This window comes from Nelumbo lutea, chromosome 5 (genome assembly GCF_056320005.1).
Source record: "Nelumbo lutea isolate HS-2025 chromosome 5, American lotus-T2T, whole genome shotgun sequence".
NCBI lineage: Eukaryota > Viridiplantae > Streptophyta > Magnoliopsida > Proteales > Nelumbonaceae > Nelumbo > Nelumbo lutea.
The window spans coordinates 66824253-67112610 of NC_142688.1; the positions used below are offsets into that span (position 1 = coordinate 66824253).

Here is a 288358-nt window from a genome sequence, read left to right on the forward strand (position 1 = left end):
TGAATACTTGAATTAGAAAGAAAGAAAATAAAGTAACTACAGAACCTCACAATGACACAATCAAACCTCCCCCCTTGAACCAGAAAAAGAAGCTTAGCTACTCATGATCTGCGCAATCTCCATGCTCTTCTTCTCCATAGCCGAACTGCCTTCTTGCTTCTTGGTCTTCTTGATGATCTCTTGGATCTTGGAATGAGTTATTGCTAGAGCTGGTTCGCCCCCCTCTTTATATAGCCAAAAGAGAGGGCTGTTTTCCAACTCCTTCTAAGAGATCATCTTATCCTTAGGGAGTCTTGATCTTATCTTCTTTGAACTAATCATATCCTATCTCTTATCTAATGCTCTAATCTCAATCTTCTTATCTCTCTAGGATTACATTCAAGAATTTAGATCTGATAAAACTTTCTCCTTGGAGATTACATTCAAAATTCGGACTCTTAACTCTTGAGTTCGAATTGGGCTGTTTTAAAACTTGGGCTGCTTCAAGGTACTTCAGCGAGTTGGGCTTAAGTTGTGAAATGGGCCTGGCTGCGAACTTACTCCGACTTTGGGCTCATTGTTGTACTTGATGCGAGCCGAATCTGTCAAAACTCAAAACATAAAAGTTGTGGGCGTTCCTTTCATCTTTCTAATGCTTCTTGAATTGTCCAATTCGGTATCCGGAATTGAGAGTTAGGCCTAGATTACTGATTGTCGCTGAAACTGTGCAAAATCACTCGATTTGCCCTGTTTTCTTCCAATTGCCTTCTTTATTGCCCTGAATCGAAATACAAGAGTAACGAGTCCATTTAAGTGCTAAATAAATGTAAAATAGTGAATATTAGGGGATAAAATTAGGGTTCGTTTTGGTCTCATCAAATCTCCCCACACTTAAACTTTGCCCATCCTCGGGCAAGGAAAAAAAAAAATTCAAGTAACACAAGAGAGATTAACTATTGATTTTCAATCTTTCTTTTTCTCTACATTAGGCCTGGTTCATTTCATGTTTTAGTTCAGACTTGGTAACCTTTCCCTTTTCATCTCTTTCTCCCCTTTTTCTTGTCCAAGAGTGATCACAAATCACCATTCCTCATGGTCCCAAGTTAAATCGATAGTCAAGGAGACAAGCCTTCCAGGACTGAAACTCCTTGGACTGTACGGGTGCTCATTGCTTTTAACAAACCAATTCAGCCAGATGCAATTACTTTCCTTTGAATCAAAACAAGGTGTGCTTATTGCCATAAGCTTGCTATGTATCACATCTTCACCACTTAGTGTAAATTCCTAGGATCTAAAGGTGAGAATGTGGTTGGGGTTCTAGGGTGTGTGCATTTTATGCTCCATCTCACCCTTGCCTTCTTTTCAAGATGTGAGTGCATTTTATGCTCCGTCTCACACTTGTTTTTTTGTTTCTAGATGTGAGTGCATTTTATGTTCCGTCTCACACTTTTTTTTTTCACAAGAATCACAGGGTTACACCGCCTGATCCATGAATTCATTGATCGTGGTCTCTATATGCCTAATACAGCAAGTTCTAGAATAATCAACCCATGTTTGATAGATAATTATGTGAAAATCAATCAAACCCTTATGCATCTTGCCTATTGATCGATTAAAATCATGAGGTACCATATGCAGCCAAGAAAGATTCAGTTAGTCATGCTTGCATCCTATCTTATCTATTCAGCCTAAGCACTTGATTCCTGATAAGTTGAAATCGTTCAAGGATAGGTTTCCGGGAGCAGAAATTTGAAGAAGGTAAGGTATCCCAAATTTCCATCAGATTTTCCTAATCCCCCCACACTTAAGTTATACATTGTCCTCAATGTATGTGATTATGCATAAAGTAGAAGGATTTGGGGGTACTTCCCTGTTTGTCTTGTTGGGTTCCTGCTAAACACAAAAATCAAAACCAAACAAAATAACAAAATTAACTAAACACAATGGGTTGCCTCCCACAAGCGCAATTGTTTAACGTCGTTATGCTCGATGTCCTCTTTTTGCTTCTTTAATCCAATGAATACCGTGGAATGTCCAACGAGATGTCTACCGTAGAGGGGACATTTGCATCCTCATGGAACAACTTCAATCGATGTCCATTCCCCTTGAAGATCTTACCTGTGTCGAGACTTTTGATCTCCACTGCACCATAGGGAAAAACATTAGTCACAGTAAACGGGCCCATCCACCTGGAATGCAGCTTACCTGGCATGAGTTGAAGTCAAGAATTATACAATAAGACCTTTTGTCCAATTTTAAATTGTTTTCTTAAGAGTGCATTGTCATGGAACGATTGGGTCTTCTCTTTGTAGATTCTTGAATTCTCATATGCCTCTAACCTCAACTCTTCCAACTCTTGCAACTGGAGCTTCCTTTCCTTCCCTGCTTCTTCCATATTCATGTTGCATTGCTTGATTGCCCAGTAGGCCCTATGTTCAATTTCCACCGGCAAGTGAAAAGATTCGCCAAAAATTAACCTGTAAGGGGACATACCTATTGGGGTCTTGTAAGCTGTCCGATATGCCCAGAGAGCATCATCTAGACGTAGGTTCCAATCCTTCCTTCTTGGATTCACCATCTTTTCCAAGATGGACTTTACCTCTCTATTGGAAATTTCAGCTTGCCCGTTAGTCTGGGGATTATAAGCAGTGGCAATTCGGTGATACACTCCATATCTTCTCAACAAGGCTTCAACTATTCTATTGCAAAAATGGGTCCCTTGATCGCTTATGATGGCTCGATGAATGCCAAACCTACTGAAAATGTTAGACTTTATAAACCCTACAACACATTTAGAATCATCAGTTTTGGTGGCTTTGGCTTCCACCCATTTTGAGACATAATCGACTACCAAAAGTATGTAAGAAAAACCACAAGAGGGGGGAAAGGGTCTCATGAAATCAATGCCCCAAACATCAAATATTTCACATATAAGAATGGGGGTTTGGGGCATCTCATTCCTGTGAGATAGTGTACCTGTTTGTTGACATCTTTCACAGTTTTTACAAAACAACTAGGCATCTCTAAATAGGGTGGCCCAATACAGCCCACTATCCAAGACTTTTCGAGCAGTCCTCTTTGAACCAAAATGGCCCCCACAAGCATAATTATGACAAAACCTTAGAATTGACATCTGCTCCTCCTCAGGGACACATCTCCTAATAATTTGGTTAGAATAAAATTTCCATAGGTAGGGTTCGTCCCATACATAATATTTCGCCTCATACTTGATTTTATTCTTTATGGATCTGCTAAGGTCATTAGGCAAAATTCCCGTGACCAAGTAATTCACAATGTCAGCATACCATGGAGTCATACCTCTCATGTGGAACAACTGCTCATCAGGAAACAACTCACAAATGGGAGAGGAGTCCTCGTCTTTCACCAACCTACTTAGGTGATCAGCCACCAAATTTTCAGATCCCCTTCGGTCCTTGATTTCTAGATCGAACTCTTGGAGCAAGATTATTCACCTTATCAGCCTCGGTTTCGACTCCTTCTTTGCTAGTAGGTATCTCAAAGCTGCATGGTCAGAAAAAACAATCACTTTAGAGCCAAGCAAATATGACCTAAATTTGTCTAAAGCAAACACAATAGCTAATAGCTCTTTTTCAGTGGTTGTGTAATTGCTATGTGCAGCATTCAACGTTTTGGAAGCATAGTGAATGACATGGCTCTTCCCATTTATTCGCTGCCCTAGAACGGCCCCTACTGCATAATTACTTGCATCTGTCATGATCTCAAAGGGCAAGTTCCAATCAGGTGGTTGAATGATTGGTGCAATGGTTAATAAATTTTTAAGCTTGTTAAAAGCTTCCTTGCACTCATCATCAAAATCGAAAGGCACATCTTTTTGCAGCAAACTGGACAATGGCAGGGCAATTTTTGAAAAATCTTTGATGAACCTGCGATAAAAGCCTGCATGTCCAAGAAAAGAACGAACCTCCCTAACATTTGTAGGGTAAGGTAAGCTCACAATCAAATCAATTTTTTCCTTGTCGACTTCTATTCCTCTGGTTGAAACTACATGTCCCAACACAATACCTTCCTTCACCATAAAATGACATTTTTCATAGTTTAAGACAAGATTTGTTTCCACACACCTATTCAGAATTTTACTTAAACTATTCAAGCAGTCATCAAATGAATCACCATAAATAGTAAAATCATCCATGAACACTTCAATGCATTTTTCAATAAAATCAGAAAATATGCTCATCATGCATCTTTGAAAAGTGCCCGGAGCGTTACACAAACCAAAGGGCATTCATTTGTAGGCGAAGGTGCCGAATGGACAAGTGAATGTCGTTTTCTCTTGGTCCTCCTGCGCAATAACAATCTGATAATACCCGGAGAATCCATCGAGAAAATAGAAGAAAGCCTTACCTGCTAGCCTCTCTAGCATCTGATCAATGAAGGGTAAGGGAAAATAGTCCTTTCGAGTGGCCAAGTTGAGCTTTCGAAAATCTATTACCATTCGCCAGCCACCTTGTACCCTCATGGGAATTAGTTCATTATTTTTATTTTTTACTACAGTCATCCCAGTTTTCTTAGGCACAACATGAATAGGACTTACCCATTTGTTGTCTGAAATTGGATAAATTATCCCTTCATCTAACAGTTTAAGCACCTCTTTCATTACTACCTCTTTCATTACCGGGTTGAGTTTCCTTTGTGGTTCTCTAACTGGTTTGGCATCATCTTCCAAAAGGATCCTATGCATGCAAACCGAGGGGCTGACCCCTTTTATGTCGGCTAGGGTCTAGCCAATCGCCTCCTTATGGTCCTTTAGGACTTTGATGAGCCTCTCCTCTTGCTTCTCAGTCAACCTTTTGCAATGATCACAGGTAGTGTCTCTTTTTCGCCCAAGTAGGCATATTTTAAGTGATCAGGTAGGGTCTTTAATTCCAGCTCCGGAGCCTGCAAAATAGAGGGTAGCAACCTTGTGTGAGAAACCTTCAATTGAACATTAGAAGTACTTACCTCCTGTTCAGGTTCCGGAGTGTCATAGGATGCATTGATCTCCTTCTCCCTGTCTGATTGTGCCTTATATTCTAGCTCATCATCCATGTCCTCCTCTCCAAAGACTTCCTGCACAATCGAATCGATAGTATCAATAGAGCAGATCGAATGACACTCACTAGGATATTTCATTGCATCAAAAATATTAAATTTTACAATCTCTCCATCAAACTCGACGGAGAGGGTACCCTCGTCCACATCTATTTTGGTCTTGGCCGTTTTCATGAATGGACGACCTAATAGAAGTGGGGCTGAACTCGTGGCTGTGTGTTCTTTCATCTTCAGGATGTAAAAATCAATTGGAAAGATCAATTCGTTAACCTGCACTAATACATCCTCAACAATCCCTTATGGGTATGCATTAGAACGATCAGCCAATTGAATAACAACTCTAGTCTCTTTTAAAGGACCTAGTCTCAATGCATAGTAAATCGAGTATGGCATGACATTAATAGATGCACCTAAGTCTAGCATGGCACGCTCGATTCGTTTATTTCCAATCACACAGGGTAGGGTAAACATACCTGGATCAGCACGCTTTTATGGCAGGGTCCTCTTGATCACGGCTGAAACGTTCTCTCCTACTCTTACCTTTTCATCAATTCGCAGCCTCCTCTTGTTAGTGCATAACTCTTTCAAAAATTTTACATATTTAGGGATTTGTTTTATTGCATCTAGCAAGGGAATGTTGATCTCCACCTTCCTGAAGGTTTCTAACACTTCTTGTTCATATTCCTCTTTCTTTGAATTTGCCAACCTGCTAGGTAAAGGTGGTACAACATTAGTAACCTTAGGGAGAGGGGGGTCCGATTTTACCTCAATGGGGCTGTCGTTTGACCCTTGTCCTTCCTCTTCCTTGGCTGCCTTCGATGGTGAACTTGGTTGGGACTGCAACTCTCTTCCGCTTCTCAACACCACCGCACTTGCATTCTCTTTCGGATTAACTACCGTTTGTGAGGGTAGTTTCCCAGAGTTCCGCGCCTCCAACTTGCTGATGGAAGTGGCAAGTTGGCTAATTTGGTTCCCCAAATTCTGAATGCTAGCTCTCATTTTCTGCTGAAATTGCTGAGTATTAGTAGCTAGAGCCTTAACTATTTCATCCAAAAACAAACCTGAATTCGGGGGTTGCCCTTACGCTGTGATGGGTGTTGAAAACTGGGGCTGTCGACTGAAAATTTGGGGCTGATATTTCTGCTATCCTCCTTGGGTCTTCTAGCTTAAGTTTGGATGATCTCTCCACCCTAGAATGTAATGATTGGAGTAAGGATCATACTTTTGTTGGGGCTGGCCCGGGAATCCTACCACGGCATTGACTTGCTGCATCGGGTCATCTTGTAATGATGGACACATGTCCATAGGATGTTCAGGGATCGAACAGATACCACACACCCTAGCAGTTTGTAACTGTCCTGCTGCGAGCTGCTTAACCAAGGCAGTTAATGAAAGGATGAGAGATCCATCACATGGATGCCCAAAAATTGCGGAAAAAGGGGCGAATTTCAAATAATTTTCTTCTCCCTTCAACTGGGAATCACATTCCCTATTTAGAAAATCATATTTTCAAGGATAAATCTTGAACCTTAAACTGAACCAGATCTGAACCAAAAGGAATGGGAGAGAATAATACCTGATACGGAGAAGTAATATCACGCCCAAGGAAGGATCCAAAGACTGCTCCCACTGAAGATGGCGCAGTGCAGGATGGAGCAGAATCAGTAGTGTTCTTCCCAAGAACTCTGTCCTTCGCAAGAAACAGTAGAATGGAACGTGAGCACAGCTTCCTTTTCAATCCTTTCTCAAAGAACTGATGTCAAGATCCAATCTTGACTTCTCCCACAGCTGGAGATCGAACTGGCAAACAGGGCGACAAGAGCAGGGAAGCGGCAAGAGAGTATTCGTAGGCTGCAGAATTCTCTCTTCTTGATTTCAGCACTAAAGAGGATCTGATGTGTTTCTTGTTGGTCTCTCTCAAGGATGCTGCCCCCTCCTTCTTTTTGTTAACTTAAAAGATCAGCTCCTAATCCCATTAGGAGGTGTTTATCCAAATCATATTTGGATCAGCCTTCTCTTCTAGTGATAAGGATAAACCCTTATCTTATCTGCAGATTAGATTAGCTTTATCCTAATCCCATTAGGAGGTTTCTAGGTCTGAATTACATTCAGATCTGGACTCTTTGAGTGGATAGGATTAAGACCCTATCCTATCTACTAATCCATCTCAGAATTCGCCCCTTTAACTAAATAAATAGCCCAGTTCGAAATGGGCTTTAGGCCCATTAAGCTTATGTGCTCACTCAACCTCCTAACCGCTGCCCAGTTGGGCTTCCTTGTATGGCATGGGACCCAATAATTGATCTACACATCAGCCACATGGGTTCGGCCCAGCCTTTGTCACAAGGCCTGGTCGAATACACTGTTAAAGATAGTGCACCCCTTGAAACCCATCAAATGGGCTCTGTGGGCCCAACACTTACCATAAGTGGTCCCTGGGCCAAGCCACCTTGTAACACCCAGGGACTGTGGGCAGATGCAAGATTAGCCCATCAGGTATTATCCTCAATGGTCTTACACTTAACCTCTCAGCCCTTAATGATCATACATTGCCCAACAAGAGAGGACCTCTCCCTCGGCTGCAAGGAACAGTATTGCACTCTCCACTTATATGGATCCCGGGAATTAAGACCTTTTTGCAAACATTTTAGAAACCATAATATATATACTTTTATATCTCATATAAAATATACTTTGCAAAACAAATCTCAACAGTTGAAATCGGCTGCCGGCAGTCTTGGTTTCCAATAGTGAGAGCGCATCCTCGATCATTACCTTTGTCCGACAAAGGGGTTGATCCTGTCACTATGATCACCCACTCAGGTGAATTCTCGGATTGTCCCAACATACCCAGGTTTTGACCCCCGCTAAGGATCTCACTGATTGGTACATCAAAGACACCCCGATCCGACACCTAGTGTAGTATCATAATCGAGTCTAGGGGTCGGGTGTAACTTTCCAGTTTTGCCCATCAATCTCCAAGGTCCAGGGCAATACTAGAAATCTGGTCCAGTTCAAAGATTCAATTAATCCCACACTGTATGAGCCTGGGGTCTCACCCCGGTAGCTGAGACAAGCCACCTCAACCGACTTGATGGCACCACAGTGTCAGCCTTGTCAGGATAGGTCTCCCCAGACCGACCCACTGGCTGTGAACTTTCTAAACTAACACGAGTCTCAATAAGTGTCTAAATTAAGGGTAATACACAGAAACATACCAAGGGAATATGAATCAAATATGCACTTTTATTCATTTACAATAAACTCATAAAGTACATCATTTTTTATTGAAGCTAAGGGCATACAAAACTGTCTCACAGCTCCCACTTGCACTTTGGTCCAATCAGGTATTAGCCGGAGTCCCATGCTTTCCACTTGTTTCTCAAACACTTTCTGTGATAGTGGCTTTTTCAATGGGTCTGCTACATTTTCCACTGACGCTACCTTCTGAATCTGGACGTCCCCTCTACCAACAATCTCCCGCAGTACGGGGTACTTCCTCTCGATGTGCTTCGACTTCGAGTGGGCTCGTGGCTCCTTAGCCTGAGCAATGGCTCCATTGTTGTCACACAACAATGGGATGGGTGATGTGTCGGACGGAACTACTCCCAACTCATGAATGAACTTCTTCATCCATACGGCTTCTTTGGCAGCCTCACTTGCGGCAATGTACTCGGCCTCGGTCGTGGAGTCTGTAGTGACCCCTGTTTGCTACTTTTTCAGCAAACAGCACACGATCCTATCGTGAAAACATATCCAGATGTAGACTTTCAATCATCTGGGTCTGATTGGAAATCGGCATCTGTATACCATTGGATCTATAGTGAGCTACCGTCGAATACTAGACAAAACTCTTTTGTCCTTCGAAGGTATTTAAGTATGTTTTTCACAACAGTCCAATGCTCCTGCCCTGGGTTGGCCTGAAATCTGCTTACTACACTCATTGCCTGAGCTATGTCAGGACGAGTGCACAGCATGGCATACATGATACTACCCACGGCAGAGGCATAGGGAACGTCTTTCATGCCATTAATCTCCTCAGAAGTCTTGGGAGACATCTTCTTGGAAAGAGTGACTCTGTGCCTGAAAGGAACATTTCCTTTCTTGGAGTTTTCCATGCTATATCTCTAGACTATTTTGTCAATATAAGCAGATTGGGATAATCCTATTATCCGCTTCGATCTATCTCTATAGAGTCGAAGAACCAGTATATAGGAGGCTTCTCCAAGATCTTTCATGGAGAATTGCTGTGATAACCATACTTTCATCGTAGTTAACATACCTACATCATTCCCAATGAGTAGAATGTCATCTACATACAGAACCAAGAAGGTAACCTTATCTCCACTGTACTTCCTGTAGACACAGGGTTCATCCGGATTCTGCTCGAAGTCAAATGATTTGACGACAGAGTCAAAATGGATGTTCCAACTTCTAGAAGCTTGCTTAAGTCCATAAATGGATCTATTAAGTTTATATACCTTGTTTTCCTGACCTACAGCAATGAAGCCTTGCGGCTGCTGCATATAGATATCTTCAGTAAGATCTCCATTCAGGAATGCAGTTTTGACATCCATTTGCCAAATCTCATAATCATGGTATGCTGCTACAGCTAGCAGGATCCTAATGGATTTAAGCATGGCCACAGGTGAAAAGGTTTCCTCATAATCAATGCCCTCTTTCTGAGTGTACCCTTTCACCACCAGACAAGCCTTGAAGGTCTCAACCTTACCATCAGGGCACTTCTTCCTCTTGTAAATCCATTTGCAACCGATTACTTTTACCCCAGAGGGTGGATCTACTAGAGTCCAAACTCCATTGGTCTCCATTGAGTCCATCTCTGCTCTCATGGCCTCCACCCACTTCTGGGAATCTATGTCCAACATAGCTTCCGTGTAAGTCACGAGATCCTCTTCACTAGTCAAGGTTTCCACCAGGTAACTATCCTGGTCATAACCGTAACGGACTGGTGGCCTGGATACCCGAGTGGATCTTCTAGGTTGGTCACTACCTGGAAGTTGTGGGACATCTCCCACTACTCCTGAGCTCTCCTCATCAAGAACGACTTCCTAACGATGGGTGTCCAGGATATAGTCAGTTTCCAAGAATTGTGCATTACGACTGCAGAACACTTTCTGCTCACTTGGGTCATAGAATAGGTAACCTATAGAGCCTTTTGGGTAGCCTACAAATAGGCAACGGCTGGTCTTGGATTCAAACTTGTCTACACTCATTCTTTTAACGTGTGGTGGACAACCCCAAATCTTCAAGTGTCTGACACTTGGTTTCTTTCCTGTCCAAAGTTCATATGGAGTATTCGGAACCGATTTGGTTGGAACCCGATTCAGCACATAAATCGCAGTCTCTAATGCGTAATCCCAAAAGGATGTGGGTAACTCTGAGTGTATGAGAAGCGACCGGACCATATCCAATAAGGTCCTATTCCTCCTCTCCAAAACACCGTTAAGTTGTGGTGTAGCAGGAGGAGCTAATTGTGATACTATCCCATTGTCCTTTAAGTAGTCCCTGAATTCGTCAGAGGGATACTCACCACCTTGATCTTATCGAAGGGCCTTAATTTCTCTCCCTAACTGTTTATCGACCTCTTGTCTGAACTCTTTGAACTTTTCAAAGGATTCAGACCTGTGTCTCATTAGGTACAAGTGTGCCCGTACATTTGTGAAGGTGATGTAATACACATGTTGATTTCGTGTTCTAACACTCAGGGGACCACATACATCGGTATGTATTAGGTCAAGTGTGCCCGTACATCTTTCAGGCTTACTGTTAAATGGCCATTTCGTCATCTTGCCTTGCAGGTAAGGCTAACAAGTGGGAAGATCTTCTACAGTTAGAAAATCCAAAGGACCATCCTTTACCAACCTTGTGATTCGGTCAATACCAATGTGGCCAAGTCGATAATGCCACAGACACGTGGGATTAACTGTACCACGAGCTCTCTTCTTAGGGATTTCAGCCGACATAATTTCGGTTATGTTAGTTTCAAGAGAAGGATGTAGAACATAGAGACCGTTCTCTAGTTCCCCATATGCGATAAATCTGTTGTTTCTTTTAATAGTAATCGTATTACTAAAGAAGATAGTATAACCATCTGCACACAGTTTTGAGACAAAAATAAATTTTCTCCTTAAATTTTGCACATAAAGACAGTCTTTCAGTACAATTATTCCTTCTCTAAAAATTAATTCCATGGTTCCTATGGCCGCGGTTGCAACAGTTGTAGTAGTCCCCAAGAAGAGTGTGACTTCTCCTTCACTCAGCCTTCTGCTTACCTTGAACCCCTGCAGTGAGTTACAAGCATGAGTTGAAGCCCCGGAGTCAATACACCAGGATGTAAAAGCTACCAACAAATTGGTTTCTATAACACAAGTTTCGAAGTTACCTTTCTTGGATTCCAGGTAGGCAGGACAGTTCCTTTTCCAGTGGTCGGTCTTCTTGCAGAAGTGACAGGCATCCGATCCTTTGTCTCTCTTCTGCTTCTCGCTCTTAGCGGTTTTCTTCTGAGGCTTCTTTGCCTTCCTCTTTCTCTTGCCTGTCTTGCCAGCTTCAACAAGCATGGCTACAGGCTGATCCTTTCTAATCAGTTCTTCAGCTCTTTACAACATATTGCTGAGCTCTTGTAAACTGACATTCAGCTTGTTCATGTTATAGTTCATGATGAATGGATTAAAGGAAGGAGGCAAAGAGTTAAGGATAGCATCTATCTGGGTTGCAAGGTCCAGCCTGGATCCAAGAGCCTCCAGTTCGTTGATGTATCCCATCATCCGAAGACAATGGTCGTGACTTGTTGACCCTTGGACATTTGTGCTGTCATGAACTATTTCAAGACCTTTTGTCGAGTAGAATGATTCTGCTCTTCATACATTGTCCTGAGACTGTCCAATATGTCTTTGGCAAGTTTGATCTGATCGAACTGCCTCTGTATCGGGTTGTCTAAGGAGGCAATGATGTAACACCAGGCAAGGGAGTTTTTCTCCTCCCATTCTTGATAGTCTCTCCTTCGGGCCTCAGAAGCCCTATCACCCGGATGCTCCAGGGCAGGATTTTTTGCCACTTTGTCCAGCTTTTCAGAAGCTAGGACCAGCATAAGGTTCCTGTACCAGTCAGCCTAGTTTGGGCCCTTCAACTTGTTGTCATCAAGCAGTTTTGCAAAAGATCCGTTTGCCATTTTCTGATAAAAGATCAAACATCAGTCCACAACCTAATTTGATTCATGTTCATTTCATAGATATGGATTTTAATCTACAATCCATTTCCATTTATTCGTCTTTGAGATTTCCCTCCTTTCTCAGTGATGGATACTATGGGTTGTCTCTGGAAATGTGGGAAATCACATAGGGTGCATGGAGCCAACTGTTTCAGCTGCATAACCCCACCACCTTTCTATGAATGATCACATCCACTCATCATATGAGTTTTCCCTTTGGCCTCTGTTAGACAAGGTTCAGAGCCATTTTCAGGTAAACCTTTCTGTCCAGTGAGTGCTTACCCATCATATTCGTGAATGCCAAGGTACCGTGAGAGAGTTCCCATTTTCTGGTGAAGCCCCTCCCACATCGGTCTATGACGCCCCTATCATCTTTTGTAACACAGGCAAGCCCAACAGCAAATGGATAGCCCATTTTTTGGTGCGTTTCCTCATTATTGAAGGACCCATCCTCATGCTAATGATGGAAGGCCTTTAGAGAGTTCATCATATGAATCTCCCTATCACATGCACTCATATTAGCTAGAGGGAACTGAAGGGTTGAGAGATCCATCACATGAACGCCCAAAGATTGCGGAATGTGGCAAATTTCAAAAAAAATTTCTCTCCCTTCAACTGGGAATCACATTCCCTATTTAGAAAATCATATTTTCAAGGATAAATCTTGAACCTTAAACTGAACCAGATCTGAACCAAAAGGAATGGGAGAGAATGATACCTGATACGGAGAAGCAATATCTCCCAACGAAGGTGTTCACGCCCAAGGAAGGATCCAAAGACTGCTCCCATTGAAGATGGCACAGTGCAGGATGGAGTAGAATCAGCAGTGTTCTTCCCCAAGAACTCTGTCCTTCGCAAGAAACAGCAGGATGGAACGTTAGCACAGCTCCCTTTTCAATCCTTTCTCAAAGAATTGATGTCAAGATCCAATCATGACTTCTCCCACAGCTGGAGACCGAACTGGTAAACAGGGCGGCAAGAGCAGGTAGGCGGCAAGAGCAGGTAGGCAGCAAGAGAGTATTCGCAGGGTGCAGAATTCTCTCTTCTTGATTTCAGCACTAAAGAGGATCTGATGTGTTTCTTGGTCTCTCTCTCTAGGCTGCCGCCCCCTCCTTCCTTTTGTTAACTTGAAAAGATCAGCTCCTAATCCCATTAGGAGGTGCTTATCCAAATCATATTTGGATCAGCCTTCTCTTCTAGTGATAAAGATAAACCCTTATCTTATCTGCATATTAGATTAGCCTTATCCTAATCTTATTAGGAGGTTTCTAGATCTGAATCACATTCAGATCTGGACTCTCTGAGTGGATTGGATTAAGACCCTATCCTAACTGCTAATCCATCTCAGAATTCGCCCCTTTAATTAACTAAAATAATAGCCCAGTTCGAAATGGGCTTGAGGCCCATTAAGCTTATGTGCTCACTTAACCTCCCTAACTGTTGCCCAGTTGGGTTTCCTTGTATGGTGTGGGACCCAAGCATTGATCTACACATCAGCCACATGGGTTCGGCCCAGCCTTTGTTACAAGGCCTGGTCGAACACTGTTAAAGACAGTGCACCCCCTGAAACCCATCAAATGGGCTCTATGGGCCCAACACTTACCCTAAGTGGTCCCTGGGCCAAGCCACCTTGTAACACCCAGGGACTGTGGGCAGATGCAAGATTAGCCCATCAGGTATTATCCTCAATGATATTACACTTAACCTCTCAGACCATAATGATCTTACACTGCCCGACAAGAGAGGACCTCTCCCTCGGCTGCAAGGAACAGTGTTGCACTCTCCACTTATATGGATCCCGGGAATTAAAACTTTTGCAAACATTTTAGATACTTTTATATCTCAAATAAAATATATTTTGCAAAACAAATTTCAACGGTTGAAATCGGCTGACGGCAGTCTTGGTTTCCAACAGTGAGAGTGCATCCCCGATCATTACCGTTGTCCGACAAAGGGGCTGATCCTGTCACTATGATCACCCACTCAGATGAATTCTCGGATTGTCCCAACATACCCAGGTTTTGACCCCCGCTAAGGATCTCACTGATTGGTACGTCAAAGACAGCCCGATCCGACACCTAGTGCAGTATCATAATCGAGTCTAGGGGTCAGGTGTAACTTTCTAGTTTTGCCCATCAATCTCCAAGGTCCAAGGCAATACTGGAAATCTGGTCCAGTTCAAAGATTCAATTAATCCCACACTGTATGTGCCTAGGGTCCCACCCCGGTAGCTGAGACAAGCCAACCCAACCGACTTGGTGGCACCACAGTGTCAGCCTTGTCAGGATAGATCTCCCCAGACCGACCCACTAGCTGTGAACATTCTAAACTAACACGAGTCTCAATAAGTGTCCAGTTTAAGGGTATTACACAGAAACATACCAAGGGAACATGAATCAAATATGCACTTTTATTCATTTACAATAAACTCATAAAGTACATCAATTTTGATTGAAGCTAAGGGCATGCAAAACTGTCTAACAGGAAAAAAATTACGCCCTAGTTTGATATAGGTCAAACCAAAGTGGCTCCCACTGACTTTCATAAAGCCAGATTTCGATGGGCCTTGAATCGGCTAGGGTTTCGCACGTAACCTCTTGATGAGGTGTGGGGCCCACCACTGAGGGAAGTCATCCAATGAACAAAAGGGACACCATGGCAATGATGTGCATTCAGCCATGGTGTGCGCAAGAGCCACTGTCGAATGAGCATGGGCCAAGTACTTATGGCCCATGTACGCAGCACATCACACATCCATACAACATATGCAGGGATAAATTGATCCAATCAATTAATTATCTGTAAGGCCCATTGGAAGCCCGTTAAAATTCCATAATATTAACCATTAATATTATCTAGGTATATGGGCTGAATTAGGGTTACCCAGTTTGGCCCATATAGCTTTATCCTTTAAAAAGGGCTTTTGCAGTTTTAACTATTTAAAACTGGGCCTTTACAGGCTGGGCTGAATTAACCATTTAATTAAATATCAATCCTTAGGCCCATTAGTGGGAAATTAGGGCTGACTTTCAGCCTTGATTAAACCATAGAATTGGTCCAAACAGTTTTGAACCAATCTTGGTTCGAATGGGTCTAGGGTTTGATTTTTAATTAAATCCTTAATTCAAGAAAATAATCTGAAATTAAATACTAATAAAAGAAAATACAAGAATCAGTCAAACAGGGCTGTTCGCACAATCCTTCCTGCAAAACAGAGGTTAGATCACAGAATGCAGTTTCACAAACTGCAAATCGCAGATAGCATTTCTCTCATTTGCGAAATCTCCTTCTCTACGAAATCTCCTTTTCTGCGCCGCCAACTTCGATCCAAAATAAAAATAAATAGAAATCCTATTTCTATTAATAATTACATAAGATCAAATACCTATACATTGAGTCTGGAAAATAAAAAAAAAATATTTACATACCCAAAATAAATCAAGAAAATTATAAAGAACAATTCTAAATATTTATCAGATTTATTTAAAATTAATTTCAGATTATTTGCCCATTTGTTTTTGGAACAAATTTCCCAAAAACAAAATCTGTGCAAATTGGGTAGAACGCCTTCTCCCTAAATGCGCAGTTTCAGATCTGAAACAGAATGGTTCAAGATTTGAACCATGGCTCTGATACCACTGAAAGGATGAGAGATCCATCACATGGATGCCCAAAGATTGCGGAATAAGGGGTGAACTTCAAAAAATTTTCTTCTTCCTTCAACTGGGAATCACATTCCCTATTTAGAAAATCATATTTTCATGGTTAAATCTTGAACCTTAAACTGAACCAGATCTGAACCAAAAGGAATGGGAGAGAATAATACCTGATACGGAGAAGTAATATCTCCCAACGAAGGTGTTCACGCACAAGGAAGGATCCAAAGACTGCTCCCACTAAAGATGGCGCAGTGTAGGATGGAGCAGAATCAGCAGTGTCCTTCCCAAGAACTTTGTCCTTCGCAAGAAACAGTTGAATGGAATGTGAGCACAGCTTCCTTTTCAATCCTTTCTCAAAGAACTAATGTCAAGATCCAATCTTGACTTCTCCCACAGCTGGAGATTGAACTAGCAAACAGGGCGACAAGAGCAGGGAGGCGGCAAGAGAGTATTCGCAGGCTGCAGAATTCTCTCTTCTTGATTTCAGCACTAAAGAGGATCTGATGTGATTCTTGTTGGTCTCTGTCAAAGCTGCCGCCCCCTCCTTCTTTTTGTTAACTTAAAAGATCAGCTCCTAATCCCATTAGGAGGTGCTTATCCAAATCATATTTGGATCAGCCTTCTCTTCTAGTGATAAGGATAAACCCTTATCTTATCTGCATATTAGATTAGCTTTATCCTAATCCCATTAGGAGGTTTCTAGATCTGAATCACATTCAGATCTGGACTCTCTGAGTGGATAGGATTAAAACCCTATCCTATCTGCTAATCTATCTCAGAATTCGCCCCTTTAAGTAAATAAATAGCCCAGTTCGAAATGGGCTTTAGGCCCATTAAGCTTATGTGCTCTCTCAACCTTCCTAACTGCTGCCCAGTTGGGCTTCCTTGTATGGCGTTGGACCCATGAATTGATCTACACATCAGCCACATGGGTTCGGCTCAGCCTTTGTTACAAAGCCTGGTCGAATACACTATTAAAGATAGTGCACCCCCTAAAACCCATCAAATGGGCTCTATGGGCCCAACACTTACCCTAAGTGGTCCCTGGGCCAAGCCACCTTATAATACCCATGGACTGTGGGCAGATGCAAGATTAGCCCATCAGGTATTATCCTCAATGGTCTTACACTTAACCTCTCAGCCCTTAATGATCATACACTGCCCGACAAGAGATGACCTCTCCCTGGGCTGCAAGGAACAGTGTTGCACTCTCCACTTATATGGATCCCGGGAATTAAAACCTTTTTGCAAACATTTTAGAAACCATAATATATATACTTTTATATCTCATATAAAATATATTTTGCAAAACAAATCTCAACAGTTGAAATCGGTTGCCGGTAGTCTTGGTTTCCAATAGTGAGAGCGCATCCCCGATCATTACCTTTGTCCGACAAAGGGGCTGATCCTGTCACTATGATCACCCACTCAGATGAATTCTCGGATTGTCCCAACATACCCAGGTTTTGACCCCCGCTACGGATCTCACTGATTGGTACATCAAAGACACCCCGATTCGACACCTAGTGCAGTATCATAATCGAGTCTAGGGGTCGGGTGTAACTTTCCAGTTTTGCCCATCAATCTCCAAGGTCCAGGGAATACTGGAAATCTGGTCCAGTTCAATGATTCAATTAATCCCACACTGTATGTGCCTAGGGTCTCACCTCGGTAGCTGAGACAAGCCCCCTCAACTGAATTGATTGCACCACAGTGTCAGTCTTGTCAGGATAGGTCTCCCCAGACCGACCCACTGGCTGTGAATTTTCTAAACTAACACGAGTCTCAATAAGTGTCCAGTTTAAGGGTATTACACAGAAACACACCAAGGGAACATGAATCAAATATGCACTTTTATTCATTTACAATAAACTCATAAAGTACATCAATTTTGATTGAAGCTAAGGGCATACAAAACTATCTAACAGTTAAATCAGAAATCTGGTTTTCTAAATTTGCATGGCTTACCTCGTTAACCATTCTAATGGTACCTTCTGTCCTTGTACCAAATTGCTGAGAATTTTCGGCCATATTGGAGATTAATTCCCTGGCCGCTTCAGGTGTTTTGTTCACTATAGCTTCTCCACTGGCTGCATCGACCATACTTCTATCCATGGGCTGAAGCCCTTCATAGAAGTATTGGATTAACAATTGTTCAGGAATTTGGTGGTGGGGACAACTAGCAACAAGTTGCTTAAACCTTTCCCAATATTCATATAATGTTTCACCATCAAACTGCCGAACTCCACATATTTCTTTTCTTATATTTGCAGCCCGGGATGCAGGAAAATATTTATCTAAAAATATCCTATTCATTTCATCCCATGTGCGTAGAGAACCGGGAGGGAGAATATACAACCAATCCTTTGCTTTGTCTCTTAAAGTAAATGGAAAGGCTATGAGTTTTACTTAGTCCTCGGTCATACTGTGGGGTTTCATGCTTGAACAGACGACATGAAATTCCTTAAGATGTTTGTGAGGGTCCTCACCTGGGAAACCATGAAACAGAGGTAATAATTGAATCAAACCAGATTTGAGTTCAAAGGCTACCTCAAGAGTGGGGTACGTGATGCGTAAAAGCTGTTGGTTCATAATTGGTGCAGCCAACTCCCTTAATGTCCTCTCTCTGTCAGCCATTCTTTCTACTTCTTCGAAGATGGGAAGATCGCAATCTGAATTCACCTTCTTTGGTGAACGATCCTTCCTTTGCTTCGCCTCCTTTCTTATACGACGGGTGGTCCTCTCAATTTCGGGATTGTACTCGAGCTCACCTCGTTGAGAAGCACGAGTCATAAAACAAAAAAGGTTAACAAGAGGAAGGTAATAGCTAATAAATTAAAGTTGCTCCCCGGCAACGGCACCAAAATTTTGATGGGTTTGTCGAAGCCCTCAAAATTAGTACTAGTCCCACAATAAAATATTTGCAGTAAAAGTGGTTCTAGGTCGAATCCCACAGGGAGCAAATCAATAATCTCTTAGCCGAATGGGTAAAGTAATTGTGTGGGAAAATTAAATAACTAAAATTAAAAGAATAACAAACTAAACAAACAAGAGAAAATCAGTCTTACCGAATTCTGGTTCAAGAGTTCGGGTTGAATCGATTGACCATCGATCCTAGGTACAATTCAGCATTCTTGTAATTCAAGCATTTAACCTTAGATTTATTAGGATAGCCATAATAAACCTTGTGTTTTCCTAATTCAGTTGACCAAACCCAGCATTCGATCAACACTTATCACCACTCACCTGGGTACGATAGCGTTCCATGTTAAACAATGATAGCATTAAGATTTGTGAAAACAGTTAAACCAAAATAACAATAATTGAGATAGCAGCATTTATTAAATTTTGTTCCATCGATTCCTTTAGGTTGAACCATGATAAAACGTTGGTCAAAGGCTGTCACGAACAATTGACCCAAAAAGATATCAACCTAATTGCTACTTGTATCACTATTCGTGACAATTACGGATCACCAAAATCATGGATAGCAATAGGAAAATCAACATTAATTCAGTTGTCAAACTAATTAACAGCAATGTCCAATAAAAATATGCACAAGAATCAATGAATACTTGAATTAGAAAGAAAGAAAATAAAGTAACTACAGAACATCACAATGACACAATCGAACCTCCCCCCTTGAACCAGAAAAAGAAGCTTAGCTACTCATGATCTGCGCAATCTCCATGCTCTTCTTCTCCATAACCGAACTGCCTTCTTGCTTCTTGGTCTTCTTGATGATCTCTTGGATCTTGGAATGAGTTATTGCTAGAGCTGGTTCGCCCCCCTCTTTATATAGCCAAAGGAGAGGGCTGTTTTCCAACTCCTTCTAGGAGATCATCTTATCCTTAGGGAGTCTTGATCTTATCTTCTTTGAACTAATCCTATCCTATCTCTTATCTAATGCTCTAATCTCAATCTTCTTATCTCTCTAGGATTACATTCAAGAATTTAGATCTGATAAAACTCTCTCCTTGGAGATTACATTCGAAATTCGGACTCTTAACTCTTGAGTTCGAGTTGGGCTGCTTTAAGGTACTTCTGCGAGTTGGGCTTAAGTTGTGAAATGGGTCTGGCTGCGAACTTGATCCAACTTCGGGCTCATTGTTGTACTTGATGCGAGCCGAATCTGTCAAAACTCAAAACATAAAATTTGTGGGCGTTCCTTTCATCTTTCTAATGCTTCTTGAATTGTCCAATTCGGTGTCCGGAATTGAGAGTTAGGCCCAGATTACTGACTGTCGCCGAAACTTTGCAAAATCACTCGATTTGCCCTGTTTTCTTCCAATTGCCTTCTTTATTGCCCTGAATCGAAGTACAAGAGTAATGAATCCATTTAAGTGCTAAATAAATATAAAAGAGTGAATATTAGGGGATAAAATTAGGGTTCATTTTGGTCTCATCAGAGGTTAAGTGTAAGACCATTTAGGATAATACCTGATGGGCTAATCTTGCACCTGCCCACAGTCCCTGGGTTTTTATAAGATGGCTTGGCCCAGGGACCATTTAATGTAAGTGTTGGGCCCATAGGGTCCATGTGATGGGCTCAAGGGGGTCACTGAGTCTTTCTGTGAATTCGGCTAGGCCTTGTAACAAAGGCTGGGCCGAACCCATGTGGCTAGTGTGTAGATCAATGCTTGGGTCCCACGCCATACAAAGAAGCCCAAATGGGCAGCAGGTTGGAAATTAGTTAAACACTGAACACTTAATGGGCCAAAAGCCCATTTTGAACTGGGCTGATATGGTCACCAGTTCATAGGAAGAATCTGAGATTAGTGTTAGTAAAAGGATTGGGTCTTTGACCTTATACACTCTAAGAGACCCAATTCAAATTAGATTTGAATCTGGTAACCTCCTGATAAGATCAAGAGTTAACTAACTTAATCTGCATATAGGATTAAGATTAACCTCTATCCAAATACTGATTTGGATTGGGATAACTCCCAAAATATTGGGAGGTTTCTTAATCAAGAAGAAAGAGGAGAAAACCCTAGCAGAAATATCAGATTTCGAACTAGAGGGTTTGAGTAAGCAAGAAACACATCCTGCAATCTGAGATTTGATCTCTCATAGACTCCAGAGAGAAGAGACAATTCTGCCCTCTTCGTCCCTGGACTTCTCCTCCTTCAGCCGCCGCCACTATCTGTTGGAAGATTGGATCTTTGCAGCAACAGGAAGTCAAGAAAGCAGTTCTCGACAATAGTCTTGCAAGAAAGACACTAGGATTCAGTGTTCAAGGTTTCTAGAGGGTTCTTGTGAAGAATCCAGTGTGTAGGATGCACCCTGCTGGTTCCGTTCCATCCACAGTTGTGTCATCTTCAGCAGGAGCGGATCTTGGGTACTTCTTTGGGCGTGAACATCAGGTATAATCCTTCCTGTTTCCTTTTTGTTCAGATCTGGTTTGTTTATGGTATAAGTAGGATCATTGAATAATGTATTCTAAATTTAGGGAATATGATTCCCAGTTGGAAGAATGTAGGAAATTTTTTTGAAATTCGCCCCCATTCCTCACCTTTCTTGGTGTCCATTAGATGGATCCTACCATTCTTTCAATCAAACAAATTAACATTAACATCCAATGAAAATATGCACAAGAATCAATGAATACTTGAATTAGAAAGCAAGATCCACTTGCTTTTCTATGACCCAAGTGAGCAGAAAGTGTTCTGCAGTCGAAATGCCTAGTTCTTGGAGACCGATTACATCCTGGACACCCATCGTCAGGAAACTATTCTTGATGAGGAGAGCTTACGAGTAGTGGGAGATGTCCCACAAGTTCCAGGTAGTGACCAACTAGAAGATCCACTTGGGTATCCAGGCCACCAGTCCGTTATGGTTATGACCAGGATAGTTACCTAGTGGAAACCTTGACTAGTGAGGAGGATCCCGTGACTTACGCGAAAGCTATGTTGGACATAGATTCCTAGAAGTGGGTGGAGGCCATGAGAGTAGAGATGGACTCAATGGAAACCAATGGAGTCTGGACTCTAGTAGATCCGCCCTCCGGGGTAAAAGTAATCGGTTGCAAATGGATTTACAAGAGGAATAAGGGACCCGATGGTAGGGTTGAGACCTTCAAAGCTCATCTGGTGGCAAAAGGGTACACTCAGAAAGAGGGCGTCGATTATGGGGAAACCTTTTCACCTGTGGCTATGCTTAAATTCATTAGGATCCTACTAGCTATAGCAGCATACCATGATTATGAGATTTGGCAAATAGATGTCAAAACTGCACTACTGAATGGAAATCTTACTGAAGATATCTATATGCAGCAGTCGCAAGGCTTCATAGCTGCGGGTTAGGAAAACATGGTATGTAAACTTAATAGATCCATTTATGGACTTAAGCAAGCTTCTAGAAGTTGGAACATCCGTTTTGACTCTGCCGTCAAATCGTTTGACTTCGAGCAGAATCAGGATGAACCCTGTGTTTACAGGAAGTACAGTGGAGATAAGGTTATCTTCTTGGTTCTGTATGTAGATGACATTATACTCATTGGGAATGATGTAGGAATGTTGACTACCGTGAAAGTATGGCTTTCGCAACAATTCTCCATGAAAGATCTTGGAGAGGCCTCCTATATACTAGGTCTTCGACTCTATAGAGATAGATCAAAGCAAATAATAGGATTATCCCAATCTGCCTACATTGACAAAATAGTCAAAAGATACAGCATGGAAAACTGGACCTTGGAGATTGATGGGCAAAAACTGGAAAGTTACACCCGACCCGTAGACTCGATTATGATACTGCACTAGGTGTCGGATTGGGCTATCTTTGATGTACCAATCAGTGAGATCCTTAGCGGGGGTCAAAACCTGGGTATATTGGTACAGTCTGAGAATTCATCTGAGTGGGTGATCATAGTGACAGGATCAGCCCCTTTGTCGGACAAAGGTAATGATCGGGGATGCACTCTCACTGTTGGAAACCAAGACTGCCGGCAGCCGGTTTCAATCGTTGAGATTTGTTTTGCAAAATATATTTTATATGAGACATAAAAGTATATATATACTATGGTTTTGAAATGTTTGCAAAAAGTTTTAATTCCTGGGATCCATATTTGAGAGAGTGCAACACTGTTCCTTGCAGCCGAGGGAGAGGTCCTCTCTTGTCGGACAGTGTATGATCATTAAGGGATGAGACGTTAAGTGTAAGGCCATTGAGGGTAATGCCTGATGGGCTAATCTTGCATCTGCCCACAGTCCCTGGGTGTTACAAGGAGGCTTGGCCCAGGGACCACTTAGGGTAAGTGTTGGGCCCGTAGAGCCCATCTGATGGGTTTTAGGGGGTGCATAACAGTGTATTCGGCTAGGCCTTGTAACAAAGGCTGGGATGAACCCATGTGGCTGATGTGTAGATCAATGTTTGGGTCCCACGCCATACAAGGAAGCCCAACTGGGCAACAGTTTGGAAGGATTAATGAATACATAACCCTAAATGGGCCTTAAGCCCAGTTCGAACTAGGCTAATTTGATTAGTCTTTAAGGGGGCGAATTCTGAGATAAGATCAGCTGATAGGATTGGACCCACACCCTATCCACTAGGAGAGTCCAAGACCTAAATGAGATTTAGATTTGGAAACTTCCGAATTAGATTAGTAGCTGGCTGATCTAATCTGCAGTTAAGATAAGGTTTATCCCTTATCTTAAAGGGACTTCTAATCTAGATATGATTTGGGTTAGCAACTCCTAATGGGATCAGGAGCTGATCTCTTTAAGTCTATAAAAGGAAGAGGGGGCGGCAGCCCTTAGACATCATCCAACAGACTCAAGTCTTGTCTTCAGAGCTGAGATCACAGAGGAGAGAATTCTGCACCCTAAAAATTCTCTCTAGCCGCCTCATTCCTGTAGTCGCCGCCTATAGCAGTTCGATCTCCATTGCTTGGGAGAAATCAAGATTGGATCTTGATTTCAATCTTTTGGAGAAAAGATTGGTAGGAGTTGTATTCACTAGCCGTCTAGGTGATTCTTGGGAAGAATCAAGTTCTTAGGAAGGACACTGCTGATTCTGCTCCACCTTGCACTGCACCATCTTCAGTGGGAGCATATTTTGGTTTCTACCTTGGGCGTGAACACCTCCATTGAGAGATATTGTTTCTCAGTATCCGGTATTATCTCTCTCTCCTCCTTTTGGTTCAGATCTGGTTCAGTTTATGGTTCAAGAATGATCCTTGAAAATATGATTTTCTAAATAGGGAATTCGATTCCCAGTTGAAGGGAAAGAAAAATTTTTTGAAATTCGCCCCCTTTATTCCGCAATCTTGGGCGTCCACGTGATGGATTTCCTATCCCTTTCAATGGAAGCCTTGACTAGTGAGGATGATCCCGTGACTTATGCGGAAGCTTTGTTGGACATAGACTCCCTTAAGTGGGTAGATGCCATGATAGCTGAGATGGACTCAATGGAGACCAATGGAGTCTGGACTCTAGTAGATACACCCCCAGGGTAAAAGCAATTGGTTGCAAATGGATCTATTAGAGGAAGAAGGGCCCCGATTGCAGGGTTGAGACCTACAAAGCTCATCTGGTGGCAAAAGGGTATTAATCAGAAAGAGGGCATAGATTATGATGAAACCTTTTCGCCTGTGGCCATGCTTAAATCCATTAGGATCCTACTAGTTGTACTAGCATACCATGACTACGAGATTTGGCAGATGGATGTCAAAACTATGTTCCTGAATGGAGATCTTATTGAAGATATCTATATGCAGCAACTGCAAGGTTTCATAGCTGCGGGTCAGGAACACATGGTATGTAAGTTGAATAGATACATATATAGACTTAAGCAAACTTCTAGGAGTTGGAACATCCGGTTTGACTCTACTATCAAAATGTTTGACTTTGAGTATAATCTGGATGAGCCCGGTGTTTATAGGAAGTCTAGTGGGGATAAGGTTACGTTCATGGTTCTGTATGTAGATGCCATTCTACTCATTGGGAATGATGTAGGAATGTTAACTACGGTGAAAGTGTGGCTTTCACAGCAATTCTCCATGAAAGATCTTGGAGAAGCCTCATATATACTGGGTCTTTGACTCTATAGAGATAGATCGAAGCAGATAATAGGATTATCCTAATCTACTTACATTGACAATATTGTCAAGAGATACAACATGGAGAATTCGAAGAAGGGAAGTGTTCCTTTCAAGCACGAAGTCTCTCTCCAAGAAGATGTCTCCCAAGACCTCTGAGGAGATTGAGGGCATGAAGGATGTTCCCTATGCCTCAGCCGTAGGGAGCATCATGTATGCCATGCTGTGCACTCATCCTGAGATTGCTCAGGCAGTGAGTGTGGTAATCAGATTTCAAGCCAACCTAGGGCAGGAGCACTAGACTACTGTGAAAAATATACTCAAGTACCTTCATCGGATAAAAGAGTTTTGTCTAGTATTCGATGGTAGGTCATTACAGATCCAAGGGTATACTGATGCCAATTTCCAATCAGATCCAGATGATAGAAAGTCTACATTTTGGTATGTTTTCACAATAGGATCGTGTACTGTTTGTTGAAAAAGCAGCAAATTGGGGTCCACGGCAAGCTCCACAACCTAACCCGAATACATTGCCGCAAGTGAAGATGCTAAGGAAGCCATGTGAATGAAGAGTTCATTCACGAATTGGGAGTAGTTCCATCCAACACATCACCCATCCCATTGTTGTGTGACAACAATGTAGTGATTGCTCAGGCTAAGGAGCCTCGAGCCCACTCGAAGTCAAAGCATATCGAGAGGAAGTACCATGTACTGCGAGAGATTGTTGGTAGAGGGGACGTCCTGATTTAGAAGGTAGCATCAGCGGATAATGTAGCAGACCTGTTGACTAAGCCACGGACACAGAAAGTGTTTGAGAAACACATGGAAAGAATGGGACTCCGGCTTATACCAGATTGGACCTAACTGCAAGTGGGAGCTGTTAGACCGTTGTATGCCCTTAGCTCCAATCAGAATGATGTACATTATGAATTTATTGTAAATGAATAAAGTACATATTTGATTCATGTTCCTATGGTGTATTTTTGTGTAATACCCTTAAACTTGACACTTATGATACTAGTGTTAGATTAGAATGTTCACAGCCGTTGGGTAAGTTTGGGGAGATTTATCCTGCCAAGGCTGACACTAGTGTGCTACCAAATGTTGGGGTGGCCTGTCTTGGCTGCCAGAGTGAGACCCAAGGCACATGTAGTGTAGGATTAATTGAATCTTTGAACCGGACCAGATTTCCAGTATTGCCCTGGACCTTTGAGATTGATGGGCAAAACTGGAAAGTTACACCAGATCCCTAGACTCGATTATGATACTGCACTAGGTGTCGAATTGGGCTATCTTTGATATGCCAATCAATGAGATCCTTAGTGGGGGTCAAAACCTGGGTATGTTGGGACAATTCGAGAATTCATTTGAGTGGGTGATCATAGTGACAGGATCAGCCCCTTTGTCGGACAAAGGTAATGATCGGGGATGCACTCTCTATGATGGAAACCAAGACCGTCGGCAGTCGATTTCAATCATTGAAATTTTATTTTGCAAAATATATTTATATATTGATATACATATATATATATATATTATGGTTTTTAAACATTTGCAAAAGGTTTTAATTCCCTGGATCCATATGATCAGAGAGTGCAGCATTGTTCCTTGCAGTTGAGGGAGAGGTCCTCTCTTGTCGACAGTGTTTGATCATTATGGGCTGAGACGTTAAGTATATGACCATTGAGGGTAATACCTGATGGGCTAATCTTGCATCTACCCACAGTCCCTGGGTGTTACAAGGTGGCTTGGCCCAGGGACCACTTACGGTAAGTGTTGGGCCCATTAGGAGCCCATGTGATGGGCTTCAGGGGGTGCACTATCCACAACAGTGTATTCAGCCAGGGCTTGTAACAAAGGCAGGGCTGAACCCATGTGGCTGATGTGTAGATCAATGTTTGGGTCCCATGCCATACAAGGAAGCTCAATTGGGCAGTAGTTTGGAAGGCTAAGTGAGCACATAACCTTATTGGGCCTAAAGCCCATTTCGAACTGGGTTGATTTAATCAGTTAAATGAGGGACGAAATCTGAGATTGGATTAGTAGATTAAGAAATCTCCTAATGGGATTAGGAAAAGGCTGGTCTAATCTGCAGATAAGATAAGGGTTTACCCTTATCACTTAAAGGGACTTCTTATCCAAATCATTGGATCAACAACTCCTAATGGGATTAGGAGCTGATCCCTTGGAGCTTAAAAATGGAGAGGGGGCAGCAGCCTTTAGAGAGACAGTATTCACATTCTCTTCAGAGCTGAAATCACAAGAGAAAGAATTCAGCAACCCTGAGAAAATTCTTTCTTGCCACCTCCTTCTTGCCGCTGCCATACATGCCAGTTTGATCTCCTGTTTTTAGTGGGAGTGATCAAGATCAGATCTTGATATTAGTCTTTTGTGAAAGGACTGATTGGAAGTTGTGCTCACATGCCATCTTGCTAATTCTTGCAAAAAATCTGGTTCTTGGGAAGAACATTTCTGACTCTGCTCCATCCTGCACTGCACCATCTTCAGTGGGAGCAGATTTTGGTTTCTTCCTTGGGTGTGAACACGTCCATTGGGAGATACTATTTCTCCGTTTCAGGTATATCCCTCTCCTGCATTCGATTCCCAGTGAGAATGGGAGAAATTTTTGAAATTCGCCCATTCAATTTTGCAAGATTTAGGCATCCATACGATGCATCTCCCATCCCTTCAGATACTGTTGCTCATCCCTAGCTCATAAGCTAGATGCACAAGGAAATCTAACTAAAGAAAGATTTGTAAGCTTATGTCTTCAGCTATTTCCACTGCTTTTTCTACTTTTGCACTAGCTGGTAAGTCTGCTTATTTGTATTCATCTTCTTCTCACATGTGGATTATTCATTCTGTTAGACAGTTTTGTATGCCCTTAGCTTCAATCAAAGTTGATGTACTTTATCAGTTTATTGTAAATAAAAGTGCATATTTGATTCATGTTCCCTTGGTATGTTTCTGTGTAATACCCTTAAACTTGACACTTATTGAGACTCGTATTAGTTTAGAAAGTTCACAGCCAGTGGGTCGGTCTAGGGAGACCTATCCTGACAAGGCTGACACTGTGGTGCCATCAAGTCGGTTGAGGTGGCTTGTCTCAGCTACCGGGGTGAGACCCCAGGCACATACAGTGTGGGATTAATTGAATCTTTGAACTGGACCAGATTTCCAGTATTGCCCTGGACCTTGGAGATTGATGGGCAAAATTGGAAAGTTACACCCGACCCCTAGACTCGATTATGATACTGCACTAGGTGTCGGATCGGGGTGTCTTTGATGTACCAATCAGTGAGATCCTTAGCGGGGGTCAAAACCTGGGTATGTTGGAACAATCCGAGAATTCATCTGAGTGGGTGATCATAGTGATAGGATCGGCCCCTTTGTTGGACAAAGGTAATGATCGGGGATGCACTCTCACTGTTGGAAACCAAGACTGCTGGCAGCCAATTTCAACCGTTGAAATTTGTTTTGCAAAGTATATTTTATATGAGATATAAAAATATATATACATTATGGTTTCTAAAATGTTTGCAAAAAGGTTTTAATGACCCGGGATCCATATAAGTGGAGAGTGCAACACTATTCCTTGCAGCCGAGGGAGAGGTCCTCTCTTGTCATGCAGTGTATGATCATTAAGGGCTGAGAGGTTAAGTGTAAGACCATTGAGGATAATACCTGATGGGCTAATCTTGCATCTGCCCACAGTCCCTGGTTGCTACAAGGTGGCTTGGCCCAGGGACCACTTAGGGTAAGTGATGGGCCCATAGAGCCCATTTGATGGGTTTCAGGGGGTGCATAGTCTTTAACAGTGTATTCGACTAGGCCTTGTAACAAAGGCTGGGCCGAACCCATGTGGCTGATGTGTAGATCAATGCTTGGGTCCCACGCCATACAAGGAAGCCCAACTGGGTAGCAGTTAGGAAGGTTGAGTGAGCACATAAGCTTAATGGGCCTAAAGCCCATTTTGAACTGGGCTATTTATTTAGTTAATTAAAGGGGCGAATTCTGAGATAGATTAGCAGATAGGATAGGGTCTTAACCCTATCCACTCAGAGAGTCCAGATCTGAATGTGATTCAGATCTAGAAACCTCCTAATGGGATTAGGATAAAGCTAATCTAATCTGCAGATAAGATAAGGGTTTATCCTTATCACTAGAAGAGAAGGCTGATCCAAATATGATTTGGATAAGCACATCTTAATGGGATTGGGAGCTGATCTTTTAAGTTAACAAAAAGAAGGAGGGGGCGGCAGCCTTGAGAGAGACCAACAAGAAACACATCAGATCCTCTTTAGTGCTGAAATCGTGAAGAGAGAATTTTGCACCCTGCGAATACTCTCTTGCCGCCTCCCTGCTCTTGTCGCCCTGTTTGCCAGTTCAATCTCCAACTGTGGGAGAAGTCAAGATTGGATCTTGATATCAGTTCTTTGAGAAAAGGATTGAAAAGGAAGCTGTTCTCATGCTTCATCCTACTGTTTCTTGTGAAGGACAGAGTTCTTGGAGAAGAACACTGCTGATTCTGCTCCATCCTACATTGCGCCATCTTCAGTGGGAGCAGTCTTTGGATCCTTCCTTGGGCATGAACACCTTCGTTGGGAGATATTACTTCTCCGTATCAGGTATTATTCTCTCCCATTCCTTTTGGTTCAGACCTGGTTCAGTTTAAGGTTCAAGATTTATCCTTGAAAATATGATTTTGTAAATACGGAATGTGATTCCCAGTTGAAGGGAGAGAAAAATTTTGAAATTCGCCCCTTATTCCGCAATCTTTGGGCATCCATGTGATGGATCTCTCATCCCCTTCAGTGGTATCAGAGCCCAGGTTCAAATATTGAACCATTCTGTTTCAGATCTGAACCTGCACAATTAGGGAGAAGGCGTTCTACCCAATTTGCACAGATTTGGTTTTGGGAAATTTGTTCCCAAAACAAATGGGCAAATAATCTTAAATTAATTTTAAATAAATCTGATTATTATTTAGAATTGTTCTTTATAATTTTCTTGATTTATGGGTTGTTTGTACAAGAGAAGATCGAATTCTTGGTTTGCGCAGGGAACCTGCGATTTTGCAGTTCTTGATTTATTTTGAGTCTGTAAATAATTTTTTTTTTATTTTCTAGACTCAATGTATAGGTATTCGATCTGATGTAATTATTAATAGAAATAGTATTTCTATTTACTTTTATTTTGGATCGAAGTTGGCGGCGCAAAAAAGGAGATTTCGCAGAGAAGGAGATTTCGCAGATGAGAGAAATCCTATCTGCGATTTGCAGATTGTGAAACTGCATTCTGTGGTCTAACCTCTGTTTTGCAGGAAGGATTGTGCGAACAGCCCTGTTTGACTAATTCTTGTTTTTCCTTTTATCAGTATTTAATTTCAGATTATTTTCTTGAATTAAGGATTTAATTAAAAATCAAACACTAGACCCATTCGAACCAAGATTAGTTCAAAACTGTTTGGACCAATTCTAGGGTTTAATCAAGGCTGAATGTCAGCCCTAATTTCCCACTAATGGTCCTAAGGATTGATATTTAATTAAATGGTTAATTTAGCCCAGCCTGTAAAGGTCCAGTTTTAAATAGTTAAAACTGCAAAAGCCCATTTTAAAGGATAAAGCTATATGGGCCAAACTGGGTAACCCTAATTCAGCCCATATACCTAGATAATATTAATGGTTAATATTATGGAATTTTAACGGGCTTCCAATGGGCCTTACAGATAATTAATTGATTGGATCAATTTATCCCTGCATGTCATGTTTGGATGTGTGATGTGCTGCGTACATGGGCCATAAGTACTTGGCCCATGCTCATTCGATAGTGGCTCTTGTGCACACCATGGCTAATGCACATCATTGCCATGGTGTCCCTATTGGTCATTGGATGACTTCCCTCAGTGGTGGGCCCCACACCTCATCAAGAGGTTACGTGCGGAACCCTAGCCGATTCAAGGCCCACCAAAATCTAGCTTTATGAATGTCAGTGGGAGCCACTTTGGTTTGACCTAAATCAAACTAGGGCGTAATTTTGTTCGCTCCAGCTAATATGAGTGCATGTGATAGGGAGATTCATATGATGAACTCTCTAAAGGCCTTCCATCATTAGCATGAGGATGGGACCTTCAGTAATGAGGAAACGCACCAGAAAATGGGCTATCTATTTGCTGTTGGGCTTGTCTAAGTGTTTCATAAGATGATAGGGGCGTCATAGACCGATGTGGGAGGGGCTTCACCAGAAAATGGGAACTCTCTCACGGTACCATGGCGTTCACGAATATGATGGGTAAGCCCTCACTGGACAGAAAAGTTTACCTGAAAATGGCTCTGAACCTTGTCTGACAGAGGCCAAAGGGAAAACTCATATGATGAGTGGATGTGATCCTTCACAGAAAGGTGGTGGGGTTATGCAGCTGAAACAGTTGGCTCCATGCACCCTATGTGATTTCCCACATTTCCAAAGTCAACCCGTAGTCTCCGTCACTGAGAGAGGGGGGGAAATCTCAAAGACGAATAAATGGAAATGGATCGTAGATTAAAATCCATATCTATGAAATGAACATGAATCAAATTAGGTTGTGAACTGATGTTTGCTTTTTTATCAGAAAATGGCAAACGGATCTTTTGCAAAACTGCTTGATGACAACAAGTTGAAGGGCCCAAACTATGCTGACTGGTACAGGAACCTTATGCTGGTCCTAGCTTCTGAAAAGCTGGACAAAGTGGCAAAGAATCCTACCCCGGAGCGTCCGGGTGATAGGGCTTTTGAGGCCCAAAGGAGAGACTATCAAGAATGGGAGGAGAAAAACTCCTTTGCCCGGTGTTACATCATTGCCTCCTTAGACAACCCGATATAGAGGCAGTTGGATCAGATCGAACTTGCCAAAGACATATTGGACAGCCTCAGGACAATGTATGAAGAGCAGAATCGTTCTACTCGACAAAAGGTCTTGAAACAGTTCATGACCGCTCAAATGTCGAAGGGTCAACAAGTTCACGACCATTGTCTTCGGATAATGGGATACATCAACGAACTGGAGGCTCTTGGATCTGGGCTGGACCTTGCAACCCAGATAGATGCTATCCTTAACTCTTTGCCTCCTTCCTTTAATCCGTTCATCATGAACTATAACATGAACAAGCTGAATGTCAGCTTACAAGAACTCTGCAATATGTTGCAAAGAGCTGAAGAACTGATTAGAAAGGATGAGCCTGTAGCCATGCTTGTTGAAGCTGGCAAGATAGGCAAGAGAAAGTGGAAGGCAAAGAAGCCTCAGAAGAAAGCCGCTAAGAGCAAAAGTAGAAGAAAGACAAAGCATCGAATTCCTGTCACTTATGCAAGAAGACCGGCCAATGGAAAAGGAACTGTCCTGCCTACCTGGAATCTAAGAAAGGTAACTTCGAAACTTGCATTATAGAAACCAATTTGTTGGTAGCTTTTGGATCCTGGTGTATTGACTCCGGGGCATCAACTCATGTTTGTAACTCACTGCAGGGGTTTAAGGTAAGCAGAAGGTTGAGTGAAGGAGAAGTCACACTCTTCTTGGGGACTACTGCAACTGTTGCAGCCGCGGCCATAGGAACCGTGGAATTAATTTTTAGAGAAGGAATAATTGTAGTGAAAGACTGTCGTTATGTGCAAAATTTAAGGAGAAATTTGATTTCTGTCTCAAAACTGTGTGCAGATGGTTATTCTGTCTTCTTTAGTAATACGATTACTATTAAAAGAAACAACAGATTCATCACATACGGGGAACTACAGAACGGTCTCTATGTTCTACATCCTTCTCTAGAAACTAACAAAACTGAAACTACGTCGGCTGAAATCCCTAACAAGAGAGCTCATGATACAGTCAATCCCACGTGTCTGTGGCATTATCAACTTGGCCACATCGGTGTTGACCGAATCACAAGGTTGGTAAAGGATGGTCCTTTGGATTTTCTAACTGTAGAAGATCGTCCCACTTGTGAGCCTTGCCTACAAGGCAAGATGACGAAATGGCCATTTAACGGTAAGCCTAAAAGATGTACGGGCACATTTGACCTAATACATAGTGATGTATGTGGTCCCCTGAGTGTTAGGACACGAAATCAACACGTGTATTTCATCAACTTCACAGATGATTTTTCACGATATGGTTACGTGTACCTAATGAGACACAAGTCTGAATCTTTTGAAAAGTTCAAACAGTTCAGATAAGAGGTCAAGAAATAGTTAGGGAGAGAAATTAAGGCCTTTCGATCAGATCAAGGTGGTGAGTATCTTTCTGACGAATTCAGGGACTACTTAAAGGACAATGGGATAGTATCACAATTAGCTCCTCCTGCTACACCACAACTTAACTGTGTTCCGGAGAGGAGGAATAGGAACTTATTGGATATGGTCCGGTCGCTTCTCATACACTCAGAGTTACCCACATCCTCTTCGGGTTATGCATTAGAGACTGCGATTTATGTGCTGAATCGGGTTCCAACCAAATCGGTTCCGAATACTCGATATGAACTTTGGACCGGAAAGAAACCAAGTGTCAGACACTTGAAGATTTGGGGTTGTCCAGCACACGTTAAGAGAACGAGTGCAGACAAGTTGGAATCCAAGACCAACCATTGCCTATTTGTAGATTACCCAAAAGGCTCTGTAGGTTACCTTTTCTATGACCCAAGTGAGCAGAAAGTGTTCTGCAGTCGAAACGCGCAATTCTTGGAAATCGACTATATCCTGAACACCCATCGTCAGGAAGTTGTTCTTGATGAGGAGAGCTCAGGAGTAGTGGGAGATGTCTAACAAGTTCCAGGTAGTGACCAACCTAGAAGATCCACTCGGGTATCCAGGCCACCAGTCCGTTATGGTTATGACCAGGATAGTTACCTGGTAGAAACCTTGACTAGTGAGGAGGATCCCATGACTTACACGGATGCTATGTTGGACATAGATTCCCAGAAGTGGGTGGAGGCCATGAGAGCAGAGATGGACTCAATGGAGACCAATGGAGTCTGGACTCTAGTAGATCCGCCCTCCGGGGTAAAAGCAATCGGTTGCCAATGGATTTACAAGAGGAAGAAGGGCCCCGATGGTAAGGTTGAGACCTTCAATCCTCGTCTGGTGGCGAAAGGGTACACTCAGAAAGAGGGTATCGATTATGAGGAAACTTTTTCGCCTGTTGCCATGCTTAAATCCGTTAGGATCCTGCTAGCTGTAGCAGCATACCATGATTATGAGATTTGGCAAATGGATGTCAAAACTGCATTCCTGAATGGAGATCCTACTGAAGATATCTATATGCAGCAGCCACAAGGCTTCATTGCTGCAGGTCAGGAAAAAATGGTATGTAAACTTAATAGATCCATTTATGGACTTAAGCAAGCTTCTAGAAGTTGGAACATCCGTTTTGACTCTGCCGTCAAATTGTTTGACTTCGAGCAGAATCCGGATGAACCCTGTGTTTACAGGAAGTACAGTGGAGATAAGGTTACTTTCTTGGTTCTTTATGTAGATGACTTTCTACTCATTGGGAATGATGTAGGTATGTTAACTACGGTGAAAGTATGGCTATCACAGCAATTCTCCATGAAAGATCTTGGAGAAGCCTCCTATATATTGGGTCTTCGACTCTATAGAGATAGATCAAAGCGGATAATAGGATTATCCCAATCTGCCTACATTGACAAAATAGTCAAAAGATACAGCATGGAAAACTCCAAGAAAGGAAATGTTCCTTTCAGGCACGGTGTCACTCTCTCCAAGAAGATGTCTACCAAGAATTCTGAGGAGATTGATGGCATGAAAGACGTTCCCTATGCCTCTGCCGTAGGAAGCATCATGTTTGCCATGCTGTGCACTCGTCCTGACATAGCTCAGGCAGTGAGTGTAGTAAGCAGATTTTAGGCCAACCCAGGGTAGGAGCATTGGACTGTTGTGAAAAACATACTTAAGTACCTTCGAAGGACAAAAGAGTTTTGTCTAGTATTCGACGGTAGCTCACTACCGATCCAAGGGTATACAGATGCCGATTTCCAGTTAGACCCAGATGATAGAGAGTCTATATTTGGATATGTTCTCATGATAGGATCATGTGTTGTTTCCTGAGTGTCAGCAAATAGGGGTCCTAAGTTGCAAATTAATAGTCCACAACCCAAGCCGAGCGCATTGCCATAAGTGATGCTGCCTTATGATTGAAGGTGTTCATTCATGAATTTGGAATTCATCACATCACCCATTCCATTGTTGTATGACAACACTGGACCTACGGGAGGATGATAGTAAGAGGTAGCATCAGCGGAGAATGTGGTAGACCCATTGACTAAGCCACTGACACAGAAAGTGGGAGCTGTTAGACAGTTTTGTATGCCCTTAGCTTCAATCAAAATTGATGTACTTTATGAGTTTATCGTAAATAAAAGTGCATATTTGATTCATATTCCCTTGGTATGTTTCTGTGTAATACCCTTAAACTGGACACTTATTGAGACTATTGTTAGTTTAGAAAGTTCACAGCCAGTGGGTCGGTCTGGGGAGACCTATCCTAACAAGGCTGACACTATGGTGCCATCAAGTCGGTTGAGGTGGCTTGTCTCAGCTACCGGGGTGAGACCCCAGGCACATACAGTGTGGGATTAATTGAATCTTTGAACTGGACATGATTTCCAGTATTGTCCTGGACCTTAGAGATTGATGGGCAAAACTGGAAAGTTACACCCGACCCCTAGACTCGATTATGATACTGCACTAGGTGTCGGATTGGGGTGTCTTTGATGTACCAATCAGTGAGATCCTTAGCGGGGGTCAAAACCTGGGTATGTTGGGACAATCCGAGAATTCTTCTGAGTGGGTGATCATAGTGACAGGATCACCCCCTTTGTCGGACAAAGGTAATGATCAGGGATGCACTCTCACTATTGGAAACCAAGACTGCCAGCAACCGATTTCAACCGTTGAAATTTGTTTTGCAAAGTATATTTTATATGAGATATAAAAGTATATACATTATGGTTTCTAAAATGTTTGCAAAAAGGTTTTAATTCCCGAGATCCATATAAGTGGAGAGTGCAACACTATTCCTTGCAGCCGAGGGAGAGGTCCTCTCTTGTCGGGCAGTGTATGATCATTAAGGGCTGAGAGGTTAAGTGTAAGACCATTGGGAATAATACCTGATGGGCTAATCTTGCATCTGCCCACAGTCCCTAGGTGTTATAAGGTGGTTTGGCCCAGGGACCACTTAGGGTATGTGTTGGGCCCATAGAGCTCATTTGATGGGTTTTAGGGGGTGCATTGTCTTTAACAGTGTATTCGACCAGGCCTTGTAACAAAGGCTGGGCCGAACCCATGTGGCTGATGTGTAGATCAATGCTTGGGTCCCACGCCATACAAGGAAGCCCAACTGGGCAGCAGTTTAGAAGGTTGAGTGAGCACATAAGCTTAATGGGCCTAAAGCCCATTTCGAACTAGGCTATTTATTTAGTTAATTAAAGGGGCGAATTCTGAGATAGATTAGCAGATAGGATAGGGTCTTAACCCTATCCACTCAGAGAGTCCAGATCTGAATGTGATTCAGATCTAGAAACCTCCTAATGGGATTAGGATAAAGCTAATCTAATCTGCAGATAAGATAAGGGTTTATCCTTATCACTAGAAGAGAAGGCTGATCCAAATATGATTTGGATAAGCACCTCCTAATGGGATTGGGAGCTGATATTTTAAGTTAACAAAAAGGAGGGGGCGGCAGCCTTGAGAGAGACCAACAAGAAACACATCAGATCCTCTTTAGTGCTGAAATCAAGAAGAGAGAATTCTGCACCCTGCGAATACTCTTTTGCCGCCTCCCTGCTCTTGCCGCCCTGTTTTCTAGTTCAATATCTAGCTGTAGGAGAAGTCAAGATTGGATCTTGACATCAGTTCTTTGAGAAAGGATTGAAAAGGAAGCTGTGCTCACGTTCCATCCTACTATTTTTTGCGAAGGACATAGTTCTTGGAGAAGAACACTGCTGATTCTGCTCCATCCTACACTGCGCCATCTTCAGTGGAGCAGTCTTTGGATCCTTCCTTGGGCGTGAACACATTCGTTGGGAGATATTACTTCTCCGTATCAGGTATTATTCTCTCCCATTCCTTTTGGTTCAGACCTGGTTCAGTTTAAGGTTCAAGATTTATGTTTGAAAATATGATTTTCTAAATAGGGAATGTGATTCCCAGTTGAAGGGAGAGAAAAATTTTGAAATTCGCCCCTTATTCCGCAATATTTGGGCATCCATGTGATGGATCTCTCATCCCCTTCAGATTCTAGAGCCTCAAATCACATGAATGGGGCCACCTTTGGTCAGTCTCCTAAACCATACACCTCTATTAACCATATTACTACTGCTAACAGGGACTCTCTACCTAAATGTGGTTGTGATGATTTATTTTTGTCCACTTCCAAGTCTAAACCCTTTCGTGTTCCCAAATCCTTCTTTGTACCTAAATTGACTACTGGTCTTATTTTTGTTGGGCAACTTGTTGATGATGGTAATAATGTCTTATTTACTTATGATGGTTGTTTTATCCAAGACCAGCACACTAGGGAGTTGACAGGGAAGGTGTGTAGGCTTGGAAGTTTTGTTTGCTCTGGAATTTAGGAATAAGAGAGCTTCACTGGACTCCTATTTGTTGTCTAGTACTCTTAGTTATTCTATTTCCTCCTATAATAATGTGTGGCACTTATGGCATAGATGTTAGGGTCACACTCATGCTAAAAATTTGGATTACTTATTTATTAGACAACTATGCCCTTAGCTCTGGTCAGATTGATGTACTAATTCACATTTATCATAAATGAATAAAGTGCATAATTGATTCATGTTATTTTGGTGTGTTTCTATGTAATAGCCTTATACTAGACACTTATGAGACTCGTGTTAGTTTAGAATCTTCACATCCATTGGATAAATCTGGAGAGATTTATCCTGCAAATGCTGACACTAATGTGCGGCCAAGAAGGTTGGGGTGGCTTGTCTCAGCTATCAAGGTAAAACCCAAAGCACATGTAGTGTTGGTTTTCTTGAAACCCTGAACTGGACCAAATTCCAGTATTTCCCTGGACCTTGGAGATAGATGGGCAAAACTGGAATGTTACACTTCACCTTTAGACTCGAATATGGTACTGCACTAGGTGTCGGATTGGGCTGTATTTGATATGCCAATCAGTGAGATCCTTAACTGGGTCAAAGGGAATGTTGGGGCAGTCCGAGAATTCACCTGAGTGGGTGATCATAGTGATAGGATCAGCCCCTTTGTCGAATAAAGTGAATGATCGGGGAATGCACTCTCTTGGATGGAAACTTAAAACTGTAGGAAGTTAATTTCAAACATGTTGAGATTTGTTTTGCAAAATATATTTATATATATTATAGTTTCACAAAATGTTTGCAAAAGGTTTCAACTCCCAGGATCCATATGAGTAGAGAGTGCAACACTATACCTTATAGCTGAGGGAGAAGTCCTCTCCTGTCGGGTAGTGTTTGATCATTATGGGCTGAGAGATTAAATGTAAGATCAGTGAGGGTTATACTTGATGGGATAATCTTGCATCTACCTGTTAGACAGTGTATTCCCTTAGCTCCAATCAGATTGATGTACATTATGACATTTATTGTAAATGAATAAAGTACACATTTGATTCATGTTATTGTGGTGTGTTTTTGTGTAATACCCTTAAATTGGACACTTAAGAGACTTGTGTTAGTTTAGAATGTTCACAGCCGGTGGATTGATCTAGGGAGATCCATCCTGATAAGGCTGACACTGAAGTGTTGCCAGGTTGGTTGGGGTAGCCTGTCTTAGCTGCCAAGGTGAGACCCGAGGTACATGCATTGTAGGTTTAACTTGAAACCATGAACCAGACCAGAATTCCAGTGTTGCCCTGGACCTTGGTGATTAGTGGGCAAACTGGAATGTTACACTTGATCCCAAGACTCGATTATGATACTACACTAGGTGTCGGATTAGGCTGTATTTGATATGCCAATCAGTGAGATCCTTAGAGGGAATCAAAACCTGGGTATGTTGGGACAGTCCAAGAATTCATTTGAGTAAGTGATCATAGTGATAGGATCAGCCCCTTTGCCGGACAAAGGTAATGATTGGGGATGCACTCTCTCTGATGGAAACCAAAACTGCCGGCAGTTGTTTTCATTCATTGAAATTTGTTTTGCAAAATATATATTGATATAAAGATATACAAATATATACTATGGTTTCTAAATGTTTGCAAAAGGTTTTAATTCCCGGCAGTTGTTTTCATTCATTGAAATTTGTTTTGCAAAATATATATTGATATAAAGATATACAAATATATACTATGGTTTTTAAATGTTTGCAAAAGGTTTTAATTCCCGGGATCCATGTGAGTAAAGAGTGCAGCACTGCTCCTTGTAGTTGAAGGAGAGGTTCTCTCTTGTCGAGCAATATTTGATCATTATCGGCTGAGAGGTTAAGTGTAAGACCATTGAGGGTTATACCTGATGAGCTAATCTTATATTTGCTCACAATCCCTGGATTTTTGTAAGGTGGCTTAGCCCAAGGACCACTTAGTGTAAGTGTGTGCCCATTAGGAGCACATGTGATGGGTTTCAGGGGGTTCATTGTCTTTTTAGTGAATTCAGCCAAGCCTTGTAATAGAGGCTGCACTGAACCCATGTGATTGATGTGTAGATCAATGTTTAGGTCCCATGCCATACTAGGAAGCCCAACTAGGCATCAGTTTGGAAGGTTAGTGAGCATATAGACTTAATGGGCCTAAAGCCCAATTCGAACTAGTATAATTGGATTATTTAAAGAGGAGCAGATCGGGGATTTGGATCAGTAGATAGGGTAAGGTCTTATCCCTATCCACTCAGAGTATCCAGATCCAAATATAGATTTGGATCTAGAAACCTCCTAATGAGATTAGGAGAGAGCTAATCTAATCTATTGATAAGATGAGGGTTTATCCTTATCTCTTAAAGAGAGTCCAGATTCAAATAAGGATTTGAATCAGGAAACTCCTAATGGGATTAGGAGCTGATCTCTTCGAGTCTATAAAAGGAGGAGGGGGCAGACCATTCTGCATCCAACCAGATAGAGATATTAGATCTCAGATCACGCAGAGAGAAGACAACAACAGTGAGACTACGCCATCTCCTCCCTGTGTTCTCCTCTAGTTGCCACCATAGCCAGTTTGATTGCCATTGTTGTAGGAGCAATCAAGAAGCATTCTTGATATCTGTTTTTGGAGAAAAACTGATTGGGAGTCGTGCTCACCTGAAGGTATGAGAGATCCATCATATGGATGGCCGAACCCTGCAAGATGGTTGGGCAAATTTTCAAAAATTTCCTCTCCCTTCATTTGGGAATCACATTCCCTGTTTTAGAAAATTTGCATTTTCAAAGATCATTCTTGAACCCTAAACCGAACCAAAATAGAAACCAAAAACAGGAAAGGGATATACTTGATATGGAAAAACAATATCTCCCAACGAAGGTGTTCACACCCAAAGAAAGACTCCAAAGACTGCTCCCACTTAAAATGACACAGTGAATGTTGAAGCAGAATCAGTAGTGTTCGTCCAACGAACCGAACCCTTTGCAAGAATCACTGGAGGCTATGAGCACAACTCCAAATCAGCCTTTCTCCAAAGGCTCATATCAAGATCTGATCTTAATCGCTCCTGCTTGAAAAGGAATTCGAACCGGCAGTGTGGCGGATGTGGTAGGGAGAAAATAGCACAGTCTTGCTATGTTTTGTCTTCTGTAACTCTTGCTCTAAGAGTGAGGATATTGCTGTATTAGAGGCTGCCACCCCCTCCTCCATTTATAATCTTAAAGGGATCAGCTCCTAATCCCATTAGGTAATAAGGATAGATCCTTATCTTATCTGCAGATTAGATCAGCCATCTCCTAATCTTATTAAGAGGTTTTCAGATCTAAATCCTATTTAGATGTAAGCTCTTTGAGTGGATAGGGTTAAAACCCTATACTATCTGCTAATCTAATCTCAGATCCACCCCTTTATTTAACTGATCAAATCAGCCCAGTTCGAAATGGGCTTTATGAAGGGTTGAGAGATACATCCCATGGACGCCCAAAGATTGCAGAATAAGGGGCGAATTTCAAAAATTTTTCTCTCCCTTCAACTAGGAATCACATTCCCTATTGAGAAAATCATATTTTCAAGGATCAATCTTGAACCTTAAACTGAACCAGATCTGAACCAAAAAGAATGGGAGAGAATAATACCTGATACGGAAAAGTAATATCTCCCAAAGAAGGTGTTCACGCCCAAGGAAGGATCCAAAGACTGCTCCCACTGAAGATGGCACAGTGCAGGATGGAGCAGAATCAGCAGTGTTCTTCTCCAAAAACTCTGTCCTTCACAAGAATCAGTAGAATGGTACGTGAGCACAGCTTCCTTTTCAATCCTTTCTCAAAAAACTGATGTCAAGATCCAATCTTGACTTCTCCTACAACTGGAGATCGAACTGGCAAACAGGGCGGCAAGAACAGGGAGGCGGCAAGAGAGTATTCGCAGGGTGCAGAATTCTCTCTACTTGATTTCAGCACTAAAGAGGATCTGATGTGTTTCTTGGTCTCTCTCAAGGCTGCCGCCCCCTCCTTCTTTTTGTTAACTTGAAAAGATCAGCTCCTAATACCATTAGGAGGTGCTTATCCAAATCATATTTGGATCAGCCTTCTCTTCTTGTCATAAGGATAAACCCTTATCTTATCTGCAGATTAGATTAGCTTTATCCTAATCCCATTAGGAGGTTTCTAGATCTGAATCACATTCAGATCTGGACTCTTTGAGTGGATAGGGTTAAGACTCTATCCTATCTGCTAATCTATCTCAGAATTCGCCCCTATAATTAACTAAATAAATAGCCCAGTTCGAAATGGGCTTTAGGACCATTAAGCGTATGTGCTCATTTAACCTTCCTAACTGCTGCCCAATTGGGCTTCCTTGTATGGCATGGGACCCAAGCATTGATCTACACATCAGCCACATGGGTTCGGCCCAGCCTTTGTTACAAGGCCTGGTCGAATACACTGTTAAGACAGTGCACCCCCTGAAACCCATCGAATGGGCTCTATGGGCCCAACACTTACCCTAAGTGGTCCCTGGGCCAAGCCACCTTGTAACACCCAGGGACTGTGGGCAGATGCAAGATTAGCCCATCAGGTATTATCCTCAATGGTCTTACACTTAACCTCTCAGCCCATAATGATCATACACTGCCCAACAAGAGAGGACCTCTCCCTCGGCTGCAAGGAACAGTGTTGCACTCTCCACTTATATGGATCCTGGGAATTAAAACCTTTTGCAAACATTTTAGAAACCATAATATATATACTTTTATATCTCATATAAAATATACTTTGCAAAACAAATCTCAACGGTTGAAATCGGCTGCCAGCAGTCTTGGTTTCCAACAGTGAGATTGCATCCCCGATCATTACCTTTGTCCGACAAAGGGGCTGATCCTGTCACTATGATCACCCACTCAGATGGATTCTTGGATTGTCTCAAAATACCCAGGTTTTGACCCCCGCTAAGGATCTCACTGATTGGTACATCAAAGACAGCCCGATCCGACACCTAGTGCAGTATCATAATCGAGTCTAGGGGTCGGGTGTAACTCTCCAGTTTTTTCCATCAATCTCCAAGGTCCAGGGCAATACTGGAAATCTGGTCCAGTTCAAAGATTCAATTAATCCCACACTGTATGTGCCTAGGGTCTCACCCCGGTAGCTGAGACAAGCCACCCCAACCGACTTGGTGGCACCGCAGTGTTAGCCTTGTCAAGATAGGTCTCCCCAGACCGACCCAGTGGCTGTGAACATTCTAAACTAACACGAGTCTCAATAAGTGTCCAGTTTAAGGGTATTACACAGAAACATACCAAGGGAACATGAATCAAATATGTACTTTTATTCATTTACAATAAACTCATAAATTACATCAATTTTGATTGAAGCTAAGGGCATACAAAACTGTCTAACATCTCCCACTTGCACTTAGGTCCAATCAGGTACTAGATAGAGTCCCATGCTTTCCACGTGTTTCTCAAACACTTTCTGTGATAGTGGCCTTGTCAATGGGTCTGCTACATTTTCCACTAACGCTACCTTCTGAATCAGGACGTCCCCTCTACCAACAATCTCCCGCAGTACGTGGTACTTCCTCTCGATGTGCTTCAACTTCGAGTGGGCTCGTGGCTCCTTAGCCTGAGCAATGGCTCCATTGTTGTCACACAACAATGGGATGGATGATGTGTTGGACGGAAGTACTCCCAACTCATGAATTAACTTCTTCATCCATACGGCTTCTTGGGCAGCCTCACTTGCGGCAATGTACTCGGCCTCGGTCATGGAGTCTACAGTGGACCCCTGTTTGCTGCTTTTCCAGCAAACAGCAGACGATCCTATCGTGAAAACATATCCAGATGTAGACTTTCTATCATCTGGGTCTGACTAGAAATCAGCATCTGTATACCCTTGGATCTGTAGTGAACTACCGTCGAATACTAGACAAAACTCTTTTGTCCTTCGAAGGTACTTAAGTACGTTTTTCACAGCAGTCCAATGCTCCTGCCCTGGGTTGGCCTAAAATCTGCTTACTACACTCACTGCCTGAGCTATGCCAGGGTGTGTGCACAGCATGGCATACATGATGCTCCCTACGGCAGAGGCATAGGGAACGTCTTTCATGCCATCAATCTCCTCAGAATTCTTGGGAGACATCTTCTTGGAGAGAGTGACTCCGTGCTTGAAAGGAACATTTCCTTTCTTGGAGTTCTCCATGCTGTATCTTTTGACTATTTTGTCAATGTAGGCAGATTGGGATAATCTAATTATCCGCTTCGATCTATTTCTATAGAATCGAAGACCTAGTATATAGGAGCCTTCTCCAAGATCTTTCATGGAGAATTGTTGTGATAACCATACTTTCACCGTATTTAGCATACCTACATCATTCCCAATGAGTAGAACGACATCTACATACAGAACCAAGAAGGTAACCTTATCTCCACTGTACTTTCTGTAAACACAGGGTTCATCCGGATTCTACTCGAAGTCAAACGATTTGATGGTAGAATCAAAACGGATGTTCCAACTTCTAGAAGCTTGCTTAAGTCCATAAATGGATCTATTAAGTTTACATACCATGTTTTCCTGACCAGCAGCAATGAAGCCTTTCGGCTGCTGCATATAGATATCTTCAGTAAGATCTCCATTCAGGAATGCAGTTTTGACATCCATTTGCCAAATCTCATAGTCATTGTATGCCGCTACAGCTAGCAAGATCCTAATGGATTTAAGCATGGCCACAGGCGAAAAGGTTTCCTCATAATCGATGACCTCTTTCTGAGTGTACCCTTTCGCCACCAGACGAGCCTTGAAGGTCTCGACCTTACCATCGGGGCCCTTCTTCCTCTTGTAAATCCATTTGCAACCGATTGCTTTTACCCCGGAGGGCGGATCTACTAGAGTCCAGACTCCATTGGTCTCCATTGAGTCCATCTCTACTCTCATGGCCTCCACCCACTTCTGGGAATCTATGTCCAACATAACTTCCGTGTAAGTCACGGGATCCTCCTCACTAGTCAAGGTTTCCACCAGGTAACTGTCCTGCTCATAACAATAACGGACTGGTGGCCTGGATACCCGAGTGGATCTTCTAGGTTGGTCACTACCTGGAACTTGTGGGACATCTCCCACTGCTCCTGAGCTCTCCTCATCAAGAACAATTTCCTGACGATGGGTGTCTAGGATGTAGTCGGTTTCCAAGAATTGCGTATACGACTGCAGAACACTTTCTGCTCACTTTGGTCATAGAATAGGTAACCTACAGAGCCTTTTGGTTAGCCAACAAATAGGCAATGGCTGGTCTTGGATTCAAACTTGTCTGCACTCGTTCTTTTAACGTGTGCTGGACAACCCCAAATCTTCAAGTGTCTGACACTTGGTTTCTTTCTGGTCCAAAGTTCATATGGAGTATTCGGAACCGATTTGGTTGGAACCCGATTCAGCACATAAATCGCAGTCTCTAATGCGTAACCCCAAAAGGATGTGGGTAACTCTGAGTGTATGAGAAGTGACCGGACCATATCCAATAAGGTCCTATTTCTCTTCTCCGAAACACCGTTAAGTTGTGGTGTAGCAGAAGGAGCTAATTGTGATACTATCCGATTGTCCTTTAAGTAGTCCCTGAATTCGTCAGAGAGATACTCGCCACCTCGATCTGATCGAAGGGTCTTAATTTCTCTCCCTAACTATTTCTCGACCTCTTGTCTTTACTCTTTGAACTTTACAAAGGATTCAGACTTGTGTCTCATTAGGTACACGTAACCGTATCGTGAAAAACCATCCGTTAAGGTGATGAAATACACATGTTGATTTCGTGTACTAACACTCAGGGGACCACATACATCAATATGTATTAGGTCAAGTGTGCCCGTACATCTTTCAGGCTTACCGTTAAATGGCCGTTTCATCATCTTGCCTTGTAGGCAAGGCTCACAAGTGGGAAGATCTTCTACAGTTAGAAAATCCAAAGGACCATCCTTTACCAACCTTGTGATTCGGTCAACACCGATGTGGCCAAGTCGATAATGCCATAGACACGTGAGATTAACTGTATCACGAGCTCTCTTCTTAGGGATTTCAGCCGACGTAGTTTCGGTTATGTTAGTTTCTAGAGAAGGATGTAGAACATAGAGACCATTCTCCAGTTCCCCATATGCGATGAATCTGTTGTTTCTTTTAATAGTAATCGTATTACTAAAGAAGACAGAATAACCATCTGCACACAGTTTTGAGACAGAAATCAAATTTCTCCTTAAATTTTGTACATAAAGACAGTCTTTCAGTACAATTATTCCTTCTCTAAAAATTAATTCCACGGTTCCTATGGCCGCGGCTGCAACAATTGCAGTAGTCCCCAAGAAGAGTGTGACTTCTCCTTCACTCAGCCTTCTGCTTACCTTGAACCCCTACAATGAGTTACAAGCATGAGTTGAAGCCCTGGAGTCAAAACACTAGGATGCAGAAGCTACCAACAAATTGGTTTCTATAACACAAGTTTTGAAGTTACCTTTCTTGGATTCTAGGTAGGCAGGACAATTCCTTTTCCAGTGGCCGGTCTTCTTGCAGAAGTGATAGGCATCCGATGCTTTGTCTTTCTTCTGCTTCTTTCTCTTAATGGCTTTCTTCTAAGACTTCTTTGCCTTCCTCTTTCTCTTGCCTGTCTTGCCAGCTTCAACAAGCATGGCTACAGGCTGATCCTTTCTAATTAGTTCTTCAGCTCTTTGCAACATATTGCTGAGCTCTTGTAAACTGACATTCAGCTTGTTCATGTTATAGTTCATGATGAATGGATTAAAGGAAGGAGGCAAAGAGTTAAGGATAGCATCTATCTGGGTTGCAAGGTCCAGCCCGAATCCAAGAGCCTTCAGTTTGTTGATGTATCCCATCATCCGAAGACAATGGTCGTGAACTTGTTGACCCTTGGACATTTGTGCGGTCATGAACTGTTTCAAGACCTTTTGTCGAGTAGAACGATTCTACTCTTCATACATTGTCCTGAGACTGTCCAATATGTCTTTGGCAAGTTCGATATGATCGAACTGCCTCTGTATCGGGTTGTCTAAGGAGGCAATGATGTAACACCGGGCAAGGGAGTTTTTCTCCTCCCATTCTTGATAGTCTCTCCTTCGGGCCTCAGAAGCCCTATCACCTGAACGCTCTGGGGTAGGATTCTTTGCCACTTTGTCCAGCTTTTTAGAAGCTAGGACCAGCATAAGGTTCCTGTACAAGTCAGCATAGTTTGGGCCCTTCAACTTGTTGTCATCAAGCAGTTTTGCAAAAGATCCGTTTGCCATTTTCTGATAAAAGAGCAAACATCAGTCCACAACCTAATTTGATTCATGTTCATTTCATAGATATGGATTTTAATCTATGATCCATTTCCATTTATTCATCTCTGAGATTTCCCTCCTCTCTCAGTGACGGAGACTACGGGTTGTCTCTGGAAATGTGGGAAATCGCATAGGGTGCATGGAGTCAACTGTTTCAGCTGCATAACCCCACCACCTTTCTGTGAAGGATCACATCCACTCATCATATGAGTTTTCCCTTTGGCCTCTGTCAGACAAGGTTCAGAGCCATTTTCAGGTAAACCATTCTGTCCAGTGAGTGCTCACCCATCATATTCGTGAATGCCAAGGTACCGTGAGAGAGTTCCCATTTTCTGGTGAAGCCCCTCCCACATCAGTCTATGACGCCCCTATCATCTTAGGAAACACTCAGACAAGCCCAACAGCAAATGGATAGCCCATTTTCTGGCGCGTTTCCTCATTACTGAAGGACCCATCCTCATGCTAATGATGGAAGGCTTTTAGAGAGTTCATCATATGAATCTCCCTATCACATGCAGTCATATTAGCTGGAGGGATCAAAATTACGCCCTAGTTTGATTTTGGTCAAACCAAAGTGGCTCCCACTGACTTTCATAAAGCCAGATTTCGGTGGGCCTTGAATTGGCTAGGGTTCCGCACGTAACCTCTTGATGAGGTGTGGGGCCCACCACTGAGGGAAGTCATCCAATGACCCAAAGGGACACCATGGCAATGATGTGCATTCAGCCATGGTGTGTGCAAGAGCCATTGTCGAATGAGCATGGGCCAAGTACTTATGGCCCATGTACGCAGCACATCACACATACATACATCACATTCAGGGATAAATTGATCCAATCAATTAATTATCTGTAAGGCCCTTTGGAAGCCCGTTAAATTTCCATAATATTAACCATTAATATTATCAAGGTATATGGGCTGAATTAGGGTTACCCAGTTTGGCCCATATAGCTTTATCCTTTAAAATTGGGCTTTTGTAGTTTTAACTATTTAAAACTAGGCCTTTACAGGCTGGGCCGAATTAACCATTTAATTAAATATCAATCCTTAAGCCCATTAGTGGGAAAATAGGGTTGACTTTCAGCCTTGATTAAACCCTAGAATTGGTCCAAACAGTTTTGAACCAATCTTGGTTCGAATGGGTCTAGGGTTTGATTTTTAATTAAATCCTTAATTCAAGAAAATAATCTAAAATTAAATACTGATAAAAGGAAATACAAGAATCAGTCAAACAAGTTTTTTTGCACAATCTTTCCTGCAAAACAGAGGTTAGATCAGAGAATGCAGTTTCACAAACTACAAATCGCAGATAGCATTTCTCTCATCTACGAAATCTCCTTCTTTGCGCCGGCAACTTCGATCCAGAATAAAAAATAAATAAAAATCCTATTTCCATTAATAATTACATCAGATCGAATACCTATACATTGAGTCTAGAAAATGAAAAAAAAATTATTTACAGACCCAAAATAATTCAAGAACTGCAAAATCGCAGGTTCCCTGCACAAACCAAGAATTCGATCTCCTCTTGTACGAACAGCCCATAAATCAAGAAAATTATAAAGAACAATTCTAAATAATAATCACATTTATTTAAAATTAATTTCAGATCATTTGCCCGTCTGATTTGGGAACAAATTTCCCAAAACCAAATCTGCGCAAATTGGGTAGAACGCCTTCTCCCTAATTGCGCAGGTTCAGATCTGAAACAGAATGGTTCAAGATTTGAACCTTTGGCTCTGATACCACTGAAGGGTTGAGAGATCCATCCCATGGACGCCCAAAGATTGCGGAATAAGGGGCGAATTTCAAAAATTTTTCTCTCCCTTCAATTGGGAATCACATTCCCTATTGAGAAAATCATATTTTCAAGGATCAATCTTGAACCTTAAACTGAACTAGATCTGAACCAAAAAGAATGGGAGAGAATAATACCTGATACGGAGAAGTGAAATCTCCCAACGAAGGTGTTCACGCCCAAGGAAGGATCCAAAGACTGCTCCCACTGAAGATGGCACAGTGCAGGATGGAGCAGAATCAGCAGTGTTCTTCTCCAAGAACTTTGTCCTTCACAATCATCAGTAGAATGGTACGTGAGCACAGCTTCCTTTACAATCCTTTCTCAAAGAACTGATGTCAAGATCCAATCTTGACTTCTCCTACAACTGGAGATCGAACTGGCAAACAGGGCGGCAAGAACAGGGAGGCGGCAAGAGAGTATTCGCAGGGTGCAGAATTCTCTCTACTTGATTTCAGCACTAAAGAGGATCTGATGTGTTTCTTGGTCTCTCTCAAGGCTGCCGCCCCCTCCTTCTTTTTGTTAACTTGAAAAGATCAGCTCCTAATCCCATTAGGAGGTGCTTATACAAATCATATTTAGATCAGCCTTCTCTTCTTGTGATAAGGATAAACCCTTATCTTATTTGCAGATTAGATTAGCTTTATCTTAATCCCATTAGGAGGTTTCTAGATCTGAATCACATTCAGATCTGGACTCTCTGAGTGGATAGGGTTAAGACCCTATCCTATCTGCTAATCTATCTTAAAATTCGCCCTTTAATTAACTAAATAAATAGCCCAGTTCGAAATGGGCTTTAGGCCCATTAAGCTTATGTGCTCACTTAACCTTCCAAACTGCTGCCCAGTTAGGCTTCCTTGTATGGCGTGGGACCCAAGCATTGATCTACACATCAGCCACATGGGTTCGGCCCAGCCTTTGTTGCAAGGCCTGGTCGAATACACTGTTAAGACAGTGCACCCCTTGAAACCCATCAAATGGGCTCTATGGGCCCAACACTTACCCTAAGTGGTCCCTGGGCCAAGCCACCTTGTAACACCTAGGGAGTGTGGTCAGATGCAAGATTAGCCCATCAGGTATTATCCTCAATGGTCTTACACTTAACCTCTCAGCCCATAATGATCATACACTACCCGACAAGAGAGGACCTCTCCCTCGGCTGCAAGGAACAGTGTTGCACTCTCTACATATAGGGATCTCGGGAATTAAAACCTTTTGCAAACATTTTAGAAACCATAATATATATACTTTTATATCTCATATAAAATATAGTTTGCAAAACAAATCTCAATGGTTGAAATTGGCTGCCGGCAGTCTTGGTTTCCAACAGTGAGAGTGCATCCCCGATCATTACCTTTGTCCGACAAAGGGGCTGATCCTGTCACTATGATCACCCACTCAGATGAAATCTTGGATTGTCCCAAAATACCCAGGTTTTGACCCCCGCTAAGGATCTCACTGATTGGTACATCAAAGACAGTCCGATCCGACACCTAGTGCAGTATCATAATCGAGTCTAGGGGTCGAGTGTAACTCTCCAGTTTTGCCCATCAATCTCCAAGGTCCACGGCAATACTGGAAATCTGGTCCAGTTCAAAGATTCAATTAATCCCACACTGTATGTGCCTAGGGTCTCACCCTGGTAGCTGAGACAAGCCACCCCAACCGACTTGGTGGCACCGTAGTGTCAGCCTTGTCAGGATAGGTCTCCCCAGACCGACCCACTGGCTGTGAACATTCTAAACTAACACGAGTCTCAATAAGTGTCCAGTTTAAGGGTATTACACAGAAACATACCAAGGGAACATGAATCAAATATGTACTTTTATTCATTTACAATAAACTCATAAAGTACATCAATTTTGATTGAAGCTAAGGGCATACCAAACTGTCTAACACTTTAGGCCCATGAAGTTTAAGTGCTCAGTATGGCTTGGGACCCAATCTTTGATCTACACATCAGCCACATGGGCTCAACCTAGCCTCTGTTACAAGGCCTAGCCGAATACACTGTTATGGATAGTGCACCCCTTGAACCCATCATAAGGGCACCAAATGGGCCCAACAATAACACTAAGTGGTCCTTGGGCCAAGCCACCTGATAAAACCCAAGGAATGTGGGTAGATGCAAGATTAGCCCATCAGGTATTACCCTCAATGGTCTTACACTTAACCTCTTAGCCCATAATGATCAAACACTGCCTGACAAGAGAGGACCTCTCCCTCGGCTGCAAGGAACAGTGTTGCACTTTCTACGCACATGGATACCGAGAATTAAAACCTTTTGCAAACGTTTTAAAACCATTATATATATATATATATGTATAACCGTATATAAATATATTTTGAAAAACAAATTTCAACGATTGAAATCAACTGCCAGAGTTTGGTTTCCATCAGAAAGAGTGCATCCCTGATCATTACCTTTGTCTGACAAAGGTGCTGATCCTGTCAGTAAGATCACCCACTCAGATGAATTCTCAAACTGTCCCAACACACCTAGGTTTTAACCCCCTCTAAGGATCTCTCTAATTGGCACATCAAAGACAGCCTAATCCGACACCTAGTGCAGTATCATAATCGAGTCTAGGGGTCAGGTGTAGCTTTACTGTTTTTCTCATCAATCTCCAAGGTCTAGGAAAATACTAGAAATCTTGTCTAGTTCAGGGTTTCAAATAAACCTACATTACATGTGCCTCGGGTCTCACCCTGGCAGCTGAGACAGGCCACCCCAACATTTGGCAACACACCTGTGTCAGCCTTGGTAGGATAAATCTCCCTAGACATATCCAATGGCTGTGAACATTCTAAACTAACACGAGTCTCATAAGTGTCCAATTTAAGGGTACTACTGAAGGGATAGGAAACCATCATATGGACGCCCAAGATTGCGTAATAAAGGGGGGGAAGAATTTCAAAACTTTTTCTTTCCCTTCAACTGGGAATCGAATTCCCTATTTAGAAAATCATATTTTCAAGGATCATTCTTAAACCATAAACTGAACCAGGTCTGAACCAAAAGGAGGAGAGAGAGATAATACCTGATACAGAGAAATAATATCTCTCAATAGAGGTGTTCACGCCCAAGGTAGAAACCAAAATCTGTTCCCACTGAAGATGATGCAGTGCAGGGTGGCAAGTGAATACAACTCCTTCCAATCTTTTCTCCAAAAGATTGGAATACAACTCCTAAGAACTTGATTCTTCCCAAGAATCACCTGGGCGGCAAGTGAATACAACTCCTACCAATCTTTTCTCCAAAAGATTGGAATCAAGAGCTGATCTTGATGTCTCCCAAGCAATGGAGATCGAACTGCTATAGGCGGCGACTACAGGAAGGAGGCCGCTAGAGAGAATTTGCAGGGTGCAGAATTCTCTCCTCTGTGATCTCAGCTCTGAAGACAAGACTGTTGCTGGTGATTGTGTGTCTAAAGGTTGCCGCCTCCTCTTCCTTTTATAGACTTAAAGGGATCAGCTCCTAATCCCATTAGGAGTTGCTAACCCAAATCATATATGGATTAGAAGTCCCTTTAAGATAAGGGATAAACCTTATCTTATCTGCAGATTAGATCAGCCAGTTCCTAATCTAATTAGCAAATTTCCAAATCTAAATCTCATTTAGATCTTGGACTCTCTGAGTGGATAGGGTGTGGGCCCAATCCTATCAACTGATCTTATCTCATAATTCACCTCTTAAAGACTAATCAAATTAGCCTAGTTCAAAATGGGCTTAAGGCCCATTTAGGGTTATGTATTCATTAAACCTTCCAAACTGCTACCCAGTTGGGCTTCCTTATATGGTGTGGGACCCATACATTAATCTACACATCAGCCACTTGGGTTCAGCCCAGCCTTTGTTACAAAGCCTGGCCGAAAACACTGTTATGGACAGTGCACCCCCTGAAACCCATCAAATGGGCTCTATGGGCCCAACACTTACCCTAAGTGGTCCCTGGGCCAAGCCACCTTGTAACACCCAGGGACTATGGGCAGATGCAAGATTAGCCCATCAGGTATTATCCTCAATGGCTTTACACTTAACCTCTCAGCCCATAATGATCATACATTGCCCGACAAGAGAGGACCTCTCCCTCGGTTGCAAGGAACAGTGTTGCACTCTCTCAAGTATGGATCCCAGGAATTAAAACCTTTTGCAAACATTTTGAAACCATATTATATATATATATACTTTTCTATCTCATATAAAATATATTTTACAAAACAAATCTCAACGATTCACATTGGCTGCAGACAGTCTTGGTTCCATCAGTGAGAGTGCATCCCCGATCATTACCTTTGTCCGACAGGGGCTGATCCAGTCACTATGATCACCCACTCAGATGAATTCTCAGACTGTCCCAACATACCCAGGTTTTGACCCCCGCTAAGGATCTCACTGAATGGTATATCAAAGATAGCTTAATCCGACACCTAGTGCAGTATCATAATCAAGTCTAGGGGTTAGGTGTAACTTTCCAGTTTTACCCATCAATCTCCAAGGTCTAGGGCAATACTGGAAATCAGGTCCAGTTCGAAGATGCAATTAATCCCACACTATATGTGCCTAGGGTCTCACCCCAGTAGCTGAGACAAGCCACCCCAACCGACTTGGTGGCACCACAGTGTCAGCCTTGTCAGGATAGGTCTCCCCAGACCGACCCACTGGCTGTGAACATTCTAAACTAACACGAGTCTCATTAAGTCTCAAGTTTAAGGGTATTACACAGAAACATACCAAGGGAACATGAATCAAATATGCACTTTTATTCATTTACAATAAACTCATAAAGTACATCATTTTGATTGTAGCTAAGGGCATACAAAACTGTCTAATAGCTCTCACTTTCACTTAGGTCCAATCAGGTAATAGCCGGAGTCCCATACTTTCCACGTGTTTCATAAACACTTTTTGTGTCAGTGGCTTAGTCAATGGGTCTACCACATTCTCCGCTGATGCTACCTCTTACTATCATCCTCCCGTAGGTCCAGTGTTGTCATACAACAAAGGAATGGGTGATGTGCTGAATTCCAAATTCAGGAATGAACACCTTCATTCATAAGGCAGCCTCACTTACGGCAATGCGCTCGGCTTGGGTTGTGGACTATTAATTTGCAACTTAGGACCCCTGTTTGCTGACACACAGGAAACAACACACAATCCTATCGTGAAAATATATCCAGATGTAGACTTTCTATCATCTGGATCCGACTGGAAATCGGCATCTGTATATCCTTGGATCTGTAGTGAATTACCATCGAATACTAGACAAAACTCTTTTGTCTTTCGAAGGTACTTAAGTATGTTTTTCACAGCAGTCCAATGCTCCTACCCTGGGTTGGCCTGAAATCTGCTTACTACACTCAATGCCTGAGCAATGTCAAGCGAGTGCACAACATGGCATACATGATGCTCCCTACAGTAGAGGCATAGGGAACGTTCTTCATGCCATCAATCTCCTCAGAAGTCTTGGGAGACATCTTCTTGGAGAGAGTGACTCCGTGCCTGAAAGGAACATTTCCTTTCTTTGAGTTTTCCATGTTGTATCTTTTGACTATTTTGTCAATGTAGGCAGATTGGGATAATCCTATTATCCACTTCGATCTATCTCTATAAAGTCGAAGACCTAGTATATAGGAGGCCTCTCCAAGATCTTTCGTGGAGAATTGCGGTGAAAGCCATACTTTTACCGTAGTCAACATTCCTACATCATTCCCAATGAGTAGAATGTCATCTACATCCACTGTACTTTCTGTAAACACAGGGTTCATCCGGATTCTGCTCGAAGTCAAACGATTTGACTGCAGAGTCAAAACGGATGTTCCAACTTCTAGAAGCTTGCTTAAGTCCATAAATGGATCTATTAAGTTTACATACCATGTTTTCCTGACACGCAACTATGAAGCCTTGCAGCTGCTGCACATAGATATCTTCAGTAAGATCTCCATTTTGGAATGCAGTTTTGACATCCATTTGCCAAATCTCATAATCATGGTATGCTATACAGCTAGCAGGATCCTAATGGATTTTAGCATGGCCATAGGCGAAAAGGTTTCCTCATAATCGATGCCCTCTTTCTGAGTGTACCCTTTCGCCACCAGACGAGCTTTGAAGGTCTCAACCCTACCATCGGGGCCCTTCTTCCTCTTGTAAATCCAGTTGCAACCAATTGCTTTTACCCCGGAGGGCAGATCTACTAGAGACCAGACTCCATTGGTCTCCATTGAGTCCATCTCTGCTCTCATGGCCTCCACCCACTTCTGGGAATCTATGTCCAACATAGCTTTCGCATAAGTCATGGGATCCTCCTCACTAGTCAAGGTTTCCACCAGGTAACTATCCTGGTCATAACCATAACGGACTGGTGGCCTGGATACCCTAGTGGATCTTCTAGGTTGGTCACTACCCGAAACTTGTTGGACATCTTCCACTGTTCTTGAGCTCTCCTCATCAAGAACAATTTCTTGACGATGGGTGTCCAGGATATAATCAGACTCCAAGAACTGGGCATTTCGACTGCAGAACACTTTCTACTCACTTGGGTCATAGAAAAGGTAACCTACAGAGCCTTTTGGGTAGCCTACAAATAGGCAACGGCTGGTCTTGGATTCCAATTTGTCCGCACTCGTTTTTTTAACGTGTGCTGGACAACACCAAATCTTCAAGTGTCTGACACTTGGTTTCTTTCCTGTCCAAAGTTCTTATGGAGTGTTCGGAACCAATTTGGTTGGAAAACGATTCAGCACGTAGATCGCAGTCTCTAATGCGTAACCCCAAAAGGATGTGGGCAACTCTGAGTGTATGAGAAGTGACTGGATCATATCCAATAAGGTCCTATTCCTCCTCTCCGAAACACCGTTAAGTTGTGGTGTAGCAGGACGAGCTAATTGCGATACTATCCCATTGTCCTTTAAATAGTCCCTGAACTCATCAGAGAGTGATGAACCTACAATTTATCTATATTTTATGAGGTTTTTGCATGAAATTTTATGCTGGTTTAAATAGATTTTGCCTTATTTTAGCTTGATTGCAAAAAAGATTTCAGGGGGAGCCAAATCAACAAAAAGAAGGCAAAAGCAAGAAAAGAAAGCCCAAAATTTATCAAGTTCAGCCCGGCCCAGCCATGAGAGCAAGGGAGTTTCATTAGGCCCAAGTAGTGCAAGCTAACTCTTTGGAAAACCCAAGGGAAGAAGCTTAGCAAGAAGGAAATTTTGGCCCAGCCCATTTTTAGTCCAAATAACAGCCTAGAGTGTAGCCCACATGAGCTCAAAAGCAAGCTATGTTGTAGCCCAAATAGCAGCCCAAAGGGAGCTAGGGGCGGCAACTCCTAGAAGTTTCTTGAAGAGAAGGAGGGAGCACTCTAGAAGGTTCATGAGGAGTGTAATACACCCAATTCTAGAGACTTCAAGAAGGGGCAAGAGCCCCCTTGAAAAACTATATAAGGAGGCCTCTAGGAGGGGTGAGAGGTGTTCAATTGCTTGAGAGGAAGGCTCTCCCACTCTTAGAGGTTCAGCCACCTTGAGAGAAGAGAAGAAGAGAAGAGAAGAAGGTTAGGCGCAAGGAAGAAGAAGAAGAAGGGCTGAAGGAAGTTCAAGACAAGAAAGCTAGAAGAGAAGGTGAGTTCGAATTGAGGGTTTGTGATTCAAAGATCTTTTGTTATAAATCAATTGTAGTTTCATTCTCTTTTGATTCGAATTCAGTTTGTTTGTTATATTTTCTTTCTTCTTTCTCCTTTTTTCCATTCTTCCTTGATGTATTTCAGCTTGTAAAATTTCAGTTCAGCAATCTAATTCTTTCTTATTCTTTCAAATGGTCATGAATTGTACTTGAAGTTTCTTGAATAAGGGTGTTATTGTAGATTGATTCGGCCAACTAACCTTCAAAACTCAGATCTGAATTCTCAGATCTGAGATTGCAAGATCTGAATTGCTTGAAAGAGAATTCAGATCTGCAATTTTCTGATTGGCCGAATGGATCTAAAGCTAGGAATTCCAAGAGTGCTTGAGAGAGACTCTAGGAATTCAAATCTACTATTCAAGAACTGAATTGAGTGCAAGGTTAGAAATAACTTGCACAATTCAGTTGGTGATCAATTCATATTTGAATTGATGCCTTAGAAGTGTTTGAAGAAATGCATGCATGGGGATTAGATTCTTGCTAGAGATAGAAGAATCGTCACTCATGCATAGGATGAACATGCGCTTGAGAGAGGCTGTTCATGACCTTGGGGTTTCACCAAACCAAGGCTCAATCATGATTTATTCGAATGATCCAAATTGATAGATTGCTGAATTCTGAGATTGACATTTACTGCTTACTCTTCTAACCTGATTTGAAGGCAATTGGGCCAATGATTTAGATAGATTTTAATTTAGGATTTTTTAGCTTTCATTAAAGTTTTGATTTATTTGTTGATCAGATAAGAAGTGCTCAATTTAGTATTGATAATTGTTTCCTAAATACTCATGGGAACGATACTTCACTCACTACTTTATTACTTGAACGGCTAGTGCACTTGCTAGTGTCACAATGAGCCACACATCAAGTTTTTGACGCCGTTGCCGGGGACTTAGTGAAACAATATTAGGAAACATTAAGCATTCTTAATCTGATCTCATTCAGCATTGCATTCATAGTTGGGTTAATTTGCTAACTTTTTCATTTCAGCTTGGACTGCAACTGCTGTACTACTGTAATTGTGTTTTAGTAGATTACTTTCTCTTCCCTTTTTCAGTTTAATTTTAATAAAAGGAGACCTGTTTTCCTTTCTATCTTGAAGTTATTGTCTTCTAAAAGAAAAAAAAAAAAATTTGAAAACATGAGTGTTGCAGATCTGAGTTGCATTCGGCACTCATATCTGCTATAGCAGAACTGCAATACTCAGCAAAAAAAAAAAAAATCTGTTCTCAGCCCTTTATTATTCTTTTCTTTCATTACAAAAAGAAAAAAAATATATATTTAGATAGTGAAGAAAAAAGAGAGAGAGAGAGAGAACCATATAACCGAAAGAATGGAAACCAAGGATTCGGATCAGAACTCAGATCTGAGTTCAGATCTGAGTTCTGCTGTAGCAAATTTACAACAGTTCAGATCTGAGTTCCCTTGAACTCAGACCTGAACTGATATAAATTCAAAGGGTAATTGGGGGTTATCTTCACCCCAATACACCCTAGAACAAATCTGCTATCTCTATAAAACAATTGGATAGCATTGGGTAAAGAAATTCAGATCTGAAATCACTCAGATCTGAACTGGGACTGTGAACAGAGCAGGATAGAGGGCAGACTTTGCAATGTTAGATAACTTGTACTATGATTTTTTTTTTTTTTGAGCTGATTTGGTTGAGAAAAAGTGTGTTTATTTTGAGGAAAAGAATAGCATGAGAGTTTTCAGATCTGAACTTCAAATCTGACTTTCAGATCTGAAACTCAAATCTGAATTTCAGATCTGAAACTCAAATATGCTAGATTCAGATCTGAGTTCAGCTAATTGCAGGTCTGCATTCTGGTAGGTTCAGGTCTGAGTTCATCTGAACTCAGACCTGAACCTACTCAATTATGACTGATATTTTGATACATCAGACTTGTCTCATGGCTGAAAATGTAGCAAAGAAAGAAATTTGATGTGAACTCAGACTTGGGGTCAGATCTGAGTTCAGTTGGTTGCAAATCTGCTAGGTTCAGATCTGAGTTCATCTGAACTCAGACCTGAACCTACTCAATTCTGATGAGAATTTGGCACCCCATTCACAATGTGAGATATCAGATTAGCTTCAGGGATCAAAGGGTAGCAAGGAATGAAAAATATTTGAAAGATTGATATGTAAGCCTTCAGATCTGAACCTCAGATTTGAGCTCAGATTTGAACTCAGCTAGTTGCAGATCTGAATGCATGTGGGTTCAGATTTGAGTTCATCTGAACTCAAACCTGAACCCACTCTATTTTGATGTGAATTCGGGTAGTGACAGCACCCAATTCACAATTTGATGCATCAGACTTGCCTCATTGATGAAAATTTAAGCCATGAATGGTAAAATCAGATCTGAATTACATGAGAATCTGAGGCAGTATGAGTACATAATCTGAAATTTCTTTGAACTTGATGTTTTGTTATCTTTTAAATCTCTTGCACCCGATCTGAATTGATGTTTGGATTAGATCTCTTGCAGCAGTTAACAATACCAGACATTACAGATCTGATTTTTTAGGTCTTAGCAAATGTTTGATATGCATAAACTATACAGTTTTGAGCTTCAAATGTAGAGCTTAAAATCCTTAAACCAAGCCTAACTCTGATATCAGCCCTAACGCATCACAGATTTGGTAGATGTATATTGCAGTGTATACCAATGAGTGTGTATGAGATATACAGCTCAGATCTGAATTATTATTTGTTAATTTCTCTGGACTAACAATACCAAAGACTTGTAGATCTGAACTCAACTAAATTGGGTCTGAATTCAGATGTTGCAATCGATGGATGTAGATAAAGGAACCTTGAATAAGATGATTTGTTTAAATCTGCTTTTAGTATAATCGGCTTCATTTATTCATGATAGGATGTAGGTTTTTGTATTCCAATAATTCACTTTACATTTTCAGTGTGATAGGATTAGTTATTTATTTTCTTTTGTGAATATTGGCCTTTTTATTGCTTTGACCTTAACAGTTTATGACAAGCAGACCTGAACTGGAAGAGATCCTTTACGACCCGGAGATTGAACGGACTCTCTGTGTCCGTTTAAGAGCTGCTAGGCAAGTCAGACAAGAAGCACAAGAAGCTCAAGAAGCTCAAGAAATGGCTGAGCAGAGGACTATGATGGACTATGCCAAACCCACTCTCACTGGAGCTGCCTCTAGCATTATCAGGCCTAATATTGCTGCTAACAACTTTGAGATCAAACCTGCCATCATACAAATGATTCAAAACACGGTGCAATTCTGTGGATTGGCCCACGAAGATCCCAATGCACACATTTCTAACTTTTTAGAAATTTGTGACACCTTCAAACACATTGGGGTAAGTGATGACGCCATTAGGTTGAGGTTATTCCCATTTTCTTTGAAGGATAAAGCCAAAGCATGGCTGAATTCGTTACCGGCAGGATCAATAGCTACGTGGGATGAAATGGCCAGCCGTTTTCTCTCTAAATATTTTCCCCATTCTAAAACTGCTAAAATGAGGAATGACATCACTATTTTTTTCCAGCAAGAGGGGGAATCTTTATATGAGTCATGGGAACGATACAAGGAGCTGTTAAGGAGAGTTCCTCACCATGGCCTCCCCATTTGGCTGCAAGTGCAGACTTTCTATAATGGTCTTACTGACTCAAATAAGACCATATTAGATGCTGCAGCCAGAGGATCCATAAATAATAAAACTCTTGAGGTTGCCCATGCACTTATTGAGGAAATGGCAGCCAACAACTATCAATGGCATTCGGAAAGAACTCAAACTAGGAAGCAGCAAGGCTTGCATAATGTTGACACTTATACAGCACTATCTGCACAAATAGGAGCACTCAGTAAGAAAATAAAAGAAATGCAGATAGCTGCCATGCATGTGCAACCTCTTAATTGTGAATTGTGTGGGGGAGGCCACATCAGTACAGACTGCCAAGTTGGCAATCAGTTCAGACCATCTACTGAACAAGTTGACTATGTCAGCAATTCGTCAAGACAACAGGGTTACCAGAGTCACCATACTTTTCATCCAGGATGGAGGGGACATTCAAACCAGTCCTGGCCAAATCAGCATACTTCCAAGCCGTTCCACCAGACTTATCATCAGCCTGAACCAAAATCCAATTTGGAGGAACTGATGACAAAATTTATAGCAGGTGCAGAAACTAGGTTCCAGAACCAGGAAGCCTCAATCAAAAACCTGGAAAACCAAGTGGGGCAATTGGCACAATTAATCTCTTCCAGACTGCCGGGAACTCTTCCAAGCAACACTGAAGTGAATCCACGAGAGTAGGTGCAAGCTATTACCTTAAGGAGTGGAAAAGAGTTGCTTGAGGTAGAAAAGAAGAATTGGGCTAAACCCAAGGCAGAAACAAGCCTTGGGACTAGACAACAGAAGACGGAACAACCAGAAGCACAACAAGGGATGGACCAACAGCCACAAGTTCCATTCCCTAACAGGCTGAAGCAACAAAAATTGGAGAAGGAATTTGGTAAGTTTCTTGAAATATTTAAAAGTTTACATATTAATATTCCTTTTGCTGATGCTTTAGCCCAGATGCCACACTATGCAAGGTTTTTGAAGGAATTATTGGGAAACAAAAGGAAACTGGGAGATGTGGCTACAGTTGCATTAAATGAGGAATGTTCTGCTATCCTTCTGAACAAACTACCTCAGAAACTCAAAGATCCAGGGAGTTTCACTATTCCTTGTACCATTGGCAGTTTAAAAATTGAAAAAGCTTTATGTGACCTGGGATCTAGCATCAATTTAATGCCATATTCTATCTTCAAGAAATTGGGGTTGAATGAACCCCAACCCACTAGAGTGGCATTACAATTGGCTGATAGATCCATTAGACATCCTAGGGGAATCATAGAAGATGTGTTAGTTAAAGTTGACAAATTCATTTTTCCAGTTGATTTCATTGTGTTAGACATGCAAGAAGATGTGGAGGTCCCGCTTATCCTAGGGAGACCTTTCCTGGCTTCCAGGAAAGCAATGATTGATGTCCAACAAGGACAACTCAGCCTTAGGATACAAGATGAGGAGATAATTTTTAAAATGTCTAATGCTATGAAACATGCACCCTCTAGTGATAATTCTTGTTTTATGATTGATGCCATTGAATTGACAATTGATGAATTGATGAACTTACAATTTATCTATAATTTTTGAGGACTTTAGCATGGATTTTTATGCCGGTTTTATTAATTTTTGCCTTAATTTAGCTTAATGCTAAGAATAGGTTCAGGGATAATCAATCCAAGAAATGGAAGGAAAAAGGAAAGAAAAGAAGGTTCAAAAAGACCAATTTCAGTCCAGCCCGGTCGTGGAAGCAAGAGAGAGCACTTCGGCCCAAAAAGAGCAAGTGAATTCCTTGAGAAAACCCAAGAAAATAAAGCCTAGCTATGAGGAGAATTCGGCCCAGCAAGGAAGGCCCATTTTTAGCCCAAATAACAGCCTAGAGTGTAGCCCACATGAGTTCAAAAGCAAACTAAGTTGTAGCCCAAATAGCAGCCCAAAAAGAGCTAGGGGCGGCAACTTCTAGGAGTTTCTTGAAAAGAAGGAGGGAGCACTGTAGAAGGTTCATGAGGGGTGTAATACACCCCATTCTAGAGGCTTCAAGAAGGGGCAAGAGCCCCTTTGAAAAACTATATAATGAGGCCTCTAGGAGGGGAGAAAGTGTTCAATTGCTTGAGAGGAAGGCTCTCCCACTCTTAGAGGTTCGGCCACCTTGAGAGAAGAGAAGAGAAGAAGGCTAGGCGCAAGGAAGAAGAAGAAGAAGGGCTGAAGGATGTTCAAGACAAGCAAGCTAGAAGAAGAAGGTGAGTTCAAATTGAGAGTTTGTGATTCAAAGATCTTCTGTAATAAATCATTTGTAGTTTTATTCTCTTTTGATTTGAATTCAGTTTCTTAGTTATATGTTCTTTCTTCTTTCTCCTTGTTTCCATTCTTCCTTGATGTATTTCATCTTGTAAAATTTCAGTTCAGCAATCTAATTCTTTTTTATTCATTCAAATGGTCATGCATTGTATTTGAAGTTTCTTGAATAAGGGTGTGATTGTAGATTAATTCGGCCAACTAACCTTCAAAACTCAGATCTGAATTCTCAGATCTGAGATTGCAAGATCTGAATTGCTTGAAAGAGAATTCAGATCTGCAATTTTCAGATTGGGCGAATTAATCTACAGCTTGGAATTCCTAGAGTGCTTGAGAGAGACTCTAGGAATTCAGATCTACTATTCAAGAACTGAATTGAGTGCATGGTTAGAGATAACTTGCACAATTCAGTTGGTGATCAATTCAGATTTGAATTGATGCCTTAGAAGTGTTTGAAGAAATGCATGCATGGGGATTAGATTCTTGCTAGAGATAGAAGAACCGTCACTCATGCATAGGATGAACATGCACTTGAGAGAGGCTGTTCATGACCTTGGGGTTTCACCAAACCAAGGCTCAATCATGATTCATTCGAATGATCCAAATTGATAGATTGCTGAATTCTGAGATTGACATTTACTGCTTACTCTTCTAACCTGAATTGAAGGCAATTGGACCAATGATTTAGATAGATTTTAATTTAGGATTTCTTAGCTTTCATTAGAGTTTTGATTTATTTGTTGATCAGATAAGAAATGTTCAATTTAGTATTGGTAATTGTTTCCTAAATCCTCGTGGGAACGATACTTCACTCACTACTTTATTACTTGAACGGCTAGTGCACTTGCTAGTGTCACAATGAGCCACACATCATGAATGCTTCCAGGTAAGTAGAATAATTGATCCTCTAGAACTCTGCCTCCAGCAGGGAGAACTTGAAGAAGGAGAAAATGAAAAAATAAACCTCATGATAGCATACCTAAACGATAAGCCTCAATTCAAGGGAAAGGGGTTTCTTAAATTAGAGAACTTAGGCAAATTGCCTGGACCATCAGGTAAGCCATCACTCCAAGAACCCCCCACCCTTGAACTGAAGCAATTACCATCCCATTTAGAGTATGCTTTCCTTGAGGAACCATCAGATCTCCCCGTGATAATTTCCGCAGCGCTGAATCCCTTACAAAGAAAAATTATTAAGAGTGCTGCGGGAACACAAAAATGCTATAGCTTGGAAGGTAGAAGATATCAAAGGCATTAATCCATCAATCTGCACTCACAGAATTTTGATGGAAGAGGACAGCAAGCCTTCCATTCAACCCCAAAGGCGCCTGAACCCTAACATGAAAGAAGTGGTAAAGGCTGAAATAATTAAGTTGTTAGATGCTGGGATCATTTATCCTATTTCTGATAGTTCTTGGGTAAGCCCTGTGCAAGTTGTGCCCAAGAAAGGGGGTACGACTGTTGTTCCAAATGAGAAAAATGAACTCATCCCTACTAGAACCGTTACCGGATGGCGTGTGTGTATTGACTATAGAAAATTAAATGAAGCCACCCGGAAGGACCATTTCCCTCTCCCATTTATGGATCAAATGTTGGAGAGGCTAGCCGAGCATGAGTATTATTGTTTCTTGGATGGATATTCAGGGTATAACCAGATACCAATTGCACCAGAAGATCAAGAAAAGACCACTTTTACTTGCCCATATGGAACATTTGCATACCGAAGGATGCCCTTTGAATTATGCAATGCCCCAGCAACCTTTCAGCGATGTATGATGTCTATATTTTCTGATATGGTTGAAAAATTTATTGAGATCTTCATGGATGATTTTTCAGTTTTTGGCTCTTCGTTTGATGCATGTTTGAATAATCTGGAACAGGTGCTTACTAGATGTAAAGAAACACATCTTGTGTTGAATTGGGAGAAATGTCATTTTATGGTGCAAGAAGGCATAGTGCTTGGACACAAGATCTCTCAAAGAGGTATAGAAGTCGACAAGGCCAAGGTGGACGCAATTGAAAAATTGCCAACCCCAACATCTGTTCGTTCTTTGAGAAGTTTCTTAGGACATGTCGGATTCTATAGGAGGTTTATTAAGGATTTCTCAAAAATTTCCAAGCCATTATCTACTTTGCTTCAGAAAGAAGTGCCTTTTGAATTTTCAACTGAATGCCTTCATGCTTTCAACATCTTGAAAGACAAATTGATCCATGCACCTATCATGGTAGCACCAGATTGGACCCTCCCATTTGAATTAATGTGTGATGCGAGTGATTTTGCTATAGGAGCTATTTTAGGACAAAGAATGAACAAACATTTTTAGCCAATTTACTATGCTAGCAGAACCTTGACTGGACCCCAACTCAATTACACCACCACAGAAAAGGAGTTGCTAGCAGTAATATTTGCACTTGATATGTTTCGTTCATATCTGATATTATCCAAGGTTGTTGTCTACACAGATCACTCGGCATTAAGGCACTTGCTTACCAAGCAAAACTCAAAACCAAGACTGATCAGGTGGATCCTTTTATTGCAAGAGTTTGACATTGAGATTAGAGACATGAAGGGTGCTGCAAACCTGGCTGCTGACCATCTCTCCCGGTTGGACACGGTAAGCTCAAAAGAGGAGATAACCAGCAACATTCGAGAAGAATTTCCGGATGAGCAGTTGTACTTAACACAGAAATACTCATATCCTTGGTATGCTGATTTTGCTAATTATCTAGTTGCACAAGTCCTTCCTCCTAACCTTTCATATCAACAGAAAAAGAAATTCCTTTCTGATGTAAAATACTATCTGTGGGAGGAACCCTTTTTGTATAAATTGTGTGCAGATCAGATCATAAGGAGATGTGTCCCCGAGGAAGAGATGGAGTCGATACTCCAATTTTGCCATGATAAAGAAGCAGGAGGTCATTTTGGAGCTAGTTTCACTGCAGCCAAGGTTTTGCAATCAGGTTTTTATTGGCCCACACTTTTCAAAGATGCCCATAGGTATGTGTCCACATGTGACAAATGCCAAAGATCGGGAAACATTTCCCGACGGAATGAAATGCCTCTTTCCAATATTTTAATCTGTGAAATCTTTGATGTTTGAGGTATAGATTTCATGGGACCTTTCCCGAATTCTTTTGGGAATAAGTACATCCTCGTTGCAGTTGACTATGTATCCAAATGGGTAGAAGCCATGGCTTTACCCACAAATGACTCAAGAAGGGTGGTACACGTCCTAAAGAAGCTATTCTCCCGATTTGGCACTCCGTGAGCTATAATTAGTGATAGGGGAACTCACTTCTGCAATAGCCAATTTGAGAGGTTAATGCAGAAATATGGAATTACACATAAATTAGCTACCCCTTATCACCCTCAAACCAGTGGCCAAGTGGAGTTGGCTAACAGGGAACTCAAAAGAATTCTGGAAAAGACCGTAGCATCTGCCAGAAAAGGTTGGTCCATCAAATTAGATGATGCATTATGGGCATACAGAACTGCATTTAAGACACCCATTGGCATGTCCCCCTACAGATTGGTCTTTGGTAAAGCATGCCATTTACCAGTTGAATTAGAACACAAGGCCTATTGGGCTCTTAAATTCTTAAATTTTGACATTCAGGCCACAGGGGCTAAAAGGCGGTTGCAATTGAATGAATTGGATGAATTCAGACTTACCATCTATGAGAATGCCAAAGTTTATAAAGAAAGAATAAAAAACTAGCATGTTAAGAACTTGCTGAGACGGGACTTTTATGTAGGCCAATAGGTATTGTTATATAATTCCCGTCTCCGCTTGTTTCCAGGTAAGCTGAGATCCAGGTGGTCTGGACCCTTTACCATTTCATAGGTTTTTCTCCATGGGGCTATAGAACTCACCCACTCGGTTCAGGGCACGTTTAAAGTAAATGGTCAGCGCCTGAAACCATATTTAATGGGTGGTACTGTACCCCCTCCATCCACTGTTTATCTTGATAACCAATAATCTTTATGCTTGCTCATGAACAGGTTAAGGAATCTTTTTGTCATTTATCTTTTTAGAATATTAGTTAGTAAAATAAAGATCTTTTTCTCAAAATTCCAATTCTTTAAGGACTCAGTTCATCATTTTCTTTTCTTCAGTTTGCTCTAGCAAGTGTGATCCCCTAACACTACGAACATTGAGGACAATATTCATCTTAAGTGTGGGGGAGTGAGCCCGAGGCTAGGATATGGGGGCTGAAACCATGCACCCCAACACACATATGCAGGCAATGACATAACCAAAAAAAAAAAAAGACTAGAACCCCTCAAGTTCATTACTATTTATTTGATGATTTTTTTTAAGAAGGAATTCAATGAGTTGAGGGAGACTGATGTATTTGTTAAGTTTTTATTCTTGTGAATGACCCAATTTGATATATGCAGGAGAAAAGGGGAGCTGAATATGCTTTTCAGCATGACTAGCCCTAACTATCTTCATGTGTGTGGAAGCCCTTGATTTCATTGTTAATGGTCAAGAAAGTTAGTGCACATCTGAAGTGTTGATTCTTGAGGTTCAATAATTGCAAAGAATGACAAAAGCCCAAATTGACTCTGCTATTTTGAGCTGAATAGTAAAACTAGCAGCTCAGAACATGAGTCCTACCTCAAGTAAGTGACCAGTGTGAGATGGAGCATAAGATGCACTCACACCGGAAAAAAAAAAAAAGAAAAAAAGAGAAAAGGGTGAGATGGAGCATAAGATGCACTCACCCTTAGAAATTAGTAATTGTGGTGACAACCGAGGTTCAAAGGGGCACTCTAAAGTTGAACTCTCATTGAGATTTAGTTACAGATGTGAAACTTAGTGAAAATTGATTATTAACCTTGACAATTAAGGAGCTGATTTATATATGAATTAGGAGTGAAGGCTAGAATATGATGAAATTCATATTCTCCTTTCCTTGGATCTGATACATATCTTAAATGGTAATTTACAAGAATAAGAGTTGAGCACTTACAAAAGTTCCCCGACTACTCAATGCATTTCTATCTAAAAAGTTCACTAGGTAAATGGTGAGAACAGAAGGGGGGAATATTAAGTTTATGGCTGATGTCTTTGCTTGAGGACAAGCAAAAGCTTAAGTGTGGGGGTATTTGATGAACCTACAATTTATCTATATTTTATGAGGTTTTTGCATGAAATTTTATGCTGGTTTAATTAGATTTTGCCATATTTTAGCTTGATTGCAAAAAAGATTTCAGGGGGAGCCAAATCAACAAAAAGAAGGCAAAAGCAAGAAATGAAAGCCCAAAATTTATCAAGCTCAACCCGGCCCAGCCATGAGAGCAAGGGAGTTTCATTCGGCCCAAGTAGTGCAAGCTAACTCTTTGGAAAACCCAAGGGAAGAAGCCTAGCAAGAAGGAAATTTCGGCCCAGCCCATTTTTAGTCCAAATAACAGCCTAGAGTGTAGCCCACATGAGCTCAAAATCAAGCTAAGTTGTAGCCCAAATAGCAGCCCAAAGGGAGCTAGGGGCGGCAACTCCTAGAAGTTTCTTGAAGAGAAGGAGGGAGCACTCTAGAAGGTTCATGAGGGGTGTAATACACCCAATTCTAGAGACTTCAAGAAGGGGCAAGAGCCCCCTTGAAAAACTATATAAGGAGGCCTCTAGGAGGGGTGAGAGGTGTTCAATTGCTTGAGAGGAAGGCTCTCCCACTCTTAGAGGTTCGGCCACCTTGAGAGAAGAAAAGAGAAGAAGGCTAGGCGCAAGGAAGAAGAAGAAGAAGGGCTGAAGGAAGTTCAAGACAAGCAAGCTAGAAGAGAAGGTGAGTTCGAATTGAGGGTTTGTGATTCAAAGATCTTTTGTAATAAATCAATTGTAGTTTCATTCTCTTTTGATTCGAATTCAGTTTGTTTGTTATATTTTCTTTCTTCTTTCTCCTTTTTTCCATTCTTGCTTGATGTATTTCAGCTTGTAAAATTTCAGTTCAGCAATCTAATTCTTTTTGATTCATTCAAATGGTCATGAATTGTACTTGAAGTTTCTTGAATAAGGGTGTTATTGTAGATTGATTCGGCCAACTAACCTTCAAAACTCAGATCTGAATTCTCAGATCTGAGATTGCAAGATCTGAATTGCTTGAAAGAGAATTCAGATCTGCAATTTTCAGATTGGCCGAATGGATCTAAAGCTAGGAATTCCTAGAGTGCTTGAGAGAGACTCTAGGAATTCAAATCTACTATTCAAGAACTGAATTGAGTGCAAGGTTAGAAATAACTTGCACAATTCAGTTGGTGATCAATTCATATTTGAATTGATGCCTTAGAAGTGTTTGAAGAAATGCATGCATGGGGATTAGATTCTTGCTAGAAATAGAAGAACCGTCACTCATGCATAGGATGAACATGCGCTTGAGAGAGGCTGTTCATGACCTTGGGGTTTCACCAAACCAAGGCTCAATCATGATTTATTCGAATGATCCAAATTGATAGATTGCTGAATTCTGAGATTGACATTTACTGCTTACTCTTCTAACCTGATTTGAAGGCAATTGGGCCAATGATTTAGATAGATTTTAATTTAGGATTTTTTAGCTTTCATTAAAGTTTTGATTTATTTGTTGATCAGATAAGAAGTGCTCAATTTAGTATTGGTAATTGTTTCTTAAATCCTCGTGGGAACGATACTTCACTCACTACTTTATTACTTGAACGGCTAGTGCACTTGCTAGTGTCACAATGAGCCACACATCAGAGAGATACTCGCCACCTCGATCAGATCGAAGGGCTTTAATTTCTCTCTCCAACTGTTTCTCGACCTCTTGTCTAAACTCTTTGAACTTTTCAAAGGATTCAGACTTGTGTCTCATTAGGTACACGTAACCATATCGTGAGAAATCATCTAAGAAGGTGATGAAATACACGTGTTGATTCCGTGTCCTAACACTTAGGGGACCACATACATCAGTATGTATTAGGTCAAGTGTGCCAGTACATCTTTCAGGATTACCGTCAAATGGTCATTTTGTCATCTTGCCTTGTAGGCAAGGCACACAGGTGGGAAGATCTTCTACAGTTAGAAAATCCAAAGGACCATCCTTTACCAACCTTGTGATTCAGTCAACACCGATGTGGCCAAGTCGGTAGTGCCATAGACACGTGGGATTAAGTATATCACGGGCTCTCTTCTTGGGGATTTCAGCCAACATAGTTTCGGTTATGTAAATTTCTAGAGAAGGATGTAGAACATAGAGACCGTTCTCCAGTTCCCCATATGCGATGAATCTGTTATTTCTTTTAATAGTAATCGTATTACTAAAGAAGACAGAATAACCATCTGCACATAGTTTTGAAACAGAAATCAAATTTCTATTAAGTTTTGTACATAAAGACAAACTTTGAGTACAATTTTTCCTTCTTTAAAAATTAACTCCATGGTTCCTATTGCCGCGGCTGCAGCAGTTGTAGTAGTCCCCAAGTAGAGAGTGACTTCTCCTTCACTCAGCCTTCTTTTTACCTTGAACCCCTGCAGTGAGTTACACGCAAGAGTTGAAGCCCCGGAGTCAATACACCAGGACGTAGAAGCTACCAATAAATTGATTTCTATAACACAAGTTTCGAAATTACCTTTCTTGGATTCCAGGTAGGCAGGACAATTCCGCTTCCAGTGGCCGGTCTACTTGCATAAATGACATGCATCTGATGCTTTGTCTTTTTTCTACCTTTTGCCCTTGGTGGCTTTCTTCTAAGGCTTCTTTGCCTTCCTCTTTCTCTTGCCCGTTTTGCTAGCTTCAACAAGCATAGCTAGAGGCTCATCCTTTTTAATCAGTTCTTCAGCTCTTTGCAACATATTGCTGAGCTCTTGCAAGCTGACATTTAGCTTGTTCATGTTATAGTTCATGATGAACGGATTAAAGGAAGGAGGCAAAGAATTAAGGATAGCGTCTATCTGGGTTGCAAGGTCTAGCCCGGATACAAAAGCCTCCCGTTCATTGATGTAACCCATCATCTGAAAACAATGGTCGTGAACTTGTTGGCCCTTGGACATTTGAGTGGTCATGAACTGCTTCAAGACCTTTTGCCGAGTAGAACGATTCTGCTCTTCATACATCGTCCTTAGGCTGTCCAATATGTCCTTAGCAATTTTGATCTGATCGAACTGCCTCTGTATTGGGTTGTCTAAGGAAGCGATGATGTAACACCGGGCTAAGGAGTTTTTCTGATAAAAGAGCAAACATCAATCCACAACCTAATTTGATTCATGTTCATTTCATAGATATGGATTTTAATCTACGATCCATTTCCATTTATTCATCTCTGAGATTTCTCTCCTTTCTCAGTGACGGAGACTACGAGTTGACTCTGGAAATGTGGGAAATCACATAGGGTGCATGGAGCCAACTATTTCAGCTGCATAACCCCACCACCTTTTTGTGAAGGATCATATCCACTCATCATATGAGTTTTCCCTTTGGCCTCTGTCAGACAAGGTTCAAAGCCATTTTCAGGTAGACTCACATCAGTCTATGATGCCCCTATCATCTTATGAAACATTCAGACAAGCCCAACAGCAAATGGATAGCCCATTTTCTGGTGCGTTTCCTCATTACTGAAGGACCCATCCTCATGCTAATGATGGAAGGCCTTTAGAGAGTTCATCATATGAATCTCCCCATCACATGCAATCATATTAGCTGGAGGGAACAAAATTATGCCCTAGATTGATTTAGGTCAAACCAAAGTGGCTCCCACTGACTTTCATAAAGCCAGATTTCGGTGGGCCTTAAATCGGCTAGGGTTCCGCACGTGACCTCTTGATGAGGTGTGGGGCCCACCACTGAGGGAAGTCATCCAATGACAAAAAGGGACACCATGGCAATGATGTGCATTCAGCCATGGTGTGCGCAAGAGCCACTGTCGAATGAGCATGGACCAAGTACTTATGGCCCATGTACGCAGCACATCACACATCCATACATCTCATGCAGGGATAAATTGATCTAATCAATTAATTATCTGTAAGGCCCGTTGGAAGCCCGTTAAAATTCCATAATATTAACCATTAATATTATCTAGGTATATGGGCTGAATTAGGGTTACCCAGTTCGGCCCATATAGCTTTATCCTTTAAAATGGGCTTTTGTAGTTTTAACTATTTAAAACTGAGCCTTTACAAGCTAGACTGAATTAACCATTTAATTAAATATCAATCCTTAGGCCCATTAGTGGGAAAAATAGGGCTGACTTTCAACCTTGATTAAACCCTAGAATTGGTCCAAACAGTTTGAACCAATCTTGGTTCGAATGGGTCTAGGGTTTGATTTTAAATTAAATCCTTAATTCAAGAAAATAATCTGAAATTAAATAACTGATAAAAGAAAAACAAAAACAGCTAATCAGGGTTGTTCGCACACTCCATCCTACAAAACAGAGGTTAGATCACAGATTACAGTTTCTCAAACTGCAAGTCGTAGATAGCGAATCTCCCATCTGCGAAATCTCCTTCTCTGTGCCGCCATCTTCGATCCAAAATTAAAAATAAATAGAAATCCTATTTCTATTAATTATTATATCAGATCAAATGCCTATACATTGAGTCTAAAAATAAAAAAGAAAATTTATTTACAGACCAATTGTAATAAATTCAATTCAAAAAACTGCAAATCTTGTAGTTCTCCCTACGCAAATCAAGATTTCGATCTCCTCTTATACGAACAGCCCATAAATCCATAAAAATATAAAGAACTATTCTTAATAATAATCAGATTTATTTAAAATTAATTTCATATTATTTGCCCATCTGTTTTGCGAAAAAATTTCCCAAAATCCATATCTACGCAAATTGGGTAGAACACCTTCTCCCTAATTGCGCAGGTTCAGATCTGAAACAAAATGGTTCAATATTTGAACCTGGCTCTGATACCACTGAAGGGATAGGAAACCATCATATGGACGCCGAAGATTGCGGAATAAAGGGGGGGGGGCGAATTTCAAAAATTTTTCTTTCCCTTCAACTTGGAATCGAATTCCCTATTTAGAAAATCATATTTTCAATGATCATTCTTAAACCATAAACTGAACCAGATCTGAACCAAAAGGAGAAGAGAGATAATACCTAATACAGAGAAATAATATCTCTCAATAGAGGTGTTCACACCCAAGGTAGAAACCAAAATCTGCTCCCACTGAAGATGGCATAGTGCAGGGTGGAGCAGAATCAGCAGTGTCCTTCCTAAGAACTTGATTCTTCCCAAGAATCACCTGGGCGGCTAGTGAATACAACTCCTACCAATCTTTTCTCCAAAAGATTGGAATCAAGATCTGATCTTGATTTCTCCCAAGCAATGGAGATCGAACTGCTATAGGGGGCGGCTGAAGGAAGGAGGAAGCTACAGAGAATTTCTAGGGTGCAGAATTCTCTCCTCTGTGATCTCAGCTCTGAAGACAAGACTATTGCTGGTGATTGTGTGTCTAAAGGCTGCCGCCCCCTCTTCCTTTTATAGACTCAAAGGGATCAACTCCTAATCCCATTAGGAGTTGCTAACCCAAATCATATCTGGATTAGATGTCCCTTTAAGATAAGGGATAAACCTTATCTTATCTGCAGATTAGATCAGCTAGTTCCTAATCTAATTAGGAAGTTTCCAAATCTAAATCTCATTTAGATTTTGGACTCTCTGAGTGGATAGGTGTGGGCCCAATCCAATCAGCTGATCTTATCTCAGAATTCGCCCCTTAAAGACTAATCAAATTAGCCCAGTTCGAAATGGGCTTAAGGCCCATTTAGGGTTATGTATTCATTAAACCTTCCAAACTGCTACCTAGTTGGGCTTCCTTGTATGGTGTGGGACCCATAAATTGATCTACACATCAGTCACATGGGTTCAGCCCAGCCTTTGTTACAAGGCCTGGCCGAATACACTGTTATGGACAGTTCACCCCCTGAATCCCATCAGATGGGTTCTATGGGCCCAACACTTACCCTAAGTGGTCCATGGGCCAAGCCACCTTGTAACACCCAGGGACTGTAGGCAGATGCAAGATTAGCCCATCAGGTATTATCCTCAATGGCCTTACACTTAACCTCTCAACCCATAATGATTATACACTGCCCGACAAGAGAGGACCTCTCCCTTGGCTGCAAGGAACAGTGTTGCACTCTCTCAAATATGGATCCTAGGATTTAAAACCTTTTGCAAACATTTTGAAACCATAATATATATATACTTTTATATCTCATATAAAATATATTTTGCAAAACAAATCTCAACGATTGAAATCGACTGCCGACAGTCTTCATTTCCATCAGTGAGAGTGCATCCCTGATCATTACCTTTGTCCGACAAAGGGGCTGACCTGTCACTATGATCACCCACTCACATGAATTCTCAGATTGTCCCAACATACCCAGATTTTGACCCTTGCTAAGGATCTCACTGAATGGTATATCAAAGACAACCCAATCCGACACCTAGTGCAGTATCATAATCGAGTCTAAGGGTCGGGTGTAATTTTCCAATTTTGCCCATCAATCTCCAAGATCTAGGGCAATACTGGAAATCTGGTCCAATTCAAAGATTCAATTAATCCCACACTGTATGTGCCAAGGGTCTAACCCCGGTAGCTGAGACAAGCCACCCCAACTGACTTAGTGGCACCACAGTGTCATCCTTGTCAGGATAGGTCTCCCCAGACCGACCCACTGGCTGTGAACATTCTAAACTAACACGAGTCTCATTAAGTGTCTAGTTTAAGGGTATTACACAAAAACATAGCAAGGGAACATGATTCAAATAAGCACTTTTATTCATTTACAATAAATTCATAAAGTACATCATTCTGATTGATTCTAAGGGCATACAAAACTGTCTAACAACTCCCACTTGCACTTAGGTCCAATCAGGTACTTGTCGGAGTCCCATGCTTTCCACGTGTTTCTCAAACACTTTCTGTGAAAGTGGCTTAGACAATGGGTCTACCACATTCTCCGCTGATGCTACCTCTTACTTTCATCCTCCCGTAGGTCCAGTGTTGTCATACAACAGTGTAATGGGTGATGTGCTGAATTCCAAATTCAGGAATGAACACCTTCATTCAAAAGGCAGCCTCACTTACGTAAATGCGCTCGGCTTGGGTTGTGGACTATTATTTTGCTACTCAGGACCCCTGTTTGCTGACATTCAGGAAACAACACATGATCCTATCATGAAAACTTATCCAGATGTAGACATTCTATCAAATGGATCCGACTGTAAATCGGCATTTGTATACCCTTGGATCTGTAGTGAATTACCATCGAATACAAGACAAAACTCTTTTGTCTTTTGAAGGTACTTAAGTATGTTTTTCACGGCAGTCCAGTGCTCCTGCCTTGGGTTGGCCTGAAATCTGCTTACTACACTCACTGCCTGAGCAATGTCAGGGCGAGTGCACAGCATGGCATACATGATGCTCCCTACGGCAGAGGCATAGGGAGCGTACTTCATGCCATCAATCTCTTCAGAAGTCTTGGGAGACATCTTCTTGGAGAGAGTGACTCCGTGCTTGAAAGGAACATTTCCTTTCTTCGAGTTTTCCATGCTGTATCTTTGACTATTTTGTCAATGTAGGTAGATTGGGATAATCCTATTATCCGCTTCGATCTATCTCTATAGAGTCGAAGACCTAGAAGCTTGCATAAGTCCATAAATGGATTTGACGATTTGACGACAGAGTTAAAACGGATGTTCCAACTTCTAGAAGCTTGCATAAGTCCATAAATGGATCTATTAAGTTTACATAACATGTTTTCTTGACCTGCAGCTATGAAGCCTTATGGCTGCTGCATATAGATATCTTCAGTAAGATCTCCATTCAGGAATGCAGTTTTGACATCCATTTACCAAATCTCATAATCATGGTATGCTGCTACAGTTTACAGGATCCTAATGGATTTAAGCATGGCCACATGCGAAAAGATTTCCTCATAATCGATGCCCTCTTTCTGAGTGTACCCCTTCACCACCAGATGAGCTTTGAAGGTCTCAACCCTACCATCGGGGCCCTTCTTCCTCTTGTAAATCCATTTGCAACCAGTTGCTTTTACCCCGGAGGGCGGATCTACGAGAGTCTAGACTCCATTGGTCTCCGTTGAGTCCATCTCTGCTCTCATGGTCTCCACCCACTTCTGGGAATCTATGTCCAACATATCTTCCGCGTAAGTCACGGGATCCTCTCACTAGTCAAGGTTTCCACCAGGTAACTATCGTGGTCATAATCAAAACGGACTGGTGGCTTGGATACCCGAGTGGATCTTCTAGGTTGGTCACTACCTGGTACTTGTGGGACATCTCCCAATGCTCCTGAGCTCTCCTAATCAAGAACAATTTCCTGACAATGGGTGTCCAGGATATAATTGAACTCCAAGAACTGGGCATTTCGACTGCAGAACACTTTCTGCTCACTTGGGTCATAGAAAAGTTAACCTATAGAGCCTTTTGGGTAGCCTACAAATAGGCAACGACTAGTCTTGGATTCCAACTTGTCCGCACTCGTTCTTTTAACATGTGCTGGACAACCCCAAATCTTCAAGTGTCTGACACTTGGTTTCTTTCCGGTCAAAAGTTCATGTGGGGTGTTCGAAACCAATTTGGTTGGAACCCGATTCAGCACATAGATCGTAGTCTCTAATGCGCAGCCTCAAACGGATGTGGGTAACTCTGAGTGTATGAGAAATGACTGAACCATATCCAATAAGGTCCTATTCCTCCTCTCTGAAACACCTTTAAGTTGTGGTGTAGCAGGAGGAGCTAATTGTGATACTATCCCAATGTCCTTTAAGTAGTCCCTGAACTCATCGGAGAGATACTTGCCACGTCGATCAGATCGAAGGGCTTTAATTTCTCTCCCCAACTGTTTCTCGACCTCTTGTCTAAACTCTTTAAACTTTTCAAAGGATTCAGACTTGTGTCTCATTAGGTACACGTAACCATATCGTGAGAAATCATCTATGAAGTTTATGAAATACACAAGTTGATTCTGTGCCCTAACACTTAGGGGACCACATACATCAGTATGTATTAGGTCAAGTGTGCCTGTACATCTTTCAGGCTTACCGTGAAATGGCCATTTTGTCATCTTGCCTTGTAGGCAAGGCTCACAGGTGGGAAGATCTTCTACAGTTAGAAAATCCAAAGGACCATCCTTTACCAACCTTGTGATTCGGTCAACACCGATGTGGCCGAGTCGGTAGTGCCACAGACACGTGGGATTAACTGTATCACAGGCTCTCTTCTTGGGGATTTCAGCCGACATAGTTTCGGTTATGTTAGTTTCTAGTGAAGGATGTAGAACATAGAGACCGTTCTCCAGTTCCCCGTATGCAATGAATCGTTTATTTTTTTAATAGTAATCGTATTACTAAAGAAGACAGAATAACCATCTGCACACAGTTTTGAAATCAAATTTCTTCTTAAGTTTTGTACATAAAGACAATCTTTGAGTACAATTTTCCCTTCTCTAAAAATTAACCCCATGGTTCCTATTGCCGCGGCTGCAATAGTTGCAGTTGTCCCCAAGGAGAGAATGATTTCTCCTTCACTCAGCCTTCTGCTTACCTTGAACCCCTGCAGTGAGTTACACGAATGAGTTGAAGTCCCGGAGTCAATACACCAGGACGCAGAAGCTACCAATAAATTGGTTTCTATAACACAAGTTTCAAAATTACCTTTCTTGGATTCCAGGTAGGCAGGACAATTCCGTTTCCAGTGGTCAGTCTTCTTGCAGAAGTGACATGCATCTGATGCTTTGTCTTTGTTCTGCCTTTTTCCCTTGATGGATTTCTTCTGAGGCTTCTTTGCCTTCCTCTTTCTCTTGCCCGTTCTGCTGGATTCAACAAGCATAGCTATAGGCTCATCCTTTTTAATTAGTTCTTCAGCTCTTTGCAACATATTGCTGAGCTCTTGCAAGCTGGCATTCAGCTTGTTCATGTTATAGTTCATGATGAACGGATTAAAGGAAGGAGGCAAAGAATTAAGGATAGCGTCTATCTAGGTTGCGAGGTCTAGCCCGGATCCAAGAGCCTCCAGTTCGTTGATGTAACCCATCCGAAGACAGTGGTCGTGAACTTGTTGGTCCTTGGACATTTGAGTGGTCATGAACAACTTCAAGACCTTTTGCCGAGTAGAACAATTATGCTCTTCATACATCGTCCGTAGGCTGTCCAATATGTCCTTGGCAAGTTCGATCTGATCGAACTGCCTCTGTATTGGGTTGTCCAAGGAAGCGATGATGTAACACCGGGCTAGGGAGTTTTTCTCCTCCCATTCTTGATAGTCTCTCCTTCGGGCCTCAGAAGCCCTGTCTCCCGGACGCTCTAGGGCAGGTTTTTTTGCCACTTAGTCCAGCTTTTCTGAAGGTAGGACCAGCATAATGTTCCTGTACCAGTCGGCGTAGTTTGGGCCTTAAGCTTGTTGTCATCAAGAAGCTTTGCAAAAGATCCATTTGCCATTTTCTGATAAAAGAGCAAACATCAATCCACAACCTAATTTGATTCATGTTCATTTCATAGATATGAATTTTAATCTATTATCCATTTCCATTTATTCATCTCTAAGATTTCCCTCCTTTCTCAGTGACGGAGACTACGGGTTGTCTCTGGAAATGTGGGAAATCACATAGGGTGCATGGAGCCAACTGTTTTAGCTACATAACCCCACCACCTTTCTGTAAAGGATCATATCCACTCATCATATGAGTTTTCCCTTTGGCCTCTGTCAGACAAGGTTCAGAGCCATTTTCAGGTAAACATTTCTATCCAGTGAGTGCTTACCCATCATATTCATGAACGCCAAGGTACCGTGAGAGAGTTCCCATTTTTTGGTGACGCCCCTCTCACATCGGTCTATGACGCCCCTATCATCTTATGAAACATTCAGACAAGCCCAACAGCAAATGGATAGCCCATTTTCTAGTGTGTTTCCTCATTACTGAAGGACCCATCCTCATGCTAATGATGGAAGGCCTTTAGAGAGTTCATCATATGAATTTCCCTATCACATGCACTCATATTAGTTGGAGGGAACAAAATTACGCCTTAGTTTGATTTAGGTCAAACCAAAGTGGCTCCCACTGACTTTCATAAAGCCAGATTTCGCTGGGCCTTAAATCAAAATGATGAATTTTGATTAATGGCTTAGTTAATGGGTTTGCTACATTTTCTGTTGGGCTACCTTCTAGCATCAATCTCCCATAGATCCAATGTTGTCACACAATAGTAGAATGGGTGATGTGCTGAATTCCAAATTCTAGAATGAACACCTTCATTCCTTCGGCAGCCTCACTTACGGCAATGTGCTTAGCTTGGGTTGTGGAATCTGCTATTTTTACTACTCAGGACCCCATCGCGGAGATGTAACCAGATGTAGACATTCTACCATCTGGATCTGACTAGAAGTCAGTTTTAGTTTACCCGACGATCTGTAGTGAAATACCATCGAATACCAGACAAAACTCTTTTGTTCTTCGAAAGTATTTTAGTATGTTTTTTACAGCAGTACATTGCTCATGCCCTAGGTTAGATTGGTATCTGCTTACTACACTCACTGCCTAAGAAATGTCAGGACGAGTGCACAGCATGGCATACATGATGCTCCCTACGACTGAGGCATGGGGAACCTCTTTTATGCCCTTAATTTCTTCGATAGTCTTAGGAGACATACCCTTGGAGAGAGTGACTCCATGCCTAAAAAGAACATTTCTTTTCTTAGAGTTCTTCATGCTATATCTCTTGACAATTTGGTCAATGTAAATGGAAATGGAAATGCAACATAGATTAAAAGCCCTTTGTATGTGATGACATGAATCAATTTAGGTTGTAGACTTATAAATCTGCTTTGCCTTTACTAGAAATGACAAACGGAAACTTCATCAAGTTGTTGGATGATAACAAACTCAAGGGATCCAATTATGCCAACTGGTTCCAAAACCTAATGTTGGTTTTGATGTCTGAGAAATTGGATAAAATTGCTAAGAACCCTGCTCTGTATCATCTGGGTGATAGGGATTCTAAGGCCCAAAGGAGACAGTATCAAGAAGGGGAAGAGAAAAATTCTCTTACCCGGTGTTTTATTATAACCTCTTTAGACAATCCAATACAGCGACAATTCGATAAGATCAAAGTGTTCAAAGATATATTGGTTAGTCTAAAGACTATGTATGAATAGCATAATTGTTTTACTTGACAAAAGGTCTTAAAATTGTTTATGACCATACAAATGGCCACGAACCAACAGGTTCATGACCATTGTCTAAAGATGATGGGCTATATCAATGAATTGGAGGCTCTCGGGTTAGGACTAGATAATGACACCAAAATTGATGTTGTTCTCAATTCCTTGCCTCCATCATTCAATCAGTTTATCATGAATTACAATATGAATAAGCTAAACGTTAGCTTTCAAGAACTCAGCAATATGTTGCAAAGGGCTAAAGAATTGATTAAGAAGGATAAGCCGATAGTCATGCTTGTTGAAGGTGGAAAATCGAGTAAGAAGAAGTGAAAGGCTAAAAGGAAGGCTCAGAAGAAGAGTATAAAAACCAAAAAGCAGAAGAAAGACAAGGCATCGAATGCCTGACAATTTAGCAAGCAGACCGACTACTAGAAGAGGAATTGTCCTTGATACCTAGAGACTAAGAAACAATATATGTTCGATTCTTTCATCATAGAGACCAATCTGTTGGTCACTTCTACTTCCTGGTGTATTGACTCTGGGGCTTCGACTCATGCGTGTAACTCACTACAAGGGTTCAAGATAAGCAGAAGACTGAGTGATGGAGAAATGATACTTTACTGGGGAACTTCTGCAGCTGTTGCAGCTACGACCATAAGCACTATAAAATTAGTTTTCAGAGAAGGGATTATTGTACTGAAAGATTGTTTTTTCAAACCTAATTAAAGAAGAAATTTGATTTTTGTCTCAAAGTTATGCATGGATGGTTATTCTATTTTTTATAGCAATGTGATTACTATTAAACAGAATAACAAATTCCAAGTATACGGGAAACTTGAGAATGGTCTTTATGTTCTCCATCCCCCTCTAGAAACCAACATTATCAAAACTACGTCGATAAGAATCCGTGATATAGTTAGTCCCACGTGCCTGTAGCATTACAAACTTTACCACATTAACATAAATCGTATCACAAGGTTGGTAAAGGATGGTCCTTTTGATTTTATAAGTATAGAAGATCTTCCAACCTATGAACCTTGCCTTCAGGGTAAGATGACAAAATGGTCATTTACTAGTAAGCCTGAAAGATCTATAGGCACACTTGACCTAATACATACTAATGTATGTGGTTCCCTAAATGTTAGGACACATAATTACCACGTTTATTTCATAACCTTTACCGATGATTGTTCTCGGTATGGTTACGTGTACCTAATGATACATAAGTCTGAATCCTTTGAAAAGTTCAAGGAGTTCAAACAAAAAGTCAAGAAATAGTTAGGGAGAGAAATTAAAGCCCTTTGATAGATCGAGGTGCTGAGAATCTCTCTGACGAATTCAAGGACTAATTAAAGGACAATGGTGTTAGACAGTTTTGTATGCCCTTAACATCAATCAAAATGATGTACTTTATGAGTTTATTGTAAATGAATAAAAGTGCATATTTGATTCATGTTCCATTGGTATGTTTCTATGTAATACCCTTAAACTGGACACTTAATGAGACTCGTGTTAGTTTAGAATGTTCAGAACCAGTGGGTCGGTCTGGGGAGACCTATCCTGACAAGGCTGACACTATGGTGCCACCAAGTTGGTTGGGGTGGCTTGTCTCAGCTACCGGGGTGAGACCCAAGGCACATACAGTGTAGGATTAATTAAATCTTTAAACTGGACCAGATTTTCAGTATTGCCCTGGACCTTGGAGATTAATGGGCAAAACTGGAAAGTTACACCGGACCCCTAGACTCGATTATGGTACTGCAGTAGGTGTTGGATTATGCTGTCTTTGATGTACCAATCAGTGAGATCCTTAGCGGGGGTCAAAACCTGGGTATGTTGGGACAATCTGAGAAGGCGTTCTACACAATTTGCGCAGATATGGGTTTTGGGAAATTTGTTCCCAAAATTGATGGGCAAATAATCTAAAATTAATTTTATATAAATCTGATTATTATTTAGAATAGTTTTATATGATTTTTTTTATTTATGGGCTATTCATACAAGAGGAGATCGAATTCTTGGTTTGCGTAGGGAGAACTGCAAGATTTGCAGTTTATTGAATTTATTTATTACATTTGGTCTATAAATAATTTTTTTTTATTATTTTTAGACTCAATGTATAGTCATTCGATCTGATGTAATTATTAATAGAAATAGGATTTCTATTTATTTCTATTTTTGGATCGAATATGGTGTTAGACAGTTTTGTACGCCCTTTAGCTTCAATCAAATAATCTTCAATTAATTTTAAATAAATCTGATTATTATTTAGAATAGTTCTTTATATTTTTCTGGATTTATGGGCTGTTCATATGAGAGGAGATCGAAATCTTGTTTTGCGTAGCGAGTGTTAGACAGTTTTGTATGCCCTTAGCTTCAATCAAAATTGATGTACTTTATGAGTTTATTGTAAATGAATAAAAGTGCATATTTGATTGATGTTCCCTTGGTATGTTTCTGTATAATACCCTTAAACTGGACACTTATTGAGACTCGTGTTAGTTTAGAAAGTTCACAGCCAGTGGGTGGGTCGGGGGAGACCTATCCTGACAAGGCTGATACTGTGGTGCCATCAAGTCGGTTGAGGTGGCTTGTCTCAGCTACCGGGGTGAGACCCCAGGCACATACAGTGTGGGATTAATTGAATCTTTGAACTGGACCAGATTTCCAGTATTGCCCTGGACCTTGGGGATTGATGGGCAAAACTGGAAAGTTACACCCGACCCCTAGACTCGATTATGATACTGCACTAGGTGTCGGATCGGGGTGTCTTTGATGTACCAATCAGTGAGATCCTTAGCGGGGGTCAAAACTTGGGTATGTTGGGACAATTCGAGAATTCATCTGAGTGGGTGATCATAGTGACAGGATCAGCCCCTTTGTCGGACAAAGGTAATGATCGGGGACGCACTCTCACAGTTGGAAACCAAGACTGCCGGCAGTCGATTTCAACCGTTGAAATTTGTTTTGCAAAGTATATTTTATATGAGATATAAAAGTATATATATTATGGTTTCTAAAATGTTTGCAAAAGGTTTTAATTCCCGGGATCCATATAAGTGGAGAGTTGCAACACTGTTCCTTGCAGCCGAGGGAGAGGTCCTCTCTTGTCGGGCAGGGTATGATCTCTAAGGGCTGAGAGGTTAAGTGTAAGACCATTGAGGATAATACCTGATGGGCTAATCTTGCATCTACCCATAGTCCCTGGGTGTTACAAGGTGGCTTGGCCCAGGGACCACTTAGGGTAAGTGTTGGGCCCATAGAGCCCATTCGATGGGTTTCAGGGGGTGCACTGTCTTTAACAGTGTATTCGACTAGGCCTTGTAACAAAGGCTCGGCCGAACCCATGTGGCTGATGTGTAGATCAATGCTAGGGTCCCACACCATACAAGGAAGCCCAACTGGGCAGTAGTTAGGAAGGTTAAGTGAGCACATTAGCTTGATGGGCCTAAAGCCCATTTCGAACTGGGCTATTTATTTAGTTAATTAAAGGGATGAATTCTGAGATGGATTAGCAGATAGGATTAGGCCTTAATCCTGTCCACTCAGCGAGTCCAGATCTGAATGTGAGCCAGATCTAGAAACCTCCTAATGGGATTAGGATAAAGTTAATCTAATCTGCAAATAAGATAAGGGTTTAACCTTATCACTTGAAGAGAAGGCTGATCCAAATATGATTTGGATAAGCAACTCCTAATGGGATTAGGAGCTGATCTTTTCAAGTTAACAAACGGAAGGAGGGGGTGGCAGCCTTGATAGAGACCAAGAAACACATCAGATCCTCTTTAGTGCTGAAATCAAGAAGAGAGAATTCTGCACCCTGCGAATACTCTCTTGCCGCCTCCCTGCTCTTGCCGCCCTGTTTGCCAGTTCGATCTCCAGCTGTGGGAGAAGTCAAGATTGGATCTTGACATCAGTTCTTTGAGAAAGGATTGAAAAGGAAGCTGTGCTCACATTCCATCCTACTGTTTCTTGCGAAGGACAGAGTTCTTGGGGAAGAACACCGCTGATTCTGCTCCATTCTGCACTGCGCCATCTTCAGTGGGAGCAGTCTTTGGATCCTTCCTTGGGCGTGAACACCTTCATTGGGAGATGTTACTTCTCCGTATTAGGTATTATTCTCTCCCATTCCTTTTGATTCCGATCTGGTTCAGTTTAATGTTCAAGATTGATCCTTGAAAATATGATTTTCTAAATAGGGAATGTGATTCCCAGTTGAAGGGAGAGAAAAATTTTTGAAATTTGCCCCTTATTCCGCAATCTTTGGGCGTCCATGGGATGGATCTCTCATCCTTTCAGTGGTATCAAAGCCATGGTTCAAATCTTGAACCATTCTGTTTCAGATCTGAACCTGCGCAATTAGGGAGAAGGCGTTCTACCCAATTTGCGCAGATTTGGTTTTTGGGAAATTTGTTCCCAAAATAGATGGGAAAATAATCTAAAATTAATTTTAAATAAATCTGATTATTATTTAGAATTGTTCTTTATAATTTTCTTCATTTATGGGTTGTTCGTACAAGAGGAGATCGAATTCTTGGTTTGCGCAGGGAACCTGCGAATTTGCCGTTCTTGATTTATTTTGGGTCTGTAAATTTTTTTTTTTTTTTATTTTCTAGACTCAATGTATAGGTATTCGATCTGATGTAATTATTAATAGAAATAGGATTTCTATTTATTTTTATTTTTGATCGAAGTTGGCGGCGCAAAAAAGGAGATTTCGCAGAGAAGGGGATTTCGCAGATGAGAGAAATGCTATCTGCGATTTGCAGTTTGTGAAACTACATTCTGTGATCTAACCTCTATTTTGCAGGAAGGATTGTGCGAACAGCCCTGTTTGACTGATTCTTGTATTTCCTTTTATTAGTATTTAATTTCATATTATTTTCTTGAATTAAGGATTTAATTAAAAATCAAACCCTAGACCCATTCGAACCAAGATTGGTTCAAAACTGTTTGGACCAATTCTAGGGTTTAATCAAGGCTGAAAGTCAGCTCTAATTTCCCACGAATGGGTCTAAGGATTGATATTTAATTAAATGGTTAATTCGGCCCAGCCTGTAAAGGCCCAGTTTTAAATAGTTAAAACTGCAAAAGCCCATTTTAAAGGATAAAGCTATATGGGCCGAACTGGGTAACCCTAATTCAGCCCATATACCTAGATAATATTAATGGATAATATTATGGAATTTTAACGGGCTTCCAACGGGCCTTATAGATAATTAATTGATTGGATCAATTTATCCCGACATGTGATGTATGGATGTGTGATGTGCTGCGTACATGGGCCATAAGTACTTGGCCCATGCTCATTCGACAGTGGCTCTTGCGCACTCCACGGTTGAATGCACATCATTACCATGGTGTCCCTTTTGGTCATTGGATGACTTTTCTCAGTGGTGGGCCCCACACCTCATCAAGAGGTTACGTGCGGAACCCAAGCCGATTCAAGGCCCACCGAAATCTGGGTTTATGAAAGTCAAAGGGAGCCACTTTGGTTTGACCTAAATCAAACTAGGGCGTAATTTTGTTCCCTACAGCTAATATGAGTGCATGTGATAGGGAGATTCATATGATGAACTCTCTAAAGGCCTTCCATCATTAGCATGAGGATGGGTCCTTCAGTAATGAGGAAACGTACCAGAAAATGGGCTATCCATTTGCTGTTGGGTTTGTCTGAGTGTTACATAAGATGATAGGGGCGTCATAGACCGATGTGGGAGGGGCTTCACCATAAAATGGGAACTCTCTCACGGTACCTTGGCGTTCACGAATTTGATGGGTAAGCCCTCACTGGACAGAAAGGTTTATGTGAAAACGGCTCTAAACCTTGTCTGACAGAGGCCAAAAGGAAAACTCATATGATGAGTGGATGTGATCCTTCACAGAAAGGTGGTGGGGTTATGCAGCTGAAACAGTTGGCTCCATGCACCCGATGTGATTTCCCACATTTCCAGAGACAACCCGTAGTCTCCGTTACTGAGAGAGGAGAGAAAACTCATAGACGAATAAATGGAAATGGATCGTAGATTAAAATCCATATCTATGAAATGAACATGAATCAAATTAGGTTGTGGACTGATGTTTGCTCTTTTATCAGAAAATGGCAAACGGATCTTTTGCAAAACTGCTTGATGACAACAAGTTGAAGGGCCCAAACTATGCTGACTGGTACAGGAACCTTATGCTGGTCCTAGCTTCTGAAAAGCTGGAAAAAGTGGCAAAGAATCCTGCCACGGAGCGTCCAGGTAATAGGGCTTCTGAGGCCCGAAGGAGAGACTATCAAGAATGGGATGAGAAAAACTCCCTTGCCCGGTGTTACATCATTTCCTCCTTAGACAACCCGATACAGAGGCAGTTCGATCAGCTCAAACTTGCCAAAGACATATTGGATGGTTTCAGGACATTGTATGAAGAGCAGAATCGTTCTACTCGACAAAAGGTCTTGAAACAGTTCATGACCGCACAAATGTCCAAGGGTCAACAAGTTCACGACCATTGTCTTCGGATGATTGGATACATCAACGAACTGGAGGCTCTTGGATCCAGGCTGGACCTTGCAACCTAGATAGATGCTATCCTTAACTCTATGCCTCCTTCCTTTAATCCGTTCATCATGAACTATAACATGAACAAGATGAATGTCAGCTTACAAGAGTGATGAACCTACAATTTATCTATATTTTATGAGGTTTTTGCATGAAATTTTATGCTGGTTTATTTAGATTTTGCCCTATTTTAGCTTGATTGCAAGAAAGATTTCAGGGGGAGCCAAATCAACAAAAAGAAGGCAAAAGCAAGAAAAGAAAGCCCAAAATTTATCAAGTTCAGCCCGACCCAGCCATGAGAGCTAGGGAGTTTTTATTCGGCCCAAGAAGTGCAAACTAACTCTTTGGAAAATCCAAGGGAAGAAGCCTAGCAAGAAGGAAATTTTGGCCTAGCTCATTTTTAGCCCAAATAACAGCCTAGAGTGTAACCCACTTGAGCTCAAAAGCAAGCTAAGTTGTAGCCCAAATAGCAGCACAAAGGGAGCTAGGGGCAGCAACTCCTAGAAGTTTCTTGAAGAGGAGGGAGCACTCTAGAAGGTTCATGAGGGGTGTAATACACCCAATTCTAGAGACTTCAAGAAGGGGCAAAAGCCCCATTGAAAAACTATATAAGGAGGCCTCTAGGAGGGGGGAGAGGTGTTCAATTGCTTGAGAGGAAGGCTCTCCCACTCTTAGAGGTTCGGCCACCTTGAGAGAAGAGAAGAGAAGAAGGCTAGGCGCAAGGAAGAAGAAGAAGAAGGGCTGAAGGAAGTTCAAGACAAGCAAGGTAGAAGAGAAGGTGAGTTCGAATTGAGGGTTTGTGATTCAAAGATCTTTTGTAATAAATCATTTGTTGTTTCATTCTCTTTTGATTTGAATTCAGTTTCTTTGTTATATTTTTCTTTCTTCTTTCTCCTTGTTTCCATTCTTCCTTGATGTATTTCAGCTTGTAAAATTTTAGTTCAGCAATCTAATTCTTTTTGATTCATTCAATTGGTCATGAATTGTACTTGAAGTTTCTTGAATGAGGGTGTTATTGTAGATTTATTCGGCCAACTAACCTTCAAAACTCAGATTTGAATTCTCAGATCTGAGATTGCAAGATCTGAATTGCTTGAAAGAGAATTCAGATCTGCAATTTTCAGATTGGCCGAATTAATCTACAGCTTGGAATTCCTAGAGTGCTTGAGAGAGACTCTAGGAAATCAGATCTACTATTCAAGAACTGAATTGAGTGCAAGGTTAGAGATAACTTGCACAATTCAGTTGGTGATCAATTCAGATTTGAATTTATGCCTTAGAAGTGTTTGAAGAAAAGCATGCATGGGGATTAGATTCTTGCTAGAGATAGAAGAATCGTCACTCATGCATAGGATGAGCATGCGCTTAAGAGAGGCTATTCATGACCTTGGGGTTTCACCAAACCAAGGCTCAATCATGATTTATTCGAATGATCCAAATTGATAGATTGCTGAATTCTGAGATTGACATTTACTGCTTACTCTTCTAACCTGATTTGAAGGCAATTGGGCCAATGATTTAGATAGATTTTAATTTAGAATTTTTTTTTTATCTTTCATTACAGTTTTGATTATTTGTTGATCAGATAAGAAGTACTCAATTTAGTATTGGTAATTGTTTCCTAAATCCTCGTGGGAACGATACTTCACTCACTACTTTATTACTTGAACGGCTAGTGCACTTGCTAGTGTCACAATGAGCCACACATCAAGTTTTTGGCGCCATTGCCAGGGATTTAGGGAAACAATATTAGGAAACATTGAGCATTCTTAATCTGATCTCATTCAGCATTGCATTCATAGTTGGGTTAATTTGCTAACTTTTTCATTTCAGCTTGGACTGCAACTGCTGTACTACTGTAATTGTGTTTTAGTAGATTACTTTCTCTTCCCTGTTTCAGTTTAATTTTAATAAACGGAGACCTGTTTTCCTTTCTATCTTGAAGTTATTGTCTTCTAAAAGAAAAAAAAAATTTTGAAAACATGAGTGTTGCAGATCTGAGTTGCATTCGGCACTCAGATCTGCTATAGCAGAACTACAATACTCAGCAAAAAAAAAAAATCTGTTCTCAGCCCTTTATTATTCTTTTCTTTCATTACAAAAAGAAAAAAAATATATATATTTAGATAGTGAAAAAAAAAAGATAGAGAGAGAACCATATAACCGAAAGAATGGAAACCAAGGATTCGGATCAGAACTCAGATCTGAGTTCAGATCTGAGTTCTGCTGTAGCAAATTTGCAACAGTTCAGATCTGAGTTCCCTTGAACTCAGACCTGAACTGATATAAATTCAATGGGTAATTGGGGGTTATCTTCACCCCAATACACCCTAGAACAAATCTGCTATCTCTATAAAACAATTGGATAGCATTGGGTAAAGAAGTTCAGATCTGAAATCACTCAGATCTGAACTGGGACTGTGAACAAAGCAGGATAGAGGGCAGACTTTGCAATGTTAGATAACTTGTACTATGAATTTTTTTTTTTTGTTTTTTTGAGCTGATTTGGTTGAGAAAAAGTGTGTTTATTTTGAGGAAAAGAATAGCATGAGAGCTTTCAGATCTGAACTTCAAATCTGACTTTCAGATCTGAAACTCAAATCTGCTAGATTCAGATCTGAGTTCAGCTAATTGCAGGTCTGCATTCTGCTAGGTTCAGTTCTGAGTTCATCTGAACTCAGACCTGAACCTATTCAATTATGACTGATATTTTGATACATCAGACTTGTCTCATGGCTGAAAATGTAGCAAAGAAAGAAATTTGATGTGAACTCAGACTTGGGGTCAGATCTGAGTTCAGTTGGTTGCAAATCTGCTAGGTTCAGATCTGAGTTCATCTGAACTCAGACCTGAACAGAATTTGGCACCCCATTCACAATGTGAGATATCAGATTAGCATCAGGGATCAAAGGGTAGCAAGGAATGAAAAATATTTGAAAGATTGATATGTAAGCCTTCAGATCTGAGCCTCAGATTTGAGCTCAGACTTGAACTCAGCTAGTTGCAGATCTGAATGCATGTGGGTTCAGATTTGAGTTCATCTGAACTCAAACCTGAACCCACTCTATTTTGATGTGAATTCGGGTAGTGACAGCACCCAATTCACAATTTGATGCATTAGACTTGCCTCATTGATGAAAATTTAAGCCATGAATGGTAAAATCAGATCTGAATTACATGAGAATCTGAGGCAGTATGAGTACATGATCTGAAATTTCTTTGAACTTGATGTTTTGTTATCTTTTAAATCTCTTGCACCTGATCTGAATTGATGTTTGGATTAGATCTCTTGCAGTTAACAATACCAAACATTGCAGATCTGATTTTTCAGGTCTTAGCAAATGTTTGATATGCATAAGCTATACAGTTTTGAGCTTCAAATGTAGAGCTTAAAATCCTTAAACCAATCCTAACTCTGATATCAGCCCTAACGCATCACAGATTTGGTAGATGTATATTGCAGTGTATACCAATGAATGTGCATGAGATATACAGCTCAGATCTGAATTATTATTTGATAATTTCTCTAGACTAACAATACCAAAGACTTGTAGATCTGAACTCAACTAAATTGGGTCTGAATTCAGATGTTGCAATCGATGGATGTAGATAAAGGAACCTTGAATAAGATGATTTGTTTAAATCTGCTTTTAGTATAATCGGATTCATTTATTCATGATAGGATGTAGGTTTTTGTATTCCAATAATTCACTTTACATTTTCAGTGTGATAGGATTAGTTATTTATTTTCTTTTGTGAATATTGGCCTTTTTATTGCTTTGACCTTAACAGTTTATGACAAGCAGACCTGAACTGGAAGAGATCCTTTACGACCCGGAGATTGAACGGACTCTCCGTGTCCGTTTAAGAGCTGCTAGGCAAGTCAGACAAGAAGCACAAGAAGCTCAAGAAGCTCAAGAAATGGCTGAGCAGAGGACTATGATGGACTATGCCAAACCCACTCTCACTGGAGCTGCCTCCAGCATTATCAGGCCTAATATTGCTGCTAACAACTTTGAGATCAAACCTGCCATCATACAAATGATTCAAAACACGGTGCAATTCTGTGGATTGCCCCACGAAGATCCCAATGCACACATTTCTAACTTTTTAGAAATTTGTGACACCTTCAAACACAATGGGGTAAGTGATGACGCCATTAGGTGGAGGTTATTCCCATTTTCTTTGAAGGATAAAGCCAAAGCATGGCTGAATTCGTTACCGGCAGGATCAATAGCTACGTGGGACGAAATGGCCAGTCATTTTCTCTCTAAATATTTTCCCCCTTCTAAAACTGCTAAAATGAGGAATGACATCACTACTTTTTTCCAGCAAGAGGGGGAATCTTTATATGAGTCATGGGAACGATACAAGGAGCTATTAAGGAGAGTTCCTCACCATGGCCTCCCCATTTGGCTGCAAGTGCAGACTTTCTATAATGGTCTTACTCACTCAAATAAAACCATATTAGATGCTGCAACCAGAGGATCCATAAATAATAAAACTCCTGAGGTTGCCCATGCACTTATTGAGGAAATGGCAGCCAACAACTATCAATGACATTTGGAAAGAACTCAAACTAGGAAGAAGCAAGGCTTGCATAATGTTGACACTTATACAGCACTATCTGCACAAATAGGAGCACTCAGTAAGAAAATAGATGAAATGCAGATAGCTGCCATGCATGTGCAGCCTCTTAATTGTGAATTGTCTGGGGGAGGCCACATCAGTACAGACTACTAAGTTGGCAATCAGTTCAGACCATCTACTGAACAAGTTGACTATGTCAGCAATTCGTCAAGACAGCAGGGTTACCAGAGTCACCATACTTTTCATCCAGGATGGAGGGGACATTCAAACCAGTCCGGGCCAAATCAGCATACTTCCAAGCTGTTCCACCAGACTTATCATCAGCCTGAACCAAAATCCAATTTGGAGGAACTGATGACAAAATTTATAGCAGGTGCAGAAACTAGGTTCCAGAACCAGGAAGCCTCAATCAAAAACCTAGAAAACCAAGTGGGGCAAGTGGCACAATTAATCTCTTCCAGACTGCCGGGAACTCTTCCAAGCAACACTGAAGTGAATCCACGAGAGCAGGTGCAAGCTATTACCTTAAGGAGTGGAAAAGAGTTGCCTGAGGTAGAAAAGAAGAATTGGGCTGAACCCAAGGCAGAAACAAGCCTTGGGACCAGACAACAGAAGACGGAACAACCAGAAGCACAACAAGGGATGCACCAACAGCCACAAATTCCATTCCCTAACAGGCTGAAGCAACAAAAATTGGAGAAGGAATTTGGTAAGTTTCTTTAAATATTTAAAAGTTTACATATTAATATTCCTTTTGCTGATGCTTTAACCCAGATGCCACACTATGCAATGTTTTTGAAGGAATTATTGGCAAACAAAAGGAAACTGGGAGATGTGGCTACAGTTGCATTAAATGAGGAATGTTCTGCTATCCTTCTGAACAAACTGCCTCAGAAACTCAAAGATCCAGGGAGTTTCACTATTCCTTGTACCATTGGCAGTTTAAAAATTGAAAAAGCTTTATGTGACCTGGGAGCTAGCATCAATTTAATGCCATATTCTATCTTCAAGAAATTGGGGTTGAATGAACCCCAACCCACTAGAGTGGCATTACAATTGGCTGATAGATCCATTAGACATCCTAGGGGAATCATAGAAGATGTGTTAGTTAAAGTTGACAAATTCATTTTTCTAGTTGATTTCATTGTGTTAGACATGCAAGAAGATGTGGAGGTCCCGCTTATCCTAGGGAGACCTTTCCTGGCTACCGGGAAAGCAATGATTGATGTCCAACAAGGACAACTCAGCCTTAGGATACAAGATGAGGAGATAATTTTTAAAATGTCTAATGCTATGAAACATGCACCCTCTAGTGATGATTCTTGTTTTATGATTGATGCCATTGAATTGACAATTGATGAATGCTTCCAGGTAAGTAGAATAACTGATCCGCTTGAACTCTACCTTCAGCAGGGAGAACTTGAAGAAGGAGAAAATGAAAAAATAAACCTCATGATAGCATACTTGAACGATAAGCCTCAATTCAAGGGAAAGGGGTTTCTTAAATTAGAGAACTTAGGCAAATTGCCTGGACCATCAGGTAAGCCATCACTCCAAAAACCCCCCACCCTTGAACTGAAGCAATTACCATCCCATTTAGAGTATGCTTTCCTTGAGGAACCATCAGATCTCCCCGTGATAATTTCCGCAGCGCTGAATCCCTTACAAAGAGAAAAATTATTAAGAGTGCTGCGGGAACACAAAAATGCTATAGCTTGGAAGGTAGAAGATATCAAAGGCATTAATCCATCAATCTGCACTCACAGAATTTTGATGGAAGAGGACAGCAAGCCTTCCATTCAACCCCAAAGGCGCCTGAACCCCAACATGAAAGAAGTGGTAAAGGCTGAAATAATTAAGTTGTTAGATGCTGGGATCATTTATCCTATTTCTAATAGTTCTTGGGTAAGCCCTGTGCAAGTTGTGCCCAAGAAAGGGGGTACGACTGTTGTTCCAAATGAGAAAAATGAACTCATCCCTACTAGAACCGTTACCGGATGGCGTGTGTGTATTGACTATAGAAAATTAAATGAAGCCACCCGGAAGGACCATTTCCCTCTCCCATTTATGGATCAAATGTTGGAGAGGCTAGCCGGGCATGAGTATTATTGTTTCTTGGAACAATACTATCTGTGGGAGGAACCCTTTTTGTATAAATTGTGTGCAGATCAGATCATAAGGAGATGTGTCCCCGAGGAAGAGATGGAGTCGATACTCCAATTTTGCCATGATAAAGAAGCAGGAGGTCATTTTGGAGTTAGTCGCACTGCAGCCAAGGTTTTGCAATCAGGTTTTTATTGGCCCAAACTTTTCAAAGATGCCCATAGGTATGTGTCCACATGTGACAAATGCCAAAGATCGGGAAACATTTCCCGACGGAATGAAATGCCTCTTTCCAATATTTTAATCTGTGAAATCTTTGATGTTTGGGGTATAGATTTCATGGGACCTTTCCCGAATTCTTTTGGGAATAAGTACATCCTCGTTGCAGTTGACTATGTATCCAAATGGGTAGAAGCCATGGCTTTACCCACAAATGACTCAAGAAGGGTGGTACACTTCCTAAAGAAGCTATTCTCCCAATTTGGCACTCCACGAGCTATAATTAGTGATAGGGGAACTCACTTTCTGCAATAGCCAATTTGAGAGGTTAATGCAGAAATATGGAATTACACATAAATTAGCTACCCCTTATCACCCTCAAACCAGTGGCCAAGTGGAGTTGGCTAACAGGGAACTCAAAAGAATTCTGGAAAAGACCGTAGCATCTGCCAGAAAAGATTGGTCCATCAAATTAGATGATGCATTATGGGCATACAGAACTGCATTTAAGACACCCATTGGCATGTCCCCCTACAGATTGGTCTTTGGTAAAGCATGCCATTTACCAGTTGAATTAGAACACAAGGCCTATTGGGCTCTTAAATTCTTAAATTTTGACATTCAGGCCATAGGGGCTAAAAGGCGGTTGCAATTGAATGAATTGGATGAATTCAGACTTACCACCTATGAGAATGCCAAAGTTTATAAAGAAAGAATAAAAAACTGGCATGATAAGAACTTGCTGAGATGGGACTTTTATGTCGGCCAACAGGTATTGTTATATAATTCCCGTCTCCGCTTGTTTCCAGGTAAGCTGAGATCCAGGTGGTCTGGACCCTTTACAATTTCACAGGTTTTTCCCCATGGGGATATAGAACTCACCCACCCGGTTCAGGGCACGTTTAAAGTAAATGGTCAGCGCCTGAAACCATATTTAATGGGCGGTAGTGTACCCCCTCCATCCACTGTTTATCTTGATAACCAATAATCTTTATGCTTGCTCATGAACAGGTTAAGGAATCATTTTGTCATTTATCTTTTTAGAATATTAGTTAGTAAAATAAAGATCTTTTTCTCAAAATTCCAATTCTTTAAGGACTCAGTTCATCATTTTCTTTTCTTCAGTTTGCTCTAGCAAGTGTGATCCCCTAACACTACGAACATTGAGGATAATGTTCATCTTAAGTGTGGGGGAGTGAGCCCGAGGCTAGGATATGGGGGCTGAAACCATGCACCCCAACACACATATGCAGGCAATGACATAACCAAAAAAAAAAAAAAAAAAAGACTGGAACCCCTCAAGTTCATTACTATTTATTTGATGATTTTTTTTTAAGAAGGAATTCAATGAGTTGAGGGAGACTGATGTACTTGTTAAGTTTTTATTCTTGTGAATGACCCAATTTGATATATGCAGGAGAAAAGGGGAGCTGAATATGCTTTTCAGCATGACTAGCCCTAACTATCTTCATGTGTATAGAAGCCCTTGATTTCATTGTTAATGGTCAAGAAAGCTAGTGCACATCTGAAGTGTTGATTCTTGAGGTTCAATAATTGCAAAGAAGGACAAAAGCCCAAATTGACTCCGCTATTTTGAGCTGAATAGTAAAACTAGAACATGAGTCCTACGTCAAGTAAGTGACCAGTGTGAGATGGAGCATAAGATGCACTCACACAAAAAAAAAAAAAAAGTAAAAGAGAGAGAAAAGTGTGTGAGATGGAGCATAAAATGCACTCACACCGGAAAAAAAAAAAAAGAAAAAAAGAGAAAAGGGTGAGATGGAGCATAAGATGCACTCACCCTTAGAAATAAGTAATTGTGGTGACAACCGAGGTTCAAAGGGGCACTCTAAAGTTGAACTCTCATTGAGATTTAGTTACAGATGTGAAACTTAGTGAAATTTGATTATTAACCTTGACAATTAAGGAGCTGATTTATATATGAATTAGGGGTGAAGGCTAGAATATGATGAAATTTATATTCTCCTTTCCTTGGATCTGATACATATCTTAAAGGGTAATTTACAAGAATAAGAGTTGAGCACTTACAAAAGTTCCCCGACTACTCAATGCATTTCTATCTTAAAAAGTTCACCAGGTAAATGGTGAGAACAGAAGGGGGAATGTTAAGTTTATGGCTGATGTCTTTGCTTGAGGACAAGCAAAAGCTTAAGTGTGGGGGTATTTGATGAACCTACAATTTATCTATATTTTATGAGGTTTTTGCATGAAATTTTATGCTGGTTTAATTAGATTTTGCCATATTTTAGCTTGATTGCAAAAAAGATTTCAGGGGGAGCCAAATCAACAAAAAGAAGGCAAAAGCAAGAAATGAAAGCCCAAAATTTATCAAGCTCAACCCGGCCCAGCCATGAGAGCAAGGGAGTTTTAATTCGGCCCAAGAAGTGCAAACTAACTCTTTGGAAAATCCAAGGGAAGAAGCCTAGCAAGAAGGAAATTTCGGCCCAGCCCATTTTTAACCCAAATAACAGCCTAGAGTGTAGCCCACTTGAGCTCAAAAGCAAGCTAAGTTGTAGCCCAAATAGCAGCCCAAAGGGAGCTAGGGGCGGCAACTCCTAGATGTTTCTTGAAGAGAATGAGGGAGCACTTTAGAAGGTTCATGAGGGGTGTAATACACTCAATTCTAGAGACTTCAAGAAGGGGCAAGAGCCCCTTGAAAAACTATATAAGGAGGCCTCTAGGAGGGGGGAGAGGTGTTCAATTGCTTGAGAGGAAGGCTCTCCCACTCTTAGAGGTTCGGCCACCTTGAGAGAAGTGAAGAGAAGAAGGCTAGGCGCAAGGAAGAAGAAGAAGAAGGGCTGAAGGAAGTTCAAGACAAGCAAGGTAGAAGAGAAGGTGAGTTCGAATTGAGGGTTTGTGATTCAAAGATCTTTTGTAATAAATCATTTGTTGTTTCATTCTCTTTTGATTTGAATTCAGTTTCTTTGTTATATTTTTCTTTCTTCTTTCTCCTTGTTTCCATTCTTCCTTGATGTATTTCAGCTTGTAAAATTTCAGTTCAGCAATCTAATTCTTTTTTATTCATTCAATTGGTCATGAATTGTACTTGAAGTTTCTTGAATGAGGGTGTTATTGTAGATTTATTCGGCCAACTAACCTTCAAAACTCAGATTTGAATTCTCAGATCTGAGATTGCAAGATCTGAATTGCTTGAAAGAGAATTCAGATCTGCAATTTTCAGATTGGCCGAATTAATCTACAGCTTGGAATTCCTAGAGTGCTTGAGAGAGACTCTAGGAAATCAGATCTACTATTCAAGAACTGAATTGAGTGCAAGGTTAGAGATAACTTGCACAATTCAGTTGGTGATCAATTCAGATTTGAATTTATGCCTTAGAAGTGTTTGAAGAAATGCATGCATGGGGATTAGATTCTTGCTAGAGATAGAAGAATCGTCACTCATGCATAGGATGAGCATGCGCTTGAGAGAGGCTATTCATGACCTTGGGGTTTCACCAAACCGGGGATTCAAATCATGCTTGTAACTCACTGCAGGGGTTCAAGGTAAACAGAAGGCTGAGTGAAGGAGAAGTTACACTCTACTTAGGGACTACTGCAACTGTTGCAGCCACGGCCATAGGAACCGTGGAGTTAATTTTTAGAGAATGAACAATTGTAATGAAAGACTGTTTTTATGTGCAAAATTTAAGGAGAAATTTGATTTATGTCTCAAAACGGTGTGCAGATGGTTATTCTGTCTTCTTTAGTAATACGATTACTATTAAAAGAAACAACAGATTCATCGCATACGGGGAACTGGAGAACGGTGTCTATGTTCTACATCCTTCTCTAGAAACTAACACAACTGAAACTACGTCGGCTGAAATCCCTAAGAAGAGAGCTCGTGATACAGTTAATCCCACGTGCCTGTGGCAATATCGACTTGGCCACATCGGTGTTGACCGAATCACAAGGTTGGTAAAGGATGGTCCTTTGGATTTTCTAATTGTAGAAGATCTTCCCACTTGTGAGCCTTGCCTACAAGGCAAGATGACGAAACAACCATTTAACGGTAAGCCTGAAAGATGTACGGGCACACTTGACCTAATACATACTGATGCATGTGGTCCCCTGAGTGTTAAGACATGAAATCAACACGTGTATTTCATCACCTTCATAGATGATTTTTCACGATACGATTACGTGTACCTAATGAGACACAAGTCTGAATTAGGTACTACTTAAAGGACAATGGGATAGATTCAGAATTAGCTCCTCCTGCTACACCACAACTTAACGGTGTTTCGGAGAGGAGGAATAGGACCTTATTGGATATGGTCCGGTCGCTTCTCATACACTCAGAGTTACCCACATCCTTTTGGGGTTACACATTAGAGACTGTAATTTATGTGCTGAATCGGGTTCCAACCAAATCGGTTCCGAATACTCCATATGAACTTTGGACCGGAAAGAAACCAAGTGTCAGACACTTGAAGATTTGGGGTTGTCCAGCACACGTTAAAAGAACGAGTGCAGACAAGTTTGAATCCAAGACCAGCCGTTGCCTATTTGTAGGCTACCCAAGAGGCTCTGTAGGTTACCTATTCTATGACCCAAGTGAGCAGAAAGTGTTCTGCAGTCATAATGCACAATTCTTGGAATCCGACTATATCCTGGACACCCATCGTCAGGAAGTTGTTCTTGATGAGGAGAGCTCAGGCGCAGTGGGAGATGTCCCACAAGTTCCAGGTAGTGACCAACCTAGAAGATCCACTCGGGTATCCAGGCCACCAGTCCGTTATGGTTATGACCAGGATAGTTACCTGGTGAAAACCTTGACTAGTGAGGAGGATCCTGTGAGTTACACGGAAGCTATGTTGGACATAGATTCCCAGAAGTGGGTGGAGGCCATGAGAGCAGAGATGGACTCAATGGAGACCAATGGAGTCTGGACTCTAATAGATCCGCCCTCTGGGGTAAAAGCAATTGGTTGCAAATGGATTTACAAGAGGAAGAAGGGCCCCGATGGTAAGGTTGAGACATTCAAGGCTCGTCTAGTGGCGAAAGGGTACACTCAGAAAGAGGTCATCGATTATGAGGAAACCTTTTCACCTGTGGCCATGCTTAAATCCATTAGGATCCTGCTAGCTATAGCAGCAACCATGATTATGAGATTTGGCAAATGGATGTCAAAACTGCATTCCTGAATGGAGATCTTACTGAAGATATCTATATGCAGCAGCCGCAAGGCTTCATTGCTGCAGGTCAGGAAAACATGGTATGTAAACTTAATAGATCCATTTATGGACTTAAGCAAACTTCTAGAAGTTGGAACAACCGTTTTGACTCTACCGTCAAATCATTTGACTTCGACCAGAATCCAGATGAACCCTGTGTCTACAGGAAATACAGTGGAGATAAGGTTACCTTCTTGGTTCTATATGTAGATGACATTCTACTCATTGGGAATGATGTAGGTATGTTAACTACGGTGAAAGTATGGTTATCACAACAATTGTCCATTAAAGATCTTGGAGAAGCCTCCTATATACTGGGTCTTTGACTCTATAGAGATAGATCGAAGCAGATAATAGGATTATCCCAATCTGCTTATATTGACAAAATAGTGAAGAGATATAGCATGGAAAACTCCAAGAAAGGAAATGTTCCTTTCAGGCACGGAGTCACTCTCTCCAAGAAGATGTCTCCCAAGACTTCTGAGGAGATTGATGGCATGAAAGACGTTCCCCATGCCTCTGCCGTGGGGAGTATCATGTATACCATGCTGTGCACACGTCCTGACATAGCTCAGGCAGTGAGTGTAGTAAGCAGATTTCAGGCCAACACAGGGCAGGAGCATTGGACTGCTGTGAAAAACATTCTTAAATACCTTCGAAGGACAAAAGAGTTTTGTCTAGTATTCGACAGTAGCTCACTACAGATCAAAGGGTATAGTGATGCCGATTTCCAGTCAGACCCAGATGATAGAAAGTCTACATCTGGATACGTTTTCACGAAAGGATCGTGTGTTGTTTGCTGGAAAAGCAGCAAACAGGGGTCCACTGCAGACTCCACGACCGAGGCTGAGTACAATGCGCAAGTGAGGCTTCCAAAGAAGCTGTATGGATGAAGAAGTTCATTCATGAGTTGGGAGTCGTTCCGTCTGACACATCACCCATCCCATTGTTGGGTGACAACAATGGAGCCATTGCTCAGGCTAAGGAGCCACGAGCCCACTCGAAGTCGAAGCACATCGAGAGGAAGTACCACGTACTGCGGGAGATTGTTGGTAGAAAGGACGTCCTGATTCAGAAGGTAGCATCAGCGGAAAATGTAGCAGACCCGTTGACAAAGCCACTATCACAGAAAGTGTTTGAGAAACACGTGGAAAGCATGGGACTCCTGCTAGTACCTGATTGGACCTAAGTGCAAGTGGGAGCTATTAGACAGTTTTGTATGCCCTTAGCTTCAATCAAAATTGATGAACTTTATGAGTTTATTGTAAATGAATAAAAGTGCATATTTGATTCATGTTCGCTTGGTATGTTTCTATATAATACCCTTAAACTGGACACTTATTGCGACTTGTGTTTGTTTAGAAAGTTCACAGCCAGTGGGTCGGTCTGGGGAGACCTATCTTGACAAGGCTGACACTGTGGTGCCATCAAGTCGGTTGAGGTGGCTTGTCTCAGCTACTAGGGTGAGACCCCAGGCACATACAGTGTGGGATTAATTGAATCTTTGAACTGGACCAGATTTCCAGTATTGCCCTGGACCTTGGAGATTGATGGGCAAAACTGGAGAGTTACACCCGACCCCTAGACTCGATTATGATACTGCACTAGGTGTCGGATCGGGGTGTCTTTGATGTACCAATCAGTGAGATCCTTAGCGGGGATCAAAACCTGGGTATGTTGGGACAATCCGAGAATTCATTTGAGTGGGTGATCACAGTGACAGGATCAGCCCCTTTGTCGGACAAAGGTAATGATCGGGGATGCACTCTCACTGTTGGAAACCAAGACTGTCGACAGCCGATTTCAACCGTTGAAATTTGTTTTGCAAAGTATATTTTATATGAGATATAAAAGTATATATATTATGGTTTCTAAAATGTTTCCAAAAGGTTTTAATTCCCGGGATCCATATAAGTGGAGAGTGCAACATTGTTCCTTGCAGCTGAGGGAGAGGTCCTCTCTTGTCGGGCAGTATATGATCAATAAGGGCTGAGAGGTTAAGTGTAAGACCATTGAGGATAATACCTGATGGGCTAATCTTCCATCTGCCCACAGTCCCTGGGTGTTACAAGGTGGTTTGGCCTAGGGACCACTGAGGGTAAGTGTTGGGCCCATAGAGCCCATTCGATGGGTTTCAGGGGGTGCACTGTCTTTAACAGTGTATTCGACTAGGCCTTGTAACAAAGGCTCGGCCAAACCCATGTGGCTGATGTGCAGATCAATGCTTGGGTCCCACGCCATACAAGGAAGCCCAACTGGGCAGCAGTTAGGAAGGTTAAGTGAGCACATAAGCTTGATGGGCCTGAAGCCCATTTTGAACTGGGCTATTTATTTAGATAATTAAAGGGGCGAATTCTGAGATGGATTAGCAGATAGGATAGGGCCTTAATCCTATCCACTCTGTATTGTGTTGTCTAACGAGGCCAAGACAAAGCAGCGAGCTACGGAGTTCTTATCCTCCCAATCTTGGTAGTCCCTCCTACGGGCCTCAGAAGCCCTATCACCCAGACGTTCCGGGGTAGGGTTTTTCACCACCTAATCTAACTTTTTAGAATTTAGGACCAGCATAAGATTTCTGTACCAATTGGCTTAGTTTAGGCCCTTAAGGTTGTTATCATCTAGAAGCTTTGCAAATTGACCGTTTTGCCATTTTCTGATAAAACAGCAAAAACGTTAGTCCACAACCTTAGTTTGATTCATGTTACCTACATAGATATGGCTTTTAATCTATGTTCCATTCCCATATATTCATCTCTGAGATTTTCCCTCCCTTCTCAGTGATGGAGACGACGGAATGTCTCTGGAAATGTGGGAAATCACATAAGGTGCGTGAAGCCAACTGTTTTAGCTGCATAACCCCACCACCTTTCTGTGACGGATCAAATCCACTCATCAGATGAGTTTCCTTTTGGCCTCTGTCAGACAAGGTTCAGAGCCGTTTTTAGGTAAACCTTTCTGTCCAGTGAGTGCACACCCATCATATTCAGGTTACGACAAAGTACCGTGAGAGAGTTCCCATTTTCTGGTGAAGCCCCTCCCACATCGGTCTATGATGCCCCAATCATCTAATGAAACACTCTAACAGATCCAACAGTAAATGGATAGCCCAATTTTATGGTGTGTTTCCTCATTACTGATGGACCCATCATTGTGCTAATGACGGAAGGCCTTTAGAGAGTCCATCAAATGGATCTCCCTATCACACGCACTCATATTTGCTTGGAGGGAACAAAATTACGCCCTAGTTCTAATTTAGGTCAAACCAAAGTGGCTCCCACTGGATTTCATAAAGCCAGATTTCTGGTGGGCCTCAATTGGCTAGGGTTCCGTACGCATCCCTTTTTAGGGTTGTGGGGCCCACCAAGTAGAGAGGGGTCATCCAATGACCTTAAGGGACACCATGGCAACGATGTGCATTCAGCCATGGTGTGCGCAAGAGCCACCAACGTGTTAACATGGGCCAAGTGCTTATGGCCCATGGTCGCAGCACATCATACATCCAAACATCACATGTAAAGGAAGAATTGATCCAATCAATGAACTGTTGTAAAGCCAATCGAATGGCCCTTTTAAAACTTAAAGCATTAACAATTAATGATTACTAGGTGTATGGGCTGAATTGCAGTTAGCAGTTCGGCCCATATAGCTTTTTTCACAACAATGGGCTTTTGCAGTTTTAACCCTTTAAAACTGGTCTTTACAGGTGGGCCGAATTAATCCCTGTAATTGAACATCAGATTTGGAATAATCAGTGTGAGAAATATGGACTGAAAAACAGCCCCCTTCGAATCTTAGATTCGGTCCAAACAATTTTGGTCCAATCTAGTCCGAAATGGTCCAAAACTGATTTTCAATTCAAGAATTAATTCAAGAGAGATCTGAAATTAATAATTTTTATTTTAGACAATCACAAATAAAAAATATGGATTGTTCGTACCACCTGCAAAACAGAGGTTAATCACAAAAGTTATAGTTTCATAAACTGTAAATCGTAGTATGCGATTTCTCCATCTGCAAATCTCCAGCGCCGCCATCTTCTTCCTTCTTCTTTAATCAAGAAAATAAATAAAAAACAGAAATCCTATTTCTATTAATTAATTACATTCTTGATCAAATCCTATACATTCAGTCTACAAAAATAAAAAAAATTATTTATAGACTGAATAATAATAAAAGGAAGAAAAAAGGGTGCGCAGACTATCTGCGCCAAATCTGCACTACGATCTCCAGGTTCGAACAGTCCACTAAATCAAAAATAAATAAAGAACAATTCTAAATAAACTGTTGGATTTAACAAAATTAATTTCAGATCAAACGCCCTTAACAAGAAACCATTTCTTGAAAAAAAAAAAAGGAAAGCAATATGCGCAGATCTTGGCAGAACATTTTCTGTTCATCTGCGCAGGGTCAGATCTGATTTTCTTTTGGTTCAAGATTCGAACCTGTGGCTCTGATACCACTAAAATAATGGTAGGATCCATCTAATGGATGCCAAGAAAAGTGCGGAATGGGGGCGAATTTCAAAAAAAAATTCCTACCTTCTTCCAATTGGGAATCATATTCCCTAAATTTAGAATACATTATTCAAGGATCCTACTTGAACCATAAACAAACTAGATCTGAACCAAAAGGAAACAGGAAGGATTATACCTGATCTGAAGAAATAATATCTCCCAAAGTTGGTGTTCACGCCCAAAGAAGTGACAAAGATCCGCTCCTACTGAAGATGACACAGTTGTGGATGGAACGAAACCAGAAGGGTGCGTCCTACACACTGAATTCTTCACAAGAACCCTCTAGAAACCTTGAACACTGAATGCTAGTGTCTTTCTTGCAAGACTATTGTCAAGAACTGCTTTCTTCACTTCCTATTGCAGCAAAGATCCAATCTTCCAACAGGTAGTGGCGGTGGCTGAAGGAGGAGAAGTCCAGGGAAGAAGAGGGCAGAATTGTCTCTTCTCTCTGGAGTTTGTGTGAGATCAAATCTCAGATTGTAGGATGTGTTTCTTGCTTCCTCAAACCCCCTATTTCGAAATCAGATATTTCTGCTAGGGTTTTCTCCTCTTTCTTCTTGATTAAGAAACCTCCCAATATTTTGGGAGTTATCCCAATCCAAATCAGTATTTGGATAGAGGTTAATCTTAATCCTATCTGCAAATTAAGTTAGTTAACTCCTGATCTTATCAGGAGTTTATCAAATTCAAATCTAATTTGAATTTGGGCTCTTAGAGTGGATAAGGTCAAAGACCCAATCCTTTTACTAACACTAATCTCAGATTCGCCCTATGAACTGGTGATCATATCAGCCCAGTTCGAAATGGGATTTTGGCCCATTAAGTGTTCAGTGTTTAACTAGTGTCCAACCAGATGCCCAGTTGGGCTTCTTTGTATGGCGTGGTACCCAAGCATTGATCTACACACCAGCCACATGGGTTCGGCCCAGCGTTTATTACAAGGCCCAGCCGAATTCACTGAAAGACTCAGTGCCCCTTGCCCATCACATGGACCCTATGGGCCCAACACTTACATTAAGTGGTCCCTAGGCCAAGCCATCTTATAAAAACCCAGGGACTGTGGGCAGGTGCAAGATTAGCCCATCAGGTAATATTCTAAATGGTCTTACACTTAACCTCTCAGCCCTTAAGGATCAAGCACTGCCCGACAAGAGAAGACCTCTCTCTCAGCAGCAAGGAACAGTGCTACACTCTCTACTCACATGGATCCCGGGAATTAAATCCTTTTGCAAATCTTTTAAAACCGTACATATATATATATATATATATCTTATTTTGCAAAACAAAATTCTAACAATTGAAATCAACTGCCGGCAGTTTGGTTTCCATCAGAGAGAGTGCATTACTGATCATTACCATTGTCCGACAAAGGGGCTGATCTTGTCACTATGACCACTCACTCAAATGAATTCTCAGACTGCCCCAACATGTCCAGGTTTTGACCCCCACTAAGGATATCACTGATTGACACATCAAAGACAGCCCGATCCAACACCTAGTGATGTGTCATAATCAAGTCTAGGGGTCAGGTGTAACTTTTCAGTTTTGCCCATCTGTCTCCAAGGTCTAGGGCAATATTGGAAATTTGGTCTGGTTCAAGGGTTCAAGCAATCCCATACTGCATGTGCCTTGGGTCTTATCCTGATGGCCGAAACAAGCCATCCCAACACTTGGTGGCACACCAGTATCAGCCTTGGCAGGATAAATCTCCCCAGACTTATCCAATGGTTGTGAACATTTAAAACTAACACAAGTTTCTATAAGTGTCCAATTTTAGGGTCTTACATAGAATTATACCAAACAACATGAATCAAACAAGCACTTTAATTTATTTCCACTAAATAACAAATGTACATCAAATCCGATTGAAGCTAAGGGAATACAAGACTATCTAACAACCTTGACTAGTGAGGAGGATCCCATGACTTACGCGGAATCTATGTTGGACATAGATTCCCAGAAGTGGGTGGAGGCCATGAGAGTAGAGATGGACAAAATGGAGACCAATGGAGTCTGGACTCTAGTAGATCCACCCTCCGGGGTAAAAGCAATCGGTTGTAAATGGATTTACAAGAGGAAGAAGGGCCCCGATGGTAGGGTTGAGACCTTCAAAACTCGTCTGGTGGGGAAAGGGTACACTCAGAAAGAGGGCATCGATTATGAGGAAACCTTTTCGCCTGTGGCCTTGCTTAAATCCATTAGGATCCTGCTAGCTGTAGCAACATACCATGATTATGAGATTTGGCAAATGGATGTCAAAACTGCATTCCTGAATGGAGATCTTACTTAAGACATGTATATGCAGCAGCCGCAAGGCTTCATAGCTGTGGATCAAGAAACCATGGTATGTAAACTCAATAGATCCATTTATGGACTGAAGCATGCTTTTAGAAGTTGGAACATCCATTTTGACTCTGCTAACAAATCGTTTGACTTCGAGCAGAATCTGGATGAACCCTGTGTTTATAGGAAGTACAGTGGAGATAAGGTTACCTTCTTGGTTCTGTATGTAGATGACATTCTACTCATTGGGAATTATGTAGGAATGTTGACTACGGTGAAAGTATGGCTTTCACAGCAATTCTCCTTGAAAGATCTTGGAGAAGTCTCCTGTACACTAGGTCTTCGACTCTATAGAGATAGATCGAAGCAGATAATAGGATTATCCCAATCTGCTTACATTGACAAAATAGTCAAAAGATACAGCATGGAAAACTCCAAGAAAGGAAATGTTCCTTTCAAGCACGGAGTCACTCTCTCCAAGAAGATGTCTCCCAAGACATCTGAGGAGATTGATGGAATGAAAGACATTTCCTATGCCTCTACCGTGGGGAGCATCATGTATGCCATGCTATGCACTCGTCCTGAAATTGCTCAGGCAGTGAGTGTAGTAAGCAGATTTTAGGCCAACCTAAGGCAGGAGTACTGGACTACTGTGGAAAACATACTTAAGTACCTTTGAATGACAAAAGAGTTTTGTCTAGTATTCAATGGTAATTCACTACACATCTAAGGGTATACAGATGCCAATTTCTAGTCAGATCCAGATGATAAAAAGTCTACATGTGGATATGTTTTCATGATAGGACCGTGTGCTGTTTGCTGGAAAAGCAGCAAACAGGGGTCCACTACAGACTCCACGACCGAAGCCAAGTACATTGCCGCAAGTGAGGCTGCCAAAGAAGCTGTGTGACAACAATGGAACTATTGCTCAGGCTAAGAGCCACGAGCCCACTCGAAATCGAAGCACATCGAGAGGAAGTACCATGTACTAAGGGAGATTGTTGGAAGAGGGGATATCCTGATTAAGAAGGTAGCATCAGCGGAAAATGTAGCAGACCCATTGACAAATCCACTATCACAGAAAGAGTTTGAGAAACACGTGGAAAGTATAGAACTCCGGCTAGTACCTGATTGGACGTAAGTGCAAGCGGGAGCTGTTAGACAGTTTTGTATGCCCTTAGCTTCAATCAAAATGATGTACTTTTTGAATTTATTGTAAATGAATAAAAGTGCATATTTGATTCATGTTCCCTTGGTATACTTCTATGTAAAACCCTTAAACTAGACACTTAATGAGACTCATGTTAGTTTAGAATGTTCACAGCTAGTGGGTCGGTCTGGGGAGACCTATCCTAACAAGGCTGACACTGTGGTGCCACCAAGTTGGTTGGGGTGGCTTGTCTCAGCTACCGGGGTGAGACCCTAGGCACATACAGTGTAGGAATAATTGAATCTTTGAACTGGACTAGATTTCCAATATTGCCCTGGTCCTTGGAGATTGATGGGCAAAACTGAAAAATTAAACCCGACCCCGAGACTCGATTATGGTATTGCACTAGGTGTCAGATTAGGCTGTCTTTGATGTACCAATCAGTGAGATCCTTAGCGGGGGTCAAAACCTGGGTATGTTGGCACAGTCATAGAATTCATCTGAGTGGGTGATCATAGTGATAGGATCAGCCCCTTTGCAAAATATATTTTATATGAGATATAAAAGTATATAAAATATGGTTTCGAAATGATTTGCAAAAGGTTTTAATTCCCGGGATCCATACATGAGAGAGTGCAACACTCTTCCTTACAGTCGAGGGAGAGGTCCTCTCTTGTCGGGCAGTGTATGATCATTATGGGCTGAGAGGTTAAGTGTAAGACCATTGAGGATAATACCTGATGGGCTAATCTTGCATCTGTCCACAGTCCCTGGGTGTTACAAGGTGGCTTTGGCCCAGGGACCACTTAGGGTAAGTGTTGGGCCCATAGAGCCCATCTGATGGGTTTCAGGGGGTGCACTGTCTATAACAGTGTATTCGGCTAGGCCTTGTAACAAAGGCTGGGCTGAACCCATGTGGCTGATGTGTAGATCAATGTTTGGGTCCCACGCCATACAAGGAAGCCCAACTGGGCAGCCGTTTGGAAGGCTAAATGAATACATAACCCTAAATGGGCCTTAAGCCCATTTTTAACTGGGTTAATTTGATTAGTCTTTAAGGGGCGAATTCTGAGATAAGATTAGCTGATAGGATTTGGCCCACACCCTATCCACTCAAAGAGTCCAAGATCTAAATGAGATTTAGATTTGGAAACTTCCTAATTAGATTAGGAGCTGGCTGATCTAATCTGCAGATAAGATAAGGATTATCCCTTATCTTCAAGGGACTTCTAATCCAAATATGATTTGGGTTAGCAACTCCTAATGGGATTAGGAGCTGATCCCTTTAAGTCTATAAAAGGAAGAGGGGGCAGCAGCCTTTAGACACAACACAGCAGACAACCACAAGCAATAGTCTTGTCTTCAGAGTTGAAATGACAGAAGAGAGAATTCTGCACCCTGCAAATACTCTCTTGCCGCCGCCTTCCTGCAACTACCGCCTACAGCAGTTCGATCTTCATTCCCTGGGAGAAATCATGATTGGATCTTGATTCCAATCTTTTGGAGAAAAGATTGGTAGGAGTTGTATTCACAAGCCGTCCAGGTGATTCTTGAGAAGGATCAAGTTCTTTTGGAAGAACACTACTAATTCTGCTCCACCTTGCACTGCGCCATCTTCAGTGGGAGCAGATTTTGGATTCTTCCTTGGGTGTGAACACCTCCATTAAGAGATATTGTTTCTCTGTATCAGGTATTATATCTTCCTACTCCTTTTGGTTCAGATCTGATTCAGTTTATGGTTCAAGAATGATCATTGAAAATATGATTTTCTAAATAGGGAATTCGATTCCCAATTGAAGAGAGAAAAATTATTGAAATTCGCCCTCTTTATTCCACAATTTTAGGCATCCATGTGATGGATTTCCTATCCCTTCAAATGGGATAGTATCACAATTAGCCCCTCCCGCTACACCACAGTTAATGAGACTCATGTTAGTTTAGAATGTTCACAGCTAGTGGGTCGGTCTGGGGAGACCTATCCTAACAAGGCTGACACTGTGGTGCCACCAAGTTGGTTGGGGTGGCTTGTCTCAGCTACCGGGGTGAGACCCTAGGCACATACAGTGTAGGATTAATTGAATCTTTGAACTGGACTAGATTTCCAATATTGCCCTGGTCCTTGGAGATTGATGGGCAAAACTGAAAAATTAAACCCGACCCCGAGACTCGATTATGGTATTGCACTAGGTGTCAGATTAGGCTGTCTTTGATGTACCAATCAGTGAGATCCTTAGCGGGGGTCAAAACCTGGGTATGTTGGCACAGTCATAGAATTCATCTGAGTGGGTGATCATAGTGATAGGATCAGCCCCTTTGCAAAATATATTTTATATGAGATATAAAAGTATATAAAATATGGTTTCGAAATGATTTGCAAAAGGTTTTAATTCCCGGGATCCATACATGAGAGAGTGCAACACTCTTCCTTGCAGTCGAGGGAGAGGTCCTCTCTTGTCGGGCAGTGTATGATCATTATGGGCTGAGAGGTTAAGTGTAAGACCATTGAGAATAATACCTGATGGGCTAATCTTGCATCTGTCCACAGTCCCTGGGTGTTACAAGGTGGCTTGGCCCAGGGACCACTTAGGGTAAGTGTTGGGCCCATAGAGCCCATTCGATGGGTTTCAGGGGGTGCACTGTCTTTAACAGTGTATTCGACCAGGCCTTGTAACAAAGGCTGGGCCGAACCCATGTGGCTGATGTGTAGATCAATGCTTGGGTCCCAAGCCATAAGAGGAAGTCCAACTGGGCAGCAGTTAGGAAGGTTAACAGAGCACATAAGCTTAATGGGCCTAAAGCCCATTTCGAACTGGGCTATTTATTTAGTTAATCAAAGGGGCGAATTCTGAGATGGATTTGTAGATAGGATAGGGGCGTCATAGACCGATGTGGGAGGGGCTTCACCAGAAAATGGGAACTCTCTCACGGTACCTTGGCATTCACAAATATGATGGGTAAGCACTCACTGAAAAGAAAGGTTTACCTGAAAACGGCTCTGAACCTTGTCTGACAGAGGCCAAAGGGAAAACTCATATGATGAGTGGATATGATCCTTCATAGAAAGGTGGTGGGGTTATGCAGCTTAAACAGTTGGCTCCACGCACCCTATGTGATTTCCCACATTTCTAGAGACAACCCGTAGTCTCCGTCACTGAGAAAGGAGCGAAATCTTAGAGACAAATAAATGGAAATGGATCATAGATTAAAATCCATATCTATGAAATGAACATGAATCAACTTAGGTTGTGGACTGATGTTTGCTCTTTTATCAGAAAATGGCAAACGGATCTTTTGCAAAACTGCTTGATGACAACAAGTTGAAGTGCCCAAACTATGTTGACTGGTACAGGAACCTTATGCTGGTCCTAGCATTTGAAAAGCTGGACAATGTGGCAAAGAATCCTGCCCCAGAGCGTCCGGGTGATAGGGCTTCTGAGTCCCGAAGGAGAGACTATCAAGAATGGGAGGAGAAAAACTCCCTTGCCCGGTGTTACATCATTGCCTCCTTGGACAACCCGAAACAGAGGCAGTTCGATCAGATCAAACTTGCCAAAGACATATTGGATAGTCTCAGGACAATGTATGAAGAGCAGAACCGTTCTACTCGACAAAAGGTCTTGAAACAGTTCATGACCGCACAAATGTCCAAGGGTCAACAAGTTCACGACCATTGTCTTCGGATGATGGGATACATCAACGAACTGGAGGCTCTTGGATCCGGGTTGGACCTTGCAAACCAAAAAGATGCTATCCTTAAATCTTTGCCTCCTTCCTTTAATCTGTTCATCATGAACTATAACATGAACAAGTTGAATGTCAGCTTACAAGAGCTCAGCGATAAGTTGCAAAGAGCTGAAGAAATGATTAGAAAGGATAAGCCTGTAGCATTGCTTGTTGAAGCTGGCAAGATAGGCAAGAGAAAGAGGAAGGCAAAGAAGCCTCAGAAGAAAGCCACTAAGAGCAAGAAGCAGAAAAAAGACAAAGCATCGGATGCCTGTCACTTCTGCAAGAAGACCGGCCACTGGAAAAGGAACTGTCCTGCCTACTTGGAATCCAAGAAAGGTAACTTCGAAACTTGTGTTATAGAAACCAATTTGTTGGTAGCTTCTGCGTCCTGGTGTATTGACTCCGGGGCTTCAACTCATGCGTGTAACTCACTGCAGTGGTTTAAGGTAAGCAGAAGGCTGAGTAAAGGAGAAGTCACACTCTACTTGGGGACTACTGCAACTGTTGCAGCCGCGGCCATAGGAACCATGGAGTTAATTTTTAGAGAAGGAACAATAGTAGTGAAATACTGTCTTTATGTACAAAATTTAAGGAGAAATTTGATTTCTGTCTCAAAACTGTGTATAGATGGTTATTCTTTCTTCTTTACTAATACGATTACTATTAAAAGAAACAACAGATTCATCACATACGGGGAACTGGAGAACGGTCTCTATGTTCTACATCCTTCTCTAGAAACAAACATAACCGAAATTACGTCGGCTGAAATCCCCAAGAAGAGAGCCCGTGATACAGTTAATCCTGAGTGTATGTGGCATTACCGACTTGGCCACATCGGTGTTGATCAAATCACAAGGTTGGTAAAGGATGGTCCTTTGGATTTTCTAACTATAGAAGATCTTCCCACTAGTGAGCCTTGCCTACAAGGCAAGTTGACGAAACGGCCATTTAACGGTAAGCCTGAAAGATGTACAGGCACACTTGACCTGATACATACTGATGTATGTGGTCCCCTGAGTGTTAGGACACGAAATCAACACGTGTATTTCATCACCTTCCCAGATGATTTTTCACGATACGGTTACGTGTACCTAATGAGACATAAGTCTGAATCCTTTGAAAAGTTCAAAGAGTTTAGACAAGAGGTCGAGAAACAGTTAGGGAGAGAAATTAAGGCCCTTCGATCAGATCAAGGTGGCGAGTATCTCTCTGACAAATTCAGGGACTACTTAAAGGACAATTGGATAGTATCACAATTAGCTCCTCCTGCTACACCACAACTTAACGGTGTTTCAGAGAGGAGGAATAGGACCTTATTGGATATGGTCCGGTCACTTCTCATACACTCAGATCCTCTTTAGTGCTGAAATCAAGAAGAGAGAATTCTGCACCCTGCGAATACTCACTTGCTGCCTCCCTGTTCCTGCCGCTCTGTTTTCCAATTCGATCTCCAGTTGTGGGAGAAGTCAAGATTGGATCTTGACATCAGTTCTTTGAGAAAGGATTGAAAGGAAGCTGTGCTCACGTACCATTCTACTGATTATTGCGAAGGACAGAGTTCATGGGGAAGAACACTACTAATTCTGCTCCATCCTGCACTGCGCCATCTTCTGTGGGTGCAGTCTTTGGATCCTTCCTTGGGCATGAACACCTTCGTTGGGAGATATTACTTCTCAATATCCGATATAATTCTCTCCTATTTCTTTTCGTTCAGATCTGGTTCAGTTTAAGGTTCAAAAATGATCCTTGAAAATATGATTTTCTAAATAGGGAATGTGATTCCCAGTTGAAGGGAGAGAAAAAAAAAATTTGAAATTCACCCCTTATTCCGCAATTTTTGGGCGTCCATGGGATGGATCTCTCATCCCTTCAGAAGCTATGGTGGACATAGATTCCCTGAAGTGGGTAGATGCAATGAAAGCCGAGATGGACTCGATGGAGACCATCATGGTATGGACTCTTGTACCCATCCTCGGGGGTGAAAGCAATTGGTTGTAAGTGGATTTACAAGAGGAAGAAGGGCCCAGTGTTAAACAGTTTTGTATGCCCTTAGCTTCAATCAAAATTGATGTACTTTATGAGTTTATTGTAAATGAATAAAAGTACATATTTGATTCATTTCCCTTGGTATGTTTCTGTGTAATACCCCTAAACTAGACACTTATTGAGACTTGTGTTAGTTTAGAATGTTCACAGCCAGTGGGTCGGTCTGGAGAGACCTATCCTGACAAGGCTGACACTACGGTGCCACCAAGTCGGTTGGGGTAGCTTGTCTCAGCTATCGGGGTGAGACCCTAGGCACATACAGTGTGGGATTAATTGAATCTTTGAACTGGACCAGATTTCCAGTATTGCCCTGGACCTTGGAGATTGATGGGCAAAACTGTAAAGTTACACCCGACCCCTAGACTCGATTATGATACTGCACTAGGTGTCAGATCGGGCTGTCTTTGATGTACCAATTAGTGAGATCCTTAGCGGGGGTCAAAACCTGGGTATGTTGGGACAATCCGAGAATTCATCTGAGTGGGTGATCATAGTGACAGCATCAGCCCCTTTGTTAGGCAAAGGTAATGATCGGGGATGCACTCTCACTGTTGGAAACCAAGACTGCCGGCAGCTGATTTCAACCGTTGAGTGTTTTGCAAAGTATATTTTATATGAGATATAAAAGTATATATATTATTGTTTCTAAAATGTTTGCAAAAGGTTTTAATTCCCGGGATCCATATAAGTGGAGAGTGCAACACTGTTCCTTGCAGCCGAGGGAGAGGTCCTCTCTTGTCAGGTAGTGTATGATCATTATGGGCTGAGAGGTTAAGTGTAAGACCATTGAGGATAATACCTGATGGGCTAATCTTGCATCTGCACACAGTCCCTAGGTGTTACAAGGTGGCTTGGCCCAGGGACCACTTAGGGTAAGTGTTGGGCCCATAGAGCCCATTTGATGGGTTTCAGGGGGTGCACTGTCTTTAACAGTGTATTCGACCAGGCCTTGTAACAAAGGCTGGGCCGAACCCATCAGGCTGATGTGTAGATCAATGCTTGGGTCCCATTCCATACAAGGAAGCCCAACTGGGCAGTAGTTAGGAAGGTTAAGTGAGCACATAAGCTTAATGGGCCTAAAGCCCATTTCGAACTGGGCTATTTATTTAGTTAATTAAAGGGGCGAATTCTGAGATAGATTTGCAGATAGGATAGGGTCTTAACCCTATCCACTCAGAGAGTCCAGATCTGAATGTGATTCAGATCTAGAAACCTCCTAATGGGATTAGGATAAAGTTAATCTAATATGCAGATAAGATAAGGGTTTATCCTTATCACAAGAAGAGAAGGCTGATCCAAATATGATTTGGATAAGCACCTCCTAATGGGATTAGGAGCTGATCTTTTTAAGTTAACAAAAAGAAGGAGGGGGCGGCAGCCTTGAGAGAGACTAAGAAACACATCAGATCCTCTTTAGTGCTGAAATCAAGAAGAGAGAATTCTGCACCCTACGAATACTCTCTTACCGCCTCCCTGTTCTTGCCGCCCTGTTTGCCAGTTCGGTCTCCAGTTGTGGGAGAAGTCAATATTGGATCTTGACATCAGTTCTTTGAGAAAGGATTGAAAAGGAAGCTATGCTCACGTTCCATTCTACTGATTCTTGTGAAGGACAGAGTTCTTGGAGAAGAACACTGCTGATTTTGCTCCATCCTGCACTGCGCCATCTTCAGTGGGAGCAGTCTTTGGATCCTTCCTTGGGCGTGAACACCTTCGTTGGGAGATATTACTTCTCTGTATCCGGTATTATTCTCTCCCATTCTTTTTGGTTCAGATCTAGTTCAGTTTAAGGTTCAAGATTGATCCTTGAAAATATGATTTTCTCAATAGGGAATGTGATTCCCAGTTGAAGGGAGAGAAAAATTTTTGAATTTCGCCCCTTATTCCGCAATCTTTGGGCGTCCATGGGATGGATCTCTCAACCCTTCACCCAGATGGTAGCATTAAGACCTATAAAGTTTGTCTTGTGGCAAAAGGGTATACACTCAGAAAGTGGGAATCGACTATGAGGAGACCTTTTCACCGGTGGCTATGCTGAAGTCTATTAAGATCTTGCTATCTGTAGCAACATACCATAACTACAAGATTTGGCAAATGGATGTCAAAACCGTGTTCTTGAATGGAGATCTTATTGAAGATATCTACATGTAGCAATTATAAGGATTTATTGTTGTATGTCTGAAACACATGCTATGCAAACTTAACCGATCCATATATGGACTAAAGTAGGCTTCTAGGTATTGGAACATCTGGTTTGACTTTACTGTCAAACAGTTTGACTTTGAGCAAAATACGAATGAACTCTATGTTTACAGAAAAACCAGTGGGGTTAAGGCTACGTTCTTGGTTCTGTATGTAGATGATATTCTACTCATTGGGAATGATGTAAGAATGTTAACTATGGTGAAAATGTGGCTTTCACAGCAATTCTCCATGAAAGATCTTGGAGAAGCCACCTATATCTTGGGACTTCAACTCTATAGAGATAGATCGAAGAAGATAATAGGATTATCACAATCTACTTACATTGACAAAATTGTCAAGAGATGCAGTATAGAGAACTCTAAGAAAGAAAATATTCCTTTCAGGCACGGAGTCACTCTCTCTAAGGGTATGTTTCTCAAGACTCCCGAGGAGATTGAGGGTATGAAGGAGATTCCCTATGCCTCAGCCGTAGGGAGCATAATGTATGCCATGCTGTGCACTCATCCTGATAATTGCTCACGCAATGAGTGTGGTAAGTATATATAGTCTAACCCAGTATAGGAACACTAGATAGTTGTGAAGAACATACTAAATTACCTTCGAAGGACAAAAGAGTTTTGTTTGGTATTCGATGGTAGTTCACTACAGATCCAAGGGTATACTGATGCTTATTATCAATTAGATCCAGATGATAGAAAGTCTACATCTAGGTACATCTTTATGATGGGGACCTATGTAGTTCACTGGAAAAGCAGCAAACAAGGTTCCACCGCAGATTATACAACCAAAATTGAATACGAAGCTGCTAAAGAAGTCGTCTGGATGAAGAACTTCATTCAGGAATTAGGAGTAGTTCCATCCAGCACATCACCCATTCCACTATTGAGTGACAACAATGGAACTATAGCTTAGGCTAAGGAGATACGAGCCCATTTGAAGTCGAAGCACATCGAGAGGAAGTACCATGTACTATGGGAGATAGTTGGTAGAGGGGATGTCTTGATTCAAAAAGTAGGGTCAACAGAGAATGTAGCAGACCCATTGACTAAGACACGTACACAGAAAGTGTTTGAGAAACACGTGAAAAGTATAGGACTCCAGTTTGTACCCGATTGCACCTACGTGCAAGTGGGAGTTGTTAGATAGTTATGCCTTTAGCTCCAATCAAATTGATGTATTTTTTGACATTTATTGCAATTGAATAAAGTACATAATTGATTCATATCATTGTAGTATGTTTCTATGTAATACCCTTAAACTGGACACTTGTGAGACTCATGTTAGTTTAGAATCTCTATAGTCGTTGGATAAATCTAGGAATATTTATCCTGCCAAGGGTAAGACTGATGTGCCACTAAATTGGTTGGGGTAGCTTGTCTCAGTTGCTAGGGTGAGACCTGAGGTACATGCAGTGTGGGTTTTCTTGAAACCCTAAACTGGACAAAATTCCAGTATTGCCTTGGACCTTGGAGATAGATGGGCAAAACTAGAATGTTATGGTATGCCAATCAGTGAGATCTTTAGAGGGGGTCAAAACCTGGGTATGTTGGGACAGTCTAAGAATTCACCTGAGTAGGTGATCATAGTGACAGGATCAGCCCCTTTGTCGGACAAAGTGAATGATTGGGGAATGCACTCTTTCTAATGGATAACCTAAACTATGAGTAGTTGATTTCAAATGTTGAAATTTGTTTTTTGCAAAATATATTGATATAGAGATATACATGTATATATTATAGTTTCAAAATTTTTGCAAAATGTTTTAATTCTTGGGATCCATGTGAGTAGAGAGTGCAGCATTGTACCTTGCAGCCGAGGGAGAGGTCGTCTCTTGTCGGGTAGTGTTTGATCATTATGGGCTAAGAGATAAAGTGTAAGACTATTGAGGGTAATACCTGGTGGGCTAATCTTGCATCTGCCCACCGTTCTTGGGTTTTCATAAGGTGGCTGGATCCAAGAACCATTTGGTGTAAATGTTGGGTCCATTAAGAGCCCATGGTGATGGACTCAGGGGTTCACTATTCCCACAGTGAATTCAGCCAGGCTTTGTAACAAAGGCTGGGTTGAACCCATGTGGCTAATGTATAGATCAATGTAAGGGTCCCATGCCAAACAAAGATAGCCAACTAGGCAGCAAGTTAAGGAGTAAGTGAGCACATAAGCTTAATGGGCTTAAAGCCCAATTCGAACTAGGTTTAAGTTAGTTAATTGAAAAGAGGCAAGATCTAATTTATAATCTAATTAGGATTAGCTGAAAGGATAAGATAAGTCTTATCCATTTAAGAGTTCAGATCCAAATATCAAATTTGGATCAAGAAACTCTTTCCTAATTAGATTAGGAGGCTGATCCAAAGAAGACTATAAATAGGGGGCAAATTCCTTAGTTTCATACACACCAATCTACAAAATTCTCTCATTTTTTTCATCCATACCCAGTTTGATCAAGTGGAATTAATCAAAGAAAGGTTATTGACATTGTTTCTTGGTTGAATAAGTAAACTGAAGTCGTGCTCACCATCCCCTCTTTGATTCTTGCTAAAGAATCCCGGTTCTTGCTGAAGAGCCATCCTACTAATCCTGCTTCATCGCACACTGTGTCATCTTTATTGGAAGCGGGTTTTGGTCTTCTCCTTGGGCGCGAACACCTTCATTGAGAGTTTCTACTACTTCATATCGGGTATATCCCTCACTTCCTATTGGTTTTAGATCTTGTCCAGTTTTGTTTTAAGAATGATCCTTGAAAATGTAATTTTCTTAAATAGGGAATGCGATTCTCAGATGGGAGAAAGAATTTTTTTGAAACTTTGCCCAAACTTCCTATAGGGTTCGGTAGTGAATTTGGCCAGGCCTTGTTACAAAGGCTAGGTTGAATGAAGGGTTGAGAGATCCATCCCATGGACGCCCAAAGATTGCGGAATAAGGGGCGAATTTCAAAAATTTTTCTCTCCCTTCAACTGGGAATCACATTCCCTATTTAGAAAATCATATTTTCAATGATCAATCTTGAACCTTAAACTGAACCAGATCTGAATCAAAAGGAATGGGAGAGAATAATACCTGATACGGAGAAGTAATATCTCCCAACGAAGGAGTTCACGCCCAAGGAAGGATCCAAAGACTGCTCCCACTGAAAATGGCACAGTGCAGGATGGAGCAGAATCAGCAGTGTTCTTCCCCAAGAACTCTGTCCTTCACAAGAAACAGCAGGATGGAACGTGAGCACAGCTTCCCTTTTCAATCCTTTCTCAAAGAACTGATGTGAAGATCCAATCTTGACTTCTTCCACAGCTGGAGATCGAACTGGCAAACAGGGCGGCTAGAGCAGGGAGGCGGCAAGAGAGTATTCGCAGGGTGCAAAATTCTCTCTTCTTGATTTCAGCACTAAAGAGGATCTAATGTGTTTCTTAGTCTCTCTCAAGGCTGCCGCCCCCTCCTTCTTTTGTTACCTTGAAAAGATCAGCTCCTAATCCCATTAGGAGATGCTTATCCAAATCATATTTGGATCAGCCTTCTCTTCTAGAGATAAGGTTAAACCTTATCTTATTTGCAGATTAGATTAGCTTTATCCTAATCCCATTAGGAGGTTTATAAATCTGAATCACATTCAGATCTAGACTCTCTGAGTGGATAGGGTTAAGACCCTATCCTATCTGCTAATCTATCTCAGAATTTGCCCCTTTAATTTACTAAATAAATAGCCCAGTTCGATATGGGCTTTAGGCCCATTAAGCTTATGTGCTCACTTAACCTTCTTAACTGCTGCCCAATTGGGCTTCCTTCTAAGGCGTGGGACCCAAGCATTGATCTACACATCAGCCACATGGGTTCGGCCCAGCCTTTGTTACAAGGCCTAGTCGAATACACTGTTAAAGACAGTGCACCCCCTGAAACCCATCAAATGGGGTCTATGGGCCCAACACTTACCCTAAGTGGTCCCTGGGCCAAGCCACCTTGTAACACCCAGGGACTGTGGGCAAATGCAAGAATAGCCCATCAGGTATTATCCTCAATGGTCTTACACTTAAACTCTCAGCCCATAATGATCATACACTACCCGACAAGAGAGGACCTCTCCCTCGACTGCAAGGAACAGTGTTGCACTCTCCACTTATATGGATCCCGGGAATTAAAACCTTTTTGCAAACATTTTAGAAACCATAATATATATACTTTTATATCTCATATAAAATATACTTCACAAAAACAAATTTCAACGGTTGAAATTGGCTGCCGGCAGTCTTGGTTTCCAACAGTGAGAGTGCATCCCCGATCATTACCTTTGTCCGACAAAGGGGCTAATCCTGTCACTATGATCACCCACTCAAATGAATTCTCGGATTGTCCCAACATACCCAGGTTTTGACCCCCGCTAAGGATCTCACTGATTGGTACATCAAAGACAGCTCGATCTGACACCTAGTGCAGTATCATAATCGAGTTTAGGGGTCGGGTGTAACTTTCTAGTTTTGCCCATCAATCTCCAAGGTCCAGGGCAATACTGGAAATCTGGTCCAGTTCAAAGATTCAATTAATACCACACTGTATGTGCCTAGGGTCTCACCCCGGTAGCTGAGATAAGCCACCCCAACCAACTTGGTGGCACCACAGTGTCAGCTTTGTCAGGATAGGTCTCCCCAAACCGACCCACTGGCTGTGAACATTCTAAACTAACACGAGTCTCAATAAGTGTCCAGTTTAAGGGTATTACATAGAAACATACCAAGGGAACATGAATCAAATATGCACTTTTATTCATTTACAATAAACTCATAAAATACATCAATTCTAATTGAAGCTAAGGGCATACAAAATTATCTAACATTGAACTCATGTGGCTTTTATGGAAATCAATGTTTGGGTCCCAATAAAGAGAGGCAAGCTATCCATCAATTAAAAGGAAGTGAGCCTAAAAGCTTAATGGGCCTAAAGCCCAATTTGAACTAAGTTTAATGAGATTAATTAAAAGGGGAGAATTTGGGTTTATATTTGGATAGGGATCAACAAGAGGATAAGATAAGTCTTATCCACTTATGAGTCCAGATCCAAATAAAGATTTGGATCAAAGAACCCTTTCCTAAGTTGATTAGGAAGCTGATCTTGAAAGGATATGAATTATGGGGTGAATTCTAGAGAAATAATTCTTTTTTTCTACATTTTATTTTCTCCCTCTGCTCTTGCCGCCCTACCCTGTTCGATCTCCAATTCTTGGAGTGATCAAGATTGGATCTTGATATTGTTTCTTGTTGGAAGAAACAATCTTGTAGTTACATTCACATCCCTGCATGATTCTTGTTGAAAAATCTCTTTGCTGATCCTGCCTCAACCTGCTGTGTTATATTCAGTGGAGATGGGATTTGGTACCCTCTTTGGGTGTGAACACCTATGTTAGGAGCTACTTGTGTGGATTCCGTACTAGGTATATCCCTCCCTTAATCTTAGTTACAGATTTGGTTTGGTTTGTTTCAAGAACGAACCTTGAAAAATGTGGTTTTTCTAAATTAGGGAATAGAATTCCCAAAAGGGAGAAAAAATTATTTTTGAAATTTTGCCCAGCCACCTTGCATGGTTCGGCCATCCATATGATGGATCTCCCTTCCCTTCAATTGCTTCCCATGAACAAGCTCATTGGGTCAAACATCTACTCAGTTTGGAGAAGAGCAATAAAGATATTTGAGTTCAAAAGTTTATGGAGGCATTAATCTTATTCATGTTGAAGTTCAACATAAATTGATTAAAGAATGGAAGAGAGTTAAGAATGGCATTAATCTTAGTGTCATCTTCCAAGGTGCTACCAAGAGCTTCCAATTCATTGATGCAGCCTATCATCTTCATGACATGCTCATGCATGTGTTGTCTCTTAATCATGCAAGTAGTCATCAACATTTTAAGGACCTTTTGTCTAATAGAACGATTATACTCTTCATACATAAATTTAATTCCTTCCAATATCTCCTTACATATTAAGACATTCTCATATTGTTTTTGGATGGAATTATCTAGTAAAGCAAGAATATAACATTTGGCAAGAGAGTTCTCATCTTGCAAATCATTATACTCCCTGCATCATTCCTTAAAAGCTTGATTCCTAAGTGCTTCTAAAGCAGCCTGAGTGACAACCATGTCCATTTTTAAGTGTGAGTACAATGTTGAGGTTATGTTTTAGTCAGCATAATTTAGGCCTTTAAGCTTCTTGTTGTCAAGAAGTTTAGGGAAGGCTCCAATTGTCATTTACTACACAACATTATTCTATATGTCTCTTCATAGAAGGGGTTTCAACATTTAGGTTAAATCGACTAGAGTAGTTTTGGCCAATTTGATCTAGGAATCAAATTTTGTTCGAGTGTAGTTCTAGAACTAAACCTAATGCTCTGATGCCGCTGTTGAACGGATTGAAAAACATCAATATGTTGGCCAAACCAACTTGGGTTTATATCCAAATTTCAAAATTTTTTAGTTTTCAAAATTAAATTGAGCATACTTGATACGGAGACCAAAAATTTCAGCTCCCAAAGTGGTGGTTTACTCGAAATACAACCAAATCGCTTCTAACTGAAAATGGCATAACTGATGTCAGCTGCTGATCCCATAACCAGTTTTCAGCTGAACTTTTCTAAGAAGCTTGGATTTGTGCAGCTATGAAATCACTTAAATTATGGTGTCTTATAGTGGAAAACATAGTAAAAGCAATGAGAGAACAGCAGCTCCTTGAAAGTAAAGAGAAGAATCCTATGGTAAATGAGGAACATGATAATCCCACACATGTAGAAGAATAGGACAACCAATATAAGGACTTCAATGACATTAGTGGGGACTATATGTTATTCTACCCCTCGCATATAAACATGGGAGATTCCTTTCCCACAAATATTCTATCCTCCTTTAACATTGTTGCCTCTCTACAGATAAGCACTCTTACCGATTATCTAGACATCTCTAGTGTTGTCACTTATGTACAACAAAGGGTCATAAGTCTAGACAACCGAATGGCTGCCCATAAGTAGTAGATTCTAAGTTGAAAGTAATTGAAGCTCGGATAGATGCCCTTCATAAAAATGAACACCAGGCTGCTTAGACCATTAGTAATATCCAATCTAAGATCCTAGAGTTCCACACTATGCAACAACAAATGATCCCTCTCTTCGCTACCGTAGTAGTTCTTGTAAAAAGCATGGGAAGGAGGTGGAGGAAAGGCAAGAATTTCAAGCTTTTCAAAGAAGAACAGTGTGTAGTAGAGAAGCTATTTGGCATCGCTACAAAAAATTATTGTGTTCTTAGTCAACGCCCTAGACGATTTTATTTATTGGTTAAAACACTTAAAACTAAATCATTGAGGAACAATGTAACCCTAATATGTTAAACTCAAATTTTCTTCGTTTTTGAGCATAAATTAATTGATCAAGAGTCTAGACAATGTAACCCTATTTATATTGGCTTATTTCCCTTGCTCCACTTTCCCTTTTACTACTGCCAAAAGGGAGAGGTTTTGGTGCATGATTAAAAAATGATACATTCTATCTATATCATCAAAAATCAGCAGAGAAAAGTATCCCCTCAAGAAGACGGGAGATTTGAGAAAAAGAAAAAATATTTCCTCAAGAAGTCGGAGAGAGATGTATGAAAAAGTTTGTCCTCTCTTTATAAGGAGATGGACTTTTATATTGCAACCATACATCTGCGAATAATTGCAGTTAAACCATCGCGGTTTAACATAGGTAAACCACGATCACAGTATCACACATTGAAAGAGAACTACGGTCATTCTCCTTATATATAAGTCGTGGGCTCCTACCACAAGACACAAGCAAAGGATAGGCTACAAATACAAAGTATTACGAAGGACAAAAACAGCATACAAGATTGCAAGATCTATAGAAATGCCTTGCATGAAACATGTAGCAAGATCGTAGAGGAAGTGGTGGTTATAGTTTACACAGGTTGGTAACCGATCCCACCTTATTGATCCTATGCATATCCCTATCGAATTAACCTAGGCACAAGGTTCAAAATATCGATATGCTCGATACGGGCATATCAGGTAATATTGATACTGTTTTTTACTTTTTTATTTTTTTCGAAACCGGTTCAGGGGGGTCGGTTTAAGGCTCCTCCACTCCCTGAACTGGTCAGAAAACATTCTTTCTTCTTAAGTTCCCTTGACCGAACCCTAATCCTTTTTCCTTCTCATTCTAATCTTCTCAACTTCAGAACAGAGATCACACATGAGTACAAGGAGTCTTGTGCTAAAGATAATCTGACACTTTTGAGCTCCAAATTAATGTAACACGCATAAGATTCCTCATTCATCTAGTGAAAGGAACCCTCCCATGTGTATAAAACACTGGCGTGTTCACTCGTAATTGGTAATAACAGAATAAGCTTAAACATGTAGCGCAGGTCTACGTGTAACAAATTGCCAAACATGCTCTCATAAAATTACAAATTTGGAAAATGAGTTGGAAACTGATTTACAAATAGCTACATTTAACCAACAAGGACATACAGCCAAAACATTTACAACCTCAGCATTTTTTACTTTTGGGCCTAATCTGAAAATCATTTTTATCAATTAAATTAAAAAAAAAATTATTAGAATCAAAACAACATACAGAAAAGCCACCTCTCCTTAAGTCCTAACTACTAACGAAGGATTCCAGGGGCAGAAAAACAGACACATAAACACAACTACTGTCCAAAAGCGTTCACAGATAACGCAACTCCCCTGGCTGTATTACGAGAAACTGCAAAGACAAAATTGGGAGATTGATTCACGTACAATCAAGAAGGGCTGGTGAACAAATGGCAAACACAACCACTTCCAAACCCCCTTGCATCAATCATTGCCAAGTCGCTCTTCATGGTGGTGGTATAAAGAATCAATGACGGGCAAATTTAACTCGTTATTTGTCACATTTTCTGAACTTCCTCTAGGATGGAATGAAAAAGAACCGTGGGAATGTATCTCTCACCAAAGCTTGGGAATACAACCTGTAACATCCAAATTCATCAAAATAATACCAAAAGCAATGAATAATAAACAATTTATATTCAACAACCATAGTTTGATGTTCTCAGTCCATGCTGAGAATCATCCAACGTCAGCCTGCAACGTACATTCTTATTATATATGGGAATTGTCTAAAACTCACCATGAGTTTTCAGCATTTCCCTTAAACTCACCACAACTTTTCAAAACATCTAAAACTCATCAAGTCAGTAAGTTTTTATTTTCCAAAACTTACCTTCCGTTAGTGCACCGTTAATGTTTCTAAACAGAGGTGTCCATGTCAGCACAAATAACAATTTTTATGACCAAATCACCAGTGAATGGCAAGTTAGAGGAAAAGGGTCTCTTCATTTTTTAATTTTCTTTTTTTACATTTTAGTGTTTTGTTATAATTTCTAATGTTTTTTATAATTTCTGTTTTTTTACATTTTTCTATTTTCTACAATCTATAAAATTTCCTGTATTTTTTGTTAATAATTTACAATTTCTGTGTTTTTCTGTATTTTATATTTGAAAATATTTTTTGAACTTTTTCCTTTTTTTCTTATCTAAATATTAAAATATATGTATATATTTTATATTTTTTTATGAAGGTTAAAATGGTAATATATTAACGGCTGTTAGTCTCTTTAACATCAAGTTAGTGACATGATGAGTTTTAGACATTTTGAAAAGTTGTGGTGAGTAAGAAAAATGCTGAAAACTCATGGTGAGTTTTTGAGAATTTCCCTATTATATAAGAAATCACCTTTATCAAGCAGGGATAACATTCGGCCATGTGCCATAAATGGGAAGGAGTGACTTGATGGATTTTGGGGATTTTTTTTTGAGGGAATGATTTTAGGGATTTTAAAAGCGCTAAGAGGAGGCTGTAAAGAATGTGGGTTATAGAAAATTGAAAGATAGTAATTTAGAAGAAAATATGGACTTTGATTGAGCGGAATGGCAAAGCAGGGTATATATAACTAATGCCAAACAAGGATTAGAATTTCAAAGAAAAGTTTAATTAATTCCAATTTTGTTGGTAGCCAAAATGAAATCTATAGAAACCTACTGTTTCAGTTGAAAAAAGGAAAGGTAATATAGAACAAATTGAATGGAGAACTATAGAAAATAGGAAGAGATAATATAAAATATTCTTTCATGAGCAATAAATTTTCCTTTAAATTTTTAGGCATTCCCCATATTCCACCCAAGATTTTGATTTTGAGACAAAGCCTGGTCTAAATCCAAAATTTGAATCCTCAACCGCAAATATTTGTGATAAATGCATCCTTGGAATGGAACTTATTTATGTAGAGAAACTGATTTCATCTATATTTTTCACTGATACAGTAACTTCATACATAGATCTCAAAGAAAACCAGGAAAAATACCAAAACAGACATCACTCAGTTTCTATTTCAGACTCTAATGGAACTTGAATTTGCAATAACCAGGCATACCATTGAGATTACTTATTTAGAAACAGAAAAAAGGTGTGGATAATAGATTGGGTTTCAATCAGGTGAGGCTAAATCAAGTCATAATAGTACAATTCAACTTAAGACCTTAATAAATCCTTGGAAACTCTCCTCCAATCTCTCGGTGTTTCTTTAGTAGCTACTATTAGTTTGTTTTTGCAATCTTCCTTAGAAGCATTGAAAACTATTCTACTATCACTTGCAGCCTATCCCATATTCAACAACCGTACAGCCTCCTTGCACTACACCTGCTCCTTATCTGCAAGTTCTTAACCACTCTCTTGTGTTTTCTCTACAGGTCTCCTAGTATCTTGTCTTCCACAAAGAGGATGAAATCTTTCAGAACACCTGAAACTTCTTTCTAACAAGCCACCAGTTTTTCAGAGAAACAAACCACTTTTCTTGTCTAAAATATTCCAAGTGTTCTTTCTTCTTTCTGCTACATACCTCCTACCACCTTCCTCTTTTGACCCCCTTATACAGCAGATTCCAATTCATCTGAGTTGCTTCCTCAACAAATGCCTTAAGCCAAGAACCTCTTCCCCTACCAGAAGCACCATCACTGTCTTCATCTCCCTAATCTTCAATCTGTTTTCCCATTCACACTGAAGCTTTCAAAGAGAACTGCTTTGCTTCAATATTCAAAGGTCTTCTCTACGTAGCTGTCTGCTCAAATTTACCTAATCAACTATCACACATCCTAATATATCCTTTGTTGTTGGTTTTATGAATCAGTCCATGGACTCACCTAGAGTGCCTCATCATATTTTTTTTTGATAAATTTTATTAAACTTCACATTGAAAGAATTACATCAAAGGGGGGGAATTCTCCACAGAAAAGACTTCAGATTTTTAGCCAATGTGTCCACCATCCCAATTGTTATTCTTCTTACCCATCTAAAAGTAACAATCATCTCCCTTTCTAAGGATTCTATTTCACAGATTATATGCCTGTCAAACCATGGGATATGGGTACTATTCCTTGTCCATTAAATAACTACTTGTGAATCCCCTACCACCTCCAAGTTAAGAAACCCAAACTGCTTAGTGAATATTAGACCCTGAAGTAGACTAGAAAATTCTTCTGTCAATGCATCACCATTGGCTACAGGTCCTGAATATAATGCAAAAACCTTCCTTCTGAGTCTCAAAAGACCCCTCCCATTCCAGTTATTGCCCGATTGCCTATGTGTACCATACCTTCCATCAAAATTAAGTTTTACACAGTTGGCTGCTGGTTCTCCCCATTCCTTGTTTTGAGCTGACAAAGCCACTCCCTTCCACTTTCTCAGAATATCGTTTAGTGAGAAAGATTTAAAGTCCTCCATGGACTTCACCCAATGTACTACTTTTATTTATACTCTTTCAAGGATTTCCAATTCTGTCCTACTCTTTTCATTGAATATCCTTCTAATTCTTTCTTCCCAAATAATCCAAATCAATGCAACTCTCACAGCTTTCCACATCAACCTTCCTCTAGCCTTTGATTGTCTCAAGAAGTTTGGATCAAAGGGCCCTACTGCATCCTGAGGAGTTCACCTGCACTCAAAGAGAACAATGATGTCCCCAAATACAAAGCACAGGATAAGAAAATGTGAAAAATAGTTTCACCTTTGTTTTTGCAAAGAAAGCACATGCGAACTTAGAGTGCCTCACCTTGATGCAGTATTTAGGATCCTTCAATATCTAAAATGGTTCCCGAGCTTAGGAATGGTATTAAGAATCATGGACACTTATCAATATCTGGCTTCATTAATGCAAGTTGGGTAGGTTCACCTAAAGATTGAAGATCAACAACCAGGCACTGTACTTTCCTAGGTGGGAACTTGGTTACATGGAAGAGTAAGAAGCAGGGCATTGTAGCCAAGTCTAGTGCAGAAGCTGAATACCATGCAATGAGTCATGCAACAAGAGAATTAATGTAGCATAAGAGTTTGCAATAGGAGATGGGAGTTACAGTGAGACTGGCATGCTTCTTACATTGTAACAATCAAACAACTATACATGTTGCATCAAGCCTAGTGTTTCATGAGAGGACAAAGCATTTTAAGGTGGACTATCATTTTGTTGGTGAGATGATTGAAAGTGTTACTGTAGAGATCACTTTTGTTAGATCAGAAAATCAACTATCATACTTGTTCACTAAAGCCCTATATCAACCTCAAATTGACTACATTACTAGCAAGTTGGGTCTATATAGTATACATACTCCAGCATAGGGGGGAGAGTTGCAGTGTTTAGTTAGTTTGGTCCTATGGGCAGTAGAGTAGTTTAGACATTTCTCCTGTTCAATTAAAGGACACTCTAGACTTGGTTTTTACAAAACAGGGTTAACAAGGTAATTAAACATTAATTGGTAATCCATATGTAAGTACATATAAATCCCCATCAACCCAACCACACTACAGGTGTCAAAATAGGACTATGTATGCATACATAACGTCACATGAAGCCATTTTAAAACCTACTATGAGCCCAAATGGCCATCTCGATCTTGTGATGAGCTCAACAAGCTACCTCAAACCTGCGATGAGCCTGAAAGTCACCCTAAACCTAAGGCTTAAGGAAGCTGTGACGCAGCGCCTCGAGGGCAATCAAGCACACAATCAAACACACCAGTCAAACCCAAACCTCACCTTTGCAATGTGGCCATGAATAAAACCATGACGGTTTGTAATTTGCACGTGCTAGACGACAATCCTCAAGGAAAATGGAACTTTGTCCTTAGAGGGTCTCGTCGAACACACCAATGGCGTTCCCTTGATAACCGACATAAAGACAAGGATTCCCTTTCCTAATAGAAATGAAACCCTTTTTGGATCCTTCCCCCAAGTCTCAGGATCTCCACGTTAAAAGGAGGTGATAAAGTACAACCAGGAGGCATGCTCTTCATTCACCCCTGTTACTCAATTCCGCTGAGACCCTCCAGGAGAAGGACACCATCCATTATTTCCATTACAAACTTTGGCCTTAACCCTTCTCCATCATTCAAGGAGACCACCTTACCAAGCCTTGCCATCACACTTACCATACATATCCAGCCACTTAATAGGTACTTGACAAGTTAAAAATCTCCACTGCACAGGTCTGTTGCTTTCTTATTCTCATCCTCTCTTCTTCTCTTGTCTCCTCTTGTTCTTTTCTGTTAAGACACAAATAAAGGGAATAGAGGGACAAGTGTACAAGAAAAGGCCGTGTCAGCCTTTAAGTAATGTAATTGACAGCCAATCACTAGAACAAACTAAATAACAAACTAGACAAGTGGAGAGGCTGATATAACAGAATTGTAACGGAAGTGTTATAAATAAGGAAAGGAAGCCAGGAGAGGAGGTATATTTGATTTTGGGAATTCACTCTCTCTCTCTCCCTCTCTCTTTCTCTCTCTCTCTCTTCTCTCTCTCTTGTTAGGTGGTAGGTTCCTCGAAAAGTCCCTAAGTTAGGCAGTTACCTAACAAGTTGGTATCAGAGCCAAGATGCCGAGCACAAGGTTGTCTGCGATGGAGAACAAGGTCAACAACATGGAAGGAGAACAAGGTCTCCAAAGACGCCCACATACAACTACAATAGTTACTTCAGAAGTTTTCAGTGATCTTCCAATAGCCTAAGGAACTACCACTAAGACGTGCCCATGATCATTGCATTCCATTGCTGCCCGGAACGGCACCCACAAATGTAAGGCCCTATCGTTACCCCTATTTTCAGAAACTAGAGATTGAGACAAGTGCAAGATATGCTTGATAGAAAAATTATACAACCCAGCCATTGCCCATTCTCCTCGCCGGTATTACTTGTAAAAAGGAAGGATGGGACATGGCAGTTTTGTATAGACTATAGGGCCTTGAACAACATCACTGTGAAGGATCGATTCCCCATAGCGACAATTGATGAACTCGGCCGGGCCACAATATTCTCTAAACTAGACCTAAGATCGGGATATCATCAAATTCGGGTCCATGAGGGGGACATCCACAAGACCGCCTTTCGTACACACAAGGGGCATTATGAGTTTTTGGTCATGACATTTGGGTTGACCAATGCGCCAGCTATGCTCCAAGCACTTATGAATGACATATTTCAACCCCATTTGCACAAATTTATACTCATTTTTTTTATGATATACTTGTATAAAGCGCTACATGGGACGAACACCTAGTACATCTACAAATCACCTTGGAACTACTAAGGACTCATAAACTCTTTGCAAAGGAGTCAAAGTGCGCATTTGGAGAGACTCAAGTACACTACTTAGGGCACGTAATCGAAAACGGCATTGTAGCAGCATACCCGGAAAAGATCTCAAGCATGATAAATTGGCCCGACCACAAAATTTTAAGAAGTTAAGGGGCTTCTTGGGTCTAATAGGGTACTACCGGCAATTCATCAGAGGGTATGGACTGATTGCTCCCCCTTGACAAGTTTACTTAAGAAGAATGGTTTCTACTGGACTAGGGAGGCCCAACAAGCCATCGAGATGCTCAAAACAACTGTCTCGTCCCCACCGATGCTCGCACTTCCAGTCTTCTCAAAGGACTTCATCATTGAATGTGATGCGTCAACCCAAGGAGTAGGTGTGGTCCTCATGCAAGAAGAAAGGCCACTAGCCCTTTTCAGCAAAGCATTAACAGCACAAAAATGGGACAAGTCAATATACAAACGAGAATTCATAGCAATTATTCTCGTAGTTCAGAGGTGGCGACCTTACCTTCTAGGGAGGAGGTTCATTATACGAACAAACCACCATAGCCTGAAATTCCTATTGGAGCAGCCTGTATTATCCCCGGAACAGCAGCGATGGATAGCCAAATTACTTGGCTACAAGGCAGGGCACACTAACAAGGTGGCAGATGCGCTGTCATGCCAACCACATCTATTTCCATTACTGAACAAGCTGAAAGACACCCACAACTGAACAAGCTGCATTCATAGGTCCAAGAGGACCCTACTAGCCACCCAGGGTACACAGTGGAGAATAACTTGCTATTGTATAAACGTCGAATGGTGATACCATAGGATTCAGCCCATATTCAGTAGCTTCTTGAAGTGTTCCACTCATCACCAGTAGGACAGTCAGGGATTTTGCACACTTACAAGAGACTAGCCACCCAATTCCAATGGAAAGGCATGCGGAATTCGGTCCAAAAATTCATAGTCGAATGCGTCATTTGCTAGATAAATAAGGCCAATACCCAGTCTCCAGCAGGTCTGCTACAACCACTCCGAATTCCTACACAAGTGTGGGCGGATATATCCATGGACTTCATAACGGGATTTCCCCTTTCCTATGGCTCCGTCATTCTTGTAGTTGTTGACAGATTCACCAAATACTGACATTTTCTCCCTCTTTCCCACCCCTATAGAGCTTCAATAGTGGCTGAAATTTTTACTAAGGAGGTGGCACGATTGCATGGTACCCCTAACTCTATTGTCTCAGATCGCGACCCAATTTTTCGACTACAGGGAGTGAAACTCTTCAAATCTACTAGCTACCATCCTCAAACAGATTGGCAAACTGAGGTGGTCAACCGGAGTTTGGAAACCTATCTAAGGTGCTATGCAGGGGAAAGGCCACGTTAATGGCTCAAGTGGCTCCATTGGGTGGAATGGTGGTACAATACCACGTATCACGGTGAAGGGATGAGAGATCCATCCCATGGACGCCCAAAGATTGCGGAATAAGGGGGCGAATTTCAAAAATTTTTCTCTCCCTTCAATTGGGAATCACATTCCCTATTTAGAAAATCATATTTTCAAAGATCATTCTTGAACCGTAAATTGAACCAGATCTCAACCAAAAGGAATAGGAGAGAATTATACCTGATACGGAGAGTAATATCTCCCAATGAAGGTGTTCACACCCAAGGAATGATCCAAAGACTGCTCCCACTGAAGATGGCGCAGTGCAGGATGGAGCTGAATCAGCAATGTTCTTCCCCAAGAACTCTGTCCTTCGCAAGAATCAGTAGAATAGTACGTGAGCACAGCTTCCCTTTCCAATCCTTTCTCAAAGAACTGATGTCAAGATCCAATCTTGACTTCTCCCACAACTGGAGATCGAACTGGCAAACAGGGCGGCAAGAACAGGGAGGTAGCAAGAGAGTATTCGTAGGGTGCAGAATTCTCTCTTCTTGATTTCAGCACTAAAGAGGATCTGATGTATATCTCCTAAAAGCTGCCGCCCCCTCCTTTTGTTAACTTAAAAGATCAGCTTCTAATCCCATTAGGAGCTGCTTATCCAAATCATATTTGGATCAGCCTTCTCTTCTAGTGATAAAAATAAACCCATACCATATCTGCAGATTAGATTACCTTTAGCCTAATCCCATTAGGAGGTTTCTAGATCTGAATCACATTCAGATCTGGACTCTCTAAGTGGATAGGATTAAGACCCTATCCTATCTGCTAATCCATCTCAGAATTCGCCCCTTTAATTAAATAAATAAATAGCCCAGTTCAAAATGGGCTTTAGGCCCATTAAACTTATGTGCTCACTTAACCTTCCTAACTGCTGCCCAGTTGGGCTTCCATGTATGGCGTGGGACCCAAGCATTGATCTACACATCAGCCACATTGGTTCGGCCCAGCCTTTGTTACAAGGCATGGGCGAATACACTGTTAAAGACAGTGCACCCCCTGAAACCCATCGAATGGGCTCTATGGGCCCAACACTTACCCTAAGTGGTCCCTGGGCCAAACCACCTTGTAACACCCAGGAACTGTGGGCAGATGCAAAATTAGCCCATCAGGTATTATCCTCAATGGTCTTACACTTAACCTCTCAGCCCTTAATGATCATATACTGCCCGACAAGAGAGGACCTCTCCCACGGCTGCAAGGAACAGTGTTGCACTCTCTACTTATATGGATCACGGGAATTAAAGCCTTTTTGCAAACATTTCAGAAACCATAATATATATACTTTTATATCTCATATAAAATATACTTTGCAAAACAAATCTCAACGGTTGAAATCGGCTACCGGCAGTCTTGGTTTCCAACAGTGAGAGTGCATCCCCGATCATTACCTTTGTCCGACAAAGGGGCTGATCCTGTCACTATGATCACCCACTCAGATGAATTCTCGGATTGTCCCAACATACCCAGGTTTTGACCCCCGCTAAGGATCTCACTGATTGGTACATCAAAGACAGCCCGGTCCGACACCTAGTGCAATATCATAATCGAGTCTAGGGGTCGGGTGTAACTTTTCAGTTTTGCCCATCAATCTCCAAGGTCCAGGGCAATACTGGAAATCTGGTTCAGTTCAAATATTCAATTAATCCCACACTGTATGTGCCTAGGGTCTCACCCCGGTAGCTGAGACAAGCCACCCCAACCGACTTGGTGGCACCACAGTGTCAGCCTTGTCCGGATAGGTCTCCCCAGACCAACCCACTGGCTGTGAACATTCTAAACTAACACGAGTCTCAATAAATGTCTAGTTTAAGGGTATTACACAGAAACATACCAAGGGAACATGAATCAAATATGCACTTTTATTCATTTACAATAAACTCATAAAGTACATCAATTTTGATTGAAGCTAAGGGCATACAAAACTGTCTAACACCTCCCAATTGCCCTAAGGTCCAATCAGGTACTAGCCAGAGTCTCATGCTTTCCACGTGTTTCTCAAACACTTTCTGTGATAGTGGCTTTGTCAATGGGTCTGCTACATTTTCCGCTAACGCTATCTCTTACTATCATCCTCCCGTAGGTCCAATGTTGTCATACAACAATGGAATGGGTGATGTGCTGAATTCCAAATTCATTAATGAACACCTTCATTCATAAGGCAACTTCACTTACGGCAATGCGCTCGGCTTGGGTTGTAGACTTTTAATTTGCAACTTAGGACCCCCGTTTGCTGACACTCAGGAAACAACACGATCCTATCGTGAAAATATATCCAGATGTAGACTTTCTATCATCTGGGTCTGACTAGAAATCAGCATCTGTATACCCTTGGATCTGTAGTGAGCTACCGTCAAATACTAGATAAAACTCTTTTGTCCTTCGAAGGTACTTAAGTATGTTTTTCACAGCAGTCCAATGCTCCTGCCTTGGGTTGGCCTAAAATCTGCTTACTACACTCACTGCCTGAGCTATGTCAGGACGAGTGCACAGCATGGCATACATGATACTCCCTACGGCAGAGGCATAAGGAACGTCCTTCATGCCATCAATCTCCTCAGAAGTCTTGGGAGACATCTTCTTGGAGAGAATGACTCCGTGCCTGAAAGTAACATTTCGTTTCTTGGAGTTTTCCATGCTGTATCTTTTGACTATTTTGTCAATGTAGGCAGATTGGGATAATCTAATTATCCGCTTCGATCTATTTCTATAGAATCGAAGACCTAGTATATAGGAGGCTTCTCCAAGATCTTTCATGGAGAATTGTTGTGATAACCATACTTTCACCGTAGTTAACATACCTACATCATTCCCAATGATTGAATGTCATCTACATATAGAACCAAAAAAGTAACTTTATCTCCACTGTACTTCCTGTAGACACAGGGTTCATCCAGATTCAGCTCGAAGTCAAACGATTTGACAGCAGAGTCAAAATGGATGTTCCAACTTTTAGAAGCTTGCTTAAGTCCATAAATGGATCTATTAAGTTTACATACCATGTTTTCCTGACCCGCAGCTATGAAGCCTTGCGGCTGCTGCATATAGATATCTTCAATAAGATCTCCATTCAGGAATGCAGTTTTGACATCCATTTGCCAAATCTCATAATCATGGTATGCTGCTACAGCTAGCAGGATCCTAATGGATTTAAGCATGGCCATAGGCGAAAAGGTTTCCTCATAATCGATGCCCTCTTTCTGAGTGTACCCTTTCGCCACCAGACGAGCCTTGAAGGTCTCAACCTTACCATCGGGGCCCTTCTTCCTCTTGTAAATCCATTTGCAACCGATTGCTTTTACCCCGGAGGGCGGATCTACTAGAGTCCAGACTCCATTGGTCTCCATTGAGTCCATCTCTGCTCTCATGGCCTCCACCCACTTCTGGGAATCTATGTCCAACATAGCTTCCGTGTAAGTCACGGGATCCTCCTCAGTAGTCAAGGTTTCCACTAGGTAATTATCTTGGTCATAACCATAACGGACTGGTGGCCTGGATACCCGAGTGGATCTTGTAAGTTGATCACTACCTGGAACTTGTGGGACATCTCCCACTGCTCCTGAGCTCTCTTCATCAAAAACAACTTCCTGACGATGGGTGTCCAGGATATAGTCGGTTTCCAAGAATTGCGCATTACGACTGCAGAACACTTTCTGCTCACTTGGGTCATAGAATAGGTAACCTACAGAGCCTTTTAGGTAGCCAACAAATAGGCAACAGCTGGTCTTGGATTCCAACTTGTCTGCACTCGTTCTTTTAACGTGTGCTAGACAACCCCAAATCTTCAAGTGTCTGACACTTGGTTTCTTTCCGGTCCAAAGTTCATATGGAGTATTCGGAACCGATTTGGTTGGAACCCGATTCAGCACATAAATCGCAGTCTCTAATGCGTAACCCCAAAGGATGTGGGTAACTCTGAGTGTATGAGAAGCGACCGGACCATATCCAATAAGGTCCTATTCTTCCTCTCCGAAACACCGTTAAGTTGTGGTGTAGCAGGAGGAGCTAATTGTGATAATATCCCATTGTCCTTTAAATAGTCCCTGAATTCGTCAGAGAGATACTCACCACCTCGATCTGATCGAAGGGCCTTAATTTCTCTCCCTAACTGTTTCTCGACCTCTTGTCTAAACTCTTTGAACTTTTCAAAGGATTCAGACTTCTGTCTCATTAGGTACACGTAACCGTATCGTGAAAATTCATCTGTGAAGGTGATGAAATACACATGTTGATTTCGTGTCCTAACACTCAGGGGACCACATACATCAGTATTTATTAGGTCAAGTGTGCCTATACATCTTTCAGGCTTACCGTTAAATGGCCGTTTCGTCATCTTGTCTTGTAGGCAAAGCTCACAAGTGGGAAGATCTTCTACAGTTAAAAAATCCAAAGGACCATCCTTTACCAACCTTGTGATTCGATCAACACCGATGTGGCCAAGTCGATAATGCCACAGACACGTGGAATTAACTGTATCACGTGCTCTCTTCTTGGGGATTTCAGCCGACGTAGTTTCGGTTATGTTAGTTTCTAGAGAAGGATGTAGAACATAGATACCGTTCTCTAGTTCCACGTATGCGATGAATCTGTTGTTTCTTTTAATAGTAATCGTATTACTAAAGAAGACAGAATAACCATATGCACACAGTTTTGAGACAGAAATCAAATTTCTCCTTAAATTTTGAACATAAAAACAGTCTTTCAGTACAATTGTTCCTTCTCTAAAAATTAACTCCACGGTTCCTATGGCCGCGGCTGCAATAGTTGCAGTAGTCCCCAAGTAGAGTGTGACTTCTCCTTCACTCGGCCTTCTGCTTACCTTGAACCCCTGCAGTGAGTTACAAGCATGAGTTGAAGCCCCGGAGTCAATACACCAGGGCGCAGAAACTACCAACAAATTGGTTTCTATAACACCAGTTCCAAAGTTACCTTTCTTGGATTCCAGGTAGGCAGGATAGTTCCTTTTCCAGTGGCCGGTCTTCTTGCAGAAGTGACAGGCATCCGATGCTTTGTCTTTCTTCTGCTTCTTGCTCTTAGTGGCTTTCTTCTGAGGTTTCTTTGCCTTCCGCTTTCTCTTGCCTGTTTTGCCAGTTTCAACAAGCATGGCTACAGGCTCATCCTTTCTAATCAGTTCTTCAGCTCATTGCAACATATTGCTGAGCTCTTGTAAGCTGACATTCAGCTTGTTCATGTTATAGTTCATGATGAACGGATTAAAGGAAGGAGGCAAAGAGTTAAGGATAGCATCTATCCGGGTTGCAAGGTCCAGCCCGAACCGAAGAGCCTCCAGTTCGTTGATGTATCCCATCATCCGAAGACAATGGTCGTGAACTTGTTGACCATTGGACATTTGTTCGGTCATGAACTATTTCAAGACCTTTTGTCGAGTAGAACGATTCTGCTCTTCATACATTGTCCTAAGACTGTCCAATATGTCTTTGGCAAGTTCAATCTGATCGAACTGCCTTTGTATCGGGTTGTCCAAGGAGACAATGATGTAACACCGGGCAAGGGAGTTTTTCTCCTCCCATACTTGATAGTCTCTCCTTCGGGCCTCAGAAGCCCTATCACCCGGACGCTCCGGGGCAAGATTCTTTGCCACTTTGTCCAGCTTTTCAGAAGCTAGGACCAGCATAAGGTTCCTGTACCAGTCAGCATAGTTTGGGCCCTTCAACTTGTTGTCATCAAGCAGTTTTGCAAAAGATCCGTTTGCCATTTTCTGATAAAAGAGCAAACATCGATCCACAACCTAATTTGATTCATGTTCATTTCATAGATATGGATTTTAATCTACGATCCATTTCCATTTATTCGTCTCTGAGATTTCCCTACTATCTCAGTGACGGAGACTACCTGGAAATGTGGGAAATCACATAGGGTGCATGGAGCCAACTGTTTCAGCTGCATAACCCCACCACCTTTCTGTGAAAGATCATATCCACTCATCATATGAGTTTTCCCTTTGGCCTCTATCAGACAAGGTTCAGAGCCATTTTTAGATAAACCTTTCTGTCTAGTGAGTGCTTACCCATCATATTCGTGAACGCCAAGGTACCGTGAGAGAGTTCCCATTTTCTGGTGAAGCCCCTCCCACATCGGTCTATGACGCCCCTGTCATCTTATGAAACACTCAGACAAGCCCAGCATCAAATGGATAGCCCATTTTCTGGTGCGTTTCCTCATTACTGAAGGACCCATCCTCATGCTAATGATGGAAGGCCTTTAGAGAGTTCATCATATGAATCTTCCTATCACATGCACTCATATTAGCTAGAGGGAACAAAATTATGCCCTAGTTTGATTTAGGTCAAACCAAAGTGGCTCCCACTGACTTTCATAAAGCCAGATTTCGGTGGACCTTGAATCGGCTAGGGTTCTGCACATAACCTCTTGTTGAGGTGTGGGGCCCACCACTGAGGGAAGTCATCCAATGACCAAAAGGGACACCATGGCAATGATATGCATTCAGCGATGGTGTGCGCACGAGCCACTGTCGAATGAGCATGGGCCAAGTACTTATGGCCCATGTACACAGCACATCACACATCCATACATCTCATGCAGGGATAAATTGATTCAATCAATTAATTATCTGTAAGGCCCATTGGAAGCCCGTTAAAATTCCATAATATTAACCATTAATATTATCTAGGTATATGGGCTGAATTAGGGTTACCCAGTTCGGCCCATATAGCTTTATCCTTTAAAATGGGCTTTTGCAGTTTTAACTATTTAAAACTGGGCCTTTACAAGCTGGGCCGAGTTAACCATTTAATTAAATATCAATCCTTAGGCCCATTAGTGGGAAATTAGGGCTGACTTTCAGCCTTGATTAAACCCTAGAATTGGTCCAAACAGTTTGAACCAATCTCGGTTCGAATGGGTCTAGGGTTTGATTTTTAATTAAATCCTTAATTCAAGAAATTAATCTGAAATTAAATACTGATAAAAGGAAAAACAATAATCAGTCAATCAGGGCGGTTCGCACAATCCATCCTGAAAAACAGAGGTTAGATCACAGAATGCAGTTTCACAAACTGCAAATCGCAGATAGCGTTTCTCCCATCTATGAATCTCCTTCTCTGCGAAATCTCCTTTTCTGCGCCACCATCTTCGATCCAAAATAAAAAATAAATGGAAATCCTATTGCTATCAATAATTACATCAGATCGAATACCTATACATTAAGTCTAGAAAATAAAAAAAAAATATATTTATAGACCCAAAAATAATTCAAGAACTGCAAAATCACAGGTTCCCTGCGCAAACCAAGAATTCGATCTCCTCTTGTACGAACAGCCTATAAATCAAGAAAATTATAAAGAACAATTCTAAATAATAATCAGATTTATTTAAAATTAATTTCATATTATTTGCCCATCTGTTTTGGGAACAAAATTCCCAAAAAACCATATATGCGTAAATTGGGTAGAACGCCTTCTCCCTAATTGCGTAGGTTCAGATCTAAAACAGAATGGTTCAAAATTTGAACCTGGCTCTGATACCACTGAAGGGATGAGAGATCCATCCCATAGACGCACAAAGATTGCGGAATAAGGGGGCGAATTTCAAAAATTTTTCTCTCCTTTCAATTGGGAATCACATTCCCTATTTAGAAAATCATATTTTCAATGATCATTCATGAACCTTAAACTGAACCAGATCTGAACCAAAAGGAATAGGACAGAATTATACCTGATACGGAGAAATAATATCTCCCAACGAAGGTGTTCACGCCCAAGGAAGGATCCAAAGATTGCTCCCACAGAAGATGGCGCAGTGCAGGATGGAGCAGAATCAGCAGTGTTCTTCCCCAAGAACTCTGCCCTTTCCAAGAATCAGTAGAATGGTACGTGAGCACAGCTTCCTTTTTTCTCAAAGAACTGATGTCAAGATCCAATCTTGACTTCTCCCACAACTGGAGATCGAACTGGCAAACAGGGCGGCAAGAACAGGGAGGCGGCAAGAGAGTATTCGCAGGGTGCAGAATTCTCTCTTCTTGATTTCAGCACTAAAGAGGATCTGATGTATATCTCCTAAAGGCTGCCGCCCCCTCCTTTTTGTTAACTTGAAAAGATCAGCTCCTAATCCCATTAGGAGGTGCTTATCCAAATCATATTTGGATCAGCCTTCTCTTCTTGTGATAAGAATAAACCCTTATCTTATCTGCAGATTAGATTAGCTTTATCCTAATCCCATTAGGAGGTTTCCAGATCTGAATGTGATTCAGATCTGGACTCTTTGAGTGGATAGGGTACCCTATCCTATCTGCTAATCTATCTCAGAATTTGCCCTTTAATTAACTAAATAAATAGCCCAGTTCGAAATGGGTTTTAGGCCCATTAAGCTTATGTGCTCACTTAACCTTCCTAACTGCTGCCCAGTTGGGCTTCCTAGTATGGCGTGGGACCCAAGCATTGATCTACACATCAGCCACATGGGTTCGGCCCAGCCTTTGTTACAAGGCCTAGTCGAATACACTGTTAAGACAGTGCACCCCCTGAAACCCATCAAATAGGCTCTATGGGCCCAACACTTACCCTAAGTGGTCCCTGGGCCAAGCCACCTTGTAACACCAGGGACTGTGGGCAGATGCAAGATTAGCCCATCAGGTATTATCCTCAATGGTCTTACACTTAACCTCTCAGCCCTTAATGATCATACACTACCCGACAAGAGAGGACCTCTCCCTCGGCGGCAAGGAACAGTGTTGCACTCTCTACATATATGGATCCCGGGAATTAAAACCTTTTTGCAAACATTTTAGAAACCATAATATATATACTTTTATATCTCATATAAAATATACTTTGCAAAACAAATCTCAACGGTTGAAATCAGCTGCCGGCAGTCTTGGTTTCCAACAGTGAGAGTGCATCCCCGATCATTACCTTTGTCCGACAAAGGGGCTGATCCTGTCACTATGATCACCCACTCAGATGCATTCTCGGATTGTCCCAACATACCCAGGTTTTGACCCTCGCTAAGGATCTCGCTGATTGGTACATCAAAGACAGTCCGATCCGACACCTAGTGCAGTATCATAATCGAGTCTAGGGGTTGGGTGTAACTTTCCAGTTTTGCCCATCAATCTCCAAGGTCCAGGGCAATACTGGAAATCTGGTCCAATTCAAAGATTCAATTAATCCCACACTGTATGTGCCTAGGGTCTCACCTCGGTAGCTGAGACAAGCCACCCCAACCGACTTGGTGGCACCACAGTGTCAGCCTTGTCAGGATAGGTCTCCCCAGACCGACCCACTGGCTGTGAACATTCTAAACTAACACGATTCTCAATAAGTGTCCAGTTTAAGGGTATTACATAGAAACATACCAAGGGAACATGAATCAAATATGCACTTTTATTTATTCATTTACAATAAACTCATAAAGTACATCAATTTTGATTGAAGCTAAGGGCATACAAAACTGTCTAACACACAGCGCAGCAGAAATGACTCCCTTCCGAGCTCTAAATGGACGAGACCCACCTCCCTGACTTCCATATGAGAAAGGGTCTACAGCAGTAGCAGTAGTGGAAGACCAACTCCTCCATCGGGATAGGGTGTTACAAGATCTCAAATCTCACCTCCGTCGAGCCCAACAATGGATGGCAAACTCTTAGAACAGAAAGCATAGGCCTGTCCAGCACCAGATTGGGGAGCAAGTCTTCCTTAAACTACAAACATACAAGCAAGTTTCAGTAGCAGGCCACAGGTGGAACAAACTGAGCCCAAGGTACTTCGGCCCATTTTGGATTTTGGAACGCATTGGGTCTGTGGCATACAAGCTTGACCTTCCAACATCATCAAAATTGCACCCTGTATTTCATGTATCTCTATTAAAGAAATGGCCAAAAACAGGAGAAATAACAATGTTTCGACTGGTGCTACAGTAGTCCAAACCAGAAATAGAAGAAGAAGAGAAGAAGAAGAAGAAGAAGGGTCTGTCGAAATCTTATGGGTTACCCATACAGTCGACCCCCTTAATCTATATTAAACTCTAATAATCTTTACAAAGACAAAAATGCCCTTACTTAAGTGTGGGGCAGAGAGACTCTAATAACACTGCCACATAAGCAAGCTACTTAACAAAGATAAGAAGACTAAACTACCCCTATTTGGCACACTTTAACACTCCCCCTCAAGCCGGAGAATATATGTCATATAATCCCAGCTTGTTATATAGATAGTTCACTTTCCCTGAGCTTAGAGCTTTTGTAAACAAATCTGTCCACTGGTCATTCGAGCCCACATGTTCTATATTTATCTCTCCAGCGAGAACCTTCTCTCTCACAAAGTGGCAATCAACCTCTATGTGCTTTGTTCTGTCATGAAAGACAAGATTGGATGAGATATGGAGTGCAGCTTGGTTGTCACAGTACAATCTCATAGGTTTATCCATGTGAAACCCAATTTCTTGTAGGAGATTTCTCAACCACACTAATTCACAGGTAGTGTGAGCCTTGGCCCTATATTAGGCTTCAGCACTGCTTTTGGCCACAACCGTCTGCTTTTTACTCTTCCATGTCATAAGATTTCCTCCAAGAAATGTGCAATAGCCTGTAGTAGATCTTTTGTCATTCACTGAGCCTGCCCAGTCTGCATCTGTATACCCAACTACTTTAAGTTTTCCCCCTGGTTTATACAATAGCCCACGACCTGGAGCTCCTTTCAGATACCTCACAATTCTAAGGATTGCATCCCAGTGAGGTATACGAGGGTTCTGCATGAATTGGCTCACCACACTAACTGCAAAGGAGATGTCGGGTCTCGTGATAGTCAGATAGTTCAGCTTTCCCACTAGTCGTCTATACCTTCCAGGATCTTCAAATACTTCTCCTGTATCACTGCTCAACTTAACATTTGGTTTCCATAGGGGTCTTAGCCGGTTTTGCACCTAAAAATCATGTTTCTTCCAATAGATCAAGGACATATTTCCTTTGGCACAGATTTACCCTTTTTTTGACCTGGCAACTTCTATTCCCAAGAAATACTTTAATGTTCCAAGATCTTTTGTTTGAAAATTTTGCAGAAATACCTTTAGTTTGCCAATCCCCAATTTATCACTACCAATGATGACAATATCATCCACATAGACCACTAATAAAATCTTCCCAACTTCTGAGTCGTAGCTGAACACTGAGTGGTCAACCTAGCATTGCTTCATTCCAAAACTCTTCACCACTTCGCTGAACTTCCCAAACCAAGCACGTGGAGATTGCTTCAACCCATAAATTGCCATCTTCAGTTTGCACACCTTACCAACCTCCCCCTGAGCAACAAACCTAGGTGGTTGCTCCATATATACCTCCTCCACCAGATCACCATAGAGGAAGGCATTCTTTATGTCAAGTTGAAAGAGAGGCCAATCATACATAACTACCAAGGAAATTAGTACACGAACAGAACCAATTTTAGTCATCGGAGAGAATGTCTCCACGTAGTCCACTCCATACAACTGTGAGTAACCTTTAGCAACAAGTCTGCCCTTCAGACGCTCCACACTACCATCTAGCAAGTATTTCACAGTATACACCCATTTACAGCCCATAACATGCTTACCAGGTGGGAGAGTAGTAAGTTCCAACGTTTGAGTATGTTGAAGAGTAGAAAGTTCCTCCTCCATTGTCCGCCGCCATCCAGGTGAACTAAGAGCTTGAACATTATTAGGTATAGAAATAGAGGACAAAAGTGAAACAAATTGGCGATGTGAGGTAGAAAGACGAGATAATGAAACAAAATTAGAAATGGTATGGAGGGTAGAACTGCGTTTACCTTTCCGTAAGGTAATGGGTAGGTTAAGGTCTGAAGATTCAGCAATAGGAGCCATGAGAGGATCTGTAGATGAGGTAGAAGCCGGAGGAGGGGCCGGTGTCATTCGACGTGTATACACTTGTTGGTTCGGTGGTCATTCAGTGGTGACCTGTACTGGATGAGGTGATGAGTCTACTACAACAACAGCCTCTGGAACTGGATCACTGACAGGAAGAGGAAGAGGAGGTAGGGGTGAAGACAAGGGTGCTTCGTGAATGGAGAAGAAGGGTACAGACTCAAAAAAGGTGACATCAGGGCGGACATAGAACTTTCGGGTAATGGGATTATAACACTTGTACCCTTTTTGAGTCTGAGAGTAGCCAAGGAAGACACATTTAATTGAGCGTGCATCTAGCTTGTCTATTCTAGGACTCAGATTATGGACAAAGCACACACAACCAAAGACACGATGAGTTAATGGAAACGGAGATAAAGTGGGAAACAAGATAGAGAATGGCAAGCATCCGATTAATGAGAAAACACGCAGTGAGTACAGCATCACTCCAAAACCGTTTAGGAACATTCATGTGGTGAAGCATAGACCAAGCAGTTTCAAGAAGCTGACAATTCTTCCGTTCAGCCACCCCATTTTGTTGAGGGGTGAAAGCACATGAGGTCTGATGAATAATGCCATGCTGTTCTAAATACTGTTGAAATGAAGTAAGAAAGTATTCACGACCATTATCTGAACGGAGAACTTTGATTGGAACACCAAATTGTGTGCGTATTTTAGCATGGAATTTTTGAAAAATGGAAAATAATTCACTTCTTTTCTTTCATTAAGTAAATCCATGTCATTCTTGAACAATCATCAATAAAGAAGACAGAATACTTGTACCCATTATAAGGCTATTTTGATTGGACCCCAAACATCTGAATGAACCAAAGAAAAAGGACTCAACATGCGACTCTCAACTCTTGGATTGAAGGACACACGACGGTGTTTACCAAACTGACATGACTCACATTGTAAGACTGACAACTGACTCAATGACGGAACCAACATCTTGAGAACCTTGAGAGATGGATGTCCCAGTCGGCAATGCCATTGTAGAGGAGTAAGGGAAGTCTGAAGTGCAATTGAAGATCCACCACCGTCAAGGTAAAACAATCCACCAGCTTCATGCCCCCCACCAATCTTCTTCCCCATCTTGAGATCCTGAAAAACACAAGTGGAAGGAAAGAAGGTAACAGAATAGTTAAGAGCTTTGGTTATTTTACTAACAGACAAGATTGAATGGAAACTTAGGTACATATAAAACAGATGATAAGGGGACAGAGGCCATGTCAACATTACAAACACCACAGATGGGAGATGAGGACCCATTGTCAAGTGTAACAGTTTGTGATGTGGAGGTTTCAGAAAGAGAAGAGAACACACCTGGAGTCCCGGTCATATGATCTGAGGCTCCAGAGTCAATAATCTAGGAAGGAGTTTTAGATGACATACAAGCAATACCTGATTGGGCAAGTGTGGCAGTGGTATGTTGTGAAGTAGTTTGAAGGAACCGTTCATACTCATCACGTGGTACACTCACCATCTCCCTCCCAGAAGTAGATGTAGATGTGGGAGGAGTTCGGCCTGCCAGTTTACTGTCACTGATATCAACCTTGCCTGCTACAGCATGATTAGCCCATTTAGAGGGAGGGCCATGTAGGTCATAATAGAAATTCACTGTGTGTCCTTCCCTACCACAATGAGTACACTTCCTTGTAGAGTTATTTTTTCCTCTGCCACGCACTCCCCTTGAGTCACGGCCACCTCAACCAATCATGGAATTGCCACGGCCTCCTCTGAGAGCATGACCACCCCCTCTTGTACTATGTCCACCGCCTCTATCTGTCACAAGTGTTGATCTATCAAACTGTGTGGGGTTCTCAGTCTATCCCAAAGAAATCCTACGAAGCCTTATATTCTTCATGCAGGCATAGTACTCTTCTAGTGTTTTGGTTCCTTGTTGTAAATCAAAGTACTCTTCTAGAGCTCATTCCTTAACTTCTTAGCATGCTCCCATAAATCCTTAGTCGTATCAAGGAACATGAAGTTGGCACTAATTTTGGGCTCCATACTGTTCCACAGCCAAGTCATGATTTGAGCATCTTCTTGTTCCCAATCATCAAACCCTGGAGGGTCAACCAGCGGCTTCTCATCTCTTACATGCTTTACTTTCTTCTTTGCCTTGAGAAAAACTTCCACTGATTTAGCCCATGGAACATAGTTCTCCCCATTCAGCTTAATTGAGATCATTTGTACCCCTAGGTAGTCGGGGGAAATAACCACACTAGGTTTCTGATCATTGTACCCATCTCCTATTGCTGCCATTGTACTCTTTCACAGTTGCCTCTGACCTTACTTCTCAGCTACAAGCTGATTGATGTTGTTCACAGTTTGATACTTCAGCACCTATTGCAGCCCCTAAATACAACATTGGGAGCAGACACTTGTTCTTATTCACACTACTGCTGACTTCACACACCTACGACCCACATAAGCATCAATTTACCACTCACTAATCACAAATAGGCCCTCTTACAACCACTAAATAAAAAAAATTGTGCATCACAAGCACCATAACACAGTCAAATCTGCTACACCCAGTTCAAACTTGTTTAACACACTTAAGAGGGCATTACACAATCACAAAGAGCTCGGCAAGGTCACTGCATTCCACCTTACATTACTGGCCACTTACTGCAGCCCTAACACCACTCGGCAACTCACAGCAGCCCTACACCATTCAACAGCTCACAGCAGCCCTAACACCACTCGGCAACTGCACACACAGCCCTTTCTAGGGCAACAATGAACCTAGTTCTCTAGGTTCCAATCAATACTAATAGCTTCTTGTAGGGTTTCTACCCAGAAATATCAGTAACACTAGAAGAAGAGATAACCGACCTTCCTTTGAGAATATCAACCAACCATTCACTGCTGAAGTCACTTTCCTTGCTGAAGAGGGTTATGCACAGCAGAGAGAGACGAGCTGTGATGTTTCTGACCTAGGGTGAACAAGTTCTCTCCATTGACTGACCAGAAACGAAGGAGAAGAGTCACGAACACTGCTGAGGTGCTTTACTAACTGAAGTAGGTCAGGAGCATGGCTTTGATACAATGTTTCGACTGGTGCTACAGTAGTCCGAACCAGAAATAGAAGAAGAAGAAGAAGAAGAAGAAGAAGAAGAAGAGAAGAAGAAGGGTCTGTCAAAATCTGATGGGTTACCCATACAGTCGACCCCCTTAATCTATATTAGACTCTAATAATCTTTACAAAGACAAAAATGCCCTTACTTAAGTGTGGGGCAGAGAGACTCTAATAATACTGCTACATAAGCAAGCTACTTAACAAAGATAAAAAGACTAAACTACCCCTAATCGGCACACTTTAACAAACAACAATCACCCTCCCATCATTCTCGGAAGATGGCCAAGTTCAAACTAAGCCCACCCAGATTACAGATTTCAGGTGGATACGCAAAGGGGATCACATTGAACCAGAGTCATTGGTGGTATGGTCAGGTCTCCCACTTGAAGATACAACTTGGGAACCTTACTTGGACTTACAGAATAGATTTCCACATCTTGACCTTGAGGGCAAGGTCGTTTTCAAGGGAGGAGGGACTGTTAAAACACAAATAAAGGGAACAGAGGGACAAGTGTACAAGAAAAGGCCACATCAGCCTTTAAGTAATGTAACTGACAGCCAACCACTAGAACAAACTAAATAACAAACTAGACAAGTGGAGACGCTGATATAACAGAATTGTAATGGAAGTGTTATAAATAAGGAAAGGAAGCCAAGAGAGGAGGTATTTGATTTTGGGAATTCACTCTCTCTCTCTCCCTCTCTCTCTCTCTCTCTTTTCTCTCTCTCTTGTTAGGAGGTAGGCTTCCTCGAAAAGTCCCTGAGAGTTAGGCAGTTACCTAACAAGTTAGTATCAGAGCCAAGATGCCGAGCAAAAGGTCGTCTGCGATGGAGAACAAGGTCGACAACATGGAAGGAGAAATGCAAATATTATCGGCTGACGTCAAAGAAATAAAACAAAGTTTCACGTCCTTGCTTGGGCAACTGGAACAGACACCACCAGTGTCGAATCGGGGAGGGTAGGAAGAACACAATGACACTAGTCATCGAAGCGGATCAAGAACGACAAGAATCAAGTTTCCCGTCTTCGTAGGGGGGATCCCACGTCCTAGCTTCTACAAACCAAAAGGTACTTTGAACAATACGCAGGGACCTAATCGTGTTCCACTAGCATCCGCACACCTGGAAGAAGAGGCGATTGTCTGGTACCAGTGGTACTGGCGACGACACCCAAGAGCCACATGGGTGGACTTCACCAATGCCTAAACAATGAGATTTGGAGTCTCAACTTTCGAAAACTATGATGAAAGCCTCGCTAAGCTACGACAGACTGGCTCCGTCCAAGATTATCAGATGGCATTCGAAAGGTTAGCTATGCACGTGCAAGGGTGAACAGATCTGCCCATTGATCACCTGTTCTCACATGCTCTGCCTTTATCACACCATTGATAACCTTTTTCCTTACAAAGTGACAATCTACCTCTCTGTGTTTAGTTCTCTCATGAAAAGCTAGGTTGGATGAGATGTGAATTGAAACTTGATTGTCACAACATAGCTTCATGGATTTGCTTACTGAGAAACTGATTTCCTGCAATAGATTCTTCAACCATACTAGTTCACAGGCAGTGTGTACCATGGCCCTGTATTCTGCTTCTGCCCTGCTTCTTGCTCTTCCAAGTCAAAAGGTTTCCTCCAAGAAAGGTGCAATAACCTGTGGTGGATCTTCTGTCTAATACAGATCTAGCCCAGTTTGTGTCAGTGTATCCAACTATTTTAAGATTACCCCCTAGCTTATATAGTAACCCACGACCTAGAGCCCCTTTCAAATACCGCACAATCCTAAGAATTGCATCCGAGTGAGGTACCCGAGAACTCTGCATAAACTGACTTACCATACAAACAACAAATGAGATATCAGGCCTAGTGATAGTTAGATAGTTTAGTTTTCCCACTAGCCTTCTATACATTCCAGGATTATCAAACAATTCACCTGTCACTTCCCAACTTCACATTCAGCTCCTTCAGTACCTCACTAAATTTTCCAAACCAAGAACGGGGAGACTGTTTAAGCCCATAAATTGCTTTCTTGAGCTTACACACCTTACCATCCTCCCCCTGAGCAACAAACCCCGATGGTTGCTCCATGTACAGCTCCTCTAGAAGATCGCCATGAAGAAAGGCATTTTTAATATCAAGTTGAAATAGAGGCAAGTCATGCATGACAGCTAAGGAAATTGACACACAGACAGAGCCAATCTTTGCAACTGGAGAGAATGTTTCAACATAGCCTACACCATAAAGTTAAGAATACGCTTTTGCAACTAAGCGGGCTTTCAAGCGTTCCACTCTTCCATCCGGTAGATACTTAACGGCATCCACCCATTTACAACCAAAAACATGCTTACCTGGAGGGAGAGTGGTGATTTCCCATGTCTGATTGTGATGAAGAGTAGAGAGTTCTTATTCCATGGCCTTCCACCACCCCGGTGATATAAGAGCCTCTTGAACATCCTTAGGAATGGATACAGAGGACAGCAAAGTAATAAACTGGCGATGGGAAGCAGAAAGGTGAGATACAGAAACTTAATTGGATAAGGTGTGAACTGTGCAATTACATTTACCTTTCCGTAATGCAATAGGAAGGTCAAGATCAGAAGCCAAGTCAGATGTGGAAGAGGCTAGATCTGCCACAGGAGTAGAAGGTGGTGGAGGTGCTGGTCTCTGTCGATGAGTATACACTTGACAAATTGGTGGTCGTTAAGGACGCTCCTTTAACGGGACTGGGGGAGACTCAGGCACAAGAGGAACCACCGGAATGGAATTGTCAACTGGAAGAGGAAGAGGAACCTTCGTAGGCAAAGGATATGTACCAGGGCCAGAGAAGTAAGGCACATATTCAAAAAATGTAAAATCAGGACAAACAAAGGATTTCCAGGTAATAGGATTGTAGCATTTATACCCTTTCTGGGTCCTAGAGTAGCCAAGGAAGATACATTTAATGGAGCGAGTATCCAACCTGTCTAAACCAGGACCAAGATTTTGAACAAAGCACACACACCCAAAGATTCTGGGTGTCAAAGGAAATGGAGACAAAGTAGGAAACAAGATAGAGAAAGGAGAACGACCATCAAGAACGAACGTTGGCATGCAATTAATGAGAAAACAAGATGTAAGGACTACATCACTCCAGAATCGCTTAGGAACATTCATATGATGAAAAAGAGACTGAGCTATTTCAAGTAGATGTCTATCCTTCCTCTCAACTACCCCATTTTTCTGAGTAGTGTGGGCACAAGAGGTCTGATGAATTATATACCATGTTGTTCCAGGTATTGCTGAAAGGAAGAAAGAAAATACTCTCTACCACTGCCAGAATGAAGAATTGTAAGTGAAACACCAAATTGTGTATTCACTTCTTTCTTTCATTAAATAAAGCCATGTCATTTTGGAACAATCATCAACAAAAATTACAAAATATCTGTAACCATTGTATGATTCAATTCTAATTGGACCCCAAACATCCGAATGAACTAACTCGAAGGACTCAACATACGACTATCAACTCTAGGACTGAAGGAAACCTGATGATGTTTCCCATACTAACACGACTCACACTGCAAAGATGACAGACTACTCAATGACGGAATAAGAAGCTTGAGAGCTTTAAGAGATGGATGGCTGAGTCTACAATGCCACTGAAGAGGAGTCAAGGAGGTTTGAAAAATGCAACTGTAGAGCCTCCACTGTCAAGATAATACAATCCTCCAGCTTCATGCCCTCCACCAATCTTCTTCCCCATCGTTAGATCCTGAAAAACACAAGATGACGGGTAAAATGTGATAGAACAATTGAGAGATTTGGTTAGTTTGCTAACAAACATATGATTAAAAGGAAACTTGGGAACATATAAGATAGAAGACAAAGGTAGAGATGTAGTGGTAACATTACCAACACCGTAGATGGGGGTAGATCCATTAGCAAGGGTAACATTATTTGATGTAGAGGTTGGAGGAAGGGAGGAAAACACACCTGGAGTCCCGGTCATGTGATCAGAGGCTCTAGAGTCAATTATCCAAGGCGAGGGTTTGGATGCTAGGCATGCTATACCCAAATGAGCAAGGGTAGCAATGTTCTGATGTGCAGAAATCTCTCATGCTTCTCTCTGGGAATACGCATCTTTTCCCTCCCAAAGGTAGTTGTGACTGTAGAAGGATCAACTGGTTGAGTATCACTAACTTCACTACCACTAATAGCTACATGATTAGCCCATGTGGATGGTGGGCCATGTAAATCATAACAAAAATTAACTGTGTCCTCTTCCACAGTGTGTACACTTCCTTGTTGTGCTCCCCCTTCCTCTGCCATGACCTCCTCCACTGGTACGACGACCCATAGGATTACTACGACCCCCCTTAATTGTACAGCCACCTCCTCTCTACCCATAAGAGCCACCTCGAGTACTAACCAATGCTGATCTTTCAGAAGTTGTGTTACTCTCCAAGGGGCTAAGAGATATCCTACGGAGTCGGGCAAGCACTTCTTCGAGAGACGGGAGAGCAAATCCTCCCAATATCTATGCCCTGACTGGTTCATACTCTGCTTTCAGCCCCACCAAGAACCGCGTAACATCAAGTTGTTCCCTTTGTTGTTGCTGAATTTTAACGTCTGAGGTTAAGGGATGATAGACGTTAAGCTCATTCCGAAGATTTTTCATGCTTGCATAATATTCTTCAAGAATCTGATTTCCTTGCTTCAAACTAAAGTATTCCTGATAAACCTGATAAACCCTTGTAGTGTTGTCTTGTCCCGAATAGAGTTTCTTCGCATGTTCCCAAATATCCCTTGTTGTATCTAAAAACATGAAGTTAACACTGATTTTTGGCCCACGAAACATAGTTTTCACCGTTGAATTTGATGGATGTCATTTGTACACTTAAAAAATCAGGAGATATCATCACACTCGATTTCTGGTCACCACCTCAATCACCCACCAATGCCATAGCACTCTACAAAGCTGGTCACAAAAACAAATTTCAGCTACTGCACTACTGTCCTACTTCCACACCAACACACTTAAAAGTCACCACTAACCTGCCCTAGCATGCATTCGGCCACTGTGAACACCACTAATCTGTGCACCAGCAGATTTAAAAACACCCAGAATCCCTCTCGAAACTGCTCATTAGAAGGCAGACCACAACCACTACACCCACTCGACCACCACAGCTGTCACATATAGTGACAGCAGTCCACACACAAACAAAACCTTGGATTTCTTGTTCACTCGAACTGCTGTAGTTGCCTACTGTCACCAGAACCAGAAATCTGGGTTACTTCACAGTCCTCTAACCAAATTTCTCACACCATAAAAAAAGGTTGCTGCAGAACCCTTACTGTCATGAAACCTTAGGTATTGCCGCAGAAATAAAACCCTACCATCAAAAACTACTAAATGTTACCGCAAAGACCTGGGTTTCTTCTTCTCTAACCCAGATTTCTCATGCCCAGAAAAAAAAAAAAATACGAAAATAAGGAAGATGGAGAAGACAGAAGGTTGCAGTCAGCTTCTAACACTAGTGCTCTGATACCATGAAAGTGCTCAGCCGAACAGAGAAGAGAAGAGAGAGAAAGAAGAAAGAAGAAGAAGAAGAGGAAGGAGAGAAAGTGTCGAACTGGGTAGCCTCTTCATCTAACCCACTCGACCATATACTTTGCATTTGAAAATATAAGATCCAAAAGACTGAAATGCCCCTGCATGTGAGGAGACATACAGCCAGCATAATACATAAAGAGAAAAGACGATAATACCCTTTTCTAACTAACTATAACATTAAGAATATAATCCCATTTACAACCTACAACATGTTTGCCAAGAAAAAAAAATGGTGAGATCCCACGTGATTATGAGCTAGAGCTAAGAGTTTTTCCATTGCTTGGCACCACCTTGGAGAGGTAAGAGCTTTCTGGACATTCTTAGGAACAGAAATAGTAGATAGAATAGAAACAAACTGTTGATGAGAGACAAAAAGGTAAAACACAGAAACATAATTAGAAATGGGATGAAGAGTGCAATTGCATTTACCTATTTGCAAGGCAATGGGAAGTCAAGGTCAGAGGGGGGGCCAGGCTACTGTGGAAACAACTACTAGATCTGTTGATGGAGAAGAAACTAGAGGCTAGAGGAGAAGCCGGTACATGGCAATGCATATACACTTGCCTAATTGGTGGTCGTTCAACAGGAAGTTGCAATAGAGGTGAGGGCTTGGTTACAACTAGAACAAGAGGAATGGGGTCTTCAATTGGAACAGGAAGTGGAGGTGAAGGACAAACATCTGATCAAGAGAGAAACGGAATAGACTCAGAGAAAGTAGCATTTGGAAAAGCAAAAGAACACCAAGAACTAGGATTATAACACTTATACCCTTTTTGGGCCCTGGAATAGCCAAGAAAAACACACTTAATAAATCGTGCATCTAATTACTTCACCCCAGACCCAAGATTATGAACAAAACACATACATCCAAAAACCCCAGGAGTGAAAGGAAAAAAGAGACAAAGTGGGGAACAAGACAGACAAAGAAGAATGACCTTCAAGCATAGAAATGGGCATCTGATTAATAAGGAAGCAAGATGTAAGCACTGCATCACTCCAAAAGCATTTAGGTACATTCATATGGTGCAAAAGGGACCGAGTAGTCTCTGAAAGATGTCAGTTCTTTCTCTCAGCCACCCCATTTTGTTAAAGGGGGTAAGTACATGAAGTTTGATGGATAATGCCTTATTGTTCCAAATATTGTTGAAACAGTGTATAGAAATATTCTCGCCCATTATCATAACGAAGACTTCTAATGTGTATACCAAACTAAGAGATAATTTCAGCATGAAACTTTTGGAAAATGGCAAACAATTCACTCCTTTCATTCATAAGATAAAACCATGTCATCCTTGAATAATCATCAAAAAACATTACAAAATACGTGTATGACACTATTTTATTTAGACCCAAATGTCCTAATGAACCAAAGAAAAAGGACTCGACATATGAATATCAACCCTAAAACTAAAGGGAACACGATATTTTCCATACTGACAAGACTCACATTTCAAAGTAGAAAGACGACTCAACGACAGAACAAGTAACTTAAGTGCCTTAAGAGATGGATGACCAAGTCTACAATGCCACTGGAGAGGAGAAAAAAATGACTAAAGAGCTACTAACATATCACCACTGTCAAGATATTACAACCCACTAGCTTCATGCCCTCCACCAATCTTCATCCCTGTCTTGAAATCCTAAAAAAACACAAGAAGGGTAAAAGATGATGGAGAAATTAGGTGACTTGGTCAATTTACTAGAAGACACAAGGTTAAAGAGGAATTTGGGAACATAAAAAACTGAAGACAAGGGCAATGAATCTATCTTAACATTACCAAAACCACAAATAGAAGATGTGAAGCCATTAACAAGAGTAACTATGTCAGATGTAGAAGACTGAGAAAGAGAAGAAAACACAACTAGAGTCCCAGTCATATGATCGGAAGCTCCCGAGTCAATAATCCAATGGGAGGGTTTAGATGCCAGATAAACCATACCTGAGTGGGCAAGGGTAGTTGTATTCTGCTAGGAGGTAGACAAGAGTAACCGCTCATACCCATCACGTAGAACACTCATCATTCTTTCTCAGAGGCATCTGTAGATGTAAGTGTCTAATCAACTTGTTGAATTTCATCTCTTGTACCACCACCACTAGCCACTGCATGGTTGGCCCAAGTTGAAGGTGGCCCATGTAAATCATAACAAAAATTGGCAATGTGTCCCTCCATTCCACAATATGTACACTTCCCCAGACCATTACTACGTCCTCTACCATGAACTCCCCTTGAATCTCGACCTCCAATGCACCCACCACCACAATTGAACATGGGACCACTACCACCACCACCACATAGCTTAACTCCTCGGACTCATCCATTATCTCCACAACCTCCCCTTTTTGTCACTACAAAAGCAAACCTATCAGACGTAGTAGAGTTCTTTGTAGGTCCAAAAACATCCACCAGAGACAAGCAAACACTTCCTCAAGAGAGGGAAAGGCAAACCCACCTAGTATTTGTGCTCTCATTGTTTCATATTCAACCTTTAGCCCTACTAAGAATTCAAGTTGTTCTCTCTATTGTTGCAATTGACATCAGATGTAACGAGATGATAAACATTCAATCCACTCCAAAGATACTCATGCTAGCATAATACTCCTCAAGACTTTGATTTCTCTACTACAAATTAAAATACTCTTGGTAAAGTTGATATACTCTAGTAGTGTTATCTTGTCTAGAGTAAATCTTCTTTGCATGGTCCCAAATCTCCTTGATTGTATCTAAGAACATAATGTTCACACTAATCTTGGGTTCCATGCTATTCCACAACCATCTTAGAAGGCGGATGCTCAAAAAAGACTAAATGGTTACATTGACCAAATTTATTAGCACTTCAGTTTGCTTCTCTATAGAAATAGCAATTGAAGGGGATAGGAAATTCATCATATGGACGCCCAAAGATTGTGGAATAAGGGGGAGAATTTCAAAAATTTTTCTCTCCCTTCAACTGGGAATCGAATTCCCCATTTAGAAAATCATATTTTCAATGATCATTTTTGAACCATAAACTAAACCAGATCTGAACCAAAAGGAGTAGGGAAAGATAATACTTGATACAGAGAAATAATATCTCTCAATGGAGGTGTTCACGCCCAAGGTAGGATCCAAAATCTGCTCCCACTGAAGATGGCACAGTGCAGGGTGGAGCAGAATCAACAATGTTCTTCCAAAAGAACTTGATCATTCTCATGAATCACCTGGATGGCTTGTGAATACAACTCCCACCAATCTTTTCTCCAAAAGATTGGAATCAAGATCCAATCTTGATTTCTCCTAAGGAATAGAGATCGAACTGCTGTAGGCGACGGCTGCAGGAAGGAGGCGGCTAGAGAGTATTTGTAGAGTGCAGAATTCTCTCTTCCGTGATCTCAGCTCTGAAGACAAGACTATTGGTTGTCTGTTGTGATGTTGTGTCTAAAGGTTGCCGCCCCCTCTTCCTTTTATAGACTTAAAGGGATCAGCTCCTAATCCCATTAGGAGTTGCTAACCCAAATCATATTTGGATTAGAAGTCCCTTGAAGATAAGGGATAATCCTTATCTTATCTGCAGATTAGATCAGCCAGCTCCTAATCTAATTAGGAAGTTTCCAAATCTAAATCTCATTTAGATCTTGGACTCTTTGAGTGGATAGGGTGTGGGCCAAATCCTATCAGCTAATCTTATCTCAGAATTCGCCCCTTAAAGACTAATCAAATTAACCCAGTTCGAAATGGGCTTAAGGCCCATTTAGGGTTATGTATTCATTTAGCCTTCCAAACGGCTGCCCAGTTGGGCTTCCTTGTATGGCGTGGGACCCAAACATTGATCTACACATCAGCCACATGGGTTCAGCCCAGCCTTTGTTACAAGGCCTGGCCGAATACACTGTTATAGACAGTGCACCCCCTGAAACCCATCAGATGGGCTCTATGGGCCCAACACTTACCCTAAGTGGTCCCTGGGCCAAAGCCACCTTATAACACCCAGAGACTGTGGACAGATGCAAGATTAGCCCATCAGGTATTATCCTCAATGGCCTTACACTTAACCTCTCAACCCATAATGATCATACACTGCCCGACAAGAGAGGACCTCTCCCTCGGCTGCAAGGAACAGTGTTGCACTCTCTCATATATGGTTCTCGGGAATTAAAACCCTTTGCAAATCATTTCAAAACCATAATATATATACTTTTATATCTCATATAAAATATATTTTGCAAAACAAATCTCAATGATTGAAATCGACTGCCGGCAGTCTTGGTTTCCATCAGTGAGAGTGCATCTCCGATCATTACCTTTGTCCGACAAAGGGGCTGATCCTGTCACTATGATCACCCACTCAGATGAATTCTCAGACTGTCCCAACATACCCAGGTTTTGACCCCCGCTAAGGATCTCACTGATTGGTACATCAAAGACAGCCAAATCCGGCACCTAGTGCAGTATCATAATCAAGTCTAGGGGTCAGGTGTAACTTTTCAGTTTTGCCCATCAATCTCCAAGGTCCAGGGCAATACTGGAAATCTGTGCCTAGGGTCTCACCCCGGTAGCTGAGACAAGCCACTCCAACCGACTTGGTGGCACCACATGTCAGCCTTGTCAGGATAGGTCTCCCAGACCGACCCACTGGCTGTGAACATTCTAAACTAACACGAGTCTCATTAAGTGTCCAGTTTAAGGGTATTATACAGAAACATACCAAGGGAACATGAATCAAATATGCACTTTTATTCATTTACAATAAACCCATAAAGTACATCATTTTGATTGAAGCTAAGGGCATACAAAACTATCTAATAGACTTTGTTTTTCTTCTTACACATGCTTCACTTTCTTCTTAGTCCTAAGAAAGACATCTACAGACTTTGTTTAAGGCACATAATTCTCACCATTCAGTTTAATAGAAGTCATCTGTACATTCAGGTAATCAGGGAGAATCATAACACTAGATTTGTGTTCATTATTGTCTTTCATAGTTGCCAAGGTATAAAAAAAAAAAAAGAACTTCTCACTCACTAGTATATCACACCACTTTCTAGCCACCACATTGCACCACTAATGGCTGATTATTGCATAAAACATCTGCTGTCACAGTTTCCAGCAATAACAGTCACTTGTCCTAAACTTTCAGCACCACAAAACCACCTGGACACACCCCACATACATACCACTAAGTCTGCAACTAACCAACACCTGTTTCACACTGTAACACCCATTCAACCTACCTATTTAAACCACACAAATTGGCCCTGCACCAATCTGTCCAACTACCAGAAACACTCACTGCACCACCAACTAGAGTCATGAAAACCTCCAAAAGAAGAAAACGATCACTCCTTTTCAGCCCTTCTGTGAATCTCCAAGTGATCGATGATGAGATCTCTGCAGACAACTAGGGTACAAGGTTATCCAAAATTCTGGGTTGACCTCTGAATTGATTACAGATCTAATCTGTACTGGTTTCAATCCTATAACAATAGAGAAACAGAACAGAGAAGAAAGAGAGAAGGGAGAAAGAAGAGAAGAAGAGATAGGGGAGAAATTCTGGTTTGAACTAGAGAGAAAGTCTAACTCTATAGTCAGCCAGATATTATTTAAATGTTTCTAATTGAAGTTACAAAGATACTTATGCCCCTATTAGTATGGGACATAACACTTAAAACAAAACATAAAAGATATTATACCACACTCTTAATATAAGATAAAATGACCAAATTACCCCTTAACAGCCGACTCTAACAGTTTCTTTTTCTTATCAAGGTTATTTCACTGTTTTCTGTTAATTTCCATCAAGAAACTTAAATAAAATTCAGATATGGAAAAGTTTCTTACAGAAATAAGTTTTCCAGCATTCTCAGGTCTTTTTGCTATGGTAATTGCAGCAGCAGCAGCAGCTCCTGAAGAAATACCAACCTAGGGAAATTTTGACATAGTTAATTAGCTGGTACAAGTACGAAACAAAGATGAGAACAAATTTTTCATCTAATAGAGCCAATAATTGAATTCAGAATAAGAGAGCTGATCCAACACTTATTTCCTACTAAATACCAAACCTATGGAAACAAAGATGAGAACAAATTTTTCATCTAATAGAGCCAATAATTGAATTCAGAATAAGAGAGCTGATCCAACACTTATTTCCTACTAAATACCAAACCTATGGCAAGGGTGCCTCAATCCTAACCAGATCCAGCCAAACCCAAGCCTCAATCTGATGAGTTCAACCCTAACCAACCTAACCTAAGAATGTGTAAATCCTGACCCAATCCAAGTATCTCGATTTTCATAATTGGGTTGGGTTGGTCAGATTAGCCCAACAAATGCATGAGAAAATACACATTAATGACGTTAATAAACCTGCCACAGTTGTAGAAAGAACGGTAATCACACCATTGTATTCTATCTTATATATTTTTCTTTCTTTGTATTTTCATTATGACCCTTTATTATGTGCCTTATACAGCAACATCGTTTCAGCAAAACCGATTCCAAACTTGCTTAGAACGATGTGGCTGTGTGAACATGGTATCCTCTAATTTTTTTCTTCCAAAAACACAGTAAATAACTGATGGAAATCAGCCCCTAACACAGCTAGGTCGAATTAGGGTTTCTAGGAAGAAAAAGAGAAGAGAAGAATGCAAGAGAATGGAGAGAACTGATTGTATCACATGTCCCTCCTTAGTCCCTTATATAAAGAACTCTCCTAATCTAATCAGGAATTGATCTAAATCAAATTTGGATTAAGAGTTTATCTTTAATTGATAAGCACTATCTTCTTAAGAGAATGGGTGTTCTATACCCAGATCTATACCCATTTTTTACCCAAATCACATGACAACTTCATGTGACCTCATAACTAATCATTTAGCAATGGGCCTTAGGCCCATTTTTTTTAATAGTTCACGTCCCAAGGTGTTGCATAACCACATTGGGCAAGAATATGGTATGGCATGGGACCCACAAAGTTCTCACAAAAGTCCACAAGGGTTCATCCCCACCTCTGAAAAAGGTTAGGCCAAATTCACTACTCCGGGGTAGTGAACTCCTAACCTAATCAGCTTGGCTCAGCTTGGGCCCAACATTTACACAAATGATCCTTAGATTCAGCCACCCTATGAAAACCCGAAGATAATGGAAGGATATGATAAAGCCCATCAGGTAATCAAACTTGTAATGGTGTCTCACACCTGACCTCTTAGCCCATAATCATCAAAACACTACACACAAGAAAGGACCTATTCTCTGAATGCAAAGTGCAGCGTCACACTCTTTGCTCGGATGGATCCCGAAATTAAAACCTTTTGCAAACCTTTTCCATAATATAGTAATAATATAACATATAAATACAATTTGCAAATCAAATTTCAAATAAAGTTGAAATCCACTACTAGCAATTTAGGTTTCCATCAGAGAGTAAAAACCCTAATATTCACTTTGACAAAGGAATCAATCCTATCACTATGATCACCCACTCAGATAGTTTCCTAAACTACCCCAACATACCCAAATATTTGACCCAAAATAGATCTCACTGTTTGGCATATCAAAGACAATTCAGTCCAAAACCTAATCAGTATTATAATCAAATTTGTTGATAAGTGAACTTTTCAGTTTTGCCCATCTATCTACAAGGTCCAAGGCATAACTAAAAATTGGTTCAGTTTCAATGTTTCTTCCAAACACCCACTAGCTGTGCTTAAGGTCTAACCCTAGCAGCTAAGGCAAGCTGCTCCACCAATTCGGCAGTACACTAGTGTCACCCTTGTTAAAATAAATTCCCCAAGTCTATCCCTTGGCTAAGAGCATTCTAAACTAACACAAATCTCATAAGTGTCTAATTAAAAGAGTAATTCACAGAAACACACCAATTTGAACATAAAACAATAATGTACTTTATTCATTTACTGATAAATGTTTACGTAAATCAATCTGATTGGAGCTAAGGGCATACACTGTCTAACACACCCTAAATAGCTAGGAGCAAAATTGGTAATGTTCCTTTTATTAATTCCTAGTATTTGTTTCAAGATGTGATTCAATCCAAAAAATCAGAAAATAAATCTCAAATTATGTGTGAAAAAGGAGGGAAGAAAGAAGAGAAACTATAGAGAAAAGGAAGAAGAAGATTAAGAAAGGAAAGGAAGAAGATGGCTTGAGGCCATGTCTCCCCTTCTCCTCTAATCTTTATTAAACTTAACATAATGAGGACAACTACAAATCTGCCCTTAAAGGGGCGACCAACTCACAACCATAGAAAAGAGAAAAGTTAATAGACACAAAAAGACAAGACCTGTTAACAAACATAACAAATAAAAACAAAGTACTAGGATGCGATTGGGTTCTACCTTATCACTCCCCAGGTTGTATGACTCTTTTTATTTTTGTAAACAACCTGCACATGTCTGAATCTCTGCCTTTGGTACCACCTTTGGAGAGCAGGAGCAGAAAGAGGAGGAGGAGCAGGGATATCAAAGGTAGGTTTAGTGGAAGAGGTGGACACCCCATAATCGGACTCACAAGGGATGGAAAGAGGAATAGCTGGAGACATAGCAAAGGGCTCATCAGATTTCTCCCCCTCAGAAGGAACACTAAAGAAGGGAGTCAACTCTGCAAAGGTGACATCCCGAGATACAAAGTGGGTACCACAAACTGGATCAAAACAACAATAACCCTTCTGTGTGGAAGCACATCCCAGAAACACACACTTATGAGCCTTAGGTTCAAACTTATGCCTTTAGTGACTATGAATATGCACATAGCAAGTACACCCAAACAAACGGAGAGGAAGAGAAAAGAGATCCTCATCTGGAAAGAGAAGACTAAAAGGAGTTTTAAAGCCAAGGACCCGAGAGGGCATATGGTTGATCAGAAAGGTAGCAGTAAGAACAGCATCTCCCCAAAACTTTACAGGAGCATGGGATGCAAACTAGAGGGATTTGGCAACCTCAACCACATGCCTGTTCTTTCTTTCCGCCACCCTGTTTTGTTGAGTGTAGGAACAAGAACTTTGATGAATAACCCCAAAAGTTTCAAGATAGGTGGAGAGGGTTCTCTCAAAATACTCCTTAGCATTGTCAGAGCGGAATATTTTGATACGAGTATTAAACTGGGTGAGGATGAGTTCATGAAAATTTTTCACAAAAGCTGGTACTTCATCCCTGGATTTCATGAGATAAATCCAAGTGTAACGTGAATAATCATCAATAAAAAGGATAAAGTACCTGTAACCCCCATCGTTGGCATGTAATATGGCCCCCACACATCAAAGTGAACAATATGGAAAGGAGAAAGTGATCTTTTATTGCTAATTGAATAGGAATGTCTACAATGCTTTGCCAGCTCACATGATTCACAATGAAGACTCGATAAAGACACTCCTTTAAACATATCTGGGAACAGATGACTCAAAGCAGAAAAAGACAAGTGACCAAACCAAAAATGACAAATTTGTTAACAGACTCTGACACGACTGACTCTAAGGCAACTCCATAAGGTGGTCCCAAATCTTGATCTAGTGTGTCCATCAAGTATATTCCATTCGCCTCATGGCCACTCCCAATCATCGTCTGAGACTCTAGGTCCTGAAAAACACAATGAATGGGAAAGAAGGTTATGCTGCAATTCATGGACTTTGTTAAGCTACTAACAGATAAGAGGGTTGTGTTAAGCTTAGGGACATGAAGAACAGAAGATAAGAACAGGGTGTCAAAGGTCTTTATATCACCTTTACCAGAGATGGGGGCAAGGGACCCATCGGCAAGGGATATTTTCTCTTTCCCAGAGAAAAGGTGATATGAGCAAAAAAGGTTAGATAGACTGGTCATAAGGTCTGGCGCACTAGAATTGATAATCCAAGGGATTTTTTGATTACCTGAAATTGAAGCATGATTTGCAGAAGCACGAGTACTTGAGTTAGCAAAAGCTGATGAAGATGATGCACTATTGGAAGGGTGAGCTGAAGAAATTGTAGCTTCCAGGTGATTTAGGAGCCTCCCATACTTCTCAAAATCCAGCTTCATTGCAGCCAACTGCTCAATGGTTGATTTCTCTTCACTCTCCTTACTTCCCCCTTCAGGTACTGTAGCAGCATTAGCAGTCTTGGTTTTTCCCACCTGGCTGCCCTTCTTAGGGTTATTATTGTTCCTAAATCTATCAGGGAGAAGTCCAGGATGAAGCTTCCAACAATATTCACACACCTGCTCTCTTTTCTCAGTAGGACCCTTTGGTTTCATTCCCGCATGTGCAAAATGTTCTGTAGGTGGACTCTGCATCTGAACCTGCCGCCTACTCTCCTCACTACATATCATAGCATATGCCTGTGAAAGAGTAACCTCATCCCTAGCCAAAATATTCTGTCTGATAATATCAAACTCAAGGTTGAGTCCAGTGAAAAACTCAAATACCCTATTTCTCTCCACAAGCTTTCTATACATTTCAGCATCCTTTTTACTCTCCCATACCACTGTCTCCATAACATCAATTTCCTGCCATAGGGATTTTAGTATAGAGTAGTAGATTGCTACACTCTTCTCCCCCTGCCTCAGGTTTTTCACATCACTTTTCAATTTGTATGCTCTGGCTACATTCAGTTTCTGTGAATAGGTCTCAATTACACTGTCCCATATCTCCTTAGCCGAAGACATCTAGAGATAGTGTTGGCTTATATGGGGTTGCATAGAGTTGACTAACCATCCTATAACAGTATAGTTCTCTTGCATTCATTTTTCAAATTCAGGGTCTGTCTCTTTAGGTTTCACCTTACCACCTGTGAGATACCCGAGTTTTCCTCTACTAGAAACATAGATTTTTATAGACTGTGCCCAAGAAAGGTAGTTCGTCCCATCCCGCTTAATTGTGGTAACACTAGTCAAAACGGAATCTACTGAGGCCGGTCCAGAAATCGGCACCTGCTTGAACTCACTTCCGTATGTCTCCATTAATCGAATAGAAATCAAAGAACAGAAATTTTGCCTATGTAAACTTACTTGAAGTCAAACCAAAACTCGGGTGCTTGGAAAACTAGGGTTTTGCTTCGTCCAGCAGATGGGAGGAAGAAAGAAGATGTTGTCGCACCTACCAGACTAACCCAAACTCTTCCAAAGCTGAACCACCCCCCTTTAGCAGTCACAAGACACCTTCCAAGCACAGAGCGCCACACCTGAGCTTCACCTTTCCTGGTAACCTCAAAAATCTCTAGTCGGCTAGGGTTTCGGGCAGCAGCAGAACAGTATCACTTCTTGGCAAAATCTGGCCAGAACTAAACTCTCCAAACCCTTCTACCAACTAGGCAAGTGATTCTCTATACTATAGAGAACCTATCTCTCCATACACTCTCTTGATTTTACAGTGTACAGGAACGAAGAAAAAAGAAGGAAGAGGAACTAAACCTGCTCTGATACCAAGATGTAAATCAGTCCTCTAATATCAAGATTAAACGTAGTGATTAGCAGAATAAAACAGGTCTAAATAGTTGTACGGGAGAAGAAGATGACGAAGAGAAGAGGAAAGAGGAGTCGAATAATTCTCCATTATCCTCTAACCCTATTTTATTAAGATCTAAAATTTAGTGATGACAAGAATGCCCTTAAGTGGGCGGCCAGCTTGGCAGTTACATAAAGAAAAATAAAACAAGAATAAATAACAAGCCCATTAAGTGTGGCCCATCAACATAAAATAAAAGATATTACAAGAGAGGTTGTTAGGGCCCATTCGACCCAGCCTCTTTACACTCCTTCAGAAGAGCATCTTGCCACTCCCATCATTCCTGAGGAAACAGGTCAGCCATCTACTGACCCATCTTTGATTGTCCCAGACCTTGACCTTCCTATTGCTCTTCGCAAGGGCAAGCGAAAGTGTACAGCCCATTGTATCTCCAAACACTTACCTTGCAGCCTTCTCTCCCCTTCCTACTACTCCTTTCTTGCCTCTATTTCTTCCCATGTGATACCCAGGTCTGTACCGGAAGCATTATCTCAAGCTAAATGGAGGGATGCTATGATGACTGAACTTGATGCATTGCATAAGAACCATACCTAGGATATTGTGGACTTGCTAGAAGGGAAGGAACCAGTGGGTTGTAAATGGGTGTTTACCATTAAGTATCACTCTGATGGCTCTGTTGAAAGGTTTAAGGCTTGGTTGGTTGCTAAGATGACTTCAGTCAGGGTTTTACTTTCTCTATCAGCTACTTTTGACTGGCCCCTACACTAATTTGATGTTAAAAATGCCTTCTTGAATGGTGGCCTGCATGAAGAGGTCTATATGTCTCTACCTCCAGGAGTGTATGGGAAAGAAATGAAAGGCAAGGTGTGTAAACTACACAAATCTATTTATGGTCTCAAACAATCTCCTCGGGCTTGGTTTGAGAGATTTCGGGCTGCTCTTGTCTCCTTTGGCTACATTCAAACACAATCTAATCATACACTGTTCTTGAAGAGAAATGACTCTCTAGTGACCTTCTTGATTGTTTATGTTGATGACATTGTGGTCACGGGTAATGACATTGAAGAGGCCAGAAAACTAAAAGGATTTCTCAACTCTGAATTTGAAATCAAAAACTTTGGAGATCTTCGATATTTCTTGGGCATTGAAGTTGCTCGATCTAAGGATGGTATCTTCATATCTCAGTGCAAATATGTCCTTGATCTTCTTGCTGAAACTGGTAAACTTGGAGCTAAACCTATCTCCACTCCCATTGATCCTAATCATAAGCTTTCTGCCACAGATGGTGAACCTTTGTCTGATAAGGGAGTGTTTCAGAGACTGCTTGGGAAATTGTTATACCTTTGCATGACTCAGTCAGATATTTCCTATGCAGTAAGTGTTATTAGTCAGTTTATGCATTCTCCCATAGATACTCATCTAGCTGCTGCAGAAAGGGTTTTGTGCTACTTAAAAGGTACTCCAGGGAAAGGTATTCTATTTGCTAAGCATGGCCACATGAAGCTGGAAGCCTTTACTGATGCAGATTGGGCAGGATGTATTGATGACAGAATGTCCACCTCTGGTTATTATGCTCTGGTTGCTGGGAATATTGTGTCTTGGAGGTGTATATGGATCTTCCAGCTGGTTTTTATGACAATACTAAAAAGGGAAAGGTATGCAAACTGAAGAAGTCACTATAGGGCTTGAAACAATCTCCTAGAGCATGGTTTGACAGATTCAGAAAGGCCCTGATTGTTTTTGGCTACACTCAAACTCAATCTTATCACACCTTGTTTGTGAAGCACAAGGGACCCTTGGTGTCAATCCTAATTGTTTATGTGGATGATATTGTTGTCACTAGGAATGATATGAGTGAGATTGATAGTCTGAAGAGGAACCTGCATAAGGAATTTGAGATTAAGGACCTTGGAGAACTGAGATACTTCTTAGGCATCGAAGTTGCAAGATCGAAACATTGAATTTTTATCTCTCAAAGGAAGTATGTCTTGGACCTTCTCCAAGAAACAAGGAAACTTGGAACAAAGGCAGCTAGCACCCCCATTGACCAGAACCATAGAATCAGTGCATCAGAAGGTGAACCAGTAAAGGACCTTGGGAGGTACCAAAGACTTGTGGGTCGGCTACTATACTTGTGTATGACAAGACCGGACATCTCCTATGCAGTAAGTGTAGTGAGTCAATACATGCATGCTCCACGAGACCAGCACTGGAAGGTAGTTGACAGGATCCTTGCTTATTTGAAGGGACATCCAGGCAGAGGCATATTGTTTACTGATCATGGACAGCTGAAGCTAGAGACTTATACAGATGCGGAATGGGCAGGATGCCTCGATGACAGAAGATCAACTTCAGGAGTGTGCACCCTAGTTAGGGGTAACCTAGTCTCATGGAGGAGTAAAATACAAACAATTGTGGCAAGATCTAGTGTAAAAGCCGAATATAGGGCCATGGCACATGGAGTTTCAGAACTTCTCTGGATCTGTTCTCTATTAGAAGAAATCGGTGTTCAGGCAGAAGAACCTATGATGCTATACTGCAATAACCAGGCAGCAATTAATACTGCCCATAATCTAGTTCAACATGACCAAACTAAGCACATTGAAGTAGATAGACATTTTATCAGAGAAAGGGTAACTTCTGGAGAAGTTTGTCTTCCATACATTTCTTCTGATTTGTAGCTTGCTGATGTCCTCACAAAAGGCGTTGCAAAGAATAAGCTGGAGCATGATCTACGCAACTTGGGGATGTGTGACATCTACTCCCAACTTGAGGGGGAGAGTTGAGTGGGCCGACTTGTGTTTAGTTTATTTTCTTTTAAGTTAAGATGTTGGGCCTTGGGCCCATTAGTTTTTTATTTTTTAAAGAGTTGTAACAATTTAGTTTGAGTTGCCACCCTACTAAGGGCATATTTGTAATATCTCATATTTAAGTTAATTATAAATAGAATGAGGGGCTGGTGGCTAGGGTTAGGATACACAATCCTAGTTGACCTTCTCCTTTTCTTCCTTTTCCTCTATCTATTGCTGAAATCTACAACTTTCTCCACTTCCTTTCACAAGAAACTTGGCCAAATCAGCACATAAGGCTTTCTACTCATTGCACATAATCCTGTTCAACATGATAGAACTAAGCACATTGAGGTTGATAGGCATTTCATAAGGAAAGAGTCTCTTCAGGAGAAGTTTGTTTACCATCCATCACATCAGAAGCACAATTGGCCGATATCTTGACCAAGGGAGTTCCAAGAGGGAAATTGGCACACTATATAAGCAAGCCGGGCATGATTGACATCTATGCTCAGCTTGAGGGGGAGTGTAAAGAGACTGGGCCGAATGGGCCCTAACAACCTCTCTTGTAATATCTTTTATTTTATGTTGATGGACCACACTTAATGGGCCTGTTATTTATTCTTGTTTTATTTTTCTTTATGTAACTGCCAAGCTGGCCGCCCACTTAAGGGCATTCTTGTCACCATTAAATTTTAGATCTTAATAAAATAGGGTTAGAGGAGAATGGAGAATTATTTGACACCTTCTTCTCTTTCCTCTTTTCTTTGCCATCTTCTCCCGTACAGCTATTCAAACCTGTTTTATTCTGCTAATCACTAAGTTTAATCTTGATATTAGAGGATTGATTTACATCTATTTTAATGAAATCTTTTATTCTAATTCCTCAAAAAAAAAACAAAAAAGGATAATACAGTGATGCACTAAGGCCCCATTCAACCTAGTCTCTCTACACTCCCCCTCAAGCTAAGCAAAGATATCAATCATGCCCAACTTTCTTACATAGTTTATTAGCTTCCCTTTTGTAACACCTTTTGTCAAGACATCAGCAAACTAACTACTCCTTAAGAGTTATAAATGGCAAGCAGACTTCCCCTGAAGCAAATCTCTCCCTTATAGAATGTCTATCAACCTCTATGTGCTTTGTTTTGTCAAGCTGGACAGGATTATATGCAATATTGATAGTTGTTTGGTTATCACTATACAACATCATTGGCTTCTCACAATCAATACCCAATTACCCCATAAGTGATCTAAGCCACAATAGACTCCATGCGCTATTGCCCTACATTCTACCTCAACTGAGGATCTAGCCATTGTAGACTACTTCTTACTCCTCCATGAAACAATGTTCCCTACAACCATAGTACAATAACCCAAGGTGGACCTCCTATCATCAATACATTCAGCCCAGTCGACACCAATGTATGCTTCTAGTTTCATGTGCTCAAGCTTAGCAAACAAGATACCCTTCCTTGGAGTACCTTTCAGATAGCACAAGACCCTCTCTACAACAACCAAATGAGAATCTCGAGGATAATGCATAAGCTGACTAATGACACTCACTGCATAGGAAATATCCGTCCAGGTCATGCAAATATCCAACAACTTTCCAAGCAATCTCTGGAACACTCCCCTATCAACCAATAATTCACCATCAGTAGCTGAGAGCTTGTGATTCAAGTCTACAGGTGTAGAAGACGGTTTAGCACCAAGTTTGTCAGTCTCAGTAAGAAGATCAAGAATATACGTTGAGAAATGAAAATACCATCCTTGGACCGAGCAACTTCAATTCACAAGAAATATCTGAGTTCACCCAAGTCTTTGGTCTCAAATTTGGTGCCAAGAAACATTTTAAGGTTAAGCACTTTCTGTGTGTCATTATCAATAACCATAATGTTATCACCATAAACAATGAGTAGGGTCACCAAGGAATCTCTCCTCTTAACAAATAGAGTATGATCAGATTGAGTGTGTGTGTGTGTGTAGCCAGAGGTAACAAGGGCAACTCGGAATCTCTCAAACCAAGCTTTAGGAAACTATTTGAGGCTATTAGAATCGATAATACAAGGGCAGATTGGTCACTTGCCTATTTAATTAAGGATGAGTTGTCTATTTTTTCTGGGTTTAAGTTGTGTGCCCCATACTTAATGAGGGGCAGATTTGTCTTTTGTATTCTAATGCAAAGAGTATAAATATAAGGTGGGTCGATTGAGAGGGATTGACTTTTCCTCTTCTAAGATTGAACCCTTTCTTCTTCTCCTCTCTTCTTTCTCTTCTTCTTCTTTCCTTCTTACTTATCTCAAACCTAGGACTGAATTAGTGTTAATCAAATCATTCACATGGTATCAGAGCACTAGAAAATCAGTCTAGAACTCAGTTTTCTTTCTTCCTTTCCTCCTTGGATTGCCATATCAGAACTTCTTTTTCAAATAACTACCAAACTAATGGGAAGATCGATAAGAGACCAAAAAGGAGTGGTCGTTTTTCCTTCTTAGAGGTAACTATGCCTCCAGTTGGTGTGGTGGTGATTGTTGTGGTGGTTTGCTAGAAACTCTCTAATCGATGACTCGAAGAAGGATGGTTGTGGACAGGTGTGAACAGAACCCTCTAGTCAGCTGATAGTGTAGTGTGTTCTCTCTCTTTTGGACTGGATTTCATCCATGTGGCAGTGCTGATTGATAGGTATGCGTATGAACTGTTTTTCTCTCTGTTTATATCTGAGTATGTGTGGTAACAGTAGGGTTTTCTGGTGCTGAACCTATGACAACGGCAGTGCCGTAACAGTAATGTATTATTGTGTGGTGTAGTGCTGAATAGTGAAGGGTGACTTTTGCCTCTTGTAGTTGAACATTTTTTTTGGTGTGGTGATTTTGTTATAATGGCAACAGCTGGAGAGGGTAGTGATAATAAGACTGCTGTTATGATTTCCCCCAATTACCTAAATGTTCAAATGACCTCTATCAAATTAAATGGTGAGAAATATATGCCATGGGCTAAATCAATGGAAGTGTTCTTGACAGCCAAGAAGAAGGTGAAACATGTGAGAGAGGAACAGGAGGATGCATAGATTATGAACACTACTAAAGTGTTGAATAGCATGGAGCCTAAAATTAGTGTGAATTTTAAGTTCTTGGATACAGATACGGAGATCAGGGACCATGCTAAGAAACTTTATTCTAGCCAAGACAGCACTACTAGAGTGTACCAACTTTATCAAGAATACTTTAACTTTAAGCAAGAAAATCAAAATCTAGAAGAGTATTATGCAAGCATGAGAAATCTCCGTAATGAGCTTAATGTATATCACCCTTTGACTCCGGACGAGGTGTTTAGTGGGTGTCGAGGTGTTTAGTGGGCTTAAAATATGAATACGAACCTATTCGAGCACAATTATTAGGTGAATCTGCTCTCCCCTCTTTGGATGAGGTGTTTGCCCGTCTCTGGAGGATTTCTATTGAACCTACAGAGCATTCCACTCTATCAGACAGGTCTGGTTTTGTGGTGGCGAGAGGGGAAGGTAATGGAAATAGAGATGGTGGAGGTGATCGTGGATTTCCAAGGACCCGAGGTGGTCCTATGTTCAATCGAACTAGTGGTTGCAGTGGGGGTTGAGATTCAAGGGGAGGTCGTGGTAGAGGATGGAATACAAGTCTAGGAGTTACACATATTGTGGATTAGAGGGGCATACCGTTAACTTCTATTATGACTTACATGGTCCACCCAACACTTGGGCCAATCATGCTATGACTAGTGGTGGTGGTATAGTTAATGAGAACCAGCAACCTAATCAGACACCCTCCACATCTACAGGTGCTTCTAGGAAGGAAATGGTGAGTGTCCCACGCGAGGAGTATGAGAAGTTGTCCAGACATCCTCTCATTAGAACACTACTCTTGCACATTCAGGTATGGCTTGCTTGACATCCAAACCCTCACACTAGATTATTGACTCAGGAGCCTCTAACCATATGACTAGGACTCCAGATGTATTTTCATCTCTTTCTTGGTCTTCCATGTCCCAAACAGTTACCCTTGCTAATGGCTCTACCTCTCCCATTTGTGGTGTTGGTGATGTTGAACTCACTTCTTTATATTTATCCTTTGTCTTTATATGTACTCAAATTTCTTTTAAAACTCATGTTTGTTAGTAGATTAACCTAGTCACTTAATTGTTCTATAACCTTTTATCCCTCTTCTTGTGTGTTTCAGGATCTCAAGACAGAGACGAAGATTGGTGGAAGGGATAAGGCAAGTGGATTGTATTACCGTGATGGTGGTGGTCCGAAAGTAGTTCTTCAAGTCCTCTCTTACTCCTCTCCAGTGGCACTACAGACTTGGTCATCCGTCACTCAAGGCCTTGAAGTTACTAGTTCCGTCTTTAAGTCATCTTTCATCATTGGAATGTGAGTCATGTCAGCTTGGGAAACACCATAGAGATTCATTTAGTCCTAGAGTTGATAGTCGTGTGTTGAGTCCTTTTTCTTTAGTTCATTCAGATGTTTGGGATCCAAATAAATTAGTGTCATACAAATGGCTACAAGTACTTTGTAATTTTTGTTGATAATAATTTAAGGATGACATGTATTTGTTGGAGAACAGCAGCCGAAGAAGTAGAAGAAGAAGAAGAAGAAGAAGAAGAAGAAAAAGAAGAAGAAGAAGAAGAAAAGAAGGAGATTTGAGAATGGTGGCATTCTCACTTTAGTTGGCCCTATAACCTTATATAGATGTTTACAAAGTAATGTTACAAGAATGGACTAGAATGCCCTTGATTAGTGATGGGACACCTAGACACTAAACAAGAATAAAACAAGTTTAGGCCCAATAACTAAGAACTTAAAACATAAATAAGACTAACATAAACACTAAACCAATTGGACCAACACTCCCCCTCAAGCTAAGCATGGATGTTAGTCATGTTTAGCTTGCCAATGAAGTCTAAGAATTTCGTTGACCAACAAAGTGTCGGTCAATCTCAATATGCCTCGTCCTATCATGTTGCACCGGGTTATTTGCAATGTTGATGGCAGCCTTGTTGTCACAGTACAACCTGAGAGGACACTTAGTCTTTACCCCAAGCTCACCAAGAAGGGTCCTAAGCCACAATAGTTCAGCAACACCATGAGCCATAGCTCGATATTCAGCCTTTGCACTTGATCTAGCAACCACATTCTGCTTTTTACTTTGCCATGTAACCAAATTCCCTCCAACGAACATGCAATACCCAGTAGACTTCCTGTCTCCAACAGAACCAACCCAATCTACATCAGTATACGTTTCAATTTCAATTTTATTGTGTTTTTTGAACAGAATTCCTTTTCCTGGGCAAGTCTTCAAATGCCTAAGAATCCTTTCTGCTGCTCTCATATGAAGAATCTTTGGAGAGTGCATGAACTGGCTAACAACATGTACAGCATAAGCAATATCTGGTCGAGAGACAGATATATCAATTTCCCTACCAGTTTTTGGTATTGTCCTACTGATTCTTGTAGACCATGATTTTGTTCCATTGGAGTATCTATTGGTATACTCCCCATCATACCTGTCTCCTCTAGAAGATCAAGGACGTACTTCCGTTGACATATATAGATGCCTTCTTGTGACCTAGCAACTTCAATTCCAAGGAAGTATCTCAAATGGCCCAAGTCTTTGATCTCAAACTCAGATGCCAAGAACTCCTTCAATCTTCTTATCACTTCTAGATCATTCCCTATAATCACCATATCATCCACATAGATGATGAGTGTCGTAAGTCTGCTATCCTATTTCCTTATGAACAAAGTATGATCTGTACCACTTTGAGTGTATCCCACTCTCTTCATGGCCCCACAGAGCTTCTCAAACCAAGCTCAAGGAGACTGCTTAAGACCATATAATGCTTTTCTCAGTCTATACACTTTCCCATCAAAACCATAACCTGGTGGAGGATCCATGAATACCTCTTCATGTAGATCGCCATTTAGGAAAGCGTTCTTCACATCCAACTGATGTAGCTCCCATGAGAAGTTTGCAGCTAATGACAATAGAACCCGGATTGTGTTGAGCTTTGCGACTAGAGCAAAGGTCTCTTTGTATTCAATCCCTTCCTTTTGAGTAAACCCCTTCGCCACTAGTCTGGCCCTGTATCTTTCAATGGACCTATCCTCCCTATGCTTCATAGTGAACACCCACTTGCATCCCACGGTGCTCTTCCCTTCTAGTAGATCCACTAATTCCCAAGTCTTGGCTTTCATTAAGGCTTTCATTTCTTCATTCATAGCCTCTCTCCATCTTCGATCAGACACTGCCTCTGAGCATCTAGTAGGGACATGCACAGAAGAGAGAGCAGACACAAAGGAATAATAACGAGGAGATAAACGTGAGTAAGAAACATATTTAGCAATGGGATGTCGAATAGTACAAGATCGGGTAGACTTACAAAGAGCAATAGGGAGATCCAAATCAGAAGTATGAGTGATAAGATTATCTGGAGTTGTTGAGACAGATTGATCCGAGTCCGATTGGTTGCTGCCATGAGTTGGAGGGTCTTTTTTTCCTTCTGTTGTAGGCGATTCTTATATCTTTTTCTTGCCTACTAGTGTCCTCAGTTACATCTACAGCATCAAGAGTGGTAATATGTTCAATGGGAGTCTCACTAGGTTCACCTGGGATGCTACAACTAGGAGGATCAAGAGGAAAAGATGGAAGGCCCGAGGCTAAAAGAGGCACAAAACAAGATGGAGAAGAAGAATCCTCTTCCATCCCACTAGTCTCCCCCTGAAGAGGATTCTGGGAAGAACGAAAATAGGATTGAGACTCAAAATACCACATCTTTTGTGACGTATTTCTTCTTAGTAACGGGATCACAACACTTGTAACCCTTTTGTGTAGGAGAGTACCCTAGAAAGATTCCTTTCGTAGCCCTAGGATCCAACTTGATCTTCTTTGAATCCTTTACATGAATAAAACATACACAACCAAAGACCCTAGGTGGAAGAGGAAAGTCTGGAAGATTAGGGAAAATGATAGAAAAAGGAGTTTTCATACCCAACACCTTGGATGGCATCCGATTTATCAGATATGATGCGGTAAGAACTGCTTGAGACCAATAGTGCTTGGGAACCTTGTGCTGAAATAGTAAAGCTCGAGCAGTCTCCAATAAGTATCTATTTTTGCGCTCAGCAACCCCATTCTGTTGAGGGGTACTAGCACAAGATGACCTGGTGTAGCATGCCTACATCCTCCATGAACAGGTTCAAGGATCTTTCAAAATATTCAGCAGCATTGTCTGAACAGAATTGCTTAATCTTCTTGTCAAATTGAGTTTCAATCATTTTACAAATGCCATGATTATCCGTGGCACTTCATCACGTCCTTTTAACAAGTAGATCCATGTGCATCGTGAATAGCGATCAATAAAACTGATAAAGTAATGAAAGCCATCTATAGAAACAAGAGGTGAAGGGCCCCAAACATCAGAATGGACCAAATAAAAAGGAGCTTGGATTTCCTTACTAGAAATTGGATAAAGAGTTCTACATTGTTTTGCCAATTGACACACTTCACAAACTAAACTTTGACTTGAAATACCCTTGAATAATTCAGGAAACAACCCTTACAATGACGAAAAAGGTAAATGACCTAGCCTAGCATGCCACAAGTGTAATCTAGCTATTGACACCTCATTATTCTGACTACTGGCAACAGATGATTGTAAGGTCGAACTGATGTCTGCATCAAAATAGTACAGACCTCCACACTCATGATCACTCCCAATCGTTCTCTTCGTCAGTCTGTCCTAAGAGACACAATGAGTAGGAAAGAAAGTTATGCTATAGTTTAAATTCTTGGTAATCTTCAAAATAGATAAGAGATTGGAAGTAAGATTGGGAACATGTAGAACAGATTTAAGAGAGAGGTCCTTGCTTAGGTCAACCCCCCCTTCCCAGAGATGGTGGAGAGAGAACCATCAACAACTCTCATCTTATCTTGGCCAGACATCAAATGATAAGAAGAAAATAAAGAGGACATGTGTGTCATGTGGTCAGTTGCACTGGAATCAATAATCCAAGAAGTAGACTCTATAGAACTAGTTGCACTATAAGCAAAGACAATACCTGATCTAGCAAGAGAGGTGGAAGCAAGGGAATTAGTCCCTTAGACGGGTTAAGGCACGGCTAAGGACCTCTACCTCATCAGCAGTGAAACCCAAGGACCCGGATGTGTGGGAATTAGTAGTCTGTCCCATGGGAGGAGGTGTAATTGTAGATGTGTTCTTCGGGCTCTCACCACTGTGACTAGTAACAAGGTTCCTACTTGCTATTTGATTCCTCTGAGGCTTCTTGTCTTTCCTTAACGCAGCTGGTTAAAGATGAGGATAAAGAACCCAACAAGTCTCTTTTACATGCCTTTGACCTCCACAATGAGTGCACTTAAGATGCCTCTTGTCTGAGTGCTTCCTCCCTTTTTGGTTTGAAGAAATCAAGGTTGAATGTTCAACAGGCTGTATTTGAGTGTCAACTTGCATCTCTTTCCTCCCAACCTCTTCATTCCTTACTAGATAGTAGACATGGTGTAAATTAGCATCTCATCCCTTCCCAAAATTTGAGACCTTATGCTTTCATACATTGGGTCTAAGCCAGCCAAGAACTTAACGGCTCTACCTTGTCTTAATGTAGCAATGTCTTGGTTTAGCCTATAGACTCTTGCATTGTTCTTTCTCTGTCCATAAGTTTTAGACACTTTCTCCCAAATCTTAGCAATAGTTGGAAAGTGTTGAATAGTCCTGGCCACTCTTGGAGTCATCGAAGCAAGCAGCCAGGACATAACAGTAGCATTTTCCTTACGCCATATTGCGTACTCCACACTACCCACTTCAGGTTCCTGCTTCTGTCCATCTAAATAACATGTAAGTTCCCGGGAAGTAATGAAGAGCATGGCTGAAACAGATCTCTCTTAGTAGGGGATAAGCTTTTAGAACAAACTCCCCTTGGGCCCTACAACCAAGGAAAACCCTAGTTACAGACCTTGTTGTGTTCTACGGTCATCCCTAGGGTTTCTTCACAGTGGCCGAGATAGGAGAGAGAGAAAAAAAAAAGAAGGAATAGAGAAGTGGAGAAAAGAGGCGGTTGTAATCAGTCAAACCAATTAGTGCTCTGATACCATGCTTGCTGGAGAACAGTAGCCGAACAAGAAGAAGAAGAAGAAGAAGAAAAGAAGGAGATTTGAGAATGGTGGCATTCTCACTTCAGCCGGCCCTATAACCTTATATAGATGTTTACAAAGTAATGTTACAAGAATGGACTAGAATGCCCCTGATTAGTGATGGGACACCTAGACATAAAAAATGAATAAAACAAGTTTAGGCCCAATAACTAAGAACTTAAAACATAAATAAGACTAACATAAACACTAAACCAATGGGACCAACAACATGGTTTTATCTTATAAAAGACAGAAGTGGATTGTTTTCTATTTTCCAAAAGTTTAATGCTGAAATTCGTACCCAATTTGGTGTTTACGTTAGGATTCTTCACTCAGATAATGCAAAAGAATACACCTCAACACTATTTCAGCAATACTTAGAGCACCACGGGGTTTCACCAAACTTCTTATTCTTATAAACCACAACAGAATGGTGTGGCTGAACGGAAGAACCAACACTTGAAACTACTCAATCTATTATGCTTGATATGAATGTTCCAAAGTATTTTGGAGTAATGTTGGCATGCTATCTCATCAATCGGATGCCCATGTCTATCCTTGGAAGTCAGTCCCCTTTCTCAATCTTGTTCCCTATTCTTTCTCCATTCCCTCTTACTCCTAGAGTTTTTAGTTGTGTTAGATTTATTCAAAATTTAGGGCCTGGACTGGACAAGTTAAATGCATGTGCTACAAAATGCATCTTTCTTGGCTATTCCAAAACCCAGAAAGGGTATAAGTGTTACAACCCTAGCTCTCATTGATCATTTGTGTGTTCTAATGTCACTTTCTTTAAATCTGTTCTATTCTTTTCTAGTTCTGATGTTCCTCCTCCTCCCGTGTTTCCTCTTCTAGTTCCAATTGAGGACCTCCTTCCTATGATTCCCGTTGCGTCTCAGTTGTCGTCTTCTCCAGTGCAGGTTAATACTAAAAGGCCACCAATCATACAAATGTATACTCATAGAAGAGCATTGGCCCCTCCTCCAGTCCAGTCCTCATTAACAGATCCAGTAGTTGTACCTCCTCCTTCTGACCTCGATCTTACTATTGCATTGCAGAAAGGTAAACGTAGTTGTACATCTCATCCTATTTCCCGTTATGTTTCTTGTTAGCGTAGGGGTATTTCTGTCTTTATACCTTGATTGATGTTGCTGATCTGTAATGTTGTGTTGAAACATGTGCTCTTAACTTAAGTAAGGGCACATAGGTCTTTTCAGTTATGTTTTAATAATAATATAAATACTTACTAGCCGACTGGGAGAAGTTAGGTTGACTCTTTCAGTTCGAACCAGAATTCTCTCTTCTCTCTTTCTTTCTTTATCACTTTTTCTTCTTCTACATAACTGAACTCAGTCAGGCCGAACTCTAAGGCAGACCTGAATTATAACATTTCTATTGCTCACTGTTGGGATTCTTTGTTATAAATTACGCTACAAATCAGGTGTAATTAGCTATATAATTGTTTCCTTATTTAGAATAGATTAGGCAAGATTTTCTCTTTTAAAATAGGGAACAAGTCCTAACATTTAGGACCCCAATTGTATATTAAAACATATTCTGCTGGAATAGAAAAAACAGGTCATTCAAACCTAATTATTCACATGGTATCAGAGCAACCCTAGATGCCTCCTGTTCTTCCCACAGCCATCCTAGGTTAGTTCTCTATCTACTGCTTTTCCAGCAGCATTCTACACTGCTTATTCCAGCAGTATTCATCAGCCATCCTAGCCTTTATCTCATTCCCGACAGCAACATCAAATACCATCCATGACAAACACCAACGAATCTTCAATTGAAACTCCAAAATCCTCCTCCTCAAATGTCGAAACTGTTATGTTCAACAACAATGGCGGAGACTTTACAAACTACTCATCCACACCCATCACCATCTACAAATTGAATGGCCGAAACTACATCCAATGGTCTTAACCCTTCATGTTTCATGTCCGCAGCAAGGAGAAAGAGGATTATCTCACCGGAAATATCACCAAACCAGATGAAAAAGATGTTGGTTATCGGATTTGGAAGAGAGATAACAGTCAAGTTATGTCTTGGTTAGTGAATTCCATGGAACCACACATAAGAGAAAATTTTCTCCTATATGAAACAGCTACAGAGATCTAGGAGGCTGCAAAAGACACTTATTCTCACAAAGAAAACACCCCCGAACCGGTGACAATTGAGGGCGTCTTGTATGATCTCCGACAAGGTGATTTATCTATGACCGAGTATTACAACAAACTCCATCAAAGCTGGCAGCAACTGGACGCTTTTGAAAAATATTCCTGGGATACTACCGCTGATCTCAAACAATACAAAATGATAATTGAGAATAAGCGGGTCTACAAATTTTGCTTGGGACTAAATTCAAGTCTTGATGCTGTAAGAGGAAGGATATTTAGCACAAAACCGCTGCCAAGCTTACGTGAAGCATTCTCTGAGGTCCGAAGGGAAGAGAGTAGACGCCATTTGATGTTGGGGATGGAAAAATCAGCTGCTGATGGTGAGTCATCAGCCTTGGCTGCCTGAAACCAGCAGCAGCCACGCAAAGGGGGACGGCCATGGTGTGAACATTGCCGCCGCCCTGGCCATACCAAAAAAACCTGCTGGAATCCATGGAAAACCTGCTGATTGGAAGCCAAAGACAGCAGCAGAGAAGGAAATTCGAGGCAACGTGGCTGGCAGTTCAAAGCAACTTGCAAATTTTAGCAAAGAGGAACTTGATGGACTGAAAAGGCTGCTGCAATCACAGCAAAATATACCAGTTGTAGGGTCAGGTTCCATAGCTCAAAAAAGTAACTTTCTTAAGGCTTTGACTGTAAAACAAGAGCACTATAAACATTGGATTGTAGACTCAGGTGCTTCCGATCACACGACAGGAGATGGGCGAGTTTTCCACACATATTCTCTTTGTAATGAAACTCTCACAGTTAGAATTGCAGATGGTTCTTTGGCAAAAGTTGAAGGAACTGGTTCGGTTGTGGTTTCCAGGGACATAACACTCAAATTTGTTCTATATGTTCCTAATCTAGACTGCAACCTACTCTCCATAAATAAAATTACCCAAGATCTTAACTGTATAGCTAATTTTTCTCCTTATGTCTATGAATTTCAGGATTTGACTTCGGGGAGGATGATTGGCAGTGCTAGGAGTCATGTTGGGCTCTATCATCTTGAGGTTCAACCGGATTCTATAAGACAATCTCATCTAGGAGTGAGTGAACCTATTTCTTGTCACAATAATTCTTGTGTGTCTGTTAGTGAGTTGAAAAGTGAGAGTGAGAGGTTGGTGATGGTGTGGCATTACAAGTAAGGTCACCCAAGCTTTATGTACTTATACAAACTTTTCCCAAGTTTATTCAAAAATAAAAATGCTAGTTCTTTTCAGTGTGAAATTTGTCAATTTGCAAAACACTCTCACATTTCATACCCAATTCAGCCATACAAAGCATCAAAACCTTTTTCTATGATCCATAGTGATGTTTTGGATCCATCTCAAGTTCCAAATATCACAGGAGCTCACTGGTTCATCTCTTTCATAGATGATCACACACGACTCACATGGATTTTTCTCATGAAAAATAAATCAGAAGTTCCTCAAATATTTAAGAATTTCAAACTTCTATTCAAATACTTAGAACTGACAATGGAAGAGAGTTTTTTAACTCTAACCTTGGCTCATATCTATCAACTGAGGGAATCATACACAAAAGTTCCTGTGTAGATACCCCTCAGCAAAATGGGATAGCCGAGAGAAAGAATAGACACCTTCTGGACATTGCCAGGTTTCTATTGTTTTCATTCAATGTTCCAAAACGTTTTTGGGGTGAGGCTATACTTAGCATACCTAATCAATCGACTTCCATCCAAAGTACTAGATTTTTCCACTCCAAATCAAGTATTTTTACAACACTTTCCTCAAAATCGGCTGGTTTCCTCTCTTTCGCTAAAAATATTTGGGTGTACTGTGTTTGTGCATATCCATCAACAACATCGAACCAAGCTTGACTCTCAATCCACCAAACGTATCTTTATAGGGTACTCTCCCAACCAAAAGGGTTACAAATGCTTTTGTCCTAACAACCAAAAGTTTTATCACACCATCGATGTCACATTTTTCGAAACCAAACCCTATTACCCCAAAACTGATATTCAAGGGGAGAGTTCTAGTCAAAGTCAACCAAAAGAATATCAGTTTTTCTTGGATAGCATAGGTTGCACACTAGAAACACCGAAAACACCTGAAACACCTTCTCCATGTGTCCAAATTGAACCTGAACCAGAACCAACTGATTTTGAATCTCCTGAGATAATTGTCTATCACAGAGAAAGGGGAGAACCGAAGGAATCAGAGACTCTAGCAGATTCATAGATACTGCCAGCATCTGAACATGAGGTAAAAATTCCTACATCTGACTTACAGACTGTGGAGGAAAATTCTGTAGGTACTAGATTAAGTGATCATGATAATTCCGATGAGAACCTACCCATTGCACTCAAGAAAGGGGTGAGAGAATGCAGAAGTAGGCCATTGTACCCTATTGGCAACTATGTGAATTATGAGGGACTATCTTCATCTTACCAAGCATTCACCAGCAAAATCAATTCTATCTCCATTCCTGATTCAATCCAAGAAACCATGGCTATCCTAGAATGGAAGAAGGCAGTTAATGAAGAAGTTAATTCTCTAGTGAAGAATGGTACTTGGGAAATTACTGATTTGCCTCATGGAAAGAATGTGATTGGGTGCAAGTGGATCTTCACTATAAAAACAAAGGCAGATCGTAGTATTGAGAGATACAAGGCTCGGTTGGTAGCTAAGGGATTTACTCAATCCTGTGGAAAAGATTATGAGGAGACCTTTGCTCTAGTTGCAAAACTCAACACTATTCGGATACTTCTCTCTCTTGCAGCAAATTTGGATTGGCCCCTCCATCAACTAGATGACAAGAATGTGTTATTGAATGGGAATCTAGAAGAGGATGTCTATATGGACATTCCCCAGGGACTACAGAAATCATCAAACATCAACAAAGTTTGTAGACTAAAGAAGTCACTTAATGGTCTCAAACAATCACCTCGAGCTTGGTTTGAGAGATTTACCAAAGTTATGAAGAGTAATGGGTATATACAGGGACAGTCTAATCATACAATGTTTGTCAAGCATTCTTCAAAAGGACTGATTTCTGCGTTGATTGTCTATGTTGATGATATTGTTCTAATAGGGGATTATGCTGAGGAGTTTCCAAGAGTCAAGAGTCAAAGAATTTCTGACTAGAGAGTTTGAGATCAAGGACCTAGGTAAACTCACATACTTCTTGGGAATGGAAGTGGCTAGGTCTAAGCGGAGCATTGCAGTTTCTCAAAGAAAGTATATACTGGATCTTCTTAAAGAAACAAGTATGCTTGGGTGTAAACCTGCAGAGACACCTATGGACTACACTATCAAACTTGGTTCAAATAAAGAAGTGCTCCTGTAGATAAGGGAAGATATCAAAGGCTTGTAGGGAAGTTGATCTCTCTCTCACATACTAGGCCTGACATAGCATTCTCAACAAGTGTTGTTAGTCAGTTCATGAACAACCCTACCGAAGAACACATGACAGCGGTGTACAGAATCTTGAGATACTTGAAAATGACTCCAAGAAAGGGACTGTAATTCAGAAAAAACTCAAGTAGGGAAGTGGAATTGTATTCTGATGTAGACTGGGCAGGCTCAATCATAGATAGACGATCCACTTCTGGACATTGTACCTATGTTTGGGGAAATTTGACAACATGGAGAAGTAAAAAGCAAGTTGTGGTGGCTAGGAGTAGTACAGAAGCAGAATTTCGAGCTATGGCTCATGGTATTTGTGAAGGAATTTGGGTGAAAAGAGTATTAGCCGAATTGAAGATACCTTCTGAGGGAACAATCCAACTACTGTGTGATAGTCAATCTGACATCAATATTGCTAAAAATCCAGTTCATCATGACCGAACCAAGCATGTGGAAATAGATCGTCATTTTATCAGAGAACAGATAGAAGGGAAAGTAATCAAGCCTGTTTACATTCCTTCTAATCTTCAGACTGCCAATATCCTAACTAAAGCACTTCCAAGGGAGCATTTTGAAGATCTTAGTTGCAAGTTGGGTATGATCAATATTTATAACCTAGCTTGAGGGGGAGTGTTGGGATTCTTTATTGTAAATTAGCTATAAATTAGGCTACAAATCAGGTGTAATTAGCTATATAATTGTTTCCTTATTTAGAATAGATTAGGCAAGATTTTCTCTTTTAAAATAGGGAACAAGTCCTAACATTTAGGACTCCAATTGTTTATAAAAACATGTTCTACTGGAATAGAAAAAACAGGTCATTCAAACCTAATTATTTACACTCACCTTTCCGCTTCCCAACAACAATTTGTATCTTTGTTATCATCTATTTCCATTCCTAAGGATGTCCAAGAAACCATTGTCTCTAGAGTAGCGGCAAGCAATGGGAGAGGAATTGTTTGCAATGGCACACAATAACACGTGGGAGCTTACCACTCTCCCTCCTAGTAAGCATGTTGTTGGATGTAAGTGAGTATACACGGTGAAATATCTTCCAGATGACAGTGTGGCATGGTTGAAAGCCAAGTTAGTGGCCAAAAACTATTCTCAATTATATGGTGTTGACTACATAGAGACATTCTTTTCTGTAGCTAAGATTGGTTCAGTTCGGGTGTTGATTTCTTTAGCATCAATGTATGATTGGCCCCTCTTTTAACTTGACATCAAGAATGCCTTCTTACATGGTGATCTTGTTGAGGAGGTATATATAGAGCAACCACCCGGGTTTGTTGCTCAGGGGGAGGATGATAAAATTTGCAAACTTAAGAAGGCGATTTATGGGCTGAAACAATCTCCACGTGTATGGTTTCGCAGATTCAATGGAGTTGTGAGGGACTTTGGCATGAAACAAAGCTAAGTAGACCATTTTGTGTTCAGTTATGAATCAAAATCTAAGAAGATTGTGTTAGTGGGGTATGTGGATGACATTGTTATAACTGGTAGTGATAGCAATCTGATTGACAGGTTGTAGAACTTTCTACATGATCATTTCCAAACAAAAGATTTGGGTAAACTGAAATATTTTTTAGGAATAGAAGTTGCAAGGTCGAGACATGGTATTAACTTGTGCCAATGAAAGTATGCCTTTGATTTACTTGAAGAAATAGGGTTGTTGGGTGCTAAACCAGCTAAAACACTCATGGAACCAAATGTCAAGTTGAGTATTGATGCGAGTGAGTGATGATCCTATAAGGTACAAGAGGTTGGTGGATAAATTGAATTACCTAATTATTACTTGACCAAATATATCATTTGCAATAAGTATGGTGAGTTAGTTTATGCAACATCCTCGAATTCCACATTGGGAGGTAGTTCTAAGAATTGTTAGGTACTTGAACGGAGCTCCAGGTCGTACCTATTATACAAGAATGGAGGAACTCTTGAGATAGAGGGATACACAGATGCTGATTGGGTTCGATCTGTGTTTGACAGGAAATCCACTACAGGGTATTGTACCTTCCTTGGTGGCAATCTAGTGACTTGGAAGAGCAAGAAACAAATTGTGGTAGCAAGAAGTAGTGTTGAAGCCGAATACAGGGCCATGGCTCATACTACATGTGAACTAGTGTGGCTAAAAAATCTTTTGCAAGAGATGGGGTTCTTAGTTGACAGACCTATGAATTTGTATTGTGACAACCAAACTACAATCCACATTTCTTCTAATCTAGTTTTTCACGAGAAAACAAAGCATATTAAAGTTGATTGCCACTTTGCAAGAGAAAAGGTGATCAGTGGAGTGATAAATACAACTCATGTGAATTCAGGAAAACAGTGAACAAATTTGTTTACAAAAGGGTTGAGTCAAGGAAGAGTGGATTACATATATAACAAGTTAGGACTATTTGATATATACTCTCCAGCTTGAGGGGAAGTGTTAGAATCGACAGTACAGGGGTAGTTTGATCATCTATCTATTTAATCAAGGATGAGTTGTCTATTTTTTCTGGGTTTAAGTTGTGTATCCCATACTTAATGAGGGGCAGATTTGTCTTTTGTAGTCTAGTGCAAAGAGTATAAATGTAAGGTGGGTCGTCGGTTGAGAGGGATCGACTTTTCCTCTTCTCAAACCAAACCTTTTCTTCTTCTCCTCTCTTCTTTCTTTTCTTCTTCTTCTTTCCTTCTTACTTATCTCAGACCTAGGACTGAATTAGTATTAATCAAATCATTCACAAAGGCCATAAAGGGACTTCTTCAATTTACACGCTTTCCCTTTAATTTCTTTCCCATGCATCCCTGAAGGTAAAGACATAAACTTCTTCATGTAAATCTCCATTTAAGAATGCATTTTTTAGATCAAATTGATAAGTGGCCAGTCAAAACTAGCATCCGAGGATGGCAAAACCCGAACTGATGTCATTTTAGCTACAGGGGCAAAGGTCTCCAGGTAATCAACACCATACATCTAAGTGTAACCTTTAACAACCAGTTAAGCCTTAAATCTTTCAAATAGTACCATTAAAATAGTACTTAACAGTGAAAACCCATTTACAACCAACTAGTTTCTTCCCCTCAGGCAAGTCCACAATGTCCTAGATATTGTTTTTATGCAAATCATCTATCCCAATCATCATAGCATCCCTCCATTATGGATTAGATAAGGTTTCTGAGACAGACTTAGGAATAGCATGTGTTAAGTGTTTGGAGATGCAATGAGTTATACACTTCCATTTGCCTTTTCGAAGGGCAATAGGAACGTCAAGATCTAGGAAAGTATTAGTGGAGTAGAAGAGGAGGGCTGACATGATACCTCAATAGTGATGGGAGGTGCAAGAAGCTCGGTTGAAGGAAGGGAAACAACTTGCTCATACTTGAGTCTTTGTCTTTGGTACCACCTTCGGACAATGGGATGAGAAGTGAAAGTGGGATGATGAGCTGGAGGAGGAGGGGGAGCAAGAACACTTGAAAAAGACTCAATGGAAAGAAACCCAACAGGATTAGGAAATTCAACAGAGGACTCAAGGGGAACCAGGATAGGAATAGTCGGTGACATAGTAAACAACTCCTCAGAATGCTCCCCCTTAGGAGAAGTTCCAAAGAAAGGGATAGACTCTGCAAATGTAACAATATCCCTTCTGTGTGGAGGCATATCCTAGAAAAATACACTTGGGTGCTTTAGGTTCAAATTTATGTCTCCGATGGTCATGGACATGAACACAGAAAACAAACCAAAAAACTTGAAGAGAAGAGAAAAGAGATTCTCATCAAGAAAGAGAAGGCTAAAGGGGGTCTTGAAACCCAGAACCCAGGAAGGCATGTGATTTATGAAGTAGGTAGTTATAAGGACAGCATTCCCCCAAAATTTAACAGGAACATGATTGACAAATAGAAGGCTCCTAGAAACCTCAACCACATGATAGTTCTTCCTCTCTGTCACTCCATTTTGTTGTGGAGTGTAGAAACAAGAACTCTAATGGATAACCCCAAATGCATCAAAATAGGAAATAAGAATTTTCTCAAAATAATCTTTAGCATTATCAGAGCGGAATGTTTTGATCCAAGTGTTAAACTGAGTAAGAATAAGTTCATGAAACTGTTGCACAATAGTTGGTACTTCATCTTGGGATTTCATAGATAAATCTAAGTAAAGTGAGAGAAATCATCAACACAGAGGATAAATGATATGGCCCCTATAGCATATAAATGATATGGCCCTTACACATCAGAGTGCACAATATGGAAAGCCTACAATGCTTCACAAGTTCACAAGATTAACAATGAAGAGTAGACAAAGAAGACTCGCAATGAAGACTAGACAGAGATATCCCTTTAAACATTTATGGAGACAAATGACTCAAAGCATAAAAAGACAAATGACCTGTAACTGACATAACATGACTCGATCAACAAACAAGAAATAAACTCAAAAGCTACACAATGAAGTGGTCCAAGACTTCCATCAATTGTATCCAAAAAGTATATTACATTCACCTCATGGCCACTCCCAATCGTCCTCTAAGATTTCAGGTCCTAAAAAATACAATGGATAGGAAAAAAGGTTACACTACAATTCAAATATTTAGTCAAACTACTAACAGATAAAAGATTAATGTCAAGTTTGGGAACATGAAGAACAGAGGATAAAACAATGGAGTCTGAGGCTTTGATATCCCCCTTCCTAGAGATGGGAGAAAGAGACCCATCAACAAGGGATATCTTCTCTCAGCTAGAAAGGAGTTGATATAAACAGAAAAGGTTGGATATGATAGTCATATGGTCTGATGAACCAAAATCTATAATCCAAGGGATTTTAGGAATACCTAATATAGTAGCATGATTTGCAAAAGCACGAATACTTGAGTGAGCAAAGGCAAATGAAGAGGTGTTGCCTGAGGAATTGGGTGTTGCAACTGTAATCTCCTTGGTTGATGAGCTTCCCATACCCTTCAAATTCTGCCTTCACTGTTGCCAATTGCTCCATTGCAAACTTCTCTTCACTTTCCTTGTTTCCACTTTCAGGTACAGTAGCTATATTTGCATTCTTAGGCTTTCACAAACTAACCATTTTTCATAGTATTGCTTTTGTTCCACAACCTCTCTGGAAGAAGACCAGGATGTAGCTTCCAAAAGGTACCATTCGTGTGTTTTGGCTTCTTGCCATATTCACATATCACCTCCTTCTCATTCAGCCCCTTTGGCATTATCTTAGCATGTCTCATGGTGGAGGTCCCTATAACCATGGAGTATGCCTGAGCAAGGGTCGCATCATCCTTGGCCAAAATGTTTTGCCTAGCAATCTCAAACTCAAGGTTGATTCCTATAAGAAACTCAAACACCCTGTTTCTTTCTACTAATTTTCTGTAAGTCTCTACATCCTTGTTTCTCTCCCACACAATTGTCTCCATGACATCAATCTCTGCCACAATGGCTTCAACATAGAGTAGTACACTGCTACACTCTCCTCCCTTTGTCTCAGATTATTCACATCATTCTTAAACTTGCAGGATCTTACAATGTTTAGTTTCTAAGAGTTTGTTTATGTAACACTATCCCAAATTTTGTTAGCTGAATTCACCCAAAGGTATTGTTGGCTTATGTGAGTCTGCATAGAGTTAACTAACCATCCAATCACTATGTAGTTCTCCTGCATCCATTTTTCATATGTAGGATCAGTCTCTGTTGGCATCTCCTTACTGCCTATAAGATAGCCTAATTTACCTCTACTACAAAAATAAATCCATATGGACCATGCCCAGGCCAAGTAATTTGTTCTATCCAGCTTAATTGTTGTCACCCCAATCGGAACAGAATCTACTCAACCAACCCCAAACATCGGGTTCTGCTTCATCTCACTTCCAAACTGATCCATTAGTCAAAAAAAATCCCAAACAATGATTTTAGCTATTATGGATCCAACTGTAACCAGTCCCGCACAAGGTCCCCAAAAATAGGGTTTCATTGCACCCAACTCCATGGGAGAAATGGGAGAACAGATGCCACTCCTACCAAGCTCTCCAAACAGTCTCCAACCTTAACCACCCTCTACTAGAGATTAAAAGTGACCTCCCAAACCCTGAGTGCCACTCTCAAACTGTCTCTTTTACCTATAACTAGAAAACTCTCTAGTCGACTAGGGTTTTGAGCAAAAAACAGCAGCCTCAATTTCTTAGCAATCTACAACAGTTTCTATCTCTCCAAACCCTCTACCAACTAGGCTCAGATGATCTCAAAACATTCAGCAATTTTATCTCTCCATACACTTCTAATCGAAGGGTGTATGGGAGAAAAGAGGAAAAGAAGGAAGAAAGGAATAGTGCTCTGATACCAAGATGTGATCCAGTATGATAAATCAGAAAATAAATCTCAGATTATGTGTGAAAAAAGGAGAGAAGAAAGAAGAGAAACAGTAGAGAAAAAGAAGAAGAAGAAGATGAAGAAGAAAGGAGAGGAAGAAGAATGTTTGATGTCTTGTCTCCCCTTCTCCTCTAATCTTTATTAAACTTAACATAATGAGGATAATTACAAATCTGCCTTTAAAGGGGCAGCCAGCTCATAGCCATACTTAAAACTAGAAAAGAGAAAAGTTAACAGGCCCAGAAAGACAAGGCCCATTAACAAACATAACAATTAAAAACAAAGGATAATATAATGATACTAGGGCATTTGGTCCAGTCACTCTACATTTAAAATTAGCAAATCTTAGTGATTTCTGGAAATTAGTCTGCTTTTGGTGACTCATTGGGTTGATACCTTGTGGAGGCATTTCAGTAACACCAATAGCATCTAAAGACTAAAATCCTTCATGTGAAGTTCAATGGTAAGAATTTTAGGTTATGGAAATTCCATTTCTAACATTTTGTTGAAGGCAGAGGCTTGTGGTGACACATTGACAGATTTGAAAAGATACCTAAAGGCTGTGTTTGGTAAGAGTGCAAATGTAAATGTGTACGGTTCATGAAAATGCAAACATTGTTTGGCTTTGCATTGATAAATTTTGCATTCTTACCAAATGTATTTGGGTGTGATGGGTACAAACATGAATTTCAACACTGGAATCTACCTTTTTTATATGGACCAACTTTGAGTGCAAAAATTTGCTTCCATTTTTTGGAAGCAATTGTTCCTCTCATTTCAAAAGCAAACATGCCAGAATGTACAAATTTACTATCATTTTCAGTACAGAAATGCACTCTTACCAAATGCCTGCAAAACTGAATCGGAGTGCAAATTCGCTTTGGTTCAGTGTTTGCACTCTTACTAAATGCAGCCAAATAGACAAATGTTAAATCTATACAATGATAGAAGTAATAAACACTAGGATCATCTCTTAGATACTAGCATCAAGGTTCAAAATATCGTTACGTATCGGCCGATACATATCGTATCGGGGCCTTCCCGATACGCCCCTACAGGGTGTGTATTGTTGGATAGTTTTGTATGCCCTTAGCTCTAATCCGATTTGATGTACTTTTGACATTTAGTGTAAATAAATAAAGTGCATGTTTGATTCATGTTGTGTGGTACATTTCTGTGTAAGACCCTTAAACTGGACACTTAATGAGACTTGTGTTAGTTTTAAATGTTCATAGCCGATAGATAAATCTGGGGAGATTTATCCTGCCAAGGCTGATACTGGTCTGCCGCCAAGTGTTGGGATGGCCTGTCTTGGCCACCAAGGTAAGACCCAAGGCACATGCAGTATGGGATTACTCGAATCCTTGAACTGGACCAGATTTCCAATAAAAACTGGAAAGTTACACTTGACCCCTAGACTCGATTATGATACTTCACTAAGTGTCGGATTAGGCTGTCTTTGATATGCCAATCAGTGAGATCTTTAGCGGGGGTCAAAACCTGGGTATGTTGGGATAGTCTGAGAATTCATCTGAGTGGGTGATCATAGTGACAGGATCAGCCCCTTTGCCGAACAAAGGTCATGATCGGAAATGCACTCTCTGATGGAAACCAAACTACCAGCAGTTGATTTCAATCGTTGGAATTTGTTTTTTGCAAAATTATATATATATATATGATATATAGGTATTTTTGGTTTTAAGTTGTTTGCAAATGGTTTTAATTCCCGAGATCCATGTGAGTGGAGAGTGCAACACTGTTCCTTGCAACCGAGGGAGAGGTACTCTCTTGTCAGGCAGTGCTAGATCATCATGGGCTAAGAGGTTAAGTGTAAGGCCATTTAGGGTAATGCCTGATGGGCTAATCTTGCATCTGCCCACAGTCCCTGGGTTTTTATAAGATGGCTTGGCCCAAGGACCACTTAGTGTAAGTGTTGGGCCCATAGGGTCCATGTGATGGGCTCAGGGGTTCACTGGGCTTTCTAGTGAATTCGGCTAGGCCTTGTAATAAAGGTTGGGCCGAACCCATGTGGCTGATGTGTAGATCAATGCTTGGGTCCCACGCCATACAAAGAAGCCCAACTGGGCAGTAGTCTGGAAGACTATTGAGCACTTAATACATAATAGGCCTAAAGCCCATTTCGAACTGGGCTGATTTGATCAGTCATACATAGGGGCGGATCTGGGATTAGGTTAAGCCAAAAAGGATTGGATCTTGACCCTATCCACTCTTGGAGACCAGATTCAAATTAGGATTTGAATCTGGTAATCTCCTGATAAGATCAAGAGTAGGCTGATCTGATCTGCAGATAGGATCAAGAAGCCTCCCTATCCAAATACAGATTTGGATTGGAATAACTCCTAATGAGATTAGGAGGTTTCTTGATCACCAAGAAAGAGGGAAAAACCCATTCGAATTACAAGAATTCGAACCCTAGGGTTTTAGCAGATATACTTCTGCAATCTTGAAAAAAGGATTTCTAGATTTTCCAGAGAAGAATATTGCAGTTCGCCATCTTCCTCTCTGACCTTCTTCCTCAGCAACCGCCGCCATACTTTCTTCTGCCATTTCGAGTTCTCACCAAGAGAACATCAAGAAAGGTTCTTGATCGATTCTGTGGTGCTCATTGCTTCCATCAAGTTCTTCAGAAGAACCTGGTTTCTGGGACGAACACTACTAGTTTGGCTCCATCATCGTTGTGTCATCTTCAGTGGGAGCTGATCTTGGTTCTCTTCTTTGGGCGTGAACACCGACGTTGGGAGATACTGTTTCTCCGGATCAGATATAACCCTTCCCTTCTCTTTTGGTTCAGATCTGGTTCAGTTATGGTTCAAATACCTGGTTCGTAGGACGAACACTGCTGGTTCAGCTCCATCATCGCTGTCATCTTCAATGGGAGCTGATCTTGGTTCTCTTCTTTGGGCATGAACACCAACGTTGGGAGATACTGCTTCTCCGGATCAGGTATAACCCTTCCCTTCTCTTTTGGTTCAGATCTGGTTCAATTATGGTTCAAATAGATCCTTGAATATTGTATTCTAAATTTTGGGAATATGATTCCCAGTTGGAAGAAAGGTGGAAAATTTTGAAATTCGCCCCACCCGATTCCGCAATCTTTTGGTGTCCATACGATGGATCCCACCATTCTTTCATGTATCGGGTCAAGCCATGGTTCAGAGGATAGCCAGGACTTAAACCGACCCCCCTGAACTGGTTTTGAAAAAAATAAATAAAACACAAAAAAAAACACTGATACAGGTCGATACACTCCTATCGGCGTACCAGCTTGTATCTATATTTAGAACCTTGAGTAGCATTAGTATTTTCCTTAGGGGGGTCGAAACTACCTAGAAAATGTGGCGCTACTTCAGCATGCCAATACAGTACACAAAAAAATTTATTAGCTAAAAGCATCCCAATAACAGTAAGTATTAAAAAACTTGGAAATTTACAGAAATATGCATATAATTACCAGCAATCCTTCCTCCAATGCCAATTTCCTTGCCATTTCAATTGCTTCCTCATTGGTAACCTACAAATCCAAGTAAGAAATACAATAAGTAGCAGAAATAGCTAATAAAATGAGGGAAGCAGGCTAAGGTGGCTTGATCACATGCAGAGAAGACCATATGCAGCAGCATTGACAAAAAGAGATCTATTACAAGTTGAAGGACCTAGAGAAGCTATAGACAAACCAAAAGGACATGGGTTGAAGTAGGGGTGATCATTTGAGTTTTGTGTTCAGGCCTAATCCAACCCTATTGTGGAAAGATACACACACACACACAGAATATATATGGGGTCTGACTATGATACCGGAAAGACATGATACTGGAAAAAAAAATTATAGCCATCAACCAGCATCATAAAAGTAGTAACCAATCAGGTGCATTTTTATCAAAATTCATGGGGGGTTTTGATTGGACAAAGCCTTTCCGGTATCATGTCTTTATGGCATCATAGATTTTTTTCATATATATGACACATATAGAATATAGTATATAACAATTTATATTTATACAAGTTATGATGAGCCCAAAATAAATGAAAGAACAAGAAGAAACAAAAGGAAAAAGAAGAATCAAAAAAGAGAGAAATGTGAATATATTCTGAATTTGTGTGTTTTTGTAGTATGATACAAAATTGTTGTTTTTGGGTAGCTTTATTGACAATTTGGGTTCAGGGGTATTTTCATCATTTTGGGGGGTTTGTTTGAAGTTAGTTTTATTCTCAAAGAGTTATTTGTGAAGGGGAAACATCCTAGGGACATATGTGTAAATATATTAGTTGGCTTCTCTAGCAAGCCATTGAGTCTAACAAGCCTATAGCTGTTTCTATAGGGATCTATTAGGATCTTTATCTCTTGTTTGAGTTGTAGCTCTTCCCCAGCTAAGGTTTTCAAGTATTGGGGGCTTGGGTTTTGAGGAGTCAACATATTTTGGCACCTTCCTCCCTCTATCACTGTGTGCCCACGCGAGAGCCAGCTTAATGCCATTGTTATTGTTGTGAAACCGTTCCAGGAGGAGTTCTCCTTCAGGTTCAGGTCTGAAACCCCTCAAAATCCAACTTGTTTTGTTGTATTCAGCTCAGTATTTTTGTGCTTATTGTTGTACATTTGAAGTGTTGCATATAACTTGTTTCCTTGGGTTTGCTTCAAAGTTCATCTCCATGTGTTTTGTTATGTTATTATGGCTGCAAGGGGTGGATGTGGTGGGGGTAGTAGAAGACCACAACATGTCATTGTAGAGGTTTTCCAAGAGGCTACAAGAGAGCTGCAAGAACAAATTGAGCGTCTTGCCCAACTTGTAGATCAAAATGCTACTAGGGATGTTGGCATAACAAGTGATGAACAGCCCACTAACATTATTAATGAAGAATTAAATGAAGACATTGAGCAACCTGAAGGTGATCAACATGAAAGGAATAACAACCAACAATGGGAAGACCAAATAGTGCAAGCTTTACAATCCAATCAAGATCATGGTGTTCAACTTCATGTTAACGAGTTTGATGGTGAGTTGGAACTTGAAGAGTTTCTAGATTGGTCTTTTTTTAAGTAAATAAATAGTTATTAAATATCAAAGAGAGTAGGCATTACAAGCATCCCATAAAGAGGCATGAGTTGTTACCTCTCACACAAACTTTAAAAGATAGTATCAAGACAGTTACAACTAGGCCCAATACAAATTGTCCCTATTGACCCCTTGTTTAGATAACCCATCTACCATAGCATTAGCAGTTCTTCTAACTCAAGAGATTTTCAAGTTCATGTTTCGGGTTATCCATTTAAACATTTTCATCTCATACCTAAAACACCATATTATAGACTCTAGATCCTTCAGCCACCCTATCACCAGATTTTAGTCCCCTTCAATCTCCACATTTGTTAGGCCAACCTCACTTGCAATTTGTAGCCCTCTCATAGCCGTGAGAAGTTCTGCCCTGATGGAATTTCCCACTCCCATGGAACTGGAAAAAAGTGCAATGATAATCCCTTATTTATTTCGCAGCACCCCTTATACCTGAAAGGCCCGAGTTTCCTTGACTACCCCCATCAAATTTAATTTCACAAAGTCTGCAACTAGGGGTTTCCATAAAATCTTTTCTTTTTCTTTTTGGAAGAAATTCTTCCCACTACCCCCAAATTTCTCCAAATAACATCGAAGGACCAAGACTAAAAAGAATCCAAGGTCCTAAGCCAATTTATCACCCTTACCAATATGTAGCCTCTTACCACTTCTATGCATTTCTCCTTTCCTGAGAAAATTCTGTTATTTCTTTCTTCCCAAAGAGTTCATATTATCGCTGCTCTAGCACATCTCCACATAATCCTTCCCCACCTTTTAGACCAAACAAAGATTGAAGAGTTAAAAAGCCTATCTACCTCCGTTGGTAAGGACCATCTGCAACCAAACAAAGAGAAAAGCTAATCCCATATATTTGCAGCAAAGGGTCAGGATATTAGTAAGTGGTAAAAATTTTCTTCATTGGATTTACATAGGGTGCACAAGTTTGGAGATAAGCATAAGGATCTTTGTTTTTTGTAGCATGTGCATAATGCTGATCTTCCCATGATGCACTACCCAACAAAAGGCTCCGATTTTGGTAGAAATAGGCTGACACCACACTTTCTTAAGTAGGAGAAGAAAAACAGCATTTTGAGAAGAAATGATTGTTTAGAAAGATGCATAAAATCAAAAGAAAGTAGCAGAAATCAGAGTTCTAGAGGAGAGAATATGAAGAAGAAGGAGGCGGCAACTTGGGTTCAGAGAGAGATTTTCGAACATAATCTCTTCTCTTACACCCTTAATTCTATTTTATTAAATTAAACTTTGGTAATTTACAGAGAAGCCCTTAGTTGGGCAAAAAAATAAAAAGACATAACATAAGAAAGAATAAGCCCAGATTAAGGCCCATTACAGCAAAGAATAAATAGCCTATGGGCCATTCGGCCCATCTTCTCTACACTCCCCCTCAAGTTGAGCATAGATGTCAATCATGCCAAGCTTGCTAGTATCATGCTAAAGTTTAGCCTTGGGAATGCCCTTGGTGATTGCCTTTGGGAATGCCAAGCTTGAAGTGTCTCAAGAACTTGCCTAAGGTGATTGAGATGCTCTTCTTTAGAATGACTGTAGATTAATATGTCATCAAAATAGACCACTAAGAATTTTCCAATAAAGGGTTGCAAGATCTGAGTCATAAATCTCATAAAAGTAGTACTTTTAAAGTACTAGGTGCATGAGTCAAGCCAAAGGGCATGACTAGCCACTCATAGAGTTCATCCTTTGTTTTAAGAGCAGTATTCCATTCATCACCAATTCTAAATTGGATTTGGTGACATCCACTTCAAAGATCAACCTTAGAAAACCATTGTGCACTAGCCATGAGATCCAACATATCATCAAGTCGAGGTATCAAGAATCTATATTTAACTATGATCTTATTGACTATCGATACACATTCTCCATGATCCATCTTTCTTAAGAGTTAATAAGGTTGGCACAACACAAGGACTTAAACTCGTATGAATAAAACCTCTTTCTAAAAGTTCGTCCACTTATCGTTGCAATTCTGCATGCTCCTTTGGGTTCATCCTATAATTCTGGAAGTTAGGCAATTAAGATCCTGGGACTATGCCGATGGCATGCTAAATATCCCTCAAGGGTGGTAATTCACTTGGCAATTCTTCCAGGGCCACATCCTGGAATTCTTTCAATAGGATTGCAATCTCAAGTGAATTTATAGTTAATTCTATAGAAGCAACCCTAGCATCTTCTTTGACCACAACAAATAAAACTACACCTGACTCATTGCCTTCCCTTTCAAATTCTTTTCAAGTTAGAATGTGCAAAGGTTTCCTTTTGGAGGGTCAATTGGGAGGACCTTTTTGGATCTATATGTAAATTTCCCATTGTTCTTGATTATATATGTATTTGATCAACCATAATGGATAACATTCATATCATATAACCATGGATGCCCCAACAAGACATGAGCATCATCCATAGGTAGAAACATCACACCCATTTGGATGGGAACCAAACACCTCTCAGTTATGGGTAGAGAGTGTTAGATAGTGTATGCCCTCAGCTCCAATCAAACTGATGTACATGAACATTTATTTGTAAATGAATAAAGTATATCATTGTTTCATGTTTTTATTGGTATATTTTCTGCGTATTACCCCTTAAATTGGACACTTATGAGACTTGTGTTAGTTTAGAATGTTCTCAACCATTAGATAGATTCGGGGAGCTTATCCAAACAAAAGCTGACACCGGTGTGCTTCCAAATAGTTAAAGCAACTTGTCTCAGCTGCTAGGGTTAAACCCAAAGCATAGGCAGTGGGTTTTTGGAAGAAACACTTAACCCGGACCAATTTCCAGTTATGCCCTAGACCTTGGGAATAGATAGGCAAAACTAGAAAGTTGCACATAACCCCAGACTTGATTATGATACTGTACTAAGTAGTGGACCAGGATGCCTTTGATGTGCCAACCAAAGAGATCCAGCAAGGGTCAAATATCTGGCATGTTGGGGCAATTTAGGAAATTACTTGAGTGGGTGATCATAGTGATAGGATCGACCCCTTCAGACAAAGTGAATATCAAGGTTTACACTCTCTCTAATGGAAACCTAAACTGTTGGCAGTGGATTTCACTTGTGTTTGAAATCTGGTTTTGCAAAATATACTTATATATTATAATATTATTATTTTATGAAAAGGATTTGCAAAAAGTTTTAATCCCAGGATCCATCCGGGCAGAATGTGACACTGCACCTTGCAACCAAGGGAAAGGTCCTTCCTTGTCGGGTAGTGTTCTGAAGATTATGGGCCATAAGATTAAGTGTAAGAGACCATTATATGGTTGATTACCTGATGGGCTTTATCTTGCATAAGTCCATTATCCTTGGGTCTTCATAGGGTGGCTGAATCCAATGATCATTTAAGTGTAAATGTTGGGCCTAGAATGAGCCCATGCTGATTGGCTCAAGGGTTCACTGCCCTAAGCAGCGAATTCAGCCCAATCTCTTTGAAAGGTGGGGTCGAACCCTCATGGACTTCTATGAGACCTTTGTGGGGTCCTACGCCATACAATATTAGGCCCAAAGTGACCATGCCACACTTGGGGATGTGAGCCTTTAAGAGAAAGGCCTAAGGCTCATTACTAATATGATTAGTTAAGTTGTCACATGACAACTCATGTGATTTGGGTCAAAACTTGGGTATGGAGCACTTATCCACTTAAGAGGATAATATTTATCAATTAAGAAAAGAAAAGTTCTGTTCCAAATCAGATTTGGATCATCTCCTAATCAGATTAGGAGTTTTCTCCATATAGAGATAAAGAGAGAAGTGGGCGAACCAGTCTTGGACACTCTCTCCACATTCTTGCTCTCTCTTCTTATCTCTTGTCTCTCACAACCTAGCCTTTCCAAGAACTGATTTCTATCAGTTTTCTTCTGTGTTTTTGCAAGAAAAACATTGAAGAAATTCAGGCTCACTCATCCGACTCAATCCAAGCCAGTCGGATAGCAGATTTGCTGAAATCAAAGTTGCTGAATCAGTTTCTCCTGTACTCTGCACCATCTTCAATTGGAGGCCGATTTTGGGACTGATATTGGGCATGAACTTCCACCATGGGAGCTGCAATTTGTGGTCTCTGTATCAGGTATAATCTCCTTTCAATTTGGTTTTAAATCTGGTCCAGTTCAGTGCAAGATCAATCCTAAAAATTTAGTTTTCAAATTTATCAAGGAATCGGTTCCCGAAAGGATTAGAAAAATTTTTGAAATTTCGCTCAGCCATCTAGCATGGTTCGGCCATCCATATGATGGATTCTAAACCCATCTAATAAAGAAGTCTTATCTACCCAAGCTACTCTGTTACGGGTACGGTTCAGGTTGGAGTTTCATTCTTGATATGGCAGATTTGGATACAACATTCATGGGACTACCTCCATCAATGACAACTTTGACACAACATCCCCACATTTAAAATAGGCTTGAAAAATTCTAGTGTGTCTCCAATTACCTGTCTTAGTATGAGTGGACAAAATACACCTCATAACACTAAGGTGATGATCATCAGCACAACCTGGGTCCTCTTCAAATTCAGTCTCAGAAGGTTCTTCTAAAGACTCAACAACTTGATCAACATCTAGATCCTCAAAAGACTTTTCTACATCTGTGCCCATGGTTAAAGTTCGATTTGGACAACGTAAAGCAACATGCCCTTTACCATGGCAACTAAAACATTGAATGTCTGATCCTTTTTTCATGAACTAGTAGTAGTGTTAGTGTCAGTTCTCTAAATAGAAATGTTACTACCACTAGACATTGTTGGTCTTGGCTGTGCAGGCTTATTGGTCCTTTGAAAAGACACTTATTTAGACATGGATTTAGGTGCTTGGGTCTCTCCATCTTGGAAGACATACAACTAAAGGTAGACAACTTTTGGAATTTTTCAAGCTCTAAGGCCTTATGTTAAGCCTCTTCTAAGGTGTCAAGAGAATGCAGATTCAATTCCCTTTTCAATTCAAGTCTTAAACCATTAATGGACTTGGTGAGAGTTACCCATTGTTCTTCCCTTATATCACATTTCATAGACAAATCCTCAAATCAGTTAAGGTAATCGGTCATACTTAATGACCCTTGTTTCAAATTCATCCATTGCTCCAATAACTGCCTTTTATAATATGTTGGAAGATATTTTTCCTTCAATTTAGCTTTCATTTCAGCCAACAAAGTGATGGGTGCCTCATCTAGATGCTCAATGTCTCATTGAACCCCCTTGCCAATAATGCTTGGCAGACCCTACTAGCTTTCTCTTGGTAAAGCAAACACACTGGGTATCAAACATGTTATGATAATCAAAGTAATCTTCCGTATCTACTAACCAATCTAGGAAAGCACCAAGGTCTAACCTACCATCATAACTAGAAACATCCACTTTGACCTTCTTTGTGATTTCACCATCCTCGGGGAAATTTCTTTTGTCATCTGGAATTTGGCATTGACGACGTGGAGGGAATCTATCTTGATGTCTACCATGATATTGTCTATGTCTAGGATGATCCTCAAAATCACTCTCCAGAAATCCATCCTCATCAGCTAATTCTTGTGGGTTGTTGGTATAGTACTCACTGTTTAACACCCTATGCGATTGCATGTGAGTATGTCCCAAGTTTGGAACTTGGGACTAGAACCTAGGGGTTGACCAATTGTTGAGCACTAGAACCTAGGGGTTGACCATTTCAATAATTATGCCCTACAATAGAGTCTTGGGGATCATTCCTTGAGTCTTCAACAAGATGCTTGCCCATGGATACAGATATTTGTTTCATTAATTCAGTCGTAGGATCTTTAAGGGCATTTATATCTGAACTAAGGGTTTGTATCTTCTCTTCCAAAATTGTTTTTGTTTCTTCTTGTGCTTGTAGAGACAGTGAGAAGAACTAGCCGTAGGGCTGTTTTTGTACTTTTACTTCTTTTTTTATATTTATTTTATCTATATACTATCTTTTGTACACTAAGGGCAGATTTGTCCTTTTACTTTCTTTAATATAAATAGTTCTCTCAGGGTGTCAATGGTCACTAAGTGACACACCCACCAAACTGTTGTGTTCTCTCTTTTCTCTCTCTCTTTGTCCTTTTCGATCCGACTATAACATGGTACCAGAGCAGGTCACGATCTTATCTGCATTCAATCTCTTCTCAAATCTTTCTTTTCCTTGTTATCTTGAGAACTCCCTAACAGTATTTGGGAACCTCTCAAGTGCCCTTGAATCTCATTTTCTAGGGCTGCTTTTGATCAGAATTTTACAGACCATTTTTCTGGACTGTTGCGCCATCAGATTTCTTTTTCTCATTGGATCTCTTTGTAGAGACATTGGATCAGTCTGAAAATTTAGATCAGTTGTCGCCCAAAGCATATCTATTGATTCCTTTGGGTTTGGTTTGGATCAACTTTGTTTTAGAAGGATTTTCCTCTACTTCTGTGTTCAGCAGACCTTCTTATTTGAAAGGTACTTCTCTCTACCGTCTTATTTGAATTCTATCCTTTGTTTGGAAGTGTACACTGATGTTCCTTGTTCTTCAATGGCATCAAAAACGATGGATGTTCTCCCTATTAAGTTCAATGATACGAACTATGCATTATGGAAGTTTAACTTTCAATTCCATGTTGAGGCAAAGAGTCTTTGGGGATGTCTGGATGGATCTGTGGTTAAACCTGATGATTCAAACATCAAGGCTCTTAAGCAGTGGAGGATTAATAATGCAAAAATTGCATCATGGATCTTAGGATCAGTTGAAACGAACATCGCAATCCCTATGAGAGGATACAGAACTACCTATGAGATGTACGAGTATCTTGAGAAAGTATATCAGCAATCGAACACCGCTAAACAGTACCAAATAGAAGTTGATATCTTTTTGTACTATCATGGAGAAAGGAAAGTCCAAGACCTTTGAACAGAGTATGAACTAGTACATATGGCAAAAGATCCATCAAACTGTTGTGTGAAGCATATGAAGGAGCACTTTGATAGAAGGAAGATTATGCATTTCCTAGTGCATCTCATACCTGAATTTGAAATTGTCAGATCTAATATCCTTAGCCGAGGAGATCTCCCTGATTTGGATATTATTCTTTTATTCTTGGGGAAATATTGAGGGCTGAAACCAAATTTGCAACATAGACCACTCTTGATGGAAGGAAAGATTCCAATATTGATGTTTTCTTAGCAACAAAACCAAAGGGGAAGGACTTTTCAAGAGTTCAATGCTATGAATGCAAGGAGTTTGGGCATGTTGTCTCCCAGTGCAAAAAGAAGAAAACATGTACTTATTGCAAACAGTTCGGCAATATCATTACAGAAAGCCCTACTCGGCCCCAGAAATGTGGTGTGTCAAATCAGAAGAAAGGAAACTACAAGGCCTATCAGACTACTATAGAGGGATCAGATGCCTCCTCCTCCATTACTCCAATGGCTGGCCAAAATGATACTTATGGTGGCATGTCTAAAGAATGCATTCGACAGCTCAGGTTCTCAGTCATCTTTCAGCCTTCTCTACTATTGACTTGTCTAGTAAGGCCCCAACCTATTGCCCTTCACCAAATCACCTTTGGTTTATTGACTCTAGAACCTCTAACCTTTTGGCAGGGGCCACATTTGGTCAGTATCCCAAACCCCATCTTCCCAATAAACATATTGTTACGGCAAATGGTGAAAAGTTATATATACTTGGTTGTGATTATTTGTATTTATCTACCTCTAAGTCCTCTTCTTTTCATTTACCCAAAACTTTATTTGTGCCCAAGCTAAGCACCAATTTGATTTCTATTGGCCAACTTGCAGAGGAAGGTAACACTGTTTCGTTTTCTTCTGATGGTTGTTTGATACAGGACCGGCAAACTAGGGAGGTGAGGGGGAAGGGGCTTAGACTGGGACGAGTATTTGCTCTGGAGTTTGAGAAGAATAAGGTTGATCCCTTTTCTACTTAATGTTTGCTTTCTACTACTTCTAGTTTTGAGTCTTAACAATAACGATGATTAGCATTTGTGGCATAAACACCTTGGCCATCCTTTTTCTAAGAAACTTGATTAGTTGTTTGCTTCCAGTAGTTTACCAGTTTCTACTACTTCTTTTAAGAATGTTAATAAAGATTGCATTATTTGTGATTTATGTAAAAGTCACATTTTACATAGTTCCTTTTTATTTAATACATAGTCATGTTCGGTCGTCTCTTGTTATTTCTCAATTGGGTTATAAGTACTTTGTAACTTTATTGATGACTGCACTTGGTTTACTTTTGTTTACTTTCTTCGAAAGAAATCTGAAGTTTATTCTATATTCAAACACCTTCATGCTTATGTTGCTACCCAATTTGATGCCAAAATATGTGTGCTACGATCAGACTCAGGATGAGAGTACTTTGATGGGGATTTTCAAACCTACTTGAAACAACACGCAATTCAATCCCAAAAGACTTGTCCAGGTACCCCCACCACAAAATGCGATAGCAGAAAGAAAGAATGGGCATATTTTGAGTATAATCAGAACCCTACTACAAGATTCCCATATACCCTCTTGGTTTGGATGAAGGCGGCCAACACTGTTGTGTATCTCATAAATCTGAAAGGATGGTAGGATCCATCTAATGGACGCCATAAAGGTTGCGGAATGGGTGGGCGAATTTCAAAAATTTCCTACCTTCTCTCAACTGGGAATCATATTCCCTAAATTTAGAATACAATATTCAAGGATCCTACTTGAACCATAATCAAACCAGATCTGTACCAAAAGATAAATGGGAGGAATATACCTGATCCGGAGAAGCAGTATCTCCCAAAGTTGGTGTTCACTCCCAAAGAATGCTCCAAAATCCGTTCCTACTGAAGATGACACAGCTGTGAATGGAACAGGACCAGCAGGGTGCGTCCTACACACTGGATCCTTCACAAGAATCCTCTGAAAGTATTAAACACTGAATCTTTTTCAGTCTTTCTTGCAAGACTGATGTCAAGAACAGATTTCTTGACTTTCTTTTCTGCAAAGATCTAATCTTGCAATGGCAGATGGCGGCGGCAGGAAGAGATCTCCAAAACGAAAAAGGCTGAACTGCTTTTCCTGTTTTTCTGGAGAGTATGAATGAGATCCTCTCTCAATTCGCAAGAGATATCCTATATCTCTTCAAGGTGGTTCGAAATCTCCTCATTTCTTCTTGATTAAGAAACCTCCCTTTTAGGAGTTATCCCAATCCAAATCAGTATTTGGATAGGGGATAATCTTAATCCTTTCTGCAGATAGAGTTAGCTTACTCCTGATCTTATCAGGAGGTTACCAGATTCAAATCTAATTTGAATTTGGTCTCTAAGAGTGGATAAGGCTAAAGGCCCAATCCTTTTACTAACTTTAATCTCAAATTCGCCCCATGGATGGGTGATCATATCAGCCCACCTCGAAATGGGCTTTTGGCCCATTAAGTGTTCAGTGTCTAATTACTTTCCAATCTACTGCCCAGTTGGGCTTCTTTGTATGGCGTGGGACCCAAGCATTGATCTACACACCAGCCACATGGGTTCGGCCCAACCTCTAAAACAAGGCCCAGCCGAATTCACTGAAAAACTCAATGAACCCCTTGAGTCCATCATATGGACCCTATGGGCCCAACACTTACATTAAGGGGTCCCTCGGCCAAGCCATCTTATAAAAACCCAGGGACTGTGGGCAGGTGCAAGATTAGCCCATCAGGTATTATCCTCAATGGTCTTACACTTAACATCTCAGCCCTTAATGATCAAGCACTGCCCGACAAGAGAGGACCTCTCCCTCGGCTGCAAGGAACAGTGCCGCACTCTCCTCTCACATGGATCCCGGGAATTAAAACCATTTGCAAACAATTCGAAACCGTACATATATATATATAAATATATTAATTTTGCAAAACAAAATTCCAACGATTTGTCCGACAAAGTGGCTGATTCTGTCACTATGATCACCCACTCAGATGAATTCTCAAACTGCCCCAACATACCCAGGTTTTGATCCCCGCTAAGGATCTCACTGATTGGCATATCAAAGGCAGCCTGATCCAACACCTAGTGAAATGTCATAATCGAGTCTAGGGGTCAGGTGTAACTTTCCAGATTTGCCTATCTATCTCCAAGGTCCAGGGCAATACTAAAAATCTGGTCCGGTTCAAGGATTCAAGTAATCCCATACTGCATGTGCCTCGGGTCTTACCCTGGTGGCTGAGACAGGCCATCCCAACACTTGGTGGCACACCAGTATCAGCCTTGGCAGAATAAATCTCCCCAGACTTATCCAACGGCTGTGAACATTTAAAACTAACATGAGTCTCTATAAATGTCCAGTTTTAGGGTTTTACACAGAATTAAACCAAACAACATGAATCAAACATGCACTTTATTTATTTCCACTAAATAACAAAAGTACATCAAATCAGATTGAAGCTAAGGGCATACAAAAACTGTCTAACAGCTCCCACTTGCACTTAGGTCCAATCTGGTACAAGCCGGAGTCCCATACTTTCCACGTGTTTCTCAAACACCTTCTGTGTCAGTGGCTTAGTCAATGGGTCTACCACATTCTCCGCTGATGCTACCTCTTGCTATCATCATCCCGTAGGTCCAGTGTTGTCATACAACAATGGAATGGGTGATGTGCTGAATTCCAAATTCATGAATGAACACCTTCATTCATAAGGCAGCATCACTTACGGCAATGCGCTCGGCTTGGGTTGTGGACTATTAATTTGCAACTTAGGACCCCTGTTTGCTGACACTCAGGAAACAACACACGATCCTATCGTGAAAATATACCCAGATGTAGACTTTCTATCATCTGGATCCGACTGGAAATCGGCATCGGTATACCCTAGAACTTGCAGTGAACTACCATCGAATACCAGACAAAACTCTTTTGTCCTTCGAAGGTTTTTGAGTATGTTCTTCACAGCAGTCCAATGCTCCTGCCCTGGGTTTGCCTGGAATCTGCTTACCACACTCACCGCCTGAGCAATGTCCGGGCGAGTGCACAGCATGGCATACATGATGCTCCCTACGGCTGAGGCATAGGGAACATCTCTCATGCTCTCAATCTCCTCAGAAGTCTTGGGAGACATCTTCTTGGAGAGAGTGACTCCGTGCCTGAAAGGAACGTTTCCTTTCTTGGAGTTCTCCATGCTGTACCTCTTGACAATTTTGTCAATATAAGCAGCCTGGGATAATCCAATTATCCGCTTCGATCTATCTCTATAGAGTCGAAGACCCAGTATGTATGAAGCTTCTCCAAGATCTTTCATGGATAACTGCTGTGATAGCCATACCTTGACCGAAGTCAACATTCCTACATCATTCCCAATGAGTAGGATATCGTCCACGTACAACACCAAAAAGGTGATCTTATCCCCACTGGACTTTCTGTAAACACAGGGCTCATCCGGATTCTGCTCAAAGTCAAACGTTTTGACTGCAGAATCAAAACGGATGTTCCAACTCCTAGAAGCCTACTTAAGTCCATATATGGATCTATTAAGTTTACATTCCATGTGTTCCTGACCAGCAGCAATGAAGCCTTGCGGCTGCTGCATGTAGATATCTTCACTAAGATCTCCATTCAGGAACGCGGTTTTGACATCCATTTGCCAAATCTCATAGTCATGGTACCCTGCTACAGCTAGCAGGATCCTAATGGATTTAAGCATGGCCACGGGCGAAAAAGTTTCCTCATAGTCGATGCCTTCTTTCTGAGTATACCCTTTCGCCACCAAGCGAGCTTTAAAGGTCTCAATCCTGCCATCGGGGCCCTTCTTCCTCTTGTAGATCCATTTGCAACCAATTGCTTTTACCCCGGGGGGTGGATCCACTAGAGTCCAGACTCCATTGGTCTCCATTGAGTCCATTTCAGCCCTCATGGCCTCCACCCACTTCTGGGAGTCTATGTCTAACATAGCTTCCGCGTAAGTCACGGGATCCTCTTCACTAGTCAAGGTTTCCACCAGGTAACTATCCTGGTCATAACCATATCGGACTGGTGGTCTGGACACCCGGGTGGTTCTTCTAGGTTGGTAATTACCTGGAATTTGTGGGACATCCCCCACTGCTCCAGAGCTCTCCTCATCAAGAACTATTTCATGACGATGGGTGTCCAGGATGTAATCGGATTCTAAGAACTGGGCGTTTCGACTGCAGAACACTTTCTACTCACTTGGGTCATAGAATAGATAACCCACCGAATCCTTTGGGTAGCCTATAAACAGGCAACGACTGGTTTTAGATTCCAACTTGTCCGCACTTGTTCTTTTAACGTGTGCAGGAAAACCCCAAATCTTCAAGTGTCTTACACTTGGCTTCCTTCCGGTCCAAAGTTCATATGGAGTTTTCGGAACTGATTTGGTTGGAACCCGATTCAGCACGTAGATAGCAGTCTCTAATGCGTATCCCCAAAAGGATGTGGGTAATTGTGAGCGTACGAGAAGTGACCGGACCATGTCTAACAAGGTCCTATTCCTCCTCTCTGAAACACCGTTGAGTTGAGGTGTAGCAGGAGGAGCTAATTGTGACACTATCCCATTGGCCTTTAAGTAGTCCCTGAATTCGTCAGAGAGATGCTCGCCACCTCGATCTGATCGAAGGGCCTTAATTTCTCTCCCTAACTGTTTCTCGACTTCCTGTCTGAACTCTTTGAACTTTTCAAATGATTCAGACTTATGTCTCATTAGGTACACGTAACCATATCGTGAAAAATCATCTGAAAATGTAATGAAGTACACGTGTTGGTTCCGTGTCCTAACACTCAGGGGACCACATACATCAGTATGTATTAGGTCAAGTGTGCCTTCAGATCTTTCAGGCTTACCGTCAAATGGCCGCTTAGACATCTTACCTTGAAGGCAAGGTTCACAAGTGGGAAGATTTTCTACGGTTAGAAAATCCAAAGGACCATCCTTTACCAGCCTTGTGATTCGGTCAATACCGATATGGCCAAGTCGGTAATGCCAGAGGCACGTGGGACTTACTGTATCACGATTCCTTTTCTTGGGATTTTCGACCGACGTAGTTTCGATTAAGTTAGTTTCCAGAGAAGGATGTAGAACATTGAGACCGTTCTCTTGTTCCCCGCATGCGATGAATTTATTATTCCGTTTAACAGTAATCATATTACTAAAATAAACAGTATATCCATCAGCACACAGTTTTGAAACAGAAATTAAATTTCTTCTCAAGTTCTGTACATAAAGACAATCTTTAAGTACAAGTATTCCTTCTTTAAAAACTAATTCTACGGTTCCTATTGCCGCTACTGCAACACTTGCAGTTGTTCCCAAGAATAATGTCACTTCACCTTCACTCAACCTTCTGCTAACTTTAAACCCCTGCAGTGAGTTACACGCATGAGTTGAAGCCCCGGAGTCAACACACCAGGACACAGAAGTAACTAACATGTTAGTTTCTATGACACAAGTTTTGATGTTACCTTTCTTAGATTCCAGGTAGGCAGGACAATTCCTCTTCCAGTGGCCGGTCTGCTTGCAGATGTGACAGACATCAGATGCCTTGTTCTTCTTCTGCTTCTTAGGTATGGTAGTTTTCTTCTGGGGCTTCTTTGCCTTTCTCTTTTTCTTGCCCGATTTGTTAGCTTCAGCAAGCATAACTACAGGCTCATCCTTCTTGAGTAGATCCTCGGCTCTCTGCAACATATTGCTGAGTTCCTGGACGCTGACATTCAGCTTATTCATATTATAGTTCATTGTGAACGCATTGAAGGAAGAGGGCAAAGAATTGAGGATGGCATCCACTTGCGTGCCAAGATCTAGCCCGGATCCAAGAGCTTCAAGTTCGTTAATGTAACCCATCATCCGAAGACAATGGTCATGAACTTTCTGCCCTTTGGTGATCTACGCGGTCATGAACAATTTCAGGACCTTCTGTCGAGTAAAACGGTTCTGCTCTTCATACATTGTTCTTAGACTGTCCAATATGTCCTTGGCTAGTTCGATCTGATCGAACTGCCTCTGTATTGAGTTGTCTAATGAGGCAACGACAAAGCAGCGGGCTAGGGAGTTCTTATCCTCCCACTCTTGGTAGTCCCTTCTACGGGCCTCAGAAGCCCTATCACCCGAACGTTCCGGGGCAGGATTTTTCACCACCTTGTCTAACTTTTCGGAAGTTAGGACCAACATAAGATTTCTGTACCAGTCGGCATAGTTTGGGCCCTTAAGCTTGTTATCGTCTAGAAGCTTTGCAAATTGACCGTTTGCCATTTTCTGATAAAATAGCAAAATCATTAGTCCACAACCTTAGCTTGATTCATGTTACCTATATAGATATGGTTTTTAATCTATGTTCCATTCCCATTTGTTCATCTCTGAGATTTCCCTCCTTTCTCAGTGACGGAGACGACGAAATGTCTCTGAAAATGTGGGAAATCACATGGGGTGCGTGAAGCCAACTGTTTCAGCTGCATAACCTCACCACCTTTCTGTGACGAATCATATCCACTCATCAAATGAGTTTCCCTTTGGCCTCTGTCAGACAAGGTTCAGAGCCATTTTTAGGTAAACATTTCTGTCCAGTGAGTGCTTACCCATCATATTCAGGTTACGCCAAGGTACCGTGAGAGAGTTCCCATTTCTGGTGAAGCCCCTCCCACATCGGTCTATGACGCCCCTATCATCTTATGAAACACTCTAATAGATCCAACAGCAAATGGATAGCCCAATTTTATGGTACGTTTCCTCATTACTGAAGGACCCATCATTGTGCTAATGACGGAAGGCCTTTAGAGTGTCCATCATATGGGTCTCCCTATCACATATATTCATATTTGCTGGAGGAACTTTCATAAAGTCAGATTTCTGGTGGGCCTTAATCGGCTAAGGGTTCCGTACGCATCCCTTTTCAAGGTTGTGGGGCCCACCAAACAAAGAGGGGTCATCCAATGACCTTGAAGGACACCATGGCAATGATGTGCATTCAGCCATGGTGTGCGCAAGAGCCACTAACGAGTCTTCATGGGCCAAGTACTTATGGCCCATGGTCGCAGCACATCAAACATCCAAACATCACATGTAAAGGAGGAATTGATCCAATCAATTAACTGCTGTAAAGCCCATTGAATAGCCCATTTAAAATCTAAGTCATTAACAATTAATGACTACTAGGTGTATGGGCTGAATCGCAGATAGCAGTTCGGCCCATACAGCTCATCTCACAGTAATGGGCCTTTTGCAGTTTTAACCCTTTAAAACTGGGCTTTACAGGTGGGCCGAATTAATCCTTGTAATTGAACATCAGATTTGGAACAGCAAGTGTGAGAAATATAGACTGAAAAACAGTCCCTATCGAACCCCAGATTCGGTCCAAACAGTTTTGGTCCAATCTAGTCCGAGAGGATCCAAAACTGATTTTCAATTCAAGAATTAATTCATGAAAGATCTGAAATTAATAATTTTGATTTCAAACAATCACAAATCAAACTATGGACTATTCGCACCACCTGCAAAACAGAGGTTAATCACAAGGGTTGCAGTTTCACAAACTGCAAATCGCAGAAAGCGATTTCTCCAACTGCAAATCTCCAGCGCCGCCTTCTTCCTTCTTCTTTAATCAAGAAAAAATAACAGAAATCCTATTTCTATTAATTACATTCTTGATCAAATCCTATACATTCAGTCTAAAATAAAAAAAAAAATTATTTACAAACCGAATATAAATAAATAGAAAGAAAAAGGGTGCGCAGACTATCTGCGCCAAATCTGCACTGTGATCTCCAGGTTCGAACAGTCCATTAAATCAAAATAAATAAAGAACAATTCTAAATAAATTTTGGATTTAATAAAATTAATTTCAGATCAATCGCCCTTAACAAGAAACAGTTTCTTGAAATATAGAAAACAATCTGCGCAAATCCTGAAAGAACACCTTCTATCCACCTGTGCAGGGTCAGATCTGATTTTCTTTTGGTTCAAGATTCGAACCTGTGGCTCTGATACCACTGAAAGGATGGTAGGATCCATCTAATGGACGCCATAAAGGTTGCGGAATGGGTGGGCGAATTTCAAAAATTTCCTACCTTCTCTCAACTGGGAATCATATTCCCTAAATTTAGAATACAATATTCAAGGATCCTACTTGAACCATAATCAAACCAGATCTGTACCAAAAGATAAATGGGAGGAATATACCTGATCCGGAGAAGCAGTATCTCCCAAAGTTGGTGTGCACTCCCAAAGAATGCTCCAAGATCCGTTCCTACTGAAGATGACACAGCTGTGAATGGAACAGGACCAGCAGGGTGCGTCCTACACACTGGATCCTTCACAAGAATCCTCTGAAAGTATTAAACACTGAATCTTTTTCAGTCTTTCTTGCAAGACTGATGTCAAGAACAGATTTCTTGACTTTCTTTTCTGCAAAGATCTAATCTTGCAATGGCAGATGGCGGCGGCAGGAAGAGATCTCCAAAACGAAAAAGGCTGAACTGCTTTTCCTGTTTTTCTGGAGAGTATGAATGAGATCCTCTCTCAATTCGCAAGAGATATCCTATATCTCTTCAAGGTGGTTCGAAATCTCCTCATTTCTTCTTGATTAAGAAACCTCCCTTTTAGGAGTTATCCCAATCCAAATCAGTATTTGGATAGGGGATAATCTTAATCCTTTCTGCAGATAGAGTTAGCTTACTCCTGATCTTATCAGGAGGTTACCAGATTCAAATCTAATTTGAATTTGGTCTCTAAGAGTGGATAAGGCTAAAGGCCCAATCCTTTTACTAACTTTAATCTCAAATTCGCCCCATAGATGGGTGATCATATCAGCCCACCTCGAAATGGGCTTTTGGCCCATTAAGTGTTCAGTGTCTAATTACTTTCCAATCTGCTGCCCAGTTGGACTTCTTTGTATGGCGTGGGACCCAAGCATTGATCTACACACCAACCACATGGGTTCGGCCCAACCTCTAAAACAAGGCCCAGCCGAATTCACTGAAAAACTCAATGAACCCCTTGAGTCCATCATATGGACCCTATGGGCCCAATACTTACATTAAGTGGTCCCTGGGCCAAGCCATCTTATAAAAACCCAGGGACTGAGGGCAGGTGCAAGATTAGCCCATCAGGTATTATCCTCAATGGTCTTACACTTAACCTCTCAACCCTTAATGATCAAGCACTGCCCGACAAGAGAGGACCTCTCCCTCGGCTGCAAGGAACAGTGCCGCACTCTCCTCTCACATGGATCCCGGGAATTAAAACCATTTGCAAACAATTCGAAACCGTACATATATATATATAAATATATTAATTTTGCAAAACAAAATTCCAACGATTGAAATCAACTGCCGGCAGTTTGGTTTCCATCAGAGAGAGTGCATTCCCGATCATTACCCTTTGTCCGACAAAGTGGCTGATTCTGTCACTATGATCACCCACTCAGATGAATTCTCAAACTGCCCCAACAGACCCAGGTTTTGATCCCCGCTAAGGATCTCACTGATTGGCATATCAAAGGCAGCCTGATCCAACACTTAGTGAAGTGTCATAATCGAGTCTAGGGGTCAGGTGTAACTTTCCAGTTTTGCCCATCTATCTCCAAGGTCCAGGGCAATACTGGAAATCTGGTCCGGTTCAAGGATTCAAGTAATCCCATACTGCATGTGCCTCGGGTCTTACCCTGGTGGCTGAGACAGGCCATCCCAACACTTGGTGGCACACCAGTATCAGCCTTGGCAGGATAAATCTCCCCAGACTTATCCAACGGCTGTGAACATTTAAAACTAACATGAGTCTCTATAAATGTCCAGTTTTAGGGTTTTACACAGAATTAAACCAAACAACATGAATCAAACATGCACTTTATTTATTTCCACTAAATAACAAAAGTACATCAAATCAGATTGAAGGTAAGGGCATACAAAAACTGTCTAACAAAATCGTCTTCCTTCATTTGTCCTAAACAGTTCTTCTCCCTCCCAATCTCGCTTTCACAAACCTCCAGATCTATCTATACTCAGGTTCTTTGGTTGTGCTTGTTTTTTTTCACCTCCCACTTCATGAACGCACAAAGCAGCTTTGTGTGCCTTTATGGGGTACGGTTCTAAACATAAGGGATTCCTTTGCTATGATCCTTCGGACCATTGTATTCGAATTTCTAGTAATGTAATCTTCCTTGAGAGTGTCTTTCTTTGAACATATTGTGAAATTTCCAGCTCCTTCTACCTTTATTGCATAGTTTTGATTCTACAGGTACTGCACACCAACATCACCTCCATAGCAACTTCAAACTTTCTTCACGAGGCAACTGTCTACATTAGTATCAATGCCCCCCCTAATCTCTACCACCAGTTGCCGATCCAGTCACTCCATTTGCCCCAGTAAGTGTACTTGACCCTCCCCTTGAAGAACCTATTGCACCTACCTTGTGTTTTTCTTCTAGAATTTCTCACCCACCTGACTGCTATGGTCTTTCACCAGATCATAGCTCCTTTTTTGTTGTCTTTTCTACCACAAACATTCCCATATCTTACCAACAGGCTATAGCAATACCACATTGGAAAGATGCCATGGACTCTGAGATCCGAGCCCTTCTTGAGAATGACACCTAGGACTTGGTTAAAACTCCACCTGAGGCATCTCTTATAGGAAGTCGATGGATATACTCTGTGAAACTGAAATCTGATGGTAGCCTACACAAATACAAGGCTAGGCTGGTTGCACAAGGTTATAAACAGAAATATGGAATAGATTATGAGGAAACTTTTGCTTTAGTAGCAAAAATGACCATTGTACGACTTTTGATGGCTATATCTACAACCAAACAGTGAAAAATTCATCAGATGGATGTAAAGAATGCATTCCTCCATGGGGAGTTGAAGAAGATAGTGTGTATGAAGTCCCCTCCTGAATATTGCACGGACCAACAGCTTGTTTGTCGCCTGAAGAAGTCCCTCTATGGCCTGAAACAAGCTCCTAGAGCATGGTTTCAGAAATTCAAATCCATTATCACTGATGTTGGTTTTATTTAGAGTTCTTTAGGCCATTCTCTATTCACCTTACAGAGGAAGCAGGGAATGACAATCTTACTTCATTATGTCGATGATATACTCATTATAGGGGATGATGTAGGAGCTGCTAACTTGCAATGATTACTAGTGAATCCTTTAAGATGAAGGACATGGGTTGTTTGACTTATTTTCTGGAGCTTGAAATAAGCCATAATTCTCGGGGCTATTTTGTTAACCAACAGAAATATGCTATTGATCTTGTTAAACTAGCCAATCTCAGTGATTCCAAGATTGTGGAAACTCCATTGGAACTGAATCTAAAACATAGTAAGGATGATGATTCTCCCCTTAAAGACCCTACTCTTTATCATCAACTAGTGGGTAGTCTAATCTATCTCACCAAGACTCGGTCAGATATATCATATACAATCCAACTGGTGAGCCGGTTTGTGTCTTCCCCAAGACAACCACATTTATTTGCAGTTCATCAGATTATTAGATATGTGCAGGGAACTTTATCACATGAAATATTCTTCTCCTCTTCATCCCCCATTAGCCTTACTGCCTATGTGAATGTTGATTGGGCTGGATGCCCTAACACCCGACGATCCACTATTGGCTAGTGTGTATTCTTAGGCAACTCTCTTATTTCATGGAAGTGCAAGAAACAACCTATTGTATCAAAATCTTCCACTGAAGTTGAATACAAAGCAATGTCCTCAATGTGCAGTGAAATTATATGGATCTGAGCTCTCCTACTTGACATCCTTAATGAGCCATCACCATCAGTTCCTCTCTATGCAAACAATGTTAGTGCAATCAAAATTGCCTCCAACCCCGTCTTCCATGAGCACACCAAACATATAGAAGTTGATTACCAATTACCACTTCATCTGCGACCTCCTTCTTGAGGATACCATTTCTCTTCCTCATGTCTCTTGCAGCCTCCAACTGGCAAACCTATTGACAAACTGATGCTCATTCCTAGGCATCAATTTAAGGGAGAGTGTAGAGACAGTGAGAAGAACTAGTCATAGGGCTATTTTTGTACTTTTACTTCTTTTGTACATCTATTTTATTTGTAAACTATCTTTTGTACACAAAGGGCAGATTTTTCCTTTTACTTTCTTTAATATAAATATTACTCTTAGGGTGGCAATGGTCACTAAGTGACACACCCACCAAACTGTTGTGTTTATTTCTTCTCTCTCTCTCTTTGTCCTTTTCAATCTAACTCTGACAATGCTTTGGTCAAGGCTTCTTGGCTCTTGGACAAGGCTTCTACCTTAGCAAAATGTTCAGCATTGGTAAGCATGATGATATGGTATTAATGAAAGGATAATGGGATGAAAGTAAAAGGATGCAATGGCAATATAGACAAAATATCACAAATAAGTAATCAAAATTCTAAACTAATGCAAGGCACTCTTAGAAAATCTAAAATTCCAAAAGAAACTATGCTATGTAGGAAATAAGAAACAAGAGGCTTGCTTTTTTTTATTTTTTGCTTTTGTTTCTTTCTTTTGAATGAAAGAAAGATAAAGCGCACAATAATATGCAGGTTATTGATGGTAAGATGGTTACGTATGTGTTTTCAGCTTTCACAAAATTGCTAAGGATCTAATAGCACTGACCAGCTTACTGAATAGACAAAGGAATTAATCCAAAACCCAAATGGAGGAGATATACCTTTTCGAAGTCCCTAAATTACCTTCCTATTCAACTGTGATGTGTTTTCTAGAATTCTGGCTAGAACTGACTAAACAATCCTTTGGGCTGGGGACCTCTAATTTCTGGATTCTTCTATATCAAACATTTGTGGTTCTTGTGAAAAGTCACATGCTGTTGGCTAATAGCAGTGTTGAAGGCGAAAGACTTCCGGTTTTGTAATTTGATGTAACTTTGTTAAAAGACAGATAAAGTTGGTATTACGACTGTATTGTCTGAATTATACGTCTTGTTCTCTAGCAGTTTTTGTAATGGGAAATTTTTAGGTTTCCTATTTATGTCCCAACATGTCTTGCTGATATGGTGTGGTCTCTCATTATGTGTACACCACAACTTTTCTTTATCAATTCCACCAGTCCTCCTACCACCTGTCTTCCTACCTCCCCCCTTCCCCTAACAGCTAGAGCAATCTGCTCCCCTATTCATAGCTAACTTCCTACTTTCTTCTGACTAAATGAGAAAGTACACCTCTTGTATAAAGGGTAGATCCTGACATCCCAAAATCTGAACAAGGATAGGTTCATATGAAGGATAGAGGCCAAGAAGGAAAGCAAACACTCTCTGCTTGCTTACCAGTGCCTTATAGGCATTTGCATCCTTATCACTTTCCCAATCAATCAGCTGATGCTGATCTAGGTCCTTCCAAACAGATGTTAGATCAGACAAATAAGCAAATAAACTCCTATCACCTTGTTTACACATAGTAGATTCAGCCAACACCTAATAAACCTGAGCATGGTTCATTTGCTCAGAATAGGTTGCCTTAGCCTGATCCCAAATCTCCTTGTCCATGTCTGCCCACATAAAAGCTTTCCTCAACAACAGTTGAAATTTGGGTAGGAGACAAGACATAATCAAATAATTCTCCGAAACCAATTTGGCATATGTCGAACCTTTCTCCTTAGGTTCCACAATGTCTCCTTCCAAATAGCCTAACTTCCCTCTCCCCCCAACATGCATCTTTACCCCCTTGGACCACTCTAGATAGTTAGCTCCATCAAGAATAGCAATTGAGGTTAGGAAGTTAGTGCTGTCCACGTTGGTACTAAATATTGTAAACCAAGAGGTGATGCCTAAAACTGCTGAATCTTCTTTATCCATGATAACAATCAACTATCTCACAAAAAGAGTCCGTTTTTCCGGCTGAAACACACCAAAAATTACCCACACACTTCTGATAAACAATTCTATCACCTTTATGACCTAAAACCTCAGTTAGAACTTAGAACAAAGCAAACACTTGCAGTCCAACCACAAAACCAACCCAGGAAGACAGCTATTACCACCAGTTGGCTGTCTCCTTGATATAAAAGGAAGGTTTACACCTACAGTACAGAACTGAAAAACACTCCCAGATCTGAACCCATCACCTTGGTGGTCAAGAAAACATGTCCAGAAACACATAAACAGCATTTACCATTCATTTCCACCCATAAACATTGCAAACAGACCACCAAACAGCACTAGGTAAACACCCAGGAAGAAACTCAGACCATACGATCCAAAAACAGCACTAACAAATACTTACCAGATCCTTATCCTTGATCTATCAAAAAAAAAAAGATACTTCATCACTAATGTTCTGTCACCAAAAATAAGTTCACTTGGTGCTACAACCAAGGAGAAGAGAAAAGGAAAAGAAGAGAGTTATTTTCAGATCGTTTCAATCCTCTTTTCCAGTTACATGTCAAAAAAAAAGGGATGTTCAAGAAAAAAGGAAGAAGAAGAAAAAGCAGCTTGATCGATCACTCCCCCTGTTCTAATACCATGTAAAATATGGATTCTAACCTACAACCAAGGATCAAAATTTCATCACGTATCGGCCGATATGTATTGTTAGACAGTTTTGTATGCCCTTAGCTTCAATCAAAATGATGTACTTTATGAGTTTATTGTAAATGAATAAAAGTGCATATTTGATTCATGTTCCCTTGGTATGTTTCTGTGTGATACCCTTAAACTGGATAGTTAATGAGATTTTTGTTGGTTTAGAATGTTCACAGCCAGTGGATCGTGAAAAAATGGTAGGATCCATCAAATGGACGCCATAAAGGTTGCGGAATGGGTGGGCGAATTTCAAAAATTTCCTACCTTCTCCCAACTGGGAATCATATTCCCAAAGTTAAGAATACAATATTCAAGGATCCTACTTGAACCATAATCAAACCAGATCTGTACCAAAAGATAAATGGGAGGAATATACCTGATCCGGAGAAGCAGTATCTCCCAAAGTTGGTGTTCACGCCCAAAGAATGCTCCAAGATCCGTTCCTGCTGAAGATGACACAGCTGTGGATGGAACAGAACCAACAGGGTGCGTCCTACACACTGGATCCTTCACAAGAATCCTCTGGAAGTACTAAACACTGAATCCTTTTCAGTCTTTCTTGCAAGACTGATGTCAAGAACAGATTTCTTGACTTTCTTTTCTGCAAAGATCTAATCTTGCAATTGCAGATGGCGGCGGCAGGAGGAGATCTCCAAATCGAAAAAGGCTGAACTACTTTTTCTGTTTTTCTGGAGAGTATGAATCAGATCAGATCTCAATTCGCAGGAGGTATCCTATACCTCTTCAAAGTGGTTCGAAATCTCCTCCTTTCTTCTTGATTAAGAAACCACCTTTTTAGGAGTTATCCCAATCCAAATTAGTATTTGGATAGGGGATAATCTTAATCCCTTTTGCAGATAGAGTTAGCTTACTCCTGATCTTATCAGGAGGTTACCAAATTCAAATCTAATTTGAATTTGGTCTTTTAGAGTGGATAAGGCTAAAAGGCCCAATCCTTTTACTAACTTTAATCTCAAATTCACCCCATGGATGGATGATCATATCAGCCCACCTCGAAATGGGCTTCTGGCCCATTAAGTGTTCAGTGTCTAATTACTTTCCAATCTGCTGCCCAGTTGGGCTTCTTTGTATGGCGTGGGACCCAAGCATTGATCTACACACCAGCCACATGGGTTCGGCCCAGCCTTTAATACAAGGCCCAGCCGAATTCACTGAAAAACTCAATGAACCCCTTGAGTCCATCATATGGACCCTATGGGCCCAACACTTACATTAAGTGGTCCCTGGGCCAAGCCATCTTATAAAAACCCAGGGACTGTGGGCAGGTGCAAGATTAGCCCATCAGGTTTTATCCTCAATGGTCTTACACTTAACCTCTCAGCCCTTAATGATCAAGCACTGCCCGACAAGAGAGGACCTCTCCCTCGGCTGCAAGGAACAGTGCCGCACTCTCCTCTCACATGGATCCCGGGAATTAAAACCATTTGCAAACAATTCGAAACCGTACATATATATATAAATATATTAATTTTGCAAAACAAAATTCCAACGATTGAAATCAACTGCCGGTAGTTTGGTTTCCATCAGAGAGAGTGCATTCCCGATCATTACCCTTTGTCCGACAAAGTGGCTGATTCTGTCACTATGATCACCCACTCAGATGAATTCTCAAACTGCCCCAACATACCCAGGTTTTGATCCCCGCTAAGGATCTCACTGATTGGCATATCATAGGCAGCCTGATCCAACACCTAGTGAAATGTCATAATCGAGTCTAGGGGTCAGGTGTAATTTCCAGTTTTGCCCATCTATCTCCAAGGTCCAGGGCAATACTAGAAATCTGGTCCGGTTCAAGGATTCAAGTAATCCCATACTGCATGTGCCTCGGGTCTTACCCTGATGGCTGAGACAGGCCATCCCAACACTTGGTGGCACACCAGTATCAGCCTTGGCAGGATAAATCTCCCCAGACTTATCCAACGGCTGTGAACATTTAAAACTAACATGAGTCTCTATAAATGTCCAGTTTTAGGGTTTTACACAGAATTAAACCAAACAACATGAATCAAACATGCACTTTATTTATTTCCACTAAATAACAAAAGTACATCAAATCAGATTGAAGCTAAGGGCATACAAAACTGTATAACAGATCGGTCTGGGGAGACCTATCCTGACAAGGCTGACACTGTGGTGCCACTAAGTCAGTTGGAGTGGCTTGTCTCAGCTACCAAGGTGAGACCCTAGGCACACACAGTGTGGGATTAATTGAATCTTTGAACTGGACCAGATTTCCAATATTGCCCTGGACCTTGGAGATTGATGGGCAAAACTGGAAAGTTACACCCGACCACTAGACTCGATTATGATACTGCACTAGGTGTCGGATTGGGTTGTCTTTGATGTACCAATCAGTGAGATCCATAGCGGGGGTCAAAACCTGAGCATGTTCGGACAGTCTGAGAGTTCATTTGAGTTGGTGATCATAGTGATTTGCAAAAGGTTTCCGGCAGACGATTTCAATCGTTGAAATTTGTTTTGCAAAATATATTTTATATGAGATATAAAAGTATATAAATTATGGTTTCAAAATGATTTGCAAAAGGTTTTAATTCCCGGGATCCATATTTGAGAGAGTGCAACACTGTTCCTTGCAGCCGAGGGAGAGGTCCTCTCTTGTCGGGCAGTGTATGATCATTATGGGCTGAGAGGTTAAGTGTAAGACCATTGAGGATAATACCTGATGGGATAATCTTGCATCTACCCACAGTCCTTGGGTGTTACAAGGTGGCTTGGCCCAGGGACCACTTAGGGTAAGTGTTGGGCCCATAGAGCCCATCTGATGGGTTTCAGGGGGTGCACTGTCCATAATAGTGTATTCGGCCAGGCCTTGCAACAAAGGCTGGGCTGAACCCATGTGGCTGATGTGTAGATCAATGTCTGGGTCCCACGCCATACAAGGAAGCCCAACTGGGCAGTAGTTTGGAAGGCTTAATGAATACATAACCCTAAATGGGCCTTAAGCCCATTTCGAACTGCGCTAATTTGATTAGTTTTTAAGGGGCGAATTCTGAGATAAGATCTGTTGTTAGGATTGGGCCCACACCCTATCCACTCAGAGAGTCCAAGATCTAAATGAGATTTAGATTTGGAAACTTTCTAATTAGATTAGAAGTTGGCTGATCTAATCTACAGATAAGATAAGGATTATCCTTTATCTTAAAGGGACTTTTAATCCATATATGATTTGGGTTAGCAACTCCTAATGGGATTAGGAGTTGATCCCTTTAAGTCTATAAAAGGAAGAGGGGGCGGCAGCCTTTAGACATCCAAACAACATCCAACAGACTCAAGTCTTGTCTTCAGAGCTGAGATCACAAAGGAGAGAATTCTGCACCCTGCAAATTCTTTCTATCCGCCTCCTTCCTACAGCCGCCACCTATAGCAGTTCCATCCTCATTGTTTGGGAGAAATCAAGATTGGATCTTGATTCCAATCTTTTGGAGAAAAGATTGGTAGGAGTTGTATTCACAAGCCATCCAGGTGATTTTTGGGAAGAATCAAGTTCTTAGGAAGGACACTGTTGATTCTGCTCCACCTTGCACTGCGCCATTTTCAGTGGGAGCAGATTTTGGTTTCTACCTTGGGCGTGAACACCTCCATTGAGAGATACTATTTCTCTGTATCAGGTATTATCTCTCTCTCCTCCTTTTGGTTCAGATATGGTTCAGTTCATGGTTCAAGAATGATCCTTGAAAATATGATTTTCTAAATAGGGAATTCGATTCTCAGTTGAAGGGAAAGAAAAATTTTTTGAAATTCGCCCCCTTTATTCCGCAATCTTGGGCGTCCATGTGATGGATTTCCTATCCCTTCATGTATCATATCGGAGCCTTCCCAATATGCCCCTACAGGGGGTGTTTCGGGTTGGCAAGTGGTTCAGAGAGTAGACCGGCCTTAAACTGGCCCCTCTGAACCAGTTTTGGAAAAAAATAAAAAAACACAAAAAATAGTACTGATACAGGCCAATATGCTGGTATCAATATTTTGAACCTTGCCTACAACAGAAAGAAGAAAGAAAGAATAAGAGAAGGGAAGGAGAGATTCGAATGGTGGAAGAAATACAGGCCTGGCGGCACCCACTTCTTTTATTACAAAATAGGGTGACACATAATAAGAGAAAAGTACATAAATACTCTTGTGCCTAATTGTACTAATATTTCAACAAAAGCCAAAGAAATGTGTTACATTTTGAGAAAAATGAATCATTTTGCATCCTAAATGAGACATACCCTCACTCATCCACCAAGAAACAAAATTTTTCTCATCATAACAATACAAATAAGAACAAGATGCTTAATCTGTTTGAAGAGCTTACCATTATTAAATATATAAAAGAAAAGAGCAAAGTGAATATGGAAAATTAAAAAAAAAAAAGAAAAAAAAAACTTCTTTTACCTTTAAAACCTCGTCAAGTAATTTGACATCCAAAATGCTTGGTATGTAACCTGTAGTATCATTCATTTTTAGCAATAATGTAATAGGAAATTAAGCTACCAAAGGTTGTTAAAAGGTAGAATTTTCCACCTGTATTTTCTCCAGAGATAATGCTACTCTCAGAAGGTTCTACTCCTACCACCTAGGGAGAAAGAAACACACAAGAAATGAACAAGCAAATAAAATAAATGAATAAGCTGAATTCAAAGAGAAAAAAAATTGGGCATCGGTGAAGCAATAGGAGATTAGAAAATTGTGTAACAACTCACAGCCTTATGATCAAGCTTACTATGATAAAGACCCAAGATATGGATACAAAAAATACAACCATTGGGTAACAAGTCATCACCCAATTACAACACCTTGTTGAGGGGTGCATGCACACAAACTCCGATGAATTACCCCTTCTTCAGATAAAAAGATTTAAATAATGGTCTTAGAGAAGTGATACCCTCAACACCTGTGATAACAACATCATCCACATATAGGACTAAATACATCAAAGTGGATAAGCAATTCATTAGGGAAAATTTGCAGAGTGGGGAAACTTATCCCCTAGGCATGATTTTAGTGCCATCTAATGAGTCTTTCAGTTAGCCAACTAAGGATACCAAGATCTCTCAAACCCAGCATGATTCAAGAGAGTTGTGACCATTTTATGTACAACCAATGGGTCTATAATGGGATTCTCAGTTAATAGGCTTTTGAACCTTTTATATTAGAGTTTTATTTGGGATTATGGCAGAGTTTAATTGAATTCAGATTAGAGTTCTACTTGTTCTGAGTAAGTTTAATTGAATTCAGATTAGAGTCTTATGCAAAGTTCCATAAGATCTTACTCTAACCTTAATATCCTTGTTCATCATCTTTAGGTATCGTCCTGTTCCTGTTACAGTACCTCCAGTTCCAATTCCTGCAACAATTATGTCAACACTTCCCATGGTATCCTCCCATATTTCTGGGCCTGTTGTTTCAAAGTGTATCTGTAATACATCCAAGTGAATCACTACAGGGAAATATAGATTATATATATTTACATCAAAAATAGAAATGTTTCATGAAGTCCAAGGATAAATGAGAAATTACCTTTGTATTAGCCGGATTGTCAAACTGTTGAAACATATATGCATTTGGTGTCCTTCGAACAATTTCTTCAGCTTTATCAACAGCACCTTTTAGTCCTTTAGATGGATCCGTCAAAACAATGTCTGCTCCAAATGCACGAATAAGGACCCGCCTCTCTACATTTATGGATGCAGGCATAGTAACAATAAGTTTGTAACCCTTAGTTGCAGCAACAAACGCAATACCAAGTCCAGTATTTCCACTAGTCGGCTCCACCAAAATACTCTGCATAAGCACACAAAAAGGTAATATACATATATGGATAATGATATAAAAAAGTTCAAAGAGCAGGAAGTTAGAGCATAACATAATGAACCTTCCCAGGACGAATGGCTCCACTTTCCTCAGCACAAGATATCATACTAAACCCGATTCTGAGATGTAACCAGTTCAAAAAACAAAAAAAAAAAAAAAAACTTAATTACAACCCACAAGCATTAACAACTAACACAATAAATGATGCAAGGATCTTACAACATAAAGTACTACTACACTCAACTACTGTGATGGAAAACTATGATTTGCAATGACAGGGCATCAAGCTTGGACCATGTCAGCTGGTGGACACTGTTAGCTGGGCATGATGAATGAAGGTCCAACATGATATAATGACCACATCCAAGCACCCAGGTGTCATAAAATACAAGTGCCACTAAAACAAATTATATGGAAAAATTAAAATACCTGGTATTAATACAGCTAGATATTATTATCCACTGGATATAAGAGCCATCAATCTGAACCATTTTAATTGTTTGGCCAAATCATTCCAGAATCATACCATTTAGGTGATTCTAAGCATCTACTAGATGGCTCATAATTTTAGTGTAACCCAAAAAGAGCAACTGCCCAGATGATTAGGACCATTGAAGTGTTTTATCACCTCTGGTCCATCCAACAGATTCTCTGATGGTTATTAATTGAATTAATGCCTATGCAAAGATTGAGTAGATAATAGCCACCAAGCATTTATTAAATGGAATAAGACTATGAAGTCTTGAACATTGACAAAGAACAATGTTGAATCCAATAATGAGATTTACCTGTCCTTGACACTCCGACAGGGTTCCATAGACTCAAGCTTTGCAGCAACATTGGCCACACAACCTTTCACAACTTTGTTAAGATATATCATTGGTGTCCTCCCAATCAGCTATAATAAAATTCCCAACTGCTAAAAATGAGGTAAAGCTCTGAAGTTTTTTTATACTATCAACTGTAAAACTGTACTCGGAATTATCTTAGACAACCACTATCAAAAACAAATGGATGGAAAAACAGAAAACAAATGACCAAAACCTACTACACTTCATGGGTCTCGTCCAACACAACAAGAATTTAAGATATTTGTACTTTTCAGGACATATTTTAAAAAACGACAACAAAAAATGTCTATTTCAGGACATATTTTAAAAAACGACAACAAAAAATGTCTATCAGGGTTTGTGGGTCTAACTTTCTCCCAACAAGTTATATATTTCATGAGAAAATTACTTTTCTAAGTTTTCACAAAATTCTTGTAAGAAAAAAGTTATGAAGTGTCATATTCTCACTAGAACTAAATATACATGATCAAATGGACTAATGTACATTATAAATTCTAATGTATCAATTTCAAACACAGGATGGACTTAGCTCCAAACGAACCATAAGACCCTTTAAGTGTATCTTCTATCAAAAATTGTGGAATCAGAGTTTGTGGGTCTAGCTTTCTCCCAAGAAGCTACATATCTCATGAGAAAATTACTTTTTCTGATTTTTCACAAAACTCTTGTAAGAAAAAAGTTATAAATTGTCATATTTTCACCAGAACTAAATGTACATGATCAAATGGATTAATGTACATTATAAACTCTAATAATATCAACTCCAAACACTTGATGGACTTAGCTCCAAAGGAACCATAAGACTCTTCAAATGTATCTTCTATCAAAAATGGTGGAATCAGTAAGCTATCCAATCATTGCTTGTTTCATGTAACCTATAATAAAAGAGAGAGTTTCAATCTCCCCTTTTGTTCATGTTCAAACTTTTAAATTCCAATAATATCCCTATTTTTTTCATTTTTCCATCCTTGTACTTCATTTCTTCTAATCATAACCTATAATAAAATAGAGTTTCACTCTCTCCTGACATCCATATTCAAACTTTTAAATTCCAACGATACAACCTTATTCTCAAATTATTGGCTTCTTAGTGTAGAATTCTTCACATTGCTTTCAGTTGCTTTTAGTTTAGTAGAGGTTTGATTGGCATGCCCAATATAATGGAAGATATATTTTATTATAATTTTTCTTGAAGTGGTCAAAGAAATCCTATAATAAGTTATGAGTTATAACTTAACTAATTTCATACATTGGCTCTTCTATAATACCATGAAAAAATAGGTATGGTTCAATTTAGAATTGTGTACTTCCCTTTTTTTTTAAGAAATTAACAATTTCATTATAGAAGAAGCACAAGGTACATGAGAAGGTGTACAGATGCAGACAAAGACTCTCCTAATAAATTACAAGGGTAACATGCAGTCACTAAACAAAGATTCCCTAAGAACCACTGATTTATCTAGATCAGCAGCCACAAAATTTAAACCCCTAGGAATCCATCTAATCCTTACATTCATTTGGGCTATGATATATCTTGCTTGTGTACTTCCTTCCAACAGCTAAACATGTAAAAGCCCTCAGGATTTCAGTCCTAGAGGTAATCAGCTGACAACTGATTTGCAAGCTCAATTGAGACCAAGCTTTGCAACTGCATCTTAAAGAAGCTAACTTCTTAAACAGCCCCAAAGTTGAGAAGATATTGTCACCAAGCACTTCAGACACTGCAACTTGATCTACTCTACGGCTAAAGTTGAGAAGATATTAAATCTTATGCAATTATTGATTTCTCTAGGTTTTCCAAAAGATCTTTAGGTTTCATTTAGAATGTTACTACAGATTTTTTTTTGGTAAGATAGAATGTTACTACAGATAATCCACCCAAAATGTCTCCAAGTTAGACAAAGGAATTCCAACGATTATTTTTATCTTTGACAAGACAGCCGAAAAGATTTGTTGCCCAAATAAAAAATTACTAAACCAAACAAGGGTATCTTTAACTCTAATGAAAAAATCCGTTACCTCCTCCTTTAAAACAGCATATTTTTTCAGCAACCCATCTTACAATTCCAAAGATTAAAATGAACATTTCACCAAGGAACACAAAAAGCTCATAAGGTTCAAAGAGAGACAACGAAAGAGAAATAAAGGAAAAAAGAACTAAGGAGACATAAATAGTGAAAAAAAAAAAGGACGATTAGTTAACAAAAAGTAGAAGAAATAAAGAAGCTATCCCATTCAACCGTACTTATAATAAATGGAAAAGCAAAAAGGAATGAAAGTTCTTGCTTCAGTAGTTCGCAAAGATGAATATAGAACCTGGGTTACGTCTTCAGCAATGTTGACGGTCTCATGCCCTTCCCTCGTGTGGAGTAGAACGGCCTTAACAGAAATAATGGGAACTGGTCTTCTCGTTGAAACTCCATTAATGGATGAAATTGCTGGAAAACTGAATGAAACAAAGCGAACGCGTTGGCAACGAGAGAGCTGTGATGAAGGAAGAAGAGCTAGAGGGAATGCTACCGCCATTACCGGAGGTTTTGAAAGTTTAAGAATGCCGCATAACTAAAGCGGCACTCTCCAACTCTATCTGGATTTTATCACACAGAGATTGATTTTATTTTTGTAACGGTAACGAGTGAATTTAAATAGACTTGGAAACCAAAAAAACAGAGGAAAAAAAAAAAAGAAAGAAACAGTTATATGAAGTAACGCCACGTAGACAGTTCTTTATGGGTAAATTGCATACATGTACCCTCACCCTGTACCTTGTATACTCTCACTTTATGGTCTTCACCTTTTGTTCATCTTAGAATCTGAATTTCAATAAATATATTTGAGTCCAATTCCAATAAATTGACATTACCATGTGAGTAAATTACAAAACTACCCATGTTCTGATTCTCATTTTACTATCAATCTTCTTCAACCTTGGACTTTGGATACAAACCAGTAATATACTTTGCTACTACTGATTTGCATCCGAAGCCCAAAGGAGAAGAAAGATGAACATAATATATATAGAGAGAGAAGAGAGAGATAATCAGCACATAGGCACTTTAATAATTTTACTGATACGTTATTTTCATAAAGTTGAACTTAAATGTATACTTCTTATACTTTGGGCACTAAAATGGTACATTTGAAAGTTCAGGCCTTGAAGTGAGCCTATCCATAACCCTAAGGAGTGGATTCAAACCAAATTGAACTAAATATTTGGTTATTCAATCTCAATTCAACAAAAAATTATAAAACTCGAACCCGGATCGAACTAGAAATATTGGTTTGAATTCAACTCGAGTCAAAATCTCTTATATTTGAACTAAGTTTGGCTCAAGCTCGATAATGAACCGAGCCTACTCAAGCTCGAATATGAGCTCCAAATACTTGCTCAATTGCCCTGCTTGTTTAACAATTAACTTCACTGTCATTAACCCTTGACCTGGGACCATCAAAAACCTTAAAAATTCCTTACAAATCTAAATCCACTATCATAGTTAGCTACTCTAAGTTTAAATACATAAATCATGTATACCCAACACATTATCTCCTTCAAACAAACATGCATATATATAAGTCCTGCAAATTTGTTTAGGTTAAAATTAAAAGATAGTTGAAGCATTGTAATAAATCCCAAATGTTGGTAAAGAAAATAAGCATGGGATCGTAACTTTTTTTTATTCTTGAAACTAACGTTAAAACAAAAAACTAGTTGCACAAAGAATCACAGATAAGTCTATCCAACCACGGGGATCAATCCAAACAAAAGAATCCTCTTCCAAATATTTAACTTTATGTGCTATTTGTTGGGTTGGCTAAATAAAAGTTCTCGTTTATAAATAAAGAGACAAACAATATTAGATGGCTGGCCAAATTTATCCACATAATCATTAAAGACCAATGAACCAAATCCTCTTCCCTTGGATAGCTTCCAAAGCATTCTTTGCATATGGAAAAAAAAAAAATCACTACTTTCATTCCTTTTGAATAGCAAAAGTAAGGCTTACTCTACAGCTCCAAAATTGGCTTCTACTAGTCCCCGCAAAACACCCAACTACCTTTAGCAAACAAAAAACCCTCTACTGCTCCCAACTCTATCTTCCCTTCTGCATGTCAATCAAAGAGAGAAACAAAAACGGGATTAGGATAGTCTTTTCTATTTCCAAATAAAATGCGAAGTCAATGGTGGGTCTGCAGTTTCAGCACTATTTGGTCCGACCCAATTTGAAGTCAGATCCTATTTTGTCATATTCGAATATCCCTATTTCGGATTTTCAGATCAGATAAGAGGATTCAATGAAAAATCAGATTGAATTCAGATCACCCCTATCCAATTTGTTAATATATATATATAAACATATACATGTTATATATTTATTTATAAATATGTCATTTATATTGCATATTTTGTAAATTTTCTATATTAATGAAAATAGTTGAAAATATGCTTGTATTTTTTTATTTAAAATTTTATCCTATTAATAATTTATTAATTCTTTTAAATTAAATTAGATTGAATCTTATTCGGATATCTGACACCCTGATTAGAATTCAAATAAGTGTTCGTAAGATCCGATTGGATCCTAGGAACGGATTGGATCGGACCTACAATTTATTAGATCAGATTCATATATACCCAGATTCAAATCAAATCCAATCCATTTGCATCCCCCTAATTTCAAAAGAATCACAAATAAGTCTATCCAACCACGGGGGTCAATCCACACAAAAGAATCCCCTTCCAAAGATTTAACTTTATGTGCTATTTGTTGAGTTGGCTTAATAAAAGTTCTTGTTTATAAATAAAGAGACAAACAATATTAGATTGCTGTCAAATTTTATCCACATAATCATTAAAGACCAAAGCACCAAATCCTCTTTCCCTTGGATAGCTTCCAAAACATTCTTTGCATTTAAAAAAAAAAATCACTACTTTCATTCTTTTTGAATAGCAAAAGTAAGGCTTCCTCTACAGCTCCAAATTTAGCTTCTCCTAGTCCCAGCAAAACACCCAACTACCTTTAGCAGACAAAAAATCCTCTACTACTCCCAACTCTATCTTCCCTTCTGCATGTCAATCGAAGAGAGAAACAAAAAAGGGATTAGGATAGTCTTTTCTATTTACAAAGAAAATGTGAAGTCAGTGGTGGGCCTGCAGTTTCAATACTATTTGATATGACCCAATTTGAAGTCAAATCCTATTTTGTCATATTCAAATATCCCTATTTTGGATTGTCAGATCAGATAAAGAGGATGTGATGAAAAATCAGATTGAATTCAGATCACCCCATCCGATTTGTTAATGTATATATATATGCAGCATTTCCATGAAAAAAGGGGTACCTATATGCACACTTCCAACTTTAAAACTTGCAAGCCACTACTAGGAAATGGGTAGAATTATCTCAATTTTTTTTTGTCTACCTACAAAAGGAAAAAAAATTAAATTAGTGATGAATAAATCAAAGTATAAATGAAGTACTATGGAGTATAAATAATAAACAAAAATTAAATGTAGTATACATTTTGTTTTTTCTTCACCCCATGAAAGATACAAATCCAATCCCTTTTACAAATCAAAGCTTGAACAATCTATGGAGTAAAAGATGCATGATAATCATCAATTACCCTACCACCATCACTAAATGTAGCTTTTAAAGCTATTGTGGATATTAGAATGGCAAGAATCTCAACTAACATCTTTGACAACATGCGATATTTCAAATTATTAGTCGTTTACCATTCCAAACTATTAAACTCATAAGGTGACATTTCTTCGTCACAAATATATACACCTTCCTCAAGATATATATCTAACTCTGATTTTGGTGAGGGAATAATCTCAATTATCTTCACATAACTAATCAATTTTGATCATTCTGAACTTGATGATTTAGAAATGGAACTAGAACTTACGAAAGATTTGTGACTACCATTCCCTTTAGTGGAGGATTGCTCACTACTAGAAGCATTATAATCAGCCGCATACTCATCATAAAGTTGGTACAAATCACATTGAACCTACTCAATGCTCTTTTTAGTTTCATCTTTTGGATATATTTTTAGAAAACACATCTCAACCAGCCTTAATTTGCACCTTTGATCCAAGACAAAAACTATTGCCATTAATAGATTACATTCACCCTATACTTATCAAATTTCTCCTTTATCTTCTCAACCATTCAATGAATGAAATCATTTTCATTCATTGACTTCATTCAAAATTTTCTTCACCCAATAGATCTCACAAAGGTACAAATTACAAATAGGGTAGTTACTACTAGAAATAATGTTAGTAACTAAACACTTTCTCCACATGTTCCCAATATTCAGGAGTTGGCAAGTAATCATAGTTTCGTTCCTCACTCCTTCAAACCCTTGTAAATTGCACCTGTAATATTAGCCCTACGACAAGGTAGAGAAATGTGGACAAAGTGGAGAACATGCTTTTGTAACCTCCAATAGGCATCTACAAACTAACCAGTTATCACCATATACTCTATCTTTTGGCTTTGTGACTTCTAAAGGTCAATGACTATGCTAATTTTGGAAATACCCTTTAAAAGATTCTTCAACTTTTCTATGGTCTTCATACACAACTATGCAATCATTCTTCATTGTCTTCTGAAAGATTTTCTCAAAAGGAGTACACATCTTCATGATGAAATTAAAACCTTCCTCTTCCATTATAGTAAATGAATGCTCATGCATAAGCACCCAAAGAGCAACAAATTCCCTCATTTTTGAATGATCATACTTACTAGCAACAACACTAGGATCTAAGAGAGGACCCACAATACCCACATCAACATTTGAATCCACTAGTTGTAAATTCAAAGTCATTTGTTGCTTATTTTGCTTCTCAACGTTCTTAGCCACTTTTCTTGGTATACATGTGATATGGGTAATATTGACTTATCCACTAGTGGATGACACATGGCATGCCCCAAGGGTATTCTCATCATCTTGACGATGCCTGAGGACACCATCATCCTCTGCATTCCTCATACATGTGGAAGCCTTTATTGCGGAAGTTGCAGTATTGGTTGAGCTCTCTCCAACACATTTATGGTAGGATATACTCGGCCGTACACCCCAATTGACTCCCATGATTAAGGAACCTAACATGTAAATCCATTACACAGTGCACACCATGGTGATCCCTAGCAACACCAACTATATAACGGACCCCATGGCCACATGTATCTTTCTTACAAACTCTTGCACTCTCAATTGTTGTTGCTTTATTAAGACCATGGCCTCCTCGAGCCCTGAACTAACTTGACTATTGGAGTCCTCACCCTTGGAACCACATCCCAGGGGATCTAATGTCTTTTAACTATTTGCAGGTGGGATCCACAACCTCACCTTGGAAGTGATGATTCTTCCCTCGTCTCTAGATTTGACAACATTAGTTGGCATTGTTTGTGGGATCGATTTCCTAAATAAATCGCCCTCTCTTACCTAGACTTTTTTGTTTTCTACTTTGCAATGGCCAACCATCAGGACAACGCCTCTCATACTCCACAAAACCCAATCACACAGGAGAAGTTCCAACACCTACTTCAAAACTTGGCACGTGCGTCGTGCTGTTAAAAGGATAGAGTAGGGCAACAACCCCCACTCTAAGTCGATTTGTTTACTTTTGGAGGAAGTAATTTCTTGCTTCTTATTCCTTTGTTTCCATACCCAGTTGTCATGTGACAACTTAACTAATCATATTAGTAATGGGCCTTAAGCCCATTTTCTTAAAGGCTCATGTCTCTAATTGTTGCATGGCCACTTTGGGCCTAATATTGTAAGGTGTGGGACCCCATAAAGGTCCTACAAATTTATAAGGGTTCGACCCTACCCCTGAAAGAAGTTAGGGCAAATTCACTGATCAGGGTAGTGAACCATTGAGCCAATTGGTATGAACTTAGTTTGGGCCTAACATTTACATCTAAATGATCCTTGGATTCAACCACTCTATGAAGACCCAAGGATAATGGACTTATGTGAGATAAATCTCATTAGATAATCAACCCTATAATGGTCTCTTACACTTAACCTCTCGGTCCATAAAACCACAAGCATGTAGGATTAATCGTTTATCATGTTCTTTTCTTGGGGATGTGTTCTAACATTGTTTCGATCACATTTGTTTCTAGAGAATGGTCGAGAACATAAAGACCACTCTTAAGTTATCCATGAGTAGTGAATTTGTTACTCAATTTAATTGTAATCTTATAACTAAATAAAATAGAATAATCATTCTTATAGAGCTTAGAAAATGAAATCAAATTTCTTCTAAGTGATGGAACACAAAGACAATCTTTTAAATTAATAATCGCTTCTCTAAAATTTAATTCTACTATTCCTATAGCAGCAACTATAGTGATTACAAAAGTTCTCAAGTAGAGCACGATCCCGTCCTCATTCAACCTTTTGCTTTCCTTGAATCACTACAATGTGTTATATGCATGAGTAGAAGCCCTGGAGTCAATACACCAAGACAGTTCTTGAGGGCTTCGAAATTACCTTATGTTTTCCTTGGTCTCTATGACTTGAGTTTCAAAATTATCTTCTTTCTTCTCCATAAGGGATTCCAGATATTGAGGACAGTTCTTCTTCCAGTGCCTAGTCTCCTTGTAGAAGAGACATTCATCTAACAACTTTCTTTCTTCTACTTCTTTTCTTTGCCACCCTTCCTCTGAGGCCTCTTCTTGCCCCTACATTTATTTCCTCCTTCAACAAGCATTGCTACCGGCTTGTTCTTTTTAATTAGTTTCTCATTTTTTTGTAATATATTATTGAGCTCTTGCAAGGTAGTTGTTAGCTTGTTCATGTTGTAGTTCATCACAAACTGATTAAAGGATATAGGTAGAGAGTTTAGGATGGCATCAGTCTTGGAGTCATCATCTAATTGGTAACCAAGAGCCTCCAATTCATTGATAAACCTATCATCTTCATGACATGGTCATGAATTGGTTGGTTCTCGGTCATCCTAGTGGTCATCAACAATTTAAGGACATTTTTCCTTACAGAACGATTCTACCCCTCATATATGGTTTTTAACATATCCAAAATATCTTTGCAGTTTTCTACCTTGTCAAATTGCCTCTGGATAAAGTTATCTAGTGAGACAATTATGTAGCACCGAGCAAGAGGGTTTTTCTCTTCCCATTCCTGATGTTCCCTTCTTCTTGTCTTAGAGCCTTTGTTGGGTGGGGTGGGGAGGAGCATTCCAATTCCAGGTTGGTGGAAATTTTGTTTAGTTTCTCATACCTAAGTACCAAGTAAAGGCTATGAAACCAATCTGCATAGTTCAGTCCCTTGAGTTTGTTGTCATCTAATAATTTAGCGAATTATCAATGTGCCATTTTGACAAATTGCATGAATAAAGTAGTCCACATCCTTATTATTCTTTTATGTTGCATACTATAGAAATGACTTTTATCTATATTCCATTTTCATTTGTTCATCTCTGAGATTTCCCTCTATCGTAGTGATAGAGACATTATTCATGTCTTTGGAAATGTGAGAAATTACATTAGTACATGAGGCCAATTATTTTAGCTGCACAACCCCATCACATCCTGTGAAGGATCTCAAATTCATCTATCACATGAGTTTTCCCTTTGGCCTTCATTAGACAAGACTCATTGCCATTTTAGGTTAAACATTTCTAATCGGTAAGTGTTGACCCGTCATATCGGGAGCCCCAAGGTATTGTAAAGAGTCTTCCATTTTAAGATAGGCCTCGTCCACTAGTCTATGATGCCCTATCATCTGATGAAGCAATCTCACTATTTGTTTCAGTGAAATGGATAATCTAATTTTATGGTGCATCTCCACCCACTAATTCAGTCTGTTTTCATGCTAATGATGGAAGGCCTTTAGGGATACCATCTTATAATATTTCTTATCTCTTAGCACTTATATTTTTCATGAGGGAACAAGCATGTTAGTCTCTAGGTCAGTTTTAAGTTTTATCATAATGGTTCCCACTAAAGTTCATAAAGTCATATTCAAATGGGCCCTGAAAGCGCTAGGATTCTCGCGAGGTTCCTTTTTAGAGAGGAAACAAGAAAAAGGCCCAAAAAAGAGAGATTGTTCAATGATCCATGGACATCATGGCAATGATGCGCATTTAGCCATGATGGGTGTGGAGTGCCACACAAGTCTTTTCATGGGCCAAGCACTTATGGCCCATGTATGAATCACATTCACATAGCACACCACATACATAATTGATCAAAATCGAATTAAATATCGTAAAACCCTAATCCATTTAGATTAATACATGATCATCCCATTAATGGATCCAATTATCTAATAATATTTATCTTGGTATATGATTCCAATTGCAAAAAGCAATTCGGCCCATTTAGTTGTCCATACTAAAATGGGCTTATCATGCTTTAATTTAACCTTAATTAGATTTTACAAGCATGGGGCGAATTGGTCCATGTGATGGCCCATCAAACCACTGGCCTAAATACAAAATTTTATCGCTTAATTAGTGATCTAAGGGGCTATTATCAGTCCCTAACCAACCATAGGTTCGGCTTATGTAAATTGGACCAAAACTAGGTTAAATCGGCCTAGGGTTTGGTGCCCACAACGTGCAACAATTCACATAGATTATGATCTGAAAAATTCTCAGTTATGATTCACAATCATATCAGCAAATAAATAGAAATTTAATCAAATTAAATAACTAGGGATGATTGTGTGGTGGTCCAAATTTAATCCAAACAAAATTTGGAAAACATCGAACAACTATCTCCACATCGATCTCCTTCTCCATCTTTCTCCACAATCTGCAACGGGTTTTATGATGTCGCTAACTTATAAAAAACCTTAATTATAATGATTACATTAGAAAAACCCAATACAATCTTTCTAGAAAAAATAAAAAAGGGTTAATTACAAATGAAATAATCAAAGAATCGCATGGTGCACATAAATCTTGCCACCATCAAAGAATTCGATCTTCATCACACTTTCAACCCAAGAGTTCAAGAATTTAGAATAGAACAATTCTAAATAATTTATATCAGGAAAAATAAAGATTAATTTTCAGATCATAGGCCCCCAAATCTGATAACCGAATTCTCAGCTTTTGATGTTGACTAGGTTAAAGCCTAGACTAGTTCTCACCAATTTGGTCTTTTTTTCAATTGAACTGAATCAAGTGATTTGATACCACTATTGGAAGGGTTTAGAATCCATCATATGGATGGATGAACCATGCTAGATGGTTGGGCAAAACTTCAAAATTTTTTCTAACCATTTCGGGAACATATTTCTCGATAAATTTGAAAACTAAATTTTTAGGATCAATCTTGTACTGAATTGGGACCAAATTTGAAACCAAACTGAAAGGATATTACACATGACATGCAGACCACAAATGCAAGTACTCCTAGGGTGGAAGTTCATGCCTAATAACAGTTCCAAAATCGGCCTCCAACTGAAAATCATGTAGTGTACAGGAGAAAACCGATTCAGTAACTCTGATTTCAACAAATCTGCTATCCAATGGCTTGGATTAAGTGGGATGAGTGAACCTGATTTTATTAAATGTTTTTCTTGCAAAAAACACATAACAAAACTGATAAAAATCAATTCTTCAAAAGGCTAGGTCGTGATGGGTTTCTTAAGAGACAAGAGAGAAGAAAATAGAGCAAGAATGTGTAGAGAGAGTCTAAGACTGGTTCACCCACTTCTCTCTTTATCTCTATATGGAGCAAACTCCTTATTTGATTAAAAGATGACCCAAATGTGATTTGGATCATAACTTTTCTTTTCTTAAACATTATCCTCTTAAGAGGATAAGTGTTCCATGCCCAGTTTTGACTCAAATCACATAACAATTTAATCATATTAAAATTGGGCCTTAGGCCCATTTCTCTTAAAGGTTCACGTTCCTAAGTGTTGCATGGCCACTTTGGGCCTGATATTGTATAGCTCGAGGCCCTACAGAGGTCTCACACAAGTCCATAAGGGTTTGGTCATACCCTTGAAAAAGGTTACGCCGAATTCATTGCTCAGGGCAGTGAACTTAGGTGAGATAAAACCCATTAGGTAATCAGCCTTGTAATGGTCTCTTACATTTAACCTCTCGGCTCATTATGATAAAAACATTAATCGATAAGGAAGGATCTCTCCCCTAGATGCAAAGTGCAGTCCCACATTCCCTACTTAGATGGATCATGGGATTAAAACCTTTTGCAAACCCTTTTCAAAAAATAGTACATATAAATATAAATAAACTTTGCCAAACCGGATTCCAAACATAGGTGAAATCCATTGTCGGTAGTTTAAGTTTTAATCAGAGAGAGTGTAAACCCTAAATTTCACTTTTGTCCGACAAAAGGGTTGATCTTATCACTATGATCACCCAATTGAGTGAATTCTTAAACTACCCCAACATACCTAGGTATTACTCCCTTGATGGATCTCACTGGTTGGCATATCAAAGACATCCCAATCCAACACCTAGTGCAATACCATAATTGCAAACATCGGGAAAATCATGACTGGATATATGGGGTCGCCACCCATTAGAAATTAATAATGGGGAGTGATGGGTCTCCCTGATTTAAATTTTATAAAATCATTTAAAATTACAATGACTCCCTATCAATAAGCTAGTATAAGGCTAATCTGGGTAAGTTGAGAAAGAGAGAGAGAGAGAGGGAAGGGGTTAGGCACCCCTCTCTAGTCAATGTGCATGTCGAAATTCCCTCTTTGTTTACTTTCGAATTGAAGCTAAGAACCCATGTTTTCTGACAATAATGAGGAATGTGAAGAACGTTCCCTTATCCTTTAGTCCAGCCCCCTTTTGGACGTAGGGGCCTGAGCAAAAGGGTAGGAAACTTACCCCTTTTCTATCAAAACCCCTACCTTCGGAATCAGTTGGATGGTCTAAAGGGTCGAAGGAGTATATCAATCTCTACAAATGTCCGAAAACACCACTGTTCTCACACTTGTAGGAACAAAGGTCAGAAAGAAATGATAAAACAAAAAGTAAAGAAGCTAATGAAATAAACTGAACTAAATCAATAGCTATCAAAAGTATATGAGGCTCGAATCTCGATGACTGAGATGAGGTAAGGGCATTACCTCGATGCTAGCCTTAGACTGGTGAAACAATGCTACTATTGGATTCTCAAGAATTTTAGAATTTAGGTTAGGCAATTTGAAACATTTGATGATGTCGAACACTTGGGTTGGTGCTGCAAGAGTTTTTTGCTTGAAGAAGATGAGGAGCCAAGTTGAAGGTGCAGACAATGGCATTTGAATCTTCTCCCCTTCTATCTTTCTGCTCTCTTCTTTTCTCTTTAGCTCAAAGAAGCCTCTCTCTATCAATCTCTCTCAAACTCTCATAGCCCTCTCGGTTTTTCTTCTCTCACTTGAGCTCTCTCTCCAACTTTCGAAGCCCCCTCTCTCTCTCTCAGTTTTCTTCTCTCACTTGAGCTCTCTCTCACCTATTCAACTCAGGGGTTTTCATATACCCTCGAGCTATTTTTCCCCTCTCCATTAACCCTTCCTTGGAACAGGTGCCCTCTATTTATAGGGAGAGGGAAGGGTGGCTTTTGCCAAAACCTAAGAAAAGGGGGTTTTGATGGTTGGGGTTTAGAGGAATAGGGAGGTTTTGAAACTTGGGGTCCAAAGGGTAATTTTGTAATTTTGGTAAGAAGAGCAATTTGATAATTTGATGGCTTTAGGGTTTCTAAGTAATTTGGGGCAACAAGGTAACTTAGTAATTTTAAGGGAGTTTAATGATTTGGGATCGAAAGGGGTAGATTAGGAAGAATAATTGGGTAATTTTCGTTAAAAGGACAACTCGGGAATTTTGGGATGGAGGGTATTTTGGGAATTTAGTGTAAGGGTAATTTTTTGTAATCTGGTTAAGGGTATTTTTGGTATTTGGTCAATGGGTATTTTGGTAATTTAGAAAGAGCATAATTTTGGTAATTTGGGCAAGGGTATTTCAAGAATTTGGTAAGGGGGTATTTTGGGAATTCAGTGCGAGGGTAATTTTGGTAAGCTGGTCAAGGGTATTTTGGGCATTTGGTCAAGGGATATTTTGGTAATTTGGAAAGAGGATAATTTTGGCAGTTTGGGCAAGGGTTTTTCAAGAATTGGGTCAAGGGGGTATTTTGGGAATTTGGTGTGGGAATTTGGTGCGATGGTAATTTTGGTAATTTGGCAAGGGTATTTCGGGAATTTGGTCAAGGGATTATTTTGGGAATTCATTGTGAGGGTAATTTTGGTAATCTGGTCAAGGGTGTTTTGGGTATTTGGTCAAGGGGTATTTTGGTAATTTTGAAAGAGGGAAATTTTGGTAGTTTGAGCAAGGATATTTTGGAAATTTGGTTAAGGGGTATTTTGGAAATTTAGTGTGATGGTAATTTGGTTAGAGGGTATTTTGGTAATTTAGAAAGAGGGTCATTTTTGGTATTTTGGGAATTTGTTCAAGGGGTATTTTGGTAATTGGTCAAAAGGGGTATTTTTGGGAATTTGGGCAAAGGGGTATTTTTGGAATTTGGAAGAAGGGGTATTTTGGTAATTTGGTTAATGGCATTTTGGGTATTTGGAAAGAAGGGGTATATTAGTGATTTGGTCAAGGATATTTTAGTAATTTGGTGCAAGGAGGGTAATTTGGGAATTTGATAACTCGACAATGAGGGAAGGGTGATTTTGGGGTCTATGGGTAATGTCCAATTGGGGTTGATCGGATCCATCGAATTGGTATTAGGCATATTTAATGGTGGATCTAAGGGTTCTTGGGGTGAAATCCGGACCTCTTGGGTTTTTGGGTGTTTCAGAGAGGTCGGATGGGTCTAATCGGGTGTTTGAGGTGAATTGAAGGTCCCAACAATGTACTGAGCAAAAATCAAGTGCTGATAGTTGTCTCTCTTTGTTGTGAGGTAGGAAACTACGAAACAACAAAGACAAAAAAAAAGCACACAAAGATTTTTGCGAAGGGAAGGCTTGGAAAAGGGGCGAGACGAGTAAGGAGGATTATGGTAAGGAAAAGAAAAAGGAAAAGGAAAAGGAGAAGAGTTCTTCTACAACATCATTTCATCATGTTTAGGGTAATTTTATTCTTGGCAATGTGCCCTTTCCTAGGTATCAAGAACCTTCGGAATTAGGGTAAATTTGGGGAAAATTGATATCCTTTGGAAAACGACCCCTCCAAGGTAAAAACCTTACGAAATTAGGGCAAATTTGGTAAAATTGATATTATTTGGAAAACAACCCCTCCTAGGTAAAAACCTTACGAAATCAAGTTAAACTCGAAGAAAACTGATATTCTTTGGAAAAGGACCCCTCCTAGGTAAAAACCTTACGGAAGATAAACTCGGTGAAAATTGATATTGTTTGGAAAACGACCACTCCTTGTTAAAAACCTTACAAAATCAGGGGTAATTTGGTGGAAACTGATATTCTTTGGAAAACAACCCCTCCTAGGTAAAAACCTTACAGAATCAAGGTAAACTCGATGAAAACTTATATTCTTTGGAAAAACAACCCCTCCTAGTAAAAACCTTACAGAATCATGGTAAATTTGGTGAAAACTGATATTCTTTGGAAAACAACCCCTCCTAGGTAAAAAGCTTACGGAATCAAGGTAAACTTGGTGAAAACTTATATTCTTTGGAAAAAACCCCCTCCTAGTAAAAACCTTACAAAATTAGGGTAAATTTGGTGAAAAATGATATTCTTTGGAAAACGACCCCTCCTAGGTAAAAACCTTACAGAATCATGGTATACTCGACGAAAGATGATATTTCTTTGGAAAATGACCCCTCCTAGGTAAAAACCTTATAGAATCATGGTATACTCGGTGAAAGATGATATTTCTTTGGAAAATGACCCCTCCTAGGTAAAAACCTTACAGAATCATGGTATACTCGGCGAAAGATGATATTTCTTTGGAAAATGACCCCTCCTAGGTACAAACCTTACAAAATTAGGGTAAAATCGAGAAAACTGTTGTTCCTTGGGAAAATGACCCCTCATGGGTAACAACCTTACAAAATCAGGGAAAACTCGGTGAAATTGGTATTTCTTTGGAAAATGACCCCTCTTAGGTAAACATCTTACGGAATTAGTGTAAACTTGGTGAAAACTACGATTCTTTTAGAAAACTGACCCTCATAGGTAAAACTGTACGAAATTAGGGTAAACTCAGTGAAAACTGCCCCTCCTAGGTAAAAACCTTACAGAATTAGGGTACATTGGCAAAAACTACGATTCTTTTAGAAAATCACCCTCCTAGGTAAAAACCTTACAGAATCCAGGTAAACTAGCAAAAATTGTGATTCTTTTAGAAAGTGGCCCTTCTTTAGGTAAAAACCTTATGAAATCAGGATAAACCGGCAAAAAAAATGATTCTTTTAGAAAACTGCCCCTCCTAGGTTAAAACCTTATCAAATCAGGATAAAATGATGAAAACTGTGACTCTTTTAGAAAATTGCCCCTCCTAGGTATAAACCTCATAGAATTAGGGTAAATTTGGTGAAAACTGATTTTCTTTGGAAAACTACCCCTCCTAGGTAAAACCTTAGGGAATCAAGGTAAACTCGATGAAAGCTGATATTGTTTGGAAAATGACCCCTCCTAGGTAAAAGCCTTATAGAATCAGGGTAAACTTGATAAAAACTGATATTTCTTTGGAAAATTACCCCTCCTAGGTAAAAACCTTATGAAATTAGGCTAAATTTGTTGAAAACTGATATTCTTTGGAAAACGACCCCTCCTAGGTGAAAAACCTTACCTAATCAGGGTAAATTTGGTGAAAACTGGATTCTTTTGAAAATGGCCCCTCCTAGGAGAAAACCTCATGGAGTCATGATAAATATTACAAGGAAAAACAAGTGAAAATAAAGGGTTCAACCATCAAGACTAAAAGGATCAAACTTCTTGAAAAGCAATAAATCACAAAACACCAACAAATCTTCTTTATTTTATTTTTTGTGTGTGTTGTGTTTTGTTTTCTTTTGAAAATTTTAAAAGATTTTAATAACATACTTTAAGTTCTAATAGAGGTTCTGAAATAGCACCATGTGAAATAATTGTTAAAGATTTTCAGACATTTTTTACCCCTCATTCTTTCATTCTTTTTCTCTCTTTTTTGCTTATCTATTTTGTTTTGTTTTTCTCTTTCCCTTTTCTCTAATATTTTATTATCATTTATATCATCTCTATTTACTCAATTAAAATTAGTTCCACTCAAAGAATGGAGATTTACAAATGCAATTTCTAATGCGGGTCAAAGCATAGAAGCTAACATGACCAACGAGATTTTCTGGTGTGGGTCAAAGCATAGGCTGACATGACCGACGGAATTTTTTATGCGAGTATCATCAATGAAATTGAGATTTAGATACTTCAACTGATAAATATTCAATCAAATTATGGACTCAAGAAGTAGAACACCGAAATGTGAGATAAACAATTGGAGGGATTTTTAGAATATAGGGCAATGGTTTGCACGAAAGAGCTAAAAAGAACCAACATATAAGCAAGGAAAAGGATATGGTATGGCGGTAGAGCCAATATAGAAGATGAGCATGTATTGAAAAGGTCAAAACATCTCCTCAAACTATGGTACAAGGAAGTATTCAATTATCAAGCAGTGTACAAGGACATGAAATATTGGAATGGTAAGATGGAAAATCTTCAAAACTGAAGGGCAAAAGTGCCTTCAACCTCAACTCATATGATTATGTCTAAATGGGCTACTTTTGGTTCGAATAAGATGAGAGTGTGTTTACCCTCTCTTCAAGATTGTCACTTAAAACTCATTGAGTTCAAAAGCATGCATGATGGAATTGTAAATTGTTGAACAAGGAATTCACTGTAAGAAAGGCCTTTATCATAGGGGGTTTGCTCTAGTTTGTTTTTTCTTTTTTCTTTTTTCTTTTTTCTTCTTATCTTTTTTTGGTTAACAAAAATGGTGGGTTATGAAGTTGCTACTTAAATGGAGCGACTGACAACTATGATCCTTCTTCACCGACCAAATAGGTCTGTCTAATGCTAATTTGTTGATTTTTCAAAGATCGAAAAGGTCTTGCTCATTAGGACAAAACATGGTATGGGAGACACCCGAATAACAATTAACAAAAGGCATCAGATTCATGGAACATCGCTTGGGAAATTTGATTCAAGGTCTGCTCTCATCATCTCTTTTTTTTTTCTTTTTTTTTCTTGATTTTTTGTCAAGACTTTCTTCATAGACATATGGATGGAGATTGCTCTTCATATTGTTTATCAACATGAATCATGCCTTCTTATTGATTAGGGAGGACTCTATTTTGGGACGAAATGCAAATAGGTAGGGAAAATCAGAATTAGCGTGTGGGTGTCATCATGAAAAATCCCATAGCGATGAAATCATCTTAGCTGCCCCAATTTCTTCCAACTATTTCTTGATTATCTGCGAAGTTACCAAAAGTTCATTCCCTTTCTCCTCTCTCTCTCTCTCTCTATCTTGCTCTTGCTCGATTGCCCTAATCGCTTCCTACTTGTTTTGATACCCACTTACTGGAAAGTGTTTATTGTGAAAAAATTGTTGACAAAAAGGCTCAAAGGGCCAAATAAGGGATTTTACTACATTTTATTAGGATTGAATGCATAAGGTCAAACAAGCGGCCAAGGATGGCCTCCCTTCATTTAATTATTGACTGCACATCACATATTGAAGAAGCATATGTTGAGCATAGTATATGTCAAGCAAAACCCTTCGGGCTTTCTTCTTCTTTCTCTTTTTCTTTTTTTCTTTTTTTTTTGTTTTCTTCTTTTTCTTCTTTTTTTTTGTTTTTTAGCCCTTTGATGATCCCTAAGGTGCATCCCATGAACTTGGCTATTTTGCCAAAAGAAGGGCTAATGCAAAAGCTAACTGGTAAATTAGCGACTTTTGCGAATCCAAGGGATTGTTGAGTAAAGAGGAACGACTGATGATGGCCCCCAATCCTTTCTTTGATTAATTGATAGAGCACTAGATTAAGATGGAACCTTTGTTCTATGCTGGCTTAGGCATTTTTCAAGGGGAATGTGCTATGCTTTGGAAACTGTAATTTGTCCCCGTTTAGACAAGGATGATGGCTTTATTATGAGTTAGGAGGTCAACAGGAAGTTCAACTATAAAGCTCTTGATCAACAACTAACTTTCCTCAGGCTTGCTTCTAGGACTCTGAGAGGAGGCAAACTCTACCTTCTTCTACAGATAAACAACCCTAAACAGACTAATCACTCTCTTATAAGTAAGCATCTCAAGCAAGGGAAAGAGAAATAGGGGAAATATTTTATTTATAAAAGTGGTCGGACCCATGAGATGGGCTGCTCTTTGTACCCCTATGAAAGGGATCAGGCCAAACATAATTCAAAAATGTAACTAAGACCGACACCCTTGGCTCTATTAAGGAAAAAACAATAAGATTTGCTAATTGAGAAGTTATTGCAAGATTTTGGAAATGATTTTTTGCTACAACTTGGTAACTGATCTGGTTACTATTCGCCAGGTTATGGGTCTAGGATTCCTAATGATGTTCTCCTGCGAACATCACTTGGTTAATAACAATATCTTCTTTTGCAAACCCCACTCCGTAAAATTCTCTTTCCCTCTTCCTCTTTTTTTTTTTTTTTATTTCTCCCTTCTTTTTGAATTTTGGATTTTCCCCTTTTTTGTATTTTAACTTTTTTCCTTATTTTTGATATTTTGGGTTTTTCTTCCACCTCTTTTTTTTTTTGAATTTTGGATTTTTCCTCTTTTTTTTGCATTTTCTTGGGAGATTGGATTTTCCCTTTTTTTGATTTTGGATTTTTTTCTTCTCTTTTTTTTTTATTTTGGATTTTTTAATTCTTTTTTGGATCTTGATTTTTTCTTCTCTCTTTTTTTCTTTGAATTTTGGATTTTGGATTTTTCTTATTTTTTTTTTCTATTTGCTTTGAATATTAGATTTTCCCCTATTTTCAATTTTGAATTTTTCCTCTCTTTTTTTGGATTTTGGATTTTCTTCTTTTCCTTTTTTTTTGGTTTTTTAGTTTTCCATTTTTATCCTTTTTATTTTTCTTCCACTCTTTTATTTTTTTTATTTCAGATTTTCCCATTTTTTAAAATTTTCTATTTTTTTGTAGTTTTCTTTTTTTTTTTTGTTTTTTGTTTTATTTTTACTTTTGGATTTTCTCCTTTTTTGTATTTTGTATTTTACTTTTGTGTTTTTTGGATTTACCCGCCCCCTTTCTTTGGCTTTTCACTCCTAATTGGGTCCTCTAAGATTGATCATGCAAATGTATCACACACAAGGTGGCTACCCTAGAGTCAACGTTAACACCCAAATAATGTGCATGGATTTGGGGTGTGGTATCAAAATAATGGTTAAAAGGCCCCCGATCTTCAAACCTCCACCCATAGGGTTTTCTCAGGTTGGTGACTGGATGAGAGCTTTCCACCGAACTCACCGGTTTCCTAGTCCCGATGGCCCAACTGTATCGGACTCCCTCCGACAATGGGTTCCTAAGAATCTAAGGATGACATGTAATATACAAATGTTCACACATCAACAAATAAACGAAACATGTCATTTTTCATAGCAAACTAAGCAACAATCAGTAATCTAGAAACAAAGCATAAATGATAATGACAATCTAGCTCCATATAAGCTAAGCAATATGATAGTCAATGTTGATCAAATCAAACACTTAAAGGCTAGAAGGCTCATCACAACCAGAACCTATTTATTCGAAAGCAATGTCTCTATTCACACACTTCCCTTCTTCCTCTTCTTTATTTTATTTCATTATTTTTTTTGTTTGTTTATGAGTAACCAGCAACCCTATTGATATACCTGCCCACCTTAAAGATCACCCAAACATAGTTATGCCATCAAACATAAACCTTCTAGCCTCACAAAGGCAGGCCCTAAAAAGACTTGGAGTAAGCAGAGCTAAATCTAGTGGGACTAGACTAACCACCCTATCTCCCTAGACCTGACCCACACGTTTGAGAAAGTAAATTTGTTTGCCAATGTGTCACATGGTGTTGGTTGATGATCATCAAAACAACGGAGTGGGTCCAACACACCCAATGTTCAGCAAGCCACAACCTTATGAGACCCAACTAAAGACACCAACAACAGCTCCCCACAGAATAGTTCGACTAAACATGGGCTGTCTACTTGTCTCCAAAAGGCCGCCCTAATCCAAAATGGGATAGGGTTCCTCAAGATAGGCCAAGACTTCAAGCACAAACTGCTTTCAGGCACTAAAGATAAGGCTGACTTCAACCTAATCCGAAAGAACACTCCAAGGGAGATGGAGGTCTTGATGCAGAAGGCCAGCAATAGTAATTTGTAGCACCAAGGGTGGTGGATGGAAAAAGTCTGCCATGACTTTGGTGGAACAGAGAAAGGGGATTTAAAGGGTGCTGCCATGGAGACTGTTAGACAGTCTTGTATGCCCTTAGCTTCAATCGGATTTGATGTACTTTTGTTATTTAGTAGAAATAAATTAAAGTGCATGTTTGATTCATATTGTTTGGTATAATTCTGTATAAGACCCTAAAACTGGACACTTGTAGAAACTTGTGTTAGTTTTAAATATTCACAGTCATTGGATAAGTCTGGGGAGATTTATCCTGCCAAGGCTGATACTGATGTGCCACCAAGTGTTGGGATGGCTTGTTTCGGCCATCAGGGTAAGACCCAAGGCACATGCAGTATGTGATTGCTTGAACCCTTGAACCGGACCAGATTTCCAGTATTGCCCTAGACCTTGGAAACAGATGGGCAAAACTGGAAAGTTACACCTGACCCCTAGACTCGATTATGACACATCACTAGGTGTCGGATCGGGCTGTCTTTGATGTGTCAATCAGTGAAATCCTTAGTGGGGGTCAAAACCTGGACATGTTGGGGTAGTCTGAGAATTCATCTGAGTGAGTAGTCATAGAGACAGGATCAGCCCCTTTGTCGGACAATGGTAATGATCGGGAATGCACTCTCTTTGATGGAAACCAAACTTCCGGTAGTTGATTTCAATCGTTGGAATTTTGTTTTGCAAAAATAAGATATATATATATATATGTACGGTTTCAAAAGATTTGCAAAAGGTTTTAATTCCCGTGATCCATGTGAGTAGAGAGTGCGGCACTGTTCCTTGTAGCCGAGAGAGAGGTCTTCTCTTATCGGTCAGTGCTTGATCATTAAGGGATGAGAGGTTAAGTGTAAGACCATTTAGGATAATACCTGATGGGCTAATCTTGCACATGCCCACAGTCCTTGGGTTTTTATAAGATGGCTTGGCCCAGGGACCACTTAATGTAAGTGTTGGGCCCATAGGGTCCATGTGATGGGCTCAAGGGGGTCACTGAGTCTTTTAGTGAATTCGGCTGGGCCTTGTAACAAAGGCTTGGCCGAACCCATGTGGCTGGTGTGTAGATCAATGCTTGGGTCCCATGCCATACAAAGAAGCCCAATTGGGCAGCAAATTGGAAACTGGTTAAACACTGAACACTTTATGGGCCAAAAGCCCATTTCGAACTAGGCTGATATGATCACCAGTTCATGGGGCGAATCTGAGATTAATGTTAGTAAAAGGATTGGGTCTTTGACCTTATCCACTCCAAAAGACCAAATTCAAATTAGATTTGAATCTGGTAACCTCCTGATAAGATCAGGAGTTAACTAACTTAATTTGCAGATAGGATTAAGATTAATCCCAATCCAAATACTGATTTGGATTGGGATAATTCCCAAAATATTGGGAGGTTTCTTAATCAAGAAGAAAGAGGAGAAAACCCTAGCAGAAATATCAGATTTCGAACTAGGGGGTTTGAGGAAGCAAGAAACACATCCTGCAATCTGAGATCAGATCTCTCACAGACTCTAGAGAGAAGAGACAGTTCTGCCCTCTTCGTCCCTGGACTTCTCCTCCTCCAGGTGCTGCCACTCCCTGTTGGAAGATTGGATCTTTGCAGCAAGAGGAAGTCAAGAAAGTAGTTCTTGACAATAGTCTTGCAAGAAAGACAAAAGCATTCGGTATTCAAGGTTTCCGGAGGGTTCATGTGAAGAATCCAGTGTGTAGGACGCACCTTGCTGTTTCCGTTCCATCCACAGCTGTGTCATCTTCAGCAGGAGCGAATCTTGGTTACTTCTTTGGGCGTGAACACCAACTTTGGGAGATATTATTTCTCCGGATCAGGTCTAATCCTTTCTGTTTCCTTTTGGTTCAGATCTGGTTTGTTTATAGTTCAAGTAGGATCCTTGAATAATGTATTCTAAATTTAGGGAATATGATTCTCAGTTGGAAGAAGGTAGGAAATTTTTTTTTGAAATTCGCCCTCCATTCTGCACCCTTCTTGGCGTCCATTAGATGGATCTGCTCCTCACACCTGGTGCCTCACACGCACATCCTATCATGCATTGGGAACATCTACCGTACTTATTGGTTATTATTCATGGGAGATGTTCCCAATGCATGGTGATGTGCCTGTGAGGCACCTATTTGTGAGGAGCCGATCCCGTCACACTACCATGTTTTGGCTTTAGCTGACAAGTGCATATCGATAGCTGCCACTTACTGCAATTTTCATGGGGACAGGTAGGTGAAGAGCTCTACCATGAATTGATGTAAAGGGAGGCCAGCCAAGTATCTAAAACCAGAAAAAGATCTCTAAAAGCCCAAACCTGAAGTGAGTACACTGATATGCAACATCTTGGAGCTAGAAATCTATAGCCCAAGATTGTCTTGGAAAGTCAAAATTTTCCCCGATTCTGATCCTAACTCCTAAGATTAGAAAACTGATGGACGACTCCACCTTGCACCAATCTGAACATGAAGTCTTTTCTAAACATGACTGCTATTTCTTTGGCCTTTCCTCCCTTCACCATTTTATTATTACCCACCTTACCTTGTGAAATTCAAATTTTGATGCTCCACTGCGGAGTTACTCCCCAAGAACTAGCTATTCATGAAGCTAGCCTATTAATGATCTAAAACGGCCAGGAAGGGCTAAAATGGCAACAGTCCACTTAAGGCAACGAAATAAGATGCTAACTAACTGATTTTCAATCTAAACTTTTCCGCATAAGCTAAAATGTTCGCAAAACACTGTCCAACTAGCAAGGAGGGCCAAATTCACATGGGCAAGTGGACTCTTATTTTCCATGTTGAGCCCCCGAAAGATTCTGCATTTTCCAACGGATATTACCTCAGCAAAGAAAGAAACACCTTGCTTGTCCCAAGGATCTCAAGAGGGCGTTAATTACTTTGAAATTAAATACCCATAATGACATGCGAGTTCAACTAGCATTATAAGTTCCAAAAGGGCTAGAGAATTAATTAACCTGTCTAACACATGATTAGGCTGAGAACACAATAATAAATCAAACAAGAAAACCCAAATCAGAATCATTTCCTTTATTGAAAGAGCTAAGATCTACTCTAGAGGAACTCAAAATCAGCACAGTCAACATAACTGAATCATAACTGAAACTATTCTCAATTTATATACTAAAGAAACTAAAGGAAAGGGAAGACTAGTAACATCATTTTATATTGAAAAGATAGTGCAACGAAGTTCAACTTATTGAAGTTAAATCAGATTAAAGATTTTAACACACACTAACAGTAGGTATTTAAAACATGCTGGAAATGAAGCCACCCTTTCATGTAATTGATCTACTATTTTGTTCACCCAATATCAAGCAATATCAGTCACCAAAAGGAGCTTTCAAACGACTAAACTTGCAGCAACTTAGAATGGTCCAAGGATGCTACCTCCTATCCAGGTCTGAATTGATCTGACTACTTGTTTTCAATTTAGAACGCAGCTATCTCTTCCCTACACTCTGCTCAAACCAATAGCCAACACCTAAGAGCAAGGACCTACACCTTATTTCAGACCCATGGAGCAATTATTTCAAAGGGGGGATTTAAACTTTTACCTTCACAACAAACAAAATCAGGACTAAGTTTAAACATAGAGATTGAGTTGAGGCAATCCAGCCCTAAACCCAAATCTCTTCAGCCATTAACTGCACAGGTATTTTATCATTTTCCTTTTCCTTTCATAACATTTGAATCTACGACTGTCTCTATTGTTAGACAGTCTTGTATGCCCTTAGCTTCAATCGGATTTGATGTACTTTTGTTATTTAGTGGAAATAAATTAAAGTGCATGTTTGATTCATATTGTTTGGTATAATTCTGTGTAAGACCCTAAAACTGGACACTTATAGAAACTTATGTTAGTTTTAAATGTTCACAGCCATTGGATAAGTCTGGGGAGATTTATCTTGCCAAGGCTGATACTGGTGTGCCACCAAGTGTTGGGATGGCTTGTTTCAGCCATCAGGGTAAAACCCAAGGCACATGCAGTATGGGATTGCTCGAACCCTTGAACTGGACCTGATTTCCAGTATTGCCCTAGACCTTGGAGACAGATGGGCAAAACTGGAAAATTGCACCTGACCCCTAGACTCGATTATGACACATCACTAGGTGTCAGATCGGGCTGTCTTTGATGTGTTAATCAGTGAGATCCTTAATGGGGGTCAAAACTTGGACATGTTGGGGTAGTCTGAGAATTCATCTAAGTGAGTTGTCATAGTGATAGGATCAGCCCGTTTGTCGGACAATGGTAATGATCGGGAATGCACTCTCTCTGATGGAAACCAAACTGCCGGCAGTTGATTTCAATCGTTGGAATTTTGTTTTGCAAAAATAATATATATATATATATATATATATATGTATATGTACGGTTTCAAAAGATTTGCAAAAGGTTTTAATTCCCGGGATCCATGTGAGAGGAGAGTGCGGCACTGTTCCTTGTAGCTGAGATGGAGGTCTTCTCTTATCGGTCAGTGCTTGATCATTAAGGGATGAGAGGTTAAGTGTAAGACCATTTAGGATAATACCTGATGGGCTAATCTTGCACCTGCCCACAGTCCCTGGGTTTTTATAAGATGGCTTGGCCCAGGGACCACTTAATGTAAGTGTTGGGCCCATAGGGTCCATGTGATGGGCTCAAGGGGGTCACTGAGTCTTTTAGTGAATTCGGCTAGGCCTTGTAACAAAGGCTGGGCCAAACCCATGTGACTGGTGTGTAGATCAATGCTTGGGTCCCATGCCATACAAAGAAGCCCAACTGGGTAGCAGATTGGAAACTGGTTAAACACTGAACACTTAATGGGCCAAAAGCCCATTTCGAACTAGGCTGATATGATCACCAGTTCATGGGGCGAATCTGAGATTAATGTTAGTAAAAGGATTGGGTCTTTGACCTTATCCACTCCAAAAGACCAAATTCAAATTAGATTTGAATCTGGTAACCTCCTGATAAGATCAGGAGTTAACTAACTTAATCTGCAGATAGGATTAAGATTAATCCCAATCCAAATACTGATTTGGATTGGGATAACTCCCAAAATATTGGGAGGTTTCTTAATCAAGAAGAAAGAGGAGAAAACCCTAGCAGAAATATCAGATTTCGAACTAGGGGGTTTGAGGAAGCAAGAAACACATCCTACAATCTGAGATCAGATCTCTCACAGACTCTAGAGAGAAGGGACAGTTCTGCCCTCTTCGTCCCTGGACTTCTCCTCCTCCAGCCGCCGCCACTCCCTGTTGGAAGATTGGATCTTTGCAGCAAGAGGAAGTCAAGAAAGTAGTTCTTGACAATAGTCTTGCAAGAAAGACAAAAGGATTCGGTATTCAAGGTTTCCGGAGGGTTCTTGTGAAGAATCCAGTGTGTAGGATGCACCCTACTGTTTCCGTTCCATCCACAGCTGTGTCATCTTCAGCAAGAGCGGATCTTGGTCACTTCTTTGGGCGTGAACACCAACTTTGGGAGATATTATTTCTCCAGATCAGGTATATTCCTTCCTGTTTCGTTTTGGTTCAGATCTGGTTTGTTTATGGTTCAAGTAGGATCATTGAATAATGTATTCTAAATTTAGGCAATATGATTCCCAGTTGGAAGAAAGTAGGAAATTTTTTTGAAATTCGCCTTCCATTCCGCACCCTTCTTGGCATCCATTAGATGGATCCTACCATTCTTTCAGTGGTATCAGAACCACAGGTTCGAATTTTGAACCAAAAGAAAATCAGATCTGACCCTGCGCAGATGAACAGAAAATGTTCTGCCAAGATCTGCGCAGATTGCTTTCTTTTTTTTTTTTTTTCAAGAAATGGTTTCTTGTTAAGGGCGTTTGATCTGAAATTAATTTTGTTAAATCCAAAAATTTATTTAGAATTGTTCTTTATTTATTTTTGATTTAATGGACTGTTCGAACCTAGAGATCGCAATGTAGTTTTGGCGCAGATAGTCTGCGCACCCTTTTTTCATCATTTTATTATTATTTGGTCTGTAAATAATTTTTTTCTTGACTGAATGTATAGGATTTGATCAAGAATGTAATTAATTAATAGAAATAGGATTTCTGTTTTTTATTTATTTTCTTGATTAAAGAAGAAGGAAGAAGATGGCGGCGCTGGAGATTTGCAGATGGAGAAATCGCATACTGCGATTTACAGTTTATGAAACTGTAGTTTTTGTGATTAACCTCTGTTTTGCAGGTGGTACAAACAATCCCTATTTTTAATTTGTGATTGTCAAAAATAAAAAATTATTAATTTCAGATCTCTTTTGAATTAATTCTTGAATTGAAAATTAGTTTTGGACCTTTTCGGACTAGATTGGACCAAAATTGTTTGGACCGAATCTAAGATTCGAAGGGGGCTTTTTTTCAGTCCATATTTCTCACACTGATTATTCCAAATCCGATGTTCAATTATAGGGATTAATTCGGCCCACCTGTAAAGCCCAATTTTAAAGGGTTAAAACTGCAAAAGCCCATTGTTGTGAGAAAAGCTGTATGGGCCGAACTGCTAACTGCTATTCAGCCCATACACCTAGTAATCATTAATTGTTAATGCTTTAAGTTTTAAATGGGCCATTTGATGGGCTTTACAACAGTTAATTGATTGAATCAATTCTTCCTTTACATGTGATGTTTGGATGTATGATGCTGTGACCATGGGCCACAAGCGCTTGGCCCATGTTAACTCGTTAGTGGCTCTTGCGCACACCATGGCTGAATGCACATCATTGCCATGGTGTCCCTTAAGGTCATTGGATGACCCCTCTCTACTTGGTGGGCCCCACAACCCTGAAAAGGAATGCGTACAGAACCCCTAGCCGATTGAGGCCCACCAGAAATCTGGCTTTATGAAAGCCAGTGGGAGCCACTTTGGTTTGACCTAAATTAGAACTAGGGCGTAATTTTGTTCCCTCCAAGCAAATATGAGTGCGTGTGATAGGGAGATCCATTTGATGGACTCTCTAAAGGCCTTCCGTCATTAGCACAATGATGGGTCCATCAGTAATGAGGAAACGCACCATAAAATTGGGCTATCCATTTGCTGTTGGATCTGTTAGAGTGTTTCATTAGATGATAGGGGCGTCATAGACCGATGTGGGAGGGGCTTCACCAGAAAATGGGAACTCTCTCACGGTACCTTGGCGTAACCTAAATATGATGGGTGTGCACTCACTAGACAGAAAGATTTACTTGAAAACGGCTCTGAACCTTGTTTGACAGAGGCCAAAGGGAAACTCATCTGATGAGTGGATATGATCCATCACAGAAAGGTGGTGGGGTTATGCAGCTGAAATAGTTGGCTTCACGCACCCTATGTGATTTCCCACATTTCCAGAGACATTCCGTCGTCTCCGTCACTAAGAAGGGAGGGAAAATCTCAGAGATGAATAAATGGGAATGGAACATAGATTAAAAGCCATGTCAATGTAGGTAACATGAATCAAAATAAGGTTGTGGACTAACGTTTTTACTGTTTTATCAGAAAATGGCAAACGGTCAATTTGCAAAGCTTCTACATGATAACAAGCTTAAGGGCTCAAACTATGCCGATTGGTATAGAAATCTTATGCTGGTCCTACTTTCTGAAAAGTTAGATAAGGTGGTGAAAAATCCTGCCCCGGAACGTCCGGGTGATAGGGCTTCTGAGGCCCGTAGGAGGGACTACCAAGATTGGGAGGATAAGAACTCCCTAGCCCGCTGCTTTGTCATTGCCTCATTAGACAACTCAATACAGAGGCAGTTCGATCAGATCGAACTAGCCAAGGACATATTGGACAGTCTAAGAACAATGTATGAAGAGCATAACCGTTCTACTCGACAGAAGGTCCTGAAATTGTTCATGACCGCGCAGATGTCCAAGGGGCAGAAAGTTCATGACCATTGTCTTCGGATGATAGGATACATTAATGAACTTGAAGCTCTTGGATCTGGGCTAGATCTTGGCATGCAAGTGGATGCCATCCTGAATTCTTTGCCCTCTTCCTTCAATGCGTTCACTTTTAACTACAATATGAATAAGTTGAATGTCAACGTCCAGGAACTCAGCAATATGTTGCAGAGGGCCGAGGATCTTTTAAAGAAGGATGAGCCTGTGGTTATGCTTGCTGAAGCTAACAGATCGGGCAAGAAAAAGAGAAAGGCAAAGATGCCCCAGAAGAAAACTGCCAAACCCAAGAAGCAGAAGAAGAACAAGGCATCGGATGTCTGTCACTTCTGCAAACAGACCGGCCACTAGAAGAGGAACTGTCCTGCTTACCTAGAATCTAAAAAAGGTAACATCAAAACTTGTGTCATAGAAACAAATATGTTAGTTACTTCTGTGTCCTGGTGTGTTGACTCTGGGGCTTCAACTCATGCATGTAACTCACTGCAGGGGTTCAAAGTTAGCAGAAGATTGAGTGATGGCGAGGTGACACTATTCTTGGGAACGACTGCAAGTTCAGCCGCAGCCACTACTTGTTGGAAGATTGGATCTTTGCAGCAACAGGAAGTCAAGAAAGCAGTTCTTGACAATAGTCTTGCAAGAAAGACACTAGGATTCGGTGTTCAAGGTTTCCAGAGGGTTCTTGTGAAGAATCCAGTGTGTAGGACGCACCTTGCTGGTTCCGTTCCATCCACAGCTGTGTCATCTTCAGCAGGAGCGGATCTTGGTCACTTCTTTGGGCGTGAACACCTACTTTGGGAGATATTATTTCTCCGGATCAGGTATAATCCTTCATGTTTCCTTTTGGTTCAGATCTGGTTTGTTTATGGTTCAAATAGGATCCTTGAATAATGTATTCTAAATTTAGGGAATATGATTCCCAATTGGAAGAAGGTAGGAAATTTTTTTGAAATTCGCCCTCCATTCTGCACCCTTCTTGGCGTCCATTAGATGGATCCTACCATTTTTTCATCTATCTAAGGAGGAGATGAAGGGAGAGTAGAGTGGTGGTCCAAGGATCAAAGTTTCAGCCCTGTAACTGTACGGTGACTGAACGATAATGTCCAAAACTTGAGGTAATTTCTCATTGGACCACCCATTGACTTCCAGACTTTGAGGTTTTCCGCTAACAGCCTCTAACTTCTAAAGGCTTCACAAAATGACCTTCATGGGAACAAAGCTCCTTGTTAGAATCTAAAATCTGTCTCTCTTGCTCTGTAAGACACTCTGCCACACCCCCAGGCCTATGGATAACATACTGAAGTCTTGCTACACCCATTCAGGTTTTGCCTCATGAGGGAATAGATTTGTGCTGCAGTTCTAGTACTAAAAGTCAGCCACGGAGGGTGATGAAGCTGCCAATACAATCAAGGTCAATACTCATGGCAATCCACATTAAAAGGATAAGCTTGTAAATTTTATTTTATTTTATCATATCATTTTTTATTATACTTTTTGCTTTTCTTTTCTTTTTTTTTGACGAAAATTTCATTTCTTCCAATTTACTCACTTTTTTCTTCTTTTTTTGCTTCTAATTCATGCTCCAAAGAGACACGCTTCCAACTGAGAATGCACAGTCCACAAGACAATTTTGCAGCCTAATGAAACAATTTTACCCAGGCTAAAGGAAACAAAGCTTTGTTAACCTGAAACGATTATCTGAGCAAGAAAACAAATTGTAAAGGGGATTAATTCCGGATGACCTCCCAGTATCGCAACTGATAGAGATGATCTTATGTCCAAAACCTACCATACCAGAAAAAGAACCAGACCCACTCAAGGGGATTAATTCGGGATGTAGGAGCATCAAGTGCCACAAGGTGCCTCTTCACATATTAATATAAAGGGTGACTCATTGGAAGAAGCTCCTTGTGTTGTCATGGGTTCACTAGGTGCCTGGATTTCCTCTAACTTAAATGATCAGCACAAGGATCTCAAATCCTTTATGGTTTAGACAGGATTCCCCCCTTTTCCCAAGAAAGAGGTTAAGCCAAACCAAGAGGGGGTAAAACAGGTACAAATCAGCACAAGGATCTCTAGAAATACAATTTGAGGCAGGTAAAGTGGAATCTGCTGCTTCCATGCATGGACTAGAATTCTGAGGTCCAAATCTGCTTTGGAGAACCAATCCTCCCCTTTTTGGTTAAAACAAAAAAAAAAGGTTCCCAAATTCTCATCCCGCTAAATCACAAGGTAACAACATGAAAAAGAAACCCTCCTAGAAGCTATTATTATTCCCTGCCTTATCCTCCTCCGTATTATTATTGTCAAGAAATACCAAGGCAACAACAATATGTCAAGTGATGATGGTAAAACCACTTCCTCCTCTCATCAGACCATACAATGATAATATAAGCACTATAGAATGACAACAGTAATCTGTCAAGTGGGCTTCTACCCATCATTGGGCAACCTAACTTATAAAATTGCATTTAAAGTGAGGTTAATCATTTGAAATTAAAAACCCTTCTTCAATTATTTTTTTTTTTGTTTCTTTTTTTTAGGAAAGAGATCTAACTAGCAAGGTGAACATGCATCTCAACGTTAAACTTGATAAGCCAACTTTCTCTGGAGATCCAAAACTAGAATTCCCTCTTTCCTAAGCAAATTTTTAACCACTCAGAATCAAAATCATTCTCACTTTATTTGAGAACTAAAAAAAACACTACTACAGAGAAAAGAAAAAAGCAAGAATAGCTCTTAATCCAAATCAGAAAATAGAGAGGGAAACCAATGACATCCACACAACTCTCAAAATTTCCCCAGTGGAGTCGACATTCTATGAACGTCAGGAAAAATCACCGCAACAGTTTCCTTCAATGCCGGATATATGGGGTCATCACCCATCAGAAATTAATAATGGGGAGTGATGGATCTCCTGGATTTAAATTTTATAAAATCATTTAAAATTACAATGACTCCATACCGATCAGCCAGGATAAGGCTAATCTGGGTAAGTTAAGAGAGAGAGAGAGAGGGGGAAAGGGGTTAGGTGGTTAGTGTGAATGCCGGAATTCCCTCTTTGTTTACATTCGAATTGGAGTTAAGAACCCATGTTTTCTAACAATAAGGAGGGATATGAAGAATGCTCCCTTATCCTTCAGTCCAGCCCCCTTATGGATGCAGGGGCCTAAGCAAAAGGGTAGGAAACCATACCCCTTTTCTATTAGAACCCCTACCTTCGGACTCAAATAGTTGGTTTTAAGGGTTGAAGGAGTGTATCAATCCCTGCAAATGTCCGAAAACACCACTGTTCTCACACTTGTAGGAACAAGATCAGAAAGAAATGATAAAACAAAAAGAAATGAAGCTAATGAAATGAATTGAACTAAATCAATAGCTATCAAAAGTATATGAGGCTCGAATCTCAATGATTGGGATGAGGTAAGGGCATTACCTTGATGTTAGCCTTAGATTGATTAAACAATGCTACTGTTGGATTCTCAAGAATTTACGAATTTAGGTAGGGCAATTTGAAGGATTTGATGACGTTGAACACTTGGATAGAAGCTATTGGAGTTTTAGCTTGAAGAAGATGAGGAGCCAAGTCGAAGGTGTAGACAGAGACATTGGAATCTTAAGGGATGAGATATCCATCGTATGGATGCCCGAATCTTGCGGAATAGAATGACGAATTTCAAAAAAAAAAATTCTCTCCATCCTACTGGGAATCGTATTCCCTATTTTAGAAAAATCATATTTTTCAAAGATCACTCTTGAACCATGAACCGAACCAGATCTGAACAAAAGCATTAGGAGAGAGATATACCTGATACGGAGAAATAATATCTCCCAACAAAGGTGTTCATGCGCAAGGAAAGATCCAAAGACTGCTCCCACTGAAGATGGCATAGTGCAGGATGGAGCAGAATTAGCAGTGCTCTTCCCAAAAACCTAATCCTTCGCAAGAATTAGTAGGACGACACGTGAGCACAACTTCCTATCAGTCCCTTCACAAGGAACGGATATCAAGATTCAATCTTGATTTCTTCCACTAAACTGGAGATCAAACTAGCAGGTGTGGCGGCAGAAGGAAGGAGGTGGCCAGAGAGAATTTTCACAGATGTGCTGAATTCTCTCTTTTGTGATTTCATCTCTGAAGACAGGTGGTGATCTTGTTGTGTCTAAAGGCTGCCACCCCCTCCTCCTTTTATAACCTTAAAAAGATCAACTCCTAATCCCATTAGGAGTTGCTACTCAAAATCATATTTGAATCAGAATTCCCTTTAAGTGATAAGGGTAAACCCTTATCTTATCTGCAGATTAGATTAACCTTCTCCCAATCTCTTTAGGAGGTTTCTATATTTAAATCATATTTAGATCTAGACTCTCTGAGTAGATAGGGTTAAGACCCAATCCTATCTGCTAATCCAATCTCAGAATTTGCCCTTTTATTTAACTGATCAAATCAGCATAGTTCGAAATGGGCTTTAGGCCCAATAAGTTATATGCTCACTTAGCCTTCCAAACTACTGCCCAGTTGGTCTTCCTTGTATGGTGTAGGACCCAAACATTGATCTACACATCAACCACATTGGTTCAGCCCAGTCTTTGTTACAAGTGAAGGGAATGAGAGATCCATCCCATGGACGCCCAAAGATTGCGGAATAAGGGGCGAATTTCAAATTTTTTTTTCTCCCTTCAACTGGGAATCACATTCCCTATTTAGAAAATCATATTTTCAAGGATCAATCATGAACCTTAAATTGAACCAGATCTGAACCAAAAGGAATGGGAGAGAATAATACCTGATACGGAGAAGTAATATCTCCCAACGAAGGTGTTCACGCCCAAGGAAGGATCCAAAGACTGCTCCCACTGAAGATGGCGCAGTGCAGGATGGAGCAGAATCAGCAGTGTTCTTCCCAAGAACTCTGTCCTTCACAAGAAACAGCAGGATGGAACGTGAGCACAGCTTCCCTTTTTAGTCCTTTCTCAAAGAACTGATGTCAAGATCCAATCTTGACTTCTCCCACAGCTGGAGATCGACCTGGCAAACAGGGCGGCAAGAGAAGGGAGGCGGCAAGAGAGTATTCGCAGGGTGCAGAATTCTCACTTCTTGATTTCAGCACTAAAGAGGATCTGATGTGTTTCTTGTTCTCTCTCAAGGCTGCCACCCCCTCCTTCCTTTTGTTAACTTGAAAAGATCAGCTCCTAATCCCATTAGGAGCTGCTTATCCAAATCATATTTGGATCCGCCTTCTCTTCTAGTGATAAGGATAAACCCTTATCTTATCTGCAGATTAGGTTAGCTTTATCCTAATCTTATTAGGAGGTTTCTAGATCTGAATCACATTCAGATCTGGACTCTCTGAGTGGATAGGATTAAGACCCTATCCTAACTGCTAATCCATCTCAGAATTCGCCCCTTTAATTAACTAAATTAATAGCCTAGTTCGAAATGGGCTTTAGGCCCATTAAGCTTATGTGCTCACTTAACCTTCCTAACTGCTGCCCAGTTGGGCTTCCTTGTATGGCGTGGGACCCAAGCATTGATCTACACATCAGCCACATGGGTTCGGCCCAGTCTTTGTTACAAGGCCTGGTCGAATACACTGTTAAGATAGTGCACCCCCTGAAACCCATCAAATGGGCTCTATGGGCCCAACACTTACCCTAAGTGGTCCTTGGGCCAAGCCACCTTGTAACACCCAGGGACTGTGGGCAGAAGCAAGATTAGCCCATCAGGTATTATCCTCAATGGTCTTACACTTAACCTCTCAGCCCATAATGATCATACACTGCTCGACAAGAGAGGACCTCTCCCTCGGCTGTAAGGAACAGTGTTGCACTCTCCACTTATATGGATCCCGGGAATTAAAACCTTTTTGCAAATATTTTAGAAACCAGAATATATATACTTTTATATCTCATATAAAATATATTTTGCAAAACAAATTTCAACGGTTGAAATCGGTTGCTGGCAGTCTTGGTTTCTATCAGATAGAGTGCATGCCCAATCATTACCTTTGTCCGACAAAGGGGCTGATCATGTCACTATGATCACTGACTCAGATGAATTCTCAGACTGTCCCGACATACCCAGGTTTTGACTCCCGCTAAGGATCTCACTGATTGGCATATCAAAGACAACCCGATCCGACATCTAGTGCTGTATCATAATCGAGTTTAGGGGTCAGGTGTAACTTTTCAGTTTTGCCCATCAATCTCCAAGGTATAGGGCAATACTGAAAATCTGGTCCAGTTCAAAGATTTAATTAATCCTACATTGCATGTGCCTTGGGTCTCACCCTAGTGGTTGAGACAGGCCTCCCCAACATTTGGTAGCATACCAGTGTCAGCCTTGGCAGGATAAATCTCCCCCCAGACTTATCCAACGGCTGTGAACATTCTAAACTAACATGAGTCTCATGAGTGTCCAGTTTAAGGGTATTACACAGGAGCACACCACAGGAGCATGAATCAAATATGTACTTTATTCATTTACAATAAGTTCATAATGTACATCATTCTGATTGGAGCTAAGGGCATACAATTGTCTAACAGCTCTCACTTGCACTTAGGTCCAATCTGGTACAAGCTGGAGTCCTAAACTTTCCACGTATCTCTCAAACACTTTCTGTGTCAGTGGCTTAGTCAATGGGTCTCCTACATTCTCCACTGACGCTACCTTTTGAATCAGGATGTCCCCTCTACCAACAATCTCCCGCAATACGTGGTACTTTCTCTCGATGTGCTTCGACTTTGAGTGGGCTCGTAGCTTCTTAACCTGAGCAATCGCTCCATTGTTGTCACACAACAATGGGATGGGTGATGTGCTAGATGAAACTATTCCCAATTCGTGAATGAACTTCTTCATCCACATGGCTTCCTTGGCAGCTTCACTTGTGGCAATGTATTCGGATTCGGTTGTGGAGTCTGTCGTGGACCCCTGTTTGCTGCTTTTCCAGCAAACTACACATGATCCTATCGTTAAAACATACCCAGATGTAGACTTTCTATCATCTAGATCCGATTGGAAATCAGCATCAGTGTACCCCTGGATCTGTAGTGAACTACCATCGAATACCAGGCAAAACTCTTTTGTCTTTCGAAGGTATTTATGTATGTTTTTCACTACTGTCCAGTGCTCCTGCCCTGGGTTGGCTTGAAATCTGCTTACCACACTCACTACCTGAGCAATGTCAGGACGAATACACAATTTGGGTAGCCTACAAATAGGCAACGACTGGTCTTGGATTCCAATTTGTCCAGACTCGTTCTTTTAACGTGTGCCGTACAACCCCAAATCTTCAAGTGTCGTACACTTGTTTCTTTCCGGTTCAAAGCTCATAGGGAGTCTTGGAACCCGGTCCAACACGTATATCACAGTCTCCAATGCATATCCCCAAAAGGATGTGGGTAACTCTAAATGGACGAGAAGTGGCCAGACCATATCTAGTAAGGTCTTATTCCTCCTCTCTGAAGCACCGTTAAACTGTGGTGTACCAGGAGGAGTCAACTGTGATACTATCCCATTGACCTTCAAGTAGTCCCTGAATTCGTCAGAGAGATACTCGCCACCTCGATCTGTTTGAAGGGTCTTAATTTCTTTCCCTAACTGTTTCTCAAACTCTTGTCTGAACTCTTTGAACTTTTCAAAGGATTCAGACTTATGTCTCATTAGGTACATGTAATCATCGGTAAATGTAATGAAGTACACGTGTTGGTTACAGGTTGTAACACTTAGGGAGCCACATACATTAGTATGTACAAGGTCAAGCGTGCCTGTACATCTTTCAAGCTTACCGTTAAATGGCCTCTTTGTCATCTTACCTTGAAGACAAAGCTCACAAGTGAGAAGATTTTCTACAGTTAGAAAATCCAAATGACCATCCTTTACTAGTCTTGTGATTTGGTCAATACCAATATGGCCAAGTCGGTAATGCCACAGACACATGGGATTAAATGTATCACGCACTCTTTTCTTGGGGATATCAACTAACGTAGTTTCGGCTATGTCAATTTCTAGAGAAGGATGTATAACATAGAGACCACTCTCCAGTTCCCCGTATGCGATGAATCTATTATTTCTTTTAATAGTAATCGTATTACTAAAAAAGACAGAATATCCATACGCACACAGTTTTGAAACAAAAATAAAATTTCTTCTTAAATTTTGCACAAAAAGACATTCTTTAAGTACAATGGATCCTTCTCTAAAAAATAACTCTACGGTTTCTTTCGCCGTAGCTGCAACACTTGTAAAAGTCCCCAAGTAGAGCGTCACTTCGCCTTCATTCAGCCTTCTGCTTACTTTGAACCCCTGCAGTGAGTTATATGCATGAGTTGAAGCCCTAGAGTCAATACACCAGGACGCAGAAGCCACTAATAAATTGGTTTCTATAACACAAGATTCAAAATTACCTTTTTGGATTCCAGGTACTGAGGACAATTCCTCTTCCAATGGCTGGTCCGTTTGCAGAAGTGACACACATCCGATGCCTTGTCTTTCTTCTACTTCATGGGTTTGGTAGCTTTCTTCTTAAGCTTCTTTGCCTTCCTCTTTTTCTTGCTCGATTTGCTAGCTTTGGCAAGCATAGCCACAGGCTCATCCTTTCTAATTAAATCATTGACCCTCTGCAACATGTTGCCGAGTTCCTGGACGCTGACATTCAGCATGTTTGCGTGCCAAGATCTAGCCTAGATCCAAAGGCTTCAAGTTTGTTGATATATCCCATCTGAAGGGATGAGGGATCCATTGTATGGACGCCCAAATCTTGCGGAATAAAGCAGCAAATTTCAAAAAATTTTCTCTCCCACCAACTGGGAATCGCATTCCCTATTTATAAAATCATATTTTCAAGGATCATTCTTGAACCATAATCTGAACCAGATCTGAACCAAAAGAAGTAGGAGAGGATTATATCTAATACGGAGAAATAGTATCCCCCAACAGTCGTGAAGATAAGTACATCATTCTGATTGAAGCTAAGTACATCATTCTAATCACCCAATGGTCGTGAACATGCTGCCCCATGGACATTTGAGCGGTCATGAACTGTTTCAAGACCTTTTGCCGAGTAGAATGATTCTTCTCTTCGTACATTATCTTCAAACTATCCAATATGTCCTTGGATAGTTCAATCTGATTGAACTATCTCTGTACGGATTGTCTAGAGAGGCAATGACATAGCAGCGTGCTAGGGAGTTTTTATCCTCCCAATCTTGGAATTCCCTCCTTGTAGCCTCAGAAGCCCTGTCGCTCGGACGCTCCCAGGCAAGATTTTTAACTACCTTATCCAATTTTTTCAGATCTTAGGACTAGCATGAGGTTACGGTACTAATTGGCATAGTTCGGGCCCTTAATCTTATTGTCGTCAAGAAGCTTTGCAAATTGTTCGTTTGCCATTTTTTGGTAAAACAACAAACATTTGTCCACAACCTAATTTGATTCATGTTCATTACATAGATATGGCTTTTAATCTATGTTCAATTTCCATTTGTTCATCTCGGAGATTTCCCTCCTATCTCAGCGACAGAGACAATGACTTGTCTCTGGAAATGTGGGAAATCACATAGGGTGCATGGAGCCAATTGTTTCAGCTGCAAAACCCCACCACCTTTCTATGAAGGATCATATCCACTCATAATATGAGTTTTCTCTTTGGCCTCTGTCAGACAGGGTTCAGAGCCGTTTTCAGGTAAACCTTTTTGTCTAGTGAGTGCTTACCCATCATATTTGTGAATACCAAAGTACCGTGAGAGAGTTCTCATTTTCTGGTGAAGCCCCTCCCACATCGGTCTATGACGCCCCTATCATCTTATGAAACACTCAGACAAGCCCAACAGCAAATGGATAGCCCATTTTCTGGTGCATTTCCTCATTACTGAAGGACCCATCCTCATGCTAATGATGGAAGGCCTTTAGAGAGTTCATCATATGAATCGCTCTATCACATGCACGCATATCAACTGGAGGGAACAGTCAATTACGCACTAGTTTGATCTAGGTCAAACCAAAGTGGCTCTCACAGACTTTCATAAAGCTGGATTTCAGTGGGTCTAAATTGGCTAGGGTTCCGCACGTAACCTCTCCATGAGGTGTGGGGCCCACCACTGAGGAAGGTCTTCAAATGACCAAAAGGACACCATGGCAATGATGTGCATTCAGCCATGGTGTGTGCAAGAGCCACTGTTGATTGAGCATGGGCCAAGTACTTAAGGCCCATGTGCGTAGCACATCACACATCCATGCATCATATGCAAGGATAAATTGATCAAATCAATTAATTATCTGTAAGGCCCATTTGAAGCCCATTTTAAATCCATAATATTAACCTTTAATATTCTCTAGGTATATGGACCGAATTAGGGTTGATGGGTTTGACCCATATAGCTTTATCTGCAGAGTGGGCTTTTAGCAGTTTTAACCATTTAAAATTGGGCCTTTACAGGTTGGGCCGAATTAACCATTTAATTAAATATCAATCCTCAGGTCTATTAGTGGGAAAGTTATGGTTGACTTTCAGCCTTGATCGAACCCTAGATTCGGTCATAACAATTTGAACCAATCTTGGTACGAATGTGTCAAGAGTTTGATCTTTAATTAAATCTTTAATTCAAGAAAATAATCTAAAATTAAATACTCATAATAGAAAAGCTATAATCAATCAAACAGGGCTATTCGCACAATCCATACTACAAAACTGAGGTTAGATCACAGTTTGCAGTTTCATAAACTACAAATCGCAGATAGTGATTTTCCCATCTACGAAATCTCCTTCCGTGCCTTGCCAACTTTGATCCAAAATAATAATAGAAAACCTAATTTCTATTAATATTACATCAGATCGAATGCCTATACATTCAGCCTAAAAAAAAAAAAAATTATTTTACAGACCAAAAGTAATAAAATAACCAAGAGAATGCAAAACGCAGGTTCCCTGCGCCAATCAAGAATTCGATCTCCATGTGTACGAACAACCCATAAATCAAAAAAATTATAAAGAACAATTCTAAATAATAACTGGAAACAAATTTTCAAGAAAAACCTTATATCTACGCAAATCGGGTAGAACGCCTTCTGCCCATTTGCGCAAGTTCAGATTTGATCCAATTCGGTTCAAGATTTGAACCTGGCTCTGATACCACTTAAGGGATGAAGTATCCATCATATGGATGACCGAATCTTGCGGAATAGAATGGGCGAATTTCAAAATAAAATTTCTCTCCATCCTACTGGGAATCGTATTCCCTATTTTAGAAAAATCATATTTTTCAAGGATCACTTTTGAACTATGAATCGAACCAGATCCGAACAAAAGTAGTAGGAGAGGGATATATTTGATACAGAGAAATAATGTCTCCCAACGATGGTGTTCACACCCAAGGACGGATTCAAAGACTGCTCCCACTGAAGATGACACAATGCAGGATGGAGCAAAATCAGTAGTGTTCTTCCCAAGAACCTAATCCTTCGCAAGAATTAGCAGGATGACACATGAGCATAGCTTCCTATCAGTCCCTTCACAAGGAACTGATATCAAGATCCAATCTTGATTTCTCCCACTGAACTGGAGATCGAACTGGCAGGTGTGGCGGCGGTAGGAAGGAGGCAGCAAGAGAGAATTTCCACAGATATGCTGAATTCTCTCTTTTGTGATTTCAGCTCTGAAGACAGGTGGTGATCTTGTTGTGTCTAAAGGCTGCCTCCCCTCCTCCTTTTATAACCTTAAAGGGATCAACTCCTAATCCCATTAGAAGTTGCTGATCCAAATCATATTTGGATCAGAATTCCCTTTAAGTGGTAAGGGTAAACCCTCATCTTATCTGCAGATTAGATTAGCCTTCTCCCAATCTCTTTAGGAGGTTTCTATATTTAAATCATATTTAGATCTGGACTCTCTGAGTGGATAGGGTTAAGACCCAATCCTATCTGCTAATCCAATCTTAGAATTCTTTCTTTTGTGATTTCAGCTCTGAAGATAGGTGGTGATCTTGTTGTGTCTAAAGGCTGCCGCCCCCTCCTTCTTTTATAACTAAAAGAGATCAGCTCCTAATTCCATTAGGAGCTACTGGTCCAAATCATATTTGTAGCCCTCTCGGTTTTTCTTTTCTTGCCTGATTTCTCTCCCTCTGATTTTCTTCTCTCACTCGAGCTCTCTCGCCATCTTTCAAAGCCCTCTCTTTCACTCTCAGTTTTCTTCTCTCACTTGAGCTCTCTCCCTCTCCTTTTTCTTCTCTCACTCGAGCTCTCTCTCTCACCTATTCAACTGGGGAGTTTTCATATACCCTTGAGCTGCTCTTCCCCTCCGTTCACCCTTCCTTGGAACAGGTGCCCTCTATTTCGTAATTTTGGTAAGAATGGTAGTTTGGTAATTTGAGGGCTTAGGGGTTTCCATTTGATGAGTGTGGATTTGGCCCTCTAGTGAAATTGTGACACCTGGCACCTCATGCCAACCAAGTGCAGCCTCTTGAGAAATGGGCAGCTCGGTAGAGCTTGCCACATGCAGCTTGCCACTTATAGATAGCTCGGCATAGATCACCACATGCAGCTTGGCAGTGCTTGCCACAGCTCGCCGCAAGCCGCTCGGCATAGCTCACCACAGGCAACTCGGCAGAGCTCCCCACAAGCAGCTCGGTATAGCTCTCCCAGGCTGCACGCCACTTGCAGGGTAGCTCTGAATAGGGTAGCTCGTGGAAGAGCAGTTTGGCATATCGTAGGAAGATCTCCTGCCTGACAATTATTCCTGACAGATCCGGAGACCTACACCCACATCTCTCGCTAGGCAGCGCCATGCTTGCCAGCCTTGAGAGTTGTCCCTTGCCTGGCAGAGCCGTACTCTGCAATAGCTGCCTGCACCCGCCACCTCAGCTCTGGCAGTAACGGCTACAGCAGAGAGACAGAGGCAGTTATGCCTGAATTGACAGAGGCGGTTACGCCTGATTTGATAGGACACCGCTATATAAGGACTCCAACCCCCAAAGACTGAGGAGAGAAAGAAAATAGAGGTAATCCCTGCTCTCTAGCTCTCTCATTTCTCTAATATCATCTTCAAGCTCACTACAATCCGAGTGCTAACTTAAGCATCAGAGAGTCCCTGCCAGGTAAATACCCCCGGGTCCCCTGATTCAGTTCTCGAAAGTCCCTCATCTCCCACTGCCTACAAAGAGGAGGGAAACATGGAGTTCTCGTAGTTCCCTCAGCTCCCGTTGCCCACAAAGGAGAGAAGATCACCTCATGCAGAGGGCAGTCGGGTAGAGATACACCAGGGAGCTCCCCAATACTTTGAGTCCCACGCCGCTTAGGAGCAGGGAAAACGACGAGTCCACCAAGGTAGCTCACCATCAGGGAGATCAACACAGCTCTCCCCCAGGCAGTTCGCCACCAGGGTGCTCAACACAACTCTCCCCCAGGTAGTTCGCCATTAGGGAGCTCGGCATAGCTCTCCCCCAGGCAGTTCGTGAAGGGATAGGAAATCCATCACATGGACGCCCAAGATTGTGGAATAAAGGGGGCAAATTTCAAAAATTTTTCTTTCCCTTCAACTAGGAATCGAATACCTTATTTAGAAAATCATATTTTCAAGGATCATTCTTGAACCATAAATTGAACCAGATCTGAACCAAAAGGAGGAGAGAGAGATAATACCTGATATAGAGAAACAATATCTCTCAATGGAGGTGTTCACGCCCAACGTAGAAAGCAAAATCTGCTCCCACTGAAGATGGTGCAGTGCAAGGTGGAACAGAATCAGTAGTGTCCTTTCTAAGAACTTGATTCTTCCCAAGAATCACCTGGACGGCTTGTGAATACAACTCCTACCAATCTTTTCTCCAAAAGATTGGAATCAAGATCTAATCTTGATTTCTCCCAAACAATGGAGATCGAACTGCTATAGGCGGCGGCTGCAGGAAGGAGGTGGCTAGAGAGTATTTGCAGGTGCAGAATTCTCTCTTCTGTGATCTCTGCAGGAAGGAACTGCTAAAGGCTGCTGCCCCCTCTTCCTTTTATAGACTTAAAGGGATAAGCTCCTAATCCCATTAGGAGTTGCTAACCCAAATCATATCTGGATTAGAAGTCCCTTTAAGATAAGGGATAATCCTTATCTTATCTGCAGATTAGATCAGCCAGCTCCTAATCTAATTAGGAAGTTTTCAAATCTAAATCTCATTTAGATCTTGGACTCTCTGAGTGGATAGGGTGTGGGTCCAATTCTATCAGCTGATCTTATCTCAGAATTCGCCCCTTAAAGACTAATCAAATTAGCTCAATTCGAAATGGGCTTAAGGCCCATTTAGGCTTATGTATTCATTAAGCCTTCCAAACTACTGCCTAGTTGGGCTTCCTTGTATGGCATGGGACCCAAACATTGATCTATACATCAGCCACATGGATTCAGCCCAGCCTTTGTTACAAGGCCTGGCCGAACACACTGTTATGGACAATGCACCCCCTGAAACCCATCAGATGGGCTCTATGGACCCAACACTTATCCTAAGTAGACCCTGGGCCAAGCCACCTTGTAACACCCAGGTACTGTGGGCAGATGCAAGAGGTCGAGAAACAGTTGGGGAGAGAAATTAAAGCCCTTCAATCTGATCGAGGTGGCGAGTATCTCTCTAACGAGTTCAGGGACTATTTAAAAGACAATGGGATAGTATCACAATTAGCTCCTCCTACTACACCACAACTTAACGGTGTTGCAGAGAGGAGGAATAAGAACTTATTGGATATGGTCCGGTCACTTCTCATACACTCAGAGTTACCCACATCCTTTTGGGGTTATGCATTAGAGACTGCTATTTACGTGCTGAATTGGGTTCCAACCAAATCGGTTCCGAACACTCCATATGAACATTGGACCGGAAAGAGACCAAGTGTCAGACATTTGAAGATTTGAGGTTGTCCAGCACACGTTAAAAGAACGAGTGCAGACAAGTTGGAATCCAAAACTAGCCGTTGCTTATTTGTAGGCTACCCAAAAGGCTCTATAGGTTACCTTTTCTGTGACCCAAGTGAGCAGAAAGTGTTCTGCAGTCGAAATGCCCAATTCATGGAGGCCGATTATATCCTAGACACCCATCGTCAGGAAATTGTTCTTGATGAGGAGAGCTCAGGAGCAGTGGGAGATGTCCCACAAGTTCCAGGTAGTGACCAACCTAAAAGATCCACTCGGGTATCCTGGCCACCAGTCCGTTATGGTTATGACCAGGATAGTTACCTGGTGGAAACATTGACTAGTGAGGAGGATCCCGTGACTTATGTGGAAACTATGATGGACATAGATTCCCTGAAGTGGGTGGAGGCCATGAGAGCAGAGATGGACTCAATGGAGACCAATGGAGTCTGGACTCTAGTAGATCCGCCCTCCGTGGTGAAAGCAATCGGTTGCAAATGGATTTACAAGAGGAAAAAGGGCCCCGAAGGTAGGGTTCAGACCTTCAAAGCTCGTCTGGTGGCAAAAGGGTACACTCAGAAAGAGGGCATCTATTATGAGGAAACCTTTTCGCCAGTGGCCACGATTAAATCCATTAGGATCCTGCTAGCTTTAACAGCATATCATGATTATGAGATTTGGCAAATGGATGTCAAAATTGCATTCCTGAATGGAGATCTTACTGAAGATATCTATATGCAGCAGCTGCAAGGCTTCATAGCTTCATAGCTGCGGGTCAGGAAAACATGGTGTGTAAACTCGATTATGATACTGCACTAGGTGTCGGTTTGGGCTGTCTTTGATGTACCAATCAGTGAGATCCTTAGCGGGGGTCAACTCCTAATGGGATTAGGAGCTGATCCCTTTAAGTCTATAAAAGGCAGAGGGGGCAGCAGCCTTTAGACATCCAAAATCCAACAGACTCACCAGCAACAATCTTGTCTTCAGAGCTGAGATCATAGAAGAGAGAATTCTGCACCTACAAATACTCTCTAGCCGCCTCCTTCTTGCAGCCGCCGCCTATAGCAGTTCGATCTCCATTGCTTAGGAGAAATCAAGATTGGATCTTGATTCCAATCTTTTGGAGAAAAGATTGGTAGGAGTTGTATTCACAAGCCGTCCAGGTGATTCTTAGGAACAATCAGGTTCTTAGGAAGGACACTACTGATTTTGCTCCACCTTGCACTGCGCCATCTACAGTGGGAGCAGATTTTGGTATCTACCTTGGGCGTGAACACCTCCATTCAGAGATATTATTTCTCTGTATCAGGTATTATCTCTGTCTCCTCCTTTTGGTGTTAGACAATTTTGTATGCCCTTAGCTTCAATCAAAATGATGTACTTTATGAGTTTATTGTAAATGAATAAAAGTGCATATTTGATTCATGTTCCCTTGGTATGTTTCTGTGTAATACCCTTAAAATTGACACTTAATGAGACTTGTGTTAGTTTAAATGTTCACAACCAGTGGGTCGGTCTGAGGAGACCTATCCTGACAAGGCTAACACTGTGGTGCCACCAAGTCGGTTGGGGTGGCTTGTCTCAGCCACCGATGTGAGACCCTAGGCACATACAGTGTGGGATTAATTGAATATTTGAACTGGACCAGATTTCCAGTATTGCCCTGGACCTTGGAGATTGATGGGCAAAACTGGAAAGTTACACCCAACCCCTAGACTCGATTATGATACTGCACTAGGTGTCAGATTGGGCTGTTTTTGATATACCAATCAGTGAGATCCTTAGCGGGGGTCAAAACCTGGGTATGTTGGAATAGTCTGAGAATTCATCTGAGTGGGTGATCAGGGTGATAGGATCAGCCCCTTTGTCGGACAAAGGTAATGATCGGGGATGCACTCTCACTGATGGAAACCAAGACTGCCGGTAGCCGATTTCAATGTTTGAGATTTGTTTTGCAAAATATATTTTATATGAGATATAAAAAGTATATATATATTATGGTTTTGAAATGTTTGCAAAAGGTTTTAATTCCCGGGATCCATACTTGAGAGAGTGCAACACTGTTCCTTGTAGCCAAGGGAGAGATCCTCCCTTGTCGGGCAGTGTATGATCATTATGGGCGGAGAGGTTGAGTGTAAGGCCATTGAGGATAATACCTGATGGGCTAATCTTGCATCTACCCACAGTCCCTGGGTGTTACAAGGTGTCTTGGCCCAGGGACCACTTAGGGTAAATGTTGGGCCCATAGAGCCCATCTGATGGGTTTTCAGGGGGTGCACTGTCCATAACAGTGTATTCGGCCAGGCCTTGTAACAAATGCTGGGCTGAACCCATGTGGCTGATGTGTAGATCAATGTTTGGGTCCCACGCCATACAAGGAAGCCCAACTGCGCAGCAGTTTGGAAGGCTTAATGAATACATAACCCTTAATGGGCCTTAAGCCCATTTCGAACTCGGCTAATTTGATTAGTCTTTAAGGGGCGAATTCTGAGATAAGATCAGCTGATAGGATTGGGCCCACACCCTATCCACTCAGAGAGTCCAGATCTAAATGAGATTTAGATTTGGAAACTTCCTAATTAGATTAGGAACTAGCTGATCTAATCTGTAGATAAGATAAGGATTATCCCTTATCTTAAACGGACTTCTAATCCAAATATGATTTGGGTTAGCAACTCCTAATTGGATTAGGATCTGATCCCTTTAAATCTATAAAAGGAAGAGGGGGCGGCAGCCTTTAGACATCCAACAATCACTGGCAACAGTCTTGTCTTTAGAGCTGAGATCACAGAAGAGAGAATTCTGCACCCTACAAATTCTCTTTAGCCGCCTCCTTCCTGCAGCCGCTGCCTATAGCAGATTGATCTCCATTCCTTTGGGTAAATCAAGATTGGATCTTGATTCCAATTTTTTGGAAAAAAGATTGGTCAGAGTTGTATTCACTAGCCGCCCAGGTGATTCTTGGTAAGAATCAAGTTCTTAGGAAGGACACTGTTGATTCTTCTCCACCCTGCACTGTACCATGTTCAGTGGGAGCAGATTTTGGTTTCTACCTTGGGCATGAACACCTCCATTGAGAGATATTATTTCTCTGTATCAGGTATTATCTCTCTCTCTCCTCCTTTTGGTCCAGATCTGGTTCAGTTTATTGTTCAAGAATGATCTTTGAATATATGATTTTCTAAATAGGGAATATGGGTCGATTTTCAAAAAAAAATTTCTCTCCCTTCAACTGGGAATCACATTCCCTATTTAGAAAATCATATTTTCAAGGATCATTTTTGAACCTTAAACTGAACTAGATATGAACCAATAGAAATAGGAGAGAATTGTACCTAATACGGAGAAGTAATATCTCCCAACGAAGGTTTTCACGTCCAAGGAAGGATCCAAAGACTGCTCCCACTGAAGATGGCGCAGTGCAGGATGGAGACTTTCTATCATCTGGGTCTGACTGGAAATCGACATCTGTATACCCTTGGATCTGTATTCAGCTACCGTCGAATACTAGACAAAACTCTTTTGTCGTTTGAAGGTACTTAAGTTTGTTTTTCACAGCAGTCCAATGCTCCTGCCCTGGGTTTGCCTGAAATCTGCTTACAACACTCACTGCCTGAGCTATGTCAGGATGAGTGCACAGCATGGCATACATGATGCTCCCTACGGCAGAGGCATAGGGAACGTCTTTCATGCCATCAATCTCCTCAAAAGTCTTGAGAGACATCTTCTGAGAGAGAGTGACTCCGTGCTTGAAAGGAACATTTCCTTTCTTGGAGTTTTCCATGCTATATCTTTTGACTATTTTGTCAATGTAGGCAGATTGGGATAATCCTATTATCCGCTTCGATCTATCTCTATAGAGTCGAAGACCCAGTATATAGGAGGCTTCTCCAAGATCTTTCATGGAGAATTGCTGTGATAGCCATACTTTCACCGTCGTTAATATACCGACATCATTCCCAATGAGTAGAATGTCATCTACATACAGAACCAAGAAGGTAACCTTATCTCCACTGTACTTCCTCTAGACACAGAGTTCATCCGGATTCTGCTCGAAGTCAAACGATTTGACGGTAGAGTCAAAATGGATGTTCCAACTTCTAGAAGCTTTCTTAAGTCCATAAATGGATATATTAAGTTTACATACCATGTTTTCTTGACCTGCAGCAATGAAACCTTGCGACTACTGCATATAGATATCTTCAGTAAGATCTCCATTCAGGAATGCAGTTTTGACATCCATTTGCCAAATCTCATAATCATGGTATGCTGCTACAGCTAGCAGGATCCTAATAGATTTAAGCATGGCCATAGGCGAAAAGGTTTCCTCATAATCGATGACCTCTTTCTGAGTGTACCCTTTTGCCACCATACGAGTTTTGAAGGTCTCAACCTTACCATCGGGGCCGTTCTTCCTCTTGTATAACCATTTGCAACCGATTGCTTTTACCCCGGAGGGCGGATCTACTAGAGTCCAGACTCCATTTGTCTCCATTGAGTCCATCTTTGCTCTCATGGCCTCCACCCACTTTAGGGAATCTATGTCCAACATAGCTTCCGTGTAAGTCACGGGATCTTCCTCACTAGTCAAGGTTTCCACCAGGTAACTATCCTGGTCATAACCATAACGGACTGGTGGCCTAAATACCCGAGTGGATCTTCTAGGTTGGTCACTATCTAGAACTTGTGGGACATCTCCCACTACTCCTAAGCTCTCCACATCAAGAACAACTTCCTGACGATGGGTGTCCAGGATATAGTCGGTTTCCAAGAATTGCGCATTACGACTGCAGAACACTTTCTGCTCACTTGGGTCATAGAATAGGTAACCTACAGAGCCTTTTGGGTAGCCTACAAATAGGCAACGACTGGTTTTGGATTCCAACTTGTCTGCACTCGTTCTTTTAACGTGTGCTGGACAACCCCAAATCTTCAAGTGTCTGACATTTGGCTTTTTCCAGTCCAAAGATCATATGGAGTATTCGGAACCGATTTGGTTGAAACCCAATTCAGCACGTAAATCGCAGTCTCTAATGCATAACCCCAAAAGGATGTGGGTAACTCTGAGTGTATGAGAAGTGACCGGACCTAATCCAATAAGTTCCTATTCCTCCTCTCTACAACACCGTTAAGTTGTGGTGTAGCAGAAGGAGCTAATTGTGATACTATCCCATTGTCCTTTAAGTAGTCTCTGAACTCGTCAGAGAGATACTCGCCACCTCGATCAGATTGAAGGGCTTTAATTTCTCTCCCCAACTGTTTCTCGACCTCTTGTCTAAACTCTTTGAACTTTTCAAAGGATTCAGACTTGTGTCTCATTAGGTACACATAACCATATCGTGAGAAATCATCTGTGAAGGTGATGAAATACACGTTTTGATTCCATGTCCTAACACTCAGGCGACCACATACATCAGTATGTATTAGGTCAAGTGTGCCTGTACATCTTTCAGGCTTTCCGTCAAATGGCCATTTCGTCATCTTGCCTTGTAGGCAAGGCTCACAGGTGGGAAGATCTTCTACAGTTAAAAATCCAAAGGACCATCCTTTACCAACCTTGTGATTCGGTCAGCACCGATGTGGCCAAGTCGGTAATGCCACAGGCACATGGGATTAACTGTATCACGAGCTATCTTCTTGGGGATTTCAACCGATGTAGTTTTGGTTATGTTAGTTTCTAGAGAAGGATGTAGAACATAGAGACCGTTCTCCAGTTCCCCGTATGCGATGAATCTATTATTTTTTTAATAGTAATCGTATTACTAAAGAAGACAGAATAACCATATGCACATATTTTTGAAACAGAAATCAAATTTCTTCTTAAGTTTTGTACATAAAGACAATCTTTGAGTACAATTTTTCCTTCTCTAAAAATTTACTCCACGGTTCCTATTGTCGTGGCTGCAGCAGTTGCAGTAGTCCCCAAGTAGAGAGTGACTTGTCCTTCACTCAGCCTTCTGCTTACCTTGAACCCCTGCAGTGAGTTACACGCATGAGTTGAAGCCCCAGAGTCAATACACCAGGACGCAGAAGCTACCAATAAATTGGTTTCTATAACACAAGTTTCGAAATTACCTTTCTTGGATTCCAGGTAGGCAGGGCAATTCCGTTTTCAGTGGCCGGTCCTTTGCAGAAGTGACATGCATCCGATGCGTTGTCTTTCTTCTGCCTTTTGCAATTGGTGGATTTTTTCTGAGGTTTCTTTGCCTTCCTCTTTCTCTTGCCCATTTTGCTAGCTTCAACAAGCATAGCTACAGGCTCATCCTTTTTAATAAGTTCTTCAACTCTTTGCAACATATTGCTGAGCTCTTGCAAGCTGACATTCAGCTTGTTCATGTTATAGTTCATGATGAATGGATTAAAGGAAGGAGGCAAAGAATTAAGGATAGTGTCTATCTGGGTTGCGAGGTCCAGCCTGGATCCAAGAGCCTCTAGTTCATTGATGTAACCCATCTCCAAGCTTGCTTAAGTCCATAAATGGATCTATTAAGTTTACACGCCATGTTTTCCTGACCCGCAGCTATGAAGCCTTGCGGCTGCTGCATATAGATATCTTCAGTAAGATCTCCATTTAGGAATGGAGGTCTATCTGGTTGTCTGTTGTGTTGGATGTCTTAAGGCTGCTGCCCCCTCTTCCTTTTAATTGACTTAAAGGGATCAGCTCCTAATCCCATTAGGAGTTGCTAACCCAAATCATATTTGGATTAGAAGTAGCTTTAAGATAAGGGATAATCCTTATCTTATCTGTGGATTAGATCAGCTAGATCCTAATTTAATTACGAAGTTTCCAAATCTAAATCTCATTTAGATCTTGGACTCTCTGAGTGGATAGGGTGTGGGCTCAATCCAATCAGCTGATCTTATCTCAGAATTCGCCCCTTAAAGACTAATCAAATTAGCCCAGTTTGAAATGGGCTTAAGGCCCATTAAGGGTTATGTATTCATTAAGCCTCTAAACTGCTGCCCAATTGGGCTTCCTTGTATGGCGTGGGACCCAAACATTGATCTACACATCAGCCACATGGGTTCAGCCCAGCCTTTGTTACAAGGCCTGGCCGAATACACTGTTATGGACAGTGCACACCCTGAAACCCATCAGATGGGCTGTATGGGCCCAATACTTACCCTAAGTGGTCCATGGGTCAAGCCACATTGTAACACCAGGGACTGTGGGCAGATGCAAGATTAGCCCATCAGGTATTATCCTCAATGGCCTTACACTTAACCTCTCAGCCCATAACGATCATACACTGCCCGACAAGAGAGGACCTCTCCCTCGGCTGCAAGGAATAGTGTTGCACTCTCTCATATAGGGATCTCGGGAATTAAAACCTTTTTGAAAACATTTTGAATCCATAATTTATATACTTTTATATCTCATATAAAATATAGTTTGCAAAACAAATTTCAACAATTGAAATCGGCTACCGGCAGTCTTGGTTTCTATCTGAGAGAGTGCATCCCCGATCATTACCTTTGTCCAACAAAGGGGCCGATCCTGTCACTATGATCACCCACTCAGATGAATTCTCAGACTGTCCCAACATACCTAGGTTTTGACCCCCGTTAAGGATCTTACTGATTGGTACATCAAAGATAGCCCAATTCAACACCTAGTGCAGTATCATAATCGAGTCTAGGGGTCGGTTGTAACTTTCCAGTTTTGCCCATCAATCTCCAAGGTCCAGCGCAATACTGAAAATCTGGTCCAGTTCAAAAATTCAATTAATCCCACACTGTATGTGCCTAGGGTCTCACCCTGGTAGCTGAAACAAGCCACCCCAACCGACTTGGTGGCACCATAGTGTCAGCCTTGTCAGGATACGTCTCCCCAAACTGACCCACTGGCTATGAACTTTCTAAACTAACACTAGTCTCATTAAGTGTCCAGTTTAAGGGTATTACACAGAAACATTCCAAGGGAACATGAATCAAATATGCACTTTTATTCATTTACAATAAACTCATAAAGTACATCATTTTGATTGAAGCTTAGGGCATACAAAACTGTCTAACATTACTTTTCAATTCCTTTTAGGTTAAACCATGTCAATACATTGGTCAAAGGCTGTCACGAACAATTGACCCAGAAGATATTAACCTAATTGCTACTTGTACCACTATTCGTGACAATTACCGATCACCGAAATCATGGATAGCAGTAGGAAAATCAACATTAATTCAGTTTGTCAGAGTAATTAACATGAACATCTAATAAAAATATGCACAAGAATCAATGAATACTTGAATTATAAAGCAAGAAAATAAATTAACTACAGAACCTCACAATGAAACAATCGAACCTCCCCCCCCCTTGAACCATAAAAAGAAGCTTAGTTGCTCATGATCTGCAAAACCTCCATGCTTTGCTTCTTCATGGCCGAACTGCTCTCTTAATTTTCTTGAGTTTGCTTGGTGATCTCTTGGATCTTGGAGTGAGTGATGCTAGAGCTGGTCCACCCCCCTCTTTATATAGTAGAGGAAGAGGGTTGTTTTTCAACTCCTTTTAGGAGATTAACTTCAAATTAGAAAGTCCTAATCTATTTTTGAACTAATCCTATCATATCTCTTATCTAGTGATCTAATCCAATCTTCTTATCTTGATAGGATTACATTCAAGACTTTAGATCTGATAAGACTCTCTCTCAAGAGGTTACATTTGAAATTGGGACTCTTGGCTCTTGATTTCGAGTTGGGCTGCTTTGTTAACTTGGGTTGTTTCAAGGTACTTCTGCGAATTGGGCTTCAGTTGTGAAATGGGCCTGACTACGAACTTGGTCCGACTTCGGGCTCATTTTAGTACTTGATGCGGGTTGAATCTGTCAAAACCCAGAACATTAAAGTTGTGGGCCTTCCTTTCATATTTCTAATGCTTCTTGAATTGTCCAATTAGGAGTCCGGAATTAAGAGTTATGCCTAGATTACTGGCTGTTGCCGAAATTATGCAAAATCACCCGATTTGCCCTGTTTTCTTCCAATTGCCTTCTTTATTGCCCTGAATCGAAATACAAGAGTAATGAGTCCATTTAAGTGCCAAATTAATGTAAAAGACTGAATATTAAGGGATAAAAATATGGTTCTTTTTTGTCTCATCAAATCCCCCCCACTTAAACTTTGCCCGTCTTCAGGCAAGACAAAATTCAAACAAAAATAAAACAAGAACAAACTAACTATCATACTGATTTTTAAACTCAACTCTCCTTCATCTTTCTCCACGAATATTTTAGGTTAACTATTGCAAACCGTTAAATCAACTCACCAAGTCATACACGACTCATTCATCAGTCAATCCAATTTTTGCTACTACAAACCAGGTAGTAAAACAGGGAAAACTTTTTTATTTTCTCTCTCTTTTTATTTTCTTTTTCTCTCATCTGAAGAAGTGAGTACATTTTATGCTCCATCTCACTGTTGGATTACTTGGTCAGTAGGTGCATTTTATACTCCATCCTACTGTTTGAATTGCTAGCTAGTAGGTGCATTTTATGCTCCGTCCTACTATCAGATGACTTGGCTGGTAGGTGCATTTTATGCTCTATCCTACCATCAGATTACTTAACTGGTAGGTAAATTTTATGCTCCATCCCGTTGTTTGTGGCAATGGTAAAGTATTTAATTTGTTTACTTAAACCAGAATTTAGGACTAGCTTAACAGGAAATGGCTTTAGATAAGTCATGTACTCTTTGATCGTACCTCATTACTAGGTTCACCATAATTTCCCTAGAACATTGTTTCAATGGATTTCAAAAGAGTTGAGGTTTTTCTTTTGATTTTTTTTTTTGAAAAGCAAATGCAGAAAAAACACGACCTAAATCAAATTTTAAAACATAACCAAATTCTAACCTAAATCTCCCTCCCCCACACTTAAAATTTACATTGTCCCTAATGTAAGGTTAAATGCAAAGAAAGGGCAGAAAAAACTAAACTAGGAATGTAAAAAGAAAAAAAAAGGAAAAACAAACTTCCCTATTTTTAATAATCATGGATTGGATCCTCTAATTCTTGTGGATGCAGCTTTCAGTGTGCTCCCCTTCCATCCATCATGGGCGGGTTCAAATCTGAAATAAGGGCCTTCTTATCCAATTGTGCACTCGATTCTAGCTCCACATTCATCTCTTTTTCAAAAATTTCCTACACAGTTGGATCAATAGTGTCAACTGAATAGATTGAATGGTCTTCATTTGGGTACTTCATAGCTTCAAAAATATTAAATTTAATAGTCTCCCCGTCAAACTCGACGGAAAGAGTACCCTCATCCACATCTAATTTGGTCTTGGCCATTTTCATGAATGGCCTGGCTAATAGAAGTGAGGCAAAACTTGTGATCGTGTCCTCCTCCATCTTCAGAATGTAAAAATCAGCTGAAAAAATTAAATTGTTAACCTGCACCAATACATTCTCAACAATCCCTTATCAGTAGGTGTTAGAACGATCAGGTAATTGGATAACAACTCTAGTTTCCTTTAAAGGACCTAATCTCAAAGCATAGTAAATCGAGTATGGCATGACATTGATAGATGCACCTAAGTCTAGCATGGCATGCTCGATTCACTTATCGCCAATCACACAAGGTAGGGTGAACATACCTGGATCAGCATGTTTTTCTGGTAAGGTCCTCTTGATCATGGCTGAAACGTTCTCTCCAACTCTTATCTTAATGGTACTCTCGTTTGAGTCCTGTACCTCCTCTTCTTCTTGTCCTTTATCTTCCTTCCTTGGTGAGGTAGGTTCTAGCTATAGTTCCTTCCTACTTCTTAGCACCACTGCACTTACATTCTCCTTGGGGTTGACTACCATTTGTGATGGTAGTTTCCCAGAGCTCTACGCCTCCAACTTGCTAATGGAAGTGGCAAGTTGGCTGATTTGGTTCCTTGTTTCCTACTGAAATTGCTGAGTGTTAGTAGCAAGAGCCTTAACGATTTCCTCTAATGACATACCTGAACTTGAGGGTTGACTTTGCGTTGTGATAGGTGCTGAATATCGGGGCTATCGATTGAAATATTGGGGCTGATATCTCTACTGTCCTCCTTGATTTTCGTAGCTTAGATTTGGATGATCCCTCCACCCCGGATTGTAGTAATTGGAGTAGGGGTCATAATTTCGTTGGGGCTGCCCCGGGAATCCTTTTACGGCATTGACTTGCTGCATTGAACCATCTTGCAATGATGGGCACATATCCGTAGGATGCCTAGGAATCGAACAAATACCACACACCCTAGTTGTTTGTAATTGTCCTACAGCGAGTTGCTTAACCAAAGTAGTTAAATCTGAAATCTGATTTTCCAAGTTAGTATGACTTACCTCATTTACATGCCTAATGGTACCATCTGTCCTTGCACCGAACTGCTATGAATTTTCGGCCATGTTGGAAATTAATTCCCTGGCCGCTTCGGGTGTCTTGTTCACTAAAGCTCTTCCATTGGCTGCATCTACCATACTTCTATCCATGGGCTAGAGCCCTCCATAGAAGTATTGGATTAATAGTTGTTCGGGTATTTGGTGGTGTAGACAACTAGCAACAAGTTGTTTAAATTTTTCCCAATATTCATATAGCGTCTCACCACCAAATTGCCGAACTCCACATATTTATTTTCTTATATTTGCAGCCCGGGATACAAAAAAATATTTGTCCAAAAATATCCTATTCATCTCATCCCAAGTGCGTATTGAACCGAGAGGAAGAATATACAACCAATCATTTGCTTTATCACGTAAAGTAAATGGAAATGCTATAAGTTTTACCAGGTTCTCGGTCATACCGTGGGGCTTCATGCTCGAACAAACGACATGGAATTCCTTTAGATGCTTATGAGGGTCCTCACCTGGAAAACCATGAAATATAGGCAATAGTTGAATCAAACCAGATTTGAGTTCAAAAGCTACCTCAAGAGTGGAATACGTTATACATAAGTGTTGTTGGTTCATAATCGGTGCAGCCAACTCCCTTAATGTCCTCTCTCTGTCAGCCAATCTTTCTTCTTCTTCGAAGATGGGTAGATCACAAGCAGGTAAATCGCAATCTGGGTTCACCCTTTTAGGTGAACCATCCTTCTTTTGCTTTGCCTCCTTCCTTAAACGACGGGTGGTCCTCTCAATTTCGGGGTTGTATTCAAGTTCACCTCGTTGAGAAGCACGAGTCAAAAAATAAGAAGGTTAACAAAAAGAATGTAATAGCTAAGAAATTAAAGTTGCTCCCCAGCAACAGCGCCAAAATTTTGATGGGTTTGTCGAAGCCCTCAAAATTAATACTAGTCCCACAATAAAATATTTGAAGTAAAAGTGGTACTAGGTCGAATCCCACAGGGAGCAAATCAGTAATCTCTTAGTAAAATGGATAATATAACTGAGTGGGAAAATAAAATAACTAAAATTAAAAGAAAAAGAAAGCAATAGCAAACTCAACAATCGAAAAGAAATCAGTCTTACCAAATTCTGGTTCAAGGGTTCGGGTTGAATCAATTGGCCATCGATCCTAGGTAAAATTCAACAGTCTTGCAATTCAAGCATTTAACCTTAGATTTATTAGGATAGCCATAATAAACCTTGTGTTTTCCTAATTCAGTTGACCAAACCCAGCATTCGATCAACACTTATCACCACTCAACTGGGTACAATAGCATTCCATATTAACCAGTGATAGCATTAAGATTTATGAAAATAGTTAAACCAAAACAACAATAATTGAGAAAGCAACAATTATTGAATCTTGTTCCATCGATTGCTTTTAGGTTAAACCATGTCAATACATTGGTCAAAGGTTGTCACAAACAATTGACCCAGAAGATATTAACCTAATTGCTACTTGTACCACTATTCATGACAATTATGGATCACCGAAATCATGGATAGCAGTAGGAAAATCAACATTAATTCAGTTTGTCAGACTAATTAACATTAACATCTAATAAAAATATGCACAAGAATCAATGAATACTTGAATTATAAAGCAAGAAAATAAATTAACTACAGAACCTCACAATGACACAATCGAACCTCCCCCCCTTGAACCATAAAAAAAAGCTTAGCTGCTCATGATCTGTGAAACCTCCATGCTCTACTTCTTCATGGCCGAACTACTCTCTTAAGTTTCTTGAGTTTGCTTGGTGATCTCTTGGATCTTGGAGTGAGTGATGCTAGAGCTGGTCCACCCCCTTCTTTATATAGCAGAGGGAGAGGGCTGCTTTCCAACTCCTTTTAGGAGATTAACTTCAAATTAGAAAGTCATAATCTGTTTTTGAACTAAACCTATCCTATCTCTTATCTAGCGATCTAATTCAATCTTCTTATCTTGATAGGATTACATTCAAGACTTTAGGTCTGATAAGACTCTCTCTCAAGATGTTACATTTGAAATTGGGACTCTTGGCTCTTGATTTCGAGTTGGGCTGCTTTGTTAACTTGGGCTGTTTCAAGGTACTTCTACGAGTTGGGCTTTAGTTGTGAAATGGGCATGGCTGTGAACTTGCTCCGACTTGGGCTCATTTTAGTACTCAATGTGTGCCTAATCTGTCAAAACCCAAAACATAAAATTGTGGGCCTTCCTTTCGTATTTCTAATGCTTCTTGAATTGTCCAATTCGGAGTCTGGAATTAAGAGTTATGCCCAGATTACTGACTATCGCCGAAATTGTGCAAAATCACCCGATTTGCCCTGTTTTTTTCCAATTGCCTTCTTTATTGCCCTGAATCGAAATACAAGAGTAATGAGTCCATTTAAGTGCCAAATTAATGTAAAAGAGTGAATATTAGGGGATAAAAATAGGGTTCTTTTTGGTCTCATCAATAGCCGAACTGCCTTCTTGAGCTTCTTGGTCTTCTTGATGATCTCTTGGATCTGAGATTGAGTGATGCTGGAGCTGGTTCACCCCCTCTTTATATAGCCAAAGGAGAGGGCTGTTTTCCAAATCCTTCTAGGAGATCATCTTATCTTTAGGGAGTCTTGATTTTCTTTGAACTAATCCTATCATATCTCTTATCTAATGATCTAATCTCAATCTTCTTATCTCTCTAGGATAACATTCAAGACTTTAGATCTGATAAGACTCTCTCCTAGGAGATTACATTCGAAATTCAGCCTCTTAACTCTTGAATTCGAGTTGGGCTGCTTTAAAACTTGGGCTGCTTCAAGGTACTTCTGTGAGTTGGGCTTAAGTTGTGAAATGGGCCTGGCTGTGAACTTTCTCCAACTTCGGGCTTGTTTTCGTACTCGATTCGGGCCAAATCTGTGAAAAGCCAAAACATAATGGTTGTGGGCCTTCCTTTCATATTTCTAATGCTTCTTGAATTGTCCAATTCAGAGTCTGGAATTGTGAGTTAGGCCCCGATTACTGACTATCACTGAAACTGTGCAAAATCACCCGATTTGCCCAGTTTTCTTCCAATTGCCTTCTTTATTGCCTTGAATTGAAATACAAGAGTAATGAGTCCATTTAACTGCTAAATAAATGTGAAAGAGTGAATATTAGGGGATAAAAATAGGATTCTTTTTTGTCTCATCAGAGCCTGATGCAGTGCAATCACAGGTAGCTCGGCACCTGGTTAGCTCGGCACCTCACAGGTAGCTTAGCACCTGGTCAGCTCAGCACCTCATAGATAACTAGGCACCTGGTCAGCTCGGCACCTCACTGGTAGCTCGACACCTGGTCAGCTCAGCACCTCACAGGTAGCTCGGCACCTAGTCAGCTTGACACCTCATGGGTAGCTCGACACCTGGTCAACTCGGCACCTCACAGGTAGCTTGGCCCTCCAGTGAAAATAAGACACTTGGCACCTCATGCCATCTAAGTACAGCCTCTTGACAACTAGGTACCTCGCCCCTTAGGGGCAGCTTGGCACTTACAGGCAGCCTAGCATCTTACGAAGAGCTCGCAACTTAGGGAAAGTAGTTGTTTTAGCGATCGTCCAATGACAGTTCCCATACGATGTCATCTACTATTGTGATGATAGGCATCTCTCCAGGAATGTCTTCTAATATTTCAAAATTGTTATCTATGGGGAATGTTGCTAAGAAGTCTGTAACCACTTGGCATCTGATGGATTTAGTTTGTATATACTCGATATTGTACTCACTTAGTTGCATTATCCATTTTACTAACCAGCTTGAGAGAGGTGGTTTGTCTACAAAGTATCGAATGGCTTTGTTTTTGCAGTAAGGACTATGTTCTGGAATAACATATAGTTCCTAAACTTCTGTAGTGCAAAGACTAAGGCTAAATATTATTGCTCCATGTTCAAATAGTTCTTCTCTACTGGTTTGTGGGTTCTAGTGACATAGTAAATTAGGCAATCTTGTCCATCCTCATTCTCATGTGATATTAAATAACTTATCACCTTCTGGTTGGTTATGATGTAGAGTCTGAACTCTTTACTACATTGTGGATGGTACATGGTTGGGGCCTTGGCGAAGGCTTGCTTTAACGACTCAAATGCTTTCTTGTGGCCTTCAGACCACTAGAATCGGATAGCCTTCTTGGTTAACTTTAGGAAGGTGAAGCTAGTAGTGCGAGCCCTGGGATGAGTCTCCTAAGGTAAGATACCTTGCCTAAGAAAGTTTTGAGATGGGATTCACACCGAGGAGATGGTAACTCCAAGATGGTTTTGACCTTAGCATCATCTAGGTGAATTATGTACTAATAATCTTTGTAGCCTAAGAACTTTCCTAACAGAAATCCAAAGGCATATTTCAATAGGTTCAACATCAAATTACATTCTCTGCACTGTGATAACACTTTTCTAAGGAAATCTGTGTGATACTCCTTTTTCTAGGCTTTGACCACTATATTATCCACATAACATTTTATTTCCTTATGCATCATGTCATGGAAGACATAGGTCATAGCTCTCTATAGGTGGCTTCCACATTCTTTAATCTAAAAGATATCATCTTGTAGTAGAAGTTTCCTATCGGGATTCAGATAGCGGTATGTGGTGCATCTACAGGGTCTACATAGATTTGGTTGTAGCCATTGTTGGCATCAAGGAATGAGAACAATACATGTTCGGCTGTAGCATCTATTAAAATCTCCATGTTGGGCAATGAGAACTTTTATTTCGAGTAGGCCTTATTGAGATTATGGAAACCCATGCAGCACCTAGAGGTGTAAGTAGGAGGTGGTCAGGCTAGGGGGATGGTTTCCTTGAAAGACAAAGGAAGACTGGGAGCAGGGAATCAACCGAAGGGTTAGGGTAGAGGGAGTGATGAGATGGCTTGAGTAGGGAATCCATTGATAGGGTTAATCAATGGTTGAATGAATGAATTTCATTATGAAGGGGATCCCTATTTATAAGGAAGGATTCCGAGATCCCGAAAGGAAGGAGCCAAAAGCAATTATTTTCTATTAGGAAAGAGAATATTAGATTCGTTGTCGGCCATTAAGGAGAATTGCTAGGGTTTCGCCATGTGTTCTAATGGGATCTCTCGAAGGTTGACTTTCCTTTCACCCAAGGATCCTCATAACCCACATGTACTACCACCTTTCGCATCTCAGTTAGCCGATATGGCAATAGTAACGTCATTACTTAGCGGGCAACCTTTTTTTTAAACCTATGTGGCGTCTGGTTATGCGTGTAACTTAAAATTACATGTGCAACCAGTATTCAGGCCTGGCTTTGGCAAACCACAATTCAGAAATGGTCCAAGGTTTATCGCAGGGTCATGTGCGACCAAGGTTCACCGCATAACCACACGCATACAAGACTCATCATAGGTTTAACTAAAACCTATTTTAGGCTCGTACCAAGCACAAACCCATTATGATCATACGATGAACCCATGTGTTCATCACGAGCATGTGATATGTTATAAGTACACAGGAAGCGTCCAATCTTGGAGGGGGAAGAAGGTAGCCATCCTCTTGCGATGAAGAGGTCGAGGTCAGTGGTGGTGCCTTGCCCAGTGCAGCCACCAGTTTTTCCATAACCTGTTGGCTCTGACGTGGCTTCATCGCAAGCACGGGAATGCTGAAGCAAGGCTAGGCAAGATCCTCCTGCTTCGACGCCCCTAGAGAAGGAGGCAACAATCATAGAGTTGGTGGAGTCGGCGAATGCGATGCCCCTAGAAAGATCACATGTGTCCATTTCTCAACCGAGCATATAAAGAAGATGGCTCCCCGCCCCCCAAAGCGAGGTCCTGTAGAAAATGACTTGGTATGGAATTTATTCTTTTGTTCCCTTTATTTCACTATCATTTCGATTGATTTTATTGTATGTGACTGAGCCACATTTGGCCTGTTGTTTTTGAAGTCTGTGGGGACTGATGATATTCCGATGGGCATGGTGTTCTCGGCAGCCCCTTTGGAAAGAGTGGATTTGGTAAGCAAAATTTTTACTTTTCGATGCATCTGTTTTACAATTGACGCTATTACGTGTTATGACTATAACTAATTTGCCTATAGTCCTTTATTTTTAAGCATGTGGAAGCTGAAGAAGCTCAACCCAGCAAGGAGGTTCTAGGAGATCTAGGACTGCTTTTTCTTTATTTTGAAGCGTGTGTAAGGCCAAGGATGAACCTTATATGGTAAGAAACTTTTCCTAGAAAGGTCTTTAGCTAGGACTCATTGGTTGGCGATGGGAGATCTAGGACTGCTTTTACTTCTCTCGTCTGGGTGGATCCCGGCCTGGTCCACTCTATATCCCAAAAACATCCCCGACAATTCTTCGAATGCACACTTCAAGGGGTTGAGTCTTAGGTTGAAAGTTTTGCACCGACTAAACACCTTCCTTAACACGTCAGGATGATCCTCTTGCTTATATGCCTTAATCACTATGTCATCTACATAACACTCGATCTCCTCGTGCATCATATCGTGGAAGACACTCATCATCGCCCTCTAGTATGTGGCCCCTACATTCTTCAAGCCAAAGTGCATCATCTTTTAATAGAAGTTCCCAATAGGTGTTCTAAAGGTTGTGTGAGGTGCATCAGTAGGGTCCTTGAAGATCTGGTTATACCCACTATAGGCATCTTGGAAGGAGAAGAGCTGGTTCCCCACCATTGAATCTATCAGAACCTCCATATTCGGCGGGGGAAATTCATCCTTGGGACATGCTTTATTTAAGTCCCTAAAATCAACACAACACATTTGATAAGGTTGGGAGAGATTAGTTTTCAATGGTGCACTAAGGTCAGGGGACTAAGCTTGAGGTACTAACCCAAGTTTCTCATTCTTCTTCTTTATTGGCACTATATTGGCTAGCCATTGAGGGTGCGCTATGGGTTTGATAAACCCTACTTTCAGAAGCCGCTGGACTTCTTCTTTGATCCTCAAAGATACTTCTGGCTTAAAAACTCTTTGGGGCTGCTTTACGAGCTTGACCTTGGGGTCGATACATAGGGTGTGCTTGACAAGGACCAAGTCCAATCCTGGCATCTGGTCGTATGACCAGGCGAAAACATCTTAGAATTCTATGAGAGTGCACACAGTCTAGTCTCTTTTAAATGGCCTTCAACGGTTTGTAATAAAGAAAGGTTTTTACCTTTCAATAGTATGATCAACTTTTCTCTATCCTCGCCTCCTAGTTTGGTCGATATGTACAATGGCCTTTTCTCTACTTCCTCTGTGGCCATATTGATTTCTTCGAAGGGTTCCTCCACTACACAGATGGAATCCCTCATATGTTTAGGAGGTGTTAGAATCTCATTGTAATATTCTACAGTCTCCTCTTTCTGCTCCTGTTATCGTAAGTGAATTTCAATATCTTTAAGTTCTGTCAATAACTATGTATTGACACCTTTTTTTTAGTGTTGTACCTACGGTGTTGGCAATGTCTGTTTAGCTTGTAAGGTGTCCTCTTGCGATGAAATCATCATGATGTCTTTTCATAAAGATGTCTCCGTGAAATAGTTCTAGTTGAAACATTGTTCGTAGGCACATTTTCATTAAAAGGAAATGTCATAATTATCCCATTTAGGGTGCATGATTTCAGATAATTGTGGGCATAGCACATGAAACTTGAGCATGATTTCAGATGCATAATTACACAAGGTAGATGTTTTGATAGCAAAGCCTTTTGATGATAACAAACACTAATTTTATTGATTTACAAAAACACATCACACTTATCAGAAGCCATATCATATCTTGCAATTAAACATAAAGTCATACCTCTGGGATGGCCTATTTGGTTGCTGATGACTCACTGTCCTCGTAGTATAATGCGATAGTAGTTTTTTTTGTTGTCGCCGGTCACCCGTACGCATCTCGTCCTTTTCTTCTTCTCCAGCATAGTTGGGGGATCGCTTGTAGGGCTTGACAATTGTACTCCCTCCACCTTGGCTATCCTTGTCTCACCTTCGTCAGCTAGGTCGGTATAGTAAATTGCGTCCTACAGGTGAGCTTCTGACTTGTCAAAGGGAACACTAGTCATCGGAATCCTAATCAGGCATCCCTTGTGTTTGGCCTTGATGCATTGGTGGTATGTCGATAGGATGAAGACTAAGCCATGTATCAGCGGCCGTTCCAACAAAGTATGATACGCGGTCCTTCCTAAGATGACCTGTAACTCTTACGCGATGGAAAACGGTTTGACTATCACTTGTAACCCAATAGATCCCTCCATGATAGGCGTTCCCGTTAAAGTTGGTCACCTCCATAGGTAAGCCTTTGACTATCTCATGTTGTATATTCATCAATTTCAGCATATGGATGGAGATCAGGTTAACAGAACTCCCAGGGTCCACAACGGACCTTCTTATCTCGAAACCTCCCACCCTTGCCATAACGTATAAGGGTCAATTATGGTGGGGGTCTGTGGCCAACATATCCTCTGACATGAATTCTAGGCTGGTATGATCAGAGCAGTGGTGTTCCAAGGGCCTCCTGAAGACTACCACTAGTGCCCTAATGACTAGCTTCCTTTTGATGTGCTTGCCCCTTGTTTGCTGAAGAAGTGTTGGGGCTCCAGGCTTTGCTCTGGTTTTTCTACCAACATGTCTTGTAGGTATTGGCTCGATGATCCTACTATGTTAGTACCCCCTCCGGGAGGGGGTCGGTCTCTATTCGTGCGGGGTTGCTGAAGGGATAGGAAATCCATCTTATGGACGCCCAAGATTACGGAATAAAGGGGGCGAATTTCAAAATTTTTCTTTCCCTTCAACTCGGAATCGAATTCCCTATTTAGAAAATCTCATTTTCAAGGATCATTCTTGAACCACAAACTGAACCAGATCTGAACCAAAAGGAGGAGAGAGAGATAATACCTAATACAGAGAAATAGTATCTCTCAATGGAGGTGTTCACGCCCAAGGTAGATACCAAAATCTGCTTCCACTGAAGATGGCGCAGTGCAAGGTGGAGCAGAATCAGTAGTGTCCTTCCTATGAACTTGATTCTTCCCAAGAATCACCCGGACGGCTTGTGAATACAACTCCTACCAATCTTTTCTCCAAAAGATTAGAATCAAGATCCAATCTAGATTTCTCCCAAGCAATGGAGATCGAACTACTATAGGTGGCAGCTGCAGGAAGGAGGCAGCTAGAAAGAATTTGCAGGGTGCAGAATTCTCTCCTCTGTGATCTCGGCTCTTATGACAAGACTTGAGTCTGTTGGATGTTGTGTCTAAAGGCTGCCGCCCCCTCTTCCTTTTATAGACTCAAAGGGATCAGCTTCTAATACCATTAGGAGTTGCTAACCCATATCATATCTGGAATAGAAATCCCATTAAGATAAGGGATAATCCTTATCTTATCAGTAGATTAGATCAGCCAGATCTTAATCTAATTAGGAAGTTTCCAAATCTAAATCTCATTTAGATCTTGGACTCTCTGAGTGGATAGGGTGAGGGGCCAATCCTATCAGCTGATCTTATCTCAGAATTCGCCCCTTAAAGACTATTCAAATTAGCCCAGTTCGAAATGGGCTTAAGGCCCATTTAGGGTTATGTATTCATCAAGCCTTCCAAACAGCTGCCCAGTTGGGCTTCCTTGTATGGTGTGAGACCCAAACATTGATCTACACATCAGCCACATGGGTTCAGCCCAGCCTTTGTTACAAGGCCAGCCGAATACACTGTTATGGAACAGTGCACCCCCTGAAAACCCATCAGATGGGCTCTATGGGCCCAACACTTACCCTAAATGGTCCCTGGGCTAAGCCACCTTGTAACACCCAGGGACTGTGGGCAGATGCAAGATTAGCGCATCAGGTATTATCCTCAATGGCCTTACACTTAACCTCTCAACCCATAATGATCATACACTGCCCGACAAGAGAGGACCTCTCCCTCGGCTGCAAGGAATAGTGTTGCACTCTCTCAAGTATGGATCCCGGGAATTAAAACCTATTTGCAAACATTTCGAAACCATAATATATATATATATATATAATTTTATCTCATATAAAATATATTTTGCAAAACAAATTTCAACGATTGAAATCGGTTGCCGGTAGTCTTGGTTTCCATCAGTGAGAGTGCATCCCCGATCATTACCTTTGTTCGACAAAGGGGCTGATCCTGTCACTATGATCACCCACTCAGATGAACTTTCAGACTATCCCAAATTACCCAGGTTTTGACCCTTGCTAAGGATCTCACTAATTGGTACATCAAAGACAGCCCGATCCGACATCTAGTAAAGTATCATAGTCGAGTCTAGGGGTCGGGTGTAACTTTCCAATTTTGCCCATAAATCTCCAAGGTCCAGGGCAATACTGGAAATCTGGTACAGTTCAAAGATTCAATTAATCCCACACTGTATGTGCCTATGGTCTCACCCTGGTAGTTGAGACAAGCCACCCCAACCGACTTGGCGGCACCACAGTGTCAGCCTTGTCAGGATAGGTCTCCCCAGACCGACCCACTGGCTGTGAACATTCTAAACTAACACGAGTCTCATTAAGTGTCCAGTTTAAGGGTATTACACAGAAACATACCAAGGGAACATGAATCAAATATGCACTTTTATTCATTTACTATAAATCCATAAAGTACATTATTTTGATTGAAGCTAAGGGCATACAAAACTGTCTAACAGCTCCCACTTGCACTTAGGTCCAATCAGGTACTAGCCAGAGTCCCATGCTCTCCACGTGTTTCTCAAACACTTTCAGTGAGAGTGGCTTTGTCAATGGGTCTGCTACATTTTCTGCTAACGCTACCTTCTAAATCAGGACGTCCCATCTACCAACAATATCCCTCAGTACATGGTACTTCCTCTCGATGTGCTTAGACTTCGAGTGGGCTCGTGGCTCCTTAGCCTGAGCAATAGCTCCATTGTTGTCACACAACAATGGGATGGGTGATGTGCTGAAAGGAACTACTCCCAACTCGTGAACAAACTTCTCCCTCCACATGGCTTCCTTGGCAGCCTCACTTGCGGCAATGTACTCGGCCTCGGTCGTGGAGTCTACAGTGGACACTTGTTTGCTGCTTTTCCAGTAAACAGCACACGATCGTATCGTGAAAACATATCCAGATGTAGACTTTATATCATCTGGATCCGACTGGAAATCGGCATCTGTATACCCTTGGATCTGAAGTGAGCTACCATCGAATACTAGACAAAACTCTTTTGTCCTTCAAAGGTACTTAAGTAGGTTTTTCACAGCAGTCCAATGCTCCTGCCCTGGGTTGGCCTGAAATCTGCTTATTACACTCACTGCTTGAGCAATGTCAGGGCGAATGCACAACATGGCATACATGATGCTCCTATATACACAGAGGCATAGGGAACGTCTTTCATGCCATCAATCTCCTCCGAAGTCTTAAGAGACATCTTCTTGGAGAGAGTGACTCCGTGCCTGAAAGGAACATTTCCTTTCTTGGAGTTTTTCATGCTGTATCTTTTGACTATTTTGTCAATGTAGGCAAATTGGGATAATCCTATTATCCGCTTCGATCTATCTTTATAGAGTCGACGACCCAGTATATTGGAGGCCTCTCCAAGATCTTTAATGGAGAAATGCTGTGAAAGCCATACTTTCACCGTAGTCAACATTCCTACATCATTCCCAATGAGTAGAATGTCATCTACATACAGAACCAAGAAGGTAACCTTATCTCCAGTGTACTTCCTGTAAACACAGGGTTCATCCGGATTCTGTTGTCATCAAGAAGCTTTGCAAAAGATCCGTTTGCCATTTTCTGATAAAAGATCAAACATCAGTCCACAACCTAATTTGATTCATGTTCATTTCATAGATATGGCTTTTAATCTATGATCCATTTTCATTTATTCATCTCTGAGATTTCCCCCTTTCTCAGTGACGAAGACTACGGGTTGTCTCTGGAAATGTGGGAAATCACATAGGGTGCATGAAGCCAACTGTTTCAGCTGCATAACCCCACCACCTTTCTATGAATGATCATATCCACTCATCATATGAGTTTTCCCTTTAGCCTCTGTCAGATAAGGTTCAAATCCGTTTTCAAGTAAACCTTTCTGTCTAGTGAGTGCATACCCATCATATTCGTGAACGCCAAGGTACTGTGAGAGAGTTCCCATTTTCTGGTGAAGCCCCTCCCACATCGGTCTATGACGCCCCTATCATCTTATGAAACACTCAGACAAGCCCAACAGCAAATGGATAATTAATAATCTGTAAGGCCCGTTGGAAGCCCGTTAAAATTCCATAATATTAACCATTAATATTATCTAGGTATATGGGCTGAATTAGGGTTACCCAGTTCGGCCCATATAGCTTTATCCTTTAAAATGGGCTTTTGCAGTTTTAACTATTTAAAACTGGGACTTTACAGGCTGGGCCGAATTAACCATCTAATTAAATATCAATCCTTAGGCCCATTAGTGGGAAAATTAGGGATGACTTTTAGCCTTGATTAAACCCTAGAATTCGTCCAAACAGTTTGAACCAATCTTTGTTCGAATGGGTCTAGGGTTTGATTTTTAATTAAATCCTTAATTCAAGAAAATAATTTGAAATTAAATAATTGATAAAAGAAGAACAAAAAACAGTTAATCAGGGTGTTCGCACACTCCATCCTACAAAACAGTGGTTAGATCACAGATTGCAGTTTCTCAAACTGCAAATC

The 288358-nt window shown here is 40.7% G+C and overlaps 1 protein-coding gene and 3 non-coding genes across 4 annotated transcripts; 1 reads left to right on the forward strand and 3 right to left on the reverse strand.

Annotated features, from left to right (window-relative positions):
• Window positions 1-18100: 18100 nt before the first annotated feature.
• LOC148852767 (small nucleolar RNA R71) lies at window positions 18101-18207 on the forward strand. Its single transcript, XR_016100108.1, has one exon. It is a non-coding gene; the product is annotated as a small nucleolar RNA R71 (small nucleolar RNA).
• A 41673-nt stretch (window positions 18208-59880) lies between these two features.
• Window positions 59881-59987, reverse strand: LOC148852768 (small nucleolar RNA R71). The gene has a single exon (XR_016100008.1). It is a non-coding gene; the product is annotated as a small nucleolar RNA R71 (small nucleolar RNA).
• Window positions 59988-90281: 30294 nt separating this feature from the next.
• Window positions 90282-90388, reverse strand: LOC148852769 (small nucleolar RNA R71). Its single transcript, XR_016100023.1, has one exon. It is a non-coding gene; the product is annotated as a small nucleolar RNA R71 (small nucleolar RNA).
• A 32026-nt stretch (window positions 90389-122414) lies between these two features.
• On the reverse strand, window positions 122415-222927 carry LOC148852770 (S-sulfo-L-cysteine synthase (O-acetyl-L-serine-dependent), chloroplastic-like). Its single transcript, XM_088942477.1, has 10 exons — window positions 222537-222927; window positions 220158-220267; window positions 219431-219488; window positions 219076-219339; window positions 218835-218972; window positions 218080-218131; window positions 217951-218000; window positions 189420-189479; window positions 156480-156560; window positions 122415-122998 (listed from the first exon to the last, which is right to left on the reverse strand). The coding sequence occupies exons 1-10, from the start codon at window positions 222744-222746 to the stop codon at window positions 122918-122920; spliced, it is 1104 nt and encodes a 367-aa protein (XP_088798603.1). The 5' UTR covers window positions 222747-222927; the 3' UTR covers window positions 122415-122917.
• Between the last annotated feature and the right edge of the window lie 65431 nt (window positions 222928-288358).

Coding starts and splice junctions, on each gene's coding strand:
- LOC148852770 (XM_088942477.1), bottom strand. CDS start 222,746: ATGGCGGTAGCATTCCCTCTAGCTCTTCTTCCTTCATCACAGCTCTCT. Junction 218,973..219,075: donor ACAATCCGGCTAATACAAAG/GTAATTTCTCAT, acceptor GATGTATTACAG/ATACACTTTGAAACAACAGG. Junction 156,561..189,419: donor CATTGGAGGAAGGATTGCTG/GTAATTATATGC, acceptor AAATTTCCCTAG/GTTGGTATTTCTTCAGGAGC.